Source organism: Pholcus phalangioides, unplaced genomic scaffold, assembly GCF_987345545.1.
Source record: "Pholcus phalangioides strain wild (caught in Gottingen) unplaced genomic scaffold, Ppha-v1.0 ptg000009l_1, whole genome shotgun sequence".
NCBI lineage: Eukaryota > Metazoa > Arthropoda > Arachnida > Araneae > Pholcidae > Pholcus > Pholcus phalangioides.
In genome coordinates this window covers 5,883,250-6,171,607 of record NW_028301602.1, presented here as the reverse complement: position 1 = coordinate 6,171,607, position 288,358 = coordinate 5,883,250, and the positions used below count along the sequence as shown (strand labels likewise).

Here is a 288,358-nt window from a genome sequence, read left to right as displayed (position 1 = left end):
AATAAGAATAATGACAAAATTAATATTTTACACCAATATAATGGACAAAGTACGAGAAAACAAGAACACCATCGCAGTTTGTAAAGGATCTCCAAATTTTGGATGATGGTTTGCTGTCACTATACATAGCAAATGCCATCGGTTCTGTTGTTTTTTGTTGAATGACAAATACAAATAGCGCCACAAACTCTCTACAGTTTCTATTGGAAGAAATCTTATTTACATTCCTCTTCAAAACGAGTCATCTCATACACATAAACAGTTGGATGTTTTCATACACGGATTCCCGTCTCTTATTTTCTTCATACACATGCTTTTATTTTATACTTTTTCACAATTTTCCCCTCCCCAAGCATTCGTCATCATTGAAAAATCTCAATCAATTGTAAACGTTTCAATACACAAGAATTTTCGTGAAATCGTGATTATCATTGGTTTGTGACTGATCCAAAAACCAAGATAATTAAAGAAAAATATTCATCACGTGAACACAACAAACGCAAAAAGCAAAAAACAAATAAATAGATAATTGTAAAATGGAAATGAATATATAAAAATAATTCCGTACAAGACTGAATAACGCGCACGCAAGATTATTGTCTATGGGTTCTATCTATATGGTTCTCGTTTTCTTTTACGTTGAGTTTTATATTCAATGTATGCTATATGAGCAATATTAGCTATAGCCATCCTGTGGGTTTCATAAAATTTACAATTTTTTTGTCATCAATTTTTGTTCAAGCTCGACAAAAACCTCGATCATATTTTCTCTTATAGATTTCTTCTACACGATAAAATTCAGAATTTTTGTGGATCTTGCTTTATATGTTTCTTTAGGGCAAGTAAAAAATTCTGCACGGTCTAGAGAGCTTACAATAGTATATGTGTGTATGCTTTACTTTTGTAAATTCAGTTTTTATAACAAGAAATCAAATCATCTGAAGCTATTGATGATTTTTTGCTCCGCTTAGGCCGGGACTACACTATAAAAGTTTTGTAAAAGGTCTGATAAAACTCGAAAAATTCAACCAATAAGATCACTGGTTGCATTTGCTGGAATGTAAGCGATGTGCTTATTGGTTGAATTTTTCCAGTTTTATAAAATACCTTTTATCAAAATTTTATAGTATAATCCTGGCCTAAGATACATGAAATCAATAGGCTTTCTGGATATCATGCCGATTTTATCACGCCACCTGGAGGCATTAGCTGAAAAATATACTGCTATCTCTACTCAGCAAGTCACGCTACTGTGCGTGTGTTAAAGAAGAAAGGCTCGTCTCGCTTTGGTGTAATGGTCAGTGCGCTTGTCTGGTATACAAGAGGTCCTGCGTTCGATTTCCGGTAGAAGGAAATGACACTTTCTTCCAGTTCACCTCGGCATAATATCTAGAAAGTCTATTCACTTTACTGATATATACAGGGTGTTTCAAAAAAGAAACAATGAAATGAATCATTGAAATGCTTATATTACGAAAAATACTGAACATAGACACTTGAGATACATTTTATATTACATGACTAATCATAATTTGTTTTTACAAACCGAATTAAAAGTGCTCAGTATGTCCACCTTCGGATGCACGGCATATGTCTATACGGTAGTCAAATTCGTCCCAAATATTTTGCGAGCATATTTGCATCCACTGCGTATCTTCAGTTCGGCTGATGTAGCTGGAAGGAGAGACACATAAACACAGTCTTTTATAAACCCCCCACGAAAAGAAATCTCACACTGTGAAGTCGGCGATCTTGGAGGCCAGTGATGTTTAACTGAATCGTCAGGAAGTGTACGGAATCGTCAGGAAGCGTACGGCTGATCCATCGTTTAATAATGTGATTGTTATCGAACGTCCAAGCTCCGGTGTGATGCTGCCTCGTCCTGTTCGAAAATGAAGACATTCGAATCGGTTTCTAACTGTGGGAAAAGCAAATCTTAACAAACACTGAAGTGGCGGCCGAAGAAAGAGCATTTGCGCTACCTGTCGGCAACTGCGTGAAACTCGAGATTTTCTCTTTTCTACCTATACATTATTCGATCAAAACCTAATAAAAGCTGAATAGTTATGATTTTTTATAAATCGGATGATTCTTTTAGAAACATCCTGTTTTACGAAGACCACTAACATACATCCGATAAAAATATTAAGTAAAAGTTAGGAGAATATTTACATAAAACCTGGATCCCTTTTCAGTACACAAAACAGAGTTAAAGTTTTTACACCATGTTAATATACAGCACATTTCTACAATTCATAGAATATCGAAACGTCAGGCAAAATGTATCTATGTGCTAAGTATGCAAAATGCATCTATGTGCTAAGTATACAGACTGATTCTAAATTCATGGGACAATTTCTAAGAGGTGATATAAGTACGTTATACATAACACGTAAATAATGTAATACGTAAACAAACATTTTTATCAAGAATGTTTGGTCGAACCGTAATAATGAAGTCAGTAGAGGCTGTTTTTAGAGAGTGTTCAACAGCACTTCACCGAAATCAAATATCACATTTTTCCGATGGGTTTGCTGCGATACATGCTACCAATAATTCGAGGGGACATACGCACATTCGTATTGGATTAGAGTTTGTTTTGTATTGGTGCAAGGGCCACCATAGTTATGCTGCGCGAAACAATGATCAAGCGTACAACGGCTTGTGGTAGAATTCGCGTTACCCAACTTGCAGCATGAAAGGGCTTACCACATAGCAATACCTGGCACCCTGGAATGGTTGATTGCACTAATTTCAGTGAATCCGTCAGAGAATATGATACTTACTTTTGGTGAAACGCTATTATGAAGTCTCTGGAAACACCCTCTACCGTCTTTGCTATTGCGATTCGACCACACATTCTATGACCAAAACTGTGTGTTTATAAGTGTTATATAAACTCCTAAAGTTTGTTCCATGAATTTAAAATCACCCTGTAGTGTAATACCATTATCTTAGCAAGAAAATATCCTTAGGTAACTCTTTGAAGTATATAAAAACTTCTTGTGAAATAAAACTTTTAAATACCAGGAAACACTTTTTGGAAAATTCTATTGGTATCGGGTTTTTTTTAATCTCCCATGTGTCAAATCTGAAAATGTCGTCGATCAGAGATGACTGATAGAAATCAGTACTGAGATTAACGCGTTTAACTTAACTTGAGCGAGAGCTCTGATATCTTTCACGTAATTCTAACTCTGGTGGTGATTCTCGTAACGCTAATATCCAAGGGGAAGTAACAATAATTCGTCAACAGGGTATCCGGGGATAAACGTGGCTCATGGAGAACACATTACACGCTATTTTACCGAGAAGAATGCAAAGCAATTCAGGGCCAGAGTTTAATTAAGCCAAAACTTCCCTGGTGCGTGACGCAATTAAGTTTTCGCTTTGCTCGGATCTTTGCTATAGTTTATCGTGTGACATGCATGTCAGCATTTGTGAAAAGCTCTCAAGATTGAAGTAGCAGGAGAGTCTATCTATCTGTATATATATCACCAGAAACTGGAATTTGAAACTGTAGTTTATTGGTTTAAATGTAAAAGATCGATGCATCTGCTTTTGACATCTGTCCGAATTGGAATAAATATGATCACTGAAAATAACATATAAAGCATTAATATCCCGGTATCTCGTTTAAAGTACATTCAACGCATTTCTCTTCGAGTCAGTACCGGATAGCGAATATAATGCTCAGAGAAATACTGAATTAAAAACCAAATGTGTTGAAAAATTCAAAATTTTAATATATATATTAGGATAAAATACAACAGAAATTAAGATAAAAAATGAAGAGGAGAACTAGGGTTGGCATTTTTAATTCTTAATTCATTCAGGCCAGGCATAGCCACCCTTAAGAAACGCCTACTTTTCGAACCATGCATGGGGTTCCCCGTGATGACGACCCACTGCCTAGGTTCTATTTCACTCTCATAAAATTCAATTTTGTTTTCCTTTCCTTAAAATAATTCTATATATATATCTTTTAGAATGAAAAAATTGAAGAATTCAAAAATGAAAAAGTCGTAGCCAATGTCTGGGCCTCGCATCGGGGGGAACACCCTGACATTGGCGTTATACAGAACGTTTCTGAGAGTATCGCTTGGTCTCCAAAGCCTAATGTTATTTTGTCAAGTTGAAAAAAAAAATCGTTTTTTGTCTATTTTCTTTTGATTTTTCTTACAGCAGAATGTGGGGGGGATCGAGCATCTATTCAGGCTATGAAGGCTAAGGAATGCTCTCAGAAACGTTCTGTGTTAAGCTAATGCCAGGGTGTCCCCCCCCCCTCCTGATGAGAACCCTAGATATATTTGCTACGACGTTTTTCTTATTTTTTGAAATTCTTGAATTTTCTCATTCTAAAATTTTTAAGGTTTTCAATGTTCATATATATATTGTTTTCAATTTTCAGTTGTTCACATATATATTGTTTTCAATTTTCAGTTGTTCACATATATATTGTTTTCAATTTTCAGTTGTTCACATAATTAATTTGTTTTCAGTTTTTCATATATAAACAATGAAAAACTTTAACAACGTTTTTGTCACTACACTACATATTACAGTTGCCTATGGCGATAGTGAATTTTGACAAAAAAAATGGGTTTTTTTTTGTCTACACACACACACACACACACACACACATATATATATATATATGGCATCAATTAAATTTTGATAACTAAATGCTGACTCATATGTATTCACGGAAACAGATATTTACTGGAATTATACCGATATGAACTCTGTAAGAAAGTCAACTGAACTCGTACCGAGATCCTTTTCCATACCGGGCAGCAATGCTACCATCTACACCACCGAAAGCATAAATGCTTCTCTTTAAAAACAATAAAGATGAACAGTTTGACAAATATAAGTATAAAAATTCGTGATTGTTGTACGTGTACATATATTTTGCATTGTAACGGCCAAGAAATTTAAATAGTTCATGAATACAACTACTTAGGAATATTAATAAAAGATGATCTTGTAAATTAGATCTAAAAATTGAACTCACGATGAGAAAAAATAATAAAAACGATTAACAATATATGCAGCAATTTTACATAGACTATGAGGCACTATAGACAATAACTTTCTAAAAGATTTATTTTATGTTTGTATGCACTCAATAGTAACATACGGAGTCACTGCTTCGGAAGGTGCATGTAAAACAAATACTGCATACAAAAAGTAGATACATTGGGCGGAGACCGTATTCAATGCCAGAGACGACTGATATAATGCATACTCGTGTATACGAATTGGCATCATAATAATAATGTTCTATCCCCTAGCCTTTCAGTATCTCCACCTATGACTAGGTAATGTACAGTATATAACAAAATAAGAGCCCAAATAACAAACACCACAATAAACAATAATACTGTCATATTTAAATGTCATAACCTAACTATCCTATGCCTATAATCTTTTACTAGCCTATGACAAAACTACATACATAGGCTAGTAAAATGACCACTTTTAAACGATAGACGGATAGGGAAGAAAAAAGTAGACGTCCACACATTTAGAATAAATAAGTTGTATCAAGTACCAAAAACAAATAAAACGTTATTCCAAAAGAGTTTCAAAACTCAGTGTACAAACTTTCTGTGGAGGTGAGGTTGAAAACGCAAAAACAAAACAGTATCACATAGGAATGTGCGACCGGAAACCACAACCTGATCAGCTGGAGGATAAACAAAGGTGCAGAAATGACAAGCCAATGTGTGGGAAAACTCTTCATTTAGCGGTACTTTTGCACGAGGATTCCCAACTTCGAGGCACAAATGCGAGTCAATCTCCCTGTTAAAAAATCTCGCCACAGAGAGCAATAGTCCTACAGGGATAAATCAATCAATCAAATCAAATTTATTAATTTCCAATGTACAGAGATTTATATAGATTAGTTGAAAAAAAAAAACGTTTAGCATCCAGAGGCTTTGATGCCTGTACGGATGATTGAAAATTTACATCATAATTAATGAATGAAATATATAAAGCATACTTAATGAACAGAAACATTAAAAAAAGAGAGACAGATATACAACATAAAAGAGACAAAATTATCACTGTCAAATAAAAAAAATACGTAAAAATAAAAAAAAAATCAAGAACGAAAAAACATACACAACACAAAAAAGACAAAGTTCTTAATGCATGGCGAGAAATGTAAAATAAAATAAAACATTAGATAAAAAATATATGAAAAAAGAATTGAAACTCGCACATACATAGACAAACACAAACAAGAAAAATTTTTTTAATTGAAAAAAATATACATAATTAAAGTGGCAAAGCTAAATTGAATAAATTTTATTGCTTCTCCTAAAGGTCAAAATAAGACACTACATCGTCTATTGAAATTAATAATTTGAATAATGATTATTTAAATGCCGGACCGTGTGGGTATATTTTGTATTTCTAGTGGTAGTGAATTATATAATTCCGGAGCTAAATAATAAAAATGTTTACGAAAAATTTCTTTCCTATGGTAAATCATATGAGGTCCTCGCTCGGAAACATTATCTTTTAAACTGCATAAGCCTTTATTACGGTTTAAGAACAGAATAATAAGAAAAAGAGTATTATGGCGTAAAGGAAGTAGATTAAGATTTCTAAAAAATGTAGATCAATGAGACTGACCCCGATTCAAAATTTTGGGAACTTTTTTGTATTGAAAATTTGAAAATAAAGGCAATAAATATTAGTTATATGTATATATATATATATATATACATATATATATATAACCGCACAATAGACGAAGTACCATTTGGTACTTCGTCTATTGTGCTTTCATTATATATCACTTCAAGCACTCAGATCTGTGATTAAACATTTTCAATCCATAAACTTCTCACAGAAACGATTGAACCTATACTTCAGGACAAAATACTTGTACAATGTTTCGGAAACGTATCGACGATTCGGAAATTAAAATCAAAACTATCAAATAAACATAAAATTCAAATAATTTTTAATTCAAACCTTTTAGTAAACACAAAAAATGCAAATTGTTCAATATTTCCATTTCAACTAAGAATCCGCTTAACAATAACGTATCCCATAAACATAATTAATGAAAACCTTACACACAGAAAATAAAGAAAACAGTCGATCCATTAAATCCTAAAAATAAAACTAAATTCGTATTTATATTAAATTTCTCCTCGGGTCGATTCCTAGCAAGAACATTTAAACGGGAAAAGAAATTCTTCATTTCCAGGGAATTTACAACATCTTAATATATCTGATATATGAAGGCAATAATCATTAAATCTAAGCTCATTAAATTAATGATCGACATAAAATTTGATGAAACTGTTTCAAGTAATAGTCAGAGAACATATATATCTTTCAACAACTCCATACTTCTGGAGGGAGTGAGTAGTTATTTTAACAGGATCTCGTACATAGTTATAACTGCTTCTTTTCCACCTCCTCCTCGGAATTACGGTCAGTTTTACTGCCACGGTTATATCCTCTCGCCAATAGCCAACAGCTCTCTCTTACTCACGGTTATACGAGATGGATCCTGAAAAATAGCCTTATATATTTATTTGTTTTTATACTACTTTTTGTGAAGCCGAAACCATTAATTTCTGGTGCGAATTGCCATCGTTTTGTCTGAAATGAAACTTGAAAATGGATATTATTTTTTTTTTCTTTTACACTAAAATTTTAGTATACTTTTATATATACATTCTTTTTTTTTTCGTTTTTAGTAGCAGATTGGCCAAGTAAAAATAGAGGAGAGTAACCATTACACACAAGTCGTTAATGTAGTATAAAAAAGGAAAAGGAGAAATGTGTGCGCGTATATATATTCCGCTGATATGGTCGAAGTTAATGGTCCATATGGAAGAAGATCCTTCTTTTTCCGGATTGATACGCCATGTCGTTTCCTCTACTAAACTGCCTCATGTTATACTGGCAGGAATCGCTATTCTATAATTCTAGGGAAATGCTATATAAATTTTTATATATAGGGTCTAGATATAAGGTATGGATTTCTATGGTTTAAGAGATGTCATATTTCCAAAGATCCCCCTTTTTTATATACGTACTTATACACTGAGTGGCCGCATTATTATGGCCATCTCGTCAATATTTCGTTGGGCAAGCTATTGCCTTTAACCCGTTTCCGCCCAGCTTCCTCATTTGAGGACAGCGAAGATTTGGCTTTGTATAATACTTTATCCTCGCAGCTAGATGGTGTTTATTTTACCACTTGTAGACGATGTCCCTACTCAGAGATTGGCTTCGAAAAGATTTTCGAGAAGCCATTTCTGGTTCAGAAATGAACACTTGAAGTGTATTTTATTATCTCGTGGGTACATTTTTTTCCATCTTATATTATCGGCATTATATTGCTATTTTCATGAAAGTGATTCTTTTGTAATTGATTATTTATATTACAGTTCAATGTGAATAACTAACACTATTCGCAATTACGTTCCCCTTCAACTTATTTTAACATGCCGTCATATTTTGCTGTCCCCAATTAAGGACACTTGTCGTTCAGTGCCATACTTCCTGCTGATGTATTCAAAATATCTCTTGGAATATTATCAATTGGTGCCCACAATTTCAACAAAACATCGCAATATCGAAATGGAATTGAATAGTTCTTTCCAGTAGTTTGAGATTGGATGGTTGTGGATCTAGATGACTGATCAAAATCACTTTAACCCTATCCCACAAATTTTCTATGGCATTGACTCAGGATTTCAGAGTAAAGGGTAAAAATAAACTCTCCTTCATGCTCCCTCAACTAATTCTGTGTGACACCAACTCTAGAACAGGATGTATTATCTTTTTGAATGCAGTCTTTGCCATCAGAATAAATTGCGAAAATATATCAAGATATACTTTGTCAACAACAATATTTAGATATGATGTCTTATCCAGGCGTTCATGTACATGAATTGACCCCTTTACGATCACGGACGAAATATTTCGCCCAAACGCGAATGGAGTAAATTCAATCTGGTTATCTGTGTTTTGTTTACCGTCTCTTCGCAACATCGCGAATCTTTACTGCAACCCTATAAACCTAAGTTGCTTTGTTTTTAATCCTCGGTTTTTCTATATTTCTGTTAGTGATTTTCCCCTCACATATAATCTATCTTTCTATTACATACATGAAAGAGCGACAGAAAACGTCGGCTGATGGTGGAAAGAGACTGAGAAAATAACCTCATCTACTTATCTTGTAATACAGTCTTTCTTTTTCTATTTTTTCTTTCTTTTATTTAATTTTTCTTTCCCCCTCTTCTTCCTTTTTTTGTAATGTGCGGTTAGGTTTGAGTACGATTACCAGATTTATCACTGATTCGTCAAATAAAGATCTTTCAAATTTGTTTTCAAAAGCTTGTATGTGAAGTAAGCAGGAAAATATTCTTCCAAACCATCATATTGCCTCTCCCATTTTGAAGGGTTGGGGCAATTCACTTGGCATTCATGCTCTTCCTTGGCTTTCACGCCTAATTCTCACTCGCCCATCTTCATGGTGCAACTGAGAGAAAACGTGATTCAACGGAGTACATAACTTATTTCCAATTATTCACTAGACAGCAACGGTTTTCGAAGTGGACTTTGGCTTTCGTATCTCACGTGATGCATAGCACGCTAAATAGTGCGTTCAGATATCATTTGAGGCAATCCTTGATTATCATCTGCTGGAATTTGTTGTACTGAGAACGTTCAGTTGTCTTTTTGAAATTTGGAGACTCTCCGCTCCCCCCTCCCCCCATCAGTCGGTGGCGACCACGAGTTCTTACGATGAAATCCAGCATTTTGCCACACAGTAACTTTAAACACCTCAACCTTTTACAATCTTTTCGGCACTTCGTTGGTACAGTTCGTACTTTATTGAGCAAGCTTCCTTGGCATTGAGGAAGACCCTTAGATGTTTGTCCGTTAGCGTTTTTATGTAGCTCATGAGTTCTGCTAATAAGCAGAATTCGCAGGAGCATTCCTTAATCGTAAAGGATTGTTATAACTGCCTTTGTTGAAGTGCCGTTATTTCCTGATTGTCGAGTCCACCGCGACATAGGACCAGAAAGGGTTTCACGTATACTCCCCCAATTCCTTCGAACACCTACAATCATCCCGCGTCCAAAGTCTGTCAAATCACATTTTTTTCCTAATATCATTACAATTAGCCCCGATGCTATTGGTTCAGGAACTAAGCTTTCCCTTTTCATACTAGCCTAGCTCTCTAGTGGCAACAGTGTGACGTCACGGCTATATTTTTTTAAAACTGCCAAGTTACCATAGTAAAGCGACCGCGCAGTGTATAGTGAGGAAGTGCTTCTATGTTTGTGACACGAAACGTACCAGCACGAAAACTTTTTTCTCTCTCTCCAGAGAGTGAGTATAAGTAATAAGCTACAGGATTTATTCTGAAGTGTCCTAAGAAACACGATTTGCCGCTCATACATCATTGTTGCAGTATATTTATTTATTTTCTTTTTCGTTTTTTGAATCCTGTCGGAAACGCTCAACACGACTATTTTAACCATTTAAATTCCTTTTTTCCTCTCCATCCCTTGAAAAGCACGGAATACATTTTGCCAAGATTGATGATGTATCAATGCGGACAGAAATGGGGCAATTGACCGTCCAATTTCCTGTCGCATAACTAAATGAGAAAATGCCTGAAAACTCGGTCAACTGAATTCTGGGAATATGTAAATTCCGTTTTTTTTTCTCTCTCTATATGTACCTTCTCCTATTTTCAGAAAACTTCCCAGAATTGCAAATTTATGAATCATTTCTTCAAATATTTTTACGCCTTTCATATTGAAATATCCGTGATATTTCTTTACAAATAAATAAATATATATATATATATATATATATCACACATATTAGAATTCCAGCCAATGTTATATTTCAGGATGAAGAAAGCATTCTCCTCTTGCGTGTGGTAAATAAATCATATGCATTTTCCCAAATTATTCCAATTCATTCCAGTGTTATCTTATTTCCTGGGTACAAAACACACGTCAAGTTTATGGCGACATGAATAAGAAAAGATGTGTGTGTATCTTTACCGAGAGAACCTTTACTTCCTCAAGAAGACCTTTCATGACTGGTTTCGTCCTCGTCTTTAACGAGAATTTAGTCCTTGTAAAATTTTGCAGCCTTTAGCTGTAGAATTAGAAATAAATAATTAGTAATAATAATAATTAGTAATAAAAGTAATTTTGTTTGTCCTAAACACGGACTAAGCGTTGCCCAAGGACGGCTGTACATCTCAAGAACTCACAAAATAATGAGTCTTCTTCCTCATGTAGCAAATTTTTTTTATCCGACGGGAGGATATCACAAACCTTAAGAGCGTTGCAACAGAACATTGGGCTTTAGAAGGCACGGGAACGTAGAAGCCCGTGAATTGCTTAAGAATAAAAGTGGGAAATTGATGAGCTTTGTTTTTCCTGAGAAATTTTTTATTGACGATTAAAATTAGAATTCGCTGGCACAATATGGGCTAACAATTTGTATGTGTCTGGTAGATTTGATTAGATAAAATCCACCAATTCAGTTTCGATAGACGTTACTGTTCAAAAAATTATGAAACTTTGTAATTGACTCAATGAAGAGATGGATAAAATTTTAGAGCCCAAAATCAGAGAGAGAGAAGAGTTTTCTCTCTCCTTTGCCGCTAATTTTTCTTTTCCAGCAAACTGATGTGCACATGTTTTTTTGCACATATGTGGTGAAACTTCATGGCAGGGTATCTAAACACATTTATAGCGGAACCGTTTCTATTCCCAAGGAAACATATTGTCCGGATATTATAATATTCATATAATACCTTTTTCCTTGATACACACTTGTGTATATTGGGCTGAGAATAAAAAATTCGTCTATCTCTCATTTTCAATCAGGTTTCTTCACTAGAGCGTATGGTGTTATGGTGCTAGGTTTCAAGATTGTAATATTGGTGGTAAACCTCTTTTACAAACACGATAATTTGATACCAAAATCTATGTGTAAATTGTTGGTGTTCGAGGGATGGAAGGAGGTGGGGGAGGTTGAAAATTCTACTGATATCTTCATTAAGGTGATCATGAAGTTATCATCAGACCCTGAACGCATAAACGTGAGGGTCGCTTTTTCTCGCTTGAGTCATTCTTTTTTTAACCTCACACAGTGTGAACTGTGTGATACTGATTTCAAGTATCATGTGCGCGCGCGCGCGCGTGTGTGTGTGTGTGCGTGTGTATCGCTAAAATATGAACACTCTGGGATCCAAAAATAATATCTACATCGAGGAAAAGACATATAACCCTCGTGTTTATTATTTTCTATTATTATTATTGTTTTATTTACTTATCACCTTGGGGTATTATTATGACGTCATTGACTTAATAACTAAATAACTTAAAAGCTCATAATATTCTGGTGAATGGATAAGACTGCAGATAGCTCGGGACGCTTAAAATTTTATTACATAGATGCCTTTTATAAACTGAAGTGCCAAAAGTCATGAGACTTTTACCTGGCGAAGTGCAGCAATATTAAGGGGTATCCCACGAGTTTTGGCACTTCAGCGTATTTCTTGGGAGATCTTCAAATGTTCTCATCTTAACACATTGTATGCGGGTATATTTCGCCACGTACTTACGCGTGCAGCGAGCGTTTTTTCGTGAATAACGTACTTTCACGTGACCCGCGCTCTAGTGACGGACTGCAAAAAACGGACTTTCCGCGTGCAATGTGTTAATATATTTATATCTTCAGGTTATAGCAGGAGCTGATGCCAGTGTGAGCTTGGCCATTTCATTCGTATTATAAGTTTTTTGTAATTATCTGAATAATGCAGTAGTACCTCTCTCAAACTAGACACTTCGGTAGAATTTCTCCCCACCACTCATCCCAGGAGTACGGTTTTTTTTCCGATGGATTGGAGGCATTCACTTTCGCGCTTATGATGGGGGAAATGGCAACAAATGTTAGCACCAACGTGTCTCAGTGCGATTGGTCAGATAAATCAGTTTTGATCAAATAACTTTTTTCCATCGATCATTTTTTTTTGTCGCACCACGGTCATTTTTCTGCACACGAGGGCTAATTAGACCGGGACCTACAATTTATTGCCGATTCCGAACGGCAGGCTCGTTTTTTATACTCATCGAGAGGTTGGTGCGCTAACCCCTCGATGGGGGCCTCCCTGCGGTAGCAATTTTTTGCTGCGATCAAGTCGCCGTTTTTTGTTGTACCGCTGTGTCAGGAAAGTTTTCTGACAAGGACTTTTTTTTTTTTCCATCATTTCATTTCCCAGCGATATATAGTTAATCTCGGTGTTTTAGAACTTGTGCAGTGCTGTTTTTTTCTAAGATTATTTAAGTGAATTTTCAAATGTGACATAAATCTCAAGTGGTGAGGCAGGTACAAGCTGCAAACGAAAACATAACGGTCCAAGTGCATTTGCAGTACTAACCAATGCGCATCTAGATGTGTTATTTACGCATCAAAATATTCAATTTTACTCCTCCAAATTTCTTTGAGGAGTTATATTTCTCACTGTTTGAAAAAAATGTTCCTTAAAATTTTGAAAAAGTGTAAAAAAATTACTCTTCTAAATTATATTTTTGGATAACACTCTGTATACAAAAGTATTTAACGAACCAGTACGTGGGTTTTTTTTTCTATGGGTAACTATATAGTAACGGTATGTAAATTATAAATTATGGTTTAAAATTGAATTGTCTGTTACGCATATACGTATATGCGTATGTAAGAAAGTACTATTTCTTTACTATTTTTTTTTTAAAGGAAAACGTAATTAATACTTTTCAAAAGCCCCGTTTACTTATGCAATACTGAGGAAGCATCGGGAGTTCTAGCACCCACTTGACGACTTTGTTCTTCCGTAAAGTTGGGTTTTTCTAGGAGTAGAACTTCTGCTCCGTGGGCAGTGTGATTGCTTAAAAACCTGAAACCCAGGTTTTTGACCAATCTGCACTTTGCATGCGGTCTAGAAACCTGCCCCTAGGAAAACCTGGCTTAAGGAAAGAAATAAAGAGCAGTCATTTGTGAAATTTTTGAACATGTGCATTTTGAACATTTTTCCCATGTAAACGAGGCTATAGAGATATATTACCGCTTTAAATATGAAAAATATAGAGAAGCAAACAAAAGTTGATTAATAAACCGGAAGATTCTCTAATCTGGAATCACCTAGGCCCTGAGTAGCCCGGATTAGAGAGATCCTACTGTACCTATTTATGTGGATCCCGAATGTTAAAGTAATAGTGTAAATAACGTTAATGGTAATCAAATCAAAAAGAAATAAAATAATAGCCGAATTCCAACTATCACTACTAAACCACACATGTACCTCGTCCATTTTCCTCTGCGGAACTTCTAACGAATTGTTACATGTTGGGATATGTGTGTCCGTGTTGTGAACCTAACGTGGAGCTTGTTTCTGATTAAATAATGCTGCCATCCGCCACGTATTTTTCGAACTATGAATGAAGTGTAATGTTTGACGATTTTGCTCTTGCGGCGAGACTTTTTCATGGGGAGATCGGCTTGTATTCGCATCTCGAAGTTGGGAACCACAGAAAATCCAATTCCAACTGCATACTTCAGCCACCCTAATGATCAATCCATCATCAGAATAAGTTTGAAAATAATTTTTCTTATTATAATTGAAATATCCTGGAAACACCAGACAAAAAAAGTATTAACACTTATCTCACTGTAATTTAGGTGTCGGTGTATGTAATGATAAGCTCTAATGTGCATTTTGAAATAGGTCTACGAATAGTTTGATACATCTATGAACTTCCTATCGGTATCTTCATTTGCCGGAATTCCGAAGGATATCAAGCACCTACACAATAGGCGACGATGAAATATTGATTGATGCATGATGTCGAACACAAATTGCTTCGGTTAATTTATGCACATTCCAGTGATATGCAAATATGTAGAATCTAGAGAAGATACGCGGAAGATGAGATGTTGACAAATCTAAATGAGATAAGCTTCTATACATACATACACCGTATACGACCCGCACCCCCGATCCTCCTGAAATTTCCTATTCTCAGTGTTCCGTACAGCACTCAATGCAAAACATGAATAAAATGGTTCATTTGGGATTAATGATATGCATTGGGATAGCGATTTGATCACTTATTCAACAGAATCAAAGTCGCTTTCGAAGCATGAAAAATATGAAAGATTCATATATAATTCAAAATTTATGAAATTCCAAATTTATTATGAAGAATACGTTTAGGTCTCAAAACATTATTCAGCAACAACTGGGAACTCCTGTGAAAAACATGCACTTTTCAAACATTTTTCTAGGCTTAAAATATTTATAACAAAATTTTGAAATAGGAATTCTAGCATAATTGCTGGCATTTTTATATACTAATAAGATCTGACGCATCTAATTCATAAATTTACAACATTTGATGAAATTTAAGAATCCGAATATACGATGTGAAATAACTCGTAAAATCGCTGGAAGTGCATTTGAATGCATTTTTGAATACCAATGAATATTTTAAGTCCATCGGATGTTTTGCGCATTCGACGCTATGGTGTTATCTCTAGGGCAATTCAGCTTCAAAGACACACACAAGCCTCCAAATCTCCAGTAAAAACATCTCTATTGTTGGACTAAATCATCATCGCCATCGTAATAATGATCTGGGAATAATTCTGAGTCGTCATCGGGAAAGAGTCAAATGAAATATTTTTATCTCTCTCTGTGCAGAACGTTATCTGATGAACCAAAAGGCACCAAGATGAATGAGTTTTCTTCTGATGGAGAATTCTGAGTACTAATTTAACATCACCGAAGATAAATGGCGGTGAATCTACAACCGGAATAATAATTATTCACCCGAGGTTTTAAATAGGATGAATTAAATATTTAAAGTTCTTTCAGCATGAACATTTACAGTTAGTTCGACGAAACTTCCTCTAAAAATTTTCGATGATTTTAAATTGAAGAAATTTGAATTTGTTTGGTTTAATTTTATTTTTGTTCTGATTACGCGTTTCTACTTTGAATAATTTCAACGGTGACGTTAAACTTAATTATTTTCTAAATGAAAAAGTACAGAATTTTATACTTATCACTGTGCATAGATTATTACCGAAAAGTGTTAAATAATTTGCGTGAAAGTGTTTAGCGTGGCAAACATTTTCTAACACAAACGGCAATTAATATTATGATCAATTAACACAGGGCGTTGATGATATGAAATTGATAATCTCTTGTGAATTATCTAATAAATGAACAGCATGTCTGATACACGAAAAGTAAACATCTCTGCAATAACAAGCATTTGATATCCATGTATCGCAAAATAGTTTGAGGAATAATTACAAGAATTTTTTAAATTGAATTTTGATGAAGATATTAATTAATCCAAAAATATGCTCAAATTTTAGACCGTCTGGATGAAGTGGATTCCAAATGAGATTGATGACGCTGTACATTTCCATGCATTTATGAAATAAAAATCAGAAAATATTCTGGTTCAGTACATAAAACTGCATTTTCGAATGATAAATAAATTATTGGTAACGTTTTCCGGCTCCAAATCTCCAAACACAAGGTAAATAACTGTCCTATAGTGGACATCAATTTTTAATATTCATCTCATTGTCCATCTCTTGTCACAGCAAAGTTTGGATATTTTATATTATAAAATTATTTGAAGATAAACTAGTCCACCAAATTGTTTATCTACCATCAAGAGAACCATACTGTTCAAGGGAAAATATGACGTCTGATAGAGACACTAATCCGTCGTTAAACACATTTCGAATAGCAAAAACTTCGATTTACGGGCACATGTTTTAGACATGTTTTTCCCGACCATTTTTCCAGCATCAAAATGCGTAGTTAAAAGGAATTTTAAAGGTGAACAGTTAGACCATAGTTTCCCAACCTGCTTTGTCCCATCGCCCCCTTCTTCAGAATTTTTTTTCTCTCATCGCCCCCCCCCAATGCAATCTAACCCATAGGATCCTATGTTATACCCGTAGCTTCTACCGCATCCCTCGAACGCCCCCAAGGCGGCGTTAGCGCCCACGTTGGGAATCACTGAGTTAGACCGTCTAATTGCAGGAGATTGAATTCCAAGCTAACTCATTACTTCCTTTTTAATTTAAACACATCGCAAAATTACATACATACGTGACATACACAACAGAAATAACACAAATACAAAGCACACATATAATGCGCAAATATTGTACATACATAGAACACAAACACTGAGTGATCTCAACAGACTTGCAGCAGGCGTAAAGGAAATTTGTAATTGGATAATTTTTTAGCAACAGCTTTTAGGTTTATTAGGCTGGGATTGTACTATAAAAGTTTTGGAAAAATTATTTATTAAAATGCGAAATGTGCCTCCAATATGAGTATCCAATAGGCTTATCGGTTGTTTTTTTTTAAGTTTTGTAAACGATATTTTATCAAACTTTTGTAGTGTAATCTCGGCCTTAAACATTACTGTATTTTTGTTAATATATTTTTGAGTTTACGTCCAGTATATATTATAAGGTTTGGGTTACTTATTGTGAAGATCTTTTTATCATTTATTTCTCCTTGTTACTGTTATTGTACAGTTAAGAGTTGTTTGGGTGTACATTGAGAGAGTACATTGTACCTGTGAGATATTGTTTTTACATCCATTATAACATTGCTTCGTATTCTATACTTCCGACAAAATCGAAAATAATAGAATTTCTGTTTTTATTAATATTACGTTGATTTTAAGTGTGGAAAACGTTTATTATCTGCTGGCAATGTAAGAAAAGATCTTTTTTATACAAGGTGTCCTGTAAGTGCTAATGTGGCCTTTATCTCATCAACCGTCCACTGCAGACGTATGATTTCTGTTTAAAAAAATGCTCAAAAGGCGTTAAAAATTACCCTGTACCAGTTTTGAAACTGAAAATACAGTGTGTAACAAAATAAAAAAAAATCTAAATTTTCATACGGTTTCCCTTCCCTCTAACTTGCAATCAGAAAGTTGTTGGCCGGTTCTTCTGAGCCCAACAACAATCATTCCAAGTCTCCAAGTGCAATATTCCCTGAGATATTAGAATTCAAAAATCGAAGCAAAGTTCAGAACTACCAAAATCTAACGGACCACGCTCCTTCCGTTATTTATGCTGTCCGTTCCCAACTTTTCTCCGTTACTTTAATTCGAATATCTCTGCGAATATTGCAGTGAAAAAAAAAAAACACAGGATTGCTTTCGGTAGACTCAGAAAAGACAGGGCAACAACTTTCTAATTATAGAAATTAGAAAACGGGGGGGGGGGGTCTAAAATTTAGATTTTTATTTTGTACACCGTATTTTCAAGCTCAAAACTGGTACAGGGTAATTTTCAAACACATTTTGAGCATTTTGTAAATTGAAGCTATGCCTCTACAAACGGTTTAAGAGATAATGACCACATCAGCGCTTAATCTCACCTCCGCGAGAGGACTTTTTGCCCGAGTGGCCTGGTGGTAAGATGCTCGTCTACCACCGTGGAGGGTGCGGTCATGGTCCCAGGTTCGAATCCGCCGGAGAATGTATAGATAAGATATTTTCCCCTAACAAACTTGAGGCAACACGATAGACATCGCCTTCATTTCCAACCAACCTCGTTATTGGCAGTAAATTGCAATATAGCGATATGTCCAGATTTGGTGTTTAGTGAAATACATTAGCTCTTACAGGACACCCTGTACATTATTTCATTAAGTTTCGCAACTTCGTAAACTCGATTTAATCTTTTCGAGACCCTACCTTCATTGTTGTTTTTGTTCTTTTCGGATTTTCAGAACGTTCAAAATTAAAATTAATAATCGTTATTGTGTACAATTATTTTAAAAAAATTGATTTCTTGCCATTGAGTGTATAACAAGATAAAGAATAAATGCACTTCGTATCCATCATCCCAGGAATTTGTCTACACAGTATAACATATCAGACATGCTCATTTACGATCAGTGAAAAGTTTTTTACATCAAAGTTGATATTATCAAATAACACACATGCAATTAAAACTTCAATCAACCCTGCTATACACTTGCTATTCCAAAATCAAATTCAGTAGGAATATCTACGTACGTAAAAAAAAATCAGATCATTTTCACCGATACAGCCGTTCAATTCACTCCTTGGACGACCATTGTGATCATTAAACTGCCCCGAACCCGCAGAATCATTCCTAACCCAGAACAGATCGTCTAAAAACTCCAAAAATACAGATGATGCTGAAGAAAGAACATTCTTCCGAGAACATTACTGACAGAGATGGAGAATAATATACGAACTCGGGGGGTAAAAATATCTCATAATGTTATACAAAACTTCCTCCATCAGCGCGTTCAATGCGTGAGACGCAGTCTGTGATGGAACTGAAGATCTTTTAAGTATACAAGGCTCGAAATAAGGGGATGTTTCAAGCCATGTTTGTGTCTGTATAATGCATGATGTCAGCAACCTTATAAAATGTCCTAAGCAGATATTTCATCTCTAGTGAAAGTTATATTAGCATATGAGGGACGTATGATATGCAAATTCCGTTGATGATAATATCACGATATAAATGGAACCAGAAATTACTCGTGATGAGATAACCGGCTTTCGTATGTATTCCACAAAAATCCCAGTTTTATTAGAATATACAAATTATGATGAGTAATTTCCTTCCTTTAATTATTTAGTGATTTTGAACAACTTCGCAAAAATATTAATTTATTCGTTTCTGCAAATGTGTCTTTTTTTAATTTTTTAGGAGAAATTTTTATTAAATTATCAAGTAATTCAATATTTTTAAATGAAATTCAGGGGTAATTATGGAGAATGTTTTGACGCACACACGCTCTATTCCTCTTCAAATAACTTCATTTAAAACTAAATCGAAATCATTTAATTAGTGAACTTTTTTTAAAATATTGTTGCTCATGCATAAGTTGGTGGTGAATGAGAATTTTACGCAGAAAAGTTTAGTTATTAATTGAATCAAATAAACTCTATTTTGAATATTTGTCTTTGCGATTATAATTTGGATTATTAATGCGAAATTTTAGGATTTTATATAGGGAAGTTTTACACTTCTCTCTTGACTTGTGAATGCAAGATATACTGAAAAACTGGATATTTTTATGTAGAGAGATAGGAAGAGATAATAGTTTTTGGAACAATTTTATCTCTGCCCCTACCGATACTCGAACTCGGTCGAGTACTTTACCAACTAAGCTACAGCGACAGGATACTCCTCCTTCTGCGCACATATACATGTTGATCATAAGTTCCTGTACTCTGAGTTGTTTTACAGCATATATAAAAAGTTTCAATGAAATACGCCCTCCAGAACAGGCGTTACATGCGTTTGAGTAGTGTCAGTATATTGACGGGTGGTGCATTGGTCTGAGCAGTGCCAGAGAATACTGAAACTACTCAGACATTAGTAGCATGCGTTCTGTTTGACGTATTTCATTGAAACTTGTTGTATATGCTGTATGGACCATGGGAAAATCAAAATGCAATAAAAGATTCACTTTTTCACCTGATGGTTGAAAATTGAACTTTTTTTTTATTTTATAAATCTCTCTCTTATGATCTAACTGACATATCCAAAAAAATTGGCTGCATTTGAGTAAACAGTTTTTGAAGGGGAAAAAAACTACTCAGCGTACGGAAACTTTAATTATAAGCACCCTGTATACGCTGAAAGGTACGGTGCGATAGACGGTGAGAGCAATCAGTTAATGGCTCGTAATTGGCCACCAGATGGCGACATATATATAAAGATGTACTCTCCACTATGTAGATTCTTGTAGATGTGTTGATGTAGATTCTTGTAGATGTGTTGATGTAGATTCTCCACTTGTTGAATACACACTTTAGGATTTGTCAAAAAAAAAAATCATAACGAGAGAATTGGTGAAAATATAATATATCCGTTGTTTTTGAAATCAACAATTTTTTCCAGCTGTACTCAATTAAACGACACGTCGGCTATAATGTCAATAATTAGGGGAAGTCACAATTGATTCTCATAGGGAACAGTGTCGGTGAACCTGGCTTATAACGTCGATCAAAAAAGCAACGATCCCACGGATATAACGAAACGTTTTTTTTGTTTTTTCTCCCATTTTTTGGCATTTTAACTAGAAAGTACTAGAATTATAGACGATCACATTCAGGTTATGTTCGTCTGTTATAATTATTACATGTTTCACGCTCTGACTTTTATATTCATATGACCTGGATTACCGTCTATCTTGGTAATCTAGATAATGACCTGGAAAAAACGGAACATCGCGTATTTTCCCAAATTTATTTAATGAGAGCGTCCAATAATACTTATTTTAATTTATAACCATTATTAAAATCAAGTTCTCTCCTCACCATCACGAAGCTTAATTATAACCCTTTGAACCGAAATTGCTTTTCTTCATCCCCGTTTTTTCCATATTTCCTGTCAATGAATTTTCTCCACTTTAATATATATTTAACTATACACATGTAAGAGCGAATGAGAATTGGTAGGGTAAGGGGGAAAACAGAAATCTACTTTATATATTCTCTTATCTAATACATTATACTGTTTTTCTTTTGTATTTATTTTTCTTCCCTGATTCTATGTTTTTTTCCCCTAATTTATTTTTCTAACGTGCGGTAAGGCTAGGGCAAGGTTACCAAATTTATCGCCGATTCGTTAAATAGAAATAAACCTAATTTGTTACCAATAACTTGTACGTAAAAGGGGTTATTGCATTTCACTTAATCAAACATGCAATATTCATCATACGTTTATATTCCCTGCAAACTCTCTGTAGCATTTTATTCATTGCCAAGCGCTACTTAAAACCGGTAATTAGCAATTTCACTGTTATTTTGAAACACGTTTTGATAGTTTTAGCGATGTCCGATGTTTATGATACCACTTTTTTTTTACAATTTTTCCTCGATTGAAAAGGAACATCTTTACCGCAACAAAATTTCAACTTCATGTAAATTTGGAACATGCAAACACACCACATCATGTGTGTTTGACTGCATTCAATTATATTTTTCACTTTTTCAAAGTTCTTTGGAACATCAACTTCGATTATTACGAAAAACAATAATTCCCAGAATTTTTGATGTCGTTATAACCGAGTTTGACTGCAATGGGAAAAAAATCTAAATTTTCTCATCTTACACAGTTCTCGGTACCAGAAACTATGAGGGACCAGCTAATACACGCAGGTTCGACCCTAGAACACGCCAAAATTTAGAGGTACTATATTTCACCTTTTGAACCTTGCCACAGATATATGGCGTTCCCAAATGATATCATCCTCCACGATTATTGCCTATAAGAACGACGTACAGTTACAGCTCATAGCATGTGGACATTTTTCATTCCTTGTGAGTTGATTACACCCAGCTACTTCTCCACAAGCTCGAGAGAATTATCATCTTTCTTGTATTAATATTTTTCTGGAAAATGTGTATTACCAGTTATCGAGGTGAAAGGTTACGCGATACAATTCCGAATGAATGGATAAAAGCTACATAACACTCGGATAATTACGGTTATTAATACAATGCATGCCATAGAATGATTTATTGAAACATGAGACGAGAATATGAAGTGAGATTTAAAATAATTTAAGAGATAATTTACCATATGAAATGCGTATGGATGTTTCACAGTCAAATCACGGAAAGGCGGGAATTCTATTCAAATATTTTGTTCACAAAATATGATTAATCGTCAATAGTTTTCCTTTTCAACATTCATTTAGTCTGCAAGTGACTTGGTGTCAGTGACAGTTTACCCAACAATTACAGCTTTCCGCAATTATGAAGAGTGTCATATTTCTCCTCTGTTCTGAGTGTCCGTGTGTATGGATAGTTGCATGCAATATCAATTCCGTATAACACGTATAAACGGAAGCTTAAGACACGCGTGAGAATAGAATCATTATTCAAATGAAACGACACCTTTGTGAAATTATTTTCACTGCAGATATCCTACTAAGAATCAGTCAGTATCGTGCAGGAGAAAATCTTATTCTCAAGAAGGCGAGCTCTCAGTTAGATACATACGAAACTGATTGGTGTTTCGGGTCTAGCGAAATTCTTCTATTGTAAAGGTGTTGACAGAAGTTCGGTATATATTCCACTAGATCGATTACGAATGACTATTAACACTTTCTGCTTGTCACAAGTCAGTTATTAATTACGCTTCTAGTATTTTCCTTTCCTGCTTATGTTATGCAGGGTGTTTATAATGTATTAAACTGACCCTAATCAGACCTATGTGGAGTCCGTTCTGATGGTACATGCATAATATTTTCCAGGAAAGGAAAGAAAGCTACAATGAAGAACATTAGTTTATATTTTGGCCACTAGGTGAAAAAAAAGTGTTACATAACATAAAGCACAAACTATAAGCATGGGACTTTTCTATTCACGACATATTTTCAATGTGTATTCCATTTGCACCAATCGCATGCTCAAAGCGCATTACAGCGGCATGTTCAATAATAGCGTGGAGTGTTTCTTTTGAGGAATTAAACAAATGTCCATAAAAAGTATGGATGTCAAATGTGACTAAAATATTTTGCAGGAAGTTTTTAACACTACTTTGTAAAACCTTGAGGAGAGCACGGCCACAAGTCTATGAATGCAGCATACGAACTCTGAATTGGAAGCAATCATGACACACCATGTTGATGCAATTGCTAAAGGAATCCCAGGCCCGTCATTTAGGGCGGCAGGGGGCCGTTGCACCCCCCCCCCACGGCTTTTGAAAATACACTAAAAATGGTATATATATATATATATATATATATACATACATTGAGTACATGTGCTTTGCCCCCCTGGAAAAAGTTGAAATGACGGCCCTGAGAGGAACTCTACGCACAGATGTTGATTATGCTGCTATGATGCACTTTGAACATGTGATATCGTACATACTTTGAAAACTTGTTGTGGTTAAATATTTACATTTTTCCGATTTGGTTTTCTTGTCCATTTTTCCACCTAAGAACAGGTCACCCGAACCAATGGTTTCACGGCAATATAAGCTCACTTACACAGAAAGCAATATGACGTAGTTCAATGCTTCAAGCTCCAAGCACGTGTAGAACAAACGTAGCACAATTCAGAAAACTCATTAAATCAACCTAATATTGAAAGAATTTAAAAAAATCCGGAATCCAAAAAAAAAAAAAGAAAGCATACGAAATAAGGCGATAAAAGATACAGGTGAATAGTCCGCCCTAGAGCAAATCATGAATAAAGTCCAGCTTATTTTCTGTATATATTTGTTGTTTTAAAAGTGTCTCGTGTTTAAAACAAACTAATTTTTTACAAGGTGATGAATATAATTTCAATTAATATGTACGTTATAGGATATTTACAGATTTATATATTTTAAGTTGGTACTTTGATACAACATGGCAATGACAGAAAGTGAGCAAAGTGTCCGCGCGAATTTCCTACGGAACCTGGGGTGACACACCCACACATTGGCCGCTAAAATAAAAATCGCCAGGTAAGGTGGAAAACCAAAAATTTAATTGTTGCAATATTTTCATTCCATCTAATAATAATAAAAATCACTGATGGGACTCACCTGGTTATCAAAAAAGGCTTCACGAATCAAAGTTTACGATCTTAATTTTTTTCTTGATGTCGCATCCCATCGAAAACCGGCCTACTACACTACTTTACGAATGCAGTGTCACAAACTGTCATTACCGAAAGATTTTTTTTCAAGACTGGGCAGTCACCCCGATGGACAAAGTTTACGGTACCTATATAGGAAGAATAACTACGAAATGCACGTAGAAGGGATTTGTTAGGAATTGATAAATATGAAATAAACACCAACCCCCACTCGAATCAATTCCGGTCAAAGTCTGTACTCGTCAAAGCAAAAACGATTTTTATACACGATGAATACTCGAATGCCACTGCCCTATTTACAGTAAAACGGTCAGCTTTTGAGAGTTTTGTTGACTACAACCCGAGGTTCAGTTTTAAAACCACCACGGTATTCTATAATCCAACGCATACGATCAAACCGATAGACCCAACAAGACAATTCTATATTCTAAAAATTGTTTACATGTTTTAGCAAGCCAAATTTTGAAATTGATCAAGGATCTAACAATGTCTCAATCCAGCAAACAAAAACTATGAAATAGAGTTCCGTGGATCTGTCTTCAATTTCTCGCCACCGTTCATTAGACAACGTATTCGTATTTAAAATCTGTGAAAATATTGAGAGTGAAGATCCAATATTCTAAACCGAATATCGATATTTTGAACACTTGGTGAAAAATATCAAAAAAAAAACAAAAAAAAACAATAATCTCGATAGTCGTCGTGAGTTATGGAACAGACTATAATTTCGTTTATTTTAAAATACAAATACAAATACAACGCCACAACAGGCAAAATGCCCAACGAGGTGGCTGAGAAAAAAGTGCCCATAAAAATATGGATGTCATATATTTCAAAAATACAGCAACCCAATCAAAAATGCAATTAACAAAAATTTTGAACAATATATACAAATGATAAAATATTATACAATACCCCTAAAGAATACTTATGGTTGTCGTATTCTAAGTATGGATAGCTTCTCGATTTACCACAACATTTTATCGTATTTCTTTTTAAACGTGTCAATTGCGTTACAATTTACTACCTCCGGGGGTAAGCTATTCCATTTATTAACAACCCTATCAGAAAAAAATTCCCTGCGACACCATAACCTCGCATTGTCCCTCACGAATCGATACTCATGTCCCCTTGTAAAAGCAGTCGATTGGCGGTGTACTAAAAGTTCATGGTCCATCCTATCCATCCCATTGAAAATTTTGAACCCTTCGATCATATCTCCTCGACACCTGCGTTCATCCAATGTAATCATATTCAAAAAAATGAAGACCCACTTCATAACTCAAGCCCCGTGTGGCTACAAGGACCCGCGTAGCTCTTCTCTGCACCCCTTCAACCAAGTCAATGTCCCTCTGTAGGTATGGTCTCCAAAACCTTACAGCGTACTCCAGTCCAGGACGAACTAAGCCTCGAAAAAGCGGAAGAATGACTTTAGGAGAACGCGAAGAGACCTGTTTGAAAATGAATCTCCGAGCATTCTATTCACTAAAAATACCTCATATGAATAAGAACCGGGCATATTACGTTTAAAAATTCATTTTCTCTATGAATATACTATATATCATACTATATTAATTATCGTATTCAAAAAATTTTGCATGAAGAATTTCATCAATCAAGCTTCTTATTAAACTAACTAGTTAAAGTTTCGGCCAAATTTCTTCAAGTATGTGATGTAAAAAAAGGAAAAGGAGATGAAAGAAAATTGGAAATTAAAGGCTTAAGGCTTCGTGTAACACGTAATTGATGAATCGAAGATGAAGCATCTCCTTTTGATCACTAATTTGATAAATAGAAAGAAATAGAGGAGAAAAAAGTTTACTTTTTTTTTTTTAAACGAACTTAACTCGATTGTTCATTTGTAAAAAAAAAAAACTAATCAATGTGATCGACATGCGAGTTTTCTCTCGAAGGCTATCAGTTTATCGATCCCGTCTTTAAAGAAACGTTCGATGACATCAGTTCTTGAACGCTCATTAGCGTGAAATAGTAATTAGATTGAGCGATAGTGTTTAGTTTTCGAGTTTTTATTTTTAATTTTTCTGCTCTACAAGTAAAAAGTGGTATATATTGGAAAGAATGGGCAAAATGTGTGAGATTCACTGTAGGATTACGCACTAATAAGACCTTACGATATATCACGAAGAGTAAATTTCAGTTTCGAAAATATTTTAAAATGTCTGTACTAGCTATAATATCCACCGCTGCCCGGACTTTATATATTGGGAGTATCGAAGAAATGAAAAACCATTGTAAAGGAGTAAACATATCTGAAACACATTGAGGCGCAAGAACTATTGTTTTCCCATTTCTGACGAATTTTTAAAATAGCACATCGTTCAAGTTGGGTCCTGTTTGGTCTTTATGCAAAATTTGACAGGGATCGGTCTAAAATTGTACACACACAAACAGAAAACGAGTTTTATACATCAGTGTGCCGGAGGTATAGAGCATCCATGTCCATTTTCGTACATATTGAAATAAGGCTATTAATTTTCATTACTTTAATTATACTACACTTATGTAAAAGAAAGTAAGTCCTATTACAAATAACAGTTATTCACTTTATAAAACTAGCAAGCTCCATAAGAAGACATACTGAAAAAATACCCTTTAAATGACTCCTGTGAAATTTTAATACTTCCTTCTTATAATATCGGTGCCTTTTACCACCGGCATACAGATACAGTAGAATCTCGCTAGCCCATTTGAATAATACAGTCGACGCCACTTATTAAATATTGACATCAATGGGTACTTTATCATTTGAATATTGTTATGACTTTTGCAAAGCACGGAATGGACCAACATCGTATCATGAGGAAAAAAATGTTTGTACTTATCAGGATTTCGGTTAATGTTATTAGTTTTCCCCGCAATTTGTTTTGCGCATTTTGAAGTTCAGGTAGAACCAGATTTTTTTTTTTTTTTGTGAGATATCGTTATCAATTTGCAAGTCTATGCAGAAAGTCAGAAGATGTACCATTTCCTTATCGACAATAGCTTCCATACTCAGCTCACAATTTGCTATTTGGACAGTAGTAGCAGCTATAATCCACACACGCAAGAAGGGATTTAAGCAGAGATGACGTTTGAAAGAATGAACTGCTCAGCATATAAAAAAAGAATCCTAAACAACTAGTTAATCTAAAGTAGAGATGTTTACACAACGTACACGGAAACAAAACTCAACCACTTTCTGAAACACAAACAACTAACTAGCCTACTTCTGGCGGGAAACATATACATACATAACCTACTTTCTTTCGTTGCTACAAAATAAATATCTCAATAAGTTTATTTTGCAATGGACCACGTATGTCTCCACATTTTTTGTATTTTACTATATCTTTTTAAATTATATTTCATGTAATGTAAAAAAAATCATCCTCCCTTCAGTTTTTGGTCAGTTTCACAGTTACACGGCTGAAAAACTTTCTCTGGAGATTTATGTAACGTTTCATGCATTAAATCATAATAATTTGTAAAATCAATCAGCCAGTTCCCATTCAAAATCTTCATAATGGCTGTATTTTAATAATAAACGCAGGATTTTAGCTTAAAGTAAAAATATCCTGTTTCGGAACATTATGGAAAAAGAAAACGGCAAACTGAACATTTTTGTTATCAATCGGTTACTGTTAACAGAAACCTCAGTCAGTCCCGATGTAATCATATTAAGCTGCGTGCACTGAATGTACAGACATGCAGTGACAGGTTTTGCTCTTCTATAGCTTAAAGAATAAAGCTCCGTGTCAGTACACAACAGGATTATCGAGATTTTTCTGTATAGATCTTTATTTCTGGTAGAGAAAATTCCATTATCCCACACTATTAAATCCTCGACAATTTTTTGATTATCCAAAATTTTATGGGATGTGAATTATAATTTTGTGAGCTTACACTTGGTTTAGCGAATAATTTTAGTCCAGTATTTATCATCCGCTTATTGAATTCAAAGGCTATTTCAAAAGGACCTCAGGAGAAAATCAAGTAAAGGCGAGTCATGAGAAGAGGTTAAGGGTCCGCAGATAGCTGTGGAAAGTTGTGAGGATTTCCAATATCTAGCAGAACTGCCCATGAAAGTCCATCTCAACGAGTGACATGACTCAGGGGCGTCATATCAATTGCGGGTGCGGGGTTTCAGGGTGTGAGTGTCATTTTTGACAAAAAATTTGTACGTTATTGGCTCCTTACATTATTTTAGAATTTTATTTATTTGGATATTATACTATATTATCGACGAAGTTAAATTTTCATTAATTCTGAATTTTTTTCATTAAATATGAATTTTTATCTATTCGAAATTGTTTTTTCAACATAACTGAATTCTATTTAAATCATAAATATTCTTACGAAGTATGAATTCCGATGAATGATGAGAAATTATTCTTTCATCGAATACGAATCTTCCAAAAAATAGTCCGTCTATTAATTCTGAAAATATTTGTTCTAATAATTCTGCAAATAGTTTTCATTCATCGTAAAAATCACTGACTGTAAAAATATTTTTCATGATTTATATATGAAAATATTTTACATTGATTTAAATAAAACGATTTGTTTCTTTAAATATAAAATTACTAGCTCTTACCCGCGGGGCATTGCTCGCGTGGATTTGGTAATCTGAATATCACTCTGCGATGTTTCTCCCGTACAACATTCCAGGGCCTTTTGACCCTCTTTATGGTTGAATTTTCAGAAATCTCATCTGAGTGGGTATCTGCATCATGACATATAATGCTGACCAAATCTCATTTTTATAGCTTCAGCGCTTTCGACTCGGCCCTGATTGTCCCATATAACCTATGACCCCCTCCTCTACAGAGGTTGTATTTTGAAAAATCAATTCTTAGAGAATCTCTACAATTCAAAATAAAAACAAGCCGCCCCCCCCCTTGTGACCCGTAGTATCCCCGACTGTACGATTCCTAAGGGGAATAACTCTTCTAAGTTAGTCTCCGTCCTGAAATAAGCATACTTACCAAATTTGATAATAATAGCTTTTTTTTTTCAGCGGTTTTGACTCAGAGACCTCTATGATACCTTTGAAGCCCCCTTATATTTATAGTTTCAGCGATTTTAGCTCGGCATGATTTCTCCATATAACCTTCGTGCCATCGAATGACCCCCCCCCCCTCACAAATATTAAATTTTAAATAAAACCCCTTCTTAGTGAGTCTTTACATCATGAAACTACTGGCCAAATATCATATTTATAGCTTTAGCGGTTCTGGCTCGGCACGGTTTCTGTTACCATTGAACTACCTAATCACCCAACATAGGGGCAAACTTCGAAAAAAACTCTTCCTAGTGAATCTTTACACCATGAAATAGAACTACTGACAAAATTTCATAATTATAGCTTCAGCGGTTTCAACTCGACGTCGACGATGATGAATCAGTCGAACGGGACATGCGTATATATCTGTTTCATGATTATATATATACACATATATATAATCACACACATATATATATATAGTGAAGGAATATAGTGAAGACCATATATAACGTGAAGGAAATTTTTCACAACTATTAATGAAATCGGAATCAAAATAATTTTATAAAACATCAATGGAGAATTATTTCAACACATGATACAATTGGTCGCGGATAAACAAAGAAAAGCCATTTGGGACAAAACTTGTCAAACCAAGTACCGATATCTCCAGGTTTATTAATATGCAATATATTAAAGAAATTCCAATATGGAAAAAAGGGACTCCTTTTTTTGTTACACTTAAAGAGCAGACTCGATAGCAGCGATAAAAATTCTCATTATCTATGCACCGCAAAATATATGAAACGCTTATCATCATGCACATAACGATGCTGCTGCAATTGATTTATAAACGGTGCCCACATACATAATGAAAGCTTCTCCACGAATCGATTACCAGCCTCAGAATGGCTTTCGATTTTAGATACACTAGCGATCGATTAATGCAAGGAACGGACCGCTTGCATTAGAGGAAATAACGTTTTAGAGACAGTGTATTATAGTACAATATAAGTTGGATCCTAATTCAGCCTTATTCAGAAAACCGTTCGTCATAGAAGTATAGTTCGAATTCAAAAAATGCTGAAAATATGTCGGAACTCACCCTGAACCAATTTTGAGAGTGAAAATAGCGTGTCTTTAAACGAAAAATCTGGAATTTTGTACGTCCCACCCCATATCCTGTATCTTATAATTTGAAAGTCGGTGCCCTGTTTTTCCTGAGGTCAACAAAAAACATTCTATGTTTCCAAGCTCAATGTTCGCTCATATATTTCATTTCAAAATTAAAGAAAAAAGGTGGGAAGAACAGCATAATTTAATGGCAAGTACTATTTTCCCTCATTTATGCTGTTTTCTCCAAATTTTTCTCCAATTCTGGACTCAAATATCTCAGCAAATATTGCAGTTGGATACATGAATAGTTTTGTTGGCTCCAGATAGCGCAACATCGTAAGTTCTATTACAGATCAACCTTATAAAAATTTAGATTTTTTTATTTTATTTTGGGGGGGCACTGTATTTTTACTCCCTATACTCCTACAAGATTATTTGTGAACACATTTTGAGAATTTTTGTTTTTATATTGGAACCATACCTCTATGACGAACGGTTCATGAAGGTTTGCATTTGTCATTTGCAGGACACCCTGTACCTACCCTTGGATGAAAATGTTAGATTATATATTGCTGAGTTTAAGCAGGGATTACAGTATAAAAGTTTGATCAAATCCCTTTTATAAAAATCTAGCCAATAAAGATCATAGTTTACATTTGAGCAAATGCAACCCGTAATCGTGCTCTGGTTGAATTTTTCAAATTTTATAAAATAATTTTTAGAAAACTTTTATAGTGTAATCCCGGCCTTAGGAAGTTCTCTAGGGTACTCGTAACTTAAGAGAAAAAAAAAAGGTAACGAGACTATCAAGATTTCATTGATTTGATTCCATAACAGTTACTAAAATTGTTCTTCAGTCACTGATAAGAGAAACATCTATTTTTTCTTCTCATTAATTTTACTTCCTTCTCTCACTTTCTATATTCGATTTTAACGATGAAGGGGAAATATTTTGTACAGTTTAAGCAAAACTGGTACCAACTCTCTTCAGGGGTCAGCTCCTAAGGAGATAGAGAAAATTTTATGTCACTGATAAATTCCTAAGATTTATTTAGTAACAGTTTAATGCTTTGGATTAACACTAATTAAATGAAATTCCATTAATCATAATTAGAGCCCGGATTATATGCAAATGCATATGTACATATGCATTAGCATATTTTGGCCTTATTAGCATTAATACATATAAATGCATAAAATCAAAGAATTTTCAGAATAAGTGCATATTTTTGAAGGTTTATTTAATCTCGTAATCAGTTTTTTATAATTTTTCAAATAAATATTGTTATTAATAGAGTAAAATTTCTCTCTTTTGCGGTCACCGGCGGGACAAAAAAATTCGTTCGTAAAAGAGGGGGGGGCCGTTGATCAGGGGTTTGAAATGCATACTTTTGTTATACACAAGGGGAAATATTACTTTCCAGTGAAAGAAGGGTAGCCACATCTTAAGGGGGGGGGGTAGGGGGGGGGGAGTTACTGTATTTTTGTAGCATCGGTTTTTCTGCCGCAGGTGGGATTTAGTGAATTGATAAAAAAATTTATATTTTCCAAACATCACCTGTTCTATTTTTAAGGCTATTTCTGAAGATATGTCAAATAAATATAGTCTACTCTAATTATTAGTAGTGTAATAATTTAAAATTCTTTTGTTAACTGTTATTTAGTTACTGAGCAGCTGTAACAAACTAGAAATGAAAAGTGCCTAAATTAAAAATATGTAGTTTTTGAATGCACAGTATATGTGGGGATATTTTTTATAAATGAATATAAACTGAGAAATAGAAAATATATATTCATTTCAAAAGATATGTTCTTTTTTTGCATGGTAATTTTCTAAATGCATATTTTCTCATTTTTGTTAATTCTTAACTTTTTCATGATTTTCTAGTGTATATTTTTTGTTTTTAAGTGCATATTTTGGCATTTTTAAGTGCATATTTGCATATTTTTAGAACATATTTCTCCACTTTTTAGTGCATATAATCCGAACTCTAATCATAATATTCGAAAGCACTAATTAAAAAACAAAACTATTTTGTCCTGTACAATATAGGATGGTTAAACCAGGTGGGTTAGATACAGAGCTGAATATTTCTAGCATGCAAAAAGAAACAACCTTGGTAAATAAATGCATGATGGGTAAAAGGGAAAGGGGAACTCGGTCATATAGGCGTAAACGTCTTCAATAGTGCGCACACACACACACACACACACCCACACACACACATATATATATATATATATATATATACTAATATACACCATAACGAAAGATGTTTTTTTGCCTCACAATAAAATGAAGAAAGATTTTATGCCCCTTCTCACCTGCTCCAGAATTTTCGATGGCGATTCGCTACTGATACTCTAACACTGTTTTTCCTGAAATATTTGCAACGCAAATATTTTCCTTCCCACACACAAGCACACACTCTTCGCAATACATATATAATATATACATTTTTTATCATACTGATCCAAAAATATACCTAATTACCGATTCGCGTGACTTCGGGGAGAAAAGAATTCAGCCAAGAAAACATGAGGCAACTTCCACCATTAAGGATCTATCGACTATGAATGTCAGTGACGGTGACCCTTGATTATGATTTATAACAAAATATCCCTGAGGACATTTTTGTCTATCAGCGTATCTAGTGCAATCAACTATTTACTCTTTTTTTTCTTCTTCCTTACTTGGCACAAATTTTGGTCCCGACAATCAAATTAATTCAAGAAAGACACTGAACTGATAGTAGAATATCAGATTATAATTGTAAATTCAAATTCAAAACTTAGTTTGACTTCATACATTTGATAATCCTTCATTGAAAGTTAAGAAATCCAAATTATTACTCACATACCATAGGCACGGAACCTTATGCGAGACTAAATAAATATTCAGAGAAATCCCTTTCGATCAATGATCAGAATGGTGTATGCAAATGATGTGGTATTTTTTGTTTTCAAAGTGAAAAATAAAATGACATTCTTCAAATACTTCCAGGTATTACAAATGTCTGAGAATAATGTTTATTTTCAGACAATTTTATATATGTATGTATTTTTTAAGTTTCTCACCATGTATTCTAGACAAATATTTTTTCACGGCGTTACTCAGAAGGAAAATGTAATATTATTACCTATTATTATTTTAGAGAAAAGATAAATCTAAAAAAAAAACATGAGTAAGAATTTTGTGTGGTTTCTTTTTCGAAACTTCATAAGTTAAATACTCAAAAATTCCTATTCGGATTATCATAAAGACATTGTTTGGAGTCAGAATAATAAGAACGGAAATATATTGCCTAGTCATGAAAAAATGCGTATTAAATTATTCAAGAATAACATAATATAAACATCTAAAATTTATTTGCATTTTTTAATCAGTTGAAATGATCAAAGTTAGATGTTTCGGTTTGCTTAAAAAAACAGTTAGAAACTTTCCTGACGCAGGGGTTCAACAGAAACGGCGAAATGACCACAGAAAAAGATTGCTAGCGCAGCGAGTCCCGCATCAAGGGGTTAGTGCATCAACCTCTCGAGAAGTATAGGAAAAGGCTGCCGTTCGGAATCGGCAATAAATCGTAGGTCCCGGTGTAATTATTCCTCGTATGCAGAAAATGACCGTGATATGACAAAAAGGGTTAATATTTAAACATGTCAACTGTAGTGATTTTTTTTAAAATTACTTTTTATACCTATACATAAGTTGAATAAAATTCAGTGTATATTATATCTCTCTTATTTCGTGATTAATATTACCAACACCTGTCTAATTTTCAAGATGAAAATAGCGTCGGCAACAAAGCTAAGTATATTTCATATTCCATAATAAGTACACAAATGGCTACACCTATAATTGTAAACTCAAATTCAAATTTTAGTTTGACAGTGCTTTTGATAACACTTCTCAACAAAAATAAAGTTTCATGTTCTTATAGAAATGTTAATACTTTTTCAGTACGTTGGAGCTGCTAATTCTGAATATGACATTGGTTTTGTCATATTGGCTCTAGCATTTGAGGTAATGTTGAAATTTAATTTCAATAATAATACATTAAGCGACGTAGAAATCCCGTTGATGTTGTGCGTTATAAATAATACAGTAAATCATTTGCAAAAATATTTCAGTGATTTTAGTGTCATTTATGGTTTACGGAAAATTCACCGACTAACAATTCACCGACAACAGTTCGATGAGAGTCAGAAAGCGAGGGAGTGAGCGATTGAGTTAATGAGTCAGTGAGAGTGGGATTCAGCGAGTGAGTGATTGAGTGAGTGAATGATTGAGTGAGCGAGCGAGCTACTGAGTGAGTGACCGAGCTACTGAATCCGTGAGTGAGTGAGCTACTGAGCCGATGAGTGACCCAGTGAGTAAGTGAGTGAGTGACCCAGTGAATAAGTGAGTGAGTGACCCAGTGAGTAAGTGAGTGAGTGATCCGGTGAATAAGTGAGTGAGTGACCCAGTGAATAAGTGAGTGAGTGACCCAGTGAATAAGTGAGTGAGTGACCCAGTGAATAAGTGAGTGAGTGACCCAGGGAGTGATCCTCAATGATATGGCGGAAAGTTTTAATAATGACTTTATTAGAAGAAATTGAGATGATACAAAAGAAATTACAAATTGCTGTTGCACAAGAGAATATATTCAATAATTCCATTAACTCTATATTTTATTCAGAATCTTCTAACGAAACGTTAGAAGGAATAATAACAAAGAATTAAAAGATAATAAAGTAAGTGGATACGCGATGAATTAACCCCCTAAAATGCTTAAAATCATCTCCTGTTATCACATTGATGTTATAAAAAACATTGTTGATCATGAGTAAGCAATGGATTATTTTTTCATGATGAACTTGCTGTTACCAGCGACTTCATTGGTGTGGATTCTGCAATCTCAGATTTACTCAGCAATGATTCCTCCTAAACCACTTTAACACCTCATAATCCCCATGGGTGATGAACTTTCATATACTGTATATAAAATAACATGTCCTGACTGATTCATCATCGCCGAGCCAAAACCGCTGATATCAAATTTTGTGAATAGTTTTGTTTCACGACGTGAACTGACTAGGAAAGGTTTTTCCATATTCGACTCCGAAGGGGAGTTCAATAATGAAGGGGGTCATACGTTGGAATCACGCCGAGCGGAAACCGCTGAAGCTATAAATATGCCATTAAGTCGATATTGTAATATATACAATATAACATAGAACAATCAGATTTTTTAATCATTTGTGACACCACTAGGTTAAAACTAACTAACTCACTCACTCCCTTACTCACTTACTCACTATGGCACTTGCTCAATCACTTAATCATTCACTCCCTCACTCACATACTCACTAGGTCACTCACATACTCACTAGGTCACTCACTCACATACTCACTAGATCACTCACACACTCACTAGGTCACTCACATACTCACTAGGTCACTCACTCACACACTCACTAGGTCACTCACTCACATACTCACTAGATCACTCACTCCCATACTCACTGGGTCACTCACTCACTTATTCAATTACTAGGTCACTCACTCACATACTCACTAGGTCACTCACATACTCACTAGGTCACTCACATACTCACTAGGTCACTCACTCACATACTCACTAGGTCACTCACTCACTCATTCAATTACTAGGTCACTCACTCACATACTCACTAGGTCACTCACTCACATACTCACTAGGTCACTCACTCACATACTCACTAGGTCACTCACTCACATACTCACTAGGTCACTCACTCACTCATTCAATTACTAGGTCACTTACTCACATACTCATTAGATCACTTACTCACATACTCATTAGATCACTTACTCACATACTCATTAGATCACTTACTCACATACTCATTAGATCACTTACTCACATACTCATTAGATCACTTACTCACATACTCATTAGATCACTTACTCACATACTCATTAGATCACTCACTCACTCCTCTTTTACTTACTCAGTAACTCAATCGCTCACTCCCACGCTAACTGACTCGCATCGAACTGTTGTCGGTGAATTTTCCGGCGGTGAATTTTCCGAACAGGGTCATTTAGGGGAGCTGATTCCGAAACCGGTATTGCTTTTGCCAAACTGGCTCTAGTTTCTGAAGTAATGTAACGCTCTCTCATCAATGTGATTAGTGCGCAGCTTAACGTATTACATTGGAATTTAACATTCACTTTATCTCAAAAACTAGAAGCAATCTGACAAAACCAATGGCAGATTCAGAATCAGCGCCCCAAAATCTACTCGAAACCACTGAAATATCTTTGAAAACAAAACCAGTGTTGTGCAGTGTCATCATTGAATGTTAAGAAATCCAAATTATTACACACAGAAAAGGACACGGAACCTATGCGAGACTAAATAAATATTTCGGTCAATGATCGGAACGATGTATGCAAATGATGTAGTATTTCTTGCTTTCCAAGTGAAAAATAAAATGGCATTCTTCAAATACGCCCAGATATTTGAAATGGCGTAAAATAATGCAAACATGTCTTCTCTCTCCGTATATACGTATTATTTAAGTTTCTCACCATGTATTCCAGACACGCATTATTTCACTAACGTTACTCAAAAGGAAAATGAAATATTATTACTCGCAAGAGAGAAAGCAAAAAAAAAAAAAAATGTAATGAGAAACTTTTTTATGGTTTCTTTCCAAAATTTTATAAATTCGATATTTTTTAAATACTCAAAAATTCTTATTTGGAGTTTCCTCGAGACATATTTTCAAGCCAAAATATAATGAACACAGGAAAATATTAATTATTCATGAAAAAGTAATTATTGAAATATTTAAATATAAATTAATGAAGATATATGATTTAAAAAATATGGTTGCATTTCAATCAGTTATAATGACCAAAAGCTAGATATTTTAATTAGCTTAAAAAGTTCTTGAAAAAAATTTCGTTATAAAGATATTGTTTTTTTTTCTTTTTCTCAGTGTACAAATAATGATAAACATGTTAATTACAGTGATTTGTCTATTGTTCACTATTTTTTATACTTTTTCCCATGATTTTAATAAAATATATATTTCTCTTACTTTACTATAAATGTTAGCAAAACCTGTCAGATTCTCGAGATAAAGTAAAAGTAATATCTGTTATAAAAGTGCGTAGTATATGTTTTCTTGCTCCATATTAAGCTTAATTGGCAACACTTAATTAGCCAGTAAGTAAATACATACTGCAAAGTTTCGCTTAAATGAGCTCTACTACCCATCATGTTTATAATGTTATTTTGTCTGTTAGTTGAATATTTTGAGAGGGAGATTTTTATAATGCAGCATAAATTTTCTGTGTTATTTATTTATTTATTTTTTAAACTGAAGGAAAACATTTCCAAAGTTTAAAATTTCAAATATTTCAAAACATTAAAATATTAAAACACTTTTAGCTTGAAAATTACTGCATTTCAAACGTGTATATTTATATTCACGTTTTCACTCGTTATATATTCATGTGATATATTATACAAAATGTTTTTAGTCATGTTAGTCGTTAAAATGTTTTTATCATCAGTAAATAGCATAATTGCAGATCAGTAAATAGCATAATAGCAGATTAGCAGATCAGTAAATAGCATAATAGCAGATCAGTAAATAGCATAATAGCAGATTAGCAGATATATTATACAAAATGTTTTTAGTCATGTTAGTCGTTGAAATGTTTTTATCATCAGTAAATAGCATAATTGCAGATCAGTAAATAGCATAATAGCAGATCAGTAAATAGCAGATTAGCAGATCAGTAAATAGCAGATTAGCAGATCAGTAAATAGCAGATTAGCAGATCAGTAAATAGCAGATTAGCAGATCAGTAAATAGCAGATTAGCAGATCAGTAAATAGCATAATAGCAGATCAGTAAATAGCATAATAGCAGATTAGCAGATATATTATACAAAATGTTTTTAGTCATGTTAGTCGTTGAAATGTTTTTATCATCAGTAAATAGCATAATAGCAGATCAGTAAATAGCATAATAGCAGATCAGTAAATAGCATAATAGCAGATCAGTAAATAGCATAATAGCAGATCAGTAAATAGCATAATAGCAGATCAGTAAATAGCATAATAGCAGATCAGTAAATAGCATAATAGCAGATTAGCAGATATATTATACAAAATGTTTTTAGTCATGTTAGTCGTTGAAATGTTTTTATCATCAGTAAATAGCATAATTGCAGATTAGCAGATCAGTAAATAGCATAATAGCAGATTAGCAGATCAGTAAATAGCATAATAGCAGATTAGCAGATCAGTAAATAGCATAATAGCAGATCAGTAAATAGCATAATAGCAGATCAGTAAATAGCATAATAGCAGATCAGTAAATAGCATAATAGCAGATTAGCAGATATATTATACAAAATGTTTTTAGTCATGTTAGTCGTTGAAATGTTTTTATCATCAGTAAATAGCATAATTGCAGATTAGCAGATCAGTAAATAGCATAATAGCAGATTAGCAGATCAGTAAATAGCATAATAGCAGATTAGCAGATCAGTAAATAGCATAATAGCAGATTAGCAGATCAGTAAATAGCATAATAGCAGATTAGCAGATCAGTAAATAGCATAATAGCAGATTAGCAGATCAGTAAATAGCATAATAGCAGATTAGCAGATCAGTAAATAGCATAATAGCAGATTAGCAGATCAGTAAATAGCATATTTACTGATGATAATGTTTTATAGGAAGAAAAAAAGACTTAAAAACCCCCTGGAAGTTCCGATACTTTAGCAACGGTAAATTTCATTTTTTCACTCATATGGTAACAGCTATAATTTTCAACCCGAATTTCTAGTAATGGAATTTTTCTGTTGTAGCCATGAACTTTTATTTGTAATTGGATTTGTATTTATTGTGGTTATTTCATGTAATTTAAATACGTGTAAAACCGCTATTTTTAGTGTTCTCCCTTCAATTCGAATTTTTTTAGCTGGACTCAACAGCATAGTTTCTCTTCTGTCAATGAAGCCGCAAAACACAAGCACACATACATGCATTTATTATTGATTTATTTAAAATAAAGGTTATCACATAAACTTATGGTTTTTTTTCAATCCTGTAGTTATCAAATAAGCTATCTTTTCTGAAAATTTTATTCCGATAAAACCGACTAAAATTCCTAAAATTAGTTGTAATCAATAGCTTACTTCAGTGATTCCCAATTGGGGGGGGGGGGTGCCGGGACACCCAGGGATCCACGACTTTTTTATTGGTTGTTCACAGTCGAATTGTTCAATCATGAAATAAAATTTATGCTAAGATAAAAACTCAAAAGAAAAGTTTTAATCAAATTCTCTCGTAAAAACATCGCTGCAATGTTCGTAGACTGCAGTAGCAACATTGTTATGATTTGGGGAGGAAAATGTTACACTTGTAAACATCTCTCGCGATAGGAGTATGAAACGCTGTTTTAGTTCTTCTGCAGTCCAGTAGATAGCATTGTTATTACATCAGAACATTAGCGCTGTTAGGTGGTTTTAGTTTCCGTTGCTATAGATGTGGAAGGGGTAATTCATCGCAGGCATCAAGATTTCTGGGATGTCTACGATTATAAGTATTTGGGAACCGTTGGCTTGGTTGGAAATCGGTTGAAGTGTTACAGACACTTGATTGTCCGAAATTCTGTATGCAACCAACACATGTGGTAATTTTTTCTATATAGGTAAAACCAGGTGTTACATATATTTCTCATGCCGATATTTTTCTATGCAACGCACGCTTATTTGTACTTGGTATAACTATCAAAGAATCGATCTGTGGACATATAATTGAATATTTTGGACAATGAATGAATGAACGCCAGGGTGTCTGCCACCGGACTTATCCCGTTGCCGAGATCTCTTCCAGCCCAGCTTCGTGGCAGAGTCTGGAACAAAGTGAGTGTGTACACCTAACAGTATGAGTGTGGAGTATTGTGTATGATATTTCAGTGCTGCCATCTATACTTCAAATTTCGAGTGAAGTGTAATGATTGCATATTTGTAACGTTGTAGGCCTGTTGCTCTCTGTGGCGAGACTTTTTAACGGGGAGATCGGCTCGCATTCACGTCTTGAAGTTGGGAACCACGGAAAACCAACTTCAGCCGACCACCACTGTGGGGTTCGAACCCGGAATATTTTGGACAGTTTTTTTGCTTTGTACTAGTTCTTTTTTCACGAAAACTCGTACGACTGCAAATCATTGATGTCTACTGAGTTATTCGAGGGCCGGAATCTTCAATTTACGAAGAAATAGTTGCATAATAGTTGTAAATATAGTTACTAAGAGATAGTTACCAGGGATTACCCGTACGAATCCTTTGCTGAAATATTTTTGTTAATTTAATTAACTTAAGAAAGTCTTTATCTGTATGAATTTTTTGATAAAGAAAGTGAAATAAAGTTATGACATCGGTTGATAGAGCAATTTTTATATAGAATATATATATATATATATATAGTTTCATTTATTAATATATGCAGAGTACAGGAAAAAAAAATTTCACACTTTACCAAATTAGATAAATGTCCGGTAGCAAATTTTGAGCTGGAACTTTAAAACTCAACAATTTTAGACGGAACGAATTTAAATAGAATACGTTCTCTAATACCACGCGATACTTATTTTTCTAAATTCAAAAATACAGTATATGCGGTTTTTCTAAAATTCAAAGAAAGTGTTTCTAGTTTTGTCTAAATTCCATGAAAAATTGCAACCCGAAATTTAATGAACTCGGGGTTATATATTTCACCGGGGAATAATATTTTGAGCACATATACGTAAGATCGTTGACGGAAAAAGAAAAGGTCGACAAAAGAGGCGGAGAAGAAGAAGAAGAAGAAGTAACCGAATTTAGACGCCTCAAGGTAAGTTCGTTTTCCCTTACACTCACGTTCTCTCTCTCTCTCTCTCTCTCTGGGAAAACTCCCGAATCGGGAAAAATATCTCTTGGAACTCTTCAACAAATATCTCCGTGGAAATTCATTTCCATACAAACACTTCCTATTTGGTGCTGCTTGAAAGAAATTTCTGCCTTCATTTTCGATTTGGGAAAACTTTAAATTAACTCGAGGTTTATAAGAAACAACTTGTCTTTCTTCGAATTTAGTCATTTGTGCGAGGCGTTCGAATTTAGTGAAATGTTCTCGAAATAAAAATGTCCTCTTCTTCTTCGCACTTGATTAATCTGGAATTAAATTTGAGGGGAAAAAAAGTTCTTGATTTAGTTATGCAACTGAACTGTACGATGTCTCATTTGGTATCAGCACTAGATACAAATAATTGCAACACGGAATAGTTTCCAAACTTGTCAATTGCAGAGTAACTGATAAAAATTTTATGAATTTCGCTACTATTAATACTGAATAATTTTTAATATTGAACGATTTACTTTAATAACTCAACTTTTCATCTTATATCTTTTAGTTCATTTATTATAAACTGAAGAAAAATAAATGTGTATCTTGACTTCCATGCGAAGTGATTTTATATTATATATACGTATGGAGGCTATATATCAGTCTGAAACATTAAATTGGTGAATCTCATCATATATACACTCGTTTGCAAAAATAAAAGAATTGTCACATCGTATCTATCTGAGTGTTTTACAAAGGGTCTGACTGCTAGGAGGTATAGGGAGGGGATCTTATAGCCCTATGTTCGACTTTTCAGGGGCGCAGTTGGCTCTCGGTTCATGTTCATGGACGACAACGCTCGTCCACATCGGGCTCACCTAATCAACGATTATCTGCAAAGTCAGAATAATCGGCGTATGGATTGCCCCCCCCCCCCCGACCAGATCTCCTGAACTAAACCTTACAGAACATGTCTGGGACGCTCTTAAGAGGGCAATTGCGTCTTGCCATCCCCCTCAGAGAACCATCCTGGAGCTGAAATCTAATCGTCGTTCCAGCAGGAGTGGGACCAATTGCCTCAGTGGTTCCTGAACTGCCTCGTGTCCAGCATGCCGTCACATTGTGCGACCTGTCTGATTATGAGAGGAGACCCATATTAGACTCATTTGCTGTTCTATTTCGCAAGGTGGATTTTGGACATTCCTGCAATGATGAGCTTTACTGCGTGCGCACTGTGACTTTTGTATAGTACATCTGTTTCTCTGTCATGAATGTGTATACCTGCCAAATTTCATTGAAATATGTTCATTAGTTTTTCAAAAATTCGACATAATGTGCTAATTCTTTTAGTTTTGCACTCGAGTGTATTTTCCTTTGATTATTCCTTTTGAAAAACATTCTCATCACAGTTTCTGTGATGGTAGAAGAATTTCTACATAAGAAAGAAAGAAATTTCTTCACATAGCTTTCACTACACGTCATACTAAGTTCCTTTCTGCAGAACCCAACAGATGTAGTTGTTATGCACATTTACGCAACTTAATCGCTGCAAAAAAAGTGGTTTCCCTAATTCAGGGATGACTTTCTCATTGTAACTATTCTAATATTGCCACAGAGAAACCGACATGGATCTATGGTGTCCACCCTTTCGGAAAGGCGCAGGCCACTTCATTGGTATAAAAACGTGTCGACTTAAGTGATATGTAAATGTGCCGCGAATCATTCGAGTAATCTGTAGATACGCTGCGGTTCACTTAAGTCTCGGAATATGACGCGGGCCACTAGAATGATGTAAAACTATGCCGAGGACACTTAAGTGGCGTGGAACTACAACGCGGGTCATTCAAATGATGTGGACAGAAACCGCTGGCCACTCTCATCACAGAGAGCAACAGGCCTATTACGACACAAGCTTTCAATCATTACACTTAACTCGATGTTCAAAAATAGATGGCTAGGGCACTACTACAAGCAATATACGGAAGAAAACTTCACGTTAGATAACAACACGTACATGCACATTCCCACATGTACCAAACCGTGAGATGTTCTGCAGAGGAATGTGGGTGAGGTACAGATGAGGGTTAAAAGTAGTGGTACCAAGGGACACTTGAGTGGTCTGTTAATGTGTGACTAAGCTCATTTTTACGACATTGGGATTGACGAAATGGACCACATCAAACTCTCCGAGGACGACATTTGGCCCGTTGGTTATGGGTAGAGCACGCATGACATAGACCGTTGTTCGACCGGATGCGTTAATTCCATAATCATCTGTCCAAGTCAAATGTGAATGGAATGATTATGTAGCAGTAGAGTTTTTTTTAGCTGAAAGGACTAATATTAATCGGTTATCGAAGAAGGCAAGGCTGACTATTCTCTAGATTTGTTCATGTAATGCGTACAGAAGGCGCACTAGAAAAAATGGCAATGCTTTGAAAAATAGAAATAAAGATAGAAAGGACAGACCGAGAGATGGATGGAGAGAATGAAGCTAGCACAACTGAGGCATGCTGTGAATGGCAGACCAGCTTGGAGACCCATGGTCTATAGAATCACAAGGAGTCGGAATTGACTCGATGCTTCCTAACAACAACGAGAGTGTTTTTCGTGGATTTCATGCCAGATGGGAAGTCAGCATATCATTGCAACACAAAAGGTCGTTCTATTAATTGTATCATGACTCTCATTGCCGATGTCCATTTTTAGGCAAAATAGACATTGCTATAATTACAAGTCATTATCATTTTATTGTTTGTTTGTACATGAAGTAAATTGCCGGCATTTCAGGAATTGATATTGGACACGATTTTTCAAGGCGTCTCCTTTCTTTCAATTTCCGGTGGTTTACCAAGAACAGAGGAATTTAAAGCAAAACGTATAAACTTTTAAGGGAAGTAGAAAACACCAAAACAGAAACACATAGGAATGTATCACCGAATATCCCAACATGATGAGCTGGAGGATAAACGAAGATGCAGAAAGGATAAGCCCATAATGGGTGGAAAAACTCTTTATCTAGCGGAACTTTAATGGGACTCGAAAGCCATGCATATAGTTGATTGTTGACGCCGTCCATGTACGGTGCCTTTCAACATATATATACGCTCCAAGGTTGATATATTCTATCTTCTTCCGTTGCTTAAATGGTAGAGCACTCGTCCGGCACGCGAGAGACCGGGGTTCGAGTCCCCGTGGGGGTAATGATGAATTTTCTTCCTTGTAATCTCCATCTCCACAAATAACCAGTCTTTCGATGAATTTTGTACCGAAAGTCATGGCCTACGAGACGACCGTTGATGGCACCGAACTTGTCACAATAATATCCGTTGCAGTTGCAAACGTCCGCGAAATGCCGGGTATTTTTGAAAGGGTTCGGCAATCAATGCATCGCCGTAGTGAAGCATGCATAATTGTGGATGGTGAAAATTTTGAACACTTGTGAAACTTAACGTGTACACGTACTGTCCACGCGTTTTTCTAGTCAATCAACATTTCCGCATCTTCTTTTATCCTCAAGTTAATCAGGTTGGGGTTTCCGGCCATACATTCCTATGTGATTGTATTTTGTTTTTGTGTTTTTTACCTCTCCTAGAAGTTTGATTGCATGTTGAGTTTTGAATCACCTTGTATGAGCTATTGTTTGATTTTTAATGTAAAAGTGTTAATGTACAAGTAATTTTTAATGTAATGATTATATATTTCAAAATAATCGATATTCTAAAATCATGCGATATCTTAAACCAAATGGATTTTCAGATGAATTATTCTCATATCATCCCATTAAGCTGCACCCGTCTGTAAGCATAATATGACCTTTTGTGAATTCTCTTTCGGTCGAAAGCACGATCGAACACAAAATACCATTCTTGTGTTTCCTTGATGAACATTTATAATTAAGGGACCCGTTGCCCGTCACTCGGAGTGCAGCAGTAATAAGTTCTTTACGCTTATTAACAGAATAATATTATCGGGAACAATCTGCAAGTTTGATTAATGCTAATTCGAAACGGTTTGGTTGGTTGGGGTTTTGATGTTATGAACAAACACAATAAATTTCGATTAATATGATTGAAGGGAGTCTTCGTTGTGCGTTCACTTTAATTGACTTACTTTATTGGTGGCATATTGAAATGCTTAACTTGCGACTAACTCTCTCTCTCGTTCTGTTCAGATAAGACCTGACATTAGTCATCCGATGGAGAAATTAAGCGGAGGTTTGAGCACAAATACGACATCATATGCCATTGGATTTCTCAGAAGTGCATTGTAATACAATAGGCGCTGCTTATTAAAATCATAAATAATGTTATCATTCTGGTATTGTTATCACATTCGCCAAGAACGGAACGAACTAAAATCATAGGGAAAGAGTTCATGGAAAAATTAGGGGGAAAATTCGTTTACAGTTATCATTACCTCGGTTTATGCTATAAATAGTTTTTCAGCCGAAAGTTTTCTCTCTTTTTGCCTATTTTGAAGGTAAGATTGAACGCGACTTAGTTTTACCCTAATAAGTCAGGGGTGCACAGCATTTTCAGTAACGGGCCGGATATGCTCGCGGGCTAAAAACTTGTATATAAAGAGTGTCAACAATCTCTATTTTTTCGGTGCATTTTCACCCATTGCGACTTGCGATAACAATCTATTTCCCGTCATTGTAGATTTTTTGGTGATAGTTGGTAATTTTATTTAGTCTGCTAATTTTTTGACTGCCATGGGCAACTTTACTTCGCTTTGGTAATTTTTGACTATCATTGCAACTTTATTTGTTTTTTTTTCTTTGGGCTTTAATTGTCAAAAATTTACTTAACTTTGACAAGTCTTTTTCGATTTACTTGGCAACTTAATTTTGCAACGACAATTTTTGGTGGTAATTGATAATATCCCGTATGGATCCCAATTTCCCGTATTGTTATGAAAGAAATCTGGTCATGCTAGGCATTTATCTTGTTGTGTATATCGACTTTTTTTGGCAGGGAGGATTGAACCACTTGGGGGGACGGAAGGTGTGCAGCCCCCTGCTATAACGAATCAACTTGCAAGACTATGTTCGAGGTCGGAAGATGTTCTCGTTCCCTAGCTGGGAAAAATTTCTGTACTCAGTTCACAATGTCCTAATCAGTCCGTAATAGCCGCCATGATTCATATAAGTGTAGCGCTGCTGTTGTAATGGCTTTGATATGGTGAAGGCAAGTTGTAAAGTACAAAGTAGTTTTTTCTTTAGTTCTTGGTCATTTTATTTCAACTGACCATATTTAAAATCATTCAAAATGTCCAGTTTTTTCTAAGACTATCACAAGGGAATCTATGAAACATACCGTAAATCATTTTTTTCCGTAATTTCTGATACACGCTAAACAGTTTCATTCTATCTCCTAACAATTTCTAACTAAAAAACCTAAAGGATTTGAGCAAAAGGAAAAATATATCATGTTTTAGAACAAATGATAAAAAGGCATGATTTTCAATTTTGGAACGAGTTATATGTGGAAAAGAAAATCTGAGTGGTCCAGTTTCCATACGTCCCGTTCGACCAAACGGGAAATTATCGTACTTACAAGAGAGATGTGTTCTTTTAGACATAATTGGTTTTTTTTTTTTCAGTAATAGGTATCAGAAAACTCCAGTTCCGATTTAATCACATTACTGTACATCTACTGCCGTCTTTCACCTGCATAATTTGGTTTGGCAACACAAATTCCAGCTTAAAACTTTGCTCTGAAAATCGTAAGCAGCTTCCAATACGAGTGTGGTTCGAAAGACATAACATTCGGCCAATTGTGATGGACTTTCGAGTATCTAAATCCCCTTCTGCAGAGAAAGAAGTTACTATTGGAATAACTTTGCGTGTGTGTGGATTCAGTATTAGCAGTGTTTGGTTACCTATATAAAGGCTTAGCTATTCGGAATTTCGTGTCAGTCGAACTGTACTTTGTATCCAAAACAAATATACTTCCATAAAGAAGCCTCTTTTAATATTTTGCATATTGTATTAGTTTGAATACAACTGTGAATCTTTACTGCGTAAAAATATGTTGTCACCGAAATACATGACCATATTGTAATCCAGTTCATATAATACATTTAGTCGTTCGTGGATACATATTATAAAAATGACACGTGTTTAGAAAATGTCCGTATTTTCAGACAAGTTCAATTTAATCATGCACATTGCAACACATTCCAAAAGACTGCAACATTTTCACATGCATTGCAATAGAGTGAACTTATATCAAAATAGTTTCATATATTTGGATGCATGAATGATTGATTGTTTTCATAATTTCTTTGAGATACGATGAAAAACTTAAGATTTTACTCCTAATTCTTTGTTTCTTCGCTGTTTCGCACATTATTATGATTATGTAGCTATGAAGAAATTTTGAGTAATTCATAACCAATCTATTAGACACGCACGTGTACGAATCGATTTGATTATATCAACAGAGATGATTCCTCTAAGGAAATCAGTTCCGAATATTATTCATACAGATAAAAAAAAACATACTAAGACAACAACAAGCAAAATGGCCAACAAAGTAGTTGAAAAAAAAAATTCCCATAAAGAATATGAATGCTTAATTAAAATACAGCAACCGAATATAAAAGCAATTATAATGGAGAAAACCATAATAAACACTGAAAACCAATAAAAACGAATGAATGTGATAACATAAAGTATACTTCCCATAACAAATTATGTTCCTTTTATCTGAATATGGATGGCTTCTCGATTCATCCCATTGTAAACACCGATTTTTTTTAAACGTGTTGTGATTTTGGTAAAATTCACGACAACACGAGGAGGATGATAAACATTTTATTTATTCACAACCCTGATAGAAAAAAATTATCTGTGACACCACAACCTAAAGTTGTGCTTTATAAATTTACGCTGGAGAAACCGCGAGACACCCAGGCTCTGTCCAAGAAGCAAATTTTACACCCCCGGGGGGGGGGGAACCAGGGCATCTCCGGCTAAATTAATTTATACTGATGTCCCCCTGTCGAAACAATTGATTGACGTTGTATTGTTAACTCATGTTCATTCCGTTGAAAAATCTAAAATTTCCAATGACTTCCCCCACCACATGCGTTCTTCCAATATAAACATATTCATAAAATCGAGTCACTTAATAATTCAAGCCCTGTGTAGCAACGAGAGCACGTGAATTATACCTGCGCTGCACTCTTAACCATGTCTATGTTCCTCTACTACTGCTGAACCATACATGCACTTCGTCCACATTCCTCTGCGAAACTTTGAGCTGATTGGTACATGCCGGAATGTGTGTGTGTACGTTTTGTAAACCTAGCGTGAAATTTGTTTCTGTGTAATGCTTGTTATGTGTTGTAAACAGTATTATGTGGTAAAGTATATCTATGTCCCTGTGTAAGGCATGGTCTGCGAAACCTTACGCATGTGTGCAGGACGAACTAAACCCCTGAAAAGTGGAAGAATCACTTTAGTAAAATACAACGTGTTTTTAAGAGAGAATCAAAATCATTTTAAATTGAGAATTCTGTTCATTTTTTTTTTACCACTGTGGTACAATTTTCAGAAAACCTAAACAGCTCGACAATGAGAATTACCAATTCAAAGATCCTATTTTCATCCGGAATAATATTACCATTTCACTCGCAAGTAAACCCGCGTTGTTCGAATCAAAATCAGTGACCGGGAACTCGTGAAATCTGAAACTCATGCTTCATTCACTTTCTCGTGTGTGTGCTGCGATGATATTCAAGTTCGGCTGGGGGAACTCCGTATCGCTTTGATTCTCGATTCCCGACTACCCCAAGTTCGCTTCACGTCCATTTCGAATTTGCTAACAATCCCAACGATAATCTGATCTAGTTTATCTATAAAATTGAAAAAGTATGGGGCCACAAAGACACTTCCTTGAGGCGCCCCTTGTGACGCATGTGCAATTAGAGAATTCCCCATTCACCACAACCCGTTGTGACCTATCTCTTAATCACGATATCATACAATTTAGCAAGTTGGCCCCCAATGCCAATCTCATGTAAAAACGTTTCAAGAGTTTACCATTTTGGATACGATCAAATGCGTTCTGGAAATCAAGGTAAACAACATCTAAATTTTTGCCCCTAACCAAAGCCTTAGTCATGTGTTCAACAAGCAAATGAGGTTAGTTACTCATGACTCCCCCTTCCTGAACCCATGCTGATTATCCGACAATACACTATTCTCGTCTATCGACTTCACCAATTGACTTTTGATAATAATTGAGCTCGTCAAACTGACTGGAAGATAGCTGTGTGTTGGACACAGCTTCTCTACCACCCTTTTTAAATATTGGAACAACATTAGCAAGCTTCCAATCCCTTGGAACGATACTCTTAGTAACAATGTTCGTGTAAATGCCATTTCATTATCATATTCTCTAGGGGAAAAAATAACATTTAGTATATTTTCTCCCATGATGCTCATGTTGTCTCACACAATGATTGTGAAACGACACGTGCCCTGCTAGTCGAAGCTGACGTTTATTTATGAATACGGAAATCCCATATAGTTTATATGCATATATATATATTTATTTATATACATGCAAAGAGAAACACTGCTTGTCTTATTTCGTACAGTTACGTACGTGAGACACGAGCGTAGAAATCATTTTCCGATTCTGTGATTCGGTGACACAAATGTCATCCTGGGAAAAATAAAAGCGAGTCTGTCGGGAGAAAGAACTGGAACCATCCACCGTGAACCATAATACGACAGAATTGAAATTCGTTCGTTTATGGATAAGAAGAAAAAAATACGAAGAGCGGGAAAATATGGCGTTTAGATATTCAATACCGAAACTGAATGCAGTGAGCGAAGAAAGAGCGACCATCAAGGCGTGAGAAAAGATGAAAATTCAAGTCTTTTTTTTTTTTTTTGGTTTTATTTTGAACTTTTTGTCTGGCTGTCTTGCTTTAGATATCGAAGGATTTCCAAAACGTTCGATTGTCACTTTTACTGTCAATGCATTTCGACGGGGATTAGAAGTGTCTGTGAAATGTCACATTTTTTTCTCTTTCTTCTATGTATTTTAAGCTATTTATATAACTATATATTTCTTCGCAAAAAGATATATTGACTGTTAAGAGGCATTAGTGATGATTCCGTCGTCCACCCGCAGTATTAAAAAGTGAAACTAAAGTTAGCATAAATCAAATCAAAACTCGAGTTTTTGATGCATAATTATGATAATTTTAAAACACGAAGAAAAATATCGGGTATCGCCAATTTTTGTCAAAATGCCACCAGTTATTGCTGAATGTGCTCTAAAACTGCAAACGACGAGAAATAAAGCGCTACCGCAAATCTGCAATCATTAAAATTTATTCCACGAAAAAATGAAAAGATAAGGATAATTTTTTTTTTCAACCTGATAAACGCGTGAGAGTAATATACAATCTAAAAAAAACTATATATGCTAAGACATAGCAATTCAAAAAAAAAAAGTTGAAATGTTTCAAAAAATTTCGAAGATGATGAATAGGATGATAAATAATAACTGGAAAACTTCACTAATATACGTTCGCAATACTTTTTCAGTAATTACTTTCTTTTTTTGATTTGTATAGCGCAGTTGGGAAAAAAAGAAATAAGGTCACTTCCCTTTTCTGATGTCACCTTATTTGCATATTGTTATGGCGAGGTATAATTTATTACCGCCTGTCTAATAATTTGACGTGGTTGTTTCCCTCCAAGCTGGATTCTTAAAGATGGGAAGAATATATACAGTCGAATCCCGATCTAACAAATCGGGGGGAAATTAGAATTTTATTCGTTAGATCAAAAAAATCTTTGAATCGGGATCAGGTTGATCAGAAGAATAAACAGACTCAAAACAGAAAATTTCAAAAACTACTTACTTTGAGTGGTTGTGCTTCAACTTTTTTTGTATTAAAAAACAACATGAACTTATCCCTTCATAGGTCTCTGGGATAATAATTTCCCATCATTAAATCCTAAAACTCAAGTAATTATTGAAATTTATTCTTCATTCTTGTGAAGTTGTACGAAATTGGAGATTTTGTTCATAATGGAAGCATTTTATTGATACGAGATACCCTTCCTGCTTATAATGAAATATTTTTCATGAAAGTAGGAAGGGGTTAGTTCGTTACCATTACGAAGGTGGATATAATTGTTCTGGGGATTTCGCGGTCGAATTTCCCTTGTTTAAGAAACAGTGCCTTACTTGAGAGTTATGTAACCAATTAATTTTATTGTATTAGAGTCATAAATTGGTATTAAAAATGTCTCGATGACGTCGAAAATCTTGCACAAAAGAGAAATTTAAAATTATGACAGGGTTTCATTCTACATTTTCAATTTTTTCTTTTGCTTTTTTGTCAGCATTGTATCATAATTTATGAATTTTTTGTGCCGTTTTAAATTTAATGGAGGTGTAAGTCATATAAATAGTGCTTTTTATTTTGTTCAAATGTTATGGCAAAGATGTTATAGGCAGTAATTTCCTTTATCATTGCATGCATAAATTCCAGCTCCTCGGCAGGCATCTGCTTGCAAATAATAGGAAAAGTAAGCTCTATGAAGAGAGGGTCAAACAGAAAAAATTACATTTATAACCCCTAACCATTAGCATTCAATAAGTTAATTTTACAGTTGGAATATCTAAGCACATTTTGCAGCAAAAAACACACCCTGAGTACGTACTCTTGCATAGAGTTTATAAGAAGAGAGAAATAATCCTGTGAGATGGATGGCGTATTTAAGATTTGTATGAGTTTGTGTAAGTTTATCAATAAATAAATAAATAAAATCTTTTTGTATAGTATAAATGGTATAAATTTGGCAGAAACACAATTCAAAGAAACTACAATATTTAAACATTTGTGATGTGTTTTATAGAAGGAATTACTATATGCCAAATTCTCACATTTTACATGTTTTCATTTATTGGTACATTTTGAAAAACGTTCATACAATTATTAAACCTTCTGCAATACCATATTTTCAACAGTATCTTGAATCGAGACGTATTTGCCGGACGAAATGTTTTTTACGATCATTATTATAATGCAGAGAGGTCGGTAATGAACAGAAGAAAAAAATCGCGTTCAAACTATTTTTTCTATATTGTTCCTGTTAGCATCACAATTCGTAATTATTTTTTTTCATTTTTTTATTTATTTAAAAAATAACCCAATTCTGACACGAACTATTATGCATTTGATTGTGATTTAAATGAAATATTTTTCAAAGTCATGTTCGAAAAATCGACTTCAGGAATCGTGACACCTCCTATGAATAAGGTATCGCTATGGTGAGTTTTTTTTTTCCCATTTACAATTTTAGTTCTGGTTTTTTCCAATTACAAGTTTAGTTTCAATACGATAAACATGTTGGGGTAAATCGAGAAATTATCCATACTTAGAATAAGACAACCATAAGTATTCTTTATGGGCGTTGTATAATATTTTACCATGTGTCTATATTGTTTATAATTTGTGTAAATTGCATTTTTAATTGGTTGCTGTATTTTTGAAATATGTGTCATCCATATTTTTATGGGCATCTTTTTATCAGCCACCTCGTTGGGCATTTTGCCTGTTGTGGCGTTGTATTTGTATATAAGATTTGCATTTTGCATCGTGTGGTTTTTGATTGTAAATCTGGAACACGATTAACTTGATTAACACAATAAGTTTGTTGATTAAAATCAATCACAGTTACAGCAAGCCTAACGAATACAATTTTAAAATTTTAAGTCATCTCATCTATGTGTGTTATGAGAGTGACTATTTTTAGTGCCTAAACTTCAGGGCTTTGCTCATTATCTACTCAACCTGCGAGAAGCAAAATTTCAAATCATGATGGATTATTTCCGTTATCTGAAAGCATGAATTTTTTGCTGTTTTCAATTGAGAAATCCATATAGGGATACCGAAAATAGAAATTATTGACGTTTTTATTAGTCAAGTAGAAAGTTAATACGATGCTTGACGGAATAGAGCAATTTATTTTTCGGGAAGATGTATTAAAACCATATTTTATATTTCATCATTTGACACATTAATAACGTTTTCTCTCTTAATAATAGTAAAAAAAAAAATTGCAGTGTCAGAGATATCAGGAATATTGAAAGGTTTTCTATAGAGAAGCGGTTATTAATTACGACTGAGAAATTAATGGATAATTTCAGCCTAGAAACTTTATTGCCGCTATCCAGTATGAACAACGTAGTCAACTCAACGGTCTGTTTTTAATTTCTAAAATTATTATTTTTGATATATGTTTAGTCTTGGAAATTAATGAAAATAATTCATGTGAGAGACATTTAAACAGACTCTGAATCTATTCCCTGGACAGATCATAGAGATCTCTTGGGAATACGTGATGATCATGTTATTTACATCAAACACAAGTGTTGCCATATTATTCAAAGATATTCCTTCTAATTCTGATATTATTTCTTTTACGAATTCTGGATTTTCTATAAAATTCTTGGATAATTTATTTTATGAATTTGTATTCTCCAAATTGATTCCCGTTAATTTTAAAACAGATTATTTATTTATTTTAGAATATTTTTTTCATTGTTTTAAAATTTCTTTCTGTTATTTTATGATATTTTTTCTATGATTTATAATTTTCAATATTTTTCATTAACTTTAAAGCATATTTTTACGAATTTTAGAATTATTTTCAATGCATCATTTAGTTAAAATATTAATAATTTTAAATAAATAATTTTCTATGAATTTCAGAATTTTTTTCATGAATTTTTCATCATGACTTTTAGAATAGTTTTCATCATTTTTAAAATTATTTTTCATCAAATTTTTGAATACTTCGGTAGTTTTAGACTAAGTTTCAATTAATTTGAGAGTAGTTTTTAGTTAATTTCAGAATAATGTTTCCTCAATTTCATAATTATTCTTCATAAATTCTGGAATCATGTTGCCTTTCATTAATTTCAAATTCGCAAGTGTTCATAAAAATGTCCGGTTCCCATCCCATACCTCTAAGACGCGCTCCGATAACCAGTGGTGAAACATATTAATTCATAACCGGTATGTATGTAATAGTACTTATAGATACAAGTATCCATCTCAGAGCCATTCCAACCACAGTTCGGGCCACGACTCATAGTTTAAGAACCCTTGAAAGCTTGAAAGGTGATCGAACACATACTAAAATAAAAATTATTTACGACAACGCAAGCGATATGTCCACTCACTAATGCAAGACCAAATGAGAGAACGAAACGAATTATTTATTCATTCCATGAAAAATCCATCAATGTCTTATTCACGTTCTATTTTTCCGATGTCAACTGACCACCAACAGTAATAGGATGTGATTCGCATAGTACATCCTCGGAGACCCTGGAGATCTGAATAAAAGAGCGAACGGCTGATAAAATCTTAACGAAGATGACTTTGTTAGAGTTGTTGACTGGTGTTTTGGAAACAAGGGGGAGGGGTCTTCAGATGTCACGGGTAAGAATAAATCCTAAGGAACGAATTGAAGTATTTTTTTCATTTAATCCATAGTTTTAACTTCTAAATTCGCCCCAGGGGCATGAATGGGTCTCTTGTGAAAATACAGTATAGACATTGAAAATTCGAAGCATGAATATGAAGCACTCTTCGTATTGTATATGAGGGACTATATATCCATAATGACTTCAGTCTTAACACATATTTAGTTAATTTTCAGAATAATTTTTGATCAATTCTCCGACTCAGTGGTTTCCGTGATCCTTGACTACCAGAATTTACTAACTGGTGTCTATGTTTCTGGTAAAGCCCCTGGTTCTCATGAAAAATTACGCAAGGAGGCCTCAAAGTTCGCAAAGGTCGGAGACCAATACATTTGGAAATACAGTGCATGCCGCTTAATGTGAACCCATCCAGACTCGGTTTTTTCCATAGCATTAACCGAATGATTTCTGTATTCGAAGAAAATACAGCTGGTAATATCTTCAATTTGACCCGTTTTCTCAGACAAAACGGGATAGCTCCGTTTTTTCTTTTACACAAAACACCCCGGTGGGCCATATTTTTCTGAAGTGTTTGGGATCGTCGAGAAATGTTTAATCGTCCTGTCGAATTCCATTATATATAGTCAAACCTAGCTAATGAGTCACTCTAGGGAGAAAAAAAATATCACTTAGTAAGCGGAGTGACTCGTTAAACGGAATAAGCCATAGCTGTGCCAATTGCTACCAGAGGAGAATTCCAAAAAGTTACCCGGTAAGTGGAGTGACGTGTTAACCGGGAGACGCACTAACGAGGTTTGACTATATATATAGCATTGCGAAAATTCGTGTAAATTATGTTGTATAACATGCATATAACTGTCTTGTCCTTACGTTATTCTTGTACCTTGTCTCCAAATGTATGGTCAACTTATATTTAATTGTATTATTATTAATTGTAACTTATTTTGTTGTCACCTTTGTAATTGATTTTTATGATCAGAGCAAGAAATTTGAATTTGGTCAGCTTCAAAATGCGCAAAAAACAAACATTGGATGGAATAAAAAAATGATAACATAAGCAGAAAAATCCCGATATTCATGCACGAAATGATTCCCAGGTTATGATATGAGCCCGTTCCGTAATTTGCGAAAGTGATTATAATATCCAAATGATAACAATATCATTGATTCTAATAAGCTGCGTCTACTTTATATTGAATTTGTACTTTTAATTTCTATACACGATGAATTGCTTTCAACGCTCGATTTTCACATCGATGCTCATTGACGTCTTAAAATCTATAAAATCGATTCATATTCCATCTGTTTTATCAATCTGTATTTCATTTAAAAGCTTCATTCATCTAAAACATAGTTTCCCAAACTACTTATATTTGCACACTATCTCACCCCCTCTTCTTCAGAATTGTTTTTTCTCTCTCATCGCTCCCCCCCCCACCCCCATCGATTCAAGCGAACCCATAGGATCCTATGTTATACTCGTTGCTTCTATCTCCACTTGAACCATTCCATTGCTCACCGGGGGAGATATTGCCCACTATGTGAAACACTGATCTAAAATATGAATATTTTTAATAAACGAACTCATAAAAAGTGCCAAGCAAACGTAATCTTTGGTGTAGAAAAGCACTGTTATAACGGCCCTGAGAGGAAAATTTTGTCTTTTCCGTCGGTATTTCAACATACAGCTGATATTGGAAAACTTTTATAGAGAATATTTCCTGCTTTTCTGTTGATACGAAACCATGCAAGCAGCAACTCCGTTGGTTGCATAAGATGATTTCTGTCTACGATGGTCCACATCGATTGCGGGAGAAGAATGATCTTCAAAAAAATAAAATAATAAAATTGCCCATGTTTTTGAACGCGATGGGTAATTCATCAGTACGGAAATTCTAGGGCAGTTGGTAAATCGCCAAAAAACTGTCCTCAAGTTCATCCATTTTTAGCGCTCCATTAAGTTGTAGTACCTTGAGGAAGAAGAAGAAGAAGAAGAGCTCGATTGCAGACTGTCCCCCAAGACATCAGGATGTGGACTATTAAGAAGGACGGGGACATTCATCCATTCATAAGTAAAAGCGTATGATTCGTATTCAAACATATCGTGAATATACGTATATATCCTTTTGATTTATTATTCCTAGGACCGGGTAGAATACCACGAATTTTCACGCGTTATCTTCCACAAAAATATATTGATCATAAACAAATTTAATACGTGATCATTACCGTTGAAGGCATTCACGACTTATTTTTCGAAACATCGAACGCCTATCATTACTTTGCCAGGACATACTCAGTGATACCAGAAAAGTATGAAAAAAAAAAAACCTGACCTAACGCACATAAATTTCGAAAATATTTATGATGTGAAATATTTTTTTTTACAGCACTAGTAAGTAATTTTCTGAGACTTCAGGTTCAGTGAAAGTACTCCATAATCAGATGGACTCACAGGAGAGAGATATTTCTGTTTTCCATTCCAATCCGTTTACTTATCCTTTCATAGAGAGTCTGAAAAGAGGGAATTGATTCTCTCAAGTTGGAGAGCTACTACTTCACCTAACACCAACTCCGGTCATATCTCCAGTGGCGTATTTACGGAGGGGACACTTAGTGGGCTGTAGGCCAGGGAGGCAGCAACTTTGAGAATTGGGTTGCAACGAAAACTGTTATAATGGGAAAAAGGCCGAAAAAATTTTGAGATTGAAAGAGCGACCTAGTGCGTGTTCAAGCATGTCCAAAAGAGTGACCTAGAGTGTCTGAAAGAACTTGAATGACCATAAGAGTGACCTAGAGTGTCTGCAAGAACTTGAATGACCATAAGAGTGACCTAGAGTGTCTGCAAGAACTTGAATGACCATAAGAATGGCCCAATGCGTGTGTAAATTTGTGAATAACCGAAATAGTGACAAGTGTGTTTCGCGGAACCCTTGATGATTAGGAAGCTGTTCCACAGAACCCTTCATGATTACGAAGCTCAGGACTGAACCGAGCACTGGGGCGTACTTCGGAGCCAACCACTCAACTGTTCACAGGATCTGCGAACGTTACTTGAAGGAGGGAAAAAGCTGCGCCCCGTATGGGCATATGTCGTGAGGCAGCGTACTGGAAACAGCTCCAATTAGGCTCGTGAAGCTGCTGAACTTTGAAGACTGGGCCATGACTGGCCAAATGTCGCGAATCAGTTTTGTGTATTATGCGTGAAATATATAATGTATATAATCGTTTTCGTAACCCGGGGGGACCCAGGATATTTAAAGGGCGGGGGGGGGGGCACTCATACTTCCGGAACAACACGATTGGTAGTAAATTGCCTTGAGCGATAGACTGGAGTTGTGCTCTGTTTGAATGAATGTTCCACGGAACCCTTGATGGGTATAATGCTGTTGAACAGAATTCAAACTAATTTTTAATATTTCTCTAACTCACGTGCTATGTTCAAGACCGCCCCGGCATCATTATCGGACCTCGATCAAAATGATATGCTAGGCTCCACCTAATAATTTGCATAGCGTGTGCAAGCATGTAAATGACCAAAAGAGTGACCTAGAGCGTGTGCATGTATGGAGTACGCAAACATGGGAGTGACCATAAGAGTGACAGAGACACGGACGTCGCTTTTGCATGGGTGAGGGGTCAAGCGGGTTAAAATTCGAGGAATGAGTGGTAAAAAATAGAGAAAGGAGGCAAAGTTCGTGTAATCCACACGCGGCAAAACCATAAATATGCTTCTGCATATCGTGAGATTGCAATTTACCGCCATTGACGAGTTGGTTGGAAATGAAGGCGCCATCTATCGCTGGCCACCTCGAAGTGGCTAGGGCAAATAGCTTGTTATCTGTATTCTCTTCCCGGCTCCAACCTGGGGCCTGACAGCAATATCCACGATGGTAGGCCAGCATCTTACCACCACTCCATTCGGTTGTGGAAGTTAGAGAACTGGCGAAGTATTTTTTCCTCTAATAAACGAATTCTGTACTTGTCGAATATATTTAGTTCTTATTATATATGATATTGATATATTATTCTTTGGATGATGCAAAAGTTGCAGTAAAAAATGTAGGGCTAGGTTAATCATATCTTTTCCTAAACAGTATTGGAAATATGCACAATTTACGTGAATTAACAACTCAGAAATATTAAAGTTTACTCTCGCTCCAAAAAAAATAACTTGTGATTAAAAAAAAGCATATTTACTGAAATAAGACTGTTTACACAGTGGAAAAAATGGTTTTGTCCTACAAAATACCAATTTCGGGTACCATATGTAATGGTTATTTGCTTATTAACCTTTTTTAGCGGCCAATGTTCCTGATGTTTTCATAATTAGATATAAAATTATTTTTTCGTTTATGAACAAACTTGATTTTTAATTCTTGAAGCCGTGATTCCGAACTTAATTTGCGGAACGAAAATTTCATTCATTTCGGTACTTATGTCGTGGGTCTCAAATCTGTTTTTTTTTCAATTCATCAGTTTTCAAGGAAGAACAACATTTAATTTTCCTTAATATTGATTTTCTACGGACTTGAGCTAGTCCAAATAATATACGGGGGAAGTCTTTTTTTTCGATGAATTTTTGAGTTCATTATTTCAAATAAATAGTATCATAAGGTGAAATAAGAGGGGGGAAAAATTCTGATAATCAATTCAAATCTGAATTCTGCCGGAAAAGGAGGGAAAAACATTTCAAGGACTTCATACCCTTTCATCCAAGATTTTTCGTATTTTCTCAATATGTGGCTGTAGATTTTTCAAGTTCTAAAGTAAAAAAAGTACTAATAATGAAATAAAATGCTACTGTATGAGGTAATCTAACAGACGTGCAAAACCTGCATTTCTTGAATATTTAATTGAAAAATCTCGCTGCGGGATGGAAACCGAACTCCAGTAGCACAACGATATCGTCAGGATGTCGTATCGTTACCGGTCCGACGTAGCAACATCGAATGATTATCGAACGTCGGAAAGAGGTCGGAAGTTTTTTCGTGTCCGATATCGAACGATATAGTGAAAATGCGTTCACTCAATAAACGACGAAATGTCGTTTTTCCTAAAATTGGTTATTACTCTCATTTTTATAGCATTTCGTTTCGAAGGAGAATATCTTGTACGATAATCAGTACTTTTTGAAATAATCCAAATTTCTTTATATGTCAAATTATATCGACAAATTTGTCATTTCTACGTCGAACGATATCGAAATCTGTATTTCGTTTTATATCGATGTGGTACTGGAAAACCCATCTTGGGAATGTGAGAGTTAATCATGTACCAACTAATTTCTGAAATTTTCGGTCCCGTCCCTTTCAAAACTGAAATGACAGAGAGGGAGAAAGAAAGTGAGAAATTTTCTCATAAAGAAAACTTATGAGACATTCTTGTAAAAACATTTAATCGTATATATATCGTTAGACTGAAAAATATAAAATTCAATCACAGTACAACGAGAAAACATCCTTCCAAGGAGAGGTTGTGTGGGGGATGGTAAGGGGTTTGGGGGGGGGGTCAAAATCACAATATTAAATAGTTCTCTCATTCTTCTTTTGTCCAGATCAATAGTCTCTGTTTGGTGCTCAGAAAACAAAAAGTGATTTAGTTCAGTGGCTGATTTTTTTTGTTTTTCATTTCCTTTTGAGCATAGGGAGAAACACAAGCGATGAATTCAAGTAGGTCCTTGCATTGGCTTCGCGCAAGCGCTCCAATGTTGCTCTGATGTCCCCGTTGCGACGTTGCCGTGATATTGGCTGCTGGCTGTTCCACTCGCGTGCGAAGCGGCTTCTGATCCAGCTGAAATTTGAAAGGGGGGGGAAAAAAAAAGTTAACATTCACTTTTTAAAAGCATATATTTACGCTGCATTAAATTTTTACATATATGTGTGGCCTTGGCTGTTTCGCTTGAGAATATTCGCAATTTGGTCAGTTTCTATTGTGATTTTGGGGCCGAGATGAATTGTGGGTAGGAATGCATTCTTGTGCGACAGGTTCATTAATCCTTTCCTTGAGAGTAGGGATACATAATATGAGCTGCCTCATCCCTTTGAAGTTGCTTTTGTCGACTTAGCTCAATGGTCATGATCTCAGATCAGGTGTGTGACGCCACTGCTTTAATGCATTTTAACTAAAATGCGACCTGGAAATACCAGGTAGCCAATGACAATTCACGGGTTCTCTCAAGGGCAATGGCGTCACCTGACACCGACTCCGGCACGTCATGAGACAGCGCTTATTATTTGACCTTGTTTCTTATGTACATCTATTGCAGTACATTGACTGGTCATTTAAGTGAATGACTCGAAACGTTGGAGAGATGAGTTTTATTCTGAGTAAATTTTAGGACCATTTTCCAATTAGTATTAGCAAGTTTTTGAAGCACTCGTCGTTTTGTCAGGGACGTTTTTGAGACGTTTATTGTTTAGAATACAAAGATCTTAAAACCGCTGTTATTTGGTCGGGCAAGGTTTTGGAATTTTTTTTTTTATTATTTGTTTGGCAAAGTTTTGAAGTAGTTATTATTTGGTCTAGCAAAGTTTTGAAGTAGTTATTATTTGGTCTAGCAAAGTTTTGAAGTGATCATTATTTTATCTGTCTCTTTCTTGAAGCATTTACTATTTGGTCTGCAAGTTCTTAGTTCTCGCTACATGGTCTGACATATCTTTTGGATCATTTCCCTGTTGGTATTAGCTAATTCTTGAAACAATTGCTACCTGGTCTGGTAAGTTTCTTGGCCATTTCCCAGATGGTATTAGAAACTTCTTAAAGCATTTACTATTTTTCCAGGAAAGATTTATGTTGGAATATTTACTATTTGGACGTAAAAGTTTCCATTCTGAAAAAAGTTTGAGTTTCTCAACTTTATTCTCTCCGTAGTTCTTGGGTAGAGTTTAGATTTGTACTTGCTTGATAAATGATAACTGCAGATATAGGTAATTAATTTATAACTAAAGATATATGTAATTAATTATTTTGATTGGTTATAGTTAATCAGTCAAGAGATTTTTTAAGTGATTAAAAACTGCAGTCTTGTTTATGCAGAAACTTTTTTAATATGTAAAATATATTCAGAGACTGGAAGTTCTGCTCTGAAATGTTTTTTCTGTAACGCGAATATTTATGAGGGTAAAAGTTCCAAAAAACGCACCATTTTTTTTTAGCGGTGATATATTATAATTTTCCGTAGCTATATATATATCGACATGCGTTTGGAACCAAACGGTATTGAATGACCAAACTTGGTTTTTCCCTCTGGTTTCGAATCAAGCTTATTTATGCTCATAATCCTTTGATTAACGTACAGACAGACGCTGTCATTTTATACCATGAAATACGAGAGACTTTAAGATTCGCAACGGAGCGGAATCCGTTACAACGGATAATACAAAGATAGATAGAGAGAAAGACTGCATTTTACCGTCCAACGCATCTGAGACCCCTTTTACCCCCAGTCCCTTTTCTACCCGGAAAACCTTGAATTTATACATAAATTCCTAGGGAAGAACAGCAGCAGCAGCAGAAGCCTCCTCGTCTACGCATCTCTAATCAAAATTGATGATCAAACGTTCCGAAGCGAAGACCCCTCCTTTTAAATGCTGTAGATACAAACTTTGCATAAAGTCGTTAATCTAGGAATCAAAGGAAATTTCGCTCCGCTTCAAACCAGAAGATGCTAAAGCTTTTGTTGGAAGAAGAGCAGGAGTGGGCCGAAAATCTCCTGGTCCGTACGAACTTATCCATTGGTCGGAGTAGAAGTAGTCGCGTGCGTACGTACGTACCTTGTTTGTAAGAGGCCGAAGTGCACATGGGTCTGGTTGGACAACGTTTTATCGTAGCAAACAGTCCGTCCGAATCCTGAAAAGAAAGTCATTCTTCGATTTAGGAAATTTCAGTAGTGGACGGCAGATTGAATATTATTCGAATCTTTACATTCAATTCAATTAGGAATTTGTTAGATTTTCAAGTGAATGGTGATTTCAATTTCAAAACATGTTTAAATAAACCTAATTTTAGAAATGTGATAGAACGTTTTTGCTTAATTAATCATAGATTGATTGTGTTTTCCCGCATACTATATATCGGTTGATGCACATTCTGCATGTGATGTGCATATTATACCGTATACTACAAGGATACTCAATATTTTGTAGAGTGCTGGAAACTTCATTGGTTTGAATACGAGTCGTGGACCACATAAATGATTTTGAAATGTGTCACGGGTCACTCAAGTTTACTGGAAATGTTCCTCGGGTTACTTAAGTGAAAATGAGAATATGCTGCAAGTGATCTAGAACAGTTTCAAAGGTAATTAATTGATCTGTAAATGTGCCGCAGGTCGCTTCAGTTGCCTGAGAATGTGTCGCGGGCAGCGTTTTCTGAAAAAAAACTTGATTTTTTCATTCCTCTTCAAAATTTTAAAAGAGTTTTGTAAAAAGAGGAGAGCATTTTTTAACACGCAACAGAGAAATTATTTTTTAAAAAATACTTGGAATTTTGAGGAGTATTTTCACTCCTCAACGCAATTTGGAGAGGTGAAACAAAATTTGGTGAGCTGAAAGTTTGATGCGTGAATCATTCTACTACACACGTATTGGTGAACACTGATCGCGGGTTTTAATTTTGTTTTGCACTGCTTAATTCATTTTTAAAAATAATTAAGTTTTAAGTCACAGACCTAAAGTAAAAGTACTAATTAATGTTGAAAATATTGTCAACGCGAGTGAAGTTGTGGTTTACAGCGAAATAATAGCAAAAGGCAAGTAAAACTGCCAATCACAACCAAAAACATTGTGAAGGGCAAGTAAAGTTGCCATCTCTCGCTACCGCAAGTCACAATGGGTAAAAATATAATACCAAAAACCCGTACATGATTGACAAATATGTGAGACGAATTTAATCAATTCTGAGACATAGTTATCATAATATAATTTATATGATGAAAATAATCTTAATTCTTGATTTCAAAAATTCAAGTAAGCCTTCTAGGGGAAAAAAGGGATTTTACAAGAGAGTTGTTCCGTCCAAAATTACTGGAATGACCCGCAAAATACGAGCCATATGTGGACGCACTATATTCACGAGTTCTAGCCCGCGGGCAGCAGAAATACCGCAGATCTTGCCCACGGACTGAAAAGGTTGTTCACCACTGCTAAAGGGGTTCCCTATATAATATGTTAATATCCCTAAGACCACGCAAGTTTTCTGTCTCTAATCATTTATTTAATCGTAATTAAATATTATAAAATAATGAGGAAAATATCCATCAACAGATCTGTACTGACGAGCACAATTATCTTTTTGGAAAATTAAATTAAAAATCCTACGTCAGGAAAAATAAAGAATTAGAGAGATAGGGACTAACATAAACACAATGGAATCATATTCATTAATACAGCTGCATAGTCAAATCAAAAGAACGAATTAATGTTTGAAAACATCCAAGTGAAATCGTAACACACTATACGTTGCCCTTTTAAGATTAACTTGTTTTGGGAAAATATATTTATATAAAGCATATATAAGCATTGGAAATTCATAAAGTTTTTTTTTTTTTTGAATAATAACTCGAATATTTCATGAAAATATAAAAGTTTCGCTTCGAATGCTACGTAAGCAACGATATTATGAAAAATTATACAAAAAAATATAAATGAACAAAATGAAAGCTTAAATTCAGTGCCTACTGTATAAAATAACAAACTATTTTTAGTTATTCACATCCGGAACCAAATAAATCAGAATTTTCTCTGAACTTACACAAAGAAGAAACAAGCATTATAATAGACAAAAGTCTCATAAAAACAAAAGAAAATATATATTATTAAGGGTTATTCTTTTCTTTTTTTTTTTAATCAACATCCCATCGAGCGTTCGAGGGTAACGTTATATGCAAATTTATTGGGAATCCGTTGAATTTATTACCACCATTCACTTGAAATCAGCGTAACGAAACACTCAGTAACACAAGGAAAAAAAGAGAGCTTTATTTCATTTTCTTCGTTACGCTGAACAAATACCAAAGAATTTCAAATGAGATGATGTTTGTGTCGGTTTTGTTGTTGAATAAAAACTTTTACGGGGTTTCAATTTCATCACGACGACATATTTCTTCATATCTTCCCATTGCGTGAATAACTGGCTATAATAATTCCGCCTGAAATATTTACATATATTTTACCCATGAAATTCATATATTAGGATTTGATTTCTTACCTCTCGCTTGTAGCTGTATGGCTCTGCGTAATCCGGATTCTTTCCTGGAATGAAATGAAAATTACATTCATTTTTTTGGTTTGAGGATAAGTAATTCCCATGTTATGATAAGAAATGTCTGAGGAATTTTATTCATGAGGAAAGAAAAATATGTATTTTTTTGCGTATTAGCTATAGCGCTGTGCTTCACGGATATACTTGGGACATTAATGTTTGAAAACGTATGTGAAAAGGTAAAATGAGATATTTTTATGGTAAATTCTGCAGAAGACATTCTATTTGTTATTGTGACGGATCAACATATAAAAGTATGTTTTTGTTATCGTTTGAGCTTGTTCAACTTTATAATACATACATATGTATTAATGTGTGAAATTGTTGTTGTTATAAACATGTGGCGTCTTCTCTCACTCCCCCCCCCCCGCCCCTTACGCTCACCAACCTGAAGCATCGGCGTCAGAGTGAAAAAAGGGTGAGCTGTTTTAACTTGTGTGTATGTGTGAGACCTCATTGAGGTTACCCCGAATCAGTTTCTGTATATCCCTCACACGTTGTTGTCTATAATTTTCTGTCTCTAAATAATGTGAAACCAAAATCACATTGATAATTATACCTAAGAAGCAGGCCTTAATAAACCGAGGGTGCTCTTTCCTTGGGCCGGAATTACAGGGGAACATAGAGAGCAACTGCCCCGTGCGGCAAAATTAAGGGGGTGGGAAAAAAGAACACCGTTATAAAATGATCGAATATTAAAGTTGCAGGGGTGGCAAAATAATGTTTGACGCGGGTGGCTGAATCATGTTTGTCCCGGGCGGCAAAAATCCTAGTTACGGTCCTGGCTCTTCCAACATATTAGAACCAACTCAAAGCTTCGCATGTCTTTGTCCCACAATATTGCCCGGCACCGTTTCGAAAAGGCGTACGCTGGTCCATTCGATGTTCTTGAGAGAGGAAGCCAAAATTTTCCAGCTTCAGATAGGGGTCAAGCAAAAAGTGGACCTGTATTCATCTATTGAAAAAGGAGATGTAGGTAATTCATACGCTGTAAGAATTTCCTACGCCTCCAGAAAGTTACAACTTGCGAAAACACTCCTGTGTGCTATGAAATCGTCCACAACTGCAAGATTCAAAGACACGTACATTTTCACTTCTCATTATTATGAAGTTTTGGAGTGGTGGAGGAGTTCTGTGGTGCCATTTTTCACTCCCATACGCCCACCCACCTGACGCGGGGTGCTGGAGGTGAGTGACCTGTCTTCAAATATATCGGTATGTACGTGTATTAGAACATCAATATTAATGCCAAATACAATCGAAAAAACTGTGTAATTGGCAATGACACTCCGGGGCCGTTGTGTGGTTGTGCGGGCATCGTGGTGTTTGGGTTTGACCCGTTAATGGTGGCATAGTGGTGGACGGCAGAAGTCGGCTCTCCACTGATTTTCAACGTCGAGGTGTGAATGCGAGCCGCTCTCCCACCTCCGTAGAGCCTCCTGCAGACCTTCAACACGATGCTGAAACAACATGAAATTTCAAGCATTTGACATTGTTACAAAATTTGAAAGACAGGGGTGCAACATTAGTGTAACACAAAACAAGCATGGCTCTGAAATTATAAATACGTTAGGACGCGCGCGCGTGCCCACACGCATGCACAAACACACACACCTGCATGTACATTGACATTGAACATGGATGGACCGGACACACCCCGCTTCCCATCTGAAGGATACCTGCATGTACATCATCTCGTTAGAAAACCCGAAAGAAGTTTTCACGAGATTACGCGTACGGTTTTAAACTTCCCGGACCTGCAAATAAATTCATCGGAGTGGAGGAGATCGTAGTAGTAGTAGTATAGGTTACACTGATTCTGACTTTAATTTTTTTCATCATCATTACATTTTCAATGAATCCAGAATTATCATTAGTTCTAAAGTTATTACTTTAGTTAATTCCCATATTTTTATTTTTTATTTTTAGTGACATTTTTTTGTACATATTCGCTCAGGCATATAGGACGATCTAGGTTTTTGAAGCTGTGAAAACTGAATAAAAACCTCGTCGTTTACACCAGTAAATACGGTATTCTCTCGTATAGAGAGGAAGAAGTTTCAGTATAAAATAATAATATTTAGTGAAAATTTTTTCCAATTAATTCAATATTTCGCACGATATCCTGGTACTAATCGCGATAACTAGTAGAAAAGAAAAAATGTACTCCCACGCACTCTCTCTTTCTCTCTCTCTCTCTCTCTGTTTTACTGATATAACAATGAAATATATAGGTTTACGAACAAAATTAGCCGAATGATATTCTAGCCAAACTTTGGGGGGGGGGGGGTTGTCGACCTTATAAATACTTACAAAACATGAAATTTCAAGCATTTGGTATTAAAATTTTCGCAAAATATCGAAGGAGATTGCAGCACCAGTATAACACAAAACAAAAGCTTGGCACTGACATTATAAATACGTTAGAACACCACACACTCATTTTCCGCCACACGACACACGCGCGCGTGCATCTCTTCATGTACCAATTCGTTGGTAATCCCCACAGAAAGTTTCTAGAGATGCATGTACGTTTTTAACCCTTTGAGACCTGAATTAAATTAATCGGAGTACAGATTCGTAGTCGTGCAGATTTCATTCGGGAAGGGAGGAGGGAGTGCGAACCTCCTCAAGCTATCGAAAGCAATACACTGGAACTGAAACAAAGAAGAAAAAAAAAACCTTCACATTCTCTGATTTAATGCTGACTAGAATAAATTTTTATTCAATGTTTATTTTTTCAATTTTCAAAATTTTTCAAATTTTTATTAAATTTTTATTCAATCACTGTGGTACTTTGATAGTATTAGAATAATATGAAGCTAATCTCTCGTATTTCACGGGACAGAACCATTTTCTTCGTATTATCAGTTTTGAAGGATCTTCTGAATATACCGTAAACCCCTGCGTATAATTAGTAGATGCAAATTGCGCTACTTTGGGAGGAAAACGTGTTCGTGAAAATGTCATTCCTCGATAATAAGATCTCATGGAATGGAAAGGGTCATTAATCATATATTTGTAAAAAAAATCTATTTAGTGTTTTTACAGTCGATCAATTAATAATTCAAAAACTCTATTTTTAATAAAATTTTTAAAAAAACATTCAAATCTCTTACAACCTATCTGAGGGGGGGGGGGCGGGCGATCTGCAGATAATACTCAGGGGCACGTGATCTGCACACTAGGAAATTTCGATGATTTTTTTAACGTATAATCCGGACGAAAATACGGAAAATTATTGTTATTAACATGAATAGAACATGTCAAAGTATATTCTTGTAATAATACTATCAATGCATTTTTAATTCTCATTAAAGTATTATTGATATATCTTAATTTACAACGGGTTCAAATTGAACATTTGTTGTGGAATAAATCGAAGGGATATTCTTTGATAAGGAAAGAAAGTGTTCGAATGCATCATTCAAATTGAAAACGAAACTAAAAAGTCTCAAACAAGTAGTAAAGTTATTCTTTTTTACGTCTCTCAATAGCCTCTTTTTTTCTCCAAGTACATACCACTCACATCTCCGAACAAAGATAGACGTTAATAAGAAATGATATACTATTATTAAGGGCAGTTCGTGTCATAAAAGAAATGGACGATGAAAACATCTTCGAGGAGAAAAATAAAAAGGTCTCGTAGAAATGTTTTTCGAACTTCCTGAAGCCGTGAGTAATTACCTTCGAAATCTTTGTACTTAGCCACTCGTAATAAAGTGTGTCGGCTATTTTTTTCTCTTATCCTGATCACTCTAAAAGAAATGTGTTGAAGCTGTCGGAGACAAATGTCCCATGAAATAAGGACATTTTTATGTTATTTTATCTCCACATTTCCGCTGTAGAAGCCACTACATTTTTCACAGAAAGTTACAGCATCCAATCTATAATGAGCTTCAGTTGAGTATTTGTATCACGTACCGAGTTGTTTCGTTTATTTGTTTCCTGTTTCTCTTTAGGGAAAAAAATCATCTCGTTCCTTTTAGTATTGAACATCGATTTGCTACTTTTGTGTATGAGTTATTCATATGTTTCTCGTTTTTGAAGCAGATGAAAGCAAAGGAGAATTCGCGAATAGATGTATGTTTTCAAGCTGGTGATTTCTTATTCCGATTCATATTTTATGTTACGAAATAGCTTGAATTTTAGTTCGGAGAGAGTTTTAGGCGGCTAAGAAAATTGCTAATCGTATCACATTGTAGGATCCCAAGATGGCGACAGAAAGGGTCATGTGCCCGAGTGGCGCAGTGGCAAAGATGCTTGTCTTCCATTATGTAGGTTACCATCAAGGTCCATGGGTTCGAATCCGGGCATAGATCATCTAGATCATCAGAAGCAAGTTCTTTACCTACCGAGCCTGGGGCGACCACAGATGGATGGATCCTTCATTTCCCACCCAACTCCACTGGTTGGAAATTGCCGTATGACCGGAGTTGGTGTGCGGTGAAATAGAAAGGCTCCTGGGTTCGAACCCCACCGTCACGACAATGGTGGTCGGCTGAAGTTGGTTTTTTGTGGTTTCCAACTTCAAGGCGCGAATGCGAGCTGATCTCCCCTTTAAAAAGTCTCCCCACAGAGAGAAACAGACCTACAAACAGCAAGTTATAATTCAATCATAACACATCACTCACTTCACTTCTTAAATATAGACACTGAAAAATCAAACACAACACTACATACGCACTCAGACTGTTAGGTACACACACACACACAGTTACACTCCTGTTGTGAAGTCACACAACTTTCCTGCCAACGACCTGCGCGCCGTCGCCAAGAGGCTATTTTGGCGTAAAGAAAAACCTGTTCCGAAGAACGGGCAGAAAGAAAAAGAGAAAAATACAAGTTTTCCGTGTTCTGGTTCCAACAGCGATCGAGCGAGGTTGTCTTTACCTCGGCTCTGGTAATTGAGGCGATGTACAGTGAGTGATAAGGGAACCATGCGCTATAACTCAAAAATGTAAAACCAGGCTTAACGCTACTGTAAAGGCAGGAAATAAAATAGGGAAATGGGTGAACACCCAATTCCAATGGACTGAATTACGTCGAGTTGTACGGCGAACCCATAGGCGTCACGATGGAAAGAGATGGCTACACCCAGGCGGTCCGTCCACTGGTTCCGAGCAGATGATGTTCCAACGGTTCGACCACGATCTACAAGAACCTCGTCGTACATGGGTCCTTCCTCAAGAAGTATGACGTACTTGGAGTCACCCGGCTCACTGGACTTTTGTTAGTAGCACCTCTCAGTATCTTCACTTCTCTGGCCTTCTCACCGCGGTAATCGATTATCATTACAACCAGATCTGGTATGTGAAATGTTAATTTACATTTCTAATAGCTCTTAATTTCTATTCCCTAATCTTACCATGCATAACAAATAGTTTTTAATTATGTGACCTGAAATAGCAGATATTTCTGAATATATACCAATTATTATGAATACCTGGAATATTTGAAACATTAAAACGTCTTAAGCTCTAAATCTAATGTTAATTATTGTTTTAATGTTTTCTTTTGAATTGCCTCCCCCTCCGATCATAGCCAATCGCAGATCTCCCCCCCCCCCGGTTCATGTCAAATCATGACACTCCTGTGACATAAAAGCATTTAAATACATTTTTAGCAATACAAAAATTCTGTAATCTCAAAAAAATATATAAATATTATATATAAATTACATACAAAGTTGTATTGATAATTAAACACTACATACGCACTCAGACTGTTAGATACACGCACAATTACACTTCCGGCACAACTCACTAGGTAGTAAATCGCCCATAGATGATGATAGACTTGAGTTGTGCTCGGTTTGAAAGAAAGAAAGGGTCATGCATGATCGAAATCTTTGAAAAAAATTAGGATAAACGCAAGTAGTGCGGATGCTAAGTTGATTGACTAGAGGCTCAGTTTATAATAACAGCTACTATATTGTGATATATTACAGGAAGGAAGACGACCTATCTCTTGGCTGGATACGAGTGCCCTCTGGACGTCACGTGATGTATACCAAGATGTTATTCTCAGGTGAACGCTTCCTAGAAGTAGACAGACGTAGAAGTAGAAGAGATGGTGTGACCAGACGTAGTTGACGACGTTATAGAGACGGTCGTTTTATGTCGCGTGAAATGATCATTATTTTGTGGTTGTGTTAAATTTATCCAAGATTATACAATTAAATGTTGTTGTTATTATAGATGGCTGGTTGAAGTTCTTGATTCCGGCTTCGGGTGCGAAAAGTCCAAGACGAGCCGGCGAATTTCGGGAAGGACTCCAACCAACCATTTATAACAATAATATTTAACTTGATGATCTAAGATAATTTATACAAAAATTGCCACGTTTTTAAGACAAATAAATTACACTGGTCGAATGGTCGACGCGTTTCGGCTCTTCAATGGAGAGCCGTCATCAGGACCTCGTGGTCAGAACTCACACGAATGAAGAGTGATGTTTACGTCTGGTCGTCCGAAGAGTTCGCCTTTGTATTTGCTGCGTCCGAGTGGTCTTTGGATGCGAATTGGGGAGCCATCTGTTGTAAAGTGTTGAAAGAAGAGCCGAAACGCGTCGACCATTCGACCAGTGTAATTTATTTGTCTTAAAAACGTGGCAATTTTTGTATAAATTAAAACCAGGCAAAGTTACTCATTTTTTTGTGATAAGATCTAAGATAAATTTCACACAAACCAATATTCATTTCACATGGCGTAAACAATCGTTTATAACGTCGCCGACCATGTCTTGTTACGTCTATTCTACGTCTACTTCTAGGAAGCGTTCCCTATCAACCCCAGCGACTGATGTCTCCGTACACATGACGTGACGTCCAGAAACCGCGATCATGTGTGATTCAACAGCAAACTTCTTGAACTTGAGGCTTGTTTTTTTTAAACGCTTATATGAACCCTACACTTCTCAGACCTCCTCTGTTAGCCTGTAAATCATACATACTCAACCCATGGACCGTGACCTCAAACCTTATTTTGTACAATTGAACTAAGCTGCACATAAACATATCACTTAAATCGCCCGCGGTCCGGTTCGACTTTACTTGAGTAGCCAATGAACACACAGTTTTAGAGCACTTGAGTGGCATACGGTGAATTCACAGATCACGTAAGTGACCCGCGGCACTTTTACAAATCACTTAATTAATCAACCCGTGACACATGTCCTTCACTCTTCTAAAGGTTCATCACCCTAGCTGTAAGTCATCAGACATCCTGTACAGGCTAGGAAACAACATGAACATCTAATTATAGTTTTAGACTGGTCAATTCCTTCTTCACTGCTGGTCTTGAAAGAAACAATTAAAAAAAAGAAAAAAAAATGTTTGAAATGTTTTCACCAATCATATATCTTAAAAGCTGTCAAGGAAAAAAGAAAATTATTCAAGAAGTAAATGCTCGAGCTCCCGCAGCATTTTGCAACACTATTCTGAGCATCCAAAAATTTATTCAGAAATCCCATATATACAATAACACCCATACTTGGACTTATGTTACCCAGCGTTTACGTCGTCTCGCCCTAAAATTCGTATGTTAATATCAGTGACAAACGAAATGAGAATCTGAATTAATAAATTTATTTTTTTCCATATTTTGATCTCTAAAATCATATCTTGTCCTATATGCGAGTAAATACGGTAATTGAAACAATTTTCGTAATCGGAAGTTCCCTATCAGTCTAATTTTTAAACGGCTATCTATTGGAAAACAATAAGAATTCATACTCTGTACACGGTCTGTTTATATTGCGCATAACCCACAATGCAACAAAAATAGATAAAAGTAAAAATATTGGGAGTAAAATCTAAAGTCTGTATGTGGATGTTCCTGTCCATTGTAGGTTATATTATTTCCTGTGAAAAATCAGAACAGGAAGTTAAGGAAGTAAGGATCAGTTTTACAAAAACACGTCATGTAAGCGTGTTTACGGGCAGTGCGTCTTTGATTTATTCTTGTTTTTTTTTTCTCCAGAACCGGAACAGTGTCCGTTACATTGTGTCCTCTAAAGCGAAATATCGTGAATCTGTGTCCTTCTCTGAGGTAGGTTTTCCTTTGAATGAGGCTTCTTTTAGTAAGAGAATCCGGAATCATATTTTTTTTTTCTTTTTCCATCTTCTTTCGCTTGGCTACACCTTTTCGAAGAATTTCAATAGAGTTTCTCTTGACCCTCTTTTCTTTCTTTTTCTCCTTCAGTTTATGATCCTGTCACAATTGCTTTGGAAGCCTATCAAACACTGCTTCTATTCGCCCTTTTCCGGAACAGTTTCCTTTCTTTTTCCTTTTCTGCTCTCAGAAAGTCGTTGAAAGTTCTATTCCTTTAGATATATACATTGTGCTTCAGTTTTCCCAAGGAGAAGAGAGAGAGAGAGAGAGAAAAAAAAAATATTCTCCCATTTTCCAAAGGATACATTTCTCTTTCTTTGAATTATCATTTCTTCAGTCCTTTTATAAAAGTTCCAGACTGAATTCGGACTGAAATATTTAGGAAAGTAATCAGTAGCGTTTCTCTCAGAGAGAAACTTTGGAATATACTGGAAGGAAAAGAATCGAAATAAGTAGGGTGAGGGGGGGGGGGACTTCTTTTCGCCGAAAGGAATAATATCTGAGGAAACGATGGATGAAGAAGAGTTTCTAGAAAATACTCCTAAAGTTCGGAACTGGAATATATCTGAATATTGTTAATTCATACGTGAATTGTTCCAGTAGAATTTTTACTGATATATCATGCTGTTATCGGAAACAGATTTTAATGTTTACTCAGCAAAAACTGTAGCACCGATGAAACTGAAGAAAATTATATACAATTCTTGGCTGCAGTTGCATTTCACTTTAAATAACTATAAGTAGCGGCTGGAATTTTTCATCGTTGTAAATAGTCATTGAAAATATCACTACACACATTTATCATTCGGTGAAATACGTGATTACTACGCATGTGGATATTTTCTTTTAAATCTGCTTTTCCGCTACGCTTGAGAAAATATCCTACGCTATTGAAAACAATGGATTCAAAACTGTCTGACGCATAAAAATAGATTTACAAATAAAAATTTCAAAGCAATTGCTAGGATAAACAAAGGCCAGAATAAGTCCATTGATAATCAACAAATTTTTATATTTGAATGCATCTCTTTGTGAATATCAAGATCTTCGACATTTCTTTAACGACAGCATGAGCAAGGAATCTAGGTTTATTTTTTTTACGTCTCATGCACAGGGTGTCCTGCAAGTGCTGACTTTGCCTTTATCTCATGAATCGTCCATCGTAGAGGTATGATTTCAAATTGAAAAATTATCGCAAGGCGTTCACAAATTACCCTGTACCGGTATTAATACTTCAAAGCGATAAGCAATCGCTTCTCGATCTTTTGGCTAAGATCAAATATAGTATTGAGAGTGAAAATACAGTGCGTCACAAAATAAAAAAAATCTAAAGTTTTATACGGTCCTTCTGAGCTCTAACTCCCAATCAAAAAGTTGTTTCCCTGTCTCTCAGGATGCCAACTTAGAAAAATGGATCTTTGTTTGCTCCCTGTTTCTAAGTGCAATATTTACAGAGATATTCGAATTCGAAAAACTGAGGAAATCAGGGAAAGAATAGCTCTAAATGCGGAAATCCGTCTCACCCACATTTAACGTTGTTTTTCTTCCAAATTTCCTCCGTTTTTCGAATTCGAATATCTATGTGAAAGTGTAAAAGTCTCTGTGAATATTGTACTTGGAAATATGGGACTTTTTTTGGGTTGGCATCAGGCAAACAACTTTCTGATTGGAAGTTAGAGCTCGGAGGGACCGTATAGAAATTTATATTTTTATTTTGTTACGCACTGTATTCTCACTCTCAAAATTGGTACAAGGTGGTTTTTAAACACCTGTTGTACATTTTTTAAATTTAAATCATACCTGTAACGGACGGTGGATGATATAAAGGTAGTGGAATACTTACAGGACACCCTGTATACCGATGGCTTTGCGTTTTATAATAATTCCTTATTGCTTTAAATTGAGAACGTCAGATGAACATGACAATATTTGTAGACTGCTTCCCTGTTATATTCTTGTTTTTAAATCTACGACATTGTTAGCAAGTTTCACATCCCGCGAGGCAGTAATTTCGGGTCCACTATCCTTATACATAGTAGATTTATTCAACACTGTGGAAGAAAAATTTACTCCTATATTTTAGCATTTTGTCTGGTCTTGAAGGTTTTCTTTTGGTGATAAATTACTTGGACGTCTTGAGATACTTCTATCTTTCAATATCATTAGGTCTTCACCATTTCATAGTTCACCTGAAGACGAAATATAATTTCCAATAAAAATCGCCGAATGCTTTTGTCATTCTTCACATCTTTGATCACTTAATAAAGAAGGAAAAACGATGGTCTTCTTATAATTATTGTTAACATAAGACTAGCTTGAAGAAAGATTTATCCTTGACAGCAATGTCGAGTGTCAATCTAGTTTGAACGTCTCTTCTATTTTCTCTCTTATCACTTTTCCTCAGCTTCATTCTTTCATCAAAGAATGCTAACGTATTTCTTCTGTCGTCTTAATCCCTTTCAATGTCCTTTTGTTATCAAGATAAAGATACTTGACATTATCTGTGAACCATGTATGTCTTCTATGGCGGAAATGTCCGACAAAATGAGCTCGGATGAACGCCAGTAGACTTTTGTTTTCACCGTTCCGAATCCAAGACATTAACTTGAAGGTAAATAAAGAATATCCAATAACCGTTAGCTCTTAAATACGCAATGTTTTCTTATAGCTGATGTATTTTTTCATAGTTAATGACCCGTATTGAAAGTTGAAAAAACCATTTTAAAATTTATTTCGAATTCTACAGCATGTACAGGGGCTTTTTGAAGACGCGCAAAACCTCAAAAATCATTGAATAAATGTTACTTTCCAAATATATGGGAAGCCCTGTAAGTGTTAATGTGGCCTCTATCTCATCAACCGTCCGTCGGAGAGGTGGGATTCCAATTTAAAAATCCTCAAAAGTCTTCAAAAATTCACTTGCACAATTTTTGTATGTGAAATTACAGTGTGTCACAAAGTAAAAAAAAAAATCTGAATTTTCATACAGTCCCCTTGTTTTCTAACTTCCAATTAGAAAGATAACGTGAAGATCACGTTATTTATTTAAAAAAAAAAGTTGTTGCCCTGTATCTCCTGAGAAAAACAGAAAAACAAAATTCTATGTTTCTGAGTGTATTATTCGCTAAGATATTCTAATTCAAAAATCGGAGAATAGTTATCAAAGTAATAACAAAAAATAACGGACAACGTTGCTTTCCTTCACTTATGCTGTCCTTTCCCGAATTTTTCTCAATTTTTGAATTCGAATATCTCCGCTAATATTGCACTTAAAAACTTGGGTTGTTTTTTGTTGACACCAGGAGAAAAATGACAACAACTTTGTCATTGGAAGTTGAACAAGGACACGGTATAAAAACTCTCTTTTTTTTTGTATTTAATTACACACTGTATTTTCACTCTAAAAATTGAAACAGGCAAATTTATGCAACGCCTTCTGAGCATTTTTTAAACTAAAACTATACCTTTATGACGGACAGTTGATGAGATAAAGGTCACAGCGCTTACAGGACACCCTGTATATCTACACTTTCTTTGTGATTCAAACTATACTAAGGAAAAAAAATCCGATTAGAAACTTTAAGTTAAAATAAAAGAAATATCAACAAAAGATTTTAACAAATAAGCGAAATCCCAGCCACACATGATCCGCTGCAGCAACAACAACAAAAAGTCATTGTCGTCAATTGGGACATCTAACAGCATATGAAAAATATAAAACGCAAAGAATATGACCTCATATCCTATGTCAAAGACGATTCCAAATGTTTACCTTCAAACTGGATGCAGTAATGAACGTTTAAAGAACCATGTGCATAGCCACGCATTTAAGAGTTAAATCGTTTTCTGCAGGAACGACGTGTGTATAGTGTAGCTATATAAAGTTCATACAATTAGGAAAAGTAAATTTATGAAAAAAAACAATTAGAATAGTTATTATGAGAAAAAATTATAAAAAAAATGCAATTTATATGAGTTGTATATGTTCAGTCATTTTCTTTATTAAATGACACTAAAACTCTGAGGGGGAAAAATGCCCACATAAAGTTAAAATACTAACCAGGTATGGAGTAATGCGATGACTTATTCGTTTCTTTGCCACCATTAACCGTTTTCGTAATGTCAGTCATAACCAGAGAATCGCTGTAAGACTTCTGGCTTCCACAATCTGAAATTTAAATTAATATAAACTATCTCTCGCTTCCCTTTAAAAAAAAATCCTTTATTCACAAAGACCAGATTATTAAGATGCCAATGTATAATGACATTAGGAATAATGGGAAACAAAACGTTGAGGAGATGTATCTTGCAATGGTATATATCATTAAATTTAATGGTAAAACGAATGACATTACATGCTTTTCTGCGATTGTGGCCTGAACTATCGTCATTAACGTGGAATTTCTTCTCCCTCGGGTTTAATAACAACTTGAATGCGATGGGGAGAAAAATTTACTTCAAAGAATTTACGAATTGCCATTTTAATTTGAAATTTCTTTGGAAATATTGCTCAGGATTTTACTATGGAGGAATTATTCGGTTCCATCATAATGATTTTTTTTTTCCAGTAGCGTTTAGTATGAATAAGAACTCCAAACTAATCGATTGTCCTGTCTGATGGTTGCTGGATAAAATTACCGTTACATGAAAATTTACAGAACACATTCAAATTGTCACCAACTTCATGATAAAATTCGAAACGTTGAATCTCTCATGGCTGCTGCAGCCATGTTATTTTTAGTGAATAAAATTATAATTTATATATAATAGCGATTATTGCCTACCTCTTTCTCTTCTCCTGTCATAGGAATGCCTCCGCAAGCAAATCGTCAAACCAAACACCACAATAACCAGGATCAAAGAAGACACGACGACTGGCACAATAAGCGTAACGTTCAAATAAAACGGTTGTTCTGTTTCTTGTTTGCCATAAGCTGGGTATGAACCTATTCAGAACAAAATAATCCCATTAGTTAAGTAGAGTAAGTAACATCCATTAAATATGATGATTCTTTAAAAGAAATATTTCTCCACATAGGGCATACAGACCTTTTTCATGGTAGTTGAAAAACCCAAAAAAATCGAGACATTACCACTTTAACTTTCATTTTTGAAGATAGGCAGTTCGCCATAAACTTGGGACACATAACGTAAGGGACACACTCATATACGCAAAATTATCCGCTATGCACAAATTCGTCAGAAATTTCTCAGAAGAATACTTACGAGTCGCATGCGCAGTTTGGTTAATAGTAGATGTATCAAATCACTGGCTGAAATGCCTAACGATTAGGTGAATTTAATTTCGGATCTAAAATGGCTGCATACAAGCAGGGCAGGATTTTTCTTTCAAGGATTGATAAGGTCATTCCGTAGTTCCACTTCCATCATGACAGCGAGATATCTCGTTCTAGAGTGTCTGGAAAAAGTACTTTTAGAGCTATCTCTTCTCTCCCTTTCATCACCGCAACGTTTCGTTGGCAACAATATGAATATAATTTGATTTTTTTTTCTTCTTACGTAAGCATTATTTTCTTTCTGTTGTTATCTTTCTTGCTGTCTCATGTTGCGTTAGCAATATGCAAATCAGTTGCCTGCCTTGGAAATCATGATTAGGGAAAGGGAAAAATACGGCTTCAAGTAGAAAAAAATGTTTTACACATATAAGGTAAGGGTGGTGGATATCAAAGGAAATCTTTGCTTCACTCATCGTTTTTTCCCTTTATTTCCTAAATTTTAACTAGGATTTTCAGTTTCAGTGATATACCACTTTTACTTCAACATTGTCCACATTTATTGCCTAAAACCTGAACGAGAATGGGATTTACTGATTAAATTTTCTAACATTTCAATAATGCTCACAAATGATCATTCACCAAGCACATTCGACATTGTTCAAATCCTTTCAGTGTGAAACTTCTATTCAGAATTCTATGCCACTTCAGCTTTTTTGTTACCATAACTCTCTTCTTTTACGACTTCTAGTAACACTGAAAACAAATCCTTTCCGCCTGAGCTGTTTTAGTACTCAAAAATTCATGAAAGAATCTTTTTTTGCAAAGCCATATAGAGTTTAGAGATTTCAGTAGAAATTATTCTGGCGGAAAATATGGCATATTGAAGTGCTCCTTTTTTACTTTTCCTTTTTCTTTCTTATGCTTAAAAACGAAAAGTAAACTCATACATTTTTTTTTATAAATGCGATTTATTTCTCAAAAAGAGCTGCAGAATCCGAAAACAGTGCTGTGAGTTTTCTATGCGGGAGGTATAAGAGTTCGATCTCATCCTCATCATAGCCGGAGCAGTACAGCAATTGTTTACCCGTTGTCGGTATGACTTCCAGTTCAGCGTCGATGAAAAATTCGTCGTTGAGCTTTGACCGATCCGAAAAAAATTCCTTTATATTAATTGTTTCCGAAGTGTGGGTCCAGGAGGTTCGCGAGAGGGTCTCCAAAATTGAAACGTTTGAATGATAATTTCTTTTTATTTTTCGCAAAGTAATACGTCAAATCTAAAAAATTCATCAATTCAGCTGAAGAGCTACTTACCATAAATGTATCACATGTAATAGCATATTATCAGATTCTACATACACAATAATCAAGTTAATAGATCAAGTTTTAACAGATCAAATAAATATTTTTTCTGCGGATTCAGGAAAAATCAATCGATTTTAAAATATTTTGATATAATCGTATAAAAAATTTAAAACACATAATAAGGAGTAAAGCGAATATATGAGTAGTATGGTGGTATGTAGATGGATGTATATTGTACTTATACAGGTTGCGTTGATGTCGTCTTTATCTCATCAACCATCCGTCGTAGATGTACGATTCCAACTGAAAAAATGCTCAATAGCCGTTCAAAAATATTCCTGTACCAGATTTGAGAGTGCAAATGCAGTGGGTCACAAAAAAATTTTTTTTTTCATTTATACGATTCCAATGTTCCCTAACTTCCAATTGCAAAGTTTCTTCCCTGTATCTCCAGAAGCCAACAGAAAAAATTTCAAATTTCTAAGTGCTATATTCGCTAAGATATTTAAATTCAAATGTGTGTCATTTCCCGTTCTTTTCAATTTTTTAATTCGGATATCTCGACAAATATTGCACTTAGAAACTTGAATTTTTTTCGTTGGCGTCAGGAGAGACAAGGCGAAAACTTTCTTATTGGAGGTTAGAAAACAGGTGGACCATATAAAAATTCAGATTATTATTTTTTTTGTTCCCCACTGTATTTTCAATCTTGGAACTGGTACAGGGTAGTTTTTGAACGCCTTTTAAGTATTTTCTAAATTGAAATTGTACATCTACGACGGACGGTTGATGAGATAAAGACCGCATTAGCACTTACAGTGCACGCTGTATACGGGGTGATTCAGAAAAAATGGGAAAAACTTTAAGAGTTGATGGTACACATCAATACAAACAATTATCATCAAAGTTGCATGGTCTAACATGAAACGCAAACGCGCTGGCGTGTTTCGAAACGGCCTCTCCGCAAACGTTAAAACGACATTCCTGTTGAAATTTATCGGGAGAAAAAAACACCATGCATGCAAATGTAACCTGGAGAAGAAGAAGAAGAAGCTGTATGCAAATCTGCGTCACAGTGAATAAAAAGCGCGGACTCAGTATTACTAAAGTGCGGCATTATCCCGTACGTTACAACTGTTAGAACGGTTGCACGCTAGAATAGCTTCAAAGGGCCGGCATCCGCACCTTTTATTCACCGTGAGGGAGATTTGCATACGGTTTGTTCTTCTTTCCCAGATTACACTTGCACACATGCATGCTGTTCTTCTCCCAATAAATTTCAATTGAAATGCCCTTTTCACGTTTGCAGAGCGGCGCGTTTGCGTTTCATGTTAGATCATGTATTCTTTGATGGCAATTGTTTGTATTGGTGTGTACTATAACCTCTTAAAGTATTTCCCATATTTTCTCAATTACCCTGTTCGTGAATGTATCTGGTAAATATGACATTTAAGATCACGAACAATTAATAACGCTAGTTTTTCTTCTTTATGAAGCTCTTTTGATGAAGAAGTAAAGTAAATAATTATATTAAGAGTGGGTTAAAAATATTGTGCACCGGATGTTCATTATAATATAAAGGATTACTTGGTTATGTGGGCCACAACCAAGAAAATGTCAAAAATGTTCAAAAATAATATATAACCAGAATATTTTCTCACTGGGTCTTGCGTTTGTAATGGCGACCCTGAGTTGGGTTAAAAAGTTATCCATCATGAACTATTACGATGCACGAGATTCCGTCCAAACTTGCAGCTGTGATGATGACACTTTTCGCAAGAGTGGAGATATTTTGAAAACCTCATTATAAAACAGTTCTGTCAACCAAAATATCGAAAAATAATTTGATTTCATCCATCATTGATGAGAAATATTATTGCACATTCAATAACAAAAAAATCGCGAGTGTCCCGGAAATCTAGCTATATGGTCATACTACGTAAAGGATCGCCAGTAATAAAATCCTGTCAATACACGAGGACAATACGTGCACACATTAAGTTTCACAAGTGTTCAAAGTTTTTAGCATTCACAATTATGCATGCTTCACAACGATGACGAATTGATTGCCGAACCCTTTCACAATTAGCCGGTATTTCGCGGACGTGTTTGCAGCTGCAACGAAGATTCTTGTGACGAGGTCGGTGTCAGAGTCAACGGGTGTCTCGTAGATAAATCGGTCGATCATGGTGGCCATGGGACGGGTCCACCAGGATAACAAACAGCGCCCTCAAGCTTGTATAACTGTGGATGGTAAGAACTTTGAGAGCTTTTTGTAAATGATACTATTTAAGTTGACGTGTACACGTCATCGTGCAAAGTATCGCTGAATAATCAGTTTTTCCACCCATTATTGGCTTGTCATTTCTGTATCTTCGTTTATCCTCAAGCTGATCAGGTTGGGATTTCCGGTTATACATCCCTATGCGATTCTGTTATGTTTATGTGTTTTCTACCGCCCCTAAAACTTTATACGTTGAGTTCTGGATCACGCTATTTAAGAGGAAAACATGTCTTTTTATCCGAGGATGGTGCCACTCTCTGCTATTCATGCAAGCGTTTTTAACAGCTGGCCGATGCGAAGATATATTTTGGAGAGAAAATTCAACAAAATTTCAGTGCACACGAGCTCCAAGGAGAGATTGAGATATTCGTTGCCTCTGTAGGGTCTAGGGCATTCACCGGGAAAGTGAAAGGACGTGGGTTCGATACCCCGCAGGGGCAGTTGAGTTCTCTTTCCAAAATATATCTCCGCATCAGCCAGCTATTAAAAACCTTTGTATGCCTTTTTATGTCTGTAAGCAGAAGTTTCTATTATTTAAATTGGCTTCCAGTAATACGACGATTTCATTAATCCTGCACATTGCGGTCTGATATGTGCCGGGTTAGCGAAAGTCTACCGTACAATTAAATATGCATTTATTTCAGTTATCAAAAATATTTCTTTCTGATAATTCGATGAAGTATTTGTTTGATAACAACATTCAGACACACATTTCATCTTAAAAGCAACACCTGGTAAGAGAGCTACTTATCACTCTTCGGAGTTAATTTTTCCAAAGAAATTTGAATTCTTCCTTTTTTATTGAATTCTTTTTAATGTCTCACATATCCTTGACTCTTCCAAGAGCTCTCTATCATTCATAAAGATAATAATAAAAAAAACCCCACAAATAAAAACCGTCAAAGGTAATTCTCAAGTCTCTATTCATTTCAAATGAACAGATAACAACAAACAAAAAAAAATTAGAAAAATAAAAATTTAAAGTCAGCAATGCATAAAACAAATAATAATAAGAAAAAAAAAACCATTAATGTCTTCTCTGTTCCGTATAAAGTGACGCAATTTCACAAACCAAGGAAAACTTAAGATGCGGAAAACCTTTAGTATACGTCCTCCATTGAATATCTAGTCGAGGAGACGAGAAAAAAAAATGATTTTCTTGAAAAATAATAAAATGTACATGTAAAAAAAAAAAAATTGAAAGGTTTTTCTGTAGGAGAAGATCCAGTTGTAGAAGCTCCAATTCAGACAGTGTACACACCCCTTCCCCTCCAAAAAAAAAAACATTCCACAATTTTTTTTTTCTTAATATTCTTTCCCCTTCCCGGAATTCTTCAAGAAACACTTGAGATGGAAATGTTGTTTCTTGTCATTTGCTATTCCAGAGCAGGGACCGAAATCAGGGGTTAAATGAGGCACGTGAGCCTGTTGAGACGTGAAAAGCATCGTCGGTTGTAAAAATACCACAAGAATAAGAAGAAGAAAGAAGGAAAAAAATACATAGTAATAGCAGAAAAAAATCGAAGAGTCAAGGAAAAGAGCGAAATGATGGAACATGAATATGGTAATTTCCTTGAGCTTCTAAAAGATATAAGAAATAAAAGAATATATTATATATATATATATATGTGTGATAGTATGTCTTATGGGTTGTTGGAAGAAGAACCAAAGAAAAGAAAGCTCCAATAAGCAATTTATAAATTTATGTATATAAAATAAGAAAAGATATATGTGTGTACGAGAAAAAAAATGATATAGTAAATTGCAGTTTTTGAGAAGAATGAAAATTGTGTGTTTTCCTAAAATAAAAGTATAAGATTGAAATGTTGTTAAATTCATGGATATCTACGATAACAGGATAAAACGTGCGAAAGGTTATCGCGAATCTTTTATAGGAGGATTCATTTTTATATCCCGGTGTTGATATCACAATTGCAAATTTTTACGAGCTGTTTGGCTATGGTTTTGTTGTACATGTTTGGTGCATATATGGGGGTATTCCGAGAGGTGAAATGCATGATATAAGTCTCTCTTCCGTGTTTTGTAAGCATGAAAAGTTTCGAATGGATCGACTATGATAGGTCATTGTACGGTTTAGCATTTCTTTTTCCTTTTTTTTGTTGTCATAGAATTTATGATCAAACCATAACTGATATGATATGCTGGATGATAAAGCCTGCGAAAAGGTATTGAAGCAATAACTCTTTGTGAAGACGTCTAATACAGACAAGAAGTTGAATAAATCTGAGAGAATTGATGAAGGGGAGAAAAAAGTCATTGTTGTCAATTTTTTCCCAACATTTCTACATTGCAGCACATCAAAGAAAGAGACATTGTAGATATTGGGATGAACAATGGAAACAAGAGTTTGTTTGTTGTGTCCTCCAGGTATTGAAACCCGGGACCTTTTCCTAGCCGAGCAAGCACAGTAACCAATATATCACAGACACATGTCTCAATAGATTCTCTCTTTATTTCTACTTCGGTTTTGAAGCATTATACCAACGAATTTTATGTTGTTTGCAAAGATGAACAAAAATAAATAAAGAAACCGTCAAAGAAGGCAATAGTGATGTTGAATGACTATTGTTGACAGAAAACGTATTTTAATTATTTTTTTTTTACAATAGTAAATTTTTAACAACAATACAGTGACATCCTGATCAACAGTTATTCATCTAATGCAATATCTTTTGTCTTACGGACACATTGAATAAATTATTTATTACACACTCGTGTGTTTTAAGGCTTAAGAATCCACAACATGTGTCGGTTTGAACAACTCAGACTTATGTTTTTAATATTACGTCTGCATTATTTTGAATAATCAATGAAAACATTTCAATGTTTCGAAAATAACTTTTTTTTATGATCACTCCTCGTTTACGGACGAATTTTCCTGTCCCGTGTTAGTTCGCAAAAAAGAGTTTACATCGTATCATACATTCCAATAAGATCTCATTTGTCCTTTGAATGCATCGATTGAATCTTTTGAATTCTTAAGAACGAATTCGTTGCAACGTAAATAACTGACATATTAACTGTGTGCACAACAAAGTATCATCAAAGAGCAAACGTATAACTATGAATTCACGTTTCTGGAGAATGAAATAAAAAAAAGTCAGTTTTTTTGCAATATAAATTTTGTTGGATAAAACTATTTACAAAAGATATGATTTTTAAGAATCCAGTTCATTTTACATTATACTATTGTGTCTCACCCCAAATATCACAAAAACTATGTTTCTCTGATGCTCCTTAATTCAATGATTGTCAAATTGGCGTCATAGGTCACCCATACGGTCTTGGAATATACCATGGTGCTACGAGTGTAAATAAGGCCGGGATTACACTATAAAAATTTTGGGAAAGTTCTGTTATAAAACTTAAAAAATGCAACGAATAAGGGCATCGGTTACATTCCTGCGAATAGAAGCAATATGCTTATTGGTTGTTTTTCTCAATGTTTTAAAAGATGTTTTATCAAACTTTCATAGCGTAATCCCAGCCTTAAGTAGACAGGAGCAATGCCAGGTGGATAAAGGTACCGCAGAGAGTTGTCAAGAAAAATTCAGATACCGGGAACCTCTCTTAACGAATACAAACTGTTAGCGTTCACCTCTCTTTAACGGACACTTTTTTTTAATTACGTCAACGGGTTTCAATGCATTTTACTGATTATTGACGGCCACTCCCCATTAGTGGACAACATTTTCGGTTCTGAGAGTGACCGTTATTGAGAGGTGACGTATGAGGTGAGTATGTGAAGTCATAATTCTAATTAATATAAATATTTTTGATAATTATTAATCATCATTCTTAAAAGTGAAATCTGGTAGAAAAAAATGTGAAATAATTTTAGATTCCAGCCTACATGCATACAAATCCAGAACCATCTTAACTTATGAAGCCATGTAGGTATGACTGGGAAACTTTTTATGTCCATAAGGGACCTGCAATGATAAGTTCTAAGAATATCATTTTCGAGAATAAGTATGCAAATATGGAAGCTTTCACTTAGAGCTAAGTACGGGGTCCCAGAATATAAATTTACGAGGGGAGGGGTCCAGTCATATTGAGATGATGTTATTTGAGTACAGAACGCCCTCCGCAAGAGGGAAGCTCATTTAAGTGTAGGCCAGGTGTGTCTGCTTACTATAAATTTGTTCAGAAATACATTGAATAAGTAAAGATTGCGTGCGCACCCGGATGATAAAGGAGCTGGTTAAGACTGAAAGGGTCACGAGATAAACATATAGTCCAAAGAAGGGTCATAAGCGAAGAAATATTAGGAAACGCTGCCTTTAACTATAATCATCAAAATATATTTTGACTATGTCTACGACCATAAAACTTTTTCCAAACTACAAAAATTAAGCGAGAGAAGGTTCACATCCAATGATATTATACCCGATTTCGAAAGTAGGCCAAACTATTGAAACGTCGCAAAGAAAAGAAGTAAAAAAAATCCATTTTGTCCCCCCCCCCCCCCCCTGAATCAGATTTAACATCTTGTTCAATTTTATAACAACGTCCAAGGCCCGAATCGGATATCAATCAATGACCCAAATCACTGAAACCGAATCTTTTCAGGAACGGTTCACTCATTTAGGGATACACGAGAAACTTATAAAATTCCCGGCTTTGGCTCCAGGCAATCGTCAACATTAAAGTTCATCGATTTCTCTCTCTCGTTTAGTTGAAAGCTCGTCCATTGAAAACCCGAGATACGGTTTCGTAGCGAACGGAAAATGCCCGGTTACGGAAACTATTCCCTCTCTTATGAGCTTATATTTGAATTCCGTATACGAATGACTCGGAGTAGAGAGAGGGAATCCGTATGTTTCATCAGTCTACCCATTACTACAATTAGTATAGTTAGCTCTCGAGCTTTTGGTCCGTATATCTGGATTTTAAACAGAGGGAGTATAGGGAACTTTAATTTGCTTATCTGCTTCAAAAATATTTCATGCATTCAAGACGTGATTTTATATTCCGTGCCGGTCCAAAATGAAGCAGACTCCTTCCGTGATGAATTTGTATGAAAATCATGGACTGAATGTCTAGACGAAAACTCAATCCCAGACATCCTATAAAATTTTAGAGATTCAACTTAATTTTTCTATTACTTATTTTTCTCCTTTCAAACTTCAACTTTATGTCCACGTATTTCACCAAATGTTAGATTTTCGCTTCTTCCCACCCAGTCATTCCTTTGTTGAACGTTCTAGAAAGTCGTTTCTTGGTACGAAATCTATTTTCTCTGTTCAACTGTACATTTTCTCCGAAAAATGCTTTTGTACCAACCAATTTTTTTTCTCCCCATTCTTAGACCAGGTCTTCCCTTTGCGTTTTCTCTCTTGATATTTTTCTTTCATCATATGTGGGTATCGATTAGCTTTCTGGAACAATTTGATTCGACTACTTATGTCCTTACATACAACACGTTTTCATTTCCTGAAATGGTTTCCTTCTTTATCCTTAGACCACTGGTCCCGAAGTCTTACGGTGAAGCGATTGTTCTTTTGTTTCTTGTTGATTACATGTGTTCGACCTAAATTTGTTATGATGCACTTCACCGACATTTATTTTCCACGATTTTTGTGTGGCTCCACGTACATATTTTCTTTGATTTTGGCTAAAAGAAGATACATAGAAAACAAGATGTTTTCATCGCAAAAAACGACGGCTACAGTGATACCTTGGATAACGAAGAGGATTATTTCTGAAATAACAATAGTTTGCCGAATTCTTTGTCGACTGAAATTCGATTTTCCACTGGTTTCTATAGAAAATCATTAAATTAGTTTCGGAACTGGCCAAAATAATGAAGATAGTTTCACAAAACCCTAACAAGGGTCACAAGGTGACAAGAGCTCAAAGAGTTTCAAAAAACTACCACTGATTCTACTCATTTAAATATGCACAAAAATGTAAAAACATCCGCGCGGAAATACTACTACTCCTAAATCACACATGCACATCGTCCATATCTATCTGCGGAAGTTCTAACGAATTGGTACATATTGGAAAGTGCGTGTACGTTTCCTGATCCTGTCATAAAGTTAATTTCGGTGTAATACTTGTTATGTGAATTGTGCTGCCATCTGCCGTCAATTTTCTAACTATAAGTGAAGCGTAATGATTGAATATTTGTACTGTTTGTAGGAATGGTGCTGTCTGTGATCACACTTTTTAACGGAGCGATCAGCATGCATTTGCGCCTCGAAGTTGGGAACCACCAACTTCAGCCGACCACCACCGTAGTGACAGTGGGATTTGAACCGGTGTCCTCAAAATGCGAGTCCGTCACTATGTCCACTCGACCACTACAGCGGTGGTGGAAATACTACGGGTCATTAGAAAATACGTGAATTTTAATATTTTGAAATGCAATGGAGACCAAAAATAAATATAAAAATTCTGCAACCCTAGAAATTTAGTGCGACGTCATTCAAACAACGCATGATCAAGTACAGCACAGACAAAGAAAGATTAAAAAAAGAGAAAAAAAATTGTGTCTGAAACAGAGAAGCTGGAGGAAAGAAAGAAAAAGAAAGTGAAAGTAAGTTTTTTGTAGATATCCGCGAAGAGTGAGAGGTGATGAGTAGCCGACTGTTCTATTTTTTAATTTTTTGCAGCTTTAGTAATCGCATTCCTCGATTTTGTGTGTTTCTGTGTGAGGTTGAATGTATGTATTTTTTTTTTTCATAATTTTTTTCAGGATGACACTTTGGACCCCTTTAATTCTGAGAATCACTGTAAAAAAATGCAAATACTGACCAAAGGCTGAGATAAACAACTTCACAATTGAATGAAGCAGAGTTTAAAGATGAAAAGCTGATTACCTTTTTTTATTTTACATGATGTATGATATGCAGTTGGTTTCTTGAGCCGTAGTGAAAACAAACAAAAAATAGTCTGGGATTCATTGTTCTACGTAGAGATATACCAATTTCTCATAGCAGATATACCAATTTCTCATAGCAGATATACCAATTTCTCATAGCAGATATACCAATTACTCATACCAGATATACCGATTCTCTCTGACGAGCATTCAGATGGAAAAGATAAGTTCTTAAAATGTCCCCACTGTTCGGTTTAGAATCAAGTCTTGCCATATGCACTTTTTTTAACGAACGCCAGAACTTTGCCACTGGACTCATCCCGTTGTCGAGATTTCTTCCAGGCCGTCTTCTTACATATGCACTGGAATTATTCACGTCTAAATATTTTTGATGTATTTATCATCTTAGCTTGATCAATCATTTAACCTGAAATGTCTCAAAGTCTTCCTGGAAGAGATAGAGGGAGTTGCATCTGGATAGAAAGAGATTCCGGGGTGAAAGTAAATGAAGTGGGTTGGTGCACGCAAATTTTCCAAAAAAAAAAAAAACCACATTTCTCAATGTTTAAATACCGTGAAATTTTCTGCGTCTAACTGTGCCCAAGTTTTTGTTCTACCTGCACCTAAAATATTTTTTTAAATATTTTCATATGAACCGCTGGCAGGCATTACACATGCTAATGCTTTTCACTAAAATGCGTTTTTTTCGAAACTAACTTTTTGTGTCCGATAAGGAACATTTTTTTCGAACACCACTCATTCAAATGACTTGAAACTTTGGGTCTCTCAACACTATGATGTTACATAGTTGAACACGAGCTTTTACTATTTTAATTGGTTATTTTCTTTTATCGAATTTTAACTCCAACAACATGCAACTTTTTTTCAAAAATCACCCAAATTTACCCATATTTTGTGCCATATTTTTTTTTTAATAATTTGAAGAAAAAATCCTCACTTGCTCTATTTTCACGTTAGGCTCACCAGAACGTACTTGTGCATGGTTTCTATGTGTGTGTGTGTGTGTGTGTGTAGATACCTGCACCCCTGACTACCTGAACACATGAAAACATATCTACATGGGATCCATCATTTTTCAAGAACTGATTCACTTACAAATCGCTACGCGTGACTGAAAGAGTATAATGTTTTGTCTGCAGAATTATATGATGATTAGGGGATACGTAATTTTCGTATTTCGCAATGATGCGACAGATGAGAAATTTGTCATTTTCGATGAATGAATGCTAGTCCAGTGATTTTGCAGAGCAACTGGATGAACTAGAATATTCAACTAAGTACATTGCTTTAATACTTGATATAAATTATACTCGTATAATTAATCTATTAAAACAAATGTGTCGTTAGTTTAGTTCTTTTTTGCCAATGAATACAGTACAGCATTTTGTGAATGAATACAAAATTTTTGATTTGAAAAATTATTTTCTTGAATGAATGCAAAATTTGTTATTTGAAAGATATTTTTACAAATGAATGACTTTTTTCATTCAAAAATTATGTGTGAAATGAATGCAAACTTTAAATAAATTTTATTTAAAAAATATTCTTGCCAATGAATGCTAGATTTTGGAAATTCTTTTTTCAATGCAAAATTCTCAACTTTCTCAACTTAAAAAAAAAATGTTTTGTGAATAAATGCGAAATTTGCGTATCCATAATAATGATCATGTAAACGGTATGACTGTAGAAATAGATAAGTAACGATGTGTGTGTGTAGCAGGTATAAAGTTTTCAATAATGAACTCCTTTATAAGTCGATCTCAATGTTGAAAAGCATGTTCACAACTATTCGTAATCAACTCTCACCTCAATCAGTCTTTCGATCATAGAAATATCAATGATAGTATTCGATAAGAAAACTGCAATCTAAGGACTTCCAGAACCCTATCGGATTAGATTCACGCATCATGTGAAACCTCCGTATAAGAGGATATTGAAAGAACCAATCTTCTACTCACCAGATTCTGTTCTTGTAGAGAAGTGGTATTCGGCTTGAGTTGCTCCGGCCTCACTGTAAGCCGTGATAAGAACAACGTAATCTCGTCCGGGAAGTAGATGGTTCAATATGAATTTTTCCAGGTGAGGCTCAACATTCTCCGTCGAATACGTCCATTGATTCTGGTGTTTCGGACGGTATCGTATAGAGAAACTCTCTATAGGGCAAGACATGCTCTTCCATTTGTTCAAGTGCAATGTTGCCCATGTTAGGTTCGCAACCAGGAAACCTTCAATCTTCGGTGACATTGGGGCTGGAAACACATCAAAAAATACATCAGGTTTTACTGATATACATTTTTATTCTGTGCTTCAAACTCAAAAAAAAAATCATCTCATATTCATATATGTAATATCATATATTACGGTGGCAGTGATAAATCAGGTGATTGTTCATAATTGCCAACCATTTTGGTATGTTAGATAAATTTCACTATATATATATCGCTTTACCGGCGAATATACATTATACCCGAGCGTCATTGATAAATTTGATAGGAAACAAACAAAATCATGCATATAACTCGAAGGTCGTTTGTTAAGCATGACGAACCGTACTCTCGTTTGCCGGTTATTATGCATAATTCTATTTCGTATTTGGAAATATAAATTGGCGTGATTAGATTTATTATTTATACAAATGCAACGCCACAACAGGCAAAATGCCCAATAAGGTGGCTGAGAAAAAAATGCCCATAACAAATTTGAATGTCATTTATTTCAAAAATATATGACATGACGTACCGGATATAATGATTCCTGTGTGAGTGTGTGATTTAACGAATATTTCCGAATATGCTCGAAATAACTCCTATAATTTACTCGTATTTACGAATTCTGAAACCGTACCTCGATATAAAGCAATTTTATGTAACAAATTTTACAATCGCACCCCGATATAGGGTATTATGCATATGTTATTCTACCCGTGAGGGTATTATGCATATAGTATTTTACCCGTGAGGGTATTATGCATATAGTATTATATACATTAAACCTTTCACTACCAGCTTATGAACCTGTATGGAACAAATATGTTCACATGGGAATGAAAGGGTTAAGGTGCTATGCATAACCACCGGTAAAAGTAATAAGTTTAAAAATTTATCAAGTTTATACTAGCAACGCTTGGAGATTATGTATAATCACCGAAAAAAGTGATGAATATAGTGAAATCTATGAAGCTTACCGATACGATTGGCGAATAAGGCATAATCACCGGTTTAGCATATTTACCATAATGTACACAGGGTGCACAAGTAACAAGGCGCATGGCAGTTTACTACTTCACCGTTGATAATAGTGGCATACTTCCAATCGGGAAAAAATATCCAAATAGCGTGTAGTGCACAGGTATGTCATTCATGTTGCGAATGAGTGTATAGCTATTGAAATAAATAGAAATTTAAAAAAAAAACCTTTTTATGCCGTCCTCTTGTGCCCCAAAAACCAAGTGAGAAAGTTGTTGCCATGTCTCTTCAGATGCCAAAAAAATTCCGTTTACAAGTCCAATATTTGCTGAGATATTCGAATTCGAAAACGGAAGAAAGTTGGGTAAAAACAGCAGCATATTAAATTTAGGTATAAAATGGTTTCCCCACAATTAATTCTGTTTTTTTCAAACTTTCCCCCGTCTTCTGAATTCGAATATATCTCAGCAAATATTACACTTCAAAACGTGGAAGTGTTGCGTTTTTTTTTTTTTTTTTTGCATCAAACGAGACGGAGCAACAAATTTCTAACTGGGTTTTTGGGGCACACGGTACGGGATAAAAAGCTAATTTTTTTATTGCAATAACTATACAATCCTTTGCAATATTGAATGGCATACCTGAGTACTATACGTTATTTGGATAGCTTCTTTCGAATTGGAAGTACGCCTCTATTATCAACGGTTCAGCAGTGAAATTCCATACGCCCTGTTACCTATGTATCCTTTATACACAGCCTCAATTAATATTCATGGACATTTAATTTAAATTATTTTTTAAATCTTATAATTCCCATAAATAGCTTCGTAAGAGCAATTTGCAAGTACTGAATCGATTTTGTTTTTTTTTGTAATTTCTTTTTCAAACCAAAAAAATAAATTAAGAACAAAAAAATACTACAAGTGTCATATACCATTTTATTAATCCACGATATTGGGAAGAAACACGAACTTCACACAATGTGAAATAGCTCTTGCAAGTATATTCTGATACGAAAAATTATTACATTTGAATATTTCACATTTAAGACATAAACGCTTAAATATACACGATCACTGATGGAATTTGATTTTTACCATTAATTTTCATTTGTAATGCAGGGTTGGTAAAAATTCCATAGTTTCTTTAAAAATTCATAAGAAGTAGAAAAATAACTTAAATAAAAATCGATTTGCAGGGTCAACAGGGAAAACAACATGCAACGTTTTTAAAAAATCACCCAAATTTACCAATATATTGTGCCATAATTTTTTTTTATAATTTGGAGAAAAAATCCTCACACTGTATGTGTGTGTGTTAGTCACGGGGAAATTTTTGACTAGAATAATTAACTCAAAACTAGCCGATAGGTGGCGCTGACCTACACAAGTCAAAGAAAACATACGATTACAATGCCTTCAAATCGTTTATTATTGCAGCATGTGTTCCACATGACCACCACCAGCACACGAGATAACGCATTGCAGGCGAGTCACAAATCCAGCAACGGCAGAGTGCAGCAGGTTTACGTACACGGTTCACAACGGTGAACTAGTTGTGGATTAGAAGTGCAAGCTCTTATAACATTTGCATATCTCATTTACATGTTTGCACCGAAGTGAGTCTTACCAGCGCTACCAATCGGCGGTTTATTTTAGTTATTTTTTCTTCCTGTCTTAAAAAAAATCCCGTGAAATAGCGATGCTAACCCAGCAAACCGTTTTTTATTTCGGTTATTTTTCCAGTTTTTATTTATGTTTCAATTCTCTACGGACTTTTCGCCACCCTGTATATATAACATAATTATATGTACTGCATCCCTGTATAAATATATAGCATCAATTTAGATAATGGATGTAATTGAAATAACAAAAAGCCAAGCCGTATTATTAGTCTCATTCCATTACGATAAACATATTTACAATTATTGGGACTCTCCGGTAATTTAGCTGTTAATATACTGTAAATATTACAGATACAATAAAAACCAATCAGTTTCCATGAATACATCAAATTACTTACCTATTAAACTATTATGTTACATTATTTTATCAAATTATGTGCATATCAAATTACTTATCCGCATTAAAACATCTGACTTAAAACGGACAACTACATGCATATTTTGATGCAAATTTACATAAACTTGATCGAATCCGTGTTTCAAGTCTTTTCTCGTTATGTATGTAAACGCAGAATCGTTCGATTTTCGCAGTACGGGTAGAAAAATCGGGACATTTCTGCAAACACAAAATTACATGGGCATTTAGTAGGACAGTATGAGCAAACGCGTGCTGATATCGTACAAATACATTGAATAGTGATCCATCTTTGGCCTTGACTATGAAATTTATTCATCAACATATGAAATTGATAAATCTGCAGCACAGATCTGGATCGGACCTCAGCCATGAATCCCATCGCCGCTACTTCAGAGCTGATAGCAGCTGGATTGCACAACTCATTAAATTTTTTTTAGCACGACTTTATAATTTCTTAGTAGGATCAGCACCAGGTATCACGAAATCACCGGAGTATCGATTATGTTTGGTGTACATTTCCGAATTTTAGATCCATACTTCGTTTTCCATCTTCAAATTAAGTCTTCAGCTGCTGGAACTAAAACATTAGAGACTAGTGAACACTTCTCTGGGTGAAGGTGTACGTTAGGTTCTCTACATTTTGATCTACCGTATGGAGATGTAAATCTCATTTTCAATCAAGATTTTGACTATGTTTCAGAAGCTATATTGATGCTGCAGCAATTCATGATGATAAATAATCTTCAAAATCTTGATAGTAAATGAAATTTCTTTCTCAATCTTCAACTTCTGGAATCGAGAACTACAGAACTAATCACCTGAAATTTCTTTCTCAATACGAGTCTTCAACTTCTGGAATCGAGAACTACAGAACTAATCACCTCCATCCAGAGAAGTCTTCTAATTCATTGGTCCCTATTTTGTTGGTTTGAGCAGCTAACGACTTCGTTTGAAAATATAAAATGAAGATTGAATCAAGAGTTCGGCAATGTCAATCGAACGTCATTGATACTTCGGTGGTTTCGTGATATCTGATGATTGCACATAATGCTGATCTTATCAAGAGATCGTGGAGTCGTGCTGAAAAAAATTAGTCAATTGCAAACCAGCTGCTAACAACTCTAAAATAGCGACGATGGGATTCATGGGTTGAGGTCCAATCCACAGATCTATGCTAGAGACTTATCAATGCAATCTCTTGATGCATAAAACTCCTGGTCACGGCCAGAGATGGCCTCAGTACAATTTATTCGTACGATATTAGCACGTGTTTCCTCACACTGTCCAAGCAAATACACATGTTATTTTGCGTTTGCAGAAATGCGCGTTTTTTCTATCCGTAATGCGAAGTTTGAACTATTCTAGGTTTTCATACGCAACGAGAGAAAACATGAATTTGATCAAGTTGATGTAAATATGGATGGAAATTATCAAGTGATAATCCGTGTTTAGCCAGATGTTTTAATTTTTTGAAACAAAGATGAAAAAGTAATTTCGCATTTCAAGACGCATTCAATATACTTTATGCAAATATTTTTGCCACCAATATGCTCAAGAATAATCTATTAGAAGATGAAAATGCAAATTACAACTTCACCTAAAATTTGGGTTTTTCATCTTCAGAATTCATGAACTGCCCTCGTAAATTTCTGGGGTGTTCTAATATTGTGAAACGATGTGTGTATATGAATCTATCTAATCTATAATCTATTTATTCATATTAGGATGTATATGATTGTGCCAAAAAAAAGACATTTTAACTTTTCAAAATTATTTGAAAATCTAAACGTAGTACAATCGACGCCCATTAAAACGGCCCTTAACGTTCCTTAGAAAAATTTACATTTTACAGGATGCTCATTATATCAGAAGTTTCAGAAAATTTAGCCCCTTAATTAATCCTTCCTTTTGATAGAAAAAAAAAGTATTTGTGTGCTCTATATATTATAATGTAAGCAGTTAGCAATGATAATGTGTCAGGTTAGAAAACAAAATTGTAGTAATCCATTGCATGCACTCACTTATATACACTCAATTCAAAGTCCAAGGGTGTCGCGTTTTGCTTATTTCAGACACCCATGTTAAATGAATGTAAAATGGGAGTGCTGATTTTTTTCAGCATAAAAATAAAAGTCTAATTTTTCGTATATTTTACTTTCATGTGAAGAAATGCATTTTAGCATTTCAATATGAATATGTATGGGACATGTCCTTACGTTATATATATGTGTATATATCTATATATATTGGAAGCAAAAATCAAGGAGATGAAGATATATAGAATTAAGAAATAGCAAAAATAGCTTTTCGAATGACAAAAGCGCTAGTGCTGCTCACTTGTTGGTCATTGAAAAATATATACTCAAAAGATAATTATTTGAACAAAAATTGAATACAAGATCAGCAAGAACCTCATGCATGGTTCGAAAAGAGTAGACTTTTCTGAAGGTTGGCTATGCCTAATTGCGTTAAGGGAATGCAAGGGTTGGTATTTTTAATGCAATAAGGCATAGCTACCCTTCAGAAACGCCTACTCTTTTCGAACCGTGCATGGGGTTACCCCTGATGACGACCCACTGCATAGGTTCTATTTCACTCTCATGAAATTCTATCTTGTATTCATTTTTTCTTCAAATAATTATAATAAATATAATATAGCATATATATAAATATATATATTTATATTTATTTATTTATTTGAAATATTAACCGTTCATACTCTTTGCTCTTGAATCAGGATTATGGGAAACGCCCGACTTTGAGAAATGGAAGGGTCAGTCATGCAACAATCGCACAATAATGTTTTTCGGACGTTCCAATTTGTTCATGCCATTATAAGCAGATCTTGCTGAATTCATAGAAGGTCAAAGTCAACACACTTAACCCTCTCCATGGGTAATATAAATCATATAGTCATAGAAATCATAAATCATAATGATATATACGGATAATAGAGGGTATATAGAATTCAATAAACCCTCTGTATAATACTATACATTATTAATGAATTACATTTTTTTACTTATTTTCTGCAGGTGCAAATGAAGTAGATACAGAGGAAAGTATTCCATTGAGAAATCAACTTTATAAAACATCTGGGCTAGTCAATGATAAAATGAGCGCGGTAGCACATTTCGATAAAATGCTCGTCTATAGTACCAAAGGATGCTTAGAGGTTTCGCGAGTTCATATCCAATTCTTCTATGTGACAAACTTTCCTGATACAGGGGTACAACAGAAACGGTGACATGACCACAGAAAGAGATTGTACCGCAAAGGAGTCCCACATCGAGATGTTAGCGTGCCAACCTCTCGGTGAGTATAATATAGGCTGCCGTTAGGGATCGACAATAAATTGTAGGTTAGGGTCTAATTAGCACTCATATGCAGAAAATGACCATAGTGCGACAAAAATTATCAAATGATCAATGATAAAATAAAAGGCTTTCAAAGAAGCAAGATATTTGTCTTGGAATATATGCATGTAAATACTTCTCAGTCAATATTTAGTCACGTTTTTCCGAAAATCCAAAAAAAAACCAGTCTATTTGTTGTTAAAAATGAACTTTTATTCATTTCATTAGAAACATTTTAAAAATCCAATTGTTTCGAAAACAAATCTGTTTTTTTTATACTCATCAATAACTTCGGCCAAATGGGATCAATGTGTCATGAAATATTCAGTTCGATGAACATGGAATTCAAATAAGTTTCAAATAGTATACTGTAAGTATTTGGGTAATCATTTGAAAAATATTTATTCCCTTACTTTGGTTTCTCATAATGCAATATGCACATGAAAATAATTCCTCTTACATCGCAAAAAAATAAGTATTTCAAGTTGAATATCTTGAGCCCATTTACGGGAAAGTGAACGTATTTCTTCATGTTCACATCACGTATTTCTAGTACTGATTTTCCGTTCTTTATGAACTGCGTTGACGATATTTATATTTTTTTACATCCCTATGAGATGCAAAAAACTTCAAAATTTCTAAAGAATTTTTCCTTTAGAATTGAAGAAACATCCAAAAGTTTGCAGTGCACTGGGATTTAAAATAGAATCGAAACATTTTTTTTCCTTATCTAAGAGAGGAAAGGTAGAAAAAAAGAAGAGAAATCTTATTTCACCTGTCTTCGAGAAAAAGCGAAGGAATTCAACAACTCACCAGCTCCTTGTGTACGAGCATTGACAGGCAGGCTCGGCTCACCGGTCCCCAAGCTGTTCGAAGCCGTGACGTAGAGGCTGTAACGCGTGCCGCATCGCAAGCCACGCAACGTGAAGTTACTCTCGGTGCCACTTAGTTTCTGTTGCCGCCATGCGGTTTCTCCGTCCACTTTATAGTGTAGCGTATAATCTACAAAAGAAAAAAATAATAATAATAGCAATAACATAAAAGAAAACTCGCTATCGAAGAAAATGGAGGGGGGGGGGGAAAACAAAAATTGTTCGGTTTCTTAGAGCGTTTTATTTATTTATATTCTTTGCCATTTCATTCTTACCAGTGATGGCGGACTTATCTCGGTCGTCTTTATCCCAAGAGACGCCAATGGAAGAAGTTGTTGTCGATTCTATCCTCAGCATCGGAGAAGTCGGTGGAGCTGTTCAAAAATAGAATATACCGAAGGATAAACAACAAAATGAAAACCAATCACGGCTCACTAAATATTGATTTTACTTTCGACCTACGAGGCAAAAAAATATTCTTTTGATGGAGAAAAGAAATGGTCCTGGAAATTGTACTTGTTTTCACTGATGAAATTTTTCAAACATCTATCATTTCCATTTTTTGGCTCATCATTTTTTAGTTTTTAATGTCTTTTTATGTCTGATTTCTTAATTGTTTGCATCTATCTTTACGGATAAATTGTGCAACTGCAGACCAGAAAGGCTATAACCGAGCCATACTAGCAATAATAACCTGACATAAATAATTTACTAATATTTTTCATATCTTTCAGGCCAAAACATGCGGCCTGAAATTGTTAACCAGACGAGCATCAAACTTTTCCCCCCATGCGCAGCCCAGAGTGCCGATTGTGGGATTAAAAACGGGTCAGGTTGGCCTATGAATAAGGGGATAGAGGGGGACAATGGATGCATTTTTCAAAGTAAGTTATGTGTGTGTATGTTTGTGTTGTGAATGAGAAGGAGAGTTTGTCTAGTCTAGTAAGCCTAAGCCTATACAGGCAAAACTTTCGATGGCCATGACATTATTACTGGCCTGTCGGCCTGAAATTGTTATCATGCTTCCAGTGTGGGCAAGATAGCTCAAAAGTTTGGGATCAAAATAAAAAAAAACATTCGACTTTTTTTTTCATGAATTTCTCGCAAACACATCACGTCAACCTGTTCGTGGCTTTTAATTTTCTGTCTTCTTTGTAGGGGCGTACGCAGAATTTGAACTTTGGACGCGAACATAGACTAAAGATATATATTATTCTTACTCTGTGGACGCGAACCACACCGGATTTTTGAGAAAGACAGAAGGAGAATTTCTTCCAGAGCATATTCAGTTAGTAGCAGTAATCTTAATTGGTGCAATTTTGGCAAAATAACCCGAATAAAAGGCTTTTTAAGCATTTTAAATTATTAGAAATTGATTAACCTGATGACATCGATTTTTTTGTCTTTCAAATATTTTTTTTTACCATGAAGTTTCTTTAGCCGAGCTATCATTGTATTTGCAACGTATGAGTTTCAGTACCATCTGTCTTTCAAAAAAGTCAACAAAAAAAATGTTTAATTCAGCCGCACTAAAAGCAACACTTCTGCTATTCCCGTAACATAGGGGGTTACCCGTTTATGGCTGTACCTTGATACAATTTGAATTCCATTTAAAAATCGGGATATTTTGTTGAAATTGCACCACTAAGAATATTCCAAGAGAGTTTTTTTTTAATGTATCAACATGGCGCACTGGACTGCAAAATATGATGACATATTCAAAGAAAAAGCTCAAATGAAACGGAATTGTGAATAGTGTTAGTTATTCACATTGAATCCTAATCTAAATAATCAATTGCGAAAGAATCACTTGCACGAAGATAACAATATAATGTCGATAAATATAATGTGGGAAACTAAAGTAAGGACGAGATAATAAAATACACCAACGAGTTCATTTCTGAACCAGAAATGACTTTTTGACAATTTTTTCGACTCCAATTTCTGAGTAGGGTTGCATCTACACGTGCTAAAATACACACCATAAAGCTGCAAGGCTAATATATGAGAATTCCAAATTCTCGCTGTACTCAAATGAGTGCAGTGGATACAGATACGTTAATATGACATACAAAGGAATTTTCTTTCGATATTTTAATTATTTGACTTAGATGCTTAAAATATATTTTTCGATTTTTGATCGTCTTGGAGAAGTGCAATCGCCCGGCATACGCCTCTGCTTCTTTTTTAATGGCCAACATATATTTCCATATTACTGACATCGCACATTGGCTGAATACTTTTCATTTCAGGAAGTAGATTTAGGCACACTGACATTCATGTTGCTTTTCAGATTTATACTGTTTAACCCAAAACTGTTCCGCACTCTCGTAATTCTTCTATTTATTTCACCTTGGCTAAAATTATTTCTTCTCCTAGGTGACGTAAATTTGCACTTCTTTCATCTCTTACGGTAATGAACAAGATCTTTTTCAAAGCAAGCGTGATAAACATAGTTTTTGCCTTTTACAGATTCATGTATCAAACCGATCTGAATGCTTGCTTAAACCTATGCATGTAGTACTATTTCTTCTAACTTTATTTGGATTATTACTGATGGCAGTGACAGTAATGACATCAGTAAAACAAGAATAGTTGAGAAATTTACAATTTTTTATATCTCCTTTGCTATTTAAATCTAGCATTATCACTACTTCTTCTTCTGATGCAGCGGTATATAAGGTTTTATGAGATGGTATCACCTCGTCTGATTTATTTTCTCCAGTTTGATATTTGTTTTTCCTTTATCCAAATGGATGGTTGTAGTTGGCCTGTCACCGATTCTCTTGATGATATCAATGCGTATATTCTCTATCCTAATCGGCCCCCTGAACTTTCAATTACAGCAGATGTGTAAGTGGAGTCAGACATTTTCACGTCAATGGTGACCAAAATCGGATTCTTTGTCCATTGGGATCTATCCACTTTGAAAACCTGCTTGTTTCTTTGATTCAGCCGTGTCTAATGCTGATTTAAGTCTAGATGTAAACGTTTAGGTGGAGTTTTCATAAATTATACTCATAAAAGACAAATTTGCCGATATCTTTTGATATCGTCTTCCTCACTTTTGTTAACAAATAACAATCATTGCGTTATTCCATCTGATTTTCTGAGACACATTTTATATAAAAGCAGCTAACAAATTGGGAAATTCTTCCCCGTCTGTATGATGGATACATTTTTATGTATTTCTTTCGAGTAAATATCAAATTGACAGACATTCAAATTGGTAAACCTCCTTCTCCTAACCAGATCATGGCTCGCCATCCTGTCTCAATGAAGAGATATAAGCAGGTGAAAGAAAATATCAGTAAACCGAAGTAAAGTTCAAAGAATGCTATGGATGAAATCTTGAACCTCTGCACACAATCAGAAAGGTATGTTCCGAGAAATGTTTCATACAAATATTGTGAATATAATATAAAAAACCGCGATAGTCCTTTAAAGTATTTAGATCATTCGGGGGAAAATAAAAAAAAAGACATTTTGAGATATGATATGATTAAAGCGTGGAGTAAAATTTGATTCTTTTTCGTTCCGAAGTGTCACAGAAAGTTACAAAGTTGATATTGCATAAAACCCCAAGAGAGAGGAGAAGTACGTACTTAAATGCAGCTTACGAACAAAAAAATTTAAACCTGTCGCATATTTAAAATTACGGTCGACGTTTACTCGAAAAAAATATTTCATATGAAAAAATTCCTTACATTTCTCAATGATGAAAAACACTCTTTTTAGTGCTGAGAAGACTCGCAAAACCATTATTATTGATAGTACGTCAGTGTCTTTTAAGGTATGAATATACGGTATATAACACGTCAAATAATTTATTAATGTTTTCTTACCGGTTTCCAAGGTTTTTTCCATAACTTTTACCGATTTCGGTCCCGAACCCGCTGAGTTATAGGCTTTCACGACTATATCGTACATAGTGAATGGTTTCAAACCCGTTATGTATGTAGAATATTGTTCCGTGTCTTCTTTTGCCTCGACTTTCTCGAAATGGTATGGTTCCGGTGAAGAGGACATTCGGTATCCAACGTGGTAACCCCAGATGCGTCCATTCCTACCTCGTTCAGATGGAGGCTGAAATAAAAGGAAATTCTGTTTTTACGAATTAAAGCTTCTTTCTAATACACATTGCATTCTCTGATTTGTGTTCTCGCTTGTATATATACGAATGAATATATTCCCACATATATATATGCATGCACGCGTACTTTTTCCATTACATATGTTGTTAAAGCCTTCCATATAGCAACAACAAATCTCTATGTAAGCAAATTTTGCGCTTAATCTTAATCCTATTAGATATGAATATTTTCATTTCATCGTCATGAAATTTTCATGAGATGAGTTTTAACGTTCAATTTATTTTTCCCGAATACAAATTGCATATACTCTCTCTTCGATGGAAATAATAAGATGAATAAAATTTAATAAGCCGGTGACATTCCTGTACCTCGCTAAAAATAGACTGGTACTTTACGAAAGATCTAATATTTCTTTATTTTATCCTCTAAAAGCTGGAATAAATAAGGATTCCATGTGTAAAGTTCCAATCAATATTCAATATATGTAGATTGTGTTATGGGTAATTATCCTTTTCCAATGTTCTCCACAGAGACTCATTAACACGCTGGTTTCTAAATTCTATCAGGAATCTTTAAAATGATGTTTTTAACAGACGAATGTTTGAGTTGCTGGTGTGTCAAACCTATCAGAATAAACATTTTGCAACACATTTCGAACACCAGAAATTCGCAAGCCTACTGAGCTATTCAGTCTGCCATTCTTTCGTAATCGATGAATTCGGAATATTTCTATAGGCTTTTCATAATGATTGGTCGGCAGTTGAATATTAAGCAATGAGTGTAATTATTGTAATTTTCTGAGTCTAGGTAATGTGTTGCTCAAACTTGTAAAGAAATGAATTATTTGACATGGAAATGATTTAAACCTCGTGAAACAATGTTTTTTGATAATTCTAGGATCTAGAAGGTGAGGTTCGGCGTGAATGACTCGTCACACCGAATGATTAAGTGACTAAAGTAGAAATCAAAGGGGAAGTCAAAAGTCACCACCCAAAATTTATTGGAGATGTGCTGGAAATTCCTAAAACTACAGTTCACAAATATTTGTTGCAACAACTTTGAGGAGATGAGAAAACATCTACATTCCTTGCAGAGCGTGCTTTTTAATGAATCTAATTATACTCATTTTTCAGACCTTATTCATTAATTTATTTTTCCCTTTTTTGTGTTTCCGTTACCTAAGGCAAATTCTGTAAATTAGGACGGGGTGTTTTATCAAAGACACCTTACTGAGTTGTTTCATCTGTTCGTTAATTTCACTCCCTTCCAAAATGCTTCAAGTTGGGAACCATTCGCTGATATACTCATGGATGGTGTCAAAAGCAACTTTAATGAGTTTTATGACTCAAAGTTATCTAAATTTTGCAGCGTAGTTTAGAGAACATTTCAAAAAACACTTTAAGGGATCTCCTACCTTTTACCATGATGAAACATTATGCTCCAGTTGAAATATAATTGAAAATACTATCCACGCACACAACTATTGCTGTATTTCGAACTTTTTACACATATACATTAAAAAAAATGAATTTTTAATTTTAATCATTCCAGTGTTTTTGCCGTAATATTACGTCGGAAGATAAATGGAACAAATAAAAATACCATTCCTTCGCTGCTAAGGTTATAGTGGGTGTGTGCGCTCCAAACAAAGCAACCTCAAAACCTTTGGAATGAGAGAATTAAAAACACGTTTTTTTCCCCCCACATTCAAAATCTTTTTTAAATAAAAATTTGAAGAGAAAAAACGCTAACACAATATCATGACGGACGAGGGTCAGTTGCACTGCTTGCACAATAGTGCAAAAAATGCTGCTTCTTAAATAGTGTTGTACACGGTGGCAATAACTGTTGCCCATTTTCGACAACATTAAAGGCCCTGGCGGGAGGTGGTTCCGCGTCACGAAAAACTACTCCACAGGCCTGAAAAAACTTCATTAACGGGAAATGATCGTTATGGGGAGGTTTACTGCATAAGGAATTGGAGGAAAGTATTCCCATATCTTGAATGGAGTCCCACCTCTGGAAAAGTGGTCATATTGCGTCTGATATACGCTGGTATGCAAGCGGAAGAATCTGAAAGCTCTTACCAAAAACTAATAGATGGAAAAACCTGCACCTCTTCAATAACAAAATAGCATAAATGGTACACAAATATTTAGCCTTTGAAGGTAAATACCAACACACCACCAACACACACCAGGTCTTAAATACAAATCCCTACAGGGAGCAAACTATTATTGTCTTTGATTATGCGTGTTTATAAAAAACTGATGTTTTATGCAACTTTCGAGCTGAGCATAAAACTATAAACTCACCAAGCATTCACTCATAAATCTCCAGGCTCCGTGAACAACTGTATAGTATACACACATCACCTTTTGTTGAATTCCAAACCTTGTATCTACTTATCTGCTCATTTGACAGTTTTTGTCGCACCACGGTCATTTTCTGCACACGAGCTCTACGGCAGGCTTGTTTTTTATACTCATCGAGAGGTTGGTGCGATAACCTCTCGATGGGGAACTCCCTGCTGTAGCAATTTTTCTGTGTCATGTCGCCGTGTTTGTTGTTCCCGGTGTCAGGAAAGTTTTCTGACAAGGACGTACCGGGTATCGAACTCGCGACACCTCTAAACATCCTTTGGTACTTTAGGCGAGTATCTTATCGACCTGGGTACCGCGCGCACGCTCCTTATTTATTGCACAAGTAGCATCATGGAAACCATCCACACAAAAAAAAAATCTAACTAGACATCTCTTTTTCTCCCTATTACCTCGCATCAATATCATGGTATGTTCCTTTTTTGGCTAATTTCTGCTCAAAGAAACATGAAATGTGCTCTGAATTTTAAAGAATTGAAAGGATTTATAACATTCTAGGCAGCGTTTCTCAACTTATAGTTCGCGGTGATGACATGGTTGGTCAGCAGGCAGACTTGATAATTTAATTTAACTGAATGAAAAATTATTCAACGGTTGTGACACACACACACACTGATATTAGTGAGAGCGATTCGGGTTATCTGAAATAAAATTTATACCTTCATACTTAGGTTCTCCATAGGTCGTTCGCCTTAAGTTTGCCAAAAAATGATCCATTACCTTAAATGCAATTTGCTAATTACTGCTAAAATTGCTGGCGTTTGGGGACATATACGGGCTATAAATCAATCAAAGTTAAAAAATGTATCGCTTGAAAAAAAAGTATATATATGATCAGGTAACGCTTTTAAATTGAGAAAAATGCGGTAACCAGGACCTTAAATAAAAATACGGGTAATAATAATTACCCGGTACTAATTAAAGTTAAATACGGGACGTGGCGAATTCTTTTCAGAAAACGTTTCCAGAAGTTGGCACAACCACCAATTATTTTTAAAATAGCGAAAAAAAAAACATTGAAACTGACAAATGAGATGCATTTTTATACATTTTGCCATAATTACTATGATATAATTTAAATATTAGGAAAACAACGTATTCACGAATTTAGTAATTATTTCAAATTCAAGTAAAAGGGAAAACGGGAGAAATGTATTGGGAAAAAACGGTACAACCAAAATTACAGGTGTACCTCGTAATACGGGACACAAGTGGTCCGTCTAGTTGTCTCAGGCATTTTACTGGTTCTTGGCTTCAGAAAGTTTGAGAACCGATGTTCTAGGGGTTAACAGCCTGCGTGCGCGCATAGTGAAATAGTATGATGTCAATGAAAAATTGAAGAAGAATTGATTCTAAACAAAGAAAACTGTCCAGTGAATTCATAAAATAACGAAAAGGATTTAAGATCCACTTTCAAGTCCCTTAGGTTACAATGTGTTTTTTTTTTTCTCAAATGATTTTAAAATTAATTAATTTCAAATAACATTGACTCATTAAAATCTCAATCTTTTTCATTATACAATGAACTGAACAGGGTTCTTAATTTTCAATGAATTTTATTTTATTCACACAGTTTCATTGATTCCATGCTATTTTATCATTCACGCAGGCTGTCAAAAGATTTTTTTTTTTTTGAAAATTTGCAAAAGACAAAATAAGTATTGGAGATATATAAAACTTTTTACATTCGTAGGATAGAAAAAACTCAAATTTATTTGTGAAAAATTTGAAATAAATACATGGTTCAGTAACTTTTTAATGATATTTCTACAAAGAAAAAAGTTTTTTATATTATGTTAAAATTTAGGAGACACCTTGAAGTAAAAGAGGAAAAAAACCTTCGTACACACACACAAAATCGGTAAAATCTAAAACTATTTTTATTCACCCGGATACCTACAAGAAAGCGTTCAGAACATTTCGAATGCATCGATAACAGATACGCCACAGAGCCCATTGAAATCCCAATTAAAAATATAGTTTCCTTCATGGAAATTCCAAAAATCTCTTCATTCCAATTCGATTCCCATGAAATAGTATTGGGTAACACAAATATTCGATCAAATAATCTAGTCACCAAATACACAGCCACAACACAGAAAACGAACAACAAAATGCACCAGGCAAGATAAAATTATAATTTCAATCAATATTAGGTTAAAATTGTTTTGCAGATGATAAGTATGCATCAAAATTCATTTCATCAATTCCTCTCGCAATATCGAAATTCCTTTTTATGTTTTAGACCCGGAACTTCTCCAGAGCAAGTGGAAATATCCTTTCGTCGAGAATAAAAGTTTTACGAATACTATTTCCGTCCCACTACTCTTTGAATTAAGTGAAGTTTTTTGAAGTAAAATCTACAAGTTAGAAGACGTCTGCTTCATCTGCATATTATAATTTAACCGGTTGGAATAAGAAGAAAAAAAAGCCCACACACATAAGCACAGCACCTTCCCAATAGGTATAGATAAGTTCTCCAATATGGGTGAGTGAGAGTCAAGTTTGCTTAGTCTCAAAATCGATACAGTACATCGCAAAGGTGGAACAGATCGATCTAATTGGGATGCAAAACACGGATGGATTCTTTCCTTTTTTTTGTATGTGAGGTTGGCCGCTTAGATAAACATACGTTTGGCATAAGGAAAAGCGCATTAAATGAAGGGCATATTCTGTGAAGCGCAATGACAATGAGGATCATTGCTAGAGCTGGTTATACTATAATGACATGAATTAAACCGTTTCCACGAATCCTGAGAGCATGTGCTTGATCAACTAAAGAAAAAAAAATGAAGAATTGGCAACAGAGAGAGTTTTACCAACACTTGCCAAAACGGTTCTGGTTGTATACAGAAGATTTTTCTTTCGGTAATTACTTTCGCAACACAAATTACAGACAATGTATTTTCTTTTACGTCTGTGAAAGAAAATACATTGCTCGTAAATTCTGAAGCAAATAAGTACTGAAGTATATATAACACGAGAGAGTCGCCTCTTTCTCTCTCTTTCCCAGCCAGATAATTATGTTCCCTCTGCGGTACCAATACACGTGATAATTTTGCTCAGAGAAATGACTCGTGCTTCTGTGTTAAATTGATCGATGAAAAATGCGTTTTTCCTAATTTATTCTGGATATTCAAATTTCAATTTAATGGCCAAAATATTTGTAACAGCCGTAACGAAATACGGAAGCGTAATGAGACGGGATGCGTGGTGCGACGTAGAGCGTTGGAACATCACGTGTCAAACCAATTTGCAGCAAATTGGAAGCAGGCATTTTGAGAAAAAGACAATGAGAGTAAAGTGAAAAGGTTTCTTTGATATAAAGATTGATTCTAAAGCTACATCGCACTTTTCCGTTTCACAAAAGGATATCTGATAAGTGCATAAATTACCATTATCGTACTTTCTTTTTATTCAACTTGTATAGGCTCAGCTATGCCATTTTTAAAGCGAAATTTATGACTTGTATCCTGGTAATTGAGTTTAGATGAGTCAATTTTTAATGAAATGAGTCTAGTCCACGTAAAAGAACTAGATGGCTCACCATGGAAAATATAGTGTCGATGTATCCTCGATGTGGTGTATTCCGTTGAGAATCACTGGTATGTAGTCGATCAATTTATCGAATATAATAGATTTTGCATAATGAATGAATATTTGAATATTATATACAAAAAATCAATAATCAATCACCTGGAATGATTCAGAACTTTTTCCAAGGCCGGGATTACACTTTAAACGTTTGGAAAAAGATATTTTACAAGCTTTTCACGAAACCAATAAGCCTATTGTTTGCATTCGCTGGAATGCATCCGATGCGCTACTTGATTGCGTTTTTCAAGTTATATAAAATAACTATCATAATTCTTTTAAAGTGCAATGCCGCCCTAAAACATAACTGATGAATTTTATACATCAAAGGATTACAAATGAGTTTAAATTGTTTTCCTACCTCCCATGAAACTTTCATAGACTGAGCACCAGTGGAATGAACCTGGATTTTCCTCGGAGCCTCTGAAGGTGCTGTAAAGTAAAACATATTTGAAAACTCTAAAAATATATGCACATATCATTTCGTGCGCGCGCGCATATGGGCGTGAACAGGCTTGTATTTCTCAAAGCTTGTATATCCTCTCAACAAACATACGGGTGCTAATATACCTCAAGAGAAACAACACGCATTAGAACCTAGGACTACTACTACCAAAAAAACTACGAGCATCTTGTCCACATTCCTGCGAGGAATTTCTAACAAACAGGTACATGTTGGATATCTTTTTTCGAAATATATATGTTTCGAACTTTTTCGAACTACTTCTTTCTTATCGGTGCATCAAAAACGAGAGAAAATTTTAAATAGAGTTTGTGGGCACCTGAAGTAACATTTCCCCTATCGATAACCATAGTGATCTCTAAATATTTCGGATCAAAGTGGTCTGGAACTGTGGCATGCATCACTCAAGTGATCCGTAGATACGCCGCGGATCACTTAAGGAATCTGGGAATGGGCCGCGGGTAACTTAAGTGATGTAGAACCGCACTGGATGCCTCTTAAGTGCTCTAAAATTGTGCCACGTGTCTCTCAAGGGATCTCTAAATGTACCACGGATCGATTAACTGTTCTGGAACAGTCTCACTGGTCACTGTGAAAGTGATCCGATCACTAAGTGATTTGTGAAAGTGCGACAGGCCTATTTTAGTGATGTAAAAAAGTCCCCCTGGACGCTCAAATGCTCTGGAATTGTGCCAGGGGTCACTTAAGCGATCTGTAAATGTGCCGCTTACTTTTCAGTTTTACAAAATTAGGTTTGAGGGGGCACGCCGCATCAGATAACCCCCAGGGCCACATTTGGTCCCCGGGCCAAGAGTTAATACGGCTTAGAGGGTGGGACGCAATGGATTTCTTAACGAGAGATTTCGAATTCTTAGCCTTCAAATACCATTGAAATTTGTAGAAATTGATTATAATAACACATAGATATTTTCTTCCGAAAAACCTTTATTTATTTAAAAAATATTTTTTGCATTAAATCATTAATCATTATCGTCGCCCCCCACGTCTCTGATCCCACCAATATGCGGTTAGGAGGCAGAGCTGATGACGAAATTTTGCTGATAAGGGGGAGGGGGTCAGAGTTTTGCTGACTTTTGCTAACAAAGGGACGGTCAAAAAATAGCTACAAATTTGCTGGCGTAATACTTGAACGGCCACTTATGTCAGTACCGTGTTGTAGGTCTGCCTACTCACTGCGGAGATACGTTTTCAAATGGGAGACCGGCTCACACACGCACACACTCGCTCCTCGAAGCTGAGAAACTGCATTAAAACCAGACGGCAATACTGTCGACTACCAATGTGCCGTCAACGGGGTTCGAACTTAGATAGTCCAGCACGATACCCACACGACCGCACAGCAGCGGAACATAGGGCTGCTTTTCATAGTGATAAAGAGGGTTAAAGTGATGTGACTTCTTTGGCCACGGCAATAAAAACAATGAGACCTAAGTCATTAGTTGCGAATGTTCACTGGTTGATACATTAAATATGCACTCTTCCACGTGGGAAATTATACAAATAGATATTCTACAGTCCTCATACTCTAAAGTCCGGAGGGCTGGCGGGTTTCTAGCACTGGGGCCCGGGGCGAATCTCCTTTAAGTTCTTTTTTTCCCAAAGAGGGAGCTCATGGCCTTTTATTTTACCTGCACAGACCCGTTTCTCTGTTCTCAGAATGTCGATATCTATGCGGAATGACAAAATATCGTGCTGCCTTATACAACAAGGGTTTTTTTTTCTGCGCAGCAAATAAACTCCATATTTATGGAAGCATTCTCAGACTCGAAACATCCATATTTTGTAAAATTTTCACCAGGAAAAAAGGTGCCTTTCTCACTTACTTTTGTCCACAACCACAATAAACGGGTAAAATGCAACTTCATCTGCAAAAATATGCCTCTTCTAGAAAATATTGGAAACATTTATACAGTAGTATTACATGTAAGAAAAACATCAATGAAGTAGAACCCCTCCCGCCACCTATCAAATAAAACTGTTACAATTCTTTGATTGATATTTGCAACCGGACTTTGATTAATATGTGCCACATGAAGAAACCAATATAAAATAACGTTAGTTAAAATTTTATAAGCAATAATATGAGTTAAATTATCTGCTTCAAAATTTTAACAGCTGTTATTTGTGTGCGGTAAAAGAATATTAGTAAAACTAAAAATATAAAAATTATCATTTACTTTCATCATAACTTTCTAGTTATAAAAAGATCGGAGGTACCGGGATTGTGAAAAATGTATATAAGAAACTATATATAGTGTAAGTAGTTAGACCAACGGCAAAATATCAAATTTTGTATAATATATATTTAATCAAATAATCATAATTGACTGCATTTAATAACATATAATCGCATTTATTAATATGATATATAGTTGACGCTAAACATAAAAACGAGAGTAGGTAATATATTCATTATGATGAATGATTAGTGTTAAAAGAATAGCATTAATTATAACTTAATGACGTCCTAACAGGCTGATGAAGTGACATTCTGTTATTGCCCTGTTGAGTGACTTTCTGCTTTTTATTTCCCCTCCAGCCTGCTTAAGCTTTCTTTTCCTCCAAGATTAATATCCCAGTATGGGTAATATTAAACTCTAAGTAGTTAATAAAACATATACGAAACCATGGCGAAAATCGCACTATTATAGTGTCCAGGATGGCTAAGAAATGACTCAGGGGTATGCAGTGTTTGCCAATTTCAGTCGGAACCCACAGGCCACTATGTCATATTTAGGATTTATCATTCGCATCCATTTTTTCAAGCAAACTTGATAATTTAACTATTATTACATATATAAACTAGTATCACATAAAATTGTTTTTTCATACGGCACATTAATCAAAATCCGGTTGCTAATAATATTAGCAACCGGATTTTGATATTAACCGAATTGATATTAGCCTAATATTAATCGAAGAATTGTCAGAGTTTTATTTGATAGGTAGCGGAAGGGATTCTAGTCCATTGATGTCTTTTTCACATGTAAATATAAAGTTATTCTGAATTCATGGGGTGATATAAGACACCTAAGCAAGCATTTTTGATAACAGAATGTGCGGTCGATTGGCAAAGGCGGTAGTGGCTGAGTATTTATAGAGTGTGTGCACAACAGCATTTGACCAAAAACAAATAACACCTTTTTTTTCCAGCGGATCTCCTGCGATATGTGTCATCAACCATTGGAGGATGCATACGCATTTCGGATTGCGTTGTATATTATTTTTCTCTCGATACACACACAAGGACCATCAAGGTTTTGTTGCGCCAAACAATGTTCAAGTGGTTCAATGACTTGTGGTAGAATATGCGTTACCCAGGTTGCACCATGGGAAGAGACCTACCACGTTACAATACCCTACACCCTGGTCACGAGCATTGCCATACGAAAAGTCGACCTTTAGAAGTGGCACATTGGGTTTGGATAGCACAAGGAAGTTCTCCCACAGAAATTTTGAGCTACTAACCTTCAAAAAACATTTTAAATGGACAGAAATGAATAAATATAAATACAGTATAAAAATATTTTCTTTCCTTATTTTAATTTTTCACTTAAATATTTGGAAATATTTAAAATTTTTGATCTTCTTGGGGGAGGGCACAGCCCCGCCCCATGTTCTCTCTTGCGCACTTCGCCTCTGGTGCCAATCGTATGAACCATAGACTTAAGATATAAATAGACCGCGCACGCTATTCATAAAACTTGTCGAACGTGAAGAAAAGATGAGCAGTATTGTCGGGGAAAGAACAGGTTCTGCGCTATTACATTTGGCGCGTTTTCGCAGAAGCTAGGATGTTGCTGTAACGAAATTTGACTCAATTCGATCAAGTTGATGAAAACTTTCCTTCATTTTCTCAATGAATTTCACTCATTTTTATGTGAAATATTTAGGGAGTATCAGATTTGAAAAAATAAATTCTATAAAATAAACAAATATTGGAAAACGGAACAACGTATATATATTTACACATGTCACATATATATATATATATATATATATATATGTGACATATGTAATCTCTTCGCTCCAAAAGTATGCATATGTTAATCTTAATTTAAGGTATTAAATCGTTTTTAGAATGATTCTTTTTCAAGATAACATCTGAGGTACACAATATATGACATCAGGTCTTAGTACAGATATTGACTCAAAAAATCAATTGAATAATTAATTTTCTTGTTTGAAGCGGCAATTTCACATACAACAAACATAAATTAATGAATAAAAAAATTTCTTTTCTGTAATAGTTTTATCTCAGGTGTGAAGAGGGGTAAAAATACTATTATTTTTAGAGGTTGTTATGCATTTTTATGCAAAACTGCAATTGTCTAGAGGGGGGGGGGAAGTTTTCCTCACATTCTATTTAAATAGAATATTTTTCATAAATTTCTCCTTCTGAAAAGCATATTTTCTTCCAAGTTGAGCAAAAATCGAATGAACTCACTAGCTCACCAAATCTCGCCAAATCTTGCGGAGACGTATATTTCAGTTAAAACTTCATAAAACTCACAATTTCAATCATTTATTGCCAAAAATTCTATTAAAACATTTAATAATGATTCATGACATTTGAATTTTACCAAAACTTGGAACTTTAATTGAATTAAATCCAAAATAGAGTCGTTAAAAACTGAGATTACGTCAGAAATCCATTGCATCGTCAATTTAATATTCCAATTTTTAATTTATAAGAAGAGGAATAAGCAAAAAAGTATTCCCTTGTGAAAGGATACTGGTCCCCCTTTCCTAAACCGCTCAGAACATCCGAAAGCTGCGCAAGTGTTGGCCATTCTAATCAAAAATAAGACAGCGCGTGTAGATCGTCATAAGAATAGTCATAAGGAAAGCATTGCCAGCGAGATTCCCTGACCAGCCTTTCGACCGGAGTCACGTGACTCCGGATCTTTGCTTCACATTGTAACCCCTCGCGCGCATTCTATAGTATTATTACTCTGTGGTATGAACTCAGGGCTGTTACTTCGCTAGAAAATTTCGCAGCAACGTATAAATAAAAAGGTATGGAAATTTTTATGCTACACAACATATAAGCAGCATAATCCGGATAATCACGATTCTAAAAACCAAGAAATGAGGAGAGTGATTCTTGGATTTTTAATAAATACATTTTGTCTTTGGATTCAGAATAAACATTAATTTATTAATTCTCGTGTTTTCTCGTAAAAGTGCGGAAAAGCATGTTTGTGATAATTGATTGAATAACATTTTTCTTTAAATAAGTTTTAGTACATTTTATGTAGAATTTTAATGCGTTATGTAATATGTATTGTATATGTGCAAAATATAGCTTAATTAATTATTTGAAGGGCAGATATTTTTCCATAACACATCGGAAAAAACAATTTGAACTGATGCGGCAACTATTGCACCCCCCCCCCCTCAAAGAGGAGTGATTATATTGATTTGAGATGTTTATTCTCATGAGGACGTTTTATTTAGGAAACTCACCCTCCACCTGTTAAATTATCAACGTTATCCTCCCAACCCCCCAAGGAGCTCGTGACCAACACAAGGGGAACCGCTGTATTAAAGTAATAGGGGTGAAAAAAGAAAACTCTTTTCAGATAGTCGTATAAGATATGAGGAAAAATATTATTTGCCTCAGGCGGAAAAATTTGTAGGATCGGCCCCGGACACAGCAGTGCAAATATATGACAATTGCATCTTCTCGTAAGCTCCTTGTATTATGCCCATGTCTCTCTCTCGTCTACAACAGAAATTATTCTAACATTCTCACAACGAGATCTTTCATTGATTTTTCGACATCAGTGTATGTACAGTACAGCTGAACCTCTCAGAAACGGACATACTTGAGAGCGAACATTTTGTCCGCTAACAAGGACTGTCCGTTAATGGATAGTGAAACACATCGAAACCCGTCAGCGTAAACCAAAAAAAGTGTCCGTTAATGGGGTGATCCACTGTACAAAAGTTCTTTTGTAGCTCTCGACATAAAAGTCTAGTTAAGACCAATCTTAACTGTCTTATTTTCCAAAAGCACCAATGAGAAACTTACTTCACAATAATTCTCTGGCACTATAAAACGAGGTTTCAACGCAAATATTGCTCGACCAGTTTACTTACTATCAATATTGTTCACTGTGAATGGGAAGTTTCACTGTGCAAATGTTTCACGTTGAAAGAGTTTAAAACCAGCCTACACATCTACTATTGGCATGCGTACTATAAAATGCGTATGCGTATAAAATATTCGTCATTTTCGAAAATTTACTTCCAAGTGAATTAAAAAAACACACATCAAAATTGAATACGGAAGAATTAATACAATCACCACGTATACAAGATAATGGCATAGTCGTTAAAGATATTCAGATTTAGGAATTAAAGTTCGTTTCACAAAATATTTCCATCCTTTTGAAGCATAAAATATTTTTCATGAATAAATCATTATTAATGAGAAAAAAAAAAACATTTCCCGAGTAATTTTTTTAAACAAAAAATAACAAAATTTTGCATTTTCTATCAAATTTATGTGATCCAACATGTATCAAGTCAACAGAGAAATAAATTTTAAGGTACTAAGGATTAGAAAACGGAAAAAAAACCGATAAAAATATAGTAAATAAAATTTATTTAGCAATATAAATTTTTCTTGCTGAATTATAAGTCAAGATTTATTAAAGGAACGAAAGAGATCAGTATTATTATTATTATTTATATAATAATAGTAACCTTCTTCGAGAGTCGTAACGTTGATCGCATCACTAGGACGACTTCTTCCGATAGTATTTTCAACGGAAATCCTTATGTAGTAGGTCGTGACTGGTAACAACTGTCTTATGGTGTATTTATTCTCTGGTCCTGACGCGATGGATCTGTTGTTTGCCCAGCTTTTGTCTAAGAAATAAAATTTTGAAGAGAGTAAAGATTACATTATGCATAATTCTGAAAAAAAAAAAACACATTAATTTCATAGAACCAATTTTGCAGATTCAAAGCAGGACCCTCCGTTATCCAAAAAGAATGAATTCATTCGGGTAATAAAATATTCTGATATGAGTGAATATCTCAGTAAAGCTCTAATAGGGCAGAAAAACTATTATTCGACACTAACGAGAGGTAGAAATTAAGTAGAAAAAAAAGTTAGTTTTTTTTTTTAATTCCATAATTTTACGTAATCTAACGAAATCTCAGCTCAAAAATCAGTTGCTTATTTCTTTCACACTAGAGAGAGTCCAGTCAAGTCACAATGGAGGCAGTTTGTTTATTTTCGTGCTCCGTTAAAATTTCGTTTTAAAACGTGAATATTAGGTTATGGCAGGCAGTGAATGCGTAATTATTGTTTATTAAGTGTAGGAGTAAAGGTTCATATGTGAAGTTGTGTGATGTAGGAAAAAATTTGGATATTGTTAATGCCACGCGTGCTATATCGGTGCTGTCGTGATCAACGGGCGACGGTTATCATCTTCCGCTATCAATGACTGAAAATTTTCAGTGATGATCGGTGTAAATTTTTCATCTGATTTGTCGGCGGGAATGTCAGCTTCAAAACGGTATAAAGATCGTTCAAACATTCCAATTAGTTCGAAGTGGATGGTATGATTTCAAACTCCGGATATAAACTTCAATGGTTTTCAAGCGGTTTTCTAAACTACATTTAAAGACCAAGTGGACATGATAGGGGTGAGTGATTTTCGAAACTTGATAACAGAGATCATCAACCAGAACATTTGCAATAATTCAACCTGTTAATCGTTGCTATAACTCTTATAATTGGTGAGATATGATTTTTTTTAAAAGGAATCCAGCGTTGTGTGTATGACTCGCCATTTTCGAACCAGGTGACAAGTTTTATTATACATGTAAATGGTTGTTGGACTTTTCACTGCATTTAGCCATGTTTGGTATTTGAAGTCCTGAATTGTTTCTTTAACTGACTTTCTTTTGCCATGGTAAAAGTTTTTTTGACGAACATTATACTATAATTTTTTGCGAACGAATTTCATTGGTGACCATTCAGTCGGGTCACACTTGTTTATCATGTATTGGTGTTCTTCATAATTTGTAGTGGCGTTAATAGTTTCGTACTGAATTTACATTTCTGAACATTTTTATATAATTTTTTTGTGAACGAATTTCATTGGGTGGCCATTCAGTCGGGTCGCATACATGTTTTTCATGAGTGGTTATTCTTTATAATTGGTAATGGTGTTAATAGTTTTGTGCTGAGTTTACATTTTTGAACATTTTTCATAATATTTGTGAACGAATTTCATAATATTTGTGAACGAATTTCATTTGGTGACCATTCAGTCGGGTCGCATACATGTTTCTCATGTGTTGGCGTTCTTTTTATTGGTAGTGGTGCTAATAGTTTTGTACTGAATTTACATTTTGAGAACATTTTAATATAGTTTTGATGATGAATGAACGGATTTGATTTGGTGACCATTGAGTCAGGTCACGCATAAATTTCTCGTGTTAATATTCTTCATAATTGGTAGTGGCGTTAATTGTTTTGTACAGACTATGGATAAGTCAAATAAGACACCTATAGGGACCCCAGCTTTTGCTTCAAACATGGACAAAAAAGAAACCCTTGTGGGAACTTCAAATCAACCAGACTGCACAGATCACCCATTCCATACGGACACAAACACGACAAGTCCAATACTAGATCTTGAGAGAAGCGAGCACAATGAACCAGATAAAAAGAAAAAAGAACAGAGAGATAATCGAATCAACAAGAAAACCTCCAAAATTCACAAAGTCTTTAAAAATTTGGCCAAGTCTTTCAATGAAACCTTCAATATTAGCTCCCGTTTAGCAACATCGGAAAACTCAGATGTCTCAATCTCGTCGTCAAACTCATCGATTGGCTCCCACTCATCTTCGTCGTCAACGTCAGACGTGGTCTACAAACTGAATTCCTGCTACCCACAAACATCAATTTCGAATAAAGCAGAGCAGATAAAACGGAAACATAAAATTGGTATTTTCAACATACAGAAAACATCTTCATTTGTGCATAATGAACAACCAGAAAAGCAAGACTCGCTCAAGTTCAGCATGGAAGATTCAGAATGTCAGAGAAAAGTCTCTCGAGCAACTGATGCCTATAATGGACCGATTACATTTACAAGTCAAGTAGCAGTGAATATCCCATTGACAGAAAAGACACAAAACATAGATCTTGAAACAATGGAAACGAAAACTGAACCCTCAATGGTATTGAATAATAACACTCTACATGACCTACAGATTTTCTCTGTAGAAGAAAGGACGAGTAATTCCGGGGAACAGGGCAGTGAATCAAAGACACTCCTCTCTGTTGATGATCTCAATTACAATGATTCCCAAAGTCAGTTGGGTCTGTCAAACACACCACTTTCTTGCGGGCGCAAACTGCTTGGTAAACTAAATACTGACATATCTTGTGACCCTGAATCTCACTCGAAAGGAACTTCTCTCTCATTAAATACATCGACGGTCCAACAACCAAATCACTTTAGTTCGAAAATAATGGACTCATCAATTGAATCATGGGATGAAGGCAGTTATTTGGATTCTCTACCAGAGGGAAGTGATTGCACCGGGAACGACAAGGAACTTCAGACAATGCTTGACTATTTAGACTTCAAGAAAGAGAAACTTGATAAAAGCCACTTTTTCTTACAAGAAAAGTCAGCAGAAGTACAGAATCTCTCTTCGCATAAAAATTCCAAAAGTCATAATAGTGTAAAAAAAAAATAAAAGGTCTGGTAAACAAAACGTCAAGTCTCAAGTTAAGAAAAGAAGTGAGGAGCACAATACTGACAATATGAACATTTCCCAAGAAACAGGAAGTTTAAAAACCTCCAAGGAAAAAAAAGAGAACCTTGAGATAAGGGTCAAAAAACAAACTCAATGTGAAGACAAAATTTGCTGTCGGAACAAGAATACAAAAAACACTTCTCGTCGGTTAGAAACACCCAAATCAGCTGAAAAACCTGTCAGACGAAGTTCATCAAGACTTAAGGAAAAAGGCAAGAACCTTGCCATATCTAGGGGTGAAGGAGGTTCTGAGGATCTCCTCAAGCCCTGTTTGATAACAGTAATGCAATCCAGTGATAATTTGAGTGCAAATAATTCTGTAACCTTACCTTCTCAACAAGCTTCATCTCAAGTCATACCCAAACTCAAAGGTCATCAAGTATATGCACAAAAAACGATGGGTGCCAATACTTCAATCTCAACTGATTTTACAGCACATAAAACACTCCAACCAAATGTACAAGTACTCCTGGAGGAGCTTCGGGAAATTTTGAACTCCTATACAAGTGATAATGGCAGAGGAAATGTAGGGTTCTACATTCCCGCTAAACAACGCAAAAGAAGCAATAAAATAATTGATGCAATCAATATCTGGGCAGACAACATCCTCAAATCTACTAGGGACAACTTCTGCCAAACAGAAACATCTTCTCCTCAGGAACTAACACTCACTTCGACTACACAACATTTTTTTACTCAGTCGCATCCAGACCGTCTCTCAGCTCAACCACAGATCGAAACAATGGGTGAGATGCGCAACAGAGCACCACAACAACCTCCGAAACCACAAAGAGATGGCGCTAAAAAAACTCACAGAGAGGCTGGAGTCAACACCAACATTCCAGAAGTATCGCATGATCTGCGACAATCAGAGAAAGTTATATTTTCTCCATCTGCAACCACATCAATTAACACTGCAACTAGTATTAAAGCTGTCAACACCTGCATCTCTGGAGTTGGAACTCGCACAAGACTTGAACAGTGGTTAAGCAACAATTACAACCCCCCTGCAGCGTCACTGGAAAAAACCAACTCTATGATAGATTCTATTGTGGAATGGATTGAAGAGACTGTAAAACAAGAACTCAGTGGTTTGGCCCAAACAGACTCCCCATCACTACAAGGACAACGCCTTGAAAAACAACATGGAACTGCGAGAAAATCGGCAGAGAAGAATTTGCCCGTTGTGACTAATTCTGAAAAAATCACACAGATATCAATTCCCATATCTTCCCCTCCTCAACAAAAGGACTCTATAATATCAAATCATGTAGATGAATTAAATGACAGTTCATCTTCCTATATCATAGTTGACGAGCTCTCTTCCAATACAGAAAATCCTTTCCAAGAAGTCAGCTACAGGAAGAAGCAGCAGAGGAAAAACAAGAATCGGCAAATGTATTCAGTGCTGTTATACAAGAACAGATTGGCTCAATCACATCGAACTAACAGTAACAACCAAATTATTATCAAAAAATTTGAGAAAAAAATTCACAACATCAGACACATTAGAAATGGTACGGCAGTTGATTGTTACACTAAAGAAGACTGTAAAAACATCCAAAGATTTATACTCAACAACCGAAGCCTCCGGCAGTACATATATGTTGTGTGCCCAGGGGCCGATGCTTTTAAACAGCACCGACTTCAACCGCAAACATATGAAGGGGTTAAAACTTCAAATAACAAGAACTTTGGACGTACTTTCAATAACAAAAGAACAGCAATGTATCAGAAAAATTCAAACCTCTTGGGTGATACTGTCTATGAATCCGAGGAACAGAGCTGTAAGGGAGAGGCCTCTTCGACATTCAGATTTGGATCCGGCTTGGTCTTCTACAATCGTTGTCATCTTAAGAATCATAGTGAAATTCGAAGCAGCCATACTACATATGCAGGAATCTCTTGTGCTAACCAGAAAAATCTAACCACAAGAGCTTGTAATACCGTGTATAAGGATGCCGATAACAATGAATCTAAACTGACATTCAACGCTATTGACCAAAAGGAGATTAAACAAGTAATGAATGACTTAGAAGAACAGTTAAAATATAGCAATCTACAGGAGTTCATTGCTAGTATAGATGAACATAAAGGTCAAATTACTTTGATATGTACAGACTCGTCGGCTGCAAAGGTCATAAGTTCGGCAGTCGCGAACAATTTCAAGTTGAAGTTACACTTGAAAAATTGATAACAAGACAACATATAGTTTTCCTACTCATATAAGTCAGGTATAATAGGTAACTATTTTAATATTCCATTTTTGATATACAATGCCTCAAGATAACCTTAAGGACGCAATAGCCAACTCCCGGATAACATGTCAAAATAACAGACGGGAAAAACACCCAAGATTAAGTCGAAAAGAGCAAATTCAATGTTATTCAACGACACCATCTTCAATGGGCAATCTCAAAATACTACAAATAAATGTAGATCGAACTAGAGCGGCAATAAACTTGCTCATAGAGACAGCAATCAAGGACAAGATTGACATAATTGCTTTACAGGAGCCAGGAATACCAGGGAAGCCACTGCTTGGATTTCCGAAAAGATGGAAAAGATGGATGTCCAGAGATGGAAAGGCGGCAATCCTGGTACTCAATCCAGACATTCACCCTATGACATATCATACGAGCAACAACATCACATCGATTAGAATCTCACAGCCTCAACATGATCTAATATTAGCTAGTGCGTACTCTTCACCGAAAGATTGTGTTGAGAATGTTCTCAAAGAAATGGACCAACTATTGAAATTGGCCGCACAAGCGAACCTATTGTTGTGCGGTGACCTCAATAGTCATCACCCGCTTTGGGGAGACCATAGAACAGATACTAGAGGAAATAAGCTCATTGATTATTCTAATAGGAACAATTTATATTTCCTCAACCATAGTAATTCTCCTCCCACCTTCGAGACGGATTATGGGAAAGGATGGCCGGATGTGACTATTACGAACTCGCATGCAACACTTCTGAATACATCTTGGAAAGTGGACGAGAAAGTGACGCTCAGCGGACATAAATACATTTATATACAAACAAATGCGACTATTTGCCAAAAGCCACAACGACGATATAAAATAACAGTGAGGAAGCTAAAGGTTTTCAACTTGAAAACAAGAAGCGTAATTAAAACAATACAATACAATTTCAGGAAATGTCAAGATAAGACAACCCTCCAACGAATATGCCAGGAACTAATGGCATATATTACTAACATGTGTGAACAGACATTTCCAAAAGTAAAACCTTCACCAATTCAAAACCTCGCATGGTGGAATGATGAACTAACGTTAGAAAGGAAACGTCTGAGAGCACTAAAGAGGAGGTGTGAAAGAGAAAAGGATCCGGACAATCAAATAAGGTTAAAGCAATTATATCGAAAAGAAATTGCATTATACAAAAAGAAAGTCAACAGTGCAAAAAAAGAAGGCTGGATGAAGTTTTGTGAAAAAGCGACGGAGCCTTTTGGGAAAGCGTACAAGACTGTCACAAATACAAGTTCATTTCCTCCACAAACATTCCTCGTAAATCCTGATCATCCAACAACATCTTTGCAAGCTGCCCAAAACATTTTAGAAGAAATTTTCCCCCAAAATAATGGGGGAAACGAAAATACTGTAAGGCAGTCAAGAAATACACAGAATACTGATACTAGAAACGATCCACCTTTCTCAATTCAAGAAATTAATAGATTAATTGATAAACTAAATGTGAAAAAAGCTCCCGGTCCTGATGGAATAACAAACGCATTGATTAAAAGTATACATGCTTTCCACAAATTCTTTTTCCTGACTCTATTCAATAAATGCCTCAGCTTCAATATTTTCCCTACAGCATTCAAGAAAGGGCAACTGATACTTTTTCTAAAACCAGGAAAAGATCCGAACAATATCAACTCATACCGTCCAATAGTTCTTCTAAACACAGTGGGCAAAATTCTCGAAAAGTTGCTGACACAAAGAATCAACTATTACATCGAGAAAACGAAGTGGATCAGCGATAAACAACATGGATTCAGAAAAGGGTTCTCGACGGAGACAGCACTATCAAAGATTCATGACAGCATACAAACATTTAAGAGCCAAAAACAAGATGTTGCCCTAATATCAATAGATATTAAGGGAGCCTTCAATAACATTTCACATAAAACAATAGTAAAACAACTTCTCAACATCTCAATGCCGGACAATGTGAGAAGAACAATGATTGATGCAATCAGAGAAAGACATATATCCCTTTTTACAGATGAGGGCGAGGCCACTATAGTTCAAACGAAAGGGTGCCCTCAAGGTTCCTGTAGTGGGCCGATGCTGTGGAACCTTGTCATAAATGACTTACTCACAAAAAACTGGCCTGAAAATATAAAAATTCAAGTGTATGCGGATGATATTGCTATGGTAATTGGTGATTCTACAATCCGCAAGGTCACTGAGCACGCAAAAGCAGCAATGGTATTATTGGATACTTGGCTCATGAAAAATAATTTAGAGATCGAATTCTCCAAATCAAATTACTTGTGGATTTCTCACAAAAAGGGAAGACCAACCATTAGACTGCGAAACAATCCAATAAGACACAATATGAACATCAGATATTTAGGAATAATGTTTGATAGAAACCTGACATGGTTCAAACATGTGAATTATCTGATCACGAAAACACAGAAATGCTTACAAAATTTTAAAAGAATGGCTGGTCCTGCATGGGGCATTAATACAAGAATTAGAAATACGCTTTATAAAGTTGTCGCCATCCGCATTATAGCATATGGTGCCATCGCATGGTTCGGTGATCCCAAACAACAGTTAAGAACAAAAGTAGACTCTCTTCAAAGAAAATTCCTGCTATTCATCACTGGAGCCTTTTCCACAACACCAAACAGTGCTTTACAAGTATTAACTAACAATCCCCCACTACATGTACTTTTGGACAACGAAGTACAGAAAGCAAATTTAAGGCTAAAGCGTGAGATTAAAATAAACAATGTAACATATCTTCCTACAGATATAGAGCATAAACATCCACCATGGACGTATCACCCGGTGAAAGATATTTTGCCGACGCAGGTCTTGACCACAGATGCAGAAGAATCAACAAATCGAATTATTTTCACAGATGGTTCAAAGACCGTGGACGGTGTAGGGGCCGCCTACGTCAGTATATATATGGGTGAAGTAACGGACAAATGGAACTGCCGATTGCTCAATAACAATACTGTATTCCAAGCAGAGTTATACGCAATCTGGATGGCAGTCAATTATGCAAAACATTTTGCAGAGAAATCAACTATAAACACAGACAGCATGTCATGTATACAGGCAATACGAGACGTAGAATCCCCTCATAGCCTAGTGCATGACATTAGAAAAATACTGATGGACAACAGGAAGATTACAATACGATGGGTGAAAGCTCATGTAGGCATTGAGGGGAATGAAATGGCGGATAAATTCGCGAAAGAGGCTACAAAACATCAACTTGAAAACCACCTAATGAAATTGCCGGCATCCTATATTAAAAATCTGCTCTCGAAAGAAGCGTCAGAGAAATGGCAACACCATTGGCAAATATGCACAACTGGAAGAAAGGTCTTCGACGTTATACCAAAAGTGGGTAAAATGAAAAAAGTCATGCCGAGAGAAATAATAATGTTCCTCACAGAACACGGTCCATTCGGTGAATACATGCAAAGGTTCAAAATCAGCCAGACCAGCACGTGTAGATGCGGCCATCCGGGAAGCGTGATACACTATGTGACACAGTGTGAGTACACAAAGGGATGCCATTTGGAGGCGCCGCCGAGCGGAAGAGAGATCTTGTGGAAACGGAAAATTATTTTGCAAAGATCTGCAACGAGAAAACTACAACAAGTCTTGGGCTATTTGATGAATAATAAAGAAACTATTTTGATAATAACTGAAAGCAGTGAACAATCCACTAATGATTCGGAAGTAGAATCTGAAACAGATGCAGATTCAACATAGAGGGGCGCACTTATATACGCTGCTAAACTATAATATTTTAGTAATACACCCTGTATAAATTATGAATGTTTTTGTATATACAATTTCATAGTATGATGGTGGTTTAGTAATTGAATATTTGTATGAGCTCATTATGGCATTTTTTCCAATATATGTGCCGTGCATAGTAATGTTTATGTGTATCAACAATTATATAAAAATGGAAATTTATATTATGTAAATAGTGTATATTATATAAATATATTATGTAAATATATGTATGGGAAATTCAAATGTGATCGCTGCCACCCAGCACTGTGAATGGGGGCTGTGTTTGATTGTTCCCGCCGCACTTTTATAGTATGATAGTAATTTTGTAACCTTGAATATATATTTGTATGAGCTCAGGGTGATATTTGTACCCAATTCTACCTTCATAGTAATGTTTATGTGCATTCCCAATAGTATAAAAAAGGGAAATTTTTGTAAAGTAAATAATGTATGCATGTAATTCAAATGTGAATGCCCAGCACTGTCAACGGAGGCTCTGTTTGATTGTTCCCGTCGCAGTGCGGGCTATGTATGTAATCTGTGTGTGTATATATTGCATGTTCTGTAAGGGGAAGAGCGAGCAGAACACACTGTTCAGCGCTGTGGACGGAGGCTTTGTTTCTTCGTTTCCCGTCACAGTCGAGGCGCTGTATATATGTAATTTGTATGCATTGTGTATTTAGACCATTCTCAAATCTCTCCCACTTCAACATGCCAGCTTCTTTTTCTTCTTTCTTGTCCACAAGTCATTTCCACCTTTCTTTTGAAATCCCAGGCTGCGGTCTCCGGCCCTTATGTGCCACTGGGCGCACGTGCAATTTTTCTCCCTAGTCATTGGATTCAGTCACCCATTTTAGTCAAATGGCTTGTACGTTGCATCGAGTTGATGGCTGTCTTCATGGGGAGAACGACGCGAGTGGTTCGAAGCTTGCGAGCACGGGGCAAGGGGAGCCACCACTATAAATCTTTGCTAACTTTTCCGACACAACTCTGCCTCTTTTGAGGTAACGGAAGTAAGGTGCTTTGCATCAGTCCGGGGCTGTGAGCGGTTCTATCTATCTATCTATCTTTCACACTAAATACCATCATTTCTTAGCTACTGCTATTATTAAACCACACATGCACCTCGTCTGTATGCGGAACTTAGGACACAATGGAAAGTGTGTGTTGTAAACGTGAGTTTTGTTTCTGTTGTAATGATTGTTATAGTGTCGCTATCTGTTATCTACTTTTCGAACTATGAGTGAGGTATAACGAGTGAATATTTTTACCGTAGAAAATGATTTTTGCTCTCTATAGAAAGACTTCACAACAGAGAGTTCGAGCCTCCTCTCCTCGGAGTTGAGAACTACAGAAAATCAACTGCACTAACTGCAATTTTCGGAAAATTCGTTGAAAAACATGTGAATACGTTTTTTAAATCGCCTGACGATACTACTACGTCACCAAACACCAACTCTGGTCATATCGCTGTATTGCAATTTACTGCCATTAGTGAGATGGGTTGGAAGTGAAGGCGCTGTTTATCGGTGGTCGCCTCGAGTTCGTTAGGGAAAATATCTTATCTATATCCTTCCTTGGGTTCGAACCCGGGACCCTGACAACAACCTTCACGATGGTAGACGAACATCTTACCACCATGCCACTCGGGCTCGCCTGACGCTACTGGGAGCCTTTTCAAAAATTTGCGTGATGAAATTCTGTAAATGCTCATCTCGGGACGTAACGAATGTCAAATGCAATGGTATCTTCAGATGCATATGGGAAAGTTCCATCCAATGACTTATTTCTGGTTTCAATATCTCTTCCCGTCTGGGTACCGGGCCCACGGTCCTGATCCGTAACAATTTTTTTTCCGCTATACTTCGAGCAGTTCAGAACGAAAATAGGCGACATTGGTATCGTTTCTTAGCTATTCCAATGACAAAACTAGTGATAATGACATAATTTCAATATTTCAGTACCTACCACGTGATTCAAGGCACAGAAAACATATTCCCATCAGACCTTGCCTACCCCCATCTTTTAGTGCAAATTATATACCGTCAGACCGAGAGATACCCAAGCCACATCACCATATAGCATTATTGGTTCATTGTTCTCATGGACTGGGCACCTCTGGAAATTTATTTATAAAAAAAAAACAAAAAAAAACATTACACTATACATTAAATGATAAGTATAAAATCGTAATCTAAGTATAAAAATAGTTTGCGAAAGACCATGATCTACGTATACAATCATAAATCAAGCACCATGTGCAGTTTTATTTTCTGAGAGGCTCTCTCTTTCCCAACTCCGATACATTGCATTGCCACGGGCAATTTACCGATCAGGTGCCAGGAAAGGGTGAGTAAGTCAGAGAGTATGTATCCAGTGTTGCCTCATTTTTCATTGGTGTTATTTAAAAATGTGAGTAGTGAAGTGTCATGGTTAAATATTTGTACCATTGTAGGCCCGTTGCTCTCTTTGCCCCGAGACATTTTTAACGGAGAAATCGAACTCCCTCCTCGACGTAAAAAACCTCAGAAAAACAACTTCAGCGGACCATCGCCTTTGAAATTCGAACCCGAGTAGTCGCGATGCGAGTCTGTCACTATGACCATTCGACCACCACAGTGCCTTCCACCGCAGTTAATAATAATAAAGTTTATAAATAGTTATTTAAACAGACAATCCGCACGGATATTTGTTTTTTCAAAGGCAACAAATGGCGATAGATAAGACAAGGAGAATTTTTTTTTTTTTCTGCAAAAAACATGACCAGTGACATATTCTATTATCTGAGATTCTATTGGTGTTTTATGAAAATATTACAGAAATAACCAGAACTTATCGTGTCGGATTCTGCACCACATCTCTACAAAAAAATTCTTCTGGTTGTTACCGATTTGGATTTTTTCAATTACTATACACGGTTCATACCTAACAGCTGGCACCACAAGTAACAGAGAACCGTTTATCCTACAGGCGAATTGAATTAGATCCAAATAGTGTGTACAACCAGCACCACCTAGAAGGCCTCCGTGACACTCCGAAGGTGAGCTCGTGCCGTAGTCCATTTTTCCTCAGAATATTCAGGGGAAAAATTCCCTGCTCGCGTGCCAGTATAATCGTTGTCAGGAAAAGAGATGATCGGGCTCAGAATTGGCGATTTCTATGTCGTATGCGCCACATCCAAATGTGCGGTATTTGTGAGCCAGTCATGAAGATTTTACGCCAAAATAAGAAAAAACAAAATAGGATGCTGTTTTTCAAAATGTGGCAAACTTGCTAGATAGTCTGAATGACGTTTATGGCAAACAGTGCAGAGGCCTTCTATCTCTAGGATGTGCTGGTAGAGCTCAGGTACGATATTCAAGTTGCAAGGGGTTGTTTAGTTATTCAAATATAAAAGTTAACTTTTCAAAACAGACACCCTGTTCTCAAAAACCCCGTAAGAAAGCTGTTGCGCTGTCTCTCCTGAGGGTAAAAGAGAAAATTCCATGTTTCTAAGTGTAGTATTTGCTGTGGTATTTGAATTAAAAATCGGAGAAAATTTGGCAAGTGGCATCATAAACGAGACATTTTGTGTCCCTCAGTTTACTCTGTTGTTTTTTTCTCCGATTTTTGAAATCAAATATTCCAGTGAACATTGCACTCCAAAAACGTGGGATTTATTTTGTTGACCTCAGGAAAGACAGGGCAACAACTTTAGAATTGGGTTTGTGAGAACAGGGTGGTCGAATAAAAAGGTTTTTTTTAAGGATTTTAATAACCATGCAACCCCTTGCATCATGAATGACGTATCTGAGTTCTACTCTTTATTTTGACAATTTTTGCAATACTGCAAGTATGCCTTTACGATCAAACTGTTAGCCAGTAAAATGCGGCAAGGACAATTTTAGAATCACCCCTGTATATCCGTATTGCACACAAACGAGTTCTGTGATTTTTTTTTCATACTTATATCTAATATTTCAACTATATTTATTGACTACATCTAATTTTAGGAAGTCAACCAACGAAGAAGACAAATACACAAAAACTCCTATTGCATTTCGACATATAGTGGGTGAGATCTGCAGTGGAAAAAAATATTTAACCACTGAACTCTCTCTCTCTCCACGTGGGTTGATTACCAAATCTGAATTCTCGATATCTCAGCGGAAAAAAGTACGGCTGTTCACTTCAAACGTCGTGGTCACAATGAAGCTGAGAGCCTGTGTATGACATTAATGCAGCGTCCTGGTTTGACCCTTGCGGAATGGAGCTACCTGATGGTCAGGTAGCTCCGTATTGACCAATCAGGTAGCTTCAAGGTTCCAATCAGGACGCAGTATTACTATCACACGCATATAGTCTCAGTTTCATTCTGACCACGACGTTTGAAATGAAGAGACCTTGTGTTTGTTTTTTTGCTGAGATACCGAGAATTAAGATTTGGTATTCAACCCACGTGGGATACTCGATCAGTGGTTAAATATTTTTTTCCTCTGCAGACTTCACCCACTATGGGTCGGAATGCATTAGTGGTTTTTGTATTTGCCTTATTTTCGTTGGTTGACTTCTTAATATTCTTGGGCAAAGTTGATCTACTCTTCTCTATATGTAATTTATTTCCTATACTTTCGATTTTGAAATACACGAGAGAATGTAAATTGTTGACGGAATTAAAATATATGCAAATTAATATATGCAATTGAACATTTGAAATAAATATATGCAAATATTTTACATATGACAACGCATAGTAACAATCATTGTTGCAACTATTAAAATTGATAATATGTATTTAAACTTATTTTGTAATAAAATTCTCTCTTTTCAAAAAATAAAATATATATAATATATGAATTCTTAATTTGATATTCATTGTTGTATACAATTCCATAACTAATTTTCACTAGAATTTATTGTATTAATATCAATATGAATTTCGTTATAACCCATGTAATAAAAACATCAACGCGAAGCATTGGAAATGCGGGAATTTGTAGAAGTTATTGGTTTTAGTGAATAAATAATAATAAGTTACGAAAAAAATTATAGAGAATTAATTCTTCCAGACATATTTGAGTCGGCTTAAGCAATTAGGAAATGGTATGATGCGTGAAATAGAATTTATTCAAATGTTCTGAGTCGTACAATATTTTCACCAGAAGAATTTGCCATCAAAACGATTAGATGATTAATTTTATGTATTATTATCATTGAAAATCCCAATAAGCTAATGTTTGTTTGATAAGTGAATATTCACTTTTTTAATTTTAAATTGCGATGGTTACAACCAGTCTAATAAAATAGTGACTAATTACGTGTTTCTGGAAAAGAATAATGAATATTTTATTTCATTGGAATCCTCAGAGCGTTCGTAATTAGTTGAAAAGCGAAATAACTGATAAGTATATATCTGATTATTATTAGAAATACCATTTTTTAGTTCGTGTATCGCGTCTAATGTACGTCTCCGATTCTATGTTTAAAACAATATAAGAAAATGCTAAAACAAATTCTCAAATTCAGTACAAAAGTAATTGAGCAGGAAATACTTAAAGTGGACTCGGAATTTTTAATGTCGAAATCTAGAAATAAATACGGTATGAAATACGGGAATCCAGATTTATTGAAGTTACTATAACTTTCTACAGTCGTATAAAGGGATTCATTGAAAAAGAAAGTTTCGATGAATGAAATTTTGAGGAAGAATTAAATTTATTTTCTTCAAAGTTCGTCACTATAGATAAATGTTTGGAATTTTTCCTCCAATTTAGATTTCTTTGTGTAATTGGGGAATAGCTACATTCAGTTTGACCCAGGGGCTTCGCAAGTGTTTTAGGCATGTACATGTTCGACCTGAGAGTTTTATGTGGAAAATTCTGATTTTTAAAATAAATCTAGGGGTGCTCGGGTCCATGCTACAGAATAATGTGGGTGCTCGGCAACCACAGCACAAGGTTGTGGCACAATTCCATATTGTACGTTGATTTTAACATGGGATACGCTCATTGGCGAAGATCACAATTACGTCAAAAGAGATCCAGGGAAATTCTAACTCCGAACCTATTGTTCCGGATAATTTTCCACAAGACTTCGAGTTTGCAAAACAAGAAGCGGATCGACGGAAAACCACAGATTTATTTACAGAACAGCAATTTACACGTATTTACAAGCTAATCAGAGAGTTAACAACTTTCTCGCAAAGTTTAAACACAACTGACTGAATCTCCTTGTGCCTGCCTTGCCTGTCTCGCCTCTCTCAGTCTCTCTGAGTCTGCCATCTTGTGAGCGCCACGGTATTTATAACCCAGATAGAAACTTCGAGAAAAAGAACATTCCACACATTTCTTTTTCACAGTTTCCTAGTCGGCGGCGCTACCGTATGGAGGGGGCGGGACTTTCTAGATTTTTCTGTACACGCCCTGCCAGTCTCCGCCAATCGGACCTTCTCGCTCATTACCGAAACCGGTATCATCGATATTGCTAAACCGATATTTCTATCAAACAAATCGCGCCATCTATCGTCGAAAGTTCGTAACACTATCTCGTGACGTAGTAGCCGAAGAGCTGAACATTACCGATTAGGAGCTATGGCTGTTATGTTTGGCAACTTATCGCCAAACAACAGGATTCATGAACAATATCGCTTTTACATAATTTTTTCATACAATTAATATCACAACGCAAAAACAAAACCATGTTTCCGACTACTTTATTAGTAAATACCCCTGTAGAGCGAACTTCGTTCGGCGTGGGCCTGCGGCCAGGAAACGGCTTCGCTCCCCCCCCCGCCCCGCCCCGCCCCGTCCCGTCCCGTCCCGCTTCGCTCCTCCGGCAGTTAAAGGGGGCCCCTGCCCCCGGACTGAAAATGTCAAATCTGTTCTCACCACAAACGGAAATATGGCACAACTGATAAGTTGAAACAAAATGTTCCAAAAACCGACCGCGGGCAACACTATTGAGAAAAAATTCGAGCGTGCATTCGAACTTACAACCTTCATTACACAAATCCCATGTTCTAACCATTACGCCGACTGGCACATGCCGGTCGTAGGTAAAATTAGGTATATCTATCATTAAACGTTGCCAGGAAATACATTCACGCCAATAACTACGTCGCGCATGCGCATTACATCGAATCCCGAAGTTCCACATTCACGATCGGGTTTGACGATTTAGGGGGCGGTATTCACCGACATGATTTAAACTATACTCACAATTTTGTGATGAGAGAGCGACACGGATTGGTTGAATTAACAGGTGGCACAGGTTTTTAACCAATCTATATTGATATCTTATCCAAAAATTGTGACTACAGTTTAAAACATCGGTGAATACGGACCTTAGTGACGTAATAGTGATCTTAGGGAATGAGGCATATCCCATCTTAGAAGATCCTATGTGCGGTATGGATTTACGCCCCCCAATGATTGTCACTCGATTATTACTCGATGACTGTGCACATTAATACTGGTAGCTTCAACTTTTATTGGGATTTCAAATTTGACGAATAGGTGTACTAAGAATGATGTCTTTCATACATGTTTGGGTGCGGTAGCCCTAGGGCGATAAGATGCCCACCTGAAGTACCAAACGATGTTTGGAGGTGTCGGGGTTCAATACCCGGTTTTCCCTTGCCAGATTCATTCCTGACTCAGATTTACAACAGTAACGGAGGCAAAATGACCACAGAGGAAAGGTGTTACAGCAGCGAGTCTCCCACCGACGGGTTAGCGCATCGACCATTCGGTGAGATATGTAAAAGTGGCACAATGTCGGACGCTGTCTTCTGGAATCAGCAATAAAGTGCAGGTTCCGGTCTAAAAAAACACTAGTTTTGTTAGTGCGGCAAACATGTTCAATGGTGATGTCTGGTAAAGATTGTAAGAACCTCACTCGTGTCACTGATATGGCCCACAGCCACAAATTACAAGATTCAAGTCAGTAAATCATACAGATTAATAAACTGTGTCTATTATTTCTTAGATTATCTGAATTAATCTATTCATTATATTAATCTAATCATTCTGAATTAATAGACACTATATTAATGTTGTACCTATTACCTGATATGTGACTGTTCAGTCGACAAATATAACGTCTACACAGCTGATAAATGTCCTCAGCTACGGAAGGTATCGAGGATAAGCTGAAGCAATGACAATGAGCACTATTTCCATGAATACCTTTCACTCACGTCTGTATAGATTGCGCTCGCTCTGACCGTGAGATAAAGAATAAGTACGCCGGAATTTTGGTTTCCTTTCCCCCCCCCCCTCTTCTTTTTTGCCTTACCCACAACCTCGTTGTGATTGCAGTGTCACAGCCTTCGCTATCAAAAATCCGGGTCATTCAAAGTTTAATATTCGTCTACTGTGCGTTTCTTGGCTTTAGAATGAAATATTTCGTGGCAAACAGACACATAGCACGCGACAACCTCCTAGAGATAGAAGGCCTTCTCACGCTGCTTGCGAAGTCAGTAAGTAGTCCATTTTTCCTCAGAATATTCAGGGAAAACAATTCCCTGCTCGTGCTAGTATCATCGCTGTGCGGAAAAGAAATGATCGGGCTCAGAATTGCTGTGATTTCTATGCCCCACATCCAATCACTATACGGTATTCGTAAGCCAATCAGGAAGATTCTACGCCAAAATGAGAGAAAACAAAATAAGATGCTGTGTTTCAAAATGTGGCAAACTTGTTAGGTATCTGAATGACGTTCATGGCAACCCGTACGGAGGCATTCTATTTCTAGGAGGTGCTGGACGACACCCTTAAATATTTTTCCGCGGGCCGAGAGAGCAATGTCGCGAGATTTCCAAAATGATCATTGATGAGCTACATTATTTCGCTCTCTCGGTTCTCAAACATAATAATTTTTTCATCGATTATTTTTCGTATCAACCACAACAAGACGTTTAAAAAATTTTATATTCCTTTTTTCATGGGTAATTAAAACACTAAGAAAAGCTAGCAAAATTAAAGGCTGCGTCGAAATCCATAAAATCGAAATTTCTAATATCGATTTAAAAATGACATTTCCTTGTATTTAACTTAATCTTATCCAGACTTTCAAAAACCATTTTTTTTACGCAATTCATTAATAGAATGTCATTTTTTTAAAATAAAAACCCAACGTATAAAAAAAAAACAACCATTCCGTAAGAACTTCTGAAAAAAAAAAGGACTAATGAAAGCTAAAAAAAAAATTAATATAAGCCATCTTTGCATTAAAATGAAAAAAGTAAGTAATATCTAAGTTAATATCCTGAATCAGACAGTGGCTTTGAGAAATAAAATAAGGGGAAAAAATTATGTATATGCATCCCAAGAGCTTCACGCTAACGAAGAAAGAGTAAACTAAATACTTCGAGCAGAGTTAAAAGCATTTTCCCTCGCAGAAAATAATAAAAATTAAATTATATTAACACACACAGGACGAGAGGGAGGGGAAACCAACCTTTAATTAAAATCCAAAAGGAATAGATGAGAGTAAAGCTTAATGAGGGAAACTAATGGACAAAAAAATTACATTAATATTTTTTTATAAAAAAACACAAGCCATTTTTTTATTAACTTATTAAAATTTTTACAATTGAATCATTATTGACTAGTAACTTCATTATGGATTTTTAATAATCATCCGCATTCAGTCCCATAATGGGAAATTGGTATTTTGAGCTATTTTAGGGATGGTCTGAAATATCAATTTTTAATTAAAGTCTTTTTTTTTTTTTCTTTGTTGTTGTATTGACTGTTTCGTGTGGTGTGGTGACTTTTTATTTGATATTGTTCGAAATCATTTTCGTTAAGAGTTTTGCTTAATTGAATTCTCAACGATTACAGTTGAATTTTAGAACAATATTTAGTGTTGGAGTTATTCTTTTAGAATTCATCACCAACATAAATTTATCATGTGATATTTGCTGTTATCGTGAATAAAGTGCAGAAACTAATTGTCTTAATTTTATTGAGAAACTTCTGATGGGAATATGTATATTTCTGTGTATGTGTCTTTTTTTAATGTTGTTGTTCATGTCGTATGTTTTATAGTTGTATTTTATTCATTAATAATCATGTAAATTTTCAATCATCCGTACACAATCAATTTCAGTCACAGCCGCTGGATGATAAATATGTTTTATAAAATCTGTGTTTGTTGAAAATGAATAAATTTGATTTGATTTCAATAAATTTATTGAAATCTTTCAGAAGGGAAATGTGACATTGAAATATGAAAAAAATCCTATGATATTTCCACACGTATTAAACAAACGATATCCGTGGAGCAATGCCCAAAATGTGTGTAAATACTGCACTTTCTTCTTAAATACCTTCGGAATATATTGAAATTGAAAATCTAACCCAGGTTATAATAGTTTCGGAAAACTGATAGCACTGCTGAAAAATAAATGTTCCACAGGAATTTTTAATGGTTTAAAGGTATATTGGGGTGTTGATTTCAAAAATGGTGTTTGTTTCGATGAATTGGCTCTAGTTTTTGAGATAATGCGAATTCTCAACATTTGTATTCTGCTTATGTATTATGATTGAAATTTAATTTCCATTTCATCTCAAAAACTAAAGCAAATCCGATAAAAAAAAAACAAAAAAATCAGAATCAGCGTCCCAAAACCCTTAAATCACTGAAATATTTTAGGAAACGAAATCAGTGTTCAGCAGTGCAATATTTCAAAATAAAATTCTATCATTTTTGCGATTTATTATGTTTACCAATGACGAGATATTTCGATATTTTGCAAAATCACTGGTAAAAGTGATACGTTTTCAAGTACTTATAAAATTTACGTACGACGCTTGGGTATTATTATGCATAACCGTCGGTAGAAATGGTAAATTTAGTGGGAAATTCATCAAACTTACCAAAATGCTCAGCTATTATGCTTAGTTACCGGTTTTTTGTATGATAACCGGGTTTATAACATTCATCGTAACATACATAAGTATATTTATCGTTCCAATCATTCACTTTATATTATAAAGCCTGTTGATGTATATAAAATAAAATCTATTTCATTCCCACGATTTCACTCCATGAAAAGAATGAATGCTTAAAGCTGTTCTATACTTATAGTTAGTAATCCCAATTATTTTCATAATAAACAAAAAATCCTTCTATAGCAGTAATGGAATTTTTTTCAGCAATTCTGCACTGAAAAGCATCGCTGCATGTATCTTTTAATGACGACCAAATAGGGTATTTGTGAGCATTGTGTCTTCGAATCTATTTTTTCCCCCGAATCGGTATTTCACAAGAATTCATACTTCTGTATTTTTATTGAAAGAAAATCATATATTCTCAGGGGTATACAAGACAGTATTTTCCTCAGCGGAGATTCTGGTTCTTCAAGTACCTTAGATAAGAAAAGAAACGAGACTTTTCTTTTAATAAGGCACGTAGACGACAGATGTGGACAAAAGCATCAGACATCAGAGACAGCGACTTCATTCAAACAGAAAGAGAGAGAGAGAGACGTAGAATCAGAGACTTCATGGTAACCATCAGCGTGGAAATCATTTTTATTTCATTTTATTTTTGTTCCCGTGCCTTCCACTTAACCGAATCCTGCTTTACCGATCGATATCGAGTCAAAAGCAGAGGAAAACACTATCAAATACATCCGTTTATTTATAGAATTCAACGGCACGATAATTCGGTTCTTTCTCTGAAGATTGTACGAAATCTTCAATAAACACTCTTGACATTAATTAATTCGTGTGTATATTTTCAATATTAAAATCTCTTTCTACAATTTTTTTTTAAATTTATATTCGCATCAACAATTTTGAAGACGATCATCAAATAATAAGGATAAATAAGATCTCTCTTATTGGGTATTTTGAAATATGCTAATAATGAAAAGAATATTTTTGCTTTGAATTATGGATGTCGTGCCACTTCATATTTTTTCTTATAATTTCAAATTTGCGATCACAAATGATTTCGAAGGATGTCCAAAGTGTTTTCTTAGAGGGAATATCGTTAATTGGTTATAAAACAGACTCTTTGAGAGCCTATATAGGGGTTTTGTTAATTTACTTCGAGGATGATATAGATCGGGGGGGGGGGGGTGCGCGAAGCGCGACCTACGGCCCGCGGGCTAAACGCGGCTCGCCAAGGGAACCCATCCAGCCGGCGAAAGATGTTCCGGGGAAAAAATATCATTAACGAGGAATGTCTAGGCTGACCATATCTCCTTGATAAAAATACGGATATCGAGACTTTTGAGAAATATCACCTATTATAGCAAAAAATTGTTGGCCCAAAAAAGTTGTTCCGTCAGGGAAGTACCAATACGCACACCATGATAAATACCTTGGCTGACCGTATTTCTTTACTAAAAATAAGTGATGTCACCAAAAACTGTTGTCAAAGCAAGTGAATTTGCCATTACAGTCAAAAAATGTCAAAGCAAGTGAATTTGCCATTACAGTCAAAAAATGTCAAAGCATATAAACCTACCAATTACAGCCAATTTTTTTCCCATAAGCCAGTAAAGTAAATAAAGTCGCTATTTACAGTGAAAAAGCAAGTGAAGTCAACAAACATCGCTAAAATTCTTGATAAATGAATGATGGGAAATAAAAGGTCACTGTGTCCAAGTCACAATGGGTAAAAATGTTTCATCAAAAAATAAATACATATTTGACAAATGTGCGAGAAGATGAATATGTTTATAAGACTAATTAAAACTATAGATACAAATTATATCATGGTAATTATAAGAATCTAAATCATAAAAATAATCTTAATTCTTGATTACAGAAATAAAATAAGCCTTGGAATCAAAGTCAGCATTGAAAGTAAGAAAAAACAACCCGGACATTTTACAAGAAAGTCGGGACCGTCAAAATTACGAGAATGTCTTGTAAAATACGGTTTATGTGATCATACGGTTATCCTGTAAGTGCAAATACGGCCTCTATCTTATCAACCATCCGTCATAGAGGTATGATTCCAATTCAGAAAGATGCTCAAAGGCGTTCAAAAATTACCCTCTACCAGTTCTCAGAGTGAAAATACACTGTCACAAAATTAAAAAAAAATCTAAATTTTTATACGGTCCCCTGTCCCTCTAACTTAGAAAGTAGAATTAGAAAGTAGTTGCCCTGTATCTCTTGAATCCAACATAAAAATATTCCGTGCTTCCAAGTGGAATATTCACCGAGGTATTTTTTAATTCGGAAAACTAACGGACAACACTCTTTTTCCTCATTTATGCTGCCGAATTACTCTTTTCTCAGATTTTTGAATTCGAATATCTCAGTGAATATTGTACTTAGAAACTAGGAATTTCTTTCGCCTCAGGAAAGTAAGGACAACAACTTTCTACTTGGAAGTTTTGCACACTACTCCACCAAACACCAATTCTGACCATATCGCTATATTGTAATTGATGAGTATTGTTGGAAATTAAGGCGTCATCTATCGGTGGTCACTTTAAGCTCGTTAAAGGAAAATATCTTACCTATATTTTTCCCCGGCTATGTTCTACCTGGGAACGTGACGGCAACCTTCTCTGTGGTAGATGACGAGAATCTTTCCGCCACGCCACTCGGGAGCCAGGTTAGAGAACAGGGGGACGGTAAAAAAATTCAGATTCTCTTATTTTGTTACTTCACTCACAAAATTGGTGCAGGGTAGTTTTTGAATCCCCTTTTGAACATTTTTTAAACGGAAAATATATCTGTACAAAGGACAATTGATGAGATAAAGGCCGCATTAGAACTTACAGGAAACCCTGTATACAAGTTTCTGCCCCGCGATTGGCCGAATTACCGCATATATGGAAAACGTTGTGCACCCCTGACATAAAGGTTTCCTCAAAAATTTGCTATACAAAGGTTATATCTTCAAACTTTTCACAAATCAAAAGTCCATGAAATTTTATTAGTTTAAAGCAAAAAAAAGTCGAAATAATCAACTTGTTTAGTAGGTACTTATAAAAACGATTTATTACAACATTCATCGAGTACCAACAAAAAAAAAATGTCTCTGCTGTCGGCACTAACGATGTAGTCTATATGACTGATTGAAATAAATATCTTTTTATTTTCGACCATTTTGCTCTACTTACAACCAAAGTGGGAAGAAATCTTTATTTTTTTTCCTTAGGACCCATTTATCACCGTTTTAAACATTGTTTTTGCATTAGGGAACTGATTTAATCATCCATCACTTTTCACCATTTATTTTGTGAATTTCTTTTCTATGCCTATGAAAACACAGTCTTTCTGTTTAGTTAAAAAAAAAATAGACACAAAATCTTTCCAGCATTAGGGTGTGATTTAGGTGCGAGGCTTGAAAAGATACTCACCAGAATCTGAGATGAAGTAGATGATAGTGCTTTTGATTGGACTGTTTCCATCGTGAGCGATTTCCCATTCTAGAGTTAGTGACCTGCTGGTTAAATTCTCTATCTTTAACCTCTTTGGTGGATCTGGCTTTCCTGTAGACATTGAAATTGGTTTTAAAGTGTTTGAAGGAAAAAAAAACGAAAGCTGATCAAATATATTCTGAGAAAAATACATCGAGCAGAATCGAAATGGCTTGCGATGGGTTATGTAAAATAAAGTAAATTCAAGCTAAAATTGAAAATTTTGTTCATTGATTTGAATGTACGATGAGGAAAGAGGACGCAAGCGCGCACACACACACACCTGAATCAAAATGAATTTGTAAATTCAATCAAGACTCAAATCCACTTTGATGAAATTTCTCGATTTTGAGCACTTATATAACATGGAAATTCAGGGATTATTCATTTAGGTTGAGGCGAGAGCGGCACGGGAATGAATATTATTATTTATTAAAACATATTTACACAGAGAAATGCGACGGCGTCGATGGCACATGGCGAACTCAACGGTTGAAGACGAACAACTCAACGTTCGTAGATTAGTAGTGTCGACAGATATATTGTGTCCTCACAGAAAGACTTTCTCCTTCTCCTAGTAGCCGTGCTGCCATCTGTCGGGTATTTAATTGACGGCAAACCCCACAGTACTACCCCACCAGTGACTTCAGTCACGATTTATAGCGATCAGGGAATCGGACTTTTCTCCCATTCCGATAGGTAGGTTCGGTGGTCGTTTTCACTGGCTGAAAGTTTTGTGGTAGCACATCTTCCTGAAGCAAAAATGTTGGTTTAGTCAGTTTATGGACACCGTTTCATGCTTATCTTTAATCCGTAACACGAAGTATTTGGGCGTCCGCTGCATGCCTTGAAACGGGCCATCATAAGTTCACTGGAGCGGATGCTTCACGGCATCTCTGTGCACAAACACGTGAGTCGACGTCTGAAGTGCTGGATCAATGAAGACCTTCAGTTTATTGTGGTTAGCAGTAGGAACGGGCGCAATATTACGCATGGTGTTCGCTGGTTGTGCTGCGAATGTTAGTGGATCCGTGGGCTGCTCGGTACTCAGAACCAAGAACTCCGCTAGTAACCACAGTGTGGCACCATAGAGCAGTTCTGCACATGTGGCCTTGAGTTCGGGTCGATAGGTTGAGCGGAGGCCAAGGAGAACAATTGGTAAGACATCCACCCATCGGTCGGTGAGTTGACACTTTAGAGCTGCCTTTAGTGGCCGATGGAAGTTTACAACAAGGCCGTTGCCTTGAGGATGAAATGATGTCGTTCGAATTTTTTGTATTTCTAGCAGCTTCGCCAGTTCTTGGAATAACTGTGCCTCGAACTGTCGACCTCTGTCGGTGGTGATTCTGCTAGGTACGCTGAATCGGGAAACCCAAGTTGACACAAAAGATCTTGCAACGATTTCCGCCGAGATATCTGCAACAGGCACTACTTCCGGCCAGCGTGTGAATCTGTCAATCGTCGTTATTGCGTATCGGTTGCCCTGGCTTGGTGGAAGTGGTCCGATGATATCGATGTGTACGTGGTCGAATCTTGCGTTCGGTAGCAAGAATGTTCCTGAGTCGCTGACCGTGTGACGTTGCACTTTCGTCCGTTGACATGGTATGCATGATGTCACCCATGTTTTACAGTCTTTCCGTCTGACCGATGGCCAGACGAAGCGTTCAGTGATTAGTCGTTGCGTTGCTTTCACTCCTGGATGCGAGAGTCCGTGAGTTACCTTGAAGACTTGTAGTCTAAAGTCCTTTGGTATGTACGGTCTGACTCTTCCGTCGGAGATGTCGCATAAAACTTCGGCTGAAGTTCCAGGTAGGAGAAGTTTCTGAAGCTGCAATGAAGAATTCGTCTGCAACTCGGGCAACTCTGGATCAGTCGTCTGTGCTTGAGCAATTGCTTCGTAATCGATTTGGCTGGAAAGTTCGATCGCATTTATTCGGGAGAGAGCATCAGCAACCTGATTGTCAGAACATTTCACGTAACGAATGTCAGTCGTAAATTGTGAAATGAACGAAAGCTGTCGTGTCTGTCGAGGAGAAGTTTTTTCCGGTTTTTGATTGAAGGCAAACGTTAATGGTCTATGGTCTGTGAGTATGCAAAATTGCCTTCCTTCAGGAATGAACTGGAAATGTTTCGTAACAGCGAACGCAGCAAGCAATTCTCGGTCATAGCCGCTGTACTTTTGTTCTGTCTCACTCAGTTTTCTGGAGAAAAAACCGAGTGGCTAGAGTTTATTGTTGTTGATCTGGTGAAGTGCACCTCCAATAGCGTAATCCGATGCATCTACACACAAGGCTATCTGAGCGTTTGGATTAGGATGTACGAGTAGTGTCGCCTGAGCTAACTGCTGCTTGGTTTCTTTCTGTGAACGCCTGTCGATCTTCTTCTGTCCAAGGTATATACTTTTTTTCGTTTTTATTAGAGCCTTTGAGAAAAGCAGTTAATCTGGCTTGCTTGTGTGCAGCGTGTGGAAGGAACCTTCGATAAAAATTTAAAAGTCCTACAAATTGTCTCAGATCTTTGATGGTATTCGGCAATGGATAGTCTAGGATGACTTGTACTTTTTCGGGTAGAGGTCCGATGCCGGCTGCAGAAACCTTATGGCCGAGAAACGAAAGTTCCGACACTCCGAATTCCCACTTGGATACGTTGAGCTTTATACCATATTGGTCTAGCTGCCGAAAAATTTGTCGGAGATTGGATACATGAGAATCTTCATCGGCTGAAAAAACGAGTATGTCATCTAGGTAAGCGAAACAGTTCGGAACGTCACGGAGAATTTCATTGATGAAACATTGAAAGGACTGGGCAGTGTTGCACAGACCGAAATGCAGGAATGGAAACGCGAACAGTCCAAAATTAGTGACAAACCCCAGAAGGTATAGCTAGGAAATAAGACGACAGCACTTGTTGAATACGAAACACGCATAACTTTGACATCATATAAATGTCTGCGTGTAACTCACACAACCATTTTCGGCACGCACCAATCGAATAAATATTTCCCTAGGGAATGCTTACGAGTTGCATGAGGGATTACGAGGTAATTAGGAGTAGTACTCACTACAAACGTGAACGTTATGATCTCAAAGTTAAGTTAATCTAATCAATTATGTTATCAAAACAAGAAAGCATTAAATAACAAGGACCGCAAGATTGCTGTATATCATTTGCAATGCTATCATATTTCTTGTCGACGATCCATGACTAGTAATGTGATAACGATTTGGTAGAAAATGCAGATTATTTTTCTCAAAAATAATAATTCGTGAGAACCGAATAATATAAAAAAAAAGGAGGTTTCCTATTTTATATTATCTATATGTTTTCATTCATTGGGGGGGGGGCGTCTCATTCAAAATCAAACGAGGTGTAAAAATGCGTACCTTGGACGACGAGCTGTCTTTGACCAGAATCACTTCCGATGTCACTCGTGGCCAAGCACGTCAATGTCCCAGTGTCTTCCGATCGACTGACACTCGTGATGTGAAGCTCTGACACAGTCTGGCTTTTGTTTGCCGTACTTTGTCTTATATAATACCTGAGACAGGAATAAAAAAGCGATAGAAGTGCTTAATACATATGAGATATTTACTGAAAATAAATTGTTCATATAAATCTGAAAAACAATTCGTGTCATGCAAGTGCTAATTGAAGAAACTATGAAAAAAGAAAAATGAAAATGAGGAATATTTCTCATGCAACTTGAGTGGCTTGCGCATCCGGTTTGTTTAAACCTCGATCTGCTGATTTTTGCTATCGGTTGATTGGTCCGTTTCTCCCTTTTTTCATTCCCTCTTCTGCGGAGAGATCATCCTCATCCCACCCTTACATTTCGAAACCCCTCCGGCCATTTTCTCTATCCTCATCCTCCTCTTTTACTATGCGCGGGAGTCTCTTCCTGCACCCTATGCATTTTTTTTCTTCCTAGTCACAATTCTCGTGCCTCTTCGCTCCACTGAAATCGCAGCCTTAAGCTTTACACACCATTTAACGTTCAAACCATTGATCACTAATTGATCAAAATTTTTTTAACAATATTTCTACCTCTTGGTCTCAGAAATAAGAATTTATTTCGTTGAAATATTTGTGCTATAAGAGTTAAAAATCTTGATTTTCAAAACTAACATACTTTCTACAGGTATTTTACTTATGAACATGGACATTTCTTTTCAACTCTCTTTAGAAACAGGACTAGTTAAATTTTTATTCCAAGTTCTAAGTAACGGATACTTCCTAAAAATATTTTTTCCTTCTAATACATTTTAAAAATAAGTCCCATGTCTGAGATCCAAACATTATTCGGACATTTTTTTCTATTCGGAAGTACGTTCCTATAATCAACAGTTTAACAAAGTTGAAGGGTGTTTTCAAGAACTTCAGTTTGAATCCTGCATGTGAGTGGGAAACTGATTGAAATGATAATTGAAATTCTATCTGTTATCGGAATTTCTGAGAGAAAATTTCCCGATGTCAGAAAATTCTAATCCTTTTAAAAAATATGTTTGAAACGAATCTTACGTTATTAGAGTTCCTTCTTCTTTTGGTTTACTACATAAAATTTTATCTAATTATTGATGTATCGGACAATTTACCGTCGGAGGTACGCCATATGCTATATACGTCTCAGATGCTGCTCTCTTTGAAAATTTTCTATCTCTAATAAATATTTATAATTCACTCAAGTGTCATTTAAGTGTCGGGTTCGATTGCATTAAAAGACAAATATGATCAATAGATTCTTCATAAGCTCAAAAAAATCAATAATAAATTTCATCGCGTCATATGCATTTAAAATTTTTATATTTCAATTACAAACTTTTAAAAAAGAATAGTTATATTGTGATTCAAATAAATGGAAGAAAAACAATTTTCAACCTCAATCACCTGCCATGGCTCTCCTTTTACTTCGTTTTTATATCATTGTCCCCTTAAATTACCCCAAGACAGTAAGTGAGCCATGAGAACGACTACGCTACGAAACCACTGATATTTCCCTTTCTCATAGCACAAATGCTGGCTGAACGAGATTGTGCAACAACAGCATTTCGACTCAGCTAATGGCGGTAACGTACACAGAGAGACGATGGTGTCAATCTCTAATATGATAGTTGCTACATTGATTTTGACCAGGGATCTCAGGTCACTTCGCGATTGGCAGGCCAAAGCACGAATCACTTTTGCAAATGAATTTGTCCAAATCTATCGGCCACTTTGCAAATCGACCGCACTTCGGGCTTTGGCAGTAACATATAAAATCTATTTATCAGAATAATTGTCTTTCCGCCTTTGCGTGGATATGTCCGCATGTTCTTTCATAGAAATGTTTGCACAGCAGATATAACTGCAACTGTTGACCTTAGAAGCATTCTTTCAATTGCAAAAATATTTGGAATGACATATAGCTGCTTTTAATCTCAAACTTTTCTGAGGTCATATGCATGAAAAAAATGAAATTAACTATGTATACCGCGCAAATTAACTATGTGCTAAAACTTCCAGTTTTTGAAATGCGGATTTCACTCCGAAAAGTCGTTTGCAAAAAAATTTCATATATTTACATTCAATATTTACCGAAATGTTAAATATATAAAACCACTAAGTTGGCAAGTTTCCATTGGGTTAAAAATTACAATTTCTAAGGACTGTACACAAATAGAATGACGCGACCATTTTTTATCACAATAACAATTAAATTTTTTACCATTATTGTGACAATTTCAAAAAATTTTACAACTTTGAATTTAGTTTACCTTTCGCAATTTGTGAACCACACCCTCAGTCACTGGCGATAAATGCTGAAAACTTCCGATATTTCCGACATTAATTTTTTTTTTTTAATGACGTCTGGGAGCCGCATTTACATTATGCGGCTATATGAAAAATTAATTTGAAATGACTGTCCATTTTCTAAAATAAACTGGGTTTGAGATATTCGCTGCACAAACAATTTAGGACAGCCTGTATACTCGAATAATATCAGAATTTCAAACGTCGACAGGAAAGCTATCTGGTACCAGTATATTCTCCTCTTCGACTTACTATATATTGTTTGCAAGAACATTATGAAGTCATAGTTATTACTGAAAATTTGGCAATAATAAGTAAAATACGAAATAAATTTCTTCAAGATTCCCAATGTTTCAACAAAGAAAAGAAAAAAAAACCAGTTTGTTTTGCCAGGCACACATAAATATAAATACAAAAATAACAATAACAATGAGCATTGTTGTGGCAAAAAAATATTTGTTTCATGAAAATTTGGCAAAAATAATTTCAAGAGCTTAAACGGTAAAACTTTCAAAATACTCGCAGGAACTAAATGGAATTTTTCAAATCCATAAAAACCCATTGTCAAAAAATATCTTAGTCTTCAGATAATAAGTAATGAAAAAAAAAAAAACTTAGTACGAGCTTTTGTGATTTTACTCGAAAAGTCTAATCCTTCATATAAAAGCGCATAAGTTCATCTCAATAAATTTCTTCCTGCAAATCTAAAAACTTGAAGAGCACAAACAAAATCCATTTTTTTGGCTTGTTAGGAAGTGGATTTTTTCGAAGAGAAACAAAAAACATCAACTGACGCATTTCACCTTCCTCAATTCAAAAACGAGTGGATGGGAATGAATAAAAAAGAATTTTACAAAAATTAGTAAAAGTAAAAAAATTCTAAAATAAACTAATATTTCTAAATACAAGAAGAAAAAAAAAACATTATGTGTTTTGGGGGGAGGAGGGCTGAAAAAAATCAAACAATTGAAAAAAATCAAACAATTTCCTGAGTTTTTTTTTTCCTTTCTCTATAAGAATGCTCAAACATTTCCGGAATTCTTTGACAGTGTAACAAGACACCAAAAGAAGCCTCTTGAATTTTTCTTTCTCCCCTTATTAAACTCCTTACTTTATTTTTCTTTACTTGCAATACTGTTTGTAAAGTGTTTTCCTGACATCTTACGTACTTTTTTTGCCTCCCTCAAGAACTTTCTAAGATTGATGCTTAAAGTAATATGGATCAGGGTTGAATATATTAACTTCTTTGAGAACAGATTTTCTGGCAACCTTTATATCCATATACCGCATGAGAGGATTTTCTATTTATTTCTCAACAGTTTTCTAACATTATTCTTTTTCCTTTCAAATATCGTTGGTGTCTTCTTCCTTCTATTTATTGAAGTCAATAGCCATTCAAGTTTGATATAAAAGCTTTTCAATGAGCATCCTCCTATTTAAGTGAGTATTGAAAGAAGTAAAAAGACTGTGAATGAGTTGTTAAAAATTTATCCATACTAAGCAAAATGAATAAATGTTGACCTTTCTTTTTTATGATAGAATTTTCTATGGATAATTCATATATACCACGTAAACAACCAATTTCCATGGTGCACGTGCAAGCATGAGTACCAACATGTTGAGGAAGGGAAGAAGCAAAACATGGTGACATGATACGTTCGGCGGTCGTTAGACAAGGAGCGATACCCATACAATATTTACTACATTGTATTGACGTAAAAAATCCTTTTGGTATAATGAAGCAGTGAAAATGTATCTTGCTAGAGGAAAACAATATTAAAAGACCGTATTTTAACGTGTATAAGTAATTTTTGGGCTTAAAATTTGGGGGGGAAATTTAAAAGATATATATATATATATAATATCCGAGAAAATGATGTCACTCTCCGCTATTCATACGAAGGTTTTTACCCGCTGGCTGATGCAACGATATATTTAGGAAAAAGCGAAAATCGACAGCCCTTGCGGGGAATCGAACCAACGCCCTAGACCAGTGTTGCGCAAATGGTTTGGAGCGTGACCCCCTTTTGCCCATAAAATTTATCGACGACTCATACACTAGCTGACTGACCTTATGTTCCGGTCCGAGACATTCTTATTTTTGTTAGTAAACGTTGTTGTCCAGAAAATGCAAAATTTTCGGAATTTATTTATCTCTCGTGGAATCACTCTCTCTCGAGTTTAATTAGGCTATAGTGACTCCGAAACATATTCATTTTGTCATATCATGAATATTTAGTTTTTTTTTTATGTACTTAATGTCCCTTACGCAAGATGGAAGTGTAGCGAGATGTATGGTTCTTTATTTTCGTATACAGGGTGATTAATAAAGAATCATCCGATTTTAAAATTATTCTACACTTGAAACCGACCAAGAACAAGAATTGTTCATAAAACGTAGACACCTTTTCCGCCGTATATTCACATATTATCACATACATCACCGTCCGTCGCATGCCAGAAGCACGAATGCAGAAGTTCACTTTTTTTATCAGATGTTTGCATACCTTGTTTCGCTATCTAAGTTTTGCCTAAAACGCGAATGTCCATCCCAATTGAAACACACGTTGCAAACCATTTTAGGAAACCTTTTTTCTCCATAGAATAAACATTCAAACGTCATTTCCCACGTTCTATTTTTGCAAGGACATTCGTGATTATGGCATGACGAAGCTGATACATTGATAAGTAGATACAAGTAGAATTTGATAAAATTGCATTGTCTGATACATGGTAATTAGCTCAGCAGAATAAAGGCATTCTGTAGTTTTGACATATTCTTAAACAAAAGTGAATTTCTTATTTGGAAGTTGTTATTCTTGAGAATCTCTCACCTCCCCCCCCCTGTTCATTTATGACCTATGATATCCGCGCCACTGCCTTAGACAACTAGATTACAAAGGTAATTTTACTATGGATCGCCCCGTTTCCAGTGACGGCGCTAGTTAACCACCGCGTTTTCCGTAGAAGTAACAACGCTTTATTTATAAGTTGGTATCTTAAATGGGTATGTCCTATACCCTTTCTTCTTCTAGGACCGAAGGTCAAGGTCAAACCCACCCAACGACCAATTATGTTCAGTTGTTTCCACAATAACGGGGGGGGGGCGAGTTGTGTCGGTCATTGTAATGGATTGAGTAATTGGTAGTGGTTAAATTCCGTCAAAATATAACGAAATGGAAATGGAAAAACATGTTAAACATAAGAAAGCAGTCGTTATGACGGGTGATAGTTGTAACGAGCGTCGACTGTACTAAAGCTTTGAATGCATAATATTTCGGAAGGTTTTCAATATTTTATCCATCATATTATCATCCCAGGGAAATAAGAAAGTTTTAGGTAAAGTTGCGAGAGAGTCAAAGATGGGGTTTTCATAAGAAAAAATTAGCCATTATTTTGGAAGTTACCGAGTCATTTTTAGGACGCGTGTTGTACTCACATGTTAAGTGTGTCAAGGTGTATAGTGACATCACTTAACGATCCATTAGGACAAAAAGTTTTGAATACCTAATACTATTCTACAGTTTTGTTTAGTGGTGACTTTTTAATACCTCCCATATTTTGAGTAGATGGTAATAAGCTTGAAAAGAAAAGTATGATAATCACGTTAGACACTCAAATTCATTTTATTTGATTTATATGCCCTTTTGTATGCATTTGAAAATTCATCTTCGGTTATAACTTTTCTCAAATAATGGTTATCACATCAATCATGTTAAGAGACTTTTCAATTTATAACTTTTCTTCAACCTATCGAAACCATTTGAATGCCGAATATTAAGAAAAATGATAAAACGCTCAAACAGTGGAAATAATAAATGTTCAATGAACTCTTAAGTGGGTTGGTGCACGCAAATTTTCTAAAAAACACATTTTTGAACTTTTCAATACCCAAATGCTATGGAGTTTTCTGCGTCTAACTACGTTAAACTTTCTACCCCTGTGACAGAAGTATTTTTAAAATATTTTAATATAAACTGCTGGCGAGCATTATTTCTTGAATTGCATTTTTAACTGAGTTGCTGTATTTTAGAAATATATGGCATCCATATTTGTTATGGTCATATTTTTCTTCAACCACCTCTTTGAGAATTTTGCCTGTTGTGGCCTTATATTTGTATTTGTAAAGAAAATTTCCTAGATAAGAACATATTTTTCGAACACCACTCTTTGAAATGTATTGAAACTTTGTGTGTCTCTTAACACTATGGTGTAACGTACTTTAACAGGAGGACTTATTTTATTGAAATTCATCAAAACATTATTATGGTAATGAAGAAATGACCGCCAGAACTTTGCCACTGGACTTATCCCGTTGTCGACATCTCTTCCAGCCCAGGTTAGTGGCAGAGTCTATGCATTATTATGGCACAAAATATGCGTGAATTTTGGTGATTTTTGAAAAAAATTTGCATGGTGTTGAAGTAAAAATTCAAGGAAAAAAATAACTAACAGTTAAAATCCTAAATGTTTGTGTCGCACTGCATGAAAATATTCATAATATTTGAATGACACTTATAATTACAATACTGACACCAAAAACTCTTTTGAGACTTGCTTTTGAACGTGCACTTACCATTTTGTCGAATGATTCTGTTACCATTTTTGTAATAAGAAGAAAAGAAACAAATTAATTCTCGCTAGAGTTATTGCTCGTGATTATTTGTTTGCGCTGCCTGGATACAGGTACGTCACACAGCAGTCATTTATATTATTGATACCAGAAAATACCGCAATAATGATAAAATACTCAAAATATAAATTTTCTGCACACTGTTGTTGATGTCGGAGCTGCACTATGGCTTTCTGTTTCTTGAGATCGCCAATCATGCTTAGAGTTAAAACCATCGAACTGATTGATGGTCTTTGTAATTTTATCATTTTGTCTCCCATCGATCAATCTCCTAAACATTCGAAAAAATTCAGATACATTATATGAGAACCCATATTAACGCCTGGAAAAACTCGTGTTGATTGATACTCAAGGGGATACTATCTAAAAGTCGTTTTTAATCATGTTGATGGGAAAAGTTCTTGTTCTTTTTTTTATTTCATCTAGTATACTTATTTTTTTTTTGTAATTTGTGTATGTTTTCTTATTTTGTGAAAATACAGATCAATTTATTAACTTTTACAGACAAAATATTTTTTCCAGATTAAAAGACAATTTTTCACAATTAATTTACTTCACTTTAATGACTGAACACTGCATGCACAATACAACTTTACTATAGGTAAAAAACATAAAAGCCGGTATTTTCCTTGAACTACCAGAAAAATTGTGATTTTACGCTGGTACGATGTGTCACTTCATTCTAAAATATTAGTTAATCAAGGGAAATAGATTAATACATAAAAGACGCAAACAAAATTTTTCCCTCAATAAATTGGCACGTGCCGATTTCAGGTGTTTTAATACTTTTCATTGATTTTTTTTTCCTCTCACATACCTTAAAGGGCGTTACTCATGGCATGAACAATATACAAGTTACTAAGGAAAGACCCTAGGCTATATTTTACTGGCGAACCGATAATCCTAGAGGCATACTTCCGAATGGAAAAAGTATAAAAATAACGTGCAGAAACGGATCGGATACGTCATTCATCCTGCATTGTATAGTGATTAAAATAAAATAAAATATAACTAACTTTTCATACGGACACCCCGACTTCAAATACCCACTTATAAAGTTTTTGCGCTGTCTGTTCTGAGGACAGCAAAAAAAAAATTCAACTTTTTTAGTGCAGTATTTGGTGAGATATTTGATCATTTGATCATTTTTGTCGCACCACGGTCATTTTCTGCACACGAGGGCTAATTAGACAGGGACCTATAATTTATTGCCGATTCCGAACGGCAGGCTTGTTTTCATACTCATCGAGTGGTTGGTGCGCTAACCCCTCGATGGGGGACTCTCTGCGGTAGCAATTTTTGCTGCGGTCAAGTCGCAGTTTTTTGTTGTACCCCTGTGTCAGGAAAGTTTTCTGACAGGGACGAACTGGGTATCGAACTCGCGACACCTCTAAACATCCTTTGGTACTTTATGCGAGCATTTTATCGACCGGGCTACCGCGCCCCGTGAGATATTTGAATACGAAAATCTGAGAAAACAGCATAAACTCACTATCTAGAAAACAACAGCATAAACTAACGAACAAGCTCATTCTGCTGTTCTACGTGTAATTATTTCCATTGCCCTCAGAAGAGGCAGGGAAACAATTTGCTAATAGAGTTTTCGAGGACAGGGTGTCCGTATGAATAGTTATTTTTTGCATTTTAATAACTATAGTGCCCCTTGCAATATGAATGATGTATCCGAGATTTACACGTTATTTGGATGCGTTTTGTAATTGAATCAGCTGTATTGGAAAACGCAACAGCCACATTCTTTTCGAAATTAGTTATGATTGTTCTCACGCTCTGTAAGCTTAGATTCACCGTTTTGTTGGAAAAAATACCAATCCAATGGCAATAATAGTTTAGTAGGCAACTTAATTTAGTGTTTGTTTCGAAAGGAGCATCAGTCCTGTACCCATGTTTTTTTCAAAACAACTATGATAGCGCTATCACCTGGTCATTCAGTAAAATACTGGCGATCCCAGAATTCCATTGTGTATTGAGTTCTGGGTTGTTTCACTGTATTTTCATTTTTTGTTAGTGTTGCAAACATGGATAGTGGTAGTGAATCTGACGCAAATGATTCGAACGCAGTCCATAATATAAAGCCGAAAAGAGGAAATAGAAATCCAGAAAATTATAAACGAAAGAAAATAAGTAGATGAGTAATGTCTGTGTGTATATATAAAAGGCACGGAAAGAAAATCCAAAAGCTAGAGCTTGCAATTTTTTAAATAGTGTATTGATTAATGGAACCAAACATTCTGTCTGTAAAAATGCATTTCCGAGTTTATATGGAGTATCTTTGAAAAGAGTGAGACGTCTTGCATCGTTGTTTGTTGCGTGTGAATCCTCTACGGAAAACAGAGGTAAGCGTGAAGGCTTTAGAGAAGTACATATATTCCAGGAGACATTTGTGAAAAAATCCACTAACATAATTGAATCTTTTCTTGTGAAGCAAGCTCGCAATGCGAATGGGAATATTAACTACCTAAATACTGATCCAACTATAAAAGCAATGCATTCCTTATTCTGTCAAAAATACCAAGATATTGACGATAGTTATGGATTCTATCTCAAGTATTTTACTAAACACTTTGGCTATGCGTTTGGTAGACCTCAAAAAAATGTGTGTATGTGCGACATGTGACGAATTCGGCCAAAAACTAAGAAGTAATTTTCTGAATGATAATGAAAAACGCGTGGCTTCTGCGGAGTTGTTAAAGCATATGTTTAAAGTGAAAACATTTAGAACGTAGTGAAGAAAGTTGGCAAGATGTGCAAAACACAAGATGATGTCGCCTGTATTTGCGTTGACTACATGCAAGTCACCTACTTATATACCTGTACAGGAGTTTTTTATCGGAAAACCCGTGTGTGCAATTTCTGCATTCACGACACACACATGAAAATGAAATCATCAGCGTTTCACTTATACCATGAGGGATTGAGTAAAAGAGGGCCAAAAGAAGTTTGCTCTTTTATGCAAATACAAATACAAGTACAATGCCACAATAGGCAAAATGCCCAACGAGGTGGCTGAGAAAAAGGTACCCACAACATGTATGGATGTCATATCATTTTTCTAATACAGCAACCCAATTAACAATGCAATCAAAAACATTATAAACAATATATATACATCATAAAATATTATAAAATGCCCATAAAATGTATTTATGGTTGTCTTATTCCAAGTATGGATAGCTTCTCGATTTACCCCAACATGTTTATCGTATTTCTTTTTAAACGTGTCCATTGTGTTACAATTTACTACCTTCGGGGGTAAGTTATTCCATTTATTAACAACACTATTGGAGCAAAATTCCCTGCGACATCATTACCTCGCATTGCCCCTCCAATCGATTGACGGTTACCTTACCAATTGCCAAAAGCAGTCGATTGACGGTTTCAACAGAAATTCAATCATCATTTCCGAGGAAACTCAAGATTTCTAGATGATACTGCACGAATACAAATAACTGTAACGTAACACTAACTATTAACGTTTACAGAAAGTTTCAAAAACATTTTATTACTTTGCTATGTAAGTAACGTTGAATGTTATGTGAATCTATATATTAATAACCAATTTCAATAAATATTAGGTGGGGAACAAAGTTTTTTACCAGAAATAGTAGGTCACGATAGACGAGCTGCAGTATTCGTGTTGCATTACAGCGTAATCGCGATCGTTATGGAAACGTTAAAGTGTGGTCTAGAGTAATATGTAAAATTTCGTTACTCGTTTGCAACTTTTATGTGTAATACGGAACGTGTAAAGCGTCTGTTGAAAAATCTGAAATTTTTCACAAAATCTAAAATTTTTCACATCATTCGGCTTTACTATGGATATTTCTCTCGACACAGTTCAGCTGAAAATTGTCCTGTGCAAGGGCAAGAAAGGTCGCCAGAACAAAAAAAAGGACACACAAGAAGGTCTTATTGCCTGTCTGGTGGGATCACCGTGTATTAATCTCCTCCATATGACTTTCTTCCGGAAAGACGTTTCTTGCATTTTTTTCTGTATCATTTTCCCCCCAAACAATAAATTTCTGGCAAGAACTGTTATATGTCACGTCAAAATAGTGTCTTCGAAGATTTATCTATCCTATGACGAAGGAAATCAGTTCGGAAATTATGTCATCAACGTGAACATATTATTAAATTAAATTAAAAAAAAAGTGTTTAAACCTGAAAAGTTTTACTAGGCAACAACACAGAATATTTCACGCTTGAACCGTCAGCAGAGTCCACATTTCCAACGAACTGAACTCGCAATTGGATCAATACTTATTCGAAAATCAGATATTTGTCCTAACGGGTATCTCCTCCCGACGTGATTAGCTCGAAGGCTTCGTGAACTACCACCGGCATTGTCTCATTTTCTTCCATCAGATTGAGTTTCGTTCGTACGGACTACCAGAGATCAAGCGGGTGTTCAGACATTTCTCCTCCCACCGAATTTCCAGGAGCAACGAAACGGTGATAGAGAAATAGACGAAACGTGACAGGGAATTAATTGTAAAGTCATATTTGTCTTCCTCCCGCATTCCCGACGAAAACAAACTGGAGAAGAGTAGGCAGAGACAGGAACAACAAAAGAAGAAAAAACGGGAGAAGGGAATGATCCGTAGTCACGTACAAAGACAGGACACGAATCCCGATGTTTGTCGATGCGTGAATCAAAATCCCAACTCATGATCCGGAAAAGGCAAACTATTTCGAGGAAGTTGAGCTTGCTCAGGTATATATACATTTGCGTTTATATCGTTCGGAATAAAGCAATTGGTTGAGAGTTTCACGACGTGGGCTGTTGCTTCAAATGTTCCATCCATTGAGGATGAAACATATTCAACGGCGGATTTTCTCTATGCACGAGAATCAACAGATTTAGCTCCGGAACTTGGAATTTTTGAACACGCAATGTTAATCGGGTTGCGAAATATTCGTTTTTGAAGTTTCGATGTTGTTTATTATTTAAACAATGCCGAAATGCATAGTTTGTGATCTGAATGACTTCTGAATTAGAAATATTTACTTGAAATATAACCTACGATTGTGTTTGTGCGCGTGTGTAAGACATACTCAGAATTTAATTTGAGCACACAACAGATTATTTACAGAATCTTTCAACTCCACAGTAATACCTCGAATAACAAACGCTTCGGTTTACGAATTTTTCAGCTAACGAGGATTTTTTTCGTGGTATGTCTACCTCGGCAAGCGAATACGGATCCAGCTAACGGATATGTGAGTTAGCGTATGCTCATGCAACACAGAAGCGCTGTGAGCTGAATTTTCGCACAATCATCATCGGAATAACTGTCTCTTGAGCCCGATTGATATTTGTCTGCCACACTTCCCAGATATATCCCCACTTCTCTTTCGTTACGTTTTGCATTACTTCGTGTAAAATAAAAGACTTAGCTAGTTTTGGTAGTATATTTATAACAGACAGTTTCCAGTGCGCACGAAGATTCTTGACATAAAGCCGAACAGTCCAGAAGCACGTTCTTTCAACGCAATGCTCTTAGCATCAAACTAAATGGTCTGAACGTTCTAAGAGCTAATATTTCTATCTGCCTGCATGAAAATGAGAATGAATCAAGACACCAAGAACTCGAGTGGGCTTTCTTACAAATTTTAAAATGAAAAGATCTTCAAGTTCTTCCTGTAAATTCTCATACATAAAATTGTGCATTCAGTCAGTTTTAGCCCTCGTTCCGTTTTTTCTTCTTTTTTACATTGCTTTTGGAATATTTTGTGTATTTATATGTATCTTTAGATTCTGGTACTAACTGGAACAAATTAAACGATTATCCATAAAAGCCTGTGAGAAATCGCGTTTCGGCTAACGAAGATTTTGGCTTAAAAATATGATTCTAGATCGAATTATCTTTGTTAGCCGAGTTATCACTGTATATAAGCATACATGATGATTCACGAACAGTGTCCAAAAAGAATAAAACTATATGTACTTGATCCTAAAAATTTAAAAAATGAAGTAAATCTTAAAAAAAAAAAAAAACAATCAGGAGAAAAAGTAAGAAATTCAGCTACGATGGTCTCACTCCTGCGAAATAAAAATCTATGAAATTATGAAAATTAAAATATTTATACGTTCCCCAATAACGTCAGTTGGTAAAATATGCGCCTATCCTGATTATATCGAGAAAAAGTTTATTTTCGTGGGATATGAACGAAAATTCGTCGAGATAGGGAAGATTGAAATTTTTGATTTTTATCGATTTTTACGTTAGCATAGCTGTTATAAATGATATTGATATTTAAATGATGATACCTATTGATATTTAACGTGATTGGTGGATAGATCAACAATTATAATTCATGTTTTTTCCAACTACCATTTTACGAAAATATAAAACATTAACATTAATACATTAACATTAACATTAAAACATTTCATTTTATTTTATTTATCTTTTGCTGACAAATTTGTTTCATATACCACCTCAATTTTTAAATAAACCACAAAATTGTCCTTCCCTGCGCTCTTCGTCAAACACGTTATATGAAACATACGCTTCGAGAATTTGTAGATTGAAAATAAGTGCATTAGAAAAAGTGGAAGAGGGCAAAAACAATGGAAATTTTTCTTGTAGGATACTTCTTTTCCTGTATTGAAAAATGCTGTTGAAGTAAATACATGTTCCTGTGCTGCTATCCACGATCTAAAATTGAACATGGGATTAATCTGTTTTTTTAAGGATCAAACTGGATCTTTTAAGATATGTAGTAAAATTAGTTATAGAACAAAGACCACGAGAAAAGAATAAATTTAACAGAAAAGTTCATTGAAAAGAGACCCTGAATTATTAATGTTCTCGTTGCGATAAATTATTTCCTAACTATAATTTAAAAAATTAACGTTCTTCAAAAAGATAATGGTTTCGAAATCTAAAAAAAAAGAAAGAAAAATAGTAATTTCTCAACCATTGATAGCGGCACGTACATATGTTCGATATACATATAATGTTGAAAATATTAAGTCTCATTAAAATTCTTTTTGTTTCTGTATGACTTCATAAAATTATATGTTCCTTTTTTCATAGAAGTTTCATTCAAGCGCGTGTTCCTCGAATGAACAACTCTATCCGTAAACAATACCGATTTCCCATAAGTTTTATGCAAATGACACTTTGCTCATTACCAACTATGCACGTGAGTCTAGAGTTAATTATTTTCATTCAAAAAAAAAGTAACGAGACAAAAGGTAAATTGAAGATAATAATCCGTCAATAATTTTTAATCATTTTAAGGGGAAAAAATCACAAGAGAAGGATATAGCCGTAATTGACTAATCAATTTTCATTGAAATACCTTTGTCTTGCCTGATCATTAACGACGCTATCGTTTTTCTTCCAGATCACTTCTATCGGTAAATCTCCTTCGATGGCGCACTGGAGGGTAACGTTGCTGTTTTCAACCGTTGTCAGGCTGTGGTAAGAATCCAGAACACGTGGCGGCACTGCAAAAGATAACAAGAACGGTTGGGATTTATTTGCGTAGATTTGATGGTCCTTCGGCAGGAATGAAAATACTGGAATAGCAGAGAATGGGCTTTCTTATCTTTTTTTTTTCCCATTATTACCCAGCTAAAAATCATTATTTTTAAAATGATATTTTTATTCCCTGAAAATAAATTCGAAGTCTGTAATCTTCTTATTACGCTATTTCCCAATAAATTTAATATTCTTCGAATCAAAGTATTTTCTTTTCCATTTTTCTGTGGATGGATATCTGCGTAGAGCTTTTCGTTTGATGTACAAATGCAGCCTAAACATCTTTAGGCTGATATTCATTGAAGTTAACGTTGCAATTCCCTTTTTAGGAGTAGTGGAAATAATTACGTGAAAGAACAGTGGTTCTTAATTTGGGGTACACAGCACAATAGTAGAATTACTAAAACAAATCAAAATTGTAGAATATTACTTAAAAATAATAATTTTATTAAATTTATGCTCAAAAGCACCGCTGCAACGCTAGTAGACTGCAACAGTACTATTGTAACGATTTGACAGATTATCGTATTTGTGGTGACATCTCACAATACGAGTATGAAACGTTTCTTTAGTTCTTTTGCAGTCTAGTAGATGACATTATTATCGCATTACATTTACTAGTATTGGACAGAATGTCCCCAATTGTTCGAGAACATTTTCGCTGTAATTACTGCTATTATACAGGGTGGTCTGTTAATGGACCGGCAAACTCAGAGGGTTGTTAGAAGACATCAAGAGAAACAAAAATTGCAACGGTGTCGCAAACCACGTTGAGTGGGTGAAAATCGCGAAAAACGCATGCATGTTTCGACGTCTCGATGAAACGACAAAAAGTACAATAATAACCACAAAAAGATTAACCATAAAAATATTTATCTGATTCATTATTACAAGAGTTTTTGGAAGTGGCATCCGCTGACGTCATTACACAGTCTAAAACGACGTAAAAACTATTCCCGGATGAGCTCGAAGATACCAGGTATGCTTTTGATGTCTGCCGCAGCGACGACAATCCACGCTATGGATACTACACCTCCGGTGTGTTCAAATAAACGAGTGATTTAAGATGTCCCCCCACAGGAAAAAGTCACATGGATTGAGATCTGGCGAACGTGGAGGCCAAACAACGGGTCCCGCTCGTCCAATCCACCTAATTCGGTATGTAACATCGATTTGCGTTTTTCGCGATTTTCACCCTCTCAACGTAGTTTGCGACACCATGTTCCATTGCAATTTTTGCTCCTCTTGACTAACAACTCTCTGAGTTTGTCGGTCCATTAACAAAACATCCTGTATATATTGGGGTTCATCGCAGACACCAAGATTTTCGGGGCGGGGGGAGGGGGTTCCACGACTAAAAGTGTTTTGAAACTACTGCTGAACAACTACATAAGTTTTGCAGGTAGGTAGTTGAATAATACGGTGGGGCAGAACATTTGCTGGTATAGATTCCAGGTCTGCAAATACTGTTTCCTTATTGTTAATTGTTAACATCTTCTTTCACACCAGCAAGATATCGCTTCCTATAATAGACCACACAGAAATATACTAGTGATCTTTATCTTTTCTCCCTCGCTGTCTCCTCTTTATCACTCATTATCGCTGTTAACCCCTAGAATGGGAGTTATTTTGTGTAGTTTCTCTCACCTCAATATTATTTCTGTTTTGGTTTACCTCCATATGATATTTTTTACTTCCTGGCTCTGCCTTCTAGAATTAGCGATGTGTAAATCATTTTTTCTGAAGTGAAGAGTATTTGAGATGGAAGAAGATACAGTTTCTCGAGTTAAAGCAAAATATGCGTAAACTGTATACTTAATACGTATATATAGAAAGGGTGGGGATGTGGTGATAACGGAGGGAAAACCCACTCCCAATTCGAATAGAACTATGAATTTTCAACTTCGTAGACTCAATACTAGTAGTATATGACTAAACAGAAGCAAAACGAAAATGAATAGCTGGAAAACCCACCTCTTATTTTCAGACTTATAATTTTGCTCAGGCCTGGTCCTATGCCATTTTGTGCTTGGCAAAGGTAAGATCCGGCGTCACTTTCTTCGACGTCGGTGAGTCTGAGCGTTCCATTGTTAAATCGATGGGCTCTTGGACTAGAATGTACCCACGTGAAATCACTTGAACCGCTCGAAGCTTCAAAGAAACAATTTAGAAATAGCTTGTCATTAGATGATTCCGATTACAATATATTTACTAACCAATGAGGTTATATGATTCATAACATATGGAGAAGAGGGGCATTAAATGACATTTCTTACATGAGAAGATGAGTTTTTTCCACAGAATTGTGGGTGATGGAAATCCTTTGGCACTGCAGTCGATCCACACAGACCTTCCTAATACAGCTGTGGTGTTTTTGGGCTCCACGATCCACTGTGGGGGAACTGGGAGAACAGATAGAAAGGAAACAGAATCAATTGAAAAATAATTAAGGAATCGAAGTTTTGACTCTTAAAATCCGGTATAAAAAGTCTTGTTCGTTTCCTTTCTTAAGTTTGAAACATTTAACTTGATAATTGATATCCATATGGAATGATGAAATTTATTATTTCACCTAATGTTAATGAACACGCAACGGGGGACGAGTTTGTTTTACACTTTAGCGAATTCTACGGTTTGTTCACTCTATCCAATTGCTAATTCTTGAACGAATTGTATTGGAGGTAATTTCCATTTACATTTTTTCTCTTCAAATATAGTCACAAATCCACATAGAAGTCATTTGAATGAAGAAAATCATTTCTGAAAAAATTACTAAAATTTCAATTAATTTTATCAATAAAAAAAGTTGAAATGTTCCTCCGGGTGACATAAGTCATACTTAGTAATAAATGCGTCATCCATTGTAACATTTAAGAACAAAGAAATCCATTCATTTACGACCGGTATCACATAGTAAAAGCCAGTAAATGTTGAATCATTTTTTTCTTCAATTAATTGGGTTCCCAAAAGGAATTATTTATGGACGATTTATTTTGGCTAATTTATTCATCAGGTAAATAGAAACAACTCCTAATGTTTGGTTTTTTTTATAATGACAGAATTTTTTTTTCGAATTTGTAACATTAATAACTATGAAAATAGTTCAATATTTTTGGAGCTTTTTTTTAAAACATTTTCCCCCCGAACTTTTTTCCTATTACTCCATTTTGTCAGAATTTTGTCTCTTATCCCCCCCCCCCTCCAAGACTCAGCCAACTCATAGGATCCTACAATATATCCACAGCTTCTACCGCCTTCCTTAATAATTTTACTATTCCCCAGGAGGCCATAATGTCAACTTGGGAAACACTGGTTTAGAGCACATCAGAAATCACTAGATCTCTTGCAAAATGTCATTTTATGAAGTGGATTTCTTCCTTTTTTAAGCGGGTGCAAAGTGAAGGAGAAGGGGGAGGGATTTTCCATTGAGTTAGCAAAATATCTGGGCTTTTCATTCTTAAAAGTGGTCGAGATACTTCGTCAATACCGATGAGGGGGTTAAATGTTTTGCTTTAATGATGCATTTTTTGATACAGAATATGCCTAAAATTCACATATTTCATCTTTTCACTACACGATTAATTCTGACAAGAAAGAGATGATTTTTTTTTATTTCCCATGTTAGACCATGAAAAATAAAAAAATACACTAGACATGACCTATAGAGCCCAGGGACTGTGTAAACAATGGAATCCTGTTACATTTTTTTAAAAAAATACAATGATTTGATTTAAGGGAGTTCTCTCGAAAGTGTGACAACATTCGAATAATTATTCATTTGTAATCGAGAGTTACCTCCAAGACTAATGGTTTAGGAACTGGCTATTGCACAACGATGAGACAAGACTGTATAAATATCTGTCTTGTACGTTTTCAATGGAAAATTCTGGATTTATATCTCGAAATCTCGAGACCTTCGAGATTTATAAATGCGATACTCACCATTCACGATGAGATTGATTGTCCTGTTTGCGGACGCTGCGATGTTGGTCGCGATGCACGTGTAACGGCCCCTATCACTGGCCGTAACTCGCTTGATGGTGATGATTGATGAATCCTCAAAAGTGTGGACAGTAGCATCGCCGTGCGCCAAGAAAGGCAGGTCGTTTTTCTTCCACTGGAACCTGATCGGCGTGTCACCTCGAATCACGACGCACAGCAACTTGGCTCTGTTCTCTTCGTCCATCGTAATTGACTCCGGTAAAACGATGCGGTTAATTTCTGGGGCAACTGTAACCGAGAAAACCCGCCAACATTATTGATGGCAGTGATTACACACATCAATCGCTGTTCAACATGCGAATTCGGGGAAGATACGTTTCCTCATACAAGAAGTGCCCAAGAAGTGAATATTTTATTCCTACAGACACCATTTTTCTTGAGAATTTCCTCTTAAAAAATTTATAATTCAATTGGATATTCTTTAAAAAAAGCCATCAATTTTCAAATTGTGAATATTAATCAGAAAAATCTTTTTTTTCTTCAGTAATAACATTTTTATCAAATGTGTAAATAAAAATTTTAGTGTGGTTAATTTATAACGCATTCCGTGTTCAAAAGAAAAGAAAAATATTTTGTAAATGTTTGTAAAAATTAATAAAGAAAAGGGTATTTATATTTATCTTCAATTAGTGTGTGGGAAAAAAATTGTGTTTTTAGTGAGATAATTGTAATTTCATTCAATATTAAGTTTATTTTATCTCTAATTATTCAGTTTTTTAACATTAATTCCCCTCTTTTTAATCCCCTTATAAAATTACCATTTTTTTTTTCATTTCGTGAGAAAAACGTCGTTCTTGGTTGTTTTTCTATTCACATTGTGAATATGAATATACTTTTTGATTTTATTTTTTCTACTACCGACTTTCTTCAATATGTACCTTTTACTTTATGTCTTTTTCTTAATATTGCGGACGTGTTTTTTACATGTTGAATAGAGTTGTTGTTACCCATACATATGTCTTTTATTTTATTACTTCAATCACATTTAAATTTTTATTAAAAACATTTAAACCAAATAAATTATGTATCTCTGATTATAAAAAATTTCTCAATTTTTCCAGGAATTTTATATTTGACCTCCCAGTTGCTATGCTCCGTTATACTCCATCATCACCAATCCTTTGGACAACCTTGATACATGTACCGTTCAGTATATACAGGGTGATTCAAAACTCAACGTATAAACTTTTAGGGGAGGTAGAAAACACCAAAACAAAACAGAATCTGAATTAACGAACAGAACACTGAGGATGGTAAGAACTTTGAGCACTTGTTGTAAAACTTAACTTGTCCACGTACTATCATCATGTAAAGTATCACTAACTAAATAAGTTTTTCCACTTATTATTGGTTTGCCATTTCTGCATCTTTGTTCATCCTCCAGCTGACCAGGCTGGGGTTTCATGTCATACATTCCTGTGTTATACAGACTTGTGATTTTTATGTTTTCTGCTTCCCCTAAAAGTTTGTATGTTGCGTATTGGATCATTCCGTATATGTATATACGCTACAAGGAATAAATGTTTGTATCTGCTTCTATAGAATAGTGGTAACGCACTCTTCCCGAATGTGAGAGGGCGTTGGATTAAGTCCTCGTAGAGGCAGAGGTGACCTCCTCTTTCTAAAAATCACCATATTTATATGAATAGCCAATTTACAGCATATTTTATAACAATCCTAATACATAAAGTCGCTGTTATAATGCATCATAGTGGATTGGTTCTGGCATTTCAGAGGTGTTTTTTTTTTCCTATAAAGAAGAGCAAAATCATTTTTTAAATGCAATTTTTCTTTCCTTTCAGAATCTTAAGGGTTACACGAAAAGTAACCGCTAGGCAGGACAGCAAAAATTTGATTATGGTTTATTTCTATGGTTGCTTTTTCTCACTGTGGACTTATTTTCTTCAGACCACAGGGAGTTACGCCTTGTTTTAAAGGGTTGTGTAAGTTTTGAGGTAGAAATATGGTTGAGTGTGAACTTTAGGAGCTTCCGCAATTAAAGTTGAACTTTCAGGGGGGTTTTAAGAGGACTTCCAGGAGAATGTGCTTCCAGGAAAAGTGTGATTTTTTACATGAAAGTTAGCAACGAAATACTGAAAAACATTGTGAATGTATTTTTCATTCTCTTGGCTGAAAAAAATTAACGAAGTTAATTAGTATTTCTTCACCAAAAAGTTTTGAGAAATAAGGATTTGCTGACATTTATGATTTTAATGCATTTTTTCCCTTTGTGTATGAAATATGAAATCATTTTGAAAATTCAAAAAAAAGATAATGCTCTGGTTTGAATGTGATATGTTTGTCAATTCAATTGAATACATAAAAATGATTTTTGCAGGATAGAACCTCTGGTTCTTTGAATTTCATGAAGTGATCATTTAGATTAGATAGCACGCCCTCACCGATGATCATTCAATCAAATTGAAGGAAATATGAATGCCGCAGACGCATTTTGTACAGAGAGGGTACTCTGATATTTCCAAGAAACCTAAAACCACTACAGAGAGAAGGAGCAAAAACCAAATCCAAGTTAGATCCTGACTTCATGGAACGCATGAAACTTTCTTCTCCGTGATCGCATTAGAATGAACGAACGAAACAGTTAAAATTATTCTACTGCCAACCCGGGAGAAGTTTCTGAAAGTTTGGTAAACGGGCATTTCCAGTAAGTTGAGCTTGTATTAAAAAAAGCAGAGCTAGTCATGAAAAGACTAGCAAAAAACTAAATCATCTGTGTTCGCCGCCATCAGTTTCGTCTATATTTTCTGATGATATGAACCGATTGCGTTGAAGAAAACCTGTGTCGTTACTCAAACTCACAACAGCCCTTCAGCTCGAGAAAATCTGATTAATTCAACGAAGGCAGCGAAAATCTAATCCGTTACAGACAAAGGATATATTGACAATGACGGAATCCCCAAAGACTAATTACTCCCACACACAGACAAAGAGCAACAATGGTGGAAGACTGATGCTATCGATAGTCTGGCGACGTTTCGTAAATCGACGCGTTAAAGGCTGGAACTATATAGCGACAATAAAGGGATAGAAAGGGTGACACACTAGTTTGATACAATGCGTAGATAATGATTGAAACACACGAAAATAATCGTAAATCCGCACCAATGACACCGTTTTCTAATAAAAAATAAAATTTGAATATCACGTTAAAATATTGAAAAAAGAAAACTATCCACACTCTCTTGAAATCGGCAGCATGCATACAATAATAAGAGAAAAATTCCAAAATGCATCAGTGTCTACGAAAAATTATTAATGCATTCAAGTACTTCAATATTAATTTGCATATCTAGTAAGACATACAATCCAAAGAGAGAATCACTTTTCCGAAAAAAAAGAGAACAACGTCGAGATATATCTAAAAAGTATATCAATTCTCGAAAAACCTCGAAAATAAGTGGTACTAATTAGTACGAAATTTCGAAGAATTTCTGATTGAATATTGATTTGGAGAAAGATATACCGGGAAAAAAGTTGAGATAGAGTTACATGAGATCTTGTACAGTATTGAGTACTTCTCCACTAGCTTGGTATATATAGACATCCAATGAAGACAAAATGTGAGGGGTGGAGAAAAGAGAGATGAAAAAAAAGTAAGAAAATTTCCAAGAACTAAAAGATAGAGAGAGAGAGAGCTTCAAGATTGAATGGGATCAATAGCTTAATTGCTTCGCAACGAAAGTTTCTAGGTTAAGAAGAAACTTAGTTTCGGAGGAACTCACGTTTTATCGCTGCTTGAAAACTAGCAGAGGAATCTTCTCTTGTGTAATATGGTGTGTGTGTGTGTGTGGAGGGAAATGGGAAGTGAAGAGAAAGTCAAATCACAGAAAACAGGTCTTGGTATAATTTGCATTGGGAATTAGACGATGATTGCAACAGTTCAAAAACTCCGATCTTGTTTTCTGAGCACTGATTTATTTCCGCTGAAAACGGACTAACATTTGCATGTTTAATGCTTTTCGGTACGGCGATGATCTCTCCCTCTCTCCTTTCTATCCATACTTTTCTGGGAACAGATGATTCTTACTTTTGTGTATTTGTATACATTATTCGTGCTGATCATTATAGATACGAATATATTTTTTTTGTTCCGTTCGTGCAGACAATCTTTGAACGGTTGAAGAGTAAAAAAAAAAAAGGTAAATATTATCATAAGTGTCGAGGGAAGAGAAGAACTGAGACGTGAAAATACTATTTAGATATATTTTAGATGTTAAGAGTCTAGCTGAATGCATACAAGACGGAATCTCTGTCTCTGAAGGCTGGAATTCGAGACAATATCTAGCTTAAACGATATTTCTCTCGTTTGAATCATAAATCTGTAGAATAGTTGGCGATATATCTAAAAGCTATCGAAAATATTACTATAAACTCAAACTTATGATTATGGAAAATTGATTGCAAAAATACATACGATATTCATCGAGAAGTATGGAATTTATGCAATCGATATTCAAATGATAATTCATTCTCTTGTGAACACAATATAATTATGCCTTTGGCCGGTATTACACTATAAAAGTTTGGTAAAAGTCCTTTTATAAAACTTGAAAAATGCAGCCAATAAAGTCACCGATTGCATTTTCTAGAATGTAACCAATAACCTTATTGGTTAGATTTTTCAAGTTTTATAAAAGGGATTTTATCAAACTTTTACAGTGTAATACCGGCCTTATAGATACTGCAAAGATAGCATTTAATTTCATTTTCATTAGAATTAATTGAGAGTATTTATATGTTAGCTGGGGTGTCACGACCCCTGTAGACGAATTTTCAAAAATGACTTCAGAAAATATTTCATTCAATTGCAAATGAAATGCAAAAAAATTCGTGGCAATCGGTTAATTTGTTTTTTCTAAATAAAAAAAAGAAATAACGAATTGTATAGGGTTTATAAACGTACACACGAAAAAACGATTTGAAAGCGATATTCTAAGATTGCCGTTTTTGAGCTCATTCGTAAGATTAAAATAAACTGTACTGCCCCAAAAAATCTAATTTTGCAGAAATGTCTATTTGACATGTATTAGTAAAATGAACCTCGGATTTAGCAACTGACTAATGAGAAATATTTACAAAAAATTTTGAATTTCGATTTTTGAAATGTATATATATTTTTCAAACTTCAAAAAATCATGAAATTCTAACGAATGGTAAGATATCCAAGTTCGAGGTCCATTTTACTAACACATATCAAATAAACACTTATGGAAAATTTCAGAATTTTTGAGGCATTTTTTTTTTTTATCTTACGAATGTGAACTCAAAAACTGAAATCTAAGAAAACCGCGTTCAAAGTATTTTTTCTTGCATACGTTTAGACTATAATTCATTATTTATTTATTTTATTATGGAAAAAAAAAATTACCGATTGACACGAAATTTGTAGTATTTTATTTTTTTATTTGCAATTGAATGAAATATGTTTTTATGAATTTTTAAAAATTCGACTTCAGGGGTCGTGTTACCCCTTAAATGATTGAAAAATGTTTTTTTTTTATGTTGCATTAAATACTATTTTTGTTTTATAAATGTATAAATATCGTGTGATCATCTGATATGTATTATTCTTTATGAATCTGCCGTAGAAGTTTCGTTCGAACAGTCAGGTTGAAAAAAATTGATTATTTCTGTTAAATACCATGAATATGTTTTCTTCGAGCGAATACAATATATTTCCCCAAGAATGAGAGAAATACTAGTGATAAATTTTTCAGCGCAGTGTAAGAGTACTTATTTTCAATATTGCTTATTACTTGACCTCATCTTTGATTTTGGGAAAAGAACGAAAAGAGAAATTGCAATTACTCACCTACGATAGAAACATGAGTGGATCCAGATGCACTCTCACCATCCGGACTGTAGACTTCGCATCTATAGCGACCCTGATCCGAAGATCTTTGGATGTACTGAATAGTTAGCAAACCGTTTGGAGTTACGCGTTGTCGGGGGTCTTGAGGAAGCAACTGCTCCGCTGCAGAATACAAACACACATAACAAAAGAATGACGAAATAAATTAATTAGTACTCGGGAAACAAATACAAATACGAAGACAACAACAGACAAAATGCTCAACGAGGTGGCTGAAAAAGATGGTCGCAAAAAATATGAATGTCGAATATATATCTAAAACTATATCAAAAATACAACGAACCCAATATAATAGCAATAAAAACCAATAATTTGAAAACGAATATAACGATAAATAATAAATATATTTATTAATCTCTGACGGGCTGGGGTGATCATCGGAATTGAGTATGTATTTTTGATACGAAAACCGGCTAAATGAAAATTAAATTTAAATTAATTTAATTAATTAAATTTAATTTATAGTCATTTTAAATAAATAACCCTGATTTCAGTGGTTTTTTTTTATTCCCTTTTTTTTAATACGTGGGTTATGTAATGAATGCTTGGCGGGTATTGGCCATCCACTGTGAAAAATTCCCAACAACAAAAACCAGGTAAAGTTCACATCAGATGACTCAGATACCAATGGATTAGAAGAGGAATATTTAATTTATGATAGTACTTGCGATTTCTAAGCGGTGTACAGTAAGATATTTTTTGCAAGTGCATAGAGATATTTATAGTGGATGATATTACTACATCGAAAGTACGTACTAATCGGGTTGTGATTACCAGCCACAATCGAATCGTCGGGTTTAAGAAGGGAATAAACACCACGAATAGGAAAATTGCTTTTTGAACCCAAAAAAAGTATCTCTAAGCTTCGCTCCACACTTGAGTGGTGAGAAATAAATAGAAAGCAGTCCCTATATAGAGGCAGATATAGGACCAAAAATTGGTTTATTGCATAAAAAAACCTACCACTTCAACAGTTTTTTTTTTTTGATTTCTCAAAAACTTGAGATTTTTGGATTTATAACATTTTTAAATGCGACGATTCAATTTTAACACCGAACTCCAATGTAGTTACGTGGTGCAGCTGTAAATCATTTAAAATTATTATGTCGTTCGCAAAGTTGCCATTAATGTAAAAAAATTTGGAATATCTTATGTAAACACTAATTTAAACACCCAATCACGGTTTCCTCGAGTCTAGACTTCCGATCTGTGAAGTTCTTAAAAATAAAAAAAAAATGAACAGTTTTGAGTAGTGATCCTATTACGACCCGTACTGCTCACAAGTGACCAAAAAAAATATTTCAGTATACTCATAAACCGATGCTCAGCAGCGGGACCCATCACCTCTCCCCAACATATCAAAAAGAAAATATTTCAATTCATAACCTAGAAATAATACCTAATACCTTTCACCATTCACCTCAAAAATAAATAAATAAATGAACGGCAAAAACCATCTCCAGATATTTAAATCGCAATATACAAAACACAAACAACAAAAATTTCGATTGAAATTCACGCTGGAATAAAACCACAATAATAATAATAATTCGATAAAAAACACACACACACACATTTAAAACGCATGAATTATTTCCATACATTTGAATCCTTTTAACTTGGGGGAAAAATACTGTTGATATTATCAAGCCATAACCACACAACATGATAAACTTCAATAACAATTTTTTATTTGAAAAACAATTCCGAAACAAAAAAGATATTATTATTTTTTTTTTTTTTGTCTAGAAACTGATACTTTATTTTCAGTTGAATCTCATACCCACTCCATCACCCTTTATAGCAGCCAAAAAAAAAGTGTATATATTTGATAGTTTCCTCTTAAATAATTTTTTTTTGAAACATTTTATGTGGAGACCAAAACTATTTTTTTTGCTCTTTTAAATAATGTTGAATAAAAACACTCCGGCAATAAATCTAAATTATCAATGATATTATTATTCTTTCTTTCCTATTCAAAAAATAAAAGAGGTTTGAATCTAAAATACAAAAGTCTCTTAAAAATCTACTTTCATAGTTTTTATGCATAAAAATATTTTTTCCCACTTTTTTTTTTCCTTTTTAAACTAATCCCGAAATAATACGAAAATAAAAAAACAATAAAAAAAATAAATCACGTTTTCTTGGGGAAAAAATATTTTATTCCGTTTTTTTCAAACCTCCCTCCATTCAAATGGTAAAATTGAATGGAATAAAAAAATAAGAAAGAAAAGGAATACCATTGCTGGTAGAAATACAAAACGATTCGTGCGAAATTTACTTCGGATAAAGCTTATTTCTCCGAGGATGGAGGAAATAACCCAAAAAGAATACCATTAATGCAACCAAATAGCCTTTTTTTTTAAGGTTGTTATACTTTTATGCTTTTTTTTCGTCTCATTTTCTTTTCTCTATTACATTTACAAACCTTATATCCTATCATAAAGAGGTTCACTCTTTTCTCCCTTTGTGGAAAGAGATTGTGTCTCTAATGGCGTGGCTTCCGTTTCCCAGTGTAATGACAGTGTAAGGTTCAGTTATTGGAACTGTAGAAAATCGGAAGATGTATTGTTTTTCCATTTTTTTTTTTTTTTAAAATATATAATTTTTATGTATGCTTTTATTAACCTTCATTTACCTTTGAACCATAAGATTTTATCGATGGGATATCCTCCATATGGACATTTTAAAGTGAGTTGATCTCCGCTTACAGCTGTTCGGTTTATGAGATTGCGTACGAATGGTGGGCCGTGGACGTTTAGCCTGGATGAGTGTGTTGCTGTTCCTACGTCATTGGCTGCCTGGAAAAAAAAATAGAAATGCGCAGTGCTTTAGATTTTATTCCTTTCACAGATTCTAAAGTTATCTTTAAATTCTTAAAGCTAGTAAATTACGATTTCCTTGACGACATCGGTCGATTCTTGTACCGTAAAATCAAACAATGCAGTTATGTTTTAGAGTGAATTTTCTTTAAACTTGTGTGTATATTAGAATAATAAGCTATCGATCGCTGACAATTATGATAATTTATTATATCTGAAGATAAGTTTCTAAGACCGTTTGGGACGTTCTGTTAAAATAGATTGGGATTTGAACTTTAATTGCGTGAAAAACTTGAATAATCATGCTACAATAAATTTTGCAATATAAGTTTCATTAAGGTCTAGGCTCTAACATGATTATTTACTTATCATATTGGATGTTAGGTAATCCACCATATTAACTTTTTTGTGGATTTTCTGTGATTTAATATTTGGGCACCTCATCAATTCTTCTGTTTGAAAATTGATATATTTTTATGTTTTTGTAAATAAACTATAAAATCTCATTATAGATTACATAACAATATAAAAGGCAGGAGCATCTATTGAATGTTATTGGCTTTGTTTAATACAACAGCAGTTAATACAAAATTATCCATCTTCAATGTTAATGCATATTTGACCAAGCGTTGAAGAAATAAAATAAACATTTCATGAAATTTTCATGTGATTTTTCATAAAATTTATTTGAGCCATGGATTTTGATTCATGATTTTTCAAATAACTTCAAGCGAATTTCACGCAAAATTATATCTTTAGTCTTTTTGGAACATAAAATTAAGTTGAAGAAGTGTGTATGAATGCACTATAATCATTTAAAGCTGTGATCCTATGTAGAAGAAGATGGTCATACGTAGATTCTGTGACACATGACTATTGTAGAGTCAAATATTAGGAATACGATAATGACAATAATGAATTTTACGAAAAGTTTGTGTGTACTATAGATGTTCCCCATAGAGTCTAAACTAATCCTTGAAAATTTCAAGGAATTGGTTGGTTAACCATTATGAATTAACTATTATAAATTATGAATTGCTAGTTGCAATTCATAATTTCATTGAGGTTTAGATAGTGAGTCCGTACGAGTAATAATGTCCCAGACTGCACATATTTTAGTAATTATTTTTCCTGATTTTGATTGTTCTGTATCTGTCCGCATGTGTAATGATGTTTTAGATTCTGATTGTCCGTATTTATGCAATCGCCTAGTTTTCCAGATCTTTACCGCATCTTTCCATGCTCTATATTTTCCGCTTTTTCTTTTTTTTTGTCTTGCCAAGTAAAGAGCTGTCAGCCATGACAGGGACTTTTGAATAAATAAATAGGATAGGATAGGAAATACCGACCAAAGATCAGGATCAATAGCTTTCTTCATCATGAATTCATTGCTGAGATCAATTTAATCCGTGTGATAACTCTGAGGTGGAAGGAAAGACGAAAAAAGAAAAAAAGCCAAAGAAGTCCACAAGCTTATCCTTCGAATTCGCCGATTAGAGAAGTAATAAATAAATAAAACATTTTTACGTGATTCGTGCTGGGTGAATAAGTAGGTATTTTTTTGAAAAGGTAATCTTCATGAGTACTTTCAAATTGTTATAACTGTAAGTAGGACTCTTTGAAACCAGTCACAACAAGACTGCAAACAGCTGTGTGGTTCATTTTTGACGTCGTTCCAAGTTCGAGTTGTAGTCGTGATTCTGGAAATGTAATAATGATGAGTGTTGTACAGTAAAACAAACATTTCTATCTAAAATAGCTGCCCAGATCGAAGATGAATTGTAATGAGTTCACGGGGACTCTGCACCATCATTAAAGATTATTTATATTTTGATCAACGAATTTAAACCGGCCGCACGTCCACCGAAGAAGAGGAGCTTCCTGTGTGTCCGGTTTAGGCCACCACCCTGGAAATCATTAAAAAAGTATAAGGCATCATCATGGAAGATGACGGATTGAAGTTGCTCGAGATAACTGTTGCTGTGGACATCGTAATAGAACGGGTTCACAATATTACCCATGATACATCAAAAATTCCATCTATTTTCCTGGAATTGATCAGGATTGAACACAAACGAACACAAAAGACATCTCAAAAGAGAGTTTGTCAATTTTGTCTTATAACCCGTAAGAATTCCAGCGTTGATTTTTGGCTGTAGGCGAAACACGTATTCACAAGTATTCACCAGAGTCGAAACAGCAATCAGAGCGGTGGATGGAGAGAGAAGCAAAGGCTGTTTTTCCCAATAAAGTGATAGTCACATTTATTGGGGATTTTTTCAAGACATTTATCTACATAAACTACCTAAAGAAGGGCCTTAAAATTTAAGGCCCTTCTTTAGGTAGTTTATATAGATAAATGTCTTGAAAATTACAGATAAATGTTTTGAAAAAATTTTCTTCTTTTTTGAAGAAAATTTTGCAACATTAAGAACATGGATTTATATATTGAATTTATTTATTTATATATTGCCGAACATATTTTCTGGGAATTTCGTAATAACAGCTGCAGCTAAAATGGCCAAGATTGCCGCACAAAAAAAAACTCGAACTCACTAAGCTTTGCACAAATCTCACATCCACTAAATTCTACGGATTCGACCCCACATGAGTTTTTCCTCCTCCTACCCTCCAATATTAAGTTTCGGTTTGTGGTAATTTGTTTTTATCAAATAAATATATCCACGCGTTCTCTTATATAGGCTTTTGAAACGCCAACAATATTGCATAAATAAATAAATAAAGAACCATTGCAGCTGTGAATCCCATTTTTGAACAGTTAGAGGAAGATGCAATTTTATGGCGTGATAAATAAATCTGAATATCATTGAAACATGTGTGTGCGGCTTCAAGGAGACTATGTTGAAAATTAAAATAGAATTTTTCCAGAAAAAAAATGTGAATACCATTTTATCAGGGCTATATACATAGGACTGTTTCGTCGCTTTGATGTTGACCTTACCTGCAATTTTTCCCTTGCGCGGACGACAGCTCTTCAATACAGTACGCTTTTATAAGCTGGATTACTTTAAGTTTTTTAGATACTTATTTTTTACTGTTTAAAGTGAGTGATCTCTCGTTTATGGTGGTATTTTAGTGTCCCAGGAATGCGCGGAAATGTGCGTACTTCTATATATATTTTTTATTCTTGTGTAAATCGGTGATAAGCAAATATGAGTTCTTGTGCAATTGTAATGTGCAAAAACAATTTTCAATAAGACAAAGAAACTTGGGATTCAAGTCACTTATCATACTTTGTTCTAAAGACCCAGAGACTTGTAAAATATGGGTGCCCAAAGGTGAGAGAGGCTCGATCCAGTAAAAACTGTAAGTACGCTTATATTTACTTCCCATGCTTTTATGTTGCCGTTGTATTGGTAATAACGAATTTCAAAGCTTTTAAAAGCTACACCTAATTCAAACGAAAACAAAGAGGTAAATAAAAATTGTTATAAAGTTCAGAAGATAATTGAAATTATCTTCCTCGAGTGGGCTTTCAATCAACCCAATAAACGTTAACGTACGTGATTCAACGGAAATGAATCCGAGGAAAATATTCTTAGTGTTATTACCTTAGGGGCCGTTCAAGTATTACGTAAGCAAATTTTTAGCCATTTTTGACCCCCTCCTCCCCCCCTTGTCAGCAAAATTTCGTCATCAGCTTTGCCCCTCAGAATCCAACTCATGTTTTCATAAAGGGTGGTTAATGACGTAAGCATTATCCAAACCCCTCCTTCCCCCTTGTCATCAAAAGTCAGCAAATCGGAAACCCCCCTCTCCCCCCCCCCTTGATGATGACGTAATACTTGAACGGTCCCTTCTAATCAAATGCAAAACTTCCCATTTTAAATGTCTAAATGGCTGAATGAAGAAAGCTAATCCATGAACAGTTAGCAATGAAAATAATCGGAAGATAATTTTGGGGAAAAAAATGAGTAAAATGTACAGTGATTGTGCAAATTACCGTTATCAGCAAGGTGGCAAAGAAGGGCGCACTCAGTTCTGCAGGATAATGACGCCACGCGTGACGTCATTATCCAACGTCCAACGCCTCGTTGTGTGTGAGACAGCCCTACTATTTTATACTTTACTTATCAAACGACCCTCGTAATGATCATTGACAGACGAAACGTACGAGCTCATTGCATACTAGCTGTAAAACTCCGGATAGGAATTTCAAGCCCGTGTATTGTGATGAGTTTTTAGAGAGCTAAAAATTGATGTTTTCTTAGTGAACGGAGACACACGCTTGCATTTTAGTCTAAACACGGAAATATAGCTCATCCAAAGTTTGAGATAATCAACCCAATAGTGAAAAGCAAGATGTATGGCAATGTGCTGACATCCGTTGTCCAGACGGGGACGCAATTGCAGCCAAATTGCTCCACCACGGATGTTGACTTTTTAGGCTAGGACGATCACTCATCACTTCGGAGGAAAGTGTGAGAGTACGAGAGCTTATAACACCTATCTCTCTTTCCATGGAATATCCTCGAACAGGTCACGCTCTCACCAAAAAAGAGAGAGAGAGAGAATCCATCAATTCACAGCTCTGACAAGAGGATTGCTATAAGCTTGTTCTTCTTCTACGCTAATGGATTTGACACGAAGCAAATTCATCTTTCGGGTGATAAATGCTTTTCGCGCCTCGTTAATAAAGATGAAATTCACGAGAAAAGTACGTGTTTTCTCACGCATCGCTTGTATCGATCTTATCTCATTTATTAAATGCTCAGCCTAAATGTGAGGGATATGCATAAGTGCTCGTGTGCGGTGTAAAAACGCTCGTAGTCGAGCAAGTGGAAATCGTACAACAGATAAATTTCCACGGAATGATTGATTACTCTTGATTTTGAAATCGCTTTTTCATAGTAAATATTGATCTCATGATAGAGAAAAAGTAGTTCTCGTGAAATTTTATGGATGGAAATGAATGTCACGGGCGCAAATAATAAACTAAACAGCTGCTTATTCTTGCACCTCATAAATTCCACTTCGAGGTAATAAAAACTGCTTCTTTTCACCTGCGGTGTTATAATGTTCCGAAATATTTTGGGTTTTCCCATTTTTTCCCCCACACAAAATTTCTCTTTGTTTCAGGTAATACGGAAGGAAAACCATGAAAATCATGTATATGGCATGGGGGGGGGGGGTGTATACTTCTCCCACTTTTTCCTCGGGGCGCCCATATTTTTTATGCCAATGTACTCGTGTGTGTGTGTATATGTGCCTGCGTATATGAATGAGAGATGCCGTAATGAAATGCGGGGGAAATTTTTCCGAGACAAATACCTGTACAGCACGCTATATTTTTGACACGAATGGCATCAGCGGGAATATGCTACAGAATTTCATACATTCGCTTCGTTTATTTGCATAGAAATGTTCGAGTTGAACATTTGAATTTTCTTCGGGAATTTCATTATGGCGAAAATGCGTTCGCGAAAATGCACGTAAAGATGGCGGAGGAGAAGCTTGTGTAGAAACAAATGTTCTTCCGATTTTATGAGCCATACTTTGCTGAAAACTATGACAATAGTTTCTTCTTTTTTTCTACATCGTTATATATGACAAAAATATTGATGGAATGATTCGGATCAGAAATATTTCATATGAAATTAATAGAAAATCTCTGGTGGGGGTCGAAAACCATTGATGCGTCCGTGTTCCGTTATGGTCTGTGTACATAAAATTTATTGAATTTTCTTAGAAGTTATGAAATTCCCTTAAAAGTAAAATATGAGAGAAATTTAGTTTTTCCTGATATGCATTATTTATACATTTGTAACAAATGCATCTACAAAGTGAATTAAACATAGATATATCTTTCAAATATATTAGGCATGAATTTTAATCAATGTGGAATAATTTATGGTTTTATGTTTTCTGTAGAAAATAATACTATTGAAAAAGAAATGGAGCTCTTAAGTACCATATTTTCTGCAAGAAACACCGCATCAGCGTTAGAAGTCCGCTAGTACAAATGTACATGATGACATCCAAAACTGTTCAGATACGCCACATCGAACGCATGGGCCAATTCTGCGAAAACCCCTGCTACTGGTTAGTTTGCAGACATGCTCTATCGGATTCAAGTCAGGTGAGAATGCTGGTCATTCCATACGGGCTATATCCTCAGATTCAAGACATTCGTTTAAGATGTTTGCTCGGTGAGGACGGGCGTTGTCATCCATAGACACAAATTCTGCGCCCATGGCACCCATAAACAAACGTACATGTTGTTCCAGAATGATGTACCGATAAATTTGGGCTTTCGTGTTTCCGGTTTGAACATGCAGATCTGTTCTGGAACCCAGTATAACTCCACCCCAAACGAGCAATGATGCACCACCGTAACGGTGTCGTTCAATGATGTTGTCTTGGTGGTAACGGGTACCTGGCGTTCTCCATATGAAAGTCCGACGTGAATCAGACTGCATGCTAAACCTGGACTCATCGGAAAACATCACACAAGCCCACTGTGACGATGTCCACATTGCATGTTCTCTACTCCAGGCTAATCGCTGCCGACAGTGAGTTGCTGTGAGCGGAACACATCTGACAGGCCTGCGAGTATATAGACCAATATCTTCCAAACGTCTGTACATTGTTTGCCTTGAAACTATGGTACCCGTGGCTGCAGATAGCTGACGAGACAGGTCGGATGCTGTGCTCCGTCTGCTTCTTTTGGCAGTTACTGCCAAATACCGGTCTTCATTCGGCGTTGTAACTCGGGGGCGACCTGTACTGTAACGTCTACTGACATTTCTGTTATCTTGGAATCGTTGTCAAAGCCTAGAGATGACACTTTGGGCAATTCCAAGTTCCTCGGATACTTCCATCTGAGTGAGTACGCCCACATTCCAGGCGGCCGATAATTCTACTACGTAAAAAATCATCCACATGCGTCCTCTGTGTCATAACTATTTGCTTATGGCACTGAGCGCCTTACAGAACTCTTGTGAACAATGTTATTTATTTGCCACCATTCCTTATATACCCCCCCCCCCCCCTTACACTCTCGCCATTGTGACGTACTATCGGCATCATCTGGTATCATTCTTGCAGATGTGTGTGATAATTCTACAGGTGAAATTTTTACTTTACATTTCGGTGTGATTCTGAATTATCCTTAATTTATGGACATGAGTGTATTTTGGTACCAGAAGCCTTTTGTTCCCGTTTATGTGACTGCACTGCGTTTTTAACGTAATTTCAGAGTATTTGATTGAAGTATCATTTAAATTAAGATTTGAATTAATATTGAACTAATTCTTTTCATAGTTGGCTAAAACTAATGTTTCATGAAATTAAGTTTTTAAGATTTCGAAAAATGTGAATTTAAATCAATTTATTCTTGTCAAAAGAAAAAACTCACAGCCGCCTGGCAGTCCAGTGGTTAGGGAACTAGCTTCTGACTGTGCAGGTCTGGGTTCGAATCCCGGCTCGGATGTCTACTAACGAATTCCCTGGACAGATCGTAACGATGTCTTGGGGATACGTGCTGATCACGTTATTATTGAACAAGCGGTTGTAGCTTAGCCAAAGAGTCATAACATTTCACGATGGTATTCAGTCGGAAATCGAATTTACTGACGGTTATTTTGAAAAATAGATAGGTACTGATTTCAGAGTACATTATTCAAGGGATTTCTAAATTCCAGGCTGTGTGCCAGCCATTGCACAATCGTGTGGGTATTATGATCGACTTGCATCACGGGGATTCAGGTTGGAATTCTAGAGAAAGCATTTCCGGGAAACCAATGCCATGTTAGGTGCACACCACATACCTGACACATTCCGACATATACTAATACGTTAGTATTAGTAGGAATATCTACAAGGAATATTCAAATATTCTTCAAAGGAATATTTACAAGGTGCATCTATGGTAGTTTCTAGGCTGCCGCTAATGAATGACCACTGAGCTTACTCTATGAATAACGCGGCATTAAACATGGCGCGACATCATAGCTGGGCTTGATATTACTAGAGATACAGTCGGATCCCGTTATAACGAACCCCAAGAGATCGTAGAAATCACTTCGTTATAAAGTAATTCCAAGTTTTTGCATTGTTCCTATATAAACTTATTTCGGGAATTAGAAAATTGTTCGTTAAAACGAGATTATTGCTATAACGGTATTCATTAAAAAGGGATTTGACTGTACTTACATGGAGAGATGTAAAATAGAGTTTTCTGTCACATTTCTTTTAATTTAGCTTGCCGTTATAATAAGGGTTCAACCCACTTCTACTTTGCATGTCAATGCCTTTTGCTTTCTCGTGTGATCTGAATTTTAGATACAGGAATCCTGTCAACGCCGGAAACATGTTGGAAAAGACTTTTATGCAGAATTCGCGAAATAGTTGCGTTCTCTTCCTAATTTTTCATGTGAGTTAGGACGATATTAAAGAAACTGATTCTGCCAGCATCCTGACCAGGGTTGATAAATATCCGGATGAGAGGAAGCTTGAACGGATTGAAGGCCTCATTACCTTGCTTACAAAACCCATTAACTTCGGAGAAATTCTACAGTAAATATTGAATAACTTTCTAGTCTACATAATTGCTGTCACACAGTGAAGTCCTGTCGACCGTAATCGTCATATTAACGGAAAATCCGGACTTATAATGATTTTGAAACTTGTTGGTAGGCACTGGGGTTTTGCTGAAACAAACAATATATTAATTTTCTCAAAATGTAATAGACATTTAACATATCCGAGTCTAATTTAGATTGATAATTCATCATTATTTTGTGCGTGAGATAGGTAGATTCTAAGCATAATCAAGTGCAGCCTAAGATTTTATAGATGACACGACTCATTTTACTTGGAATACAGAGTGATTCATATAGTAGAACCGGGCCCACAAAGTGAGCTACATCACAAAATATACTTTACATGACATGTAAAGTATATTTTGTGATGTAGCTCACTTTGTGCTCATTATGTGCTTGATATACAGGGTGTCCTGTACATGAAGAGGTGTGTTTGGACGAGATGCATGGCTGGTTTAGTAGTAGTAGTAGTAGGATGTCCTGTAAATGCCAACACACACGACCGTTATCTCATCAACTATGTGTCGCAGAGGTATGATTCTATTTTAAAAGATGCTCAACAGGCGTTCAAAATTACACCGTATCGATTTTGAGAGAGAAAATACAGTGAATAACAAAGTGTTTTCACTCTTAAAATTGGTACGGGGTAATTTTTGAACGCCTGTCGAGCATTTTTTAAATTTCAATCATACCTCTCTGACTCACGGTTGATGAGATAAAGGCCGCGCTAGCACTTACATGAAACCCTGTATAACTGGCCTTGGATTGCGTACAGTACGTTCAAGTGCCATTCATTGTGATTAGACCACTAGTTGAAAGTGCGTTGCATTTTAGTAATGGCACGCAGCCAATCGATATTTCATATTCTCGGTGATGTGTTGCAGTATTTCTTTGATGATTGTACCGATCGCAGCAGTAATGTGATTCTTCGAACTTTGGGATGCGTGAATGTGAGGTTTGCTTGTGTACACTCTGGTATGTTTTGGGGACGCGTCAATAGCGTTCAGAGATGGAAAGCGGAGTGTTTCCAGTCCTTCAATATCCAACGTGTTATTTGTTGATTGTTCAATATTTAAAGAAACCCCCTCCCCTACAAAAATAAATCAAATCTTCCGAGATCTAAGAATCTTAGGGGGCTTATGTGTTCTTGAACCACATGTGCTGCCACCTGCTTGCGACATTCACAAATTATATTTGACTATTCCACTCAACAAAGGCAATAGATTTTGTCCTAATGCTTAGCGATTACCTGCATCAACTACCAAATTATTAGCGAACTCATTGGGCTGGTTCTGTAAGAATCACCCTATGGTAAAGCGCTTACCTGACAAGTATATTCGCCGCTGTCCTCCGTCCTTGTCGCGCTGATGTTCATGTAGCTGATGATGTTTCCATTTGGAACGGAAGAGTATGAGTTGGATGATACTCGAGAAACTGAAGAAATTGGTTGCTCGTCCAGGAGCCAAGATATTCTAGGAGCTGGATTCCCCATTGCTACGCATTTCAACGATATTTGTTCTCCTGAATGAACAGTTATGTCTGATGGCACAGATATGAGAGATGGAGGTGCATCTAGAAATGAGCAAAAATTAGTTATAAATCTGAATTCAATTTCATCTGATTCCTTGCCACAAACTTTTTAAAACATGATCCGTGTATGATGATCTGTTTTGAGAAGATTACATTGGACTATTTACTGTAGATTTGTTTCAAAACGTTTTGTATAAGAAATTTTGGGAATGAATCCAATGAACTAAATTCATTAACAAGCTTGAGGCAGTAGCAGAACTTATCCACACACATAGCAGTTTTTTATACTTGAGTAATGTTAAACTAATACGCACGTTTTAGGATACCCTTTCAAGAAATTGTATGTTCGGCGGAAATCTTGTGTACAGAGAATTCTTTAAAATGACTTAGCTACACGTGTTGGTTGTAGCGAATCCTCGAAATAATACTCGTGAAGTCTATGGAATAATTGAAATAATATTGGTCTTAAAAATAATGTTCATGTTCCTACAGATCCTCAAAATAATACAATTTACGGGTCTATCCTCAAAACAATATTAATGCTTTACGGATCCTCTGCTATTTAGGATGTTTTACGGATCATTTAAATAATATTCATGGCTTATGGTTCATTGAAATAATACTCATGGTCTAGGATTCTCGAAGTAATGTCCATATTTATATTTTAAGGATCTTTCAAGGAACTCTTTTTAAGGAATTTTCGTATTCCACGGATCCATGAATAATATTAATTCGTGAAATAATATTTGTGATTTTCGGATCCTTGCATTTGCGTCCCTCTAGACTTTCGATTTGCCCCCACCCCTTTCAGTGCAATGATAATTTTAGATTTGAACAAATAGATAATTTTTTTAATAACTACTTTTTTACTAGTTTTATAACAAATTATTTCAGTTTTAATTACCAAAATTTTATTACTATTATATAATTTATAAAGACAATAAACAATTGTGGTTTTTTTTTAATGAAATTTTTAAGCTGGAAATTGTAAAAATTATTGATGCAAATACAACCATTCACCATTGCTATTCACTAACATGACTATTCCTCGCATAATCTACTCGCAACGCGTTTCGCATGATCCTAGGATTCCACACAACCATGTTCACAAACACTGCTTTTGAGAAATTCAATAACACTAAATCAATGTCTTATGAATTCGAAAATTCTGATATCATTCCCTAACTATTCCTCAAAATTACAAACATATGAAGTCAATCGAGAGGAAATATCTCAGGAATCTCTCGACGTCCAATAGTTAGAACGAAAACCAACTTGAACCTTAAATTATATTAACTTATAATTAGAGAGAGCCACTCAGTTTCACTGGAGACTCTGCACTTCAAATCTAGCGACTACGATGATGAGGGCAAGTTCTAGTCTTAATCTGTATTTCAAGCTAGTTTTCTAACTCAGATGTCCATTTATAACCTCCGTCTCTATCAGACTCCGTTAACTTGTAACTCGTGTCTGGAAGTTTTGTTTGACAATGGTTCAGAAACTGCAGTAGAAGTAGTAAATAAATTAACCGTTCCCCAGAAATATATATGTATGCATCTTTCACTCATGTATTCGGAATGGAGCCACCACGGACCATCACACAACCGACCAGAGACAGCGACTGTATTCACCGCCACCAACACCACCATCCGGCATACCTCATTATCGGAGAACATAACATCGTGTGTTCACGCACTGCTAATTGCTATATCTAATCGCGGCACACTTGCCAAGTAATTCATCTGTCTCTGGCATTAGTTCTCACACCTCACACTCTCTCGCTGTCCTGTGCTCTATGATTAACGATCTCTTTTCCTTATGCGAGAGAAAACCGTTTTTCGTTAAAAATCTCCTTTTTTTACTTCTTAATTTTTACATTTTTCGCACCCCCTTATATTTCATTCATTCGAGTTTTACCCGGTGCTGATCGTTTTATTCATCGCCCTTTTAGATAGCTTTATCAATATTTTACGCATGCACGTGCTCGTGTAGTAACTGGGGATGAATGGGTGTTGGTGGTACGTCTCACCATTATCTCACAACTCTCAAAAAATCGGTATTTGCTGCTGCTACTAGGCAATGTGTATTGTTGGGAATCGAGATAAATTTTCTCCTATGAATCTATAATAATCCGATTTTTCCAATGTAATTCATTCCTCCCCACGAACAACATATTCCAGTTGCATACGCGTATAACCCATTATGACAAATAGATCTATATCTAACAATAGCATTTACGAGAAATTTCTTCGAGTGCAATTCGAAATTCAAGTAGATTTTTACGAAAATCGCAATTATTGAAGTGATTTTCCTATATATTTGCAGAAAATGAATTTTTAAAATCTATTCTTCTGTTGTATTTTCCTCTCTACGAAACATTAAAATTCATGATTTATTTGAGAATCCACAAATATTTGACTTAAATATGTAAAAAGTACAATTGAAAATCATTTACTGAAATATTATTTATTCTTGGTTTCATTTCATGTTGTGGCGTATTTTTTCCATTAGTTATGGTTGAAATTCATTTATAAAAAAAAATTCTCTGTTTTTCTTTCATTTGTTTATATTTTGGGTGCGAGGTGTTCAGTACATGCTCTTGACATACATTCATAAAATATATAATCCCCCCCCCCTTTACTTTTATTTTTCAGCGTATTTATACATTATAAATTTAGGTACATAAAAGATGTATTTCTTTTTTTTATTTGTATTTTTTGAGGAATTTATGTGATTCAAAAACTCAAAACACCTTTATAAAAATATATATTTCTAATTACATACTTCGTTTCTATTCTCGACGTATTCAACTGATGCATAAACTTGAGAATTTAAAAAAAAATATCTTTAATTTTTTGAAAATATGTTTCTAAATTATTTTGTTATCTCATGTGAGTACATAAAATAGATTTTTGAAATTCTTACTCTGCTCTTTTAGTTCATCATTCATTTCTGACGTACGTATTTCATTCACCAGACAAGACCAAAATAAATTATTCTTCAATTAGACTAATTATTAAATTAATTATTTTCTTCCGTCGAAGCACAATTGATTGTTAATTATTCTCTCAAATCAAGTTAATCATTATTATGTTTTATTTACTATTAAATTAACCCCCTCCCACTAACCTCCTTTGCTCCTATGATTACGTGACTAAGGCTTTGGGTAAGAGCAAAAATGTCGACGTTTTTTACCTTGATTTCCAGAAGGCATTCGATCGGGTCCAACATGGCAAACTATTGAAGCGTTTACACGAGATTGGAATAGGGGGAAACTTGCTGAATTGGATAGAATCGTGGTTAAGAGATAGGTCGCAACGAGTTATGGTGAACGGGGAATTCCCTGGTTGGACAGACGTCACAAGTGGAGTTCCTCAGGGAAGTGTCCTTGGCCCCATACTTTTTTCACTTTTTATCGACAAACTCGATCAGGGTATCGATGGGATTACTAGCAAATTCGCAGATGATGTGAAGCTAATGGGAGTAATCGGGAATGAAAGCGGTAGGGAGTTGCTCCAGACCAACTTAAACCGGATTGCAGCATGGGCGAATGAATGGAGCATGATGTTTAGCGTAGATAAGTGCATGGTCGCTCGTTTTGGTGTTAATTGCATTTTTAATTGGGTTGCTGTATTTTTGAAATATATGACAACCATATTTTTATGGGCTTCTTTTTATCAGCTACCTCGTTGGGCATTTCGTTTGTTGTGGCGTTGTATTTGTATAAATTATTCGTACCTCCTTTGCTGCCATGATCACGTGACTAAGACACTGGTTAAAGATTAAGACGTCGATGTTGTCTATCTTGCTTTCCAGAAGGGGATTCGATCGGGATTCAACATGGTAAACTCTTGAAGCGTTTACATGCGATTAGGATGCAACTAGAATCACCGATTTGGGAATTCTCATTGACGAGTGGCTTGGGTTTCCTGAAGATTATTCAGCTGTGATAAAAAAAATCGAATAGAATGCTTGGTCTCATTTTCAAAAAGGTCTCTTCGCGTTCTCCTAAAGTCATTCTTCCGCTTTTCCTAGGATTTGTTTGTCCTGGACTGGAGTATGCTGTAAGGTTTTGGAGACCATACCTACAGAGGGACATAGACTTGGTTGAGGAGGTGCAGAGAAGAGCTACGCGTGCTCTTGTGAGCAACTAGTGTCGGAGGGATATGATCGAGGTATATAAAATTTTCATCATCGTCAATGAACTGTTTTGACAAGGGGATACCAGTACCGTTTAGTAAGGGCAACAACTCCAAGTTGTGGTGTCACATGGAGTTATTCTCTTATAGGATTGTGAATAAATGGAAGAGCTTACCCCCCAACAGGAGTAAATTCTAATATAATTTACACGTTCAAAAAAACTTAAAAATAGAGGGATAAATCGAGAAGCTATCCATACTTGAATAAGACTTATAAGCTTTTCTACCTGGAATGTAATTATATATTATTAATTATTAATTTTTCTTTCGTGATACGTATATGCTTTTATATTGGATTGCTGTTTGGTTATATATATGTATATTTGACATTCATACTTTTTAGACAACATTTTCAGCCACCTCGTTGATCATTTTGGCTGTTATGGCCTTTGTGTTCATATTTGTATTTTTTTATTTTTCATTTATTTATTTATTTTAGACAGGTGTTCAATCTATACCCGATCTTAAAAATACATCTTGAAAAATATCTATTTCTTAATTTTATTTTAATTTATAACGTATTTACCCAACGCAAATTGAGAAACATTCATACTAAAAATATTTCTCTTCTCCAATTTTTTTTAACGTATTCATCCGACACAAACACGCAATATGTGTGCGTGCGTGTAATAAAAATATATTCCTATTAATTTCTTTAGACGTATTCAATCCATGTGTACACTTAAAATACATTTTATTTAATTTTATTATTTCAAAGGGTTGTTCAGATGCACTTAATGGAGACACACATTTTTAAAATATATATCTTTTAAGTATTCATTTATGTGCCCAAAATATGTTTTCAAAATGCTCATCTTTCGCTTTCGTTTGTGTATTTATTTCGGACGTACTTATCTAATTCATAAGCTAAAATCAATTGCGACAATATTTATTCTTATCAGAGATGTTCGTGATTAAAAAAAAGAAAGATTATTCTACAGAATTAGAAATATGTCTTTTTTATTTTCGTGGATCTATCAATGAATAAAAGACGCAGTGAGAGAACTGGAAAAAAAAAATCACTGAAGTGCTTTGAGCATTGAAGAATCAATATTTGCTCATGATTTGGATCATGAAATAATAATTGTTGGATAATGACGGAATTTTTTACGCTTCGGGGGAGTGTTTCTGAACAGATTATTACTATTATACGAGTTTATTTATTTCAAAATGAAGAAAAATATTTATAATGAACAATGAGTTTAATGTTAGATTTTCTTCAAAAAAAATATTTTGTAGTTCGTGTTGACGATGTCTGGAATAAATTTTTCTATTATATTATACATTTTATGTTATCACAATGCAGTAACGCAATTTACGATAACATGAAGTTTTTGGGGTTTTTTTTCCGTTATCCTTTCATGTCTTTAATGACATGATTAATTATAACACATCAGTGCCTATTCTTTCCACGAAGGCCATTTGCCATCATTTATTATCCTACCTTTTATCGATTCCAATAAACGTCTACTTGTCTCATGGGTAATGGCTATTGTTTTTTTGCCCTCGGGAAATTGTTTCGTACCACGAAAATTCTTATACTACGTGATGGAACTTCATACACATCATGTGCACAGGGGATTGGAAATTTTCTCCTCTTCCTATAAATATTATTTTTACTACATGAGCTACACGCGGTATAAAATAAATCTATTTATTTCACTTTATAGTCTTTTCATGTATTTTGCATCTTGAGAGGATCAATTTTTAACTCCAGACCATAAGAAAAATTGAAACTTTCTTTAGTAGTCATTGCAGTCGACGCCGCTTATCAAAATCATGGATAATGTTACCATTTGGGTATTGTTATCACTTTCGCAAATAACGGAATGGACCAATCCCATAACCAGGGGAAAAAATTCGTTTATAGTTACCGGGATTTCGGTTTGTGTCATCAATTTTTTTCTCGTCCCTTGCATTCGTTTTTTTTTTACCGTTGGGGTTTTTTGCGGTTTTTTGACGTGAGGGTTGAACCACACCTTTTTTCCTCATAAATTACTTTTATTGGCTTGCAGACTACTCGCCAGATTTTAGCGATACCGTAAAACTAATATAAATGCAGTGACCACCGAGGGATGGAGCCTTCATTTCCCAACCAACTCCACTGGTTGGAAGTTGCCGTATGGCGATATATGACCGGAGTTGGTGTGCGGTAAAGTAGTAGTTGCGACCAGAGCCGAACGTCGTATAAATGTGAAAGTCGTACGAAAACGAGGTCCGACTGTGTATACGCAAGTTATTGATATTTGCGATATCAGTATGATGGAGGATAATATATATGCAATCGTTATTATTTTTTTTTTAATATCCCGACGTTGAAATATAAGAGAAGAAAAACGGAGCAACCGGTTTTAAACGGGACGTATGGTCATCATACTTGCGAATGGTACCTTTTTCGGATATAGTTATCAATTAGTTATTTTTATCAAAAACCCCGAGTCCCGATGCGAGCACATTAAGTTGCTTCGACCACGCAGTATTAATATTCTCAGACATTTTAGATAGTGCTTTTTTATTATTATTATTATCGACTCACCAGCAATATCGAGTTCCGTGGTTCCTTGTGCAGAGTCCCTGTCGTTCTGTGCGAAGCATTGGTACATACCCCTGTCTTCTCTCCTAATGGAGGATATGTGTAAGACATCCGTGGATAGAAGCCTGACGCGCGTGTCAGCGGGTAATATTGGCCGACGATCTTTGATCCAGAATATCTGATGCAGAGGATATCCAGACACGTTGCAGCTGAGAGTCGCGTCCTGTCCGACAGCGAGTTCTAATTTGTCTGGCTTCATGCTGACGGTCAATGGAGCTGAAAGATTCAAAAATCGTGTCTGCCTGGTTATGATATATTGTTATGTAAGGACTACGTGAATCGTGAAATATGGAAAAGCTGGATTTCACGTATAAAATATCTATAGACCAATTCGTAGATGTTTATGATTGAAATATGCCGATAATCGGTTATCAATTTAACATAGAAAGAGAGAGAGAAAGAATATATTTTACATTTTTACTTTTATACATTCAACGTTGATGGACCGGGCACACCTCGCTTCCCCTCTCAGAGCGTTATTGAAGCGTTCTTTAAGAATGAGTGCATCCGGAAATTTATTAATTTATTTGAAAATAACAACAATTTTTTCATTTATACGTATTCACAATTTTTACAATATAAAAAATGTAATTACACATCGTCCATAGTTAATCAGTCCATTGTCCATTAATTAATTTTATCATTGTCCTTGGGAGGACAATCGCACAATAACTGTTTATTTACTTTGATACAAGAGTACTAGCTTCATCGCAGTCGCACTTACGGTTGCCGTAAATTAGTTTGTAAGTCAATTCAGCATTTTTTAGTTATTTTGCTAATACTCAAATGCACTGAGGAATGTGTTAAACATTTAAAAAAACATCTTTTGATCAATTATCTCCAGAACTTCTGGACAGATTTTAGTGGAATTTGGTATGTGCGTAGGCTACACAATAGAAACAAAATAGACATGAAACAATATTCTATACATAGCATCCACGCCAAATTTTCTAACACAGAGCTCACAATATCGAACAAAAAAAAAAAGAGACTTTATAGGCGTTTTTGCCACTCTCGTTATATAGATCTCAGAAAGATTATTCATATACTGGAAATCGGGCTGTTTAGGGGTTTGTGTGGCTATTAGCTCCACTCGTACAGCTGCGCTGTTTTCAGCTACTAGTTGGTTGTGGGAGGGGATGACGAGCTGTAATTGCCCTCCCAAGAATGTCCCAGTCATGCTCAATAGGGTTCAGGATGACCACTCATCTGGCAAAATATCTTTACTTTCCTGAAACTAGTCGACCATATCCGTCCTATGTGGTCATCCATTAGGATGAAAACAGTGACAACTGCACACCAGCCACTAAAAGGCGAGCATATGGCTCCAAGATGTCATTCCAATACGCTTACAGCAATCACAGGTTCTTTGGTAAAGAAATAGAGGTCTATGTACCCAATCCAACAAGATGCTCGCTAAACCATCAAACCTCCACGGCCTACTGGTCTGTTTCTCTGATGTTGGAGGGAAGGTACCGCGGATCTCTTCTCTTTACTAACGTACGTCAAGAATCAGTGGTTAATCTCTCATCGCCAAAAATTGCTGAAAAATTGCCGATCGTGAAAAATGTACTGTAAATCAACATGTAACTCAGCAAAGAAACGTATAGCTCAATGTGTTTCGCAAATATATGAGATTAATAGATTTTTTTCATCCCAGCACTGTTAACGGAGGCTCTGTTTGATTATACCCGTCTCTGTGGAGGCTGTGTGTTTTCATCTGTGCTTGTGTATATTGCATATTCTGTAAAAAGAAAGGGGAAAAAAACTGTTCAGCACTGTGGACGGAGGATTTGTTTCCTCGTTTCCCGTCACAGTGAAGGCGTTGTATATGTTTTGTATGTATTGTGTATTTAGATCCTTCGAATCTTTCACCTCAACATGCCAATTTCATCTTCTTACTTGCCCCACAAGTCTTCTCCTCATTTCTTTTGAAATCCCAAGTTGAGGTCTACAGCCCTTATGTGTCACTGGACGCACGTGCATTTTTTCCTCCCAGTTCATTGGGTTCAGCTATCCATTTTTAGTCAAATGGCTTGTACGTTACATCGACTTGATAGCTGTCTTCACAGGGAGAACGACGCGAGTGATTTGATACTTGCGAGCACGGGGCAAGGGGGCCATTACTATTAATATTTGCTGACTTTTCCGACACAACCGTGCCTCTTTTGAGGTCACGGAAGTAAGTTGATTTGTATCAGTCCGGGGTTGTGTGAGCGGTTCTATGTATCTATTTATCTATGTGTTTCACTAGATTTAATTATTGATCATAATTATGTGCTCTAAGGATGGTATTCACCGAAGGGTTTAAACTATAGTCATAATTTTTGGATAGTAGATGGTATAGCACGGAATGGTTAAATTCAGGTTTTCAACCAATCCATGTTGATGTCCTATCCAAAAAATTTTAAATTATTAACTATGGTTTTAAACCATGTGTTGTTGAATACAATTCTAAGTCATGAAAATAATATTATTTTCCGATTTCAAAAAATTCAACTAAGCGTTGTTGGATATAGCGCAATAAATGGGACATAAAGAAAAAAATGGGACGTCTAAAACAATGGGAATGGCCCGTAAAATGCGGATCATATGGTTATTCCCCTCATATACAAGTTTCTGGCCCCGAAGATATGGCAGAAATATCGCACATCTGGCCCGCGGAACGAAAAGTTATGCGCCCCAACTCTATATGGTGATTTTGTATTTTTATTGAAATTCTTTAAGAACATTCTTAAAGGTTCTTCTCTTTGAACATGTTCAAACTTCAATATCGACACTTTTACGGGTTTAAAGCTGCAAAAAATTATATGAAAATCCGCATTATTTGTTACGTATTTCGCAAAAGTAAAATTTATTCAGTTTGCTATATCAACAAAAGATTACAACATTCATGTTGCATAATTTTCACATTGGATATAAAACAGCTGAATATTCGAGCAATGCATTTTTGTTTGAATTCTCGTCATCTTCATTTCCGTGAAACATCAATATTGTCTGCATGCCATTTCTAGGCTATTCTATTGTATATGTATGCTCAGCATGAGCCCTGGCAATGAGATTCTACATTTGTCTCCAAAATACTGAATGCAAGGACGAAAGGGTACAGAAAAATCCCAAAAAAAACAGAGAGAGTTAACATTAATCCATATGAAAGACTACGCATTTATTTATTTTTTTAATGTATTCTTTGAGGTATAGGGCACATCGCCGCCTGCTAGCAGTACTGGTGGTATATTGGTGCCCGGAACCGGGAGACGATATAGTAATATATCCGCGTCGTTCACTGGAAACACGGTACAATGCACCTCCCAACCCCGTTTTCCACTTTCAATCGCCGAGCAATCTACAATTGAGCTGAAGCAAATTTATCATGTTTCCTTTCAACGGTGCAGCCTAAGACCACCTGCGTCTCCTACAATGACGAAAGATTTATCACCAGAGGAGGGGGAAAACCGTCTTATCCACCACTCAGAGCAACCCACTGTACTCTGTACCGTACAGAATCGGAGAATCGGATTTGGCAAAGGATATATATGTATGAGACATACAGAGAGAGAGAGAGAGAGAGAGAGAAGATGAGCCATTTTCACACCACCCTCCTTTTAAAGCTTTTTCCCGTTCCCGGATTCTAAACCTTCTCCATACACTGCAGTGAAAAGGATGGCATACTTCCATGGCACAGATCACGCTGTGAACATGGGAACGATGTTGTTCCGAAAATTAGGGAAGGATGATACTTAATGAAATCTCTTTTACCCTCTCTCTCCCCTCTCTGTCGATTTCTGTTACCGAGGTATCTCTTATGTTGAGGAAAGCACCAGGATATTAATATCTGAATTCACATTTTGAAATATCCGTGTTAATCTCTCCCATGAATTGGGAGAATTGAATTTCAGTTCTGTAAAATCTTTGAGAATGAAGATTAAATCGTATTCACTGTTTAGTTTATCAATGGGAACAATCTAATCGATGTTTCAATCGATGAGATCCACGAATTTTACTATTTCTATGCAGTTTACGCATCTCTTTTTATTATTCGTTGAAACGATTTGCCATTGAATCTCAGAGTAAAATGGAAAATTCAAGTTTAATTATTAAACTTTCAAGGGAAAAAACAAAAGAAATGTATTGAAGGAAATCTGGGGACCGAACCTCAAAATACAGTAATTGTCTGTATCGCTTATAGTGGTACATGGTGATTATCTTTGGTATGAACTGCTGGAAGTATGATATAAAGTTATAGAAATAAAGATTATACATTATTATTCTGATATGATTCGGAATTACCTGGGTTTTATAGATATGAAACGGGAATGAATATACAATGTGTATAGGTAACAGGGCGCGTGACATTTCACAGGCGAGCTGTTGATCCTAGAGGCATACTTTCACTTATAAAAAAGGTGTCCAAACAACGTGTGGTACTCAGATATGTCATTCATTTTGCAAAGGGTTGCGTATTTATCAAAATAAAAAATTTAATTTTCACACGCACACCCTATGCTCAACACCCCAATTAGAAAGTTGTTGCCCTGTCTCTCTTGATGCCAACTAAAAAAAATCCACGTTGCTAAGTGCGCTGAAATATTCGAAAAAAGGAAGAAAGTTGGGAACAAACAACATTGAAAATGCGTTTATCAACTTTCCCATCGAATATCTGTGAAAATATTGCACTTGAAAAAGTAGATTTTTCCTTTTTTGGTCCCAGGAAAACTTTGAAACAACTTTCTAATTGGGTTTTTAGGCATGCGTGGAGTGTATAAAAAGTTACTCTTTTTTTATTTTACAACAAACCCTTCCAACATGGATGACATATCTGAGTGCTATACGTCATTTGGTTACTTTTTCCAATTATGTTTATACCACTAGGATGTGAACGGCTCGTACGTAAAAAATACTATGCACCCTGTTACCTATGCACAATGCATATTAGTTTTGAAAATATATTTATGAATTTTACCTGTGACAACAAGATGAGTTTGTAAGCGTCTTTCTCCGATGCTGTTCCTAGCGATGCATTGATACTGTCCACCGTCAGCTTTGTTCAGACCTTGTATAGTCAATATACCTTGGTGGACCCAAATCCTTCCATTTGATTCGACTGGACGAAGCAAACCCGAGACATCTTTCATCCACCTGCCAATATGGTAATCACCGGGAAAAAAAACCAAACATTGTAACCATTTATGTAATGGAGGTTGCTCTTTTCACAAAAGCCATAATGATACCATGAAACAAATTATAAACGTAAAAATTGAGGAATAAAATTTGCGGGTATGTCGTATATATCAAAATACCATTTCTTTAACACAGTGTTTCCCAAAGAGGGCAATATCGCCTCCGGAGGAAATGTCATAGTCCAAGGGGACGATAGAAGATACTGAAATAACATTAGATCCTATGGGATGGGTTGGTTGGAAGCGATACAACAAAAAGCTTGGGAAACTCTGCTTTAACATATGTATAATTGTCTGATATATGCAAGTTCTTTTCAAAAATTATAACATTGAAGAAATTTATGAAAGCACACAGTTCACGAAATGCTCAAATTTGAAAGTCAAAATTTACAGCGTGGCTGTAATTTAATCTTCTAAGTCTTTCTTCTTGAGCATATCAATATCAAATATCTCAATAAAGTAGATATAAGATAATTCGCGTCTGGAAATGCCAAATTACTTTTTCCTCTTTGTTTTAAAAAACTAGACTACCCCGAAAATTGGTTCAAAAAATTAGAACATCTGACAAAAAAGGTATTATTACATGAATGCTTTCATGGCGCCCAACTTCAAGGCGCAAATGCGAGCCGATCTCCCCGTTAAAAAGTCTCGCCACAGAGAACAACAGTCCTACAACGACAAATCATTCAATCATAACACTTCACTCATAGTTAGAAAAACTGGTGGCAGATGGCAGCACTACACATAACAATCATTACAGAGAAACAAAAAACTTCACGTCAGGTTTCACTACACGTACACGCACATTCCAGTTGGGGGTTCCGCGGGGGGGAGGGTGTGAGCGGGGTGCATGTATAGTGTAGCAGTAGTAGGTAGGGCCTCCAAAAAATGGCTCGGGGATCCATGATGGTCTTAAGTCAGCCACCTCGTTGGGCAGTTTGCCTGTTGTGGCGTTGTATTTGTATTTGTATGGAAATCTCCATCAACTTGAGCGAATTCTTGTTTTATGATTTCTCTGGTTGCGTAGGGAAACCTAGAATAGTTCAATTTCGCATTACGGATAGAAAAACTGGGCATTTCTTCGAAATTGAATCCCGCTATCGGCTATACACTACCGGCGATGTACCTGTACTTGAGGCAAATAAATTCAATATCTTGATTCATAAAATTCATGGTCGAAAACAATAGCCGGACACAATGCAATGTACGAGTATTCGTAAAATATCAGCACACGTTTTTTCATGCTGTCCAAGAAAATGCACATGTTATTTCGTGTTTGCAGAAATATCCCGTTTTTCTACCAGTAATGGGAAGATTGAGCTATTGTAGGTTTGCATGCATAACCAGGAAAACAAAACATTAAATACGAATTCGATCAAGTTGGTGTAAATTTACATGAACATATATTGATGTGATTATTCGTTTTTAATCAGATGTTCCATTTTTTAAACAAAGACGGAAAAATTAATTCATCATTTCAAAGCGGATTCAAACTACAAGGTGTGCAAAGAGTCCGTAGAAACTTTAAAAATTCATGAAAACCGGAGAAATGACCGAAATAAAAAACGGTTTGCAGGGTTAGCATCGCTTTGTCACGGGAATTTTTTTGACAGAAAGAAATAACTCAAAAAAAAAGCTGAAAGGTGACGCTGACGTACGAAAGTTAAAGAAAAGATACTCAAATAACGAACGGAATGCCTCCAAATCGTTTATTACAGCAGTATGGGTTCCACGCAACCAACATCACAGGGGATAACACATTGCAAGCGAGTCACAAATCTAGCAACGGCAGAGTGCAGCAGGTCCCCATACGCGGTTTACAACATTGAACTGGTCATGGACTAGGAGCGCAATGGAAATATGCAAATGAACGTCTCATTTGCATATTTCCATTGAAGTCGCTTGTAACAGCGCCGCCTATCGGTTGTTTTTGAGTTATTTTTTCTAGTCTTAAAAACATTTCCGTGACCTAGCAATGCTAACCCTGCAATCCGTTTTTTATTTCGGTTATTTTTCTGGTTTTTATTTGTTTTTAAAGTTTCTACGGACTTTTTGCCCACCCTGTACTTTATACAATTTTTTTTGCCACTGGTATGCTCAAGAAGAACTTTTTAGAAGATAAAAATTCAAATTACACTCATGCTGTAAATTTGAGGTTACCAATTTCAGAGTTCGATCTGCTCTCGTAAATTTCTGAGGTGTTATAATTTTTTTTGAAAAGAACGCGATGCGGTCCTTAAAGAAAGATTGAATTGATTGATTTGGTATCGATGAAATCTCCCAGTTTTTATAAGTGATGCCACTTAGCCCAAATTCGTGCAAAAACAATTCAAATATCTTAAGCAGCATTATTTAAATTTAAAGTAAGTCCTCGGTTTACGAACTTAATTTTGTTTCCGAAGCTGAATTGTTTGCAAACCGTAACGATTTCTCCCATGTGAATCAATGTAAAATGGATTAATCCGCTTCTATGACTCCGAAAATTTCTAGTGTGAATTTTTACAGCAATTCTTGTGCATAATGTCAGAACCAATGAATATTATTGAATTTACAATGAAAAAATAACCATAAGTATGAAATGGGAATTATATTTGACCAGGACCATCTTCCTTGTCATTTATCAACTTAGTGACATCAAAATACCTGCCAGCCAGATTCATGATTCTGAAAGACATTTACTGTCAAATTTTGCCAATAAGAACTATGCAATGTAAGTATTAAAATAATGTTTCTCCAGAATTATTTGAGAGTTAGATAAATCGGCACTACATATTATTGCAAAACATCTTTGAAAAAACTGTTTAGTATAGATCTCTGAAAGTTTAAAATGACCTGTTGAGGGGATCGAGAACAGGAGTTGTATTTGGGGGTGAGAGTTAAACTCTCATGAAATTTAATTATTCTACCAATTTGTGACCAGAGACACCTAAAATATGTTTTTTTCGGGATTCGGTCATTTTTGTATGTATTGTAAGGCTTGTTTTTCGGTGTCTTGTGTGTTCGTATACTAAGAATGGTTCGTAAACTGAATCATTTTGTGATGCCCGTAAGCCGAATTGTTATCAAACCTAGCATTGCCTTAAAAGATTTATCGTTCAACTAATAGACAGCATTTGTTATCGAAATTCTCAGAACAGTTTTTGTTTAAAAAAGAAATGGAGATTCTGTTTTTCCTCCCTTCATTTTTGAAATTTCCAGAAGAATCAAAGTAATCAAATTAAAAGGGTAGTTTCAACAATAAGTTCACTGAATACGCTCAATGAGAGGGCGTAAAAATTCTAACTATCCAAAAATTTGAATTTACCTCGTTGCTCAATAGACAACTGACGTCTGGTATAATCATATAAATGAAGAAAATTAATGTGATACTATGCATCGAATTATTAAATATATCTAGAAGTAATAAATATGCCGTACACATAAAATAAAATCTGTTCACCTACCTCCTAATTAAAAACGAACCAATCTCTAATATAACATATTATTCAACACACACACAGTGATTCGTTACTATTCTGTTTCTGGGTAAAACGGGATAAATCCTTCTCCACAGATACTGGCCGTAATCTCTATTTAGTCTGGTCTCGGCAGTTAAATTCGGAATATCGGACCAAGTTAATGTGTATTTACTGTGGTCTACGTTGTACAATGCGCTAAATCGATAACTAACAGGTTGCTCGCTAAACTATTTCGGGAAAGATAGGAAAATAATAGACGCCGATTAATCACGTATTCAGTTTGTGGTTCCGTAAATGGTTTATCTCATACTGTTTTTGAATTCAGGAAAAATACACTTATGTTGTACCTGGAAGTTTCGGATGAAAACACGCCAGATGGCATAATGAAACTTGAAGATTACATAGTATGGAAAGTGATATGAGAAAAAAAATCATTAAATCGTTTATTAAATATCTATTAAACGTGAAACTTGATTCCATGAATTAGTTTCAGTAATGAATAACTCGCATAATCATTTTTTCAAGCGAATATCCTAGTTACTGTCCGTAATGGTGTTTCTTGCGCAAAATTACTCAAAGTAAAAACCAAAACAAATTGAAAAGAATTCCGAATCATTTGTTCGGAGCTAGATGTACATCACCGGAGTAAAAAAACATGATTTTTTTGTAGTCGCTTAATGGAATCTTTGCGTGATGCGAGATGGAAAAAGTAACAATCTAAAGTGGTAAAACAATCACTTTTCAAACCACATTATCATGTTCTTCTTCTATTTCTATATAACGAAGGAAAAAAAGCACACACACACACTACATATATACTATATTTACACGCACTCTTTCCTTAGAATCAGATATCGCAATATTATTTATATATATGAAGAAAGGAAATAAAAGAATAAAGCAAAAATCTTGGTTAAAGCTTCTTTGTCATAAAACTGAATGAACAAACACTGCACGTAATGCCAGAAAAAGTAGTTGCGTTTACGTGAGAATTCACGCACAGGTGAATACATGCCCATGAGCATGTTATATGTTTAAGTAAAGCATATAGAAAGAGTGAAACAATATACTTTAGTCTACTTGATTCATTTTACTTTGCTTCGATGAAAATAACTCTAAGCTCCCCAGTAGTCTCTGATTCCCCACCACGGAATTTCTACAATGTACGCAACTCCAACAAAAATTGACACATCCGTGTATTTCCTAACAAATTGCACATAACATATATTTGGATTCTACTTGCTGAGGAAAGTTTGCAGAATTGCATTTACTGAAATCTTTGATAAAACAGTTTAATAAAAAACCCGGATGGAAGCATTTTTCTAAGCATATCTAGTAATTTCTTGTGATGGACTTGTTCTTGAAAAATCTATTCCAGGATTTTTATTTAACCGTTCTTGTCTAACTTTCGCTATAATACCTGGGTACCCACAATGCCCAGGTTTTCTCCGTATACTGGAATCAGTGAAGAAGTTACAAACCATTATAAGAAAGTAAAGATGTTTGAAATGAATAGTTTGAGAATATCACGGTAAGCAAAGTAAGCATTTCAAACGTGATTGTCGGGGGTTATGAGCCATTTTCTCCCGATAGTTTTTCGTACATTTCAGACATTTTACAGCGCTAACGGCCTTTTAATATAACCCATTGATCATGTTGGTATATATGCAAACTTTGGCGACGATTGATCTAAAATTGTAGATTTGTATAGAGAACATACAAACAGACAGACATACAATCAGTTTTAATATCGAACTATATTGCAGGGAATGAAATTCTGCTAATTGTTCTCAGCAAGCAATAAAAATCCCAACATGAAGTTAACTATTTTTTGTATCTGTAAAATTTCCGTACCCAACACCACTCAATCATAGTCAAGGAGAAAACAAATCGGTCTTAATTGAGAAAACTTGTTGGAAAAATATTTGGAACATAAATATATAAAATATTTGGAAAATAACACAAAAATGTTCTAGAATAAATAAACCAATTTACTTTATAACTCCGATATGGGACATGCATATTTATAAAATAATGCACGGTAAATAAATGGCTATTTAGGTGAATGAAAATTTCCATGTTAAGAAACGATCTTAAATCTAATGAGAAGCACATGTTCACGAGAAACACGAAATGAAGAAAAAGTCATTGAAAAATTATTACTTATATCGTCAATAACCGGATACCGTAGAAGAAATTGCTAAGTAAAAAGAGAATATTCGAAAGTGTCATTCCTCTTATATTTTACGGAAAACTACGGTGCCTTACTTGTAATTTGGTGGAGGATTCCCTTGTGCGACACATGGTAGCTGTGTTGTGGAACCTTCATCTGCTCGAACTTGCGATAAACTGAATGTAATTCTCGGTAGAGTTGAAACATGTGGTTCTGAAATTTAAGGCGAAATTATTGGGGATTAACGTCATGAATCGAGATATTTTTTGAATATATTATCGTAAAATTATGACGAGGACAACAAAGTAAATAAATGACCTCAGTAAATTACATCATTGCTAAAGTCATGGGGAAAATCAATAATAAAACTCACATAGGCTTGCTGGAAGGATTTTACAGTCCCTTGGGGTTACATAATGTATGCAGTATATCTGTGTTTTTGTGTAATTTATGTCTGTATTTGTATGTTATACATTTGCATTTGAATCATTAATTTCTTTAAAGAAATAAATAAATATCGAAGATTTTCTTTCATAATTTAGAAGTTTAATTTCTAATTAGACGTGAGATAAATGCACAAATACGTGTGCACAGCTAAACAACATGCTGGTGTATGATATTTTCATTTGTATTTGTGTGTATGCTTTATTTTTGATTTTTAAATGACAATGAAAATGCTTATATCTCAAAAATATGATTTTGGAGTTATCATGTTCTGACCACACCACAGAATTCCTCATTTATAACTACCTATGAAAAGATTTAAAAAATGGCACACTCTTTTCCAGTCCGTATTATGCATAATATTTAAGGAATAGGAAGAGGAAACACGCTTTTAAAAAATTTCCGTTATTCTTATATCGAATGTTCTCTGATTGACATTCATAAATAACTCGCTATAAGCGGATATCTTTTGTATCTCTAACACATTAGATCTTTGATAATCACTCTGGAATTTCTCGTAATAGCGAGATTCTCGTTATAAGCCGTACTCGTTGTAACAGACTTTTACTGTATTCAACTTTGAGTATCTTTATGCACATTTAGTATCTATATGCACTTGAGAATCTTTATGCACTTGAGTATCTTTACGCACTTGAGTATCACTTATGCACACAGTAGGTGCAGTTGTTCAAAGATTAAGAAATTCCAAATTCCATCCAATTCGTCGGATGCTACGTACAACCATATCTTCTAAATCAAGATTTAATTACAAAATGAAATCATTTTTATTATAATTGATTTGGGTATTATGGGATAGTCAGGTAATATGAAATAACGTGTTTTTTCTGCTGCTTTCAGGTATGGCTGCCAAATGGAACAATGATAACGTACTAGAAAATTACCCCATGGCAATATAGTCAGTGTGGCTTGGTTGTCACCATCAACACTGCTGGTATAACATTTGTTTTTCTAACATTTGTTTGGTAATGTTCTGACCAAACACCACAGATATGTGGTATACATTAATATTTTTCATTCGTCTTTGCAAAATATCGAATTCCAACGTGTCACACATATTTATACATATATGAACATTACTTATTATTTCATTGTTAAATTTATGTATCATCAATAAGTGAATCTCAATATTGTATTTCCCACATTAGCGTTCACTCGCTCACTGGGGGGATAGTCTGTGGCGTCGCCGCCGGCACGTGTGGAAAGGGAAAGCCACTTCACCAGAGCGATGATTGATGAACGCGCTCGAAGCGCCATCGTGTGATTATTCGAGTTGTCACTTCATTAGTGTCAGTTCGTTTCTCGTCCTGTACATAATATGTCGTGTAAATAATTCCCGTCCTTTCGTGTAAGATAAAATTCATGTCTTTCTTGAATTTAACTCCGCAACCGTTTAACATTACGTCCCAACATTTCAAAAGAGATGTGATATTTTTCAAAATTAATGTTTTTGATTATTAAAATTTTAAACTTACTTGAAAGTCTTAACACACGTTAAAATAAACATAGACTACTGAAAAGTCAACACGAATAGTATAAATCTTTAATTTCATAAGTCAAATATTATTCATCAAACTATTCAAAGTATAAATAAAAACTTAATTATTTAAATCAAAAACAAATTTTGTTTGCCTAAAATACGTATGCAACGGATTATAACGATTTACTACTCAAATATACTTGTATGCATAAGTATTTCTTCATACTAGGAAAAGGATTTGTATTCTGCAGCAATCAGTGCGTATTTAAAAAAAAGTTTTAGAACTCAATTAAATTATGTTCCAACATCAGTCGATATATTTCTCGTATATATATATATATATATATATATATATATATGAAATTTAATTTTGACAATATTATTTGTGCGAGTCTTTAGACAACTTATTAACATTTATATTTTTTAAATAATTCTTGTAAAGGTTAAGGTGACAGATTTTAATGTCTTTCCGAGACATAATGAAACATAACTTGATTACTCGTTAATAAAGAGGCAAAAACAAAAACCAATATTTATATTTCCTTAAAGAGATTATGACTAAAATTATAGGAAAAAAATAATATTTTGGAATTAAAAAAAACAAGTTAATGCTGAATCCATCGTTATTATAATAAAACTAATTATTTTCATTGTTTATTTAGCAATTAATGTCTTTCTTTTGCTTTTCGCCTATTAGTTTATTATTATTATTGAAAAAATAAAAACTATTTTCTCTTAATTTGATTGAACTTTTCGCTTTCTTGTTGAATTCTGATCTTTTGCGAATTGATTTTTTTTTATCATGTAGTAAAAATGGAATGAGTTTTTTATTCTTATTTTATCCTTTCAAGTGTTTTCGAACAACCTCGTATTTTGAATAATTCAATCGAAATAAATTAGTTTAGTGATTTTTTTTCTGAAATTTTTGCTATATTATTTGAATTGCCATGCGTGTCAGGTTAACGAATTATAATATTAGTGGTCGTTTTCTCCATTACAAAAATGAGTTTTCCATTTAAAAAAATTAAATGACGCTGTATGCGAAATATTAGTGGAATGCTTTTAATATGAGGAACTACAAGGAAGTGAATTTAAACCAAATTATAACCAAAACGAACAAACGTTGGAATAATCAATTTAAATGACAGAAAGAGAGAAGGATATTATTATTATATTGCCTAAATATATATATATTACATTGATTGTGGTCTACCACGCAAGGCCACATTTGGCTCTCGTTGTCGCCAGCTTTTTTGTCGTGGCACGCCGATCATTGTCAGAAAATGGTTGAAAACATTGAACAATGATTAATTCTAGAATTAATGAAAGATATAATTCCGGAATTCCTGAAAATTAAGATTTATTGAAAAAAAATTATTTTGGAACTTTTGAAACAGAATTATAGTGAAAAAAATAAGACATAAATCAATGAAATAATTTCAGATTCACCGAGAGGAATAAATAATTAAAGTGATTTCAAATTAATTAGTAGAAATCAGTACTTACTTTATACCTGATCAACACGTATTCCCAAGAGATCGTTACGATCTATCCAGGGAATTTGTTAGTACACATCTATTCCCGATCCGGGATTGGAACCTAGACCTACCCAGTCAGAAGTTAGCTCCCTAACCATTGGACTGCAAGGCAGCTGCGGTAAACCAATTTTTTTTTTCAGAATTAGCGAAAAATATATATTTGAGAACCCATCAAAATTTCTAGTTAATGTAGAAGAAATAATTTCGGAACAAATTATTTTCTCATTCGGGCCCCAATTGGCCCGTATAAAGATGTCACTAAATTACAAGAGTTTGGTGACCCGCGAACTTCGCGGATAATTTTAATTTGGCTGTGTCTGAAAGGTTGAAGACCCCTAGTCTAGCTCATGACGACAGTTGTGGAATGTGACAAGTTCGTGAATGTGTTGCATGAGATTGGACGAACAGATAGGATCGTACATGATCAGTGGAAACAGAAAAAAAAAGAAACAAAGAGATTATTTTTTAGGAACCATATAATTTTCAACTAGTTACCTGCATATTAAATAGTTTTCACATTCAATTAACTACTGGCAAACCACAGATGTATGTCGTGAATATTCCTCTGAGACATTTCCAATAAATAGGTGTATAGCGGAATGTTCTGTGTACTCAACATGATTTTGCGTGCCGTATTATGAGTTTCTATTCTAGTATTACTACTACTATTCTTTGTTCATGGTACTTTTTTAATTCGGTGACGGTTAACCATGCTACGATCACCGAGTTAACCCAAATACTTTTCATTAATTGGTTTCGTAAACGTACGAAGCGTTTCGTGTTAAGGCAAACTGACTCACAAAATTCCGCAGTGCGCTTTAGAAGGTTCGGGATGGTCAATAGTGGTTTAAGAAAATTTTGTGAAAACACATAATTTAGACAATTTACATCTTTATTTATTTTACTTTCCTTAAAATATAATAAAGTCTGCGTTATTCGACTTTTGGTTATCAAAGTTATGTTATCTATATTATCTCGTATAATCGGGGCCTCACATTTCGTAGAAAGACATGAGTGGCTAATACTACTTAGTGGCTTAATCATGTAATCATCGTAAATATACCTCTAGAGAAGTGTACTATGGCTCCCTAAAGCATTTATGTTTTTTGTCATAGTTTCACGCGTTTTATGTCCAAGTGTTACTGTCATCTACCTTTCGTATTTTGAAATGAAAATGTCTGAATTTTCATGTAAGTCTAGTATTAAAGGTCTACTGAGAGTTTATCAGCTATTTGCTGACTTTTCTGAATGGTTCACATTCGCGTCTACGATGAACGAAAAATGATCGACAAAGACCGTCACCCGCCAAGATAAAACTAACCCTTGGGAAAAATTTGGTCCTGACGAGCCCAAATTCGTATTAGATAGGCTGCTAGTGAAACAAATATTATTGAATGTGTTGACATTATGTTTTGTCTAGCTAAGTTCCATATATATACGTCTAGCCGTGTGTTCTATACATTTTCCTATAATTAGCAGTAGTATCCAGTTATCATTTTGCCATCAAAACATAAAGTGCTTGTGATAAAAGAGGTTTTAATAACTTAACGCATTACCCTTATAGAAATCACGTTTCATTCAATTCTGTTCATTCACCCATGCTTGAGGAAGCAACAATGGCAATGACTCATTTACATACATTACCCTGATCTAAATAATATATCACTGTTCAATACACGTGTTCTCAAAATAATTTTTTGCCTTATTTTTCATTTTATTTTCATTTTTATTTAATAATAATTTTACACACATACAACAGTACAACAGTATTTTGAAATACCATATCATTCAATTTCAATTTAAGTATTCCAAATTTGAGTATCGGCCCTTTTCAAGGAAATATTCCATTATGAACTCTTGTTGGCGAAATGAAGCAAAACATATAAATGAAAGGAATTCAATTTCCATCTTGAAATATCGTGGTTGATATTCCGAAAAAAAACACGATAATTATCATCACAAAAGTGCGCATTAGCATTAGAACTCTTCTGAATATTCAGATTTAGTCAATGGTTTCTTCATGCATATAAATACCGAATTCAATATCTTCTAACCTCTTCCGCTAGTGGATCGTCCAAACATAATCTCAACCAATTTATTTGATTTTGCAGAAAAATTTCGAACAATTTAATTATCTTCCTGACATTGTATCGGTTCCGATCGGAAGATTAAAGAAAAGGTAGAGGTTGCACAGGAAAATAATAATAATAAAATTCGTAGATATTCTCGTTATTACTTTGTCGCCGTTACGGACGGAGGAAATGAGATCGTATCTTTGAGAGAGAGATTTAAAAGATATAAGGGGAAAAAATACTGTAAATAAATAGGAAAAAGAAATCTCGCAACGTAATTGAAAATCTTCTTTTGCCCCCCTAAACCTCTCTTTGAACTATCCTTAATCTCCTTTGCTTTTCAATGGCTCTGAATATGTTCGGTTCAAGCGTATACGTGCGTACAAACTGCGGCTAATTACTTGCAAAGTAAACTGTTGAACTTCGAGAACAAAAGCTTGTACCTAAAGGGGGTAAATGAAAAATTCCACAACAACGTCTAAAAACAAATTTTTGCTTTCACTCGGATCGGGTCAGTGATTTCGATCGTAAAAGTTTCGTTTTCGATCAGTTTCTTTGGTAGTATAAATGTATTACGTTGTAATTATTTTTTTCCAACTTATCGAGTTATTTCATCGAGAGAGAGACAAAATATTTCCGAAATTTAATTTTCTTTTAAATGGATGCAAATTATAACTCTCACGAACTATGATATCCATTAGAGTTTACAAATTAAACCACGACCTAATTGGATTTAAAAAATTGGAAAGAAAATGTGATTTTTATATCAACTGAATTTCGAGTTCTCATATGACGAATAATGTAATTACGATTACAATCTGTGCGTTTCCATGAAATGGAAATTTTATGTCAATGAAAGAGATATTATCTATCATCGTTGATGCTTAACGTGGGAAAAATAGTACGTTACAACATGCATCCTGCATTTAATAATATCTATCAAATTTCCATTATTACATTTCAATATTTTTCTGTCAAAATGGAAAAAACCACTTCTTTTATAAATATGATACTCATGACTGTGAAATACTTTTAACATTTTAAAAATTTGAATTCAATAAGTTTTCGATTCATTTTTCATGACCTTTTCATAAATTATTTTTGTTATTGACTGTATAACATATTTAAATTTTTCATTCTGTAATACAATGGACTGAATTTCCATTCTCATGTAAAACACTAGTAATAAGTGTTTTTATTTATTTTTTTTATTTTGTTTTAGTTAGATGAGTACAGATACATAATATATAACGATATTATTCTAATAAATAATGGTTCATAATGTCTGTGAACTCTAGAAATTATGTAATTCTTTAAAAGCAACAGCTGGGTGTAGACAGAGGAATTCAGATTCATAGGGTTATAAAATTTCAGTATACCTATAGAGTATAGCATATTTTTTACATATTGAAAAACACGTTTTCTCAAGCGCTGCAGGTAAGTTGTTCTAGAGATATCGAGTATCGTAGATCGATATATTGTCGTTACATAAGAAAAAATATTTTCTTTCAATCTTAAATATTTCCTTCTAAAGAAACATTTAGTATAAATAACATCGTAGTTCAAATCCATGAGTGCTATGACTTACTGTACAGCAGTGTTCCACAAAGTGGGCAATATCACCCCCTGGTGGGCGATTGAATGGTCCAGGGGGACGATAGAAGCTACGTATTTAGCATAGGATCCTACGGGTTCACGTGAGTTTCAGGAGCGATGAGAGAAAGAAACTTCTGACGAAGGAGGGAATGGAACAAAAAACTTGGCGAACTATGCTGTACAATTATAACGACCTCGGCTATAACATCAAAAATTGATGATCCTGATTGTTTTCCGAAGAAAATAATGTTAATGCTTTGCTCATAACGTCGAGGAAAACTCATGAACTTGGATAGGGGGACATTTCTTTTTTACACTTTCGTTCCGTTTTTATGTCGCGCACGTGTTTTCTTAATAAATTCCTAGATCCCACAACATTGAAATGTTCATCTGTTGATCTATTGATACTTAGCAAGTGAAAAAAAGGAAGATTTATTTTGTTTGATGCTCTGACTTGGTTTATTAGTATGGGCTGTATTATGAGACATTAGCGTATTGCCCTATATTTTCCAGACTTGAAAAAAAAAACACGTTCCGTTTCTCAATGAAACTCGCTTTAATTTACATTTTTCATAATAGAATCAAGGGATAGAGAAAATTTGCCAAGTTAACTGTTTTGCTAACCAACTTAATTTGCTTTTAAACTTAATTATATATCTTCTCAAATAATTTGCGAAACTCATTTTTTTCCCCTTCGTGAAACACATTTTAGTTTACAGCTCTCTGGCTTACTTTCTGTAACACTATTTCTCCCCAAGGTTTATTTATAGGCAATAAGTCGCAATTATCTCCACTCTCGGTGACATTTTTGGCTAGAATTTTAACGTTTTAGTTATAATCACCATTTCCCGTTGTATTTTTCTCGCTAAAATATGGTCAACTTTAATCAAAATGAAATATCTTCATATATATACAATATATATATATACATATATATTTCAATTTAAAAATGGTCTGGAAAATTTTAACCTAGGTAATGATGACAAAACTTCGTATAATCTTCTGTGTCGTTATAACTGAGATTGATTGTACCTGCAATTGGATTCCGTAAGGTATCAAAGAATATTCTACTGCATGCCCACAAATTTTATATTCCTTGAATAATTCCGTTCAATATATGAACGCATTAACAAACACACGAAAATTCAAATCACACACTATTTGTGACAACGATAGTGTAACTCAATATATTTTTCTTCATACTAAAATATAATAGAGCTTCGGGTGATGCAGGTTGTCTTTATAATTGTTCCTCATAATCCACGAAGATTCAATTTTGTTTCGGAAATTTGTTCGAGAACCAGATAGAGTCGATTCATTTTGGGTTGTAATAACAATTAAAAATGAATACCGAACTCCATAACGGTTGATTTCCTAATAAACGTATACGTATCTAGTGAAAATTTGAACCTTAAAATTCAATAATTAAAGAAACAACAACACTTAAATTTAAAATAATGATCTCTTCGAAGTAATGATAATTCAAAATAGGCCATATCCTGTTAAAGATTTAAATTACGCTGAGAAAACTTTTGGCCGTAAATTTTTATCGGAGGACCTCGATTATTTCGTGGGAAAACGCTATTGAAAAGGCCGCACTGCATCTTATCAGTGTCAAACCCAATCGAGCAAATTGCAAACAACTGCGTTTAACCGAAACAAATAAACAAACTCGTAAACAAAAATCATAATCGATAAAGGAAGCCTATACCACCCCTTCTTCCTAATATCCATAATCTTATTTTACGCCTGTTTTGCCGACCGTGTAATTTTGTTTACCGGGCAAACATAATTCATTATGACACAAATTAGATATTTTACCCAGTTTATGTTCAATTAACGGATCATCTTCTAAAATTCGAGGAAAATGGTTATATATGTATAAATACGATAAGCTCGTGTACTGCCGTTTACGAGCTAATGTTCTGTTGTACCACGTTTAACAAGCTAATGGATGATACAGCGAAGGGACCTGAGTCTCTTTAGAACTAATGGAATGATTCATTAGTAAATTATTCCACCGAATGTGGAAAAAAAAATATCGATAATTCCGCTATGATTTATCTGGGAAAAGTTGTCTTGAAATGAGTGCGCATCGAGAGATTGTAAAAAAAAGTTATTTGTGTGAAATTGAATATTCAAATACAAGTTGCTAATAAGGACATTGTAATTAGACTTGAGAGCTTGAGTTTATTACTTAGGTTGTTGGTATGAACAGAATAGACTCATGGCACGGGCAATATCGAATATACAAGAACAGATTACCAAAAAAGCGAAATATTTTTTTGAAGAAAAAAAAAATGTTATGGAGTTTGCGGACTAAACTTCATTAGGAAATTGTTTATCTCGTGTTTTCAGGAAAATTAAGCCAGTGCTCAATATCAAGGATTTCTTCTCTGTGGCTAACTTCATACATTTCTTTTTCACGAAATTCATAGAAAAGATAACTTCTGTATCGATCGTGTGTTGTTTAATATTAGAGGAACCTTTTACGAGGCTCTATAGTTGTACAGATAACCTGTACATGCCACTAATTTTTTTTTCATTGAGTCATGCAGTTGTAAAATTGATTCGGATCAGGTTACCATTCACATACATTTTCAAATAAGGGATACAAAAAGTCCTCTGTAGAATGGAAACTAGATTGAGAAAGAAATAAATCAATTGAATGAGTAATTGTGACAATTTCGTCTTACGTTCATACATTTCTTGAAAATTCTGATAAGAGAACACCACTGGGATGGAACCACTCGGAAAAATTATTTTTTCCTCAGTCCAACATTTTTAACTACTTTCCTTTTTCTATATATATATATTTATTTTTCTTCCTTTTCGTCTATTTATTTTTTCTTAGTTTTGTTCTATATTTTTCTTTCCTCCTCTTTCTTCCTTTTCCTAACATGCTGTTAGGTTATTACGAGGTTACCAGATTTATCGCCGAAACGCCAAGTAGAGATCATCCACATTTGCTGTCAAAGGCTTGTACGTGAAAGGTTAAAGATATCTTATCAAAATGCTTCACATAATATACGTCAATTTGTAAATGTTTTAGTAGCAGCATGTATATCTAAAAGTCGATTGCTATAGATTGCCTATTCACATCAAAATGCGCTCTCTAACTAATATTATATTCGTAAGAAGCTGCCGCATCTGCTAAATATTTGATAAATATATCAAACGAAACGAAATTCTTATTCAAACTACTGTAGAACATGAACTCCAGCGAAACGTAGTTAATAGTCTAGCGCCACCGTCAACGATTCAAAATAACTCACACCTGATAACGAAATTACAAAGACACTAGACAGTAACAAAATGTTGCAGAATTAATGCGTGTGGCTGACGACTGATAAAATTGCGTCGAACGCCACAGAAAATATCCTCACATAAAATCAGACATGCGTCTTATCGTCGTGAATTGGAGCATACAAAAAGCCAGTTCATGCAAGAATAGTCCGCTGAGTTCCGAAGAATATTATATTGAGCGATTAAAAGACCGGCCTCAATGATAATCAACTTACCAGTGATCACAACTTTTCCGGAACTCTCGCTTGTGACCATCTCTCCAGTCAATTTGTGCCTGGTCTGGCAGCGATAACTCCATTCCGAATCTTTCTCTCTGACATCGCGAATTAGGAGTTCTCCAGAAATGAGCGTCGTGTATGGCTTTCCTGCAGGCACAAAAGGAAAAGAATTGCAACCATATACTTATATATATATATACACACACACACGTATATAGCATTTCGGGTAATGACATCACGATATTAACTCTCATATTTCACATACGTTCATTTTCGTTCTTTTATCATCTACTATTTTCTACTAATCTTGAGCTTTCGTCTCTTATGTTAATCTATCTTACAGTATATATCTATATTATAATATATATATATTTTTTTTTATTTCATAGTCTTTAATGTTCTTGGACGCTTTCTACTTGATTAATAAATCGCTTCTCAAATACTGAATTACTTAACCGCAGAATTCGTCGTCTATATGAATGACTAGTTTCGCCATCTTTCTGTAGAGCCAATATAGACATAATGTATTTTTTATTTCTGTCGAGGAACATATGCCTATGATATATTGAGGCATGTTTACTGAATATTCCTGATGGAAATACATATCTAATATGATGCATTGATGCATTCAACATATCGTAAAGTAACTAAACCACAAACAACAATGGTTAAATAAATTATTATATGTTTTCTACTCCCGAGGATAAGTGACTAAAATACAGGGTGATTCACTAAGAGAATAATCCAGTTTCCAAATTATTATTTCTTTAAGTAAAAACATAGTGTGATGAATCATACTCGAGTATAATGGAAAACTGTCCAAGTTTTAGATTATGATCAATATTGAAGTTGATTGTCGTTTATGAAATTCATCTGGTGAAGAAGCAAAATGGCTTCCAGTCAGCAGAAAGCTTTCTCTGTTCTTCTGTCGCACGATGCCAGTCGGTAATAACCGTTCAGTGCGTTCCTCAACCTACTGTTCGGAATTTTTGAGGAAACGGATGTGTTAGAAATCATAGAAATTGCGTAATTTCTACTAGTCCTGAAGCCAAGCAATGATCTAAATCGACATTTTGCCTCTACATAGAAGGAGATCTGAAGATGGACAATTTTGGAATCCGACTTCCACTATAACGTGTTTTGCAAGAACGCATATCGCTTTGTCATTATTATGGGTGTCCATAAAATCGTAAACAGTTTCGAAAATTCATAAAAGGGAAAGGAAGCGGTGCATTTTTGAACGCGGTTGGGGCGAAAAAGTTATTCTCACGAGTGGGGATTTTTTTTTTGTACAAAGGAAAAAAATTAGCTCAATTTTTTCGATAGATGGTATGCTATTCCGGAAGGAGTGATTGGACATGAATCTTTCTTCAATTTTTTCTACGTTCGAACCTTCGTGAAGCTTCAAGCGGTCATTCATGCTGGAGGTAAAACAACTTCATCAATCAATACTGTCTTTATCCACCAATGTCAACGTCATAAACCTGATAGAGCTAGTAACAAGGAATTTCACAAATGAGCTTTTAATTGTATATCCTGCATTTTATAGGACTGATTTGCATATTTAGAGTTATATGCTTTAGTGCAGTACTCTCCGTCAACAAAAATTGTATCTAATTTTTTTTTCCGTACCAAATAAATCTTCCTTCATGTGGATAATTTCGCAAGCGAATTCAATTATATAGTTTCTTTTCATTTTTATGAATTTTTAAACTTTTTAGAAATTTATGGGGGCATCCTTTTTCTGTGACTAAAGAAAGTCGTACTAAACATTTGTAGGGATAAACGGCTATACGTCATAACCTTATAATTATATTTATAAGTTCAATCGCCCGATGTGAGATGTGAACCAGGTGAGTGAGAAAAGATGCCTATACAAATATGAATGTGATATATTTTTCAATTACAGAAACTCAAAAATGCAATTATAAAACTAAAAAACTACAATATATATACTGCATGTTAAGAGAGATAATACAAAGCCCGTAAAATGATTAAGGTTGTCTTATTCTAAGTATGGATAGATTCTGGATTTACCCCAATATGTTTATCGTATTTCTTTCTAAACATGCTAATTTTGTTACAATTTACCATCCCAGGGGCAGGGGTGGTGGGTAAACTATTCAATTTATACACAACTCTATTAGAGAAAAACTCCCTGCGAATCCACATCCTAGAATTATCCGTTACCAATCGTTATTAATGTCCCCCTTGTCAAAGCAGTCGATTGATGACGTATTAGCAATTCATGTGGTCTATCCTATCCATCTCCTTGAAAATGTTTAACAATTCTATTTCACCCCCCCCCCCGCTCAGAAACCTGCGTTCTTCCAATGTAAACATATTGAAAAGATGAAGTCTCTCTTCGTATCTCATTCCCCGTGTGCCTTATAGGCATACGCATACCTCTTTTCTGCACTCCTTCAACCATGGCCCTCTGCAGGTATGGTCTCTAAAACCTTACGGCATACTCCAGTCCAGGACGAATTAAGCCTCGGAAAAGCGGAAAAATTACTTCGGGAGAACGTGAAGAGATCTTTAGATCTTTTCGAGAAGAAAACCAAGCATTCTATTCAATTTTTTGACCACAACTGAACAGTAGTCAGAAAACCTATTCGCTCATCAATAAGAATACCCAGATCGGTGAGCCTAGTTGCATCCGGGATAGTGACACCATTCAACTCGTGAGTGGAACGTAGTTTGTTCGAACCAGAATGAGCGACCGTGCACTTATCATGGCAACTGAATTTCATGGCGTTTAGCGTCGACGCTAAACGCCATACTCCATTCATTTTCACATGCTTCTATCCTGTTTAGGTTGGTCTGGAGGAACTCCCTATCGACTGTATCTGTTTTGAGATTTCGGACTAATCATTATTGATGTTACAAGATGACTATATCAGTTTATTTTTTGTTGGCTTCGTCTGAGGCGGCCCATGTTCCTTTGTTTTTAATAAAATCACCGGAGGCACCCATCCTCCGCGAACACGTCGATATCTCTCAGAGATGTAAAGGAGGGTGTATCCAGTCCTTCAATATTCAAGTCAGTATAGTCTTTTAGGCTACCAAAGCTATGGTTGATATAATGCACTAAATGGACAATAATTAGGTAATAATTTTATTTAATGTGTTTTCCTTTTTCATTTAAAACCACCCCACCAGATGTCCTGGCGAGAAGAAAGCATTAGGGAGGAGCGTTAGGATCACTAGATGTCCAGTATATATAAGGGACTCAAGAGCGTCCAATGGGTTACAATGTAGGTCTATTTACCTATAGGTCCTCGTAGGTCCTAATTCACATATATTAGAAAATCACTGTCGGAAATGGTGCAGGTAGAGCTTTAGAACGAATTCTAATGTGGGGAGGGTTAACGTATTTCCCCGCATTAGCTGACATGCCGGGAAACATCAAGGGAGACCAGAATATCGGGAAATTCGAGTCACAGATTCCGGAAAATTCTTAAATTACTGGACTTTAGGAATCGGTTGAATTAGCTGAGATGAAGTCCGTCTATTCTCTGCATTTCGAAATTCTTTGTATTGTACGAATTAGTTGGCGATAGTTCTGGCTTTATAAATAAATATATTGGTTTTTTTTTTACCATTCATCTTGGTTTATTGCGAATGCCGGATACTAATCATATTCGTTTCCGTATATTATCTGAGCTGAATGGAAAAAAAAAAATTGTAGACTGCGAAGTAATTTTGCATTATTTTATCAAATGCTTGAGATTCGAATAAGCATAGCAAAAAATTTAGAAATTGCACTGATAAACATAATGCTCCAATAAAAAAAGTGTAAACATATTTTAACATACATCTCCAATCACTCAACATGCAAAAAAACGTGCAAAACACAGTATCTGTATTTCGTATAAGACTGGCAATAATTAAGTTGAAACAAGAAATAAATGATAAATATTTATTATTGTTATCATATTCCTGGACAGACACGTTTGCTACAGTTACAACAATCATTTTTCGATCCAATTCTAGTAATTATTCAGTATTTAATATACATTAAATTGATATCGGTCTTCTCTCTAAAAGTAGTTTTGTGATCCTTATTTAACCTCGCTTTTCTCGGCATGCTAGGAATGGACCAGTCTTCCACATTTAAAATTCCGGTGGAATTTATACGGCATGCCGGCTAACACAGGTAAGTTCTGCCATATCCACTCGATGCGTTCCGTGATTTATGCTCAACATGCAGTGCACATAGGGTGAACTTTTATCGATACTCATAAAGGGGTCATTCAAGTATTACGTCAGCATCGAGGAGGGGGGGTTGGTCGGATTTGCTGATTTTTGATGACGGGGGGAGGGGGGTTTGAAGTTTGCTTACTTCATCAACCACCCTTTATGAAAATATGAAATATTCTAAGCTACTGACGAAATTTTTTTGACGCGGGGGGTGGGGATCAGTGTTTTGCTGACTTTTGCTGACAAGGGGGGGGGGGTCAAAAATGGCTGAAAATGGCTAATGTAATACTTGAATGGCCCCAAATGATTTGTATTGTGATTCAAAAAAAGGGAACAAGGGGGTATTTTGACGAAAATGACGGCACTGCCGCATTATTAATACAAAATAAAATAGTCCAGTCCTGTAAAAACGGGACATTTGGTCTTCGTATTGAAAGATCACGACCATCGTTTATGATTTTAATAATGGCACGGCTTGCAAAATATTGGTCACCTCTGTTCACGTCATCGTTGAATTGTAAAGAATCTACCCCAAGAATATGCGGATCTATAGCTTTATAAAGTTTCGAAACTGCACGTACGAAAGTCAAGACTATAAAAATCTCATTAAGAAAAATGTTGCCTATTTAGGATTTGTTTGAAAGAAAAATTTGTTTGAAGAAAGACCAAATATATTAATAAGGACTTTCAACTTTTCAATTAATACTTTTATGAGAAAATCGTGATTAGATGGGCCTTAAGTTTTTCTTGCAAAGATGACGTTATATAGACTTAAGGATATTGCACTTTTGCATCATTTATAGAAGCATCTCATGAATATTGATAAGGTATGCAGTTCTATTTTTTTTCCCAGCTTCTATTTCAGGAACGTACCTCGTCCTTGATCTTCGAGTAGCGTCTTTATCACGTAGCCATCGCTCCTGATCCATGAGTCAACGAGGACGTGTTCCCTGGCATAAGGAGGCAAATGACATCTCAGAACAGCGGTGTTTCCTCTTGTCACAAACTCGTCGTATACTTCTGGACTGAAACTTTGCTTCACCACTTCAACAATAAAAAAAAGTAAAAAAACGTAAAGAGGAGAAAAGAAAATATATACATTAGAAGAACAGCCATCTAAAAATAACTGGAAATTGACAGTTTCGAATAGATATTTAATCTTTAATCCCATTGCTGTTTTAGACCCACTGCTTCCCAAAGTGGGTAATATCACCCCTGGGTGATGGAAGGGTCTAAGGGGCCGATAGAAGCTTTGGGATTAGTATAGGATCCTACCGATTGACTTGACTTGGGGCCGATGATAAGAAAAAAAAAGTTTTAAACTGGTTTAAAAGCTGTTTTAAACCTTTTAAACCATATACAAAGCAACCCAGAGTTGCGCTATTTCGGAGTTACACCATTTGTTGAGGGGAACAGTTTTTTGTGTTTCTATAGAAAAGTGTACTCCCGTCTTATCGGAATCCGATTAACGTGGTCGTCGCCTGTCTCGCCTGTCACGTTACTTCTGTCCATTACTGCATTGTTCATTTAACCGAGGCAATATTAACATAGAAGTCGAGGTCCATAAATAACGTTAAAAATACTAGAGGATCATCGGGGGTTCCATTAGTTCGAGACCCGTTCATCAGGACAGGATATAAATACATCTACTAGTAGATAGTTGAGGGTTCCAAGAAGACAACATAAGCATTAGACAACCGTAAATAGCAATCTAAATAGTACGCAAATAGTCATATAAAGAATTAGTAATATAAGCCGATTAACATAAGTTAATCGTTTATAAGCTGTTTGAAATTAAAAATCCAAATTTCTGTAATCATGTCGAAATTAGTCTAAACTGCTTTAAAATTCCATTCCATTTTTTTGTCATAGATAATCAAAACTTGATTCTTCTGCATCCATTATTGCACTGAATGATGAGCTACTCGTACAACTACTAATTAACCGAACATATACACCTCATAAACATTCCTCTGGGGAATGTATAACGAATTGGCGCATATCGGGACACGTTGCGCATATGTGTGACCCTAATGTATTTACGTTGTCAGAATTATGCTTGTTTCGTGTTCAAGTGGGGCTGTCATGTGTCTACTACTAACGCGCGTGCACGTCGTAAATATTCCTCTAAGAAACTTCTTGTGAATTATTGTCATGTCGGAATGTGCCACATGTATGTTGTGTAGCCAGACGCGGATTCAACCGACGGACGGGGGTGATGACCCCTCGTAAAATCCTGAAAATATTAGAAAAATAGGTATCTTCCATAAAAAACGAGGATAATAATAAATCGCCCCCACCCGGATATACCCAACGTCAAATTTATTTTTAGGAATGATTGCGATGTGTTTTCAGGAATTCCGTCCCTTTGTCTTCCGAATTCGGAAGCAACAACTTTGCCGGCAATTTTCCTGTTTCATATTATCTGAATTTTAAATGTTGTAGGCCTGATTGTTGTGTGTAGAGGGAGATCAGCTCGTATCCGAGCTTCAAAGTTAAAATCCATTTATACACTGACTTTTCTCTGTGAATTGCAATTTTATTCAGAGAAAGCGGCTAGAAAACAAAAACTCTGAATTTTTTACTTATTTCTCAATATAATAAATTAATTTCGATCACACATTTTATGACATTTTAAGTAGTTAAAAAAAACATAACAACGTGAAAAAATGTATTTCTCTATTTTGGCTATATTTTGAAATGACCATTTAACACTGATAGCTTGATAATATACGTGATTTAAAATAAACATCACGTGCGCATCAATACTGCATCTAGAGTGAAAGTACAAGTCATAAATTGAAACATGTAGGATACATGATTCACAATATTATACACATACGCATAACGCTTTAGAAATAGCAGGGAATAATATATATGTGGTCACAATGCATTTACAGTGAAACCGCAGCAATAAATGAGCTCTTTCCTTTTTAAATGAATCTGCTTTTTTTGTGGTACATTGTGGTACCATTGGTGGGAGAAGATAGGAAAAAAATCGCTGATGTGCACTTTTCTTCGTGCTCAAAATAAATAAGCGGTGTCTGGAAACAGCGTTTCTAAAGAGCTTTCGGTGTTAGTCGATTCTTTCGAGAATTCAAGAGAATCTGTCTTTTATAGCACTTGGTAAGGGTATGAGAAAAAAAAAAGCTTTTCCTTTAAACAGAGAAATTTCCCGCTGACGGTGCACTTTAATTTTCTTCTGAGTCTAGAGACTTGAAATCTTTTAATTTCTCTCATGTTCAATGTTAATATCTTGAATACCAATAAATGATGTTGCGGTATTCGAAATTATTTTCGTGTGTGGAGAATTCACTATCAAGCAATTCACAGACATGGCAATTAACCGCTGGGAAAGTTCACCGACAGAGCATTACATCGATGAAGTTACATAATGAGCGAGTGAGTGAGCAAGTAAATGTGTCACTCATATGGTCACTCACTCAACCACTCACTCACTTCGTAACTCGTCCTTACTGTTACTTACTATCTTGGTCATTCATGCGGTCGCTCATTCACTTGGTCATTCATATGATCACTCACCCTTAATCGATCACTAATAAAGTTACTCATTCGCTCAATCACTTATACGGTCGCTCACTAGTTTATTGGCTATTTTTCATTCACCAACTCATCCGATCACTCACTCTTTCTCGCACATTCGCTCACATTTTCAATCACTCGGTCACGTATTTACTGATGACAAATTGTTGTTAGCAAATTTTCCCAACGGTTATTTATCCGTCGGTGAACTGTTTGGCGGTGAATCTCCCAACAAGTAAATTGTGATTCTTTGATTTTTATATGTTGGTAAATTGCACGGTGGTGAATTTTTCTATTCGTAAATCGTTGAATCTTTCCGTTTAAATTTTTATTAAACGGAATTAACTTAATTAAAATTTAAAACTTAATTTTATTCCGTTACATGAAAAAAATGGATTAACTTGGTAACATATTTTCCCATTAATTATAAATGTTTCATTCAATAAAAACATTGTGCTTCGTGGTTGATGCGTATTAACAGTTGACGTGTAATACTCGATTAAGTAGGAAAAAGTTGTTGAAGTTTTCATATTAAGCGGAGAACTTGAACATTGTCTCTATGAGAAAAAAAATGGGTGCCGGAGGATTTTATCCGATTAAGCGGGGCCGACTCTGCCTTTTTTTTGCAGATGAATAAAATTAAGAGAAAAATCATCGACTCCATTGTGTTTTACGTACCTCCTCTGACGTGCACTTCCCGGCTTATTATAGAGCCGAACTCGTTGGAGGCGGCACACTGATACACGGCGTCATGAACATCTTGTCGGTATTGTGAGCGTGAAAAGGCCGGAAAAACGAGCGTCGTGACGTCTTTCTGATTCCTCTGATACCTCAGGCCAGAAACGTCATTAGCTAATGACCCGTCTCTAGTCTGCCAGTATATCTTTGGTGGTGGGAATGCGCTTGCTCCACAACGTAGTTCGGTTCCCACTGAGCTCGAAAACAAGACCCTCACCGACGGTTCCATGACAAAGTGAGGACCTCGTCGACGATCTTTGTCATTATCACAGCTACCTGGAAATAAAAAATCGAGTAAAATGAGTCAGCAAGGATAATTTTGACAATGACAATCTACAAGGATATAGATTGCATACTCAAATATAGATTCAGCAGAAACAGCATTGTTAACATTAAAATTAATTTTAAAAAAAATAGCTTCCTATAATTGCGATTGATGGCGGTGTCCCATAATCTCATGAATAATTAAAAAATTTATAAAAATTGAAAGAATCGGGGAATGCGGTTTCACAAAATGTTGTTTTTACGAGAAGGGAGATTTTTTTAGTACAAAGAAAGAAGTTCAAGTACTTGTCAATAGAAGACGCTGCACAAAAGAAAATCAATTATGTAAATCAGAGCCGTATAAAAGTTTAGTAATAACAGCTCATTCCTCAATTTTCTTGTTACTGGCGCTTACATAAGATTCTCATTGCGATGTTGTTATCAGTGATTGGTGAAATTATTTTTTACCACAAAGACACAAAAAACCGGCTGATGCTTCACCAATGTTTTGGATACAGAAGAGATTGAAGGAAGGTTCTGGTCAACTCGCTACTGTCGGACTGTCTCTCGTCTCGCTATCATCAAATAAATTGAACTATAATATATTTATACTTGAAAATCCCTTCTCACATGAGAATAACTTTTCTATATATAACCGCGCATTCCACAATATACGAGTTCTCTTAAATTTTATGAATTTTTAAACTATTTACGAATTTGTATGACACCCTGGGTATTTTTAGAGAAAACATTTTGGGGGGGAATTCAAATTTTCATGTAGTCTAAAATGCTAGAATTCAAAATCTTGCTATAACCTACACTCGAAATTCAATAAGTTAAACTTTTTTTTACAAATCTCTTGTATCTTCTGAATATGCCTACACATTTTCCCTATAAATATATCAAGCCGAAATGGTTCAATACCAAGCAAAATATCTGGAACTATCTACTCAGTAGTTCTGATACTATTTCCCTACATAAAAGAAAGCTAGGTTCGGTTTTGAGTATCACGCAATGTATCAGACCAAGAATTCCGATTTCTATATGTGAACGACTCTCTCTCTCTCTAGCTGTATGAATTTTCTCAAGCTTCGGGCTCTCTTGCTACAAATAAGAAACTCGCATACTTACCGAATAACATGCAAATACGCGTGAGAGAGAAACACGATATTTCTAGAAAAATACGCATTCCATATAAAAGTTCCGTATTAAAAACAGCAGGGAAAACGCCACACTGTCAGCTTCAACTCAAAGCTGAATGAACAAAAACCGAAAAAGGGATACAATTTTCCTGTTCAGTAATAGGAGTGTCTGAGTGCACTCATACTGTCAGGGCATTGGTGGAAACTGTCATTGCAGGTATGCAGTATTTGGATATGTTCAAAGAATGCCAGAGTGTACATATTTGGTATCGGAAATCGGATCTAAACGTGGTGATAGTCGCAACGTGGCAACAGATAGACACCAATACAGTCGGCCCTCGGTATTCGTGGTTTTCGTAATCGTGGTCTCTTCCCAGATTTTGTTTGGAAAGCACTGTTCAGATAACAATTCCTTGTATCGGAACAAAATATAAGTTTTACGTGTTAAATAAACGTTAAAAAAAATCTCTCATAAAGGCTTTTCTAGTGCTTTTCAAAATATTTATACAAGACTATAAATGCTTACAAGACTATAAATGCGGTATAAATGCTTCTAAAAGTGGAAAACTTGCAAAGAAAATTCGAAATGTTGACAAAAGTTAGCTTCGTTGGTGTGGTTTCCCATTATCACAGCATCAATGAGTCTACAGTCAAATATATAATCAGAAATGATGTCAAATTCGATCAGTCTGTGCTGTAGCCACACCTGTTGCTATATAGCCCCTAATCCACATGTCTCTCATGTAGAAAGTGCTGCTCTTCTATGGGAGCAATAGGTATGCAAGTTATGAACTGCATAACTTGCGCACTATAGCCGCAATTATTTAATCTGCATATCCCGAGAATTAGAAGACAAGTTTATTAATAGCAACATAACAAAGGCTTCGTAAGTTTAAATCGGCAGTGGATTACTTCTATGAAATAAATCCCGCTGTGGTGCGTTTTTTACTTGTAGAAAAATTGGTAAAGGGAGCCTTACTATACTCCAACAAATTGATTGGAATTTAGAAGAAATTATGTGTTGTTCTTTCCAGAAACATATTTCCTTGGATCACGGGACCCTCCCCCATTACTAACTTTTACTTCTTCCACGCAAAGCAGATACTATAAAAAATGAGATGAGAAAAAAGAAATGATATAAAAATGATAAAGAACAAAATTCAAGATTTCGTGGATTTTCCGTATTTGCGGTCACCCTGGAACGTAACCCCCGGGAATACGGAGGAACGACTGTAATCAATTTACTACTGTATCGTGTGTTTCGAGCTTGCAAACTTTGAATTTCTAAACACGCACAATCCCAATTCTTGGTCTTGGAAATTTTATTTAGTGTGCCCTACTAGTCAGAGCTGTATCGTAGATGTAAAATTTTATTTGCCCCGGCTCCGTTTGACTACTGTACTACTAATCACACGTGCATCTCCTATGAACACTTCTCTGGGAAACTGGTAAAGTTTTTGATGCCTCGTGCACACAATGTCAGTTAAAACACTAGAAACGACGGTAGAGGTCAATATGACCGCTTTTGGAGAAAATCAACATAAATTATTTTTCTTTTCAGAAACTTCTTAAAAAATAGTATTGATAGTAGAATTTATCATCAAAACATGTTAAAAAACTATAGGTACTATAGTTTTTTTTAACATGTTTTGATGATAAATTCTTATTTATGGCGTGTTATCATAAAGACTAATATTGTATTTTGCGGTCGTAAAATGAGTTCTGATCATGATTCTTTGAGCTCTTGTAATTCGTAGCTTCATTTCCACTTGACAGTCCACTCTGAGAATGTTTAAATTATAATACGCTTAATGGGGAGTTGCAAAGAGATTGCATATGCGAAATGATAAACCGTGAAAGCCGTAAATCCTGAGCAATGTAAAATGCCATACATAAGATAGTTTTTCGATGTCGACCACCTTGTGTGCTGCATGAATTAATTTTTTCGAAATCATCGAAACTCCTTGGTGGAGTGATAAAATTTCATAATTTCTGTGTGTGGCAGAAATTGCCATTGTACGCGATTTCAAATTTTGTGTGTGAATATTACTCAGAAGATTTTCTCTGCTTACCAATTTTGGATTTATTTGTCTTTTTCTCAGTCTAAAGCATGGTATGTGGTAAAATAATGGCTACACACATAATACAACAATGTCTTCTACGCTAGGGTCTTTAGTATCACTTGAGAGGCCCCTCGGGGGCCTCTCTAGTGAATTTATAGTGTGAGGAAAAAGAATGATAATAATCGTCTCGGTTCCCGGACTAGAGTCTTGTCCATGGGTAAAATCATGAAAAATTGTGTGTCTTTTCGTCGCTTGACGTTGTACCAGTGGATGCGATGCAGTAAAAGCGCAAAGACCCATAGTAATGCTACATATAAAATGAATTTAATATAATAATATTTTTATTCCCCTCAATATTAATGTTCGCATACGAAGCTGTCCATTTCAGCATGCTTTGTAAACGTATTAGTTAAATATGTCTACAGCGATCAAAATTACCGATAACGTTATTTTAGGTAGACCTGCATTTCACCACTAAACTTAGAAACCCGAAACATTTGTATTACAGGACTTTAAGTACCTTAATAAGATGGGAAAAAAGTCATGAAATTTCACCTACCTCACATGAACCGTTTGGATATAACGCATGTCAAAGTAGCTTTGCGGTCAAAATGGCCGCATTTGTTGTACCAGTGTTAAATGTGAGATTCTCGTGGTAAAAATATGACACTACTATGATCATGAAACTACAACTAAAAGTTACAACAACTAATTAGAGCAAAATCGCGCTTGGCAGCCTGATAAAGACATATGACATGAATGTCGCTCTCCATTTGTTAATACAAGATATACGGAAGACTGGATGTTGTGAAGATATTTATTATTTGAGATGTTAATTTTTTAAGGAAGGAAAAAACTCATCTCTGCCTCAACCAGGAGTCGAACCCGGGTCCCTCGATTGCCGGACGAGTGCTCTGACCACTAAGCTACAGAGGAGATAGAGACATATACGCTCTAGCGAAGGAAAATCTCTATCTCCTCTGTAGCTTAGTGGTCAGAGCACTCGTCCGGCAATCGAGGGACCCGGGTTCGACTCCCGGTAGAGGCAGAGATGAGTTTTTTCCTTCCTTAAAAAATTAACATCTCAAATAATAAATATCTTCACAACATCCAGTCTTCCGTATAACATGATAAAGACATATTATACGCTTTAAGCATCATTCACTCATCGGTTGAAAAGGTCTTGAAATTGAAACTGAAAACAAATAATCGAATCCAGTTTCTCGTAAACACCTTCTGACTTCGAACCGATACCGGCTTTTGTCTCAGAGACCATCTCTTTCAATTCATCTTAGGAATTTCTAATGAATCGGTGCATATGCTGGGCTACTAAATGTAAAGTTCGTTGTTGAAACATAAGTGTTATGTACAATATATGTGAAAAACTGTCTCTATGAAGATATATTGATATTTGGGATATTCATATAACTTCGAGGTGCGATGGCGAGCCGATCGCCCGTTGAAAAGTCGCCACGGAGAGCAACAGGCCTACAATAATACAATTATTCAATCATTGCCCTTTACTCATAGTTAGAAAAATTCATGGTAGATGGCAGCACAACACATATAAACATTACTCAGACAAACTTCACGTTAGGTTCACAACACATACATACAAGGCTTCCAGCATGGGCCGGATCCTCTTCGACCAAAATATCTTCAATGAGACTCAGCGACGGGCTATGTACTCGTTAGATAGAAGAGGGGAAGGAGGAACGGAATAAATCATTTTCGTGAACAAGTAGAGCGGGCGTCTTTCTCTGCATTAACGTAACAATCTGCTGACCTTGATGTCATTTTAGACCTGATAGTGAAATGCTGCAGTTATCCGCCGCACGAAGCCACTCAGCCTGCGTATACGTTCCGAGGAGAAAGTATATTCAATCTGCTTTTATAGCTAAGTGGTAGAGCACTCGTCTAACACACCAGAGACCAAGGTTCGTGACCTCGTGGGGACATATATGGATTTCAGTTGGGTAGTGTTTTAGTTGGGCAGATAGGAGAATGACCTCTGGTTTTGACATCGTTATATCCCTTTGAAAAATACCCCCCCCCCTCTTCCCCAACCTTACTTTTCTCGGAGTCAATACCAGAGGTCTTTCTCCTATCTGCCCAACCTAAACAATGTGAGACAAAATGATGTGTTCTTTCAACTTTCTATGTAGATAGAACATTAGGGGGTCTTCTCATCTATTGAGGAAGGTACTGAAATTCCTCATTTATAAATAAATACCCATGGAAAGATTTTAAAAAAATGGCACACTCTTTCCCAGTCCGTATTATGCATAATATTTAAAGAAAAGGAAGAGGAAACACGCTTTTCAAAAATTTCCGTTGTTCTTGTAGCGAATGTTCTCTATAATTGCCATTCATAAATAATTCGCTATAAGCGAATATCTTTTGTATCTCTAACACATTAGATCTTTGATAATCACTCTGGAATTTCAAGTAATAGCAAGATTCTCGTTATAAGCCGTACTCGTTATAACAGACTTTTACTGTATTCAACTTTGAGTATCTTTCATCCGATAACAGAGTAGCTGCAGTTGTTCAAAGATTAAGAAATTCCATCCAATTCGTCGGATGCTACGTACACAACCATATCATCTAAATCAAGATTTAATTACAAAATAAAATCATTTTTATTATAATTGATTTGGATATTATGGAATAGTCAGGTAATATGAAATAACACGTTTCTTCTGCTGCTTTCAGGTATGGCTGCCAAACGGAACAATGGTAACGTACTAGAAAATTATGGACACACTGACTCTATATTACCCCATGGCAATATAGAGTTAGTGTGGCTTGGTTGTCACCATCAACACTGCTGCTATAACATTTATTTTTCTACATCTAGAAACTTAGTCTAGCAAGTTTTCAAAAGAGTGTTTAATAATTATTGGAAATATGCCCATTAATTTGAAAGTAAGCACAATGTCACAAGTGTTTTATTATATTGTGCTGAGCTTATTTTTAGCTTGCGATTCTCTTTCATGTTAGATGTGGAACACTATTTTTTCACAGACAATATGGAATACTATACGTATTATCTGAGTTGGGCTAGAATATATCTTCAAGATGGAAAGTTTAGTAAGATAAAAGAGGAAAGGTCTAGAAATAATATGTGTGCCCTATTCCCCTCATGGGCCTCACTTTGACGGTTTTGGAGCAGAATAGGAAAAGTGCATTTGCAACTCTTGTAAACAAACTATGACACCACCGGATCATCAACTACTACAAACATACCATGAACATTTTATTTTTCATTGTCATAGACTCATTAAATCTTCTTTTTTTTTGGTCAATTCCCTTTTCTTACTTTTTATCCCCATATTTCTTATTACCCGAATATTCTACATTACCCTACGAAAATGATTTTTAGCGTATTTTTTCCATAGTTATTAGCTATGGAATATGTTATTAGTTGTGGTTGTTAGTAATTGATTATCATAAAATCCGTAATATCCGTGTTCGTTATGAGCGGGTTTGACCGTATTCACTTTTAAAAATCACACACTTGTCAATTCTGTTCAAGAAACAGATTTTCATAGAAATACAGGTTTTAGGTTTCTCTGCCATGTTTCAAATTTGAATGATCGAAAAAATAAAAGTGGCATTCCATATCCGAGGATGATGTCATTCTCCGCCATCCCTACGAAGGTTTCTTAACAGCTGGCTGATGTGAAGATGAATTTTGGAAAGAGGGAACAAAGCAGAAATCCAGCTTACCTTACGGCGAATTGAATCCATGTCCCCGGTTGAGCGCCCTAAACCACTAGTCTACAAAGGTAACGAATGTCTCAATCTTTCCTTAGAGCGAGCTCATGTGCACTGAACGGGACTGCATATGAACGGTCTGACCTGATCCAGGCCAAAGCTTACTCACAATTGCTGACACTGCCGCCAGATGGTGACTTATCCGAGATAAGTCGACCATAAACGGATAAGCCGCCATGGTGGCAGTGTCAGCAATTGTGAGTGAGGTTTTGGCTGAATAAATTTCCCGTTGAGCGCACACGAGCTCTAAGGAAAGATTGAGAAATTCTCAGCTTTGTAATCTAGTGCGCTCAACTTGAGAATGAAAGGACGTGGGTTCGATTCCCCACAACAGCAGTTGAATTTCCTCTCTTTCCTAAATTCATCTTTACATTAGTCAGCTTTTAGAAAACTTTCGTATCCCATATTACCCGAATGTATACAATATTTAACTCAAAAAGGCTGTAAAACTTCATCATTGTACAATTTCACACGCGTAAATTTATTCTTCATTCGCAAAATAATTAATTTCTTAAACAAACAAAACGTTCATATTTACATCAAAGCTAATAAAATATCTTTCCTTCCACGCAAAAGAAAAACAAAACAATTTTCTGTCAGACGTTTAAGCCATTAAATGTTAATGCGGGCACATATATATTTTTTAAAAGTTTTAATTCCTTCATTTAATCACGTTTATTAAATTCTATAGAAAAATTAATAGTCTCAATCAACACTTTTTCCCAAGGAAAAAAAAAAATACAGCGGAAAAAAAGCTCACGTAATCACGAGGATTAAAACTGAAGCCATAAGCTTATATTAAAATCATCTTTTGAATATAGACAGGGAGAAAAGTTAGAGAGCGAGTGGGGAGAGAAATATATTGCTGAAAAATCCCAGCTCTCCATCATCAAACAGCGGAATGGTTCCAAAGACCATAAAAACCCGCTATAAAGATCCGAGAGCTTAGCACCCCGTTCATACAGAACGACTTCCGACAGCGAATATCAACAAGAAAACGGTTAAGACGAAGATGAAGGAGAGGACGTAAGATATAAAAAATAAAATAAAACAAAACATTAAAAGAAGGCACGAAACCCGGGAAGAGCAGATGAATAAAATATTTGCACAGACCGAAAATCCGGCGTCGCTTGCAAATGTCCTTTCCAAGGATTTATAACATTGAAGTATTCGACGTTAAGGAATTTCCTGGAATTAGTTTCTTCCGAGACAAGATAAGGACATAAAACAAGAAAAAATACGAGAAACGTGTTATTTCGAACCTTTTTTTTTGACTTTATTTATCGGTGCAGAAACGTTGCATTTTGGATTAATGTCTACTAATCTACTCGGGTTTTAACGTTGGAGAGATAACGAGGATTTTCTTCTAGTCTAGGCAAGAGGGGAAAAAAAAAAAAATATATATATATATATATATATATATATATATATATCACCGATGATTATTAATCTCGATAAAGATGCTCTCTTCTTAGGACATGGCATGTCATTCCTCAATGAAACAATGTGGGACGCACTGTGGAAGACCCTCAATCAACAGTTAACAAGGATTCATTATTTTTAACAATCTCTGATGCTGCTTGTTATCTATAACTGTCTCCCACACAGGGATACATGGGCAATCCGTGATTACGATCGACCTAATGAATGATCATTCTTATACGAGTGCATTATTCTTTAGGATTTCTCCGATTGATTCCGGTTATCCTTATTTCGAGAACTTTGTATTTGAAGAAAATTATAAGTAAGAAGATTTTACCTAATAAAAGAAAGTTTAAAAAAAGATTTAGATTTTATTTCTAAAATTAAAATATATAATAATTATATAATTCAACTCTTTTTTTTTTTGTTACAAATAAAAAAATAATTAATAATTATCATGTAATTATTAGATACTTATTTTTATTTATTATATCTTATGATTTTTTTCGGTTGTGCATTTATTTTAATGCAGTTTGAGCAAACTGGTACCAAAAAAAACCTAAATCCAATGCTATAATTAATGAATAGATTTAATTAAAATAAAAATGAGATTAATCTATTCAGACATTTTAAAAAAATTAATTAATAGACTTGATTTTTTTGCGTTATAAACAAAATTTGGTAATTTTGTGAGTAGAATTACTAATTGGATATTTTATACTCCGAGAAATACAATTTCAGTTATAGTAATTCCTAATTTCAAAATAATATAGCGAAATTTTGACGGGAAAAATGATAATCATTTTCATTTCCACTCTGTCATGACTCATGTAAGATTTTACGGGAAAGATAATGTAATTTCATTTATAGATTAGATTATTGATGAGCGATATTTATGAATATTACTGGAAATTATAAAATTTTCAAAATCATATATGAGTATCTTCCAAAACATAATTACCAATTTTTGGTCTCAAAGCAAAGTTTTTCTGTTGTCATGCCATGAAATATTTTCCTAGAAAGTCCGATTTTAGAATCTCCAGTTCGTAATATCACTAAATTAAATTCATTTTTACGTTTCAATCAAATGATATTCTACTGAAACAACACAGATACAATGTAATAGTTCCGCAAGGTTACTTTTTTAAAAATACAATGGTGAATATAATTTGGAATTAATTTAAGTAATTTAAAGTATCCGTCAACTTTTCTTGTTCACTTTTCTATAAATCGGTACTAGAGTGAATTTTAACAGCATTTTTTTTTCATAGTAAAGTGTCTGAAAATGATGGAAACAATAATAAATTTTAGACTATCAATGCCATTTTCTATGAAAAACTCCTTTTAATGTGAAACTACAAGCACAATTTATGTAATATTAGAAAAACGATTCCAAATATGTCTATGAATGAAATGCTTTGTTATTATGACTTTATTTTCAAGTAGTAATGATGCAGACTATGAACGAAAATTTGAAGGACTGTATGATATACGAAGGCTTTCAACAGGTGGTTGATGCGAAGATGAATTTAGGAAAGAGAGAAAATTCAACTGCCCTTCGCAGAATTTTCATTCTTTCCTAAATTCGTCTTCGTATCAGCCAGTTACTGAAAATTTTAGTATCGATAACGAAGAGTGATCTTCGAATCACTCTCCGTTATCGTCGTTCGGATCAACTTCAGTTCATCCTCGGATTGTATGGTAAGCTCATAAAATACACCTCAATATGTTAATGTACATGTAAAAGTTTTTGAAATTTAATTTAACGTGTCGTATATAAAACACTGTAATTAGACAAACGTGTGACAGATCTTAGATTTTTTTATTTCCCAACAATTTATGGAAAATATATTAAATGCTTGTAATGATACACACAATACATTTTTAGAAATAATGTTTCTAACACAAGTAAATGCCAAAAATAGAATTCTTCGATAAAGGCGTTCAAAGTTGTTGTTTACAGATTATGTGATGTAAAAACGCAACACTAAAGTTATCGTAGCTTCGATTCTAGGCATCATGGAAAACAAAACAAGACCTGTTTTGGAATCACGAGAAATAAAGATTTCATAGAAAAATACAAAAAAAAATCCATATTTTCTTCGAAAATGGCGTTTCAGACGTAGTCGGATGCATTAATTAAAATATCTGTGCTATATCGCATTATCAAACCACAAATGCAAGCAAAAAGAAACTTACATTCGAATATGAAATCTCAGACGTCATTTCTAACTGATGCATCACGTTTTCTATATTATAACAGTTATTAAAATGTTTTTAGGAAAATATTCAATTAAAAATAAATTACTTCACTTTAAAAGAATTATGATCCAATTAGAGATTTAGGATAAAATTAATTACGTTCAAGTAGAGAAACTATCGAATGCAGAATAATATAATTTATTTCACAATATACAATTTTTCATCGAATTTATGACAATAGCATTCAATTGATAGATATTATATTATCGAAGAAAATAAAATTTTCTTAAAACTATGAAAGATGTTTCGCATGTTATTATATTTATTTGCTTGATAAAATACTATTTTTGTAATTTTTTTTCACAGAAATATATAGCAGCTTGTGAGTGATAAATCACTGAAGCATTAATTTCCTTTTCACTTTGTCACTCACCACTTTTAATAAAGTAAGCTTCAGATTCATTCCAAAGTATGACGAAGATAAGAAGCTTCGCATACAACTAACTTCTTCGTCGCTTTTCTAAATAAGATATGAAAAAACTAATTACGTTATTTCATGGGGAAAAAAGTTTAATTTCCGGACCGTTTTCCCTAAAAAAAAATAAGACATTATTTTTTTCTAACATCATCTATTATTATTATTATTATTATATTTTTTATTTTCGCATCAGTCTTCGAGCTTTGAAATTTAGATCGGGACGTGAGGAAGTTTCACCAGATACATTTAATTACTAAAGTTGAAGATGAAAAAATTGCCCGGGTCTTGTGGTGTAATTCTAACGTACAAGTCAATATTTAAATTTAATTTTTTTTCCCCGAAGTTAAGTCTTTTTTTTTTTGTTTAATTTAATAGTGCGTGTTCGTTTCTCAAATTTGACGTCACATAATTACATTCATGATTACATGGTAATTTGGCTTACGCTATTCCCAAGTTTGTCAAACAGTGAACTCATTACAACCCTGTCGGCTGGATTACAAGAGTTTAGAAAAAACTAAATTCATGTTTAATCAGAATATTTTAGTTTTTTCCCCTGCTTATTGCAATCGTGTTCGTGATAAGGTATGTTTCATTTTTACAGAATAGTTATGCTCTATCTAGAACAAACATTACAACTTAAAATTATTTATATTGTTTTTATTTTAAATGAGCCACGTAACGTTACTCACATGAATGCATTACGGAATTCCCTAGATCTAGTACATTTACTACCCATAAATTACAATTTCAAAACAACGTTAGTTTAGAATTGTGAACAGCGAAATGAGAAAAGTCAATGTATTCTCGGTGACATAATTGTCCTTAGAACATTATATTAAACAAAGGTTCCAGCCTCCTCATCAACGTCATAAAAAATATATACATATTTCTAAAGGATTTTTTTTTGTAGAAAACTTAAAATATCAAAATGAAATAGTTTCATTTTTGTTAATTTAAATGCTTTGTTTGGAGGTTGGTATAACTCTGGGAAAAATTGCTCTTACACACTCCAAAGTTCGATCTTGAGTACTCCCCCGCCATTAAATCTCAATGAAACTCAATACAAAACCCTGAATAAAAATATAACATTCCAAATAAACAATATTATTTATTTTATTTACTGGAGTATTTCAAATCGTATGATTTATTAGTTAATTAGTTTTTACGCTCCGGTTTATTTCGTAGGCTTATTTATTTCCCATTGTACTTTGTATAATAATGAATATGTTTTACAAAAGCATCAACAAAAATAGAAAATAACGAAGAAATTCCATCCGGTAATCAGAATGGCAAACTCTCCATTAAATATTGAAAAAAATAATAATGTTTATGTTATGTACTAAGCATCAAGATTCGTACACGAAACTATAACAGAACTTTTATATCTCGGGGTAGTTTCTGAATCTGATATGAAGTTCACTGCCTTATAAATTCGTTTAATGAAACAGTATTTTTCATCTCTCTCCGGATTTAAATTTCATCATAGAAATGTATATTTTGTCATCTGTTGCTAACTTTTTGGCATGCATCGGGGGAGTACGCATAATTACCTTAGCAGGGAGCACACCGGGTTTGGAAGCACAAGTAATTTATTATTGCGAATTTTCAGTTACAAATGTTTAAAAAGCATATTAACTACTTCACGTGCAAGCTTGGCAAAAAAATTGTAATATCTCTATTTCAAGAATCGGTGATAAATCTGGTAATCCCGTTCTAACCTATTCACATATTATAAGGGGAAGGACAAAATATATAAAAGGAAAAAGTATAATAGATAAGGTGATGAGAGTTTCTTTTTTGGAGTCCCTTTTCTCCCTCACGTATTTTAACCCTCACTTTCGCTCTTGTTTATATATATATATATTAACGATGCCTTATACGTGTGAAAAAATCATCAACTAACAGGAGCATAGAAAGAAAGGAGGGAAAGAAAAAGTAACTTTACAGTAAATACGGTTACTATAAGCGGAACGGTCACGAGAGGTAAGAACACAGAGAACTTTTTTTGAATTTATTCCACTGACGTTTGGACGCAATATTACGTCCGTGATCGGGGGGAGTTGTATAGTAATTACAATAAAAATATTAATTTTTTATACTGAAACCATGTCCACAAAACTCAATTGGGGAGTTGTCCTATTCCTCCAGGAGCGAACAAAACATTTCCACGTTTCCAAGTGCAGTATTTGCTGAGATATTTGAATTCAAAATCGCAAAAAGTTCAGAAAGGACTGCGTAAATAAAGGAAAGACGCGTTGGCCATTATCTTATGATTTTGCTGGTTTTTTTTTCTCTCTCTCTCTCTCCAGATTTCGAATTCAAAAAATTCTCCTTGCTTATAAAATCACAGAAACTGCTCTACTAACTAACTTTTACTAAATTTACCGCTGAAAATATTGGTAAATCTAAGAAAAACATTACAATATTTCTTGATGTAAGAAAACCTTTTGATAACGTGAATCATAATATATTACTAAATAAGTTTACATATGTCGAAATCAGATATAAGCTGTCAATCTAATTACTTCTGTTCTATGGATATATATATATCCATATATATCCATAGAACACAATGAGTCAAAATTCATAATAGCCTTGGCACCCCATTGGAAATAGTGAAAAGCGTTCCTCAGGGCTCTGTCTTGAGACAATTACTATTTTTCATTTTCATAAATGATGTATGCAACTTAAACATAAAGAGCAATATCACAGCTTTCGCCGATGACACTGTAATACTTTACTCAGCTAACGATTGCCAATGCCTAACTAACTTAATCAATAGTGATTTAATTAGAATTTGAAAGTGGTTTGTTGCTATGGACATTCAGATAAACACATCAAAAACTAAGTTTATAAATTTCTCTTCCCAACCTAACATTCACTTGTACCCTAATCTAATTTTCCATAATCACAATTGTACTATTAGTTCTGACTGTAATTGTTCGTGCCTCAAATATGTTACCACAATTAAATTCCTTGGCATATACATTGATCACAATCTGAAATGGAAGAGTCATGTGAAGTACTCGCAAAAAAAGCTACGGCTAGCAATTCATGAATTTTATAATATCTCAAACCTTACTTGAATCAGTCGTTTTTACTAACTCTTTATTACTCCTTATTTCACTCACTTGTACTACATGTTCTGTCTGGGGTTCTGACTTTACCCTATAATCAGCCTCCATAAAGGAATAATTAGATTCATCACAAATAATTTTACTACACCATCAATACAACTTCATCAACATCTTGGATTACTTACATTACGTTAATTATATTTTTATCAATCTGTTCTCCTATTCAAAGGTCAATTCTCCTTACCTCTAAATACATCTTGATCTGCAAATAGACTAAATAATATGTATTCACTTCCGTTTCCTCATAAAACGCTTTTGAAGAAACATTTTACCCATCTCATCCCAAAATTCTACAATACATTACCACCAGAAATCACTCACGATACTAATTTATCATCCTTTAAAAAATGTGTCAAGCAATACAAGTTCTCACTTGATGGCATAGAAAATTATTTGTTTTAATATTTTTCTATTGCTCATGTAATTCCAAAATAACGTAACAGTTTAATTCAATTACATGCTGCATCGTCTTGTTGCATTTGTTTTTGCTTTGATTCCAACATCCAAAAAATATATATTTTTAGATATGGAGTATGTAGAAATTTTTCTAAATTGCACTCCTCTGCTGCCATGAATTTTTACTTAAATAATTTGAAATTTTTAGTTGGAAATATTTCGTTTTCCCTACTAATTCTTACTAGCATTTACCAGAACGGGTAATTTTTTTATCGACTCCTTGGTAAATTTTCTCATATTTTTTGTACTTTTATATGATAAAATTTAAATTTGATTTGAATATCTGAGTGAAGCTTTCATTTAGAAGCGTGAAACTTTTTTGTTGGCTTCAGTAAAAGTAGGGCAGCAACTCTGTTTGATTTGGTTTTTTTAACAGGGTGAGACCAAATAAAAAGTCAGTTTTATTTCATTCCGATGACTGAGCAACCGCTTGAAATATGAACGACGTATCTCAGGTCCACAAGCTCTATCCAGATACTTTTGTAACTGGAAGTATGACTCTAGGTTCAATGGTTCGCCAATAAGAGGCGGCAAGGGTACTTTGATATGCGCCATGCTTGTTTCATATAGTTTCATATATATTTCTCGTAAAATAAACCAATGAAAAATTATTATTTTATTTATTCTCAAAACATTTCAATTAATTAGATATGAAAAATTGGGAGAATAAGTAAACATATTGGTTTTTCCCAGTGAAATATCAGAAGTTATTGAACAGTTGTTCTCTTGGTGCTCTAAATGGCACTGCCCTTAGATTATGACTATATGTGTGTTCAGCTATTTACATTACCTAGAACATTGCGTAAACGTTTCAATGATGTTTCACGAATATTTCTATTGATCCGAATGGAAGTTATGGAAACAAACACCTGCTCCTGATGTAATTTCAACTTTATACAGTGCAATGATGATTTACAGATTCATAATAGAATCACTCCCTTTGAACAAACAAGATGTACTGTATGTACAGGATGAAAAATTCAGCTCTAATAAATCGTGAACTGTTGGTTAGACATACTTCCAATTAAAAGAAAAGCACTTAAATAACGCACCGATTTAAAATATACAGTACTTTCAATCTTATTACAAACTATATATGAACTGAGTAGTAGTAGTATACTAACCAAAATATAAAATTTGATTTCTTATCCTCGTGTCCTCTAAAAATTGAATTGTTGCTCCGTCTCTCCTGACCTCAAGTTTGTCCCTTTATTATGCTGTTCCTCTCTTCATTTATTTTGCGAGTTTTTAAATTCAAATGTCTAGGCTAATATTGCTCTTGTTCGAACATGGAAATTTTTTTTTTTGTTGGGCATAGGAGATACCGGACAACACTTTCCTTATTCGAAGTTAGATAACAACGGACCATGTAGAAAATTAAATCAAAATTTGATTTAAAATTTTTAGGTTTAAGTTAAAGTTAGAATAATCAGTATCTCAGAACATATACAACTTTCATTAAAAAATGAAATATCTAAAATAGTGACGTTATTTACATGTTTTTTTCTAATTGAAAGTATGTTTCTATATCCATTGATTCACGAGATATTTGAGTTAAACCTTCACACTTTATGTTTTCACCTTGTTTAAAGAGAGACATTTGCAATTACAGCCTGCAATTCATCTCGATATTTCGTCGCGTCATATTTATTATTACATTAATTATAACCGATGCGGTTTAAATACGAAAAGATATCGAGAAATAATAAGCCATTCGATATATATCTTACACACACACACACACCAAAAGGAATTCCATGTACTTCTAATTCCACCTGAAAGTTTTGTAACTCGAAAATATCGCTATCCAATCGAGTTCATTGATTTCCCCTGAAAGAATAACAGAGAAAAAAAACCCTGAAGACATCACTGAATGCCAACCTGAAATTTCTATTTCATTTCTTTTCAAGACACGACGAGTAAGAAGCAAAAAAAAAATCTAATCTATAACCTCAAAAGAACGACACTATATTGAGTTTTCTGAATGAAGTATTTCAAGCTAAAAAGGATTTGAGAAGGAAACGGGAAAAATTTATTTTTTTTTCTTACTGGAACGTGATTTTATTTCTATGGGATACAACATTTTTTTTTTGTCGCCGGAAATTGGACGGGCACCAAAATTCAAGGGAAGAGCAAGAAAAAAATCGGATCCTAAAAAAAATTTGAGAAAGAGAGAAAGTGGGAAGTATAAATATTTTTCCATACAACGCTGAAAAGGTGAAGCGCAAAGAACCATTAGCGAATGATTCACGGCCGCAAATTCCGGATTAGTTTCGATTTGCTTTTCATTGCTGTATAACAAGAGCTTTTTTTGGGACAAGAAAATTCAAAGAATATATGTCTAAGTAATTTTTTTTTTTTTGCGAGGAAACTTAAAGCATAAAAGAAGACAAACGAACATACTTTTAGAAATGAATAATGATATTATACCTCAAAGTTATTCCACGCAAAAAAGAATAAATCTGAGAAACTTTCTTGGAAATTTCTGTCAGTAATTATAGGTTGGTAAATGTTATGTTATGGAAAAGATATCCTCATAATAAAAGGAATTTCTTCAAAGATCTCCATTATTATTATTTTTTTTACAACTTGCACTTTTGATGGAGAAAGAAAAACGTCTTTTAAAACTACATTAGACTGTCCTCGTTTTTTCCCGAGACATTTTCTTTTATATCATCACAGTACAGTGATTATTCTTCTTACACTTACATTATCCAGTTTTTAAAACTTCGTCATCAAAGCGAAAATAAAGTTCGCCGTCCTTGAATTGTAAAAAGATATGATCTTATTATATGTTTGTTTAATGTGATTTCATAAGAGGGAAAAAAAATACTAATGGACTGTCGTTGTTTTCATGTCCTACATGATTAATATGATTTAATATAAATTATTAAGAAAGTATCCAGTTCTTTTTCCCCGTTTTAGTTTTGTAATTATACACCTCGTGGACACAAATGTGTCTAAAGACTTTTATTCCATTTCGATGACTTTAAATCCGATTAATAAATTTAATTATGTTTCCACTGTGAAGAGAGTAATTCTTTCCCCATGCTGTGCAATACTGTGTGTCCATACTACTTAATAATTCTTATGAAAATGTATTCCAACACAACTATTATTACCTGTGCTTACTTTTTTATGGGCGAGAACTTTTTCTAAGTACTAAAAATAAAAGATAAAGATAAGAATGAAGATAGAAATAACGATAAGAATAAAATCATAATTACAAGACAAGAAATAACGTATGCCACAACACTAAAAAAGGTTAACTAAAAAATTTGAAATTGTTGGTAATGTAAAATAATTCTTGGAATTATGCATGTCTTGAAAATTGTTTCGAAACTATATTTTTTTTTCCTTGTACCTCATTCAGCAAATATGTCATGAAGGATCGGATTTTTTTGTGTAAAGTAAGCACAAATACTGCAATTACGTCGGTAGTGAGGTTCTGAATGAAAAAATTCTGTCCACGTTCTTTCATTAGGAACTTGCTTAGAAGACAGAACTTCTATAATAGGACGAAACGCAGCTTGAATTATACGTATTTCCGAGAAACTTCGGCAGAATCTCTTAATTTACGTAGTTTTCTTTAGACGATGTGATTTTTTTTATACAATCGAAATTTCTAATTTCCTGTTGGCTCATGTTGCAGCGATGTATTCCAAAATGTCCCTCGATGTATTTCATGATTTCGTCCCCATGTTATGCCGGAAACGTTCGATATTCAAAAAATCCACGTTTCGTATGCAAAGAGAAACAAAACATGTACTATATTTTAACTTTTTTATAAATCATGTTATAGTACTACTTCTTAGTACTTATAGTCAGAATGCATAAAATATTAGAATCCTCTTAGAGGGATTCATATAATACATTTTAGAATACGATGAACTCGCTTTAAAAGTAAACTTTAAAGTCAACAGTCTAGAGAGGTAGAATCTAAGACCGTATCTAAAAATGTTACGTTAAAGTAAGTTATATATGCAAAATTTATGTTCATTTTTTGCATATTCTTAATTTCTAAGCCGGAGAAAAACTGAATTCAATAAATATATGTAATGGTATAATAGATAAATATATGGAACGGAAATACATCTCTCAGATGCATCTTGAACCCCATAGGTATTCTTGGAATGATATATAGTACGGATGTATGTTGTGATGTATTTTTAAAGAATGTAATTTCACTTTCATTCAGAATTGTTAACATAATCGAAGCTCGTTGATAACGCATTATCTCTCTTGTGTTACGAAGACCAGGGTGTGTTACGTTATACCGAGCGCCAACTCTATCAGTTCCATTAAATTGCATTCATGATGACTGTATGAATTTGAAGATAAATTCGCTGGCATGTGTAAAATGCCAGCGAAAAACGTTGCCCTATAAGTGTACATAATAATGATAACGAACATAACTAGTAGAACTACATACAGTCTACGGTCATTATAAATACAAATACAAAGAACGCAAAAGAAGGATACTCAACGAGGTGGATGAAAAAAGATGCCCATAAAAAGTATGGATGTCTAATTATATATCTAAACTATATGAAAAATACAGCATCCCAATAAGAGCAATAAAAAATCATGATCCCATTGTACCGTCGAAAACAGACATTATATTGAAAGAAAACATATAGGATAGACGTATGACAACATTTGGGGCTTATCAACCGGTCGTTTTAACGAAGCAGTCGCTATCACACTTATTCGTGGTAACGAAAGTCGACTGTATTAAGGTGTTTAGATTATTTGTGAAAACAAATTATTTGTTTTAATATTTTTTTTTTACATCTATGCTAGAAAAGGCCGTATGCATACGAACGCTGTCAAATACCCATTCAGCAAACGCTTTACTCTTCATTAGTGAATTCATTTGATGACCACGAATAACTTCGATATCTTTTCTATTTCAATCATTTGATTCGATCACATCAACAGTTTAACTAAACACTCTCAGCTGGCAATGACGAGATATCTCACCTAACATGATGCCTTGCTATTCGTCAATCACTTTATTTCGGCAATCACATTTACAAAAATCTGTGTCTTTTTTGGAGTTCAGACATTTTCACGAAATTCTAGGAATAGACTGAGTTAATCATTCAGATATTTCGTTCAAGTAAGAGGCCTTTCACACGGAGCGGGTGCGGACGCGGGTCCGGATTAAGTTTTAGCAATTGGAATATACTGCGCCTTTCAGGCGAGCCGAAAAATCTCCGCACCTAAGAAATGTTCATGCGGGTCTGGACGTCGTCCGCATGTTCAAAACCTAAGTGCGGGCTCCGCATCCGCACATAGAAGTTTTGACAATAGGTTAACAATAGGTTTGACAATAGGTTATTCGGAGCTATTCACACGATGCGGATGCGGAGCGAATTCGTCCGCATCTTTGGCTACTTTTTGAAGGTGATTTTTCACGGAATTTTTTTAATTATTTGCCATAAATACCCTTAAAAACACCTGGCAGGGACCATATGATGGTCCCTGCTCATTAATATAATGTACCTACATACGTCTATCCCTCCGTTTACTTCTGAGATGGAGATATAGCAACATTAACTGTCTTTTGTCCATATTTCACAATTTTATGCAATAAAACCGGCCAACAACGGCCACTGACGCGACCAAAATTATAAGCCGTTCTGTTCATTAGGAATATTTAATTGACTACATACTTTAATAACTTTTAAATTTAATTTAAAAATTGTAATTTTTTTCTTTTTAAATTTTTAAAATTATTTAAAAAATATAAATATCTTTAATATTATTTTAAATATTTATTATTTTTTTAAATTTTTAATCTTTTAATTTTTTTAAACTCTAAAAAAAATACTTTTATTAAACAACGTTATCCACGTATAATGGTGTTCACTCAGGGCCGGATTAAGACGTTTGAAGACCTAGCGCTTGAATAGTTTTGGTGGTTCCCCGATACCTACAAGTTTATTTTACTCGATATTCAGTCTATAAACTTAAAAAAATTAAATTTTATATTTCAGAAGTGAGACTAATCTAAGGATGGGATTTCACTCTAAAAGATTTATGAAAGTTATTTTATAAAACTTGAAAAAAAAAAAATTAATAAATTGCAAATGCAACCGATAAATTTATTAGTCGCTTTTTTAAAAGAATTATTAAAAATTTTTTTTTAGTGTAATCCGGACTTAAGGCCGGGATATACTATAAAGTTTTGTAAAAGATCTTTTATAGAAGTTGAAAAATTCAACGAATAGGCGCATCGGTTGCATTCAAGCAAATGCAACCGGTGATCTTAATGGTTGAATTTTTCACGTTTTATCAAAGAGCTTTTACAAAACTCTTATAGTGTAATCCCAGCCTAAGGCCGATATTACACTGTAAAAGTTTGATAAAATTAATTTTATAAAACTTGAAAAATGTAACCATTAAACACATCTGTTACATTCGAGCGAACTTAACTGATCCACCTATCGGTTACCACCTAAGTTTTATAAACGAACTTTTATAAAACTTTTATAGTTTAATCCCGGCCTAATACAGAATTGTGATGTGAATATTTCTAAGCACAGACATTTGAAAGTCTCCACCCCTCCCTTTTTTTCTACTTGCAAATTCTTTGATATTTCCTTAATTTTTTTTTTTTTTTTGGAACATCGATTGTTTTGGATGTTTTTGGATTTGATTTTTCAAACATTGGATGTTTTTGGAATTTTTCTTTCATATTTTTTCCGAAAAGACAAATTTTTTTTCAAGATCTTTTGAACATATTGTAAGACATTTTCTCCCATCGACTACTTGTGAGGGTCGGAATGAAGATATCTTTAGACCCATATTCTATGGAGCTCTAGACTAAACCACCAAAGAATGCCTCTAGGCTGCCTATGGGCGCTGAATCAGGAGTGAAGGAGAAAAATAGTTACAAAAACTGCGAAAAAATAGTTTTTATGCGAGAATTTCAACCTAAAGATGCGGACGAAAGGGTATGCGGCCCCGCGTCCGCTCCATGTGAAAGGGGTCTAAACCCTATGTTTGTTCTCACAAGTTGCAAAGAAAATTTGGTCAGGAATGCGTTTTTTTAGGGAACCGAAAAAAAAAATAAACTATACAAATTTTTTTGCCATCATAAAAAGCTAAAAATAAATTGAAACTTCGAAAAAAATTATTTTACTTCCTATTTTCAGTATTTGTTTTGTATTTTCATGAAAATCATGGGTATTTGCACGGAGATATAGTTGTTTCTTGTAAAGATTGTAATTTTCATCGCACGTTTATTGTTATATGAACGAGGGTTTTAAACCTATTTTTACAAAACTTACAGAATGTTTGGAAACAAAAAATTTACGGAAAATTACTGGAAATTGAAATAAAATCCACCGATATTTTATAACATATGAGTGTTTAAAGGAAATTGTTCTCTAACGTACGCATAAGGGCCGTATTCACCGACATAGTTTAAACTATCGTCACAATTTTTCGATAAGAGTTCAACATAGATTGGTTAAAAACCTGAATTTAACCAATCCGTGTTGATCTCTCATCAAAAAATTGTGAGTATAGTTTAAACTATGTCGGTGAATACGGCCCTAAGCGAAAGATATCAAATTCATTTTTCGCAATTTGCTTGCCAACTACATATAGGACATCTTTTGTTAAAAAAAACAGATGAATATCATGAAAATTCATTAAGATATCAGTGGTATATCATGGGCTGTAATTCAAGTTACTTGATGAAATAGTTTAACGATAAGAGGGTTTTCGAGGGGTTTCCCCCACAAATTGGTAGTTTGTGGTCGTTTCATTATTTTCTTCAGTTTTTGCATTTTGATCTCATATACGTGTGTCATGCACAAATATTTCTCTTATATAGTATCAGACACGCGTGTTCCATAGTTCGAAAAATTCTGTGAGATTATTCCGTAAATAATAAAATCACAGGGAATAATCGAAGTACCGATTTGTGGATACCCCCTCCCCATCATAAAGCTACTTTCAGCAAGTAACTTGAATTATTATACAGCTCACGATGTCGCAGATATCCTTGGGAATTTTTTCATGATATTCAACCGCAACTTCCACAAAAATTTATCTATATATAATATATATAGAGCAATTTTTGTGAAAGTTGCGGTTGAATAGTTCGCAAGTAAATTGTGGAAAATAAATTTGGTATATTTCGCGCATGCATATACTTGAGAATAATTCCATTTAAAAACTCATATCTCATGAAATACCGGTTGATTTCATTTTAAATTTCAGTATTAAGTGTAACTTGTACGTTTCCAAACGCAAAAATTGGTTGAAAACTCCAGTTGCGATAATTAAAAAACGTGCGGTGAAAATTAGATTCTTTATATTAAACATCAATACAAGGTTGATCAAAAATATTTTTGTATTATTTGATTTTTTGTCGGTTCCCTAAAAGTGACCAAATTTTCAAACCGAAATAAAAACGGTTTGCAGGGTTGGCATCGCTAGGTCAAGGGATTTTTTTTTTAAGACCGGAAAGAAATAACTCAAAAAACAGCCGATAGGTGGCGCTGGTACGAGCGACTTCCATGGAACGGTTATAACAACTTCCGCTCCTAATCCAAAATCAGCTCCCCGTTGTAAACCGTGTATGTGGACCTGCTGCACTCTACCGTTGCTGGATTTGTGACCTGCTATTTGCGAACCTTTTCTTCCACTTGTGCACTTCAGTGCCAGCTATCGGCTGTTTTTAGAGTTATTTTTTTCCTGTCAAAAAATTCCCATGACCTAGCGATTCTAATCCTGAAAATAGTATTTTATTTCGGTTATTTTTCCGTGTTTAAATGTACGTGGCTGATCTTGCATTATACCAATTAGTATAATCTCAGCTAACACACTTGTTTTTCTACTATTTGTTTTGCATGTTAGATTTATTATTACTATTATGCATTTTTTTTCTCATTAACGCATCATATAACATGTTGGTACACACACAAATCAGACTTTTTTCACAAACATATTTTATTTCACCCCAGCCGCCTACCAGATCTACTGCCAGTGGGCTGAGTTAGCTTTTATTCAAAGCTTGATAACGGAAGGAAAGATATATTTTGCTCTTTCCCTTCGGGGTGGTATAGGAATATGGAATATGCGTACGGTAGAAATAATAGATTCTTTGCTATTTTTTATCATTCTAAGAGTTGGGGGAAGCACTATCTCATCAGCACAAATTCGAAAAAAAATTCTTCTTGAAAAAAGGTATGACATTCTACAGAGGGTTTACCTATTTCTACCCTGGCAGTTATAATGCTGAGCAGTAAAATTCGAAAACTGCTTAAAGGGTTGAAATAGAAATCGGCATTATACTATCTGCATGAGGATATGAGCGCGAGCTGCACGAGGTCCGGTTTTCGAACTTTAATTATACATTCATATATAAAATCTAATTAAAATTCGCATCACGTACACAAAAGGCTATTTACAACTAAGATAACGCCCATATTTATCATATTCCTCTCTCATGTTCATGGTATTTGCGCGCACTTCAGAAAGACTTCACGTTATCCGTAAGTAGATATGTCTACTAGCCTTTCGTAAGGTAATACTCAGACCTGTTCTGTTTGGTTGAGCACGTATGAGACATATCGGGAATACACGACAAGTCACTCTCACTTATGGAACGTTTTGTATAATTTCGTTCACATTAATATAAATTGAGACATTATAAATTTCGTTCGCATCTCAGTTTTGCCCGACAAGGGATTGGAGAACTCTTTGCTCATTTCTATTGGAATGGATGGAACTTTTTTTTTGAGATAGAAAATCCCTCTAGATTTGTTATCATCAAAGATCTTCGCTCTTCACATCAGTATTCACATAATGCGGCATAATGTACTTCTGTTATTCCATAGCATGAGGATATTATTTCGAGCTCGAGCTCATTTGAGTCAAAATATTCAGAAATCGTTTATATAGCATACACTTTATATAGTTAGTTATGGATTTATGTATAGCCTTAGCCTATCAAATCGCTCGATTATTTTAAAGTTGCCTGGGAAATACGAATTTATTTTCAACATTTTATTATACGTCAACAAGATGTAGACCATGCAAGGGATGCTTTTTAATAATTCATTTTCTCTCAATCACAAAGTGCTTCTTGAAGTTCTAACAGTGATAATTGCTTTGTTTCTTATATTACACAGAATTTTAATTTTAGAAAATGTTTTAAATAGAGGTTAAAAGAACCTGCTCTCAAGAAAATCCGCATCTTCGTTGTTTATATAAATCTGAATTGGTTTTGCACTAAGCAGAGAATTCACCGCTTTTGCCAATTTTTCTTGAATCTTTCTCTCCCCCCATTGAATGTCTGAAAGTTCTCCAATTCTCTTTTGTATGGATTTTTTTGCGGAATTAAACTTTCTGGTTTCCTTAAACTATCACAAACAGGTTTTCAGACACTTTTTTGCTAATCCTCGTATAGTCATTTTGCAGCGCATACCCCCGAAACAAAGTTCCGCAGAAAAAAGAATTAACAAAACAAATATGGAAGAGAAATCGATACCGGAAAGTGCATACAATTTCTCCCGATTTGATTTTGTTTAATGTTCATTGAGTATATAAAAAGGAACATGTTTGTATGACTCTGTATATATTAGAGCATTCGCAGTTGAAACTGGAATGTATATTCGCATATAATTCAATAAGCCACAACAAGCAATTCACCCAGGTTGGCTCGAAAAATATCAAAAACGACAAAATATGTGAATATGCATAAAGAAATAATACTGACAAAAATGCTCATAAAAATATGGACATCATAGACCCCAAATACAGAAAAAAAAGGAAAAAAGAAGAAAAAAAAACGTAAAAAAACGATAAACCGCCAAACTGCCTATAGAAACATGACTGGCATTCATTAAAGTATGCATACTACAGGATTTTCTCCACTATATATGTCACATTTATTGTTTAAAGGTGTCTATCCAGGGAGAATTTACTAGGTTGTGAGGCAAACTATTCCATGCTTCAAACCGATTTAGGAAAAAAAAGAAAACTCTATGGCACACTCACATTAACCTGGAATTTTCCCTAATCAAGGGAGAGAGAGAGAGAAGCTCCTAGTCTCGAAACATTTAATTGATGATATAACAATATTTCATGGTTCATCATGTCCATCAAATCCTCAACACTTCAATCATAATTCCTCGACACCTATACGTTTTACCAAAGAAAACGCATTCAAAAGATCAAGTAACTCTTCATAGCTCAAGCCTGCATACCAACAAGTGATGTGTTATATAGGTACTATTTTCTGTACTCCATCAACACTGTTCTAAAAACATGGCCTTCGAATCCGTGAAACTAAAAAAAAACCGCATAACATACATGCAAGATGGTACAAAACTCCTCGTGAAAGCTTTTGAAGGAAATAGAGGACTAAATAATGAGCCATATTTGACATAGAATAGCAGAAATCGAACGTCACCCTAAAGGTGGTGGAAGTCTTTGATCGCCAGCGTTCCTCCAGATGAGTAGTTGTCACTTCGTTTCCGTGGGATGGCTTTTGAAACTATGGTGTAAGGAATATCCTCTGTCTTTTGAATGAATCCCGTGACGTGAATCGCTAATGCCGCAGCTAGGCCGGAAAAAACCTCAAAATATTTCCAAAATGTATGGTATTCAAATGCAATGTTGGTATTAGGCATGGATCATTGCTAATATATAGCGATGACGACTATTGCTCTCTGATAAATTCCAGACTCAATGGACGTTTCATACATCATCGCATCGTGTTAAGAATAGAATTGAAATAGGTATTTCTTACATAGAACATTAGCACACATTCCCTTCCTAACAAATTTATACTATAGTAAGTTTAGAATTTTACTCTGTCTCTCCTTGAAGTGGATTAGTCATACTTGGAGAAAAATAGATTAGAGAAAGATTTTTTACGTGCGGATACAGATTATGTACGAAAACCTTATAGAGACAGGTTTTGCTTAAACAGAAAGAAGATCTCTCCATAGAGATATTGAAATTGTGTTTATGTGATTGCGTATATGTACGGGGGGGGGGGAGTTTTCCTTCCACTACCCAAAGTGCAATATCAACCCGAAATTCTCGCGACGATCAAAAACTTCATAAATATTCAAAAATCTGTTGGAAAAAATTATCGCCAAACAGAGAAAATTATAAGTGAAATCGATCAAAACTACACAACTAGTACTAAACTACACACACATGCACCTCGTCCATATTCCTCTAACGAATTGGTACGTGTTGGTTCGCTTCCCAGCAAGACCAGTTGAATTTTCTTTCCTGGATTTATCTTCCCATTAGCCAGCTCGGAACCTTCGTAAACCCTGGATATTTTCATACCTCATATAGCATTAATATTTTTCATGTCACGGGTATCTACAAACATTTTATAACAATTTAACATTCATTTTGATCATTTGATCATTTTTCTCGCACCACGGTCATTTTATGTACACGAGGGCTAATTAGACCGGAACCTAAAATTTACTGCCGATTCCGAACGGCAGGCTTGTTGTTATATTCACCGAGAGGTTGGTGTGCTAAACCCTTGATGGGGGACTCCCTGCGGTAGCAATTTTTTCCTGCGGTCATGTAACCGTTTCTGTCGTACTCCTGTGTCAGTAAAGTTATCAGAAAAGGACGAACCGGGTATCGAACTCGCGACGCCTCTAATCGTCCTTTGGTACTTTAGGCGAGTATCTTATCGACCTGGGCTACCGCGCCCAACATTCAATTCGAAATACTTTCGATTTCTTTTTAAAGAATTCAACGCTAAAGTTACATTCAATTTGTACGGACAGTAATCGTCATACGATGCATGAATAGGAATTGTACGTTATGCATTTTTGTCAATTTTGAACTATGATATATATCCATTTGAAATCTATCCCTTGGGGGAAAAACAACCCTTTAAGGAATACCAATTCAATCAGTTTCCTTTTTTCGTTCTTTCCTAAATGGTATCCGGAAAGAAAAGACAGGAGCTTCGTGGAAACTTGAAGGTATAAAAGAAGTAAAAGAGGGAATTGGACTAAACAAGGCGAACTATTCTTGGCTTTTTACCTGTCACATACCACCGCTGCTGCACTTCGAGATTTTCTATTTTATTCGATCCGAATGTTCCAGGAGAAAAACTAAGACCCCCCGCAACCCCTGTCCCGATTCTTCTTTGTTTTCTTTTTTTTTTGTCGAACCACACATACTCTGAGAAATACAGAGTTTCCGAGTATTCAATCGGAAAGAATTTCGTTACAAAGCGTAATATAGAGTATAATAAAACCGTCGGGCATTAAATTGCGCGACGGTTGTAAACACGGTGGTTTATTTCTGTTTATTCTCCATTCTCCTATTTTGTTTTCGATTTCAGTACTGATAAAAATTGCATTAGCTGTTGGAACCCACATAATAAAACATGATGTAGAATCCAGAGAGCACGGGCAGGTTAAGCCATCCTTTATACGTTTGAAAATTTATATCGAAACCGATAGAAAGATTCAATTTTTCATTGCGGTTGATTTTTAACAAATAGAATTTTTTGTTACAGTTAACACCTACCTTTACAAGTCTTTTGGTGACAATTTTACGACAAAGAGAATTTGGATGGTGTGCGGTTTAGGCTTTAACGAAAAGTCTTCAAAAAGTGAACTGCAAATTTGAAATATCCGAAAAATGGGTGAATGAAGTTAATTGTTAATTTGATATCGACCAATATCGTTATGAACCACCCACCAACTATCCTTTAAAGCTCCGTTTACATGTGCAATGTTGTGGTATGTGGTAGCACAGCCAAGAAATGGTTATCGGTGAGAATTGGATATAAACTTTGCGGACATTACCGGCCAAGGGTAAATAAATGGGATTAGAAATTTGTGTATTTTGTTATTTTTATTATTTATTAAATTATTATTTTTCCATAAGTAAACAAATAGGAGTAATAACTTGCGAAACACCTCCTGCTAACCATATCATCGCCCGCTGCTCTTTCTAAATAGAGCGATACAAAAGCAGGTGATCGAAGAAGACCTGGGCCATGCTGAGAGAATGTGTGCGTGTTGTGAACCTAACGTGAAGTTTGTTTCAGTATAATGCATTTTATAACACTGCCATCTATGTTTCGAACAATGAGTATAATGAATGACCATTTCTCTAGCGTTGTAAGCCTGCTGCTCTCTGTGTCAAGGCTTTTTAACGGGAGATAGGCTCGCATTCGTGCCCCGCAGTTGGAAACCATAGAAAACCAACCACCACTGTGGTGCCGTGAAAATGGGGTTCGTGGCCCGTTTCCTCTCGATGCGATTCTGTCACCGTGATAAATACTTTACCGCACAGCAGCTCCGGTGAAATATCGCCACACGGCAATTTTCAACCAGTGGAGTTGGGTCTCAAAATAAATACAAGAGGTTATAGAAATACAGTCGAGACAATCAATAAAATGATGCGTAATCCCAATCGTTCCATTATAACGACAGGCACGACAAATCCTAAATGTTATTCTACTCATATCATGTTATTTTTATCAATATTACGACTCGCAAATCATTGAATCCGATACAACGTAAGAACTCCACACTTCCTCATTCTTTCCATTTTTTTGTCAAAAAATCAACAATGAAAAACGAAATATAATCGAGCGGAGTCATCACCCTCTATCTTCGAGCGAAAAAATCAGTTTTTTTGTTTGAACTAACGTCTAATCATTAAAAACACACACACACACACACTTTAAGCGGTTTCCAAAATTTTACCGATCCCATTATAACTGCGGCATTGGAAATTGCGACAACAAATTGCGACCTGATAACTGCTTTTTCCCCCAACAAGGATACTAGAAAATCGACTCCGCCCATCGCTTTGAAATTCCCCATCATATATATATATACATACAGGGTGATTCAGAAAACATGGGAAAAACTTTACGACGTGGTAGTACACACAAAAACAAAGTTTTCATCAAAGAATGCGTGGTCTAAATTGAAATGCAAACGTGCTACATGGCGCAACATAGCAAAACCGAGGACATGAGGAGAAAACACAAGAATAACGTATACGTTGAAAAGCAATTTTAATGAATAAATTACAATAAATGTGCTCAAAAGAGCGACCATCAACGGTGATGCAAGAAAAACCGCGGCGAAGGAGGGATTGGCAAACGCTCTGGAATATTCCAGACATAGCAAGAATCTCCCCAGCAGCAGTCGAATGTATTTTGATTAGGTCCTCTTCACAGTCAAGAAGATCATCATACACCAGACTCTTCAGCTGTCCCCCATAAAAAAGAAATCAAGATACGACAGATCGGGCGATCGTTCTCCAGCAAGTCTGGCAGCACTTCTTGCAGAAACGTCCGATATTTGCCCTCGTCAAGGCGTTCCGGCAGAAGATACGACCCTATTAGGTCGCCGATGATTTCTGCACCAACATTGATGGAGAAGCGTCACTGATGCGCGTGTGGATATGCGGCATGTGAATTTACAGACACCTACACATTTTTATTGTGGGTATTCAATGCACCTCGTCCGAAAGTGCATTCATCGGATAAAAGAACAGTTGCCACGAAATATGTGCGTGCTCCACTCTGCTGAGGAGCCAGCGGGCGAGGCCTACGGGACGAGCGTAATCTTCTTTATTCAATGCTTGGACGCGTTGAAAATGGTATGGGTGCAACCTCTTCCCCCCGGCCCACAGCTCGTGTGCTTGAAGTTGGCTGATCTGCCACCATCTCCAAAATCTCGTCTTCCACGCCTGCTGTTCTGGCAGTCCTTGAAGGCCCTGCATCAGACCGGGAAGCAAGAAAGGATCCCGTTTCGCACAGCTGACGATACAAGTGTGCAAATTTTTCAGCATTGGACAACCGCCTGTGTAGAAAAACGCTCACCGTACATTCGTGCTGCCTCTGTGGTACTCCCGTTTGCAGCTCCGTAAATGATATGCATGTCTGTTTTTTCAGTATTACCAAAGTGCGTTTTCCCCGCAAGAAATAACTATTAGAACGGTTGCACGCAAGAATAATTTAACGGGGCAGGCGCACGAGCCTTTTAATCACTGTGACGTAGACATACGGTTTCTTCTTCTTCTCCAGGTTACATTTGCACGCATGGTGTTCTTTTTCTCCCGATAAATTTCAACAGGAAAGCCGTTTTAACTCTTCGAAACGCGCTAGCTCGTTTGTTGTTAGACCACGCATTCTTTGATGACAGTAGTTTGTATTGGTGCGTTCTATCACCTCTTAAAGTTTTTCCCATCTTTTCTGAATCGTCCTATATATATGTATATCATATTACAGTATAGTCCCTTAATTATCTTTTTTTTAAAGTCCTACGGTTCTTTTTGCACAAAAGGGCCAATTAGACCGTGGATCTACAATTTATTGTCGAGTATAAAACATCGGCCTTTATTATACTCATCGGGAGTATGATGCGTTAACCCCTCGATGTGGAACTCCCAACGGTCATCTCACTGTTTCTGTTGTACCCCTGTGTCAAGAAAGTTTTCTGTGACAAGAATGAACCGGGTGTCGAACTCGCGACACTTCCAAACATCCTTTGGTATTTTAGGTCAGTATCTCATCGAAATGGGCTACCGCGCCCATTTCTTAACAGTGCGTTAAATGCACACACACGCAGTCTCGATTTTTCTTGCTCCATTCTCTTATCTAACCTTGAACAAGAGCCGATCCCGTCCGCTGGCAATTGATCGATTCAATGGGGGAACGGGGTTGAAGAACATATGTTACTGTAAAAACAACTTCAACGCGTTTTTAGAACCCTAGATATTTCGGGGTGAATGAAATAAAGAAGATACAGTTTAACTTCATAAAAGGGTCAAGTGTGTTCATCCTTTGTCTTGATATCTCAGAATTAGGTAAACACTCATAACCACGAGCGAGCAATCAATTCTCACAATTTTATTTTTATTTTGTAACCTGACACATTTTCATTGCATAACTGCCTACATTACTGCAAAAAGAATAATATAATTTTTTTCATTCCGTCAAAAGCATGGAGATCATATAGAAAGTTAATTTTTGTTCAAACTTTCGATATAACGATCGGTTGTATTGGGCGGTCGTTATGTAGATCAATGATCTATATAACGACCACCAAATACAACGCCCGTTTGCCGTGGAGCGATGGGGATTGTTATAACGAACGTCGATTGCACACACACATATCTAGTATTGTATTTCTTTGCAACTAATTGGTAAGATTTGAGCTTGATATGCAACTGAAATTCATGCAATTTGAAAAAAAAATTAAATCAAAAATGAAAAATTATGAGAAAAAATATTACTTGTTTGAATATTATTAATAGTGGAAAAATACAAACAATAAATTTAGTACGGTGCATGTGATACACAAGTTTAATTTCCCAATCGCCGACAATTTTGATAAGTTTATAAATTTTCGTAAATTCATCACTTTTACCAGTGATTATTGTTATGGAGAATGTGTGTGTAGGAAAAATGATTATTATCATCATCTCACATATATACACAGTATATTGATAAAGAAGTGTTACTATTAATAATAATTATTATTATTATTTTGTTTGGGTATAATCGCAAAATTTGGTAAATACGATTTGTTTCGTGGTTGTTCGGAGTGGAGTTCATTGCATCCGGTTGAGACACTGGCTCACAATTATGGTCATCTAAGTAATAAATCTTATCACGGCAACGGGGCCGATTAACGTTGCCGTGATGTTACGGGGGGGAGGGTCCAATTAAAATCGGCCCCCTTCCCCCGTATCTCCATTCATGAATTTTTCTACTTGGAAGTATGCCTCTAGGATCAACGGTTCTCCAGTAAAATGGCATATGCCATGTTGCCAATGCATCCTTCATATTAGAAAATTTATATATAACAGCATATTCAAATTATATATGTTTATAAATAAATATAATGGAATTTAAATGTCAAAAGGGCAACAAATACTGCCATGAATTCATTCTTTCAAATATGAAAATTCTATTCAAATGGTGATTTGATCCATTTATATATTTGGTGTCATGTGAATAATTATTTAATGCTCAATAAAATAATAACAATAATAAATAATAATTCAAATAATAATAGTTAATTAATTATTTAATAATCTTAAACGAGAAACGAGAAGTCCAATTCCTCGTTCGTAGTAGGTATTATATGAAAATTTCTGATTCTATCCACAGAAATCATTTCAGCAGATTCCCAACGAAACCTCTAGGGGATATGTCAACCTATAAATGTAACCAACAGTAAACATTTGATGGTTAAAATCGGGGAAATTAAACCGAAAAGAATCTTTATATAATCATAAATGCAAAAAGAAAATGCTAACATTTGAATATCTTAGCTATTTTTATATATTTGGGGAAATATCTCGTTTTATTTTCCTTTCATCAACGAAAAACAAAAAAAATTAAAATTCTATTCATACGCGTACAACCAAAGCAATGAAATCTCGAGAGCATGATCTTAGTAATTATCGAAGATTTATGCAAATTAGGGTAATAAACTTTTATTAACCCCCCTTAATTACTGCTTATGCTCTCTTAAGCAAATATGATTCCAAGGAAAATACGAAAAACCAACATTGCCCTTTCGCCATTTTTTTTTATTACTCACATCAAGAGTATAAATCATATGTTAATGATAGAACAAGGGCATTTTTGAGTTTTTGTAAAATGATGTTGCGTTTATTCTGATGAGAAATATTTACACCAGGGAGCGCAGAGATAAGATATATTCCGTTGTTTTCAGAGTATTTCGTCATTAAAAAAAATTGAATAAAGAAAATAAAATAACACAAGCGAAATTAATCGAGCTCTAAATCAAAACTCGGAACTGCGTGTGGTGCCTGATACTGGGAGAATGTATCGAATGAAACATGGGCCGTTAAAAAAACATAAAAACATTGTATTCGGGACGTTTTTTTTTTGTTGGTCATTATGTTATCGATATAAAAATTTCATCAGAGCTTACAGGCATTTGATGTCAGTACATGATTTTTCCCTTCAAAAACTTATAAATGTTGTAATAAAATATTCGCAACGTCTGACTTTCGTGAACTACACCAGGATTTTTAGACCGATGTGCCGCGAAAAATGTCGAAGGAAATGAACTGAATTATTTCATAAAGTAAAGACGTTTAAAGCATAATAAGGGCAAATTTTAAAACAATAAGTGTGTTAACCAAAATGGAGTCAGTACAGTGTGGATCCTCCCTTAACGGACACCTCCCGTAAAAACGGACGCTTTTTCTGAACCCGGTTCCGTGGAATAGGGCGTTAATTTAGTTCACTCCCCCTGTACACTCGATTGCGGACAGTGAATCAGGCAATTTTTTTTTTTCCAAATTCTAATTTATGAATTTCTTGTCATAAATTAATCATATTCAACTAAGATTATGTTCAATTCCAGGCTCATGCTGGTAAAAATATGATAAATCATTAAATAATTACTTGATCAACTCAATCGTTGATCGTTAAATAATTACTTGAACAATAACTATGGTTTGTTGAGGTTTTGTTTGTTGATAAATGTGAGGTGATGAAGTCAAATTTACAAGACTGCTAATGATGCTATAAATGTCTTTATCTTTTCGCACTCATTTTAATTTATTTTCGCATTACAAAGTATGCGTAGCGCACAAAAGATATCATGTACGTGTAAAAACTATCAATTGGTTTTAATAGAGACTACAAATTATAAATTTTTCAATATTTGTCAGACTTTCCAACTTCATCCGGGAATTATGCATAATTTTCGGTATATAAAAGTGGTAAATTTAATTAAACTTCTTTTATTGCGATGATTGGTGATCAGGTATAACCACCGGAGTTTCACATTTTTACAGTAAAACACATATCCACACACAAAGCCAAACGTCGTATAAATATGGCAGTCGTAAAAACGAGGTTTCACTGTACATCGTACCTCCTCATTAATGGACACTCCCAATTAGCGGACAAAATTTTTGGCCCCGTGAGTATCCGTTATCGAGAGGTTCTACTATATTGAGAAAATCATTGACATAGTCCGAAAATTCGTCCTAAAAAAAGGTTAAAAGAAAAAATGAACGCTTTGGAGTTGAAATATTGAAATTGAAAATAACAATAGAAATGTTTGAACTTCAAAGATGTAAAATCATAGAAAATCTTATTGAACAGATTTTTCGAAAGAGTTGTTGCGTGAAATGTGAAGATATATTCTTATGCACTTACACTGGACATAACCATAATATTGCATCTTTCGATCGGGTGAGGAATGTTTTAAGTGTCTGTATGACTTAATTATGACTTAACGGCTTAAAATATTACTGAAGACGAAAAGCTAACAAAAAAAAAAACGATTGAGCAATGCAATTAAACCATTTAAAAAACATCATTTTAGGAAACGATGTAATGACAAATTTTTGAAATATTACAAAAAAAAAAAATAATAATTATAACAATTACTTCTTGCGTACTTGAACCTGACGTTTGTGCGAGACTAGTTTTTCCGTAATGAACCATATTAAATATTGAAATTGATTACAGTTTGGAGCTTACTTCTCTGCAAAAAGCTTAAAGAACGTCCCTGACCGAAATTCAAATGTTTTACGAACGCGTCAAGATGATGTACAAAGATTAGTGTTTCTGTATTTTTAATTATCTGTTCATTACGAACGGACACAAATTTCTTTCTCTGTGCTGATAATTTAATACGCATTTCAAAAATGTCAATGCAATTCGTGCTGCGAGATAAAGAGTTATCACAGCATTTGTATCATTTATGTTGCCCTGCAACTGAATTTCGACGTATTGAACTTTAGTGTAAGCAACGGGTCATTCAAACATTGCGTCATTATCGGGGGGGAGGGGGGGGGGGAGGTTCGGGTTTGCAGACTTTTGATGACGGGAGTTGAATGATGCTTACGTCAACAACCACTTTTTACAAAGATATGAAATATTCTTAATGACATCTTACTGGCTGTGTCAAAAAATAGAAATAAAATCGAGCTAGTTTGCGGGTGACTGAACTAACATTTCCTCTACTTATCAGTAGAGGGACGCCTACAGTGCCGCCTATAGTGATCTCCAAATGTTCCGCGGATCCTGCAAGTGATCTGGAAAAATTTCCGGCAGCTAAAGTGCTCTAGAAATGTGTCTCAGCAGCGTAAGTGCTCTGGAGCTGTAACGCGTGTCACTCAAGTGATCAGTAAGTATGCCGCGGACCACTTAAGTAACCTGGGAATATGCCACGGGTAACTTGAGTGATGTAGAATTTCACTGGGGGCCCACGTAAGTGACCTGATCTGTGCCACATGTCACTCAATTGATCTATAAATGCGCCACGGACCGCTTAAGTGTTTTGGAACTGTGTCGCGGGTTAATTTAAGTAATGTGCCGCTTAGTTAATTTTAACAAAATTAGGTTTGAGAAGATGGTCCAAATTTGTTCCGCGGGATATTGGTTTAGTACATATGGCTTAGAGGGTGGGTCGCAATGAATTAGAAAGAATGTGACTCTAAGAAAAAATTTTGGAGTTCTTATGTTTCAAATAGCATTGAAATTAACAGAAAATGGTTATAATAACTTAAAAAATGTAGTTTCTCCAGACATGGAGAGAGGATGAGTGTCCTTTGTAGCCTAGTGGTCTACGACAGCGTTTCGCAACCTTTCTGAACTTAAGGACCACTAAAATGTCTGAAACAATTATACTGACCATTTATGTCTCGTATTACGGGACATTCCTGTAATTTTGGTGGTTTCAAATTTTTTACACATTTGTCCCGTTTTCAAATTTATTTGGATTTTTAATGAAGTCGTGAATACAAAGCGTTTTTCTACTATATAAATCAGATATTTTCAGGTTCAACGATTCTTCCGCAATTCTTCAGTAATTTCAACAAAAGAGTTGGTGATTGTTCCTACTTCTGGCAACATATTTCCTGTATTTTATCCTACTTCAGATTCCAGTTTACCGTATTTTTCTCAATGAAATATGGCCATCTCATCATCTGAATATATTTTTCGAGAAAAACATTTTTTAATGTTATTTGTGGCAGCCCTTTATTTTCTCCCCCTGTTCAGGAATTATAGTAATTACCGAATCGGATTCAAGACAATGAATTGCATTTTTTGGAAAAATTTAGTGATATGCCATATATTTGGATCGCATTTTCTTCGATGATGTATGGTGAACCTTTGTATTAAAGGCGTAATTTTTATTTGAAGCTATACCGTTATAACCAACATCAATCATAATGGTCTAATAACTTTTCATTCAGTTATAACTAAATTGTTAAGTTTGCCTGCGGACCATAGTTTGGGAAACGCTGGTCTAAGACAATCACCAGGCAAGGGAGAGGACGTGGGTTCGATTCCCCACAAAAACAGTTGAATTTTCTATCTTGGATGTGTCTTCACATTTGCCAGCTGTCGGAACGTCCGTAGTTTTACGAGAATAGATGGATAGTAATGGACCGTCGGTGATACTAACGCATCATCACACCAGTGCCTCGACATGACGACACCAGTTTCAATTCAGCTGAGAATAGTTCCAGATGAAGGCGTTGAAGGTGTCTCGTAGTCTTCTTCTTCTAACATCGTCGTGAATAAATGCATAACAACGTACACTATTTGTTATCGTAAACTAAATCACAATTGAAACGTTCGGAAATTTTAGTATTTTATGTTAGGATCATTCGAATAGCCCTGCTTTCTTAATTAGTGACAACCGAAATAATTTTTATCATACATCATCTTCATTTTTGAGTACTGTATTTTGGACTATTACCCATTGCGCATTAAAAATTCCATCACATTCTTGCCTATCGAATTTGGCCTTCATTTGGTTCTAATTTCTTGTTGAGATAAATATTTCGACAGATGCATATTTCCCAGAAGTTCTATAAATTACTAATAATTACTTTACAAAATTATTAATTCGTGACATAATTAGCTGTTCGAAATTTATTCAACAATTGTTATTAAGTAATTTTTTTTTTTCGAATTCAATTATAATATATTAAACGTACACACGTTGGTCATGTTTTTATTAACGGACTTCTTTTTTTTTGATTAGTTTCCCAAGACTTCATTTTTAATTATTTAACAAAGTGTAATTATTTTATTTATTTTATTTTGTGTTTTCCTATTCGAAAAGAAGTGATGCAAAAAACAACACCCTTTGACGCAAATATAAAAGATGGTAGAAAAAAAATACAGCGAATTAGCTTTTCATTGAGTTTTTTTGTGCCTTGAATTCATGCTCGGAATACTTGATTTGATTGTTTCATCTTCTTATCCTTATTCTTCTTATAGTGATCTCTCTTTTCTTTTTTTTTATGTTTTTACCGTTTCTGCAAATCGTTCCCAAAGAGAATTGAATTGGCAAAAGAAAAATTATAATTAACCTATGTTTTAATCAAAATGCAGCGCATCTTGAGTTAATCTCGACTAGTTAATTGTTTTATGCCGTCTTCTTGGAACTACTGATCACGTGAACAGTGGCGAATTAAGGACTTTTTAATAAAGATGCTGCCAACTCTCTCGAATGAAGCTCAAGAACTGTTTCTTTTGGCGAATTGTCGTTTTTTTTACTTCTTCTTCTTTTTTTCAGGATTTTCCTTTTCTTTTCCTTGTTACCTTTTTTTTCCATTTATTTCATTTTTTTTCCCTTTATCTTCGTGAAGTTCGCTGAACTTAATTTGAAAAGAATGTAGTTATTGCATAGTTATCGTGTCAGTATTTCATTCCTCGTTTCGCGAGATTATTTCTCATCTGATAAATGTCAGGCGAAAAATTTCTGTCGTTTTTTTATGTGTCATACAATGGGAGAAGAATTCGAAATGTTTATTTTCCCTAAGAAGGCGTGTTTCATAAATCATAAAGAATTGTTATTATGATCATTAAACTGTTGCTTGCAAAGTCGTAAGAATTTTTTTTAACAATTCACGTTATTTTTCCTGGCACAGATCACCTAAGGTATGCAAATTAGGCTGTTTGGGGAGAAATAAAATGCTTCTTCTATAATAATTGCTCGTTTCCTTTGATCCCATCGTGACTTCAGATTATCTAGTTGAACATGTACTTCAAATTACTATTAGTTTTAGGATTTCACGACGGATCTGTAGGTACTGTCAACGGGTTCGAGCCCCACGTTGGGCGAATATTTTTTTGTTCCAGACTCTGCCACGAAGCTGGGCTGGAAGAGATCTCGGCAACGGGATAAGTCCAGTGGCAAAGTTCAGGCGTTCATTCATTCAGGTACTGTCAATGAAACATCAAACTTTATTAATTCCAACAATATCGTCTTCTAGTATTCGTTATCCGAGAAGAACATATCGCTCCCCCTCCCAAAGCTAGGAACATGAATGTGCAAATTTTAATTTTTTAATGAGGTGGTTGGATCCCTTATATAGCTATTTAAGTTTTGTCTGAAACGCGAATATGTATCCCTATTCAAACGCATACTACACATCATTTTAAGCAAATAACTTCCATAGAGTAGCATGAATAGAGCGAAGAATTCATGTTTAATTCATCCAAACAAATTTCCCTAATTTTTTTTCTCCACAAGACTTCTCGCATTCATGTTCCTGGTGAATGTATAATGGAACGATATGCAACGTTAAAATTAAATTTTATGTAATTCACGAAACTAAATGATCAATCCATTGTAAACATGTCCATTGTCCCGACCATATGCACACTGCCAATACCCGAAGTTGGCCAGTTATCGAATTAACTAATTTCGTTGCAAATTGGCCCAGCCAATGTTCGAATTCTAGGCTTTGGCCACCCAGTTCGCGAAGTGAACGGAGATCTCTGGCCGAAGTACAATAACAAAAGACCTGATTCGGGGTAATTGCCACGTCGGCTTATTTTTCCTGATAATTATGTCTACTTGCTATGGCAACCCATCAAACTGCAGTGACTTTGCGATAACATTTTTTTCCTTCAAAATTTGACAGGAAAAAAACTATGTCTATATTATTATATAAATAGTTCTTTCTCTTCAAAATTTATCTCTACACAAATATCTGGACAAATTTCCAAAATTTTACATGCGGGGATGCAAATAAAAATAATAGATGCCTGAAATAATGATATATATGCCAAAAAATCACCACTGGATTTACTTACTTCTAAATTAAAATTAAAAACACAAATTGATTTATTCGCATAAAATATATCGAAATCAAAATTTCCTAAGAAATACGAAGAGTCAGAAGGGAATGCAGCCACCAATTAAAACTAAGATATTCCCCGGTATACATGGTTTGAAAATTGTGACTATAGTTTAAAATAGTCAAAGAATATCAGACTAAAACTAGCGAACAGCAAATTATGATTTTCCTCGCTACTAGCTTCGGAAAAAAAGTCATCACGTTACAATTCACCAGGCTTATAGAATCGTAGCTGATACGGCACGGAACTGGACGGCGGTGGTGGACCTTTGATAGGTTGGCCGGATCGCACGTCTGAGAAACTGCGACAAATCGTGACAAAAACTGAGAGATCTTTCAAAAATAAATTTCAGATGTTTCCCGGTACGGCATAATTGTACCGAACTCTAAGGATATTGATAAACCTAATTTGCATACCTTAGGTGATCTGTGCCAGTGGATTGATTTTCACTGACGTGAATTGTTAAAAAAAAATTCTTACAACTGAAATTTTGCAAGCAACAGTTTAGCATCATAATAATAATTTTTTATGATTTATGAAACACGCCTTCTTAGGGAAAATGAACATTTCGAATTCTTCTCCCATTGTATGACACATAAAAAAACGCCAGAAATTTTTCGCCTGACATTTATCAGATGAGAAATAATCTCACGAACGAGGAATGGAATACTGACACGATAACTATGCAATAACTACATTCTTTTCAAATTAAGTTGAGCGAACTTCAAGGAATGCAAAGACCGTGAAAATACATGAAATAGGTTAAATTTACTCTTGCATGATGGCTGCCAAAGAAATAATTTCTGTGGAATTTCGCTCTTGTGTGTGTAAGAGCACTTGCATTATAATTGACCAAAAAATCATAAGAAAAACGGAAACGTTGAAATTTTTTTTTTTAATATGCCCCCGTCCGGCATGTGGTCGAAAAAAAAAGCATGCCCTGTCAAAAAAATTTAGGGAGTCACTGCAGTATTCTCTATAGTAGTAGTAATACTTCCAATTTAATTTTAACCTTTCTTCGTTGCCATTTTTACAAATTTCATGGCATCCTGCGCGCGCAGTGTTGCGGCTCACTAATAAGAGATCCCTAGATAAGAAAAATATAAATATGCATAAATCGCAGCAGAGTAGAATCGAATTTTGAATCTTGGTGCAATAACTATTGATTTGTAAGAGCCGCTGGCAAAGGAACATTTTCTGGATACAAAAGAGACCATTAGCATTTTCAAACGGCTCAGTTTAATACTCATTTCTCCCGGTACGCATATTATAAAGGGTAAATGTTTCGATGAAAAGTTGGAATTCAACTATTCATCGTAAAATTTCACATCTTACACGCAGTTGATCTTTTTTTAAATTTAAGAAAATTTCTTGTAACTTGATCCTTTGTCAATATGCCTTGGGGGCCATTCAAGTATTACGTCAGCATCGATGGGGGAGGAGGAGGTTTCCGATTTGCCGACTTTTGATGGCAAAGAGGGAGGGGGTTTGGGTGATGCTTACGTCATCAACCACCCTTTATGAAAATATGAAATACTTTTAATGGCACCTTACTCGATACGCCGAAAATGAGAAAAACCTTTCGATAGTTTGTGGGCACTTGAAGTAACACCACCCCCCCCCCCCATTGATAAACAGAGCCACTTTAATGATCTCTGAATGTTTCACGAATCCAAGTGGAAATGTGTCCGGGCCGCTGTGCCACGCATCACTCAAGTGATCCGTAATTATATGCCGCGGATCACTTAAATAATCTGAGAACGTGTCGCGGGTAACTTCAGTGATGTAGAACCGCACTGGGGGCTACTTAAATGCTCTAAAACTACGTCACATATCACTCAAGGGACCTCTAAATGTTACAACTTTTCTGGAATTGTACCATAGGACACTTAAGCGATTTGTAAATGTGCCGCATAGTTAATTTTTACAAAATTAGGTTTGAGGAGGGCAGGCCGCATCAGATAACCCCCAGGACCATATTTGGTCGGCGGGCCAAGAGCCTTTATGTGATTCCTCATTATATGACTTAGAGGATGGGTCGCAATGAATTTATTAAAGATAAATTTTGAGTTTATAGCCTTCAAATAACATTGAAATTAACCGAAATTGATCACAATAACACATAAAGGTATTTTATTCCGAAATTGTAATTACAAAATTATATTTTTGCATTAAAAAAATAAATTTTGGATTGTCGAGGGGGTCACGATACTCCTTAAGTCCCCCCCCCCTCCCGTATACGTCACTGATCCCACCAATATGCGTTAGGATTCAGAGGGGCAGAGCTGATGACAAAATTTTGCTGACGGGGGGGGAAGAGTTAAAAAGGTCTAAAAATCTGCTTACGTAATACTTGAACGGCATCTTTGCAGTTGTAAGGAATGCTCAAAAGAATTAGGGTAAATGTAGTTTTCATTAAATTGTGATTTTTTTGAAACATTTAAATTGATAAAATATTGACAAATAACATTATTAGCTGTTCACAACGAGTTGTGTTACAAAAGTTAATCATCAACTGAATTCTAATAATTCTAAATACATAAATTTAATAATTTTAAATAAATAATACATATTTCCCATTGTTTTCAGCAGTTTATTATAAACGTAAATGTAGTTTCTCCTCTTTCTAAGAAGGTGATTATTTAATCTATAAGAAGAAGAATCCATAAGAGAAGGTGTTACACAAAATACATTTTGAGGCTAAATCAACTTGTGAGTCCTGTGCGGGGTTTTCAGTATTTAATTTCAAAAACTAGCCTGACTGTGTTACTAGAATACTAAGAAAATGTTCTGCCTTTACAACACAGTTTGATCCCGTTATTCTGAGATTGTGGCTACAGTTGCATCCACCCTTCGGAAACGTTCGAGACCACATAAGTGATGGGAACGTTGTTGCATCGGGATCTTCAGGTTCAAGTTCAGTTTGATTCTGTTCAGAAAATACTAGGTATTCGATGGAAATTTGTGAAACATGTAAATTTAAGAAAAGAACATGCTGCATCATCAACAACGGTCGCATCTACTATGAATACAAGTACTTGGAAATGAAGAAAAAAAGAGAGAGAGAGAGAAATCCCCTGGGTAAGGCCGACTCCGGTCTTATTTCAAAGAGACACTTATTACACAAAATTGTACAAAGCTTTCAAATGTTTTATACAGAATGCTAAGAGGATATCCTCTAACTTTTGAAACACCGATTCAAGTGGCGCATTTTTGTTTTTGACAAAATGATAGGAAAACCTTGAACAACTCAACTGCTTTAATCCTGATGGAACTCCCAAATTTGACGATGAACCTATTGGTAGTACTCCTTGGTGATGGTTGCACGTGCGGGCGAACCCGCAGCGGATCTAGGCCGCTGGAGTCATACAAGACGGCCAACATGACTTTAACATTTCATCTCCTGAAGATTAAATCTTCACTCATAATTGAATGAACGTACCTGATGTTAATGCTCACCTTGTCTGCAAGTTCTCTGATCGTGATTGGATGATTCTGCATTGCTAGTGTCCTCACTTACTCGATAACGGTTTGATTTTTGCCTGTTGAGGGCCTACTGGAGCGTGCTTCACTCTCTACTTATGTGCGGTCATCTTTGAAGCGGTTTTGTAACTCCTTTATCAGTGTAGTGCCCATTTTCGCATGTCTGAAGGTCTGTTGAATCTTGTGGATTGTTTCCACTCGAGAATTACCAAGCTTCACAGAAAATTGAATGCAGTTGCGTTGTTCGAGTTTTCCCTGACTTTTTGTCAAAAACGAAAATCCGACGGTGTTCATACTTCCTCATACATCATCAATTTGTCGGTTACTGGTAGCATCAACAGGAAAAAAAATGCAATCCTGTGCACGAGGTTTGTCAAAATACGTGCACTAAACCACGTCTTCGTATCCTCATTGGATTACGCAAGCAAAATTATGGTCAGATACTTTTTGAGCAAATCTCGTGTGACTTACATTGTCACCGTTCATGTAAATAAGGACCGTACCATCACTTATTTCGCGATGCAAATATGTTTTGACCGGAATGCCTGTCGTTGAGTTAAAGAATGTCTAAAACGACTTTTAAATTGCAACACGTGAAGGCAAGAGTCGAAAAAACTGGGATTTACGTATCACTTACAGTTAATTCCGGATGCAGAACTCGGTCTCATCTGTGATGGTCGGATTCCCAACATCATAAAAACTAAATCGTAGCTCATTAACCAGCCTCGTGTGGTTCTAGAAATTCGCTGCCAACTATGTTTCCTGATATTAAATAGTTTGCTCTTCCAGGCATTTATTCATTTCACTTTTGGTTATACTTTTCGGTACCATAATCCAGCATCGTATTTTTTCCTCTGAAGATAATGGTTTGTTGAAATATCCCCGGATTAATGTTATAAGCTCAGAAAATATCACGATTATAAACTATTCGTTGTTTGCAACTTATAATTATGATGGATGATAGTCTTAATTTATTTTGTATGAGGAAAAAGAAAAATTCTATGAAATAATTATTATTGAATGGGGAGAAAAAACGAACCAGAGGTAATTTGACGGAAATTAAGAAAGATGCGTTGCGAGCCGTTTTCATTATCAACCCTTCATGCAACATGCAGTAAACTTAATGGGATCGTCATTCTCTGTTGAGTATTCATGCTTGCTTGTAGTATGCCCAAGAGTGGCATTAATCTGGTTGTTAATTCCCAATTTCTTGAAAGAATCTCTTTTTAATACAAGCGAGTGCGGCGCTATATATGTCTGCATTAAATTACATCTCAGCAACACATTGATTACAGCCATGAATCTTTGATAACCAATATAACTAATATAACTCAAGACATGGTACCTTGGTTCCTCTTTCGGGACTTCTATAACTACTTTATTCATCCATATGGATGACGGAATCTTGGGATTCCAGATGAATATCTGTTACGGAAAAAAATGAATGGAAGACAAAAAAAAGGAGGCTTCCGACCATTAATGTACCATTTTTCTCATGATGCTCTATTGATAGGATGCATTGCAATAATATGCTGCTGATAACATAGGCTTCAGATGGATGAAAAAAAAGCACTTCAATTACAGCATATAGTCGAGTTACGTTTCAGTGACTCACGATGTTATTTAAATAAACAATGCTGCTTTAATAATAAGTTATATATGAAAAGTATTATCAACGTTAGAGGTCTATTATTGATGCTACTTAACCGTACACATTCCTCTAAGGAATTTCTAACGAATCGGTACATGCCGGATCTCCCTGAACAGAACATGCTGCGTGAGCATATGTATAGTAAAACCTCTCCTTTGCGGACACTCACGGGACAAAAAGAATTGTCTGTATGAGAGAGGGTGACCGTATCAGAGAGGGTTCCTGTTGAAATTGTATTAAGTAGTGTTAACTATAACTGAAATGGTTCTTTATTCGAATATGAATAAATCCTGACAATCTGAGATGCATTCAAAGTCATGAAAATACATAATTACTGCATATACACGCAAAAAAATAACACTATACAAAGTTTGCATACTGAATTTACATATTTTGGGACCACTGCTCATTCGATATTCGCTGGGTTTTGTGTTGAGTATTGCAGCTTCTTCAAAATATATTTTAAGCTTCGAGACTAAATTCAATGACTTTCCGCCATTTTTTTACAGGAAAATGTATTTATTCAATACAATGGATTCTTTCACAATAGCATGAATTCTACTTCTACGTTTTTTATTGTATTCGATGACGTCAATTTTTTTCTCTTAGTGATAGAGAGAGCATCTTTCATTCAAAAGATGCCAAATATAAATATTTTGATCAGATGTTAAAACTTTTGCTGCCATCTAGTGAGCATAATTCGGACCAAAATATCAACTATTGGCGTCCGTATAGAGGTTTTAGTTTGATGGAATGAATGATAAAAATGGTGACTGTAAAAACAGGTCGACCGTAAAACAGGGGATTGATATACATTATTTAAATAGGCCTATCACCAGGAAACATTTCTTTGGCCGTAAAACCAGGGTAGCCGTTAAGAGGGACTTTGCTGTATATGCATCACCCTAGCATGTTTATGTTGTTAAAGTTGGCCTTGTTTCGTGTTCTTGCTCGTGCTGTCATATGTAAAGCATATTTTGAAGTAAAGATAGTGAATGTGCTTGAATTTCCATGTTACGTAGGTATCGTGTTAAAGGTCTACGTGCTCACTGTGGAGACACTTTTTTAAATGGGAGAACAGTACGACTCGCATTTACGTCTCAAAAATGAAAAACCGAGAAAAACCAGGTTCAGCCAACCATTACTGTGCCGTGAACGGGGTTCGCACACCTAGCTCCACATGATGAGAGTCCAGCACGATGTCCGCACGACCGCTCAGTGGCAACAACGTAAAGTCTAGAGGATTTCTTTTATTTTTGAATGATATCGAAGTTTTAGTGATCTGACTGATATAGAATCAATTTGAAAACACACCTGATAACAATCTCTCTTCGCAAAATGATCCTTAATAATGCCAGAGAACTGCGTTCACAAAGTGATATGCAGGGCCGTCTTAAGAGTATCATGGGCCCCGGGGCCAAGAAGTTTTTCGGAGGCCCTACTCGGTAAATCCTAGAAAATTTCAACTGGATCTCATTTTTGTGAGGCCCCTCTTATTGTGAGACCGTGCCCGGGTGAGCCCATGAGAAATATAACTGATCGAGCTTCTCTTCTCAACGCACGTTGTATAGACGTTCATTTCCTTTCAACTGCTATTACTGTATACCTGAGTAGCTTCATCTAGCATTACATGCATAGCATTGATCATTCATGTCATCCTCAAGTCAAATCCATTCCCCTAAAGCAGTGTTTGCAACCTTTTTTGATAACGAGGACCCGCTTTAATGAAATTCAATGCATCGCGGGCCCCGTACAATAAAAATAAAATCTCCGCAAATCCCTACAGCGAAGGTCAATTCCAAACACAATGTGCCCATAAAATCCAAAATGAATTGTTTTGTGAAATTTGCATGTCATAAAAAATCAATGTAATAAACTTTAATTTTACAGCACAAAATGCAAAAGATATGATAAAAATGGTAACGGATGGTAGTCATAGTCAAATGGACTACAGTTTAGGAAACGCAGCTCTTGGTTTGGGAGCACTGCAAGGTTTTCTAAACCGTTATTATTTTGAAACCTATCCTAAACAATATAATGCGTCCGTACGCGAAATTAAAACAATTCTCGTTATCCGAAGTATAGAAAAACCAAAAATCATCCATCAGTTAATTGTATGTACGTAATGAACGCAAACCTCTCTTTTGCGGACACCGGTGGGACAAAAAAACTTTATCCGTAAAATAGAGGTGACCGTCAATCTCAGAGGGTTTCAAATGCCTACTTTTATTATACAATGGAGAATTATTATTTCGCAGTAAAAGAGGGGGTCTGTCATAATTAGGAGTTAAAGAAAGTTAATTTTACACGATTAAACACAGTGAAAACAGATAAAACATGAAAAAAAATCAAAAACGATAAATTTGCATCTACGAAAAAAACAGGAGGTAATTTTTCACATTATGTATTCATTAATTATTTATTTGCCATAAGTATTATTATAATTCGAATTCTAAGCGAAAAATAATATCGATAGTATGAATAATAACAATAACCCGAGAAAAATTACTGTATTTTTAATACCACAACCCCGAAATATACCTGGGATTCTTGTTTTAAGGAACTCTATTAGAACATCATAAACATTCAAACAATTTAGATATTTTCATTTACTACGAAGATTAAAAAAAAATTATAACAATTTTTCTTAATCGTTTAATGCACTGATCGTGCCTCTCTTATGTCCATTTTCCGCAATTCATTTTTGCTCAAACTATCGAATAGATCTATTCGTCTATAGTGCATTTGAATTTTTCTTAAACCGCAGGAAATAAGTAATGGTCATTCCGACCGCTCTAGCAAAGCAATAGAAGCTGCAAAATTATGCCCTAGAATAACTTCTCGGATAATAATTCATTCAAACATGAATTGTGAATTTTATACGAACTCCGAGTACATTTTTAACGAGCATATTTTCATGTACATACATGAAAAATATTTCCTTTTACGTGTTTTTTTTTCCAAATTAGAACATGAGGTGACCCAATAACAAATACATAAGGGGACCACTCTACCGAAGCATTAGATGCTGTGATTATGCCTTTTGTTAATTTTTTTGGTACATTTAATTCGAATATAAGTTATGAACTCCAAGTTACATGTAAACAGACGTTCTCATGTTCAGATACGAGAAATATCGCTGTATATTTATATATATTTTTAAACAGAAACGTGAAATTATTCAATGGCATATGCATAACGGGGGGAAAATATTGAAATTCATCAGATCTTTAAATACTACTTACCTTTCTGACAAACCAATAAAATCGACATCATAGAAATGATCAGCAAATTATCCATATTGCCCTATATCGAAATTCACGAAATATGTTTTCAAAAATACTGAAAAATCCACTGTCTAACAGTTCAACCGAACCTGATGACGGATAAAAACACGCATGACAGTCTCTGTCCATTTGAATACTGATAGCACGATAACATTTTTGAAGAAGAGACAGTCAATGATGGTTAGTTTTATGGTGAAACTACGATCTAAAAATCCGAATAATCCATGCTATATATATTTTCGCGAGTTTTAGCAGTCTGTCCATCTACGCTAATGACAATTCATAAAATTCAAAGCGCTATTTTGCCGATGCAGCTTCTGATGATCAATGATTAGATTGAAAATAATTATGATATAGAAACATTTTGGGTTTTTGAATCACGTGACAGGATGCCCCGAGACCATTAAGTGTCCTCGTGCCCGATCGCGAAGCCGGCATCTGGATTTATGCGCGTTTCCCGTGGCGGAGCAGTCATTTCCCGATGACGATGAGAGAAAGAGGACTTCTACTCCGGAGCAGGGAACTCCTTGAAAGTATCGGGAACTGCGTGCCTGCTCCTGCACTTTTTTCTCCGTACTTCTCCCATCGCGAGTAGGTGGCGTTGCATTCGAAGGCAAAACTCCTGATTTGGTATGTGATCCGCCTTAAGAGTTCGTACGTAAAAGATCCACAGACTAACAGCGAATATTTACAACTGAGACTTGCAGACAGGGAACAGAATGACTGACCGCAAGGTGTCGCGAACCTGCAATAAGATAATCGTAGGTTTTTTTTTAGGTTACAAAGATATTTAATCTTATCGTATATTGGCAAATTGCCTTGCATGTCTCAAAACGAAACCATTCATCTACCATCTTAAAATTTTTATCTTGCCTACATTTTAATAGTTCCAAATGCACTAGGCATGAATTGAAGAATACCAATAGAGAGAAAGAAGTAATGTCATGATATTTAAAAAGAAATTACGATAAAATATGATCACTTTACCTCTAAAATCCGGGAAGCACAACCTTCTCAGTCCGCAGGCCAGATATGCGGTGGTTATACCGCTCGCGAGCCAAAAACTTGTGTTCCCCTAATTTTGGTCGTCCCAAGTTTTTTTCCATTAAATGCCCCGTTTTCACCTTATTTTCAATTGCTTGAATTTTTCAAATCAAGAATCGAGTATATTTCCATGTTTGATAAGTTAACGGTTTTGACAAATTTTTGGATGTAATTTAAAGACTAACTTTACTTGCATTTGACAATTTTTTTACGATAATTGGTAATATCCCGTATGCTCTAAATAAACTGTTATCATTGACATATGTAATGTCATTTCGCGCGTTCAATTTTGAAAATCAGTCCTGTAATTTTTTTTGATATATGCACGGCCCATATTTCTTTACAGGTCATGTTTAAGCTCTCGCGGTCAATTCAAAGACGCGGCCTATTCATGTAAAAACATATTTTTTTCGGACATTCTGAATCGATGGGTTTTTTCTGAACATTTCTAATTTCTTACATTTTTCTGGACATTTATATTTGTTTCTCTTAAATACAGTAAGTGATATGAAGTGTAAGTGATATAAAATTAAGTTTTGAAGTTAGTTGTATATAAAAAGTATAGTTTCATTATTTTATTCTATTTTTTTAACCCGGAGCTGAATTATTATTTGCAACATAGGAAGTAACTGAGAGTATATGTTACGGTGACTCAGATAAATACGGTAATTATGCATACTCACCCAACATTTTGGTAAGTTCGTTAAATTTATAACTTTTACCGGTCTTCATGCATCTCCAGCGTCTTTGCTAAATTTTATAAATTTTCCAAAATTAAGATATCCGACTACGTTGAAACGTAATTTTTGAAAAAAATATCGATTTCCATTTTTATTTTTTATGAAAGCCCTGCGTGTTGTGATTCCAAAGCAGGCCTTGTTTTGTTTATATGACGTTTGGAATCAAATTTACGTCCACTTTAGTGTCGCATTTTTATGTGCAAATAATACGCGAATAAAAATTTTGAACGTGTTTTACGAAAAATTATATTTGTGGCATGTTGCTTTAGTTTGAAAAATCATTTGTAAAAATTTATTCATTGTATTATTACTTAATGTGATATTCTGCAATATGTTGTTGAAGTTATGAACTAAAATCTAAGGTCTATCACATGTATTTGTCTAATTACAGTGTTTTACACGAAAAGATGAATGAAATTTTAGAAACATTCACACATATACATCAACATATTTGGGTGTGACTAAAGAGCACGCCATACAATCCTTTAACTGCATCACTGCTAGCTAATTGTACTGCGAAAATTGCAAAATATTCCATTCATAGAATTTTTCGCAATCGTGTTTCGAATATTATAGGAATTTTGCTAAAGATTTGAAATAATAATGACTTTCATAGAAAGTGACATAAATAGCCCAAAATTTATCATCGTTTTCACCACTTTGGGACACTTCATATCAAAAAATATTATTAAAGTTCACTCCAGTATAATTTTAAAGGGGAATGACAAAAAGGGTTAGTGATACCTTACACGAGGACAGTAAGTATACACGTCAAGTTTCACAATAAGTGCTCAAAGTTCTTACCATATAATAATAGTTACGAACAAAACAAAATCGTGATTCTGTTCTCTTTTTTTGTGATTCGGTTTTGTTCTTGTGTTTCCCCCTTCCCCACGGTTTGTACGTTGAGTTTTGAATCACCCTGTATGTAGATTAGATTTTTATGTTATCTTAACACTTATTTATTTATAAAAAATTATATACGGACTACAAAAAATTGGGAAAATCTACGTACTGACTCATTTTTTTTCTCGCATGTGTAACAACGATTTTTTCAATCCTCCGACCAGTCTTTACGATAAACAAAACGTCGAGCTTATCCCTTCGAGGGATTTCCAGAAATACGAGTAAAAACAAAACCACTGGCATCGAAGCGATTTATAAAAAAGAAAATCAATTTAAAACAAGCATTACGTGAAACAAACATTACTGATACACGTGGATGAAACTAAAATAAATACTGATATACACGACGGACGGTACGAAATACAGAAATACACTTTATACGTTATAGCTGTATTATTTTTCGTCAGATCTTAATGCGTTTTTCTTTTCTATCTTAATCCGTATTTGAAATGTATGAAACACTGAAAATGAAATTGAATTGAATTCACGCTTGTATATTGTTTGTTTTCTGTATGTTTCTATGAGAGATATTGACATGAGATACGGACACACGATGAGAAATGCTCTTCAAAAAAGTTTTATGTGAGTTTTAAACGAGAATATTGTATAGTTTTGTATAAATATGCGTTTCCATGGATAGATGGCTTCTCTCCCAGCCTACGAGAATTTGTTATCCGTGAATGTGATCTTCGAATTTATTTAAATTTGCTTATACGATCATACAGGAAATTCATACTTGTATTACTTCCTGTGAGAAAGTTTTAAATTCGGAATTTTTCGATTAAATTAAATCAAAATATTTGAAATAACCCGCTTGAAAATTTCTAGTAGAGTAGAATGAAATGAATCTATGCATTTTTTGTGTTATTTCTGTCGTTCTTAGACATAGACCTGAAAAAGTGGTGTTATGCGATTGCAACTAGTACCACTTGACCTCTACCATTTTCAAATTGAAAATGTCATAATACATGATAAATAATGACTATTTACATAATTTTGATAACAGTGTTGTCACAATGTTGTGAAAGTTGTTTTTCTTTTGTGTTCTCTATTGTGCTGCCACCTGTCTTCCATATTTCAAGTGCAGATGGTAAATACTTGAATTTTCATGTTATGTAAATTTCGTAGATCTTCCTGCTCTCTACAATGTACGATTACAACTACAGTTCACGGTACGCCAGTGGTTCTTAATGTATGCGTTGTGGCTTGCCACACACCTTTGTCAGAGGCGTCGCTGCATGCTGGCGATATTGACGCGTTCTTGTTCTCAGTGTTTTGAAGAGTTTCTTTAATGGCGGCAGAATATATGTATTAGGCTATATTATGGGGATCCGCGAATGAATTATAACTGCAGCAAGAGAGCCGTGGGTCGCAAAAGTTTCTCAAGCACTGCCGTAAGGTGTACATAAAATTCAATCCACGATAACCAATCGTAGCTAAGAAATAAGAGTAAACATATTCACTGCCGTAATGAAACATAACTTTGATTAAATGAAACATAACAATAATTGAATACCCAATTATTGTTAAGATAGATCAGCCAAACACTAGCACATGGGTGAATTTGTTGAAGAATGTGAAGCATTAGAACTAAATGTAATTTTAATCGAGTAACCTAGCAAGAAATGATGTAACCAAAATTATCTCCTAGAGAGGAGGGGGGAATAAACTTAATTCTGCCCCGTATAAATTCACGTTTTTATTCCACCCTCAGGGAAGGGTGTTGAGTTTACTCTTTTTTCGTTAAAAATTGCGGGAAGGGGATGACAAAATGGATGCAGATCTCAAAGTAACAGGGACATTTTTAGTTTCTAGTTGCGGCCCTGATGGTGGCACAAAAGCAGGGAAAATCGCAAAAAAAGAAAACCTTTTCAATGTTCAGTTTTTAGATTGAAATTTCGCTCTATTTCCATAAAGTAAGCCCAGAGCCGTCTGAACAGCACCAAAACCCTCCGCCACCCCCCGAGGGTAAAAAAAACTCTGTGCCCCCCCCCCTCCCCCACCTAGCTATAAATGCCTGCCTACCAATTTGGATATTTACGCTCTCCAAAACTTTAATCAGACCAAATTGTCAAGAGGCCTCCCCGGCATTCGAGGCTCCCAAGCCGTGGATTATAGGCCTCGAGTGAAATGAATCGCCCCCCCCCCACTTAAAAATGCCTGCTTAAAAATTTATATACTTATTCTTGAAAAATGTAAACAGATTACGGGATGAGTTCCCGGGTCCTACGTTAAGGTTAAATGTAAAGGGGGACGCGGGAGTAAGGGAGCACTAAAATCACTCTGCTCAGGGCCTTCATATGGATAAATCTGGCCCTGGAAATATGTTTGAAGTACCATGCTGAACTCTCATCGCGATTGTATAGTATGACCCCGTTGGGGGCACGGCGGTGGTCGGCTGAATTTTCTGTTTTCCAACTTCGAGACGTGAATGTGAGCCGGTATCCCATTTAATAAAGTCTTTCTGTTGAGAAAAAGCTGACCTTGCACGAGACTTGCATAAACTGAAAAATTCAAGCATTCGTCATTTCCAGTTTAAAATAGTGGAAAACAGATGGCAGCAACAGTATAACACGAAACAAGCAGGAAGCCGCGTCCAAACACGCAGAAATGAACGCCGCAAAACAAAAAGTGAAGTCACATCCCAGCGCTCACTGGATTTAGGGGTGTGGCTATACAAAATGGTCAATTAAATTCGGCGCGTTATACTAGCCACCTAGTTTACCTCCGACATAAAGTTATATATTTCCAGTGCAATCTGTAAAATTTGACGCCCGTGACAATTTGCCTCCCCTTTCCTTTCATGTATTTTTGGTCATCCACAGCAAAACAGATTAGTACATAGTGTCATCACTCTGAATGGCTTAATACCAGAGAAGAGTGAAATATTCACTTCAACACTTTTTCGCCAAAATGTGCAATTTTTTTACCTTCACTATTAAGTCTAATTTCAAAAGTTTAAGTCAACGTATTCAAAATAATTTTTGGTTTCGAATTATTCTGTTGATTCACACTATTCAACTCTGATTTTTTTTCTCAAGGATATTTCAGTCATGGAGAGCTCTACCCGCTCCAGCATGGACGGTGTCACTGTTGTCACTGCCACATGCAAGGCGGCTACGAGGTCTTCTTGCGAGTCAAGCGTATGCCTATACACAAGTGCTTTAAAATGGCCCCATAAAAAAAAATCTAAAGGGTTTATGTCACGGGATCTAGCAGGCCACCGTGGCCAATCCACCGGTTTGAGTATTCTTGATTTAACCACTCGCGGACATTCGATGCGAAATGGGCCGGTGCCCCATCATGCTGCAGCCAAAGATTTCGCAAGATAGCCAAGGGAAGGTCGTCAAGGAAGTCTGAGAGGCAATCTCTCAAGAAAATGAGATAGTTTTCAGCAATCAGTTGTGGAAGCGAATAAGTGAATATTCACTTCAGGGGATGACTATTCATTGGAATGGTCGGATTATCTTCTACCATGATCCGAATGATTGCCATGTGCGAATGAGAAACCGGATTTTAGGATTGCGCTTCATGGCAAGAATTTCTCAGCTCAAAAGGTCTATTCCTGCACAACAGGCAGGTCACTTCTCCGTTTCAAGCGATTCGTCTTGTCTGTCGGATTCTGAACTGCTCCTGGAGAGTGAAAATGAATAGGCTTTTGAATGGGAGAAGAATATATTTTCGAACATAGACGAGACTAATCTCACACAACAATCAGGCCAGAAGCGGACGTGTGTGTGTGAATCGACCCATCCAGAACGTCCAGACTGCCTTCTAATTGCGAAACTTTGAATGCCTTGAAATTTGCACCACAGTTGACATAATAAAGCCGACTTGGCCATCTCAGTTAGGGGTTAACAAGAACAAGATTAAGCATCCATGATGCGATAGTTGTCAGATTTTTATTTTCCAGATTTGGCATGACTCATTTTCAGTCAAATTACCATTTTCTCCAGATGATGGTTTTGTTAATTAACATGATTAAGAAATCGGGATTGATTACGATGATAAGCGTAATCAATAACAACGCATTTTCGTTCCGTCTGGAGTTACAAGTATCAAATGCTCCCGTACAGAAGAAACACCTCCTAGTTATCATCTACCTTTCTCCGTTGAGAGTAGGCAGACCTTCAGCATGACATATAACATAGAAATTCAGACATTTGACATTTTCACTTCAAAATATGGAAGAACAAAGCAGCACCAATATTGCATGAAACAAACACAACTCTGACAACTTAAATACGTTAGGACCGTACATACGCTCAGAATAAGCGTTCCAAAATGTACCAGTGCGTTAGAAATTCCCCAGAAGATTGTTTAGGATGTGCATGTATGGTTAAGTTGTAGTAGTTATCATCTACCACGAGGAATAACTAAAACATTTGCTATACAATAGTCGCATGATTGGCTGTACGCCTTCATCATTCATTATTATGAGAAAGTCCATCCCTCACCCCATGTAGTGTCTTCTCATGGTTTGAAAAAAATATTTATGGAGGCAAAATTCTCTAAATTCAATCTCAGTTTTCTTATTCATAAGTAAACCACAAAAACAAAATGTTGCGTCTATTCCAGTTCACCAAAAAGAGTCTGGACGGCAATTTTTTCAGGTATCGTGAATACCTACACCAGTTTGACGCTAAGAAAAACACCGTAGATGATACAAACTTAGAATGTGTTTGCGGAAACCATTTACAGGGGTATGTGGACATTTTCCCGCTTCCTATTCCTCAGCAATGTACTTTTCTTTGCGAACTTTTCGGCCGATGTACCAAAATAAGTGACAACGGCTTGTCAGCTTGTCAAACTTTAGTCTACGAGTGAAAAATCTTCTCATATTTCTTTCCCTTATCTTGACGGTGTAGTGGTTTTTTCCCCTTCCTTCCTGTATTGGAAAATGATTTTCAAAAAAACTAGATAGGACCTTTCAATAAACATGTACATTACTTATAAGAGGTTTTTTCCTTAAAAGAGAGGTGTGAGATTTTATAGACACAAACACGCACGTTCGACGTATTTCAGGGAAGCTGTAGCAATAGAAATGAATGTATACTGATTCCCTTTCTATGCAGCAATTGGAAAAGTCGTCTAGACTTTGCGTGTGCGAATGTCTTTACACTTTCCGTTATTCGTGATCTTGTAGAAAATGCTGCTTGCAAGGAATTCTAAACTCACGAGTTCTTGGTGTGGATTGATTGCGTAAGACTCATGCGAAATATAATTATGGAACATTGCAAAATATATATATATTTAATATGTCAGTCTTCTTCAGTGTTTACTGAAAATGCACTACGTAATAAATTCTTTTCACGATCAATACTATGATTTACGCCAATGTATCTTCGGAAAAATGCACTATAAAACATTTTATTCAACTTGGCCAGTTATAAAAGTAGTATACAGGTGATATTAACTTAATTAGGTTTGTTAGGGCTGGTATTTTAATTTCTAAAAAAATGATGTTAAGAACTTTGTGGTGGTTTCTAAAATGTGCAATTGTCTAAAGACAAGTTTCAGTTTATTGATGAAGACCTGATGGTTAATGCAAGGAAAGTAAACCTAATAAATCTCTAACAAAAAAGAACGGATTTGAAAGAAAATAGATATGAGAAAAAGATATGAAGCTATATATATCCATAAGAGAGAAAACAAATAAAGTTAGGAGAAAAAATTAAGCTTAGAGGAAAAAAATGGAGCGAAGAGAAAGAAAGAAATCCAAGAGGAAAGAAAGAAATCCAAGAGAAATAAATACGTCTGAGAGAAAGAAAGAAACAAGAACTAAAAGAAAGAAAAATACAAGAACTAAACAAAGAAACAAGAACTAAATGAAAGAAAGAAAGAAATCTAAAAAAAGGAACAAATGTCCGAAAATCAAAACAAATATATATAATAGAATGAAAAAGAAGAATAAATCTATGAAAATGAATACTTATAAGAAACGTAAAATGAGAAAGAACGAAAAAAAAACAAGAGAGAATAATTGCAAGCCAGATTTCAAAAGAGAAAGCATCAGTAAACCGAAAGATTATAATTGTAAGAAAGCCAAAGAGAAAAATTGAAGAAAACAAAAAAATAATAAAAATCAGGATAAAGTATTATAATGTAGCAAAAAAGGTTAAAGAAAAATTTAATTCTTCAAGCGGTTTTTAAAATTCCTCTGATCCGCATTATAACTGCCTCAGTAGAAGGAAGTAAATGCTCTTTAAAATGTCACTCCTTTATTCAAGAAGATTTTTTTTTTCGATTTTGGACATGTGAAAGTGCTCGTCCCCACAACCTAGAGAATAAAAAAACGGAAAAACAAACAAGGAAGAAATTGTTTTAGCTTTTTGCCTATGATTTACGCTGTACGCTTATTCCTATAATATCCTGGAGGGAGGGGGAAAAAACATTGCTTCTCTCCGTCTGTTTTCAAACTTTGACAAAAAACAGTCTCCTCCTACTGGTAGTGGATCTGACTAGTTAGGGGGGGGGGGGTAGTGGAAAACATCTTTGAGAACAAAACCTCCATTTGAGAAATAGCTGGGCTCGGAATTGCCGAAATAAGAAAGTTTTAAGGAGGCGAGATATCTCGTAATTGCCAAAATCCACATCATGAAGTTATAGCTCATTGGTGTTTAGAAAACTAGAAAGAAAAATGAAAGAAAAGGTCTAGGAAAACAAAAAAAAATCACTCGTGTATTTCTGGAGACTGCAACGTTTTATTAGCTTTTTAAATGAGATATGAGTGAATACTGACACAATTCAAAATAATCAAAAAATATGCGAGTTGCTTCAAAACATCACGTAAAAAACTTGGAAGATAATTAGTATGAAATTATAACATATTCAGAAAAGAGTGTGACTATGGTACGTGATACTGTTCGACATTGCTTCAGATGGATAATAAGAACCCTCTTCGTAGGCCTTTCAGAACCGAAATATACAAAGGACTCGTTCACTTTCAAATGGACTTGCCGCTGCAATCATATGACGCCGATGATTCACTGCCATAAATTTGAAATATACTTGTAATTCTGCAGATCTTTACAAGCACACCATGATATTTCCAGGTTATGCTATGTTTTATACGCATTTTCGGTGGGCCGCTTTCAAACACTCCCAGACCTTTTCGGGAAAATTCACCTCCTTAAAAATTAATCCACAACAGCTGGACGTGAATGATTGAACAAATGAGCGAGTGAGAATGGGGGAGTGAGCGAAAAAATGAGCGATTAAAAAAATCGATGATTGAGCAAGTGAATGCGTAAATTAGTGTGAGTAATAGTAATTATTATGAATGAGCATATTACCATGTGTGGATGAGCAATTAAGTGAGTCTATGAATGAACGAGTGAGTGAAAAATTGGGCAAATGAAAGAGTCAGTGACAAAGTGAGAAAATGTGTGAATGAATGAGCAATTAAGTGATCGGGGGGGGGATTATTGAGTAATGACCAAGGGAGAGGGAATCAAGGAATGCGACGAGTATGGTACGCTTTCGTGTTGTTTATCTCAACTCAAAATTTTGAAACGGAGTTTTGAACCACCCTGTATACAATACACTATACATTTTCGATACCGTTCTCCAGTTTCTTCTTCATTTTTGTTTCAATATTAAACTTTGTCTTGATCTTTTTATTTTTTGCTCAAAAAAAAATGTTTTTTTTTTCTCCCTGAACTTCCCAGTATTTATTTCATGATGAAATGCAATATCATCCGCCAAAATATCCTTATCTTTTTTTTTTATTCTCGTTCCCAGTTAGATATGCACTTTTGGGACCGAAGTTTAAAAAAGTTTGGAGGAAATTTTTGAAATATATTAATCTCCAATGGACTCTACAAAAAAAAAAAGAAAACGAGGGAATTTCTATCTGCTGACGTCTCACAGGATCAGAACTGAACAGCGAATAATGCATGATGGAATCATGTATGGTTTATGAATAAGTTATTTCTTTTCATCCAATATCCAGAGAATATATATATATATATATATATATATTTATATTTATATTTATTATTTTTTTATTATATATACATTTTTTTTTCTTTTCTATATATAAGTTTCTGTTTACCTTGGGTGTGTATGTACGTTTCAAATTACTACGAGATTGTTATACCCAAAAATAAAAATTGTTTTTGCTTTGATCATAAATTTTACAACGCCGGTGTTCATTTGATTTTTCTCGTTTAAATGAATAAATCACTAACTGTTTTTCCAGTTCCGATTCAGAAGTTTTCGAAGATTTATATGCTCCATCACTGCTTTTTATTGCAATTCTGCAGCACAATTAAATTGTTGAATTAAATTGATCACACTCCATCTCATATACATTGTGAGCGTATGTATGAAAGAATATTCAAAATCATATTTAGAAGAACAAATACTGAAAGAATAGCTTTAATTTTTTTGGAAATTAAAAGCTAAGGGGTGAGAAACGATACATAAGCGCATCTTAAACGGTTGACAAAATTAGCAGTTGCTAAGACGGGAAGAGCCTGAAGTCCGTTTCTGGTGAGGGTGGGACAAGTCCTCTTATAAATATGCCCTCGATTGATATTTTATCTGAAAAAATGGCCAAGTTCTGCACGAATCATATTGGCTGATTCATTTAAAATTTTTCTAATTGGTCAAATTCGTTTTTGTAAAAAGGGAAATTAAATTTATTTACATTTCAGCGAGATAAAAAAAATCAATTGTAATCACAAATAAATAAAACTCTTCATTGTAACTTGTGATTCGGTATCGTTGCTTAACTCAGTGCATAATGAATATAAAAAATCATAAATCACCAAATATTTAGAACATATCTATATGCATAAAATTGATTTTCTGTGTGTCTGTGGATGTGTATGTTCTCTATAGAAATCTTCAATTTTAGACCGATTGTCGCCAAATTTTGCATATATACCAAATGGGATACGACTTGAACGATCGGCTACTTTAATATTTCGGCAAAGCAGGGCAAATGCCCCAAATGGGCAAAAAACTCTCGGGCAACAATGGTTTTTGAGCCTCAACAATCCCTTTCCGAACGTTTACTTTGGTGACCGTGGTTCCCTAGCAATGCGTTTCAGACGTGTATACGCCTTTACAATGGTTTGTCATTTCTTCACACTCAACGCTGCCAGTATATATAATAGTTTATGTCTTTATAATGATTTGCCACTTTTTCAATCCTCCTGAAGATTGAGGCTTTTTGAATAGAAAATTGCCGATTTTACTGTAGAAATGCGGAAATTTGGTGGGGTTTTCTGTCACATCAATAATTTTAAAAATTGTATTTAATTCTCGATTTTTGAAATACGGAGTTCGTTTGGGATACCAATCCCAGAAAATTAAATATGAAGTAATTAGCTGGACCTACTTTTCAGTTGGATATTCATGCAATATAACATTGATTTCAACTTTTTATTTATATCTTCTCAAGCATGAAAATTAGTCTCCATATTGTCTTTTGATATTCAACTGCATAAATTCCTATAGTTTAGGTTGTTTTAAAATCAATCATGGGCCCGTAAAGTAGTGCATGGAAGGTTTAATCAAGCATTTTTGGAAGCAGAAATAGGTAGATGGATAACTTGCAAGTTCAAGGTAGAGGGAGTGGATCAAAATACCTAGCGCTCCTTAAAAAAGGAAAAAAAATATATTCATTTCTACGTTTCTTTAAAATCTAGATTTGTTTACTTCATGAGCCGCGCAGGAAGTCGCCATATTGGTTAACCTAGACACGGTTTGTATGTCCCTCAAAGAAACAGGGAGATATCACGTGATCCAAACAGCCTCATTAAAGAAAACCCGGGCAGCGCCGGGTATTATAGCTAGCGTTTACTAAATAGCGATAGATTTACTAAATAGTCACTACATTTTGGCAAAAAAATTTTGGTTGGTTTAAACAATTTTTCAACAACAACTCATTTGGCTAACAATTTACAAATCTGGTGATAAATTTGGCAATGTAGAGGACGAGGAAAACACGTAATAACAAAGTTATAACATTGCACTAAATGGAGAGAAAAAGCGATAGGTGTGAAAGAAAAAAGTGTAACTTGGCTTCTAATGGAATTAAATATTTCAGTTCATTTTCAAAAAGCTACAACCCTCTGTTGGGGAACAGATTTCGCTGGGGGCTTGTCGTAAAACAAAAGTTGAAAATGTTATAATCCCCATAAATATTCATCCGATCCTAAAACGAAAAACACTTTATTCGTTGGTTTTCACTTATAAATTATGATACAATTATATGGGGTGGTGATTATAAAACTAATTTATTGCCTTTATTTTCAATACAAAAAAGAGTTTTCAAAATTTTGAATCGGGGTCAGCCTCATTCTTGTACAATTTTTAGAAATCTTAATCTACTTCTTTTACGCCATAACGCTCTTATTTTCATTCATCCGTACAGGCATCACAACCTCTGGATGATAAATATGTTTTGTTTTCTTTTTAAACTAATCTAAATCTCTGTATGTTGTAAATGAATAAATTTGATTTTTCACAAGGAATCACTTGTACAGTCAAACCTCGTTAATGAGTCACTCTTGGGAGAGCAAAAATATGACTTAGTATGCGGAGTGACTCGTTAAACGGAGTCAGCCATAGCTGTGCCAATTCCTGCCTGAGGACAACCGGGTGACGCATTAACGAAGTTTGACTGTAGTTATTGGGCTGTAAATTACCATTGCTAGTTGGTGCGAAGTACCGAGCACTGAGATCTCTTCTTCCCCGTCTTGGTTTCTCTACTTAGGTAGAGATATTGATCAGTCAATGGCAAAATGGTTGCTTAAAAACAACCATCGGTGGTTTTAAATTATATAACCCTTTATGCATAAAATAATCTCACTACTACAAAACAATATCAGGAAACTGATTTACATTGTCAACATTTTTCAGGGGTTAAAACATATTTTACCCCATCAGATTACAGATATTTTCAAAAATAAATCTCGAAGATTGCAAATATTCTCAATATTTGCAATCTTCGAGATAATATTTGCAATATTAAACAATCCAGTTTCACTAAAGGGACCCACTTTGCCACAAATTGGGCTGCAAAACCCGAAAACCGAAAATAATAATGGGTGATACGGGGTTTTAATGGGTGATGATAACCCGTCAAATCCCCTTCATCAAGACTCTGCCAATTCCTTTTGCAGTGGTGCGCTTTACAATGACATTTAATATACAGTAAGATGGGTGAATACCTAAGTTCACCTGATACCCAGTGTTTTTTTTTTTTCGAAAGGAACAAAATACATGATCTTACCAGATCAGTGTGTAATTCAGGAACAAATGAAATAATTAATGCAATGTTAAATATGATAAATGCGAGTAAATGTGACTAAAGCGATTATGTGAGTAAATATGATTAAATGTATGTACTATCTACATCAGCGTACAAGAAAACCAGGACCATCACAAATCTACATCTGTTCAAGGAAAGCCAAGATTCACACGGATCAGATTTTTTTTTTGGACAAAAGGAGTCCCATCAGGGCCAATGGTGAGAAACTCACCAATAATAATATAGTAACAATAATATATACAGGGTGGCAACTATCGACCGCCCTATAACGTGATTCCTCGTGAAAAACTAATACAGAAAAGTGTTTTCCGTTTTTCGATCGGACGAATATTAAGTGAGTTATAAGCTTTTAAAATTTTGTCACGTGTCATTTTTCTAACGGTCAGTTATATGCCAAACACCGAACCAAATTGCATTTCTCCGCCAGCAGCGGGTTGTTACTTCTTAAAAATGAACTGAAATATTCAATCCCATTGGAAGCCAAGTTCGGCTTTCTTCCTTCACGATTGACACGTTTTCTCTGCATGTTGTGTGATACTATAACCTTGCTATTACGTATCGCTTACGTGTTAGCTTCGTCTTCCATGTTGGCAAATTTATCGCAAGATTAGTACCATGTTAGCCATATGAGATCTGTTTGAAAATTTGTTTAGCCAAATCGACACTTTTTGCCAAAATGTGCAATTTTTTTACCTTCACTATTAAGTCTAATTTCAAAAGTTTAAGTCAACGTATTCAAAATAATTTTTGGTTTCGAATTATTCTGTTGATTCACACTATTCAACTCTGATTTTTTTCTCAAGGATATTTCAGTCATGGAGAGCTCTACCCGCTCCAGCATGGACGGTGTCACTGTTGTCACTGCCACATGCAAGGCGGCTACGGAGTCTTCTTGCGAGTCAAGCGTATGCCTATACACAAGTGCTTTAAAATGGCCCCATAAAAAAAAAAAATCTAAAGGGTTTATGTCACGGGATCTAGCAGGCCACCGTGGCCAATCCACCGATTTGAGTATTCTTGTTTTAACCACTCGCGGACATTCGATGCGAAATGGGCCGGTGCCCCATCATGCTGCAGACAAAGATTTCGCAAGATAGCCAAGGTAAGGTCGTCAAGGAAGTCTGGGAGGCAATCTCTCAAGAAAATGAGATATTTTTCAGCAATCAGACGTTGTGGAAGCAGATATGGTCCTAGAAGATCGTTGTTTATAATGCCGCACCAAACATTAATTCCCCAACGAACCCGATGAGCATTTGGACGTGTTGCATAGGGATTTGAAAAATCCCACATATGGCTGTAATGGTTGTTAAAGGCACCTTCACGAGTAAATGTTGCTTCGTCAATGGAATGTGCTGTCATTGCAATGTTGTTGAAGTAGCCATTGACAGAATACTTTCCTTCGCGGATAATCTTCTGATGAAAGTGCTTGCACCCGGTTGTAATGATACGGATGCAAAAACGCATCGTGCAAAACGTTTAAAACCGTTACGTGACTTGAATTTCATTCTCGTGCCATCGCTCGACAGCTGGTCGTTGGATCCGATTCAACCAACGACAACACGTTTTCTTCGAAAGTCGGTGTTCTTACGGACGATATTGGCCCAGCGTCTACGTTTGATTGTGGTAATACACACCCTGACTCGCTCAATCGGTGGTCCAGTCGCAAAATAACTTTATGGTCTGTTTGCTTTCGCGTTGGATACCGTTGACGGTATAGCCTTGCTGATTGCAAGGCTGATCCGTGGCACTCACCTAATATAAGGTGCATGTCACAATATTCTTCTATGCTGAATGCCATCAAATTAGAAATTATAACAATAAATAATTAGACACAGTACTTTCTGTAGAATAAAACAAAACGACTAACGCTTATCTATAACGTCTGTGAAGCTATCTTTGTGAGATGTTAACAACTTGTTCTGACTTGTAAAAATGTTTTTTCTCTTTCCTGAAAAGTGCGAGGGAAAAAAAATGATTTTTATATCTCTTCGTTTTCTGTATAGCAGGGTTAATACATTTTTAGTATTGTCTAAAACGCCAAGTTATACATTTGGTGTACGTTTGGTGCATTTGGCCGGATTTTTAAGTGACATCATCAATTTTTAAAGTGTTATAACTCATTAATTATGAGTCAGATCAAAAAACGGAAAACCCTTTTGCATATTAGTTTTCACAAGGAATCACGTGTGTAATTATTGGGCGGTCGATAGTTACCACCCTGCATGTATTTATATAGTTATTATATGAATTATTTAGGTTGCTACCGAAAAGATGAAATAAGAGCTTATGCTACTCTAATAATGCTTAAACTAAAGACAGGAAAATCCCTCAAAACAGCCGATAGATGGCGTTGACGTACACGGCAAAGAAAAGATTTGCAAATAACGAACAGAATGCCTCCAAATCGTTTATTACAGCAGTATTTGTTCCACATGGCCACCACCACTACCACAGGGTTTAACACACTGCAGGCGAGTCACAAATATAGCAACGGCAGAGTGCAGCAGGTCCGGATGCATACATGACACCTCTCGGCGGATCGCATCTTTCAGTTCCGACAAATTGGATGGACGGATCGATAAACCAGGGATTTCAAATATCCCCATCCGGTGTCAAATCTGGAGACCGAGGAGGCCATGGAAACGCCTGCTAATGATTTTGTTTTGTACGAACGTCTGTATCAGGACTGCCTTGACCGAAGTAGCAGTGTGATTAGTTGCTCCATCTTGCATAAACGTGACGGTAGAAAGCGCATCTCTTTCACGCAAACATGGCACGACCGTCTCGCGCAGAAGCCTAAAAAAACGCTGGTCCCTGCAACTGACTCGAACGCTAACTCTTCCAATTCGGCTGCAACACGCGACAAACGTACCTTCTTTAAACATGGTCGTCCGGCTCTTACACGATCCTCCAGCCTTGCAGTTCTCTCAAACCCCTAAACAAGCTTTATGAGACCCTTTTCCAGTGCTGAAATTCTTCTGAACTTGGAATTTACGCAAGGCAATGCTCGCTGATTCCTGGTTCTCATAAAACAACTTCACCAGCAAAGCTTTATCCTTCACATTCAGCATCCTTGTTCACATACACGGTTTACAACGGTGAACTGATTGTGGATTAGGAGTTCTTGTAACCGTCTTATTTGCATATCTCCACCGATGTCAGTCGTACTAGCGCCACCTATCGGTTGTTTTTGAGTTCCTGTCTCAAAGCAATTTCCGTGACCTAGCCCTGTAAATCGTTTTTTATTTCGGTTATTTTCCGGTTTTTATGAATTTTTAAAGTTTCTACGGACTTTTTGCCCACCCTGTATAGTGTATATGAATGTGTGTATTTTTTGGAATCCAATTTTTTTATTTTCAATAGATTATCCTCAAATTAAAACTACTTCATTTCATCACTTTTGAACCCTGAATGGAACCGATGCTTGTATTATTTATAAAAATTTCACACATTTTAACACAAAGAGATAGTATAAACAGAGATTCTTTATGAATATATATGAGATGAAAATAATTTTCATAATACAAGTATTGTACATGTTTTCAAGACAGATTTTTACTAGTAATGCTTTGCATATTGAGTTATTCCACAATATGTTTAATTAAACGTTCACACAGAGAATATTTTTAATTAAGTAAGAAAATATTCTCCCAGAACTATACACTCCCACATATATATTTGCGTTTTTGTTTCACTTCTTGGAATTTTTCCAAAAATTCATTCTGGACTTTTGCTAATTGTCTAATCCCAAAAACTTTAGCCTAAAACATAGTGTTTCGTATTGCAGAGAGGAGGAAAACACATCATTAGATAAACATCATCGTTAAAAATGATCATATTCATTTACAACTGAGTATAATGCGGAGAATCTCGAGATTTTTGAAGCCAAACGAAAGTACTGTGCATTCGATTAAAGAAAATTCCTCTAAATGATAATCTCGGATCTTGTATAATATATTTTATGATGATTTTTCCTCCCACCACACATCTGCTTGATAGTTTTCGTGTATTTAATGGATATTGAAGAGATTTAGAATTTAAGAAATGGAAGAGTTTAGCGCTTACGTCTCTCGCATTTTCTCGTCTTTTTTTCGCGAGAAAATTTTGAAACAAATTGCGTTCTCGTGTTGTTTTCACGAGCATTTGTTTTTATGGTCGTTTTAGTTTATTGCACTTATGCATATGAAATACTTTCGTTTATAATTAGTATTCGTATGAACAAGAACGATATGAAAAATAAATAAAAAAATTAATAAGTTTTACATTCATTTTAAATACTCGTACTTTACGAAATATTTTGACTTGAAATTCTTGTTACTAAAGATTAAAACTTTCTGGAAGAAATGATTTAGAAATTTGTGCGTAAGTGAAAGAATTTGAATAATGTTTATTGAAGATTCTAAATAGAAAATACTCTTTTTACTGACATTTAGATTTTATGTATTTCATCGAATTTGATTTGATATTAAATACGAAAGAATTGTGATAATCCAATTATTACCTTCATATGGGATAAAACTGCATACTTTCAATTTATGTGAAGAAATATTGAGAAAGTTCTTATAATAACTTCGGTCACAAAAATGAATGTGTTTTTCTTATTTTGTAATAGCGTTATATTTTAAATTAAATTTCTCCAAGGTAAAATATAAACCATACGCAAGTATATTTCGAAATGAATATATTTCGATGTTTATGTCTCGATATTTTTCATATTGAATGAAAATTTGCATCTAATTTAAATGTTTTGGGAAATATTTAGGGGGAGTCCACATTGTTTAGTAAATTCACATCGCAAGCATATTAATGAGTGAAAAATGAAATAGAACAGTCTCCATTCATTTCAATTTCTAATACTGTATGTAAGTTTAAAAATTGTTTTATAGTTAATTAATAGTGAAAAGTCTGAATACTTGTGGAAGAAAATTTTACTCCTAGTTATTTGCGCACGTAGTTATTTTAAAGTCATTAGGATAAAGTTTTAGGATATCTTCTTTAAAACTGGGGAATTAGAAGGAATTTTGATTACAGTTTCAGTGAAACATAAGAGTTTAAATTAGTTTCGATGATATCTTTTGATAATACCGGGATTTCTAAGTCTTTTTTTTCTTCACATTTTCTTATCTGAAGTTCTTTGTTATATGCCATGTGTAATCACCATAAAAAACTTAACTGAACATTTTTGTTTTTCAAGACTGTCTAGCCTCTTTTTTGGTGTTAAACCGGTTTTAGTGTGCTCAGTGACTCATCAAGGTAGGTGACGGTAATCTGTACTGTCTTTGTCTTTCAGTTAAATTCGAATATTTATGAAGTGTTTTATTTTAGCTGACATGGATAGGTGCAAAGTTTTTGGAATAATTTTGGATTTTTCTGGCGAAACCACACACCGCCACTTATTTATGAAACACTGCCAGGGCCTATCATTTGCGCAATTTAAGCACATTGCCCAGGAGGGTGTGGCCGTGTCGTGAAAAATTTTTATAGTCATTCCCTCAATTTACAAATACCATAAATGCACGCAGATAAGATACATAACATCAAGCGCATTTGTAAAATGATATGAATCATCGTGACATGTGCAGATGAGTCGACCAATAAAACATATTAGGATAGTGAACAAAATATTTTGGTAGGGGAAGGAGGCTTGAGCGGGGTACCATCAAGGAATCCTTGAAAGGAATCCTTGTGCCAGTCAGAACCGGAGTCCTCAGCAAGAAGGAGAGCTGTCACTTTCCCCTCAATCTGCAAGATCGTCTAGACTCTACTGGAATGGTGCTGTGCCCCTCCTAGATCCGGTCGATCACCTTTGCTTCGATTTATTCGGGTTATCTTCCAGAAATTTACTAGTCTTATATGTTTCTTGTTGGAGTCCAATCGCTTTAGGATGCTTAGCATCCTAGAGCTTCTGACGGGGCTCGGTAGTGAAATCCCTTTGTACGCTGGCAAGAGTTGGCATAATGTACTTGTAGCTTGGTTCTGATCTCTCCACAGCTGCAACGGTTGTTGGGGATTGATTTATACTTTCTCAGGTTAGCGGACAATGGGCTTTTACCCGTTACAAACATAATGACCTATGCGTCCGCACCGTCACCAACTAGTTTATTTTATATTTTTACGGTGACGGTGCGGTCTCGGGGGAGAGAGAGAGAGAGAGAGAGCGTAGATTTTTTTTATAAAAGAGGAGAGAGCTCATTTATTTTATGTCGCTTCTCAATTTTCATCAATTGCTGAATTATTAATTCCATTTATTTCTTGATTTTAATCAATTTCTTTTATTAATTCTGAATTTTCATTGGTACTGAAATAATTTCTTTCAATTATTTTTAATCCATCGATTCTAAAGTTTTCCTTAATTTCGGAAATGGTTTCTCACATTCGTTTAAAAAATTACCTCCATTAATTTTTGTGTTAATTCACATTTGTGTAGTTATTATTTTTTTTGTATGGGGGTATTTCTTAGCGTTCGCGTATATTCAGTATGCCGATTCTCTCTTCCCACAAAATATATGAAATCTTGTTAAAGAGAGGGGGGTGTCCTAAACATTTTTCGTGCCCTGAAATTGTTTAGACGCACTTGGCCTCGCTTCTGTGGTACTAGCGTAATATGTAGAAAACATATGGATAAAAATTTTCACAACTTTGATGGGAAAACAAAGTTTAAAATTATGTTTCACATAGCATATAACGAAATTTTGCCGGGGAGATTTTTGTTAAAATAATAATGTAAACTTGGAAAACTAACTGGGTTTAATTTCCGATGCTCTATAAATGAATTATTGTTTTGGTTTTAACATAAATTATATATATAAATAGAAAACGGTTCGAAAATTTTTGGGTTTTTTCTTATGGGAAAATATAGGAGACATTTTAAATTTAGTACTCACATCAGATGCAACATGTTAAGCCATAAATGCTTAACCCATGTCCTGTGCTCCAAATGCGGCCCTCCGAAGCATTTGATGTGGCCCGTGACAGCAAAAAACAAAACAAACCTCTCAAGTGGTCTCAAGCACATTTCAAAATCACTTGAGTGACTAGCGGCACACCTCCAGTTCACTTAAGTGGATCGTGATACATTTGCAGATTATCCTATTTGAGTGGTTAGTGGCACATTTACAGATCTCTCGAGTGGCCCGCGGCACGCTTGCAGATCACTTAAGCGACACGTGCCACTTCTTTTTAGATAATTTTGGAGGATCGAGACTCATTTCTGGATAACTTAAGAAGCCCGTGAAATATTTCAAAACAATGAAGTGGCCCACACCTTCCAAAAAGTCGAGCACCTTTGTGCTAAATATCTGACAAAGGTGTTTCAGCGACTGAGACTTCGGCAATGAGTGCTTTAAATTACTATCGAATACTGGTGAGGCTTTATCATTGAATCAAGCCCCGGCAGACTAAACACCCCAATTGTTATTGATTTTAATATCCATTTGCCATCTGCAGAGGAGAAAATTTTCAGTTTAGAAGATTCCGCGAACACACACACACACAGAGTAAAAGATATGCTCGCTCTTTCGTACAATATGCTCCTACTGAGCTGAGATACACTTCTCCGAGGTGTTATCGGAATTTGACACCACCTGCCCCTACAGATGATTATATTTATGATGGCCGTTGACTCTGAATAAAAAAAAAACGAGTGTGTAGGTGAGGAAGAGAGAGTACCCCTCTCCCCCACAGATTGTTTTAATTTCTATATGGCTTTTTTCTTCTCTCCACTTTTATCACTCCGTAAATAATCTCCTCTCTCCAAACTATAAACAAGAATGCATATAGTCAAACTAAGCAAATGGCCGTCTTTTTATTTTCAGCTGCATTTAAAGATCCTGTCCTTTTTTGCGGGTTTGTCACATACAAAAAATTTATCGGAGATCAATCCAAAATAAAAACAAAATTAAAATTTCTATAAAAACCACATTCACACACACATATACAGACAGATGAAAAATTTATATACATGTATAGATTATTTACAGAAATGTTTAGAACAATTAATTATTGTTAATTTACGCTAGGGCTATTATATCCAAATCACTCTTGATAATTAATTTACTGAATATTTTGATTACACCGAACCGGCTGCGTTAAAGACTTGAAGCAATCGACACAGCTTCGTAGTCAGCATACGACAGCGAAACGGGCAACACACGGAAAGGTGTGGTCTGAAGAGGAACGAGCCGAGCCACGGCCAACTGACACCCGAGCTACGGTCCTGGCACGGTGCGGATATGTGTGTCCAGACCTTAATCCGTTCTGCCACCGTCATATTGAGCAAGCGCCACATGCCCTGCGGGATCCCCCATTACGAGCCGGTCATTAATCTTGCGTCCTGTAGCGCAGTTGCCATCTGGTTTTTCTGTGTTTTTATATGGGCTTCCTACTTTAGTTCCTCGATGTTTTGAAGACGAGATAGTGGAGGACCCTGGTGCGTTTTATGAAGGTCCCCTCTATCCGGTTTGTTGGGGTCTTTCACACAATATACGCAGAAAACTTGTTTTATGTGCAGGCAGTTCCATATTTTGTTTGTTCAACCAGTTGCTATGCTTTTTCTGCCAGTTTCCCAGTACCCGCGATCGTTGGATTCGAAGCCATGATTATTAAGTCTTCCGCATAAGCTTGTATTCGCGTATTCCCTGGCCAGTCATCCTTTAGCACGTTGTCTGGGACGACTTTGTAAAATAATGACCTCGAACAGGAGTCCTGAGGTCCTCCTTCTCTTGCGGCCAATCCTTCCATTAAAACTTGTCTTTCCATCTGAAACCATCAAAAGCTCCACTTACGTCAACGGATACCATAACCACATCATTGTCATTGTTCCGTTGGCATATGACATATTACCCGTAGATTCTGTCTTGATATTCACGCAAATTCATAGGCATATATGTATATATATATTACC

General features: G+C 35.2%; 1 protein-coding gene across 1 annotated transcript; it reads right to left on the bottom strand.

Moving 5' to 3' along the window:
* Nucleotides 1-60,575: 60,575 nt before the first annotated feature.
* LOC149081678 (cell adhesion molecule Dscam1-like) lies at nt 60,576-266,014 on the bottom strand. The gene is made up of 27 exons (XM_089237082.1): nt 265,438-266,014; nt 216,908-217,243; nt 213,560-213,730; nt 208,481-208,630; nt 197,907-198,024; nt 191,964-192,139; nt 186,944-187,216; nt 180,003-180,250; nt 169,931-170,093; nt 167,233-167,394; nt 161,340-161,627; nt 159,674-159,799; nt 159,372-159,548; nt 157,216-157,363; nt 142,850-143,004; nt 139,407-139,538; nt 115,983-116,147; nt 109,146-109,216; nt 102,561-102,801; nt 98,991-99,089; nt 98,657-98,845; nt 91,219-91,509; nt 78,351-78,512; nt 77,627-77,734; nt 65,399-65,442; nt 62,965-63,040; nt 60,576-60,982 (listed from the first exon to the last, which is right to left on the bottom strand). Exons 1-27 carry the CDS (start codon nt 265,490-265,492, stop codon nt 60,858-60,860), a joined length of 4,449 nt encoding a protein of 1,482 aa, XP_089093208.1. The 5' UTR covers nt 265,493-266,014; the 3' UTR covers nt 60,576-60,857.
* Nucleotides 266,015-288,358: the final 22,344 nt, after the last annotated feature.

Bases quoted from the DNA above. Each gene is read 5' to 3' on its own strand.
- LOC149081678 (XM_089237082.1), bottom strand. From the start codon at position 265,492: ATGGATAATTTGCTGATCATTTCTATGATGTCGATTTTATTGGTTTGT. The intron at 159,800-161,339 runs GTGAGTATCGCA...CTGTTCTCCCAG, and splicing joins AATCAATCTCATCGTGAATG to TTCCCCCACAGTGGATCGTG. The intron at 116,148-139,406 runs GTGAGTATCTTT...TTTATTTCTTAG, and splicing joins CTACTTCATCTCAGATTCTG to ACAAAAGCTGGGCAAACAAC.